Source organism: Lutra lutra, chromosome 3 (genome assembly GCF_902655055.1).
Source record: "Lutra lutra chromosome 3, mLutLut1.2, whole genome shotgun sequence".
In the NCBI taxonomy this organism is placed as follows: domain Eukaryota; kingdom Metazoa; phylum Chordata; class Mammalia; order Carnivora; family Mustelidae; genus Lutra; species Lutra lutra.
The window spans coordinates 29615132-29891033 of record NC_062280.1 but is presented as its reverse complement, the minus strand read 5'-3'; the positions used below and the strand labels follow the sequence as shown (position 1 = coordinate 29891033).

Here is a 275902-nt window from a genome sequence, read left to right as displayed (position 1 = left end):
CTTGTTGTTATGGTTACTTTGATAAATGTACAGATAAAAAATTTAAAATCCTCCTATGTGAGAGACGAGACATTCCACGTGCAGGAGACCCAAGAACGCTAACTCTGTTCTCTTGCCATTAGAGTTCTTCCTAGCAAAGGCCTCAGATTTTAGGAAAGTTGGTTTGGTTTGGTTTGGTTTGTTTGTTTTTTTGCCTTTCGCACTTCCTCTGCTGGCTGAATTTGATGATTTCCAGGGCTTCCTGTGAGTGAGCACGCCAAAGATAAGAGGAAAGTTGGGATTCTCAAGCGTTCAGTCTGAAGAGGAAAATCCCCCAGCTTCTTATCTATAACAGGTAAGAGAGTGGTGAGACTATGCCTATGGCATGCTGTAAGTATTCAACTACTTCTCTCATAGTGTGTGCCTACATAATTATACCACATATACGAGTTTAATATAAGTTCTATGGATACACAGGATATATAGCACTCAGTGATAAATAATAAAAATTATACAATAGTCTCTTTTTTTTAGATTTTATTTATTTATTTATTTGACAGAGAGAGAGAGGTCACAGGTAGGCAGAGAGGGAGGCAGAGAAAGAGGGGGAAGCAGGCTCCCTGCTGAGCAGAGAGCCCTATGAGGCACTTGATTCCAGGACCCTGAGATCATGACCTGAGCCGAAGGCAGAAGCTTAACCCGCTGAGGCACCCAGGCACCCCTACAATAGTCTTTATTATAAATTCTGTATAGCCAATGGACTCACACAATGTTTCTTTTTTCTTTTTCTTTTTCTTTTTTTTTTATTTTTAGAGCGAGAGAGAGAGAGTATGGGAGAGGATCAGAGGGAAAGGGAGAGAGAGAACCCCAAGCAGGCTCCACACCCAGTGCAGAGCCCAATGCAGGGCTCAATCTCATGATTCTGAGATCATGACCTAAGCCCAAGTCAAGAGTTGGACGCTTAACCGACAAAGCCCCCCAGACTTGTGTACCAAATTCTTGTATCCATAATCAATGTATCATCACAGAATACTACCCAGACCCTTATTTAGGGTTTCACAGAATCTACCTACCACCACTTCACTTCCATGGTTTAGGAGAAACATGAATATCAGAATTAATATAAGTCAGAAGCGGTCTTATTTGTTGGGCTTGGGAGATGGCATGACTCTTTTGTAAGACCCAAGTCACCCTGGGGTAAGGAGGTTCAGTCTTACACACAGTATAGGAACTCCTCCTAGGCATGTGTCCTATAATTTCAAAGAACTATCAATGTCTAAACTCTCAACAAAAGGCAAGTAATAATCATCATTAAATTTTGCTAAGCTTAAGGCCCTAGAGCCAGAGAGATGAGGGTTAAAATCTCTGCTCTCTCACCTACTAGCTGCGTGACCTTGAGTAAGTGGCTTGATATCTCTGAGCCTCTGTTTCCTCATTAGTAACAAGGGAAATAATAATTTTACCCACCTTTTAGGGTTGTCTGAAGATTAAATGTTTTAATCTAAAACAATTAGCACATAGTAAGTATCCAATATATTAGCTTTTTTTTTTTTTTAATGTAATAAGGGACAGTTGGGTGGCTCAGTTGGTAGAACGTCTGCCTTCAGCTCTGGTCATGATCTCAGAGTCATGGGATCAAGCCCTGCATTGGGTTCCTTGCTCAGCGGAAAGTCTGCTTGTCCCTCTACTTCTGCCCTTCACTCCTACATTCCTGCTCTTTCTTTCAAATAAATAAATAAAAACTTTTTAAAAAACATAACAAGAGGGGTACCTGGGTGGCTTAGTCAGTTGGGCGGCTGCCTTTGGCTCAGGTCATGATCCCAGGGTCCTGGGATCAAGTCCCACATCAGGCTCCCTCCTCGGTAGGGGACCTGCTTCTCCTTCTCCCTCTCTCTCTCTCTCAATCTCCCCCAGTCAAATAAATAAATAATCTTTTTTTTTAATGTAACAGAGGAAGCATCTATAGTTAAGGGGAAAACACATAAAATACAATTGTATTTATATTTCTGCAATATATTGAAAAAATGACCACAATATTTTGTAGCTCCTCTCATCAAAGTATAGAGATCATTTCTTCACCTCTCAATACAGACTCAGCATGTAACTGGCTTTGGTCAAGTCACCATTAGCAAATGGTACACAACAAAGGCTGATAAGAATTACCTCCCCTCCGGCTGACGGGAATTCTTCTGCTATCGTGTGAATTGCCTACTGGATAATGAGAGACAGGAGACCATCATCCCAGGGTCATATCAACTGCCAGACATGTGAGTGAAGCCATCCTAGATGGGCCAGTCCCAGCTAAAAACGGAATACTCACCTATCTGACCCCAGAATCAAGAGCAGATAAAATGTTTGGGTTTTTAAGCTATAACATTCCAGGGTTATTTGTTATAAACAAAAGCTAACTGATAAAGTTCTAACTAAAGCTATCTTAAAACATTCATGCATTTATTTTTTTTAATTTAAAATCAATTAATTAACATATAGTGTATGATTAGTTTCAGAGGTACAGTTTAGGGATTCATCAGTTACATATAATACCCAGTGCTCATTTTATCAATGTTCTTCTAATGCCCATACATTCATGCATTTAAACAAGATGTAGGAATACTAAGATTAAAAGACTCTTGCCCTCAATGGCTCATCATTTTCTTTGAAGATTTTACTTATTTATTTGAGAGAGAGAGCATGAGCTGGACAGAGAGGGAGAGAGAATCAGAAGAAGACTCCATGCAGAGTACGAAGCCTGACAAGGGACTCGATCCCACAACCACAAGATTGTGACCTGAGCAGAAACCAAGAGTCAGCTGCTCAACCAACTGAGCCACCCAGGCGCCCCTGCTCGTTTTTCAAGTGAGAGAGACAAGTCACAGAAATAGACACTACGATGCAGTATGATAATAGTCAATATGTTCGTGTGGTGTTAACGACAAGTAATTTTTTTAGATGTCCTCTTATATTATAATCAGTCTGTTACTATAATTTTTTAATTAAACTTAAAAGGAGTGACTTAAAATTGTTGATTCATTCATCTGCCCAGACTAGAAGCTCAAGGAGACAGGAACAGGTAAAGTCTTCCCTCTTAGACCCCTGAATCTGAAGGAGAAAGCCAGCCTCGCCAAACTGTTTTCATTACCCGAACAACCCCATATCAAAGTCAGGATTTGTGGATTTACCCCCGGTTATCTGCATTATCATTTCAATTAAACATATGGCTCACGAATCTAACGAAGAAGGCCTGAGTGATGGCGATGGAATCAATAAAGTCTTTCTGGACTTATGGATTTAGAGTTCTTCGTGCAGTAGAATTGATTTATGTCCTCACATTTATTTTGATAACTCAATGATAACTCCACTATTCCTAAATTCGTGTCCTATTTTCTTCAGGCCAGAATTTTTTCTAGGCAAGGAAAATATCTTACATCAAGACCAGCTGATTTTGCTAAGTAATTCCACGGTTAACACGATGCCATGAATCAAAGAGAACCATGTATTACTATAATTGCAAATCGCATGGAAAAGGACAATGGCATTTATTTGTCAGAGCTGTGATTGTATCAAGCAGAGTCTCTCCCCTGTCAAAAATTAATATCTTCCAATATAAACCCTATTGTCTAATGTACCATTTCCTAAGTGCAATAGATTGCTTTAAAACTACATTAAATTCTGTCTCCCACATCTTAAGTTTCCAGAATGTGCGAGACAGGTAAGTCCCAATTCCTAATTAGCCTGATCTTATTGAATGAGATAAACCATCATCTTTGTGCAAAGGATATTCATCGCTGGCATACAAAAGCAGGACAATTAGTCAATGCCACATAAGGGGGAATATCTGCAAATGCTTTTTGAAAAGAAAAAAAGAAACAGCACTTCCCAACTGATCTATAAACCAAAAGGAAAAACAGAGAAATTTTTCAACAAAGGGATATCCAAATGAGACAGTCCAATCGACCTCCACGTCCTGCTAAGTTCCCCTCCCACACATATCCAATATCCACCCAGTTGTCTCCACCGGGTCCAGGAAGACATCGCTGCTCACCAGACGACTGCAAAGCCTCCTAGCTTCCCACCCCACTGTCGCCTCTGCTTTTTCCAACTCATTTTTACACTGCAGTTAGTAGGATTTTTTGTTTTATAAAAATGCAAAGCTCATCATGGCATCATTGCCTACTCCCTTCCTGCAACTCTCAGAAAAAAGGAAAATAAGTTATCAAAGTGGTCTACAAGACCCTGCCTGCCTCTCCCACCTCCTCTGCCCCTGCCCCTGCCCCTGCTCCATCCAGGCTGGGCTTCTCTCAACACCTGCGACACACCTCTCCAGGCCCCCAGACATGTGCTGGCCCCTCTGTCACCCTCTCTTTGCCAAGCTAATCCCCACCATCCTATAGCTATGGGCTCAAATACCACTTCCCCAGGAAGGCTTCCCTGATCCTCTGAATGGGTTAGACCCTATGACACGCATCCTTCAGCAACCTACACATCCCTGTGATGGCTTGTTGTGATTCTCTATTTGGTTTCTGTCTTCCCTGTCAGACTGTAGCTTTTTAAGGATGGGGACACGTCTGCTTACTCTCCACTCCCCTGTCCTGGCCAGCACCTGGCACATACTGGAGCTCAGCCCATGTCTGATGATTCTTAGCTGAGATGAGGTAGACCAGAGGGACAGTGAGCAGAAGAGCAGGAGCAGGCACAGGGCCAAGGTGAACACCCCAAGGAGCACTGGTGGGAAGGCAGGGCCAGGCCGGCAGTCTACAGATGTCTCAGGTGCTCAGATTATCATTTATCCATCATCTTAATTAATTCAACAATTCACAAAGAACTTCAGACCAACGTAAAAGTTGCGATAATATTACAAATGAACTCCCATATGCTCTTTACCTAGGTTCCCCCTTCATCATTTTCCATTTACTTAACTCATCATTAACATTTCTGCTTAAAGCCATTTCTGCTTTATCTTCCTACATGTAAGTGTGTCCTTATGCAGACTCTATTATTTATAGATAGATAGATATGCCCAAATGTAAGATATATATACATATTTTCTGAACCATTTGAAATAAGGTGCCAACATCATGACCCTTCACCCCGAGATCCCCCCAGCATGCAACTTCCAAGTACAAGGACATCCCCTTCCATAATCACAGTGGCAATTATCAAATTCAGAAAATGTATCCTGATGGAATATTATTATCTAATTACCACATTATCAAATTAATCCATATTCAAATTTTACCAATTTCATTTGCGTAGGTAAGCATCTGGAACAATGACCAAATGAGAGCAGCTAAACCCTTTGTCTAGTCCATGGAGCAGAACCTCATCTCCGAAGTTCTGCATAGCAGCAAATTAGGAAAACCCAAGAAGACCCCAAAGCTTGGAAAGTTTTAGGTAAAGTAACATCCCTGGGTTTTCTCTGAACGGAAGCAAACTGACTCTGAGCACAATGCCGGGATCAGTGTCGCCTCTCAAAAATCCTCGAGATGACTTCCTCGGGCTTGAAACCCTGACAATCCTATCAAATCCGTCATTAATGCATTGCTAGGAAAGTGAGTGGCAGAGCACCAGCTCATTCCCAAATATAAGCTCTGCCTGTCCTAACTGGACCAAGGTAAGATGTGGAGAGTAAGTTGAAAAGGACAGGGACAGTGTCTGGTCATGGGACAAGCACAGCCAGGGGACACCTGATAAATTAAGTGGCCCATGGGAGGCAGTTCACACTCGAGAAAGAGCAATTTAAACTATTTATGATCGCTGATGGGTCCTGAATTAGTTATCACTTCCTAAGGAAAAGATCTTGAAATTATCACAAAGAGCATCCTGAAGACGGCTGCTCGGTGTTCACTAGAGGTCAGGAAGGAGAATGAGCTATTAGTCTGTATTAAGGAGGAGCGAACACCATGGTAATGATGTGCTAGTATGTGATACAAATGTGGGCAGCTTGACCTTGACTGCCATTCAGTTCTGGGCACTTCATCTCGAAAGGAAATAGAAGAGGCCACGGGATGGCCACACAATGATTAGATATCAGTGAGGGCTCCCAACCTCTAAATGAGGAAACATTTAATTAGATAATCAGTTAATTAGGAAGAAGAAAGAAGGAGATGAAGGGAAGCGCGGACGTGGAAAGAGAAGGATCCGGAGGTGACAGAGTGAGAGACCCCAAGGTCTTAAATTAGACTTTTATAAAACATCCGTGAGGTTGCTTTTCAAACAGAACTTTTGGCGGACCAACCAGTTCTTTGAAGGAAATTAAAAGCCGACATATTCAAGCAGTTCAAAACACCTACATAAATATGTGCCTATTCGGAATTGACCAAAAACTTGGAACCACTTTAACTATGAATTGGATTTTATGCAGACAACCAGAGAGAATAGAGTCCTGAATGCAGTCGTTTATGGTTGTCAGAAAAATTGCCATCAGCCCCCAAAGGGGTGGATTACTCACCCTAAAGCAGGGGTCAGAAAACTATGGCCCACGGGCCATTTCAACCTGTTTCCTGTTTTCATGCCATCCGCTAAGAATGATTTTCACATTCTAAAATGGTTGGGGAAAAATCAAAACAGAAATAATGTTTCATGACACATGGAAATCATATGAAATTCAATTTTTGTGTGCAGGAAGTTTCACGAGCACACGGCCACACCTACCCCTTTCTGTATCGCCCGAGGCCCCTCTCACCATTGCAGCAGAACTGAGGGGTCCTGACAGAGGCCATCTGGCCCACGAGTCTAAAATATTTACTTTGCGGCTGTTTTCAGAAAAAATCGGCCACCCCCGCTCTCGTGCATTGTGCTACGTATTTTCAGTGTGGTCAAGGCTCTGGACAGTCGTCAGGGAGCAGCAATGTCTGGCCTGCAGCCGGAGAATCATTGTGTCTATGGCCAGGGGCCAGGGCCTGCACCCCTGGGGTTGGGGAAGTGGTGGGGGGTAGGGGGGACAGGGCAGGGGCGGGGACGGAGGCATCAGGTGGAGACGACTGAAGCAATGAAGGTAAAGGGGCAGAAGGGAAGCTCAAGCGGCAGCCAAGACAACCACACACCGCAGCCGACCCCAATCAGAGCTGCCCAACCACCTGCCGGACTCCTGTAGACGTCCCCTAACAATCTGGAACCGGATGCTCGGAATCCTTGACTTCAGGGCAGCGTTTGGCGAGAGCTGTCTGTGCACTGCAGCCAGTGAAATACCTTATTGGTCAACATTGGGAGAAGCCCCAGCGTGTAAGACACATCTCGATTTTACACAAAGTTTTTTGAAAAAAAATACAGAAATTGTAGGGGATTAATATTTCCTTCGTGTATCCGTAACATACGGTATTGTGACTCCAAAAACCAAGCAAATAGTTGACAGTCTATTAGCCCTAAAAAGAAGACCAAAATCAAAGAGCTCAAGAGAAATATCTTGGTATCTGTGGATACAAGTTGCAGTGAAAATACACGCGACTCTATAATAGGGAAATAACCCCAATTCTCGTTTTTTTGTTTTTGGTTGAAGGATCAAACTTTCCTGTGCTGAGATGTGTTGCCACACTCTGCCACCAGGGGGTAGCACGACCCACTATTTTACCTCTTTTTTTTTTTTTTTTTTTTTTAGGCGTTCCAAGCATCCTTAAAACCAATGTGTTAGATTCACAGGAAAGCTTGTACATACAACATCCTATATTGTACATATTATATATAATACATGATATAACATTATACATTGTGTAAAATATAATCAGCGATATATTGCACATATACAATTTGGGAGAAAGTGAGGGATGTATCCTATACGCAGGTAAAGAAGTCTCCTCGGAGCAGAGAATTCAGCTGGAATTCACAGGTTTAAATTAAAAGAAGGAGAGCGGTCCTGCTTAATGTTAAGGGAAGAATAGCTCTATGAGAGACTTTCCACCAGGAATTTCCAGAAAGGGCTTGGACCGTCTAAAAGGCAGAGCAGCCACAGACAGGCTTGTGAAAGGACACACAGGACAAGACTCGGAGGATGTATAAACAGTAGCCAAGGAATCTGAAAGATGTCAAATCCAAATCAGAAACCAAGAAACCACAGGGGGTGGGGGGCTGGGGGGCTGGGGGATGGACATTGGGGAGGGTATGTGTTGCAATGAACACTGGTTATAAGGTTGGTGAATCACAGACCTGTGCCCCTTAAAAAAGAAAAAGAAAGAAAGAAAAAGTTATATATTCATTTTAAAAAAAAAAAAGAGGAATGAAAGAAAGAAACCAAGAAACCATGACATACAAAACCAGAGGCCAGAAAACCCAGAGACCTAAGAGAGCCTTAGGTCTTCCAATGAGTTCCAAGCGGCAGGGGAAGCCAGGTCCAGAGTGCAGGGTTACAAACAGCACCAGATGGATGCTCCAAATAGCTCAGGTGGGGGTGGGGGGAGGTGTCACACATTCAGAACCTCAAAAATGTGACTTTAAATCCATTTCCAAAATGAGGCTGGGAGCGGCAGGAGAGAGATTGAAGTTCCAGCCTGTTTAGACACTTGGCAACACAAAACGCTGAATGTTTGGGGCAATTAATTCAGAAAACATCCCAGGCAGCTTCTAACATCTGCCTCTGGGGCAAGAGCGGGAAGCGCTAGAAATGAAGGGCCTTCCCAGTTCTTGAGATCTGGGCTTGAAGGACAGATCCCCAGGGGCTCGTGAACATCCTTCTGCCGCAGTCAGCACAAAAGCGGCCTTCTGCAGAGCACAAAAGCTGCCTTCTGCAGAGCACAAGAACGAGAAACACCTGCATCATGCTTTTTAAAGTCATTTCATTTAATTCCCATGAAAGACTTATGAGAGAGGTGTTAATATCATACCCATTGTACCGATGAAAAAACAGGCTCAGAGAACTTAAGGAACTTGCCCACGGTCATGACAGTGAGTGATGGCTCCAGGACTTGGATCTGAACCTCTTCTCACTCCAGAATTGCCTATTCTTTCTGCTACCAAATACAAGTATTCCTCCATGAGCCCAGAGCAACCTACACCGAGAGTAAAAGATCTGTATATATTAAAGAGAAAAAGAAACAAACATAAGCAATGAAATTTTTTCCAAAGGCTAATGGGGAGCCAGAGGTCCTGGAGGGGAAAAGAACAGGAAGAAGGGAGAAGGAACAGATTGGATTCAGAGGCAGGAGGAAGGGACAAGATGGGCAGTAAACTCAAAAGGGTCACTCCAAAGCAGGGAAAATGGGTGCACTTGGTGGCCAAAAGTTCTGGGGGGTCTCTGCTTGGCCAAGGAATGGAATCAGGAAAAGTGGCTGCTACACAATGAGAGCTTGGTAAATAGTTGTAGAACGAATGTGTTTGTTATGTGAGAACAAATAGCTCCCTGTTTATGGAAACTGCTGTTAGTCAGGTTTTCTGCTCCCCGAAGCCGAATGTCATCCTGATGGACACAGAAAAGTTCGGATGACAGGTCAGGAGGCTGTCAAGGTGGAAGAGGTGGGTCGGCAAAGATGGGGGACAGAAAAGGCTTCACAGAGGAGGTGGTGATAGCCTTTGAGTTGGGACCTAGAAACCTCTAGGTTTCAATAGGTAGAGATGGGGGCGAGGGGTGGCGAGCAGAAGCGGGAAAAACTAGCTGGGAAGAATAGTGCTTTCTGTTGTTCCCACAAGTTGCAGAAACCTCACCCAGACCAGATTAAACAACAGAGGATGAGATTTTTTACATCCGTGATTGGGAAGCCCAAGAGTAGACACCCTCCAGGTCTGTCTGGCTCTAGGAACAGAAATTACATCATTAGATATTTGTCTCTTGTCTTTTATGCTCCTTTTCTGCCTTTGTTCTTGGAGAGCTGTCTTTGAGTAGTAGACAAGATGACCAGCAGCAAGGTCAGACTCACCTTCTCCCAGCTTAGAAAGCTCTGGAGAAAGGGAGGGAGGGGTGGACCTTACCACTTGTACATCAGGTCTGGGTAAGCACACCATGGGCCTCTCTTGGGTCATTCCTGATCAAAGCAGCACAGACCAGGGAATCTGAAAGGCAGGATCTCTCTGAAAGGTCGGCCTGAGCAGGACCCCACCTACGCTGTCCCACCATGTACAAGAAGAAGGCAGATTTTTCGACCAGTTTAAAGGCAAAGGACTGCGATGGGAGTAGGGGGTTCCAGGAACTGAGCAGAGACAAAGAAATCTAAAGCATCCAAATCAAGTTTCTGTCACAAAGTTCCATCCTCTGCCTAATGACCTTGGCCGAGAAGTCTGTCCTGCAAGATTTCCAGCTGCTCACAGAGGATGCAGTTTGGTTCTGCTGGTGATGCCTTAGTCCAGGGAGGGGCTACAGGCAATTCTAGTGGCCAGGTCCCCCGGGAGGGGCTCCTCAAGGCCCCTAGGGAGACAAGGAATGACAGGGGCCTCCGCCCTGCAGACTGGGCTGCACAGAATGCTGGATGCTACACTTCCCGAGCCACGTTTGGTTTCAGCTCAACCCAGAGATAATGACACCAGCCTGGGATTTGCTGCTTTGTCGAGCTCTCCTGCTGCTTTCTTTGCCTCAATGAGGCAGAGAGAGAGAGAGAAACCTGTGTTGGAAAATGGTCATGCATCCAACTGGAAGGCAGATGAAGGAAGGAAAAAAGATAAATGTGAGAGAACATTCTGGTACAGGCTGGCCTCTGAGGTGTCCCCTAAAGGGGCTGCTGGCCGCACAACATGGCAAGCTGAGCCTTAGTCCATGTTCTTCACAATTTCAGTCGAGCAGAGAAGGTACCTCAGATCAGATGGCCCTGAGACACACGTTCAGCTCAAAGAGATCTGTGCCCTGCTGCTCCCAAGTCTACTTCTACCCGAACAACCCGCTTATTGAGGCTATGGTCACTGTGCCTTTTGTCTATCCGCCATCTTCTGGTTCCTTGGAAACTCGTCCCTCACACCCTGTGGTCCCTTGGGGCTGTCACACACGGTACAACATTCCAGCTGGGGCCCTGCTCAGGTGCTCCTCACTCAGAGATCCCTCCTTTTAGATTCTCTTCTGGGATACAGCAATCAGGAAAGGCCCAAGCAAAGGGCAATAATGTTCTTGCTGAGGCTGGACATATGCATATGGAGAGTCTCAAGGAAGGCAACTCCAGACTTAGATCTGCAGGCCTCACAACATCAGGGATAGAATCTCTACAGGGCCGTTGTCTTGGGCTTGTTGCCTCATGTTTACAAGATGGCTGCTGAACCTCCAGACATCATATTTGCTTCCAGGGAAATCATCACTTGCTTTCCAGGTGTTTCACCTCTTTTCTAAGGCCAACAAAAGTTTCCCTGAAACCCACCAGCAGACTTCTGTGGACAATTCATGTCCCCAAACTGTATCACCAACTTCTTCTAGCTGCAGTAGAGGATAGGAAATGAGAATAGAACTCCCCCAGTCTCTAGAGTAGAGGAGGGAATGCTGCTGCACTGGAGGGCCCTACTCACAGTAGTATCTTGTATTATACTTTGTCACATGCTAAACCCTGAATTCCTCTGAGAAGAGGATGAGTTCTCAGTCTCTGTACCACTCATGGGCCCCAGCACACAACGAGTTGGCAAATACATGCTCAGTGGATGCTTCCTGCTCTCGGGGCCTCCTGGCAGGTGGAGCAGATGTGTAGCTGCCTTGGGATAATTAGCCTTGCGTCCTTCTTTGATCTCTGAGCAATCCTGTTTGAGATTCAGAATGGAAAGATACCAGGTATATGTGTCCCTGTGCCTTGCCTAATCATCAGAATGGGCAAAATCATTTCTATTTCAGGTTCCCCATGATCAAGAAAGGTTCCCTGGCAGGACTGTCTAGGTGATGCCTTCAAGGCAAGCCATCGTGGGAATTAAGAATTAGTGCTCTCTCTGACTCTCCCCTTGATACAGTTAGAATAAAACAGCAGTGACATTGTCAATGACCCAGATGTTGAAGAGTCCTTGGATTAAGCCAGAGAGACCCTCGCCTCCAAATCCTATAATATTGCATTAACACGGGCTCACCCTGAAGAATTGGATTTAAATCCAGCCCTTGAATGCTCACCCTGCCTCTCCCCTGCCCCACACCTAATCTCATTCTGTCCTCAGAGGGTTGAAAATAATGGTAACGCAGCTGCCGCGGAAAGTGACTGTGTGAGCATTTTTTACATTAGAGAGACTCTTAATAAAGTAAAAGTGCTTTAAGTACAGCATTCTCCTCCCTCCCATTCCTCCTGCCTGGATAATAAATGACACGTTACAGTTCTCAACTTCAGTGTCCCCACCGTGATAGAGGGGCTGGGATCACCAAGCTGCCCTTCCCCAAGCACGGCATGCCACAAGAGTATCTGTGTGGGCGTGCTGGGTGGTTGGAGCCGAGTCTACACAGAAATACAGCCAGGAGGGAGTCAAGATGGGCATGTTTTTATGGCCCAAACCCTCTCCTCCACCTTCACTTATACATGTCACTAAAATAATTAATAATAATAATAATGGCAGTTACCCTTGACTTAAGATACACTAAGAGCATCATATACATGGTCTCATTCAATCTTCTTGAACTCCCTAGAGGCTAGGGACTAGCATTCCCCACATTTTATGGAGGAAGGAATGGAGGATCAAAAAGGTGAAGCCACTGGGTGGGAGAGCCTGTACCCAGCCACATGAATGCCCCTATGCTGCTGGGCTCCCTCCATGTTAGTGTTGGACCATAGTTCTCAGCCAGGGCTGGTGAATTTTAGGGACCCCCAGCCCAGGCTAATTAGATCTGAATGTCTGGGTTTGAGGCTAATGCATCAGGTCCATTGCATTTTAGCTCCCAGGTGCACCACAGGTCAAGTGGGAAAGGAACCTTCTTTATGGTCAGACCTCCAGAGTCAGGCGTTCTGGTACAGCACCTGACGAGCTATTTAACTTTAGGATGGGATCAACCCGCCTGCCAACCTCATGAGCAGAGGAGCTCTGTGTAATACACAGCACACGCAGACCTGGGCTTCGGGCAGCAAGGTCCAAGGCTAAGAAGTGCACCAAAAGCTGTGATCCCATGGCTGGTCGCTCCACCCACTCATTCGCCAAACATTAAGTACGTGCGTATTATGTGCAACGCTGTCAACGGGAGAGGGAGGAAGATAAACATTTCCTTCCATCCGGAGGAATTCTCTCACAGTTCCCTGCCCTTAATCACTTATGATCTAACTGAGGAGAGCAGCCAGCATGAGAAAAATGACAGCAGCATATATATCCATTGCCAGATAAGTGGCCCGGACCAGGAAGGCTTTAAAAGTTCTAACAAGGGAGTGATCCCCAAGGTCAAGAGCTTCGTGTAAGAGGAAGGACCCGAGTGGAGCTTCACTGGGCTGCAGAAGCTATGTGTGCCAGCCGGCAGAGGAGAATCCACCCCATCCCATACCGCTTCCAGCCCAAACAGGGCTGGTAGCTCATCCCAGAGTCCATGACCTAGTACCTACCATGAGCAGGAGAGCGCTGATGGTGGGGAAGGACAACCCAATCAGAAAGGCTGGCAGTCTTCGGCAAGTGGGTGATCACAAGGCAGCAGACATCCCCTGCCCCATCAGAACCCCATCAGCAGAAGTAAAGACCTGATTTTTTTGCCTGATAAACCAGGGTAACAGCACCTTTCTCCCAGGGCCATTAGGAAAATCAACCATTACAATGACCACCAACTCCACTCCCACGGACGGAGCTCCCTCCACAAACCAGGCACTCCATTCACCACTTCACCCACTTCCTGATTTCAGTGAATCCACCCAGCGATGTTTGGAAAGGGCCTGTTATCATACCTCATTCTCCAGAGAAGGACACTGATATTCAGAAAGTCTAAGCAGAGGCCCCTGGATGGCTCAGTCAGTTGAACACCCTACTCTTGGCTTCAGGGTCCTGAGATTGAGCCCTGCGTTGGGCTCCCCACTCAGCAGGGAGTTGGCTTCCCCTCTCTGCCCCTACCCCAGCTTGTACCCTCTCTCTATAGCTCAAAAATAAATAAATAAATCTTTAAAAAAAGAGAGAGAGAGTCTAAGCAATTCTGTCAAGGTCACATAGCTAATCAGCAGCACAGCGGACTCAAGCCAAGCCCCATCAGATTCCAAAACCCATACCCTGAACGAGGACACATCACACAGCAGGAGTAACATGGAGTCAGAGACTGCCAAGGGATCCGTGGATAGCATTCAGAACTCTGTGAACCTGGCTGAGGGAAAAATTATACCTTTATTCAGTGGCATGCTGGGGTTGAAGGACAGTGGGAATCTTTGGCCCCTGGAGGGATGTACTTTATCACGGATACTGTTTAAAATGGATTCATGGGGGGCACCTGGGTGGCTCAGTGGGTTAAGCCGCTGCCTTCGGCTCAGGTCATGATCCCAGGTCCTGGGTTCGAGCCCCGCATCGGGCTTTCTGCTCAGCAGGGAGCCTGCTTCCTCCTCTCTCTCTGCCTGCCTCTCTGCTTACTTGTGATTTCTCTCTGTCAAATAAATAAAATCTTTAAAAAAATAAATAAATAAATAAATAAAATGGATTCATGGTGATAGTAAAGACAAGACCAACTTCAATTTTGTTATTGTTTTTAAATTTGTTTCAGACCATATACCTTTTTTTTTGCCTGCAACTAAGTTCTAACTAAAATTTAGTAATTCCCTCAACAACAAATGTAGGTACCCCTCAACCCCGGAAACGTTAACAGTACCTGGGAATTCTGTCACCAACAGAAATCACAGATGTCGTATACTATGTTACAGTTGTGTATCTCCTGGACCCCAGGAGATAGTTTTACTTATTACTTCTTCAAAATTATGGTGGTTATAAGACTAACATCAGATCTTGTCACTTACCGGGTTAATGTCGAAGATTAGCTGTAACTACATTCACACATTGGTTTTGGCTTTTAGTGTTTGGATGGCCATTTCAGTGTGTTTGGTTTGCTTTGTAATCCTATGTACTATGAAAGGGGACCCTGGGGGCCCCTGGGTGGCTCAGTCAGTTAAGCATCTGACTCTAGATTTCCACTCAGGTCATGATCTCAGAGACATGGGATCAAGCCTCACATCAGACTCTGCACTCAGCGTGGAGTCTGTTTGTCCCTTCCCCTCTGTTCCTCTCCCTACCCTGATCATGCTCTCTCTCTCTCTCTCTTTCTAAAATAAACAAACTGAATGGGGCATCATCAGAGAGGGGGAAAAACCATGACAGACTCTTAGATATAGGAAACAAACAGGGCTGCTGGAGGGAAGGTGGATGGGGGATAGGGTAATTGGGTGATGACCATTAAAGAGGACACTTGAAGCAATGAGCACTGAGTAATGAGTTACATGCAACTGATGAATCACTGAACACTACATCTGAAACTGTATGTTGGCTAATTGAATTTAAATGAATAATAAAATAAATAAAATCTTTTTTAAAAGCAGTGGGGGGTAACTTGGGCACCACAGACACAAAGAAGAGTGCCTGCTACCCCCTCTCACAGGTGAACATGCTACTTAAATGCTGGAGATTAATATCTGGGCTATTTTACTTTCCATGTTTGTCTTATCTCCTCAAATACATTACTAGCTCTTGAGAGTCATAATGGTCTTAATTTTTTCCACGGGCCCCTATGAAGAGTGATTATTCTACCAGCTTGTTCATTGACTGGCTGATAGAATTCCTTCAAGCTCAAAACCTGGTGCCATATGCGCTGATTAGAAGATGAACAACGTGACAGGAGGAGGAAAGGTATTGAGATCAAATCTTCGACATAATTGGCAAACCCTGGGGATAGGGTGCCAGCGCTTGCTTCTTAGGAACTAAATATAACTGTAGGAGGAAAAGGTCCACTGGAATTTTCCATCAAGGCTGAAAGAGGAAGGCAGAGTGCCCAAATGTCATGGGAACCAAAGCAGACTCCAAGTTGGGAAAATACTCCTGGGTGCAAGATGACATCCTCTTGGTACCTACTGGAGAGCTTATAAAATAATGTCAGACAGCCCAGGATCCTAGTTTTTGCAAAGAACTCTGTTCTGCCCATAACAACACACAGCCACTAACTCTCTGCTACTCAGGAGCTGAAGAGGGGCCTCGGTTGTGGTTGATACAAAGAGTCTATGGCTGTTCCAGTTAGCTTTGTTTTGTAATAAACACCCAAGACGACTTGGCATAAACCAACCACCATTTTCTTTTGCTCAATGATTCTGTGGGTCAGGGATTCAGGCATTGTGGGGGTGGCTCTTCACTTCTTCATGATGTCTGGGGCTTCCAAGTTGGTTTCTGCACACGCATCTGGTGCCTGAGCCGGGATGGCTGAAGGACAGGCCATAGTACCTACATGTGGTCTCTCTCTGTGGGTTGAGTTTCTCACAATGTGGTGGCGTCCCCAGAGGGAGTCTCTGGAAGGTTGGAAGGTGAGCAGCGTAGAGAGGACCAAGTGGAAGCCATATGATTCCATGGGTCAAGGCTGTCACAGCCTGTCCAGAATCAACAGAAAGGGACACGGACCCCACGCCTTGATAGGATGAGTGCCAAAGAACTTTGGAGTCACATTTTATACGCACCACACTGAACAAGCTAACATTACTGCTCTTGAGCTTAGAGAAAATACCTAGAGCCACAAGTGGACCAGACACAGGGTGGTCACTCATCCGGGTGGGAGAAGAGGGGAGAGTGGGTGGCCCCAGCAAAACCCCTAGGGTTGTCTCCCTTAAGAGTGAGTCCACCCTGCCCCAAGATGGGCACCCCAGAGGAGTGTCAGCTGCCAGCAACACTTGACAAATGAAAAGAATCCTCTCATCTCCGTAACCCACCAACCCCACCTTGATTGCCATTCGTCCTACTCACCTTAAACCTCCAAATCACCCTCCGGTGAGAAACCTGCTCCCACAAAGGCAGTTCTGCATACCGGTGTGTCTCATTGTTCTTCTATTAAGACACATCATTCACAAATACTACATTTCTTAAAAGATACCATCAGCTGTCACTTACTTAACAGAACTTGGCAAAACAGATGGAGCGCTCCAATGGTGTCTTTGCCTGGGGCAGTATATGCTAATATCTTGGCACAGACACCTTGAACTACTTTGCTTCCCAGCAAAGTTAAATCAGCTGGAAAGTTCGAAGGGGCAAACAAGAGCATAGAAGACTGAGTGGAAGAAGCTTTTCCGTTCCCCTGATAAGAACAGCTTTCTCATCAGTCAAATGATTGGAGAAGTGTGTAGAGCTACTGCCCAAAATCAGCAGGAAGGGAGGAAGTTGATGCCATCTAAAGAAAGGTACTACACAGAGAAGGGGCCTGTTGGGGCTCCTGGGTGACTCAGTCGGTCTGCGTTCGTTTCAGGTCATCATCCCAGGGTCCTGAGACGCCTAGAGGGGCCCCCACAATGATCTCGCTGCTCAGCGGGGAGTCTCCTTCTCCTTCTCCTTCTGCCCCTCCCCCTGCTCGCGCTAGATCTCTTGCGTGCTGTCAAATAAAATCCTTTGAAAAATAAAAAAGAAGGGGCCTTCTACTCAAAACTTAGGAGAAAAGGACATTTCAGAGTGAGAGAATGGCATGCAGAGATGGGAGGCAGCAATGTGCCGTACTTGTTCCCAGAGCACCAAGACTGCTGGCCTTACCTGGAGTAGAGGGCTTGTGTTTGGGAGCTGTAGGGGACGCTTACCATCTCCTCTGCCCAAAACGCCCCCCACCCCCCGCCACCTTCGTGGGAAAACCCCACCTTCCTCCCCCCCCCCCCCCCCGTTAGGTTCTCTATAGCCCCGGAATAGGCCTGTGACCAAGCCTGGGCTAATCCTGGTCACGGGGCCCTTTGACATCAGTGACTGGTCCAGGGTTAGGGAAATGACCAAGGCCAGGCCAATGAGAGCCCGCGCTCAGGAATGTTCCTCCCCTGGACTTCCCAGGACCACTCAGAGCTCCATAAAGAGCTCGAGTACTTCAATCAGAATAACTCTGAATCCCAGTCCCGCCTCTTAGTGGATTTGTGAGCTTGGGCCGGTTCTCCAAGAGGGGCCTGTGCCTCAAGACCACACCCCCCTCATAGGGTCGCGGGGAGGGTTACATGAGAAGGCATGCTTGTCGCTTATAGTAGTGCCTGACACTCACTGAGAGCTCAGTAAGCCAGTTAGTGAAGCACCTCCAGAACTGTCTCCACCAGGGTACCTGTTTCCGTGGTAACTCAGCCCTCAAAGGAGGCAGGCATGAGCAACCCAGCCTTCCTGTAGTGCGGTTCTAGGAATCAAGAAATCCTTCTGTATTTCAGAGTCCATAGTCTCTCATGGTTCACCTCCCCTTCCAATTTCCCTCAACTCCCTTCTCCTCTCCATCTCCCCATGTCCTCCATGTTATTTGTTATGCTCCACAAATAAGTGAAACCATATGATAATTGACTCTCTCTGCTTGTCTTGAAGGGGCGGGGGTGGGAGGTTGGGGGAACAAGGTGGTGGGTATTAGGGAGGACACCTACTGCATGGAGCCCTGGGTGTGGTACAAAAACAATGAATACTGTTAAGCTGAAAAGAAATTTTAAAAATTAATTAATTAATTAATTTAAAAAAAAGAAATCCTTCTGTAATGTAAGCTGGTTAGATTTTGATTTCTGTCCCTGGAAACTGAAAAGTGCTACAAGAATCAGAAAAAAATTTAAAAAGTACAAAATATACTTAGAAATACATCCGTAGGGACGCCTGCGGGGCTCAATCAGTTAAGCATCTGCCTTCGGCTCAGGTCATGATCCCAGGGTCCTGAGATCAGTCCCACATTGGGCTCCTTGCTCTCTCTCTCTGCCTGCCTCTCCCTCTGCTTGTTTGATCTCTCTCTCTCTCTCTCTCTCTCTCTCTCTGACAAATACATAAAATATTAAAAAAGAAAGAAAGAAATACATCCATAATATGGTTGCCTAATGACACAATCAGTCCACTGAAATAATGTTAGTTTATTATGACTATTTTTTTTTTTTGGTCATTCTTTTCCCCTATAATTACTTGCTGAGCCCCAGAGAACACAAGTCAAGCTGGATGAGTTTCCAAGAAGAAGCTGGGATGTGAGCAGGGAGATGTGAGAACCCCCTGACCCCAAACACCTCTGATTCCCACTCCCCAAAGCAATGAGAGTCCAGGGTGCTAGGTCAGAACTCGGGTTCAGTATCTGGGACCCTAAGCAGACTCTGAAAGGCAGAATCCTCGTGAGAAACCAAACCAAAAAGCTGAGCAAACAGAAAAATGCCCACTCTCACGTTGCTATGAGAGCATAAAGTCATAAACATATATAAGAAAAAACTGGTGTCATCGCTGTACCTGGAAACCAAAGAGAATCAAGTGGGAGAAAACAAGAGAGAGAGAACTGTTCAAATCGATAGGAGAATTCAATAAGATGACTAGCTATAAAAATTTATATATGAAAATCAATAGCCTGCTACATACTCACAACTAATTTGAAAATATAATGAAAGAGAAAAGTCCCATTTAAAAGGCAGCAACTAAAAAGAAGTCAGAAAGTCATAACAAAACAAACAAAAAGCAAAGGTGAAACCTAATAAGGAAGGAGCAGAACCTGTATGAAGACAAACTTTAAAATTCTAATGGCCTTCCGTGAATGTTTACAAGCTGGGCAGATGATCAGGCAGATTGAGAGAATACACAAGTGGAGCTGGGGAATAGAGACCAGATGAAAGAGAAGATGGAAGACAGGTAGAAAAGGTAGAGCCTGGAATTCTTCACGGGCCAGTGGGGGTGTGGAGGCGGGTGTCTTCCTGGGGAAGCTGTGGATCTGGGCATAGCCAGGGAGGAGCTGACCGGCGTGCCCACCACTCATCTCTCGGTTACCACTCCTTCCCTGGGGACAGGTTGCCCTCCAGGCCTCCAAGATTTAGGGGCAGACCTGGGGATGGAGTAGGTCAGCAAAGGTGGACACTGGACGGCAGAGACATTGCTGTGTGCAGAGGGGGCATCCTGTCCCAGCTAAATGAAAATCAGACCCCCTCTTTCCAAATACGGATTTTATTATTATTCAGATGGGGGGAGGCCAACAGATCAGGAGATCTACTACTGTTGAAAAGAGAGTTTGTGTCTTTTCAAAAAAAAAAAAAAAACAGTGTAGGAACAATTAGACATCCACATGCAAAAGAGTGAATCTGAATGCAGATGTTATGCTCTTCACAAAAAATTAACTCAAATTGTATCACAGACCTAAGTGTAAAAGACAAAACTTGAAAACTTCCAGAAGAGAACACAGGAGAAAACTTAGATGACCTTGGGTAGGCCTGCAACTTTTTAGATACGACAGTAAAAGCACGATCCATGAAAGAAATAATTGATAAGCTGGACTTCATTAAAATTAAAGACTTCTGCCCTGGGAAAGACAATATCAAACAAATGAGGAGACAAGCCACAGACTGGGAGAAATTATTTGCAAAGGGCACGTTGAACTGTTACCCAAAATGTGCAAAGAGCTCTTAAAACTCAACAGTAAGAAAAGAAGCAACCTGATTTTAAAATGGGCCAAAACCCTTGACAGCCCCCTAAAGAAAATATACAGATGGCAAATAAGCCATCAGGGAAATGCAGATAAAAACTACAATGAGATACCACTCCACACCTATGAGAATGGCCAAAATCCAGAACCCTGACGGCACCAAATGCTGGCGAGGATGTGGATAGAGCAACAGAAACACTCCTTCGTTGCTGGTGGGAATGCAAAATAGAACAGCCGCTTTGGAAGACAGTTCGGAATTTTCTTACAAAATGAAGCATCCTCCTACCATTCGATCCAGCAATCGATCCCCTCGGTACTCCCAACAAGGCTGAAAATTTACAGCCATGCAAACACCTGCACACACATTTTTTTTTTTTTTTAATTTTTTTATTTTTTTCAGCATAACAGTATTCATTATTTTTGCACCACACCCAGTGCTCCATGCAATCCGTGCCCTCTACAATACCCACCACCTGGTGCCCCCAACCTCCCACACCCCACCCCTTCAAAATTCTCAGATCGTTTTTCAGAGTCCATAGTCTCTCATGGTTCACCTCCCCTTCCAATTTCCCTCAACTCCCTTCTCCTCTCCATCTCCCCTTGTCCTCCATGCTATTTGTTATGCTCCACAAATAAGTGAAACCATATGATAATTGACTCTCTCTGCTTGACTTATTTCACTCAGCATAATCTCTTCCAGTCCCGTCCATGTTGCTACAAAACTTGGGGATTCATCCTTTCTTTCTTTCTTTTTTTTTTTTTTTTTACAGCTTTATAAACATATATTTTTATCCCCAGGGGTACAGGTCTGCGAATCGCCAGGTTTACACACTTCACAACACTCACCATAGCACATACCCTCCCCGATATCCATAACCCCACCCCCTCTCCCAACCCCCTCCCCCCATCAACCCTCAGTTTGTTTTGTGAGATTAAGAGTCACTTATGGTTTGTCTCCCTCCCAATCCCATCTTGTTTCATTTACTCTTCTCCTACCCCCTCGACCCCCCATGTTGCATCTCCTCTCCCTCATATCAGGGAGATCATATGATAGTTGTCTTTCTCCGATTGACTTATTTCGCTAAGCATGATACCCTCTAGTTCCATCCACGTTGTCGCAAATGGCAAGATTTCATTTCTTTTGATGGCTGCATAGTATTCCATTGTGTATATATACCACATCTTCTTTATCCATTCGTCTGTAGATGGACATCTAGGTTCTTTCCATAGTTTGGCTATTGTAGACATTGCTGCTATAAACATTCGGGAGCACGTGCACCTTCGAATCACTATGTTTGTATCTTTAGGGTAAATACCCAGCAGTGCAATTGCTGGGTCATAGGGTAGTTCTATTTTCAACATTTTGAGGAACCTCCATGCTGTTTTCCAGAGTGGTTGCACCAGCTTGCATTCCCACCAACAGTGTAGGAGGGTTCCCCTTTCTCCGCATCCTCGCCAGCATCTGTCATTTCCTGACTTGTTAATTTTAGCCATTCTGACTGGTGTGAGGTGATATCTCATGGTGGTTTTGATTTGTATTTCCCTGATGCCGAGTGATATGGAGCACTTTTTCATGTGTCTGTTGGCCATCTGGATGTCTTCTTTGCAGAAATGTCTGTTCATGTCCTCTGCCCATTTCTTGATTGGATTATTTGTTCTTTGGGTGTTGAGTTTGCTAAGTTCTTTATAGATTTTGGACACTAGCCCTTTATCTGATATGTCATTTGCAAATATCTTCTCCCATTCTGTCAGTTGTCTTTTGGTTTTGTTCACTGTTTCCTTTGCTGTGCAAAAGCTTTTGATCTTGATAAAATCCCAAAAGTTCATTTTTGCCCTTGCTTCCCTTGCCTTTGGTGATGTTTCTAGGAAGATGTTGCTGCGGCTGAGGTCGAAGAGGTTGCTGCCTGTGTTCTCCTCGAGGATTTTGATGGATTCCTTTCTCACATTGAGATCCTTCATCCATTTTGAGTCTATTTTCGTGTGTGGTGTAAGGAAATGATCCAATTTCATTTTTCTGCATGTGGCTGTCCATGCACACACATTTTTATAGCAGCTTTATTCATAACTGCCAAAACTTGAAACCAACAGGCTATCTTTCCATAGGTGAATGGATAATACACCGTGATCCACCCAGAGCATGGAATATTACTCAATGCTAAAAAAGAAATGAGCTCTCAAACCATGAAAAGACGTGGAGAAATAGGGGCGCCTGGGTGGCTCAGTGGGTTAAAGCCTCTGCCTTCGGCTCTGGTCATGATCTCAGGGTCCTGGGATCAAGCCCCGCATCGGGATCTCTGCTCAGCAGGGAACATGCTTCCTCCTCTCTCTCTCTGTCTCTGCCTGCCTTTCTGCCTACTTGTGATCTCTGTCAAATAAATAAATAAAATATTTAAAAATTAAAAAAAAGACGTGGAGGAAATTTACGTTCACGTCACTAAGTGAAAGAAACCCGTCTGAGAAGGCTCCATGCTGCCCAATTTCAGCCACGTGACACTCTGGAAACAGCAAGACTACAGAGACAATGAAAAGGTCCGCAGTTACCAGGGCTTGGGGTGGGTGAATGGTTGGAGAGCAAAGGAGTTTTAGGGCAGTGAAAATACTCTTTACGATGCTGTAATAGTGCATACGTGTCATTATACACTTGTCCAGAAACACAGAACGTACAGCACTCCAAGAGTGAACCTAGTACAAACTGCGGACTTGGGTGATTATGACGGTTCATTGGTTGGAAAAATGTACCACTGTGGCTGGGGTTAGCGGGGAGGCTATGAATGTGTGGAGCGTGGCGCCTGTGTACCTTCCCTTCTATTTTGCTCTGGATTCTGAGCTGTTCTAAAAAAATAAAATCTTAATTTAAAAAATAATTAATTTTTGAAAGACGGCTTGTGATACTCACAGATTCCAAGAGAAGAGGGCGTGCCTTGCCATGGAATGCCACACAGCAAAGGCCTGGGACCCACAGGGAGGCAGAGGGACGGAGGAGGAAAACAGGGGCAGAGCCCTTCTTGTGGTCCGTGCACGAATAAACAGGTGAGGTAGGGTGAGCGGGGTGGTTTGAATAATTTCAGAGTTCTCTAAGACAGGGGCTGTCCCTGGTTGTCTGGTACCAGGCCCTGGGGTGATGAGGACAGGAGAACAGTGGCCCAGGGCTAAGAGGTTGCTAAAGGGGTTGGGATAGGGGGGATGGGCTCTGTTGGTTAGTTTGCGGGTGAGTTGTTGGCTATCTCTAGGAATTCGCTAACCCAGGCAGGGGTAGGGTCTCGTGTCAGTAAGGCCTGAAGATAACAAAGCACTAAAAATACAGAATGTGGGGCACCTGGGTGGCTCCGTGGGTTAAGGCTCTGCTTTCAGCTCAGGTCATGATCTCGGGGTCCTGGGATCAAGTCCCGCATTGGGCTCTCTGCTTGACAGGGAGCCTGCTTCCTCCTCTCTCTCTGCCTGCCTCTCTGCCTACTTGTGATCTCTCTCTGTCAAATAAATTAAAAATTAGAAAAAATTAGAAAAAAAAAAATACAGAATGAAAAGACATGATTTAGACACCCATCTAACACGTCCTCCCAGAGCACTTTCACTTTCATGAGCTTGTATCTTCGTCACCACTTCACTGAGAGCAAAGAAGCCCAGGCGAAACCCCGATGCGGGCAGTTTCCTAAGCTCAGCCTGCATAAGCCAGGGACCCTGGGTTATACGTGCTTCTGTGACGGCAGATGGAGGATGAGAATCTGTATCTTCCAAATACTGGACCGAGGCAGTTAGTTTTTCCTCTCCAACACTTAATAGACAACTTCATAAATATCTGTCTACTTGTTTGATACAAAGGATGGGGCGGGGCAGAGCGCGAGGGATCCCCTGACCCAATCCAGTTGCCTGAAAATCACTGCGAGCCAAGGGTTAAACGTATCAAAGGTCTCCTTGAAAAGGCAAATATCATCCAGGTAAATTGACACACAAATCACCGTCTTTCATTAGTCCCACAGGCCAGAATAGTTTATCTATCCCTGACTGTTCTTCAAGCCACCAGGAGAGTGCTAAGTTGGGACAAGTCTGGACCCAGACTTGTGTCTGGGTCTCGGGTGTAGGTCCCCAGTAGGGTGGGGACCGGGTCTGGCAGGACCCCTGGGTTCTGGCCTCAGTGTTTTCATCTGTAAATCAGGGAGGGCTGGATTCGATTATCTGTAAAATCCTGTGGCCAATGCCCCCTCCCATCCCAGGGTAGACTCTAAACTCCATGTCTTGGGAACCCCGGAATAGAGTCCTGCCCAGCCCCATCTCTACTTGGCATTTTATTCCAAATCCCTTTGTTCTGATAGGCAGATGTTTGGGGCTTTTTACTCATTTAACAAGTGGATCTTTTTGAAGTTCTCATTTAAAATAATTTGATAGTCAAGCAGTATGTGTGTGGTTCAAAGTCATAAAATTATTCATTTGAAAGACTTCTTTTTCCTCATATACCAATTGAAGTGTATAACAGTTCCCCGGAGCAAAACTCGCGGCCTGGAAAGTCCTTTTTCAGCAATGCTTTGCCACCATCACTAAATTGAGTTATTCCAATAGCCTTTGATGCTCTGGGTTTTTTTTTTTTTTTTTTCCCTAAGTGTGCATATGAAAGCTGAGCAGCAACATAATTTAATTCTTCAAGATTTACTTTTTAATCACCAAGGTGGCTCTTCTGGAGTCCAGAGAATTGACCCCATTTTCTCAAGTTGAAATTGATTTAGGTCAAATAATTCTTAGAATTTGAATTAGGTATTTTTCTCCTTATCAGGTTGAAGTTCCAGCTTCATTTCCCAGCAGCTGGGAACATCTGTGCTATGTGTGAGTCACAGATGATTTGAGGAAAACCAAATGTGGGCAAAGAAGGTATTCACAACTCACTGAATTCTATCAGTAAAATTCTTCATGACAACGTGAATTGGCGTCAAGGTGCGATCGTGTTAGGCGTCTGAATTCCTTTTACAAAGGGAAAATGAGACAATTACCAGAGACTAAGAATGTAATCAAAATAGCACAACCATGTTGCTGCTGAATAAGAAATATTTCTGTAAACACTATGGCATATTATTCTGGAATAAAAAACAATTGCCACAAGGGAATTCTATTGAAATAATGTGTAATGGAAAGTTAAGGGCTGTCTTTCTCTTAACTTTGGTATGCCTCCCCTGCCTTAAAGTCTGATTATTTATTCACTGAGCAAGAGACAAATCTATCTATAATAAAACATCCTGCGTACATCAACAAGATGTTTTTCCACAAGGGGACTGAGTTGGAGTACATAAATATTTCCATATGGTTTGTCGGTTACTTTTAGTAATAAAAATGCTAACTTGGGCTTCCCCCCACTCCTTCCCTCGCCCCCTCCAGAAAAGTATTCTCTGATTAAGAAGTGAAAGCAAGAGTTGGGTTAATATAAAGATCAAGGACCTAAGGCAGAGCATCTCTGGTGACAGTCACCTGCAGCTCCACCCCCAGTAGATTTCATGTTCATACCTTCATTTATATGACCATCTGAGCAACCCAGGGAATTAAAATCTCCTGGCTGTTCAGCTATCCTTTCATACTCCCAGGTTAGGATTTTTTAGGAGGACAGAGAAGGGCTGAACTAGATTCCCCAGACCTGAGCCGCCTTCCTCAGGAGGATGTCAGTTTCAGGAAAGTTCCATGGATTCAAATGGAACCAAGGTCTCAGGAGAGATTTGTTTCCCCACCAGGCCACAAAAACTTCTCCAGCAGGAGAGAGAAGATCGAGACACCTTTACATCAATTCAATAAATAACTTCTGAGCACCAGTCATGGACAGGACACTGCGATCAAGGACTCAGGCAGAAGAGACATAGACCCTGTTCCAGCACACATTAAGCACTTGGTGTTTACTGCATGAAGAATTGGCTGAACAGACAACGGTGGACACAAAGACATAGAGCTTGTAGTGATCACACAGAAAACATTTGAGGAGTTGATGATTGATTGGGTGAAGAAATGAAAGAGAAGGGAAATGAAACTGTGGCTCTTGGGGCCTATAGAACAGGAATATCACGGTTCCAAATAGGGGATTTGGAGGGAAGAAGTTAAGAATAATCTCCTTTACCATAATAGGAGGATGTTCTAGTGGAAGTAAATAGCACAGAACTAGTCCAGGGCGGGCACAAACTGCCCTAGCATGGATCCCCAAGGCAGCCCCAAGGTGGGATTCTGGAAGTCCAGGGTATGGCGTTCTAGAAACAGAAATTGGGTTCTAGAAACTAGAAACAGTTGTGTTCATAAAAAAAAAAAAGTGTGTTTCATAAAAGCCCTTTATTTTAACCACACCTCTGATCCGTTCATGTATGGCTTATGTTACCCACATTTTCCTTAGCTGGCCCCCAAAGCTGTCTCCCTCTAATAACTCAGTTAAATCATGTCATTTTCAGAATGGCACAGTTCCAGCTTCTTAAATCTATGTGTCCAGGGTATCTAAAAACATGTGTTCTTCAGATCTTTCTGCCTCCATCCAATGGTGCCTGGCCTTCTCCCTCTCTGGACTTCACCGTGTTCATTCGCTTTGTTCTCCTAAGACTTGGCAGATCTGCTATCTCTGATTTAGGAGGAGTGAGGAATCCGGTGTCAGGAAATCCAGAGTCGGAAGCCATGGATTCAGGCTTCATCAAACCATATCAGTTATTCTCAATTAATGAAAATGATCAGTTTTTCACAATTCCATTGTCCAGTGCACTGTGACCTCCCCCCTCTCCCTGGTGGCCTACATGGATGGTCACAGTCTGCCTGCTTTCCCTGGAAGCCTCCATCCCAGCGGTCAGAAGGGCAGGGTCATGGAGAGGGGGCAGACATAGGATGGAGCAGTGCCTCTCCCAACCCAGTGAATAACTTCTGTGGCCACTCACAAATGGAAAGCAGAAGGAAGCCATGAGGAAGAAGCTGAAGCTGAAGCTCCTTCACCTGAATTTCAAACGCCCACAGAGTGTCACCAGTCTCAGGACTTTTGTGCTAGAAAGCTCTTTTAGACCAAGAATGCCTGCCCTCCTGTTCTGTCAGTCATGCCCCACATTTATAATTTTGCCTTGTTCATTTTCCTCTTATATCTGCCATTTTCTTGATATTTTCTGTTTAAGCACCTCACATTTTATTTAAAGAAAGCTACCTTTAAAAATTTTTATGTCACTGTTGTGGCACCTGGGTGGCTCAGTCAGTTAAGCGTCTGACTCTTGATTTTAGCTCAGGTCCTGATCTCAGGGCCGTGGGATCGAGCCCCGCATCCAACTCTGAGCTCAGTGTGAAGTCCAATTGAGAGTCTCTCTCCATCTCCCTCTGTCCCTCCCCCCCGCATTCACTCTCTCTCTTTCTTTCTCACTCTCTCTCTTTCTCTCTCAGCACAAGCAGGGAGAGTAGCGGGCAGAGGGAGAGGGGGAAGAAAGCTCCCCACTGAGCAGGGAGCCCGACATGGGGCTCAATCCCAGGACCCTGGGATCATGACCTGAGCCGAAGGCAGATGCTTAACCAACTGAGCCACCCAGGGGCCCCAGTAAATAAGTCTTCTAAAAAAAACTTTTTTATGTGACTATTACAAAGAGAAAACCAGTTTCACTTGCCATGTAAATGTGAGATAACCATAAAAGCAAATATCCTGAAAAACAGTATGACTACATTCTAGCTAAATTTGAAACTGAGGCCCACTCTCTCTTAAAAGATTAGCAAGATCAGCTCCAAGCTGAGACCTTCTCTCTAACTAGTCATAATTATTGAAAATGAATCTATCATCATAACAATAAACATTTATGTAGCACTACCTGCCAGGAATGGTTCTCACAGCAATCCCACAAAGCAGGCATCAATTCTATGCCCTAAGAAATGGGGAACCGTGGAGAGAAATGGAGAGATTGTGGAGCTTGCCCAAGGTCGTTTACCTTGTAAGTGGTGAAGCCAGGATTCCAGCCCAGCCAGTGTGACTCCGAACAGAACCCTGTTCTCATGATGTTACTTAATGTTAATGCATTCATCAGCGAAAATCCCCACCCCTTAGCAACCACTGATCAAAAGCAGCCTGAGTCAGAAGGGAGACATGCCAGCCCCCGTTCACGCATTAAGAGTCAGGGTGAGTATTCACTGCACGGCGGTGACCTTGATAAAAACAAATCCTGCTCTCAAGGTCGGTCTGCCTTATTAACTTGTTGCCTTCAACAAGTGTTTCTTTACAACTCGCTGGTCATTTCGGCTTCTGGGTGAACTCTGCCTATTGTTCCGCTTCCTGCTGAAGGACATAATCCTTCTTAAAAGGAATGGGCACGTTTCCAGACATTTGAACATTTTGCACTTAATTTTAGCTTTCCCATCTTCAGGCTTTGAAACTTATCACATGAATCCTGAAGGGATGAGAGAGGGAAAAAAAAAAAAAGAAAGAAAGAAAGAAAGGAAGAAAAAGAAAATGACCTCCCTCTCCATTCTTTCAGGGAAAACATGAGGGAGGCAGAAAAAAGGAGACTCTGGCCTCCCCAAGCTTGAGACCTGATTAGAGAGGCAACAGCAGTTCCAACCATTTTAGAATGACTGACGAAGGCGAGGTGTCTTGGTAATTGCTGGAGGCCAGGGTTGGTGACTTAATATACTAGTGTTTGGATTAGTTAATAGTTCAATTCCAAGAAGTTATGATTGTAAATCCCAGGACTGCTGGGTTGGCTTTAACGTGCAGCTCCGTGCTGTCTATGAACTGCCGTTTCCAGTCAATTTCCTCAGAGAGAGGGGAAAGAGAAGGAAGAAAATGAAAAGAGGGAATATTTGAATATCAAGTGAACGCTTTCGATGGCCTCCATTAGTCCCGGGAGAACCACAGCGAAGTTGACAGCGGGCTCTGAGAGCACACGTCAGGTGGAGCATCGGCTCATTAGAATTAATGGATTGTGATGGTGGGAAATGTATGAACTTGACCTCCATCCCCACGGGACTCCCAGCTTCAGCACTCACCCCTCAGGTCCCTCCCCCACCCCTGGCTCCTCTCTGCCTCTCTGGCCAGAATCCTGCCCAGACCTCTCAGTCATGCCTCCAAAGCCAGCTTGATCATATTGTCCCTGTTTTAAGGACAGACCAGAACCAGTTTCCGGCATAGCCGTCAACCCAAATGGGCCCTGGGAAAAGACTCATCTACAGAAACTACCTCCCCTGCTTGGCTACCTGCTACCTCACTTTTTTTTTTTTTTGCATTTTTTTTTTTATTTTTTATTTTTTCAGTGTAACAGTATTCATTATTTTTGCACCACACCCAGTGCTCCATGCAATCCGTGCCCTCTCCAATACCCACCACCTGGATCCCCCAACCTCCCACCCCCCACCCCTTCAAAACCCTCAGATTGTTTTTCAGAGTCCATAGTCTCTCATGGTTCACCTCCCCTTCCAATTTCCCTCAACTCCCTTCTCCTCTCCATCTCCCATGTCCTCCATGCTATTTGTTATGCTCCACAAATAAGTGAAACCATATGATAATTGACTCTCTCTGCTTGACTTATTCACTCAGCATAATCTCTTCCAGTCCCGTCCATGTTGCTACAAAAGTTGGGTATTCATCCTTTCTGATGGAGGCATAATACTCCATAGTGTATATGGACCACATCTTCCTTATCCATTCATCCGTTGAAGGGCATCTTGGTTCTTTCCACAGTTTGGTGACCATGGCCATTGCTGCTATAAACATTGGGGTACAGATGGCCCTTCTTATCACTACATCTGTATCTTGGGGGTAAATACCCAGGAGTGCAATGGCAGGGTCATAGGGAAGCTCTGTTTTTAATTTCTTGAGGAATCTCCACAGTGTTCTCCAAAGTGGCTGCACCAACTTGCATTCCCACCAACAGTGTAAGAGGGCTCCCCTTTCTCCACATCCCCTCCAACACATGTTGTTTCCTGTCTTGCTAATTTTGGCCATTCTAACTGGTGTAAGGTGGTATCTCAATGTGGTTTTAATTTGAATCTCCCTGATGGCTAGTGATGATGAACATTTTTTCATGTGTCTGATAGCCATTTGTATGTCTTCATTGGAGAAGTGTCTGTTCATATCTTCTGCCCATCTTTTGATATGATTGTCTGTTTTGTGTGTGTTGAGTTTGAGGAGTTCTTTCTAGATCCTGGATATCAACCTTTTGTCTGTACTGTCATTTGCAAATATCTTCTCCCATTCCGTGGGTTGCCTCTTTGTTTTTTTTGACTGTTTCCTTTGCTGTGCAGAAGCTTTTGATCTTGATGAAGTCCCAAAAGTTCATCTTCGCTTTTGTTTCCTTTGCCTTTGGAGACATATCTTGAAAGAAGTTGCTGTGGCTGATATCAAAGAGGTTATTGCCTATATTCTCCTCTAGGATTCTGATGTATTCCTGTCTCACATTGAGATCTTTTATCCATTTTGAGTTTATCCTTGTGTAGGTATCCAAATTGGCAATGAAGAAGTCAAACTCTCTCTCTTCGCAGATGACATGATTCTTTATATGGAAAACCCAAAAGACTCCACCCCCAAACTACTAGAACTCATACAGCAATTCAGTAACGTGGCAGGGTACAAAGTCAACGTACAGAAATCAGTGGTTTTCTTATACACTAACAATGAAAATACAGAAAGGGAAATAGAGAATCAATTCCATTTACTATAGCACCAAGAACCATAAGATACCTGGGAATAAACCTAACCAAAGAGGTAAAGGATCTGTACTCGAGGAACTACAGAACCACTCATGAAAGAAATTAAAGAAGACACAAAAAGATGGAAGACCATGCCATGCTCTTGGATCGGAAGAATAAACATTGTTAAAATGTCTATACTGCCTAGAGCCATCTATACTTTTAATGCCATTCCGATCAAAATTCCACTGGTATTTTTCAAAGAGCTGGAGCAAATAATCCTAAAATTTGTGTGGAATCAGAAGAGACCCCAAATCGCTAAGGAAATGTTGAAAAACAAAAATAAAACTGGGGGCATCACGTTACCTGATTTCAAGCTTTACTACAAAGCCGTGATCACCAAGACAGCATGGTACTGGCATAAAAACAGACACATAGACCCGTGGAACAGAGTAGAGAGCCCAGATATGGACCCTCAACAATATGGTCAATTAATCTTCTACAAAAGAAGAAAAAATACACAGTGGAAAAAAGACAGTCTCTTCAATAAATGGTGCTGGGAAAACTGGACAGCTATATGCAGAAGAATGAAACTCGACCATTCTCTTACCTGCTACCTCGCTTACAGATAAAGCCGGGGCCTTGCTGAGGCTAGAGCCAGGCCACACCCTGACCGGACCCTGTGTTCAGGAGATATGCAGAAACGGCTGAAGAAAGCAGGCAGCCAGTGAAGGGGAAGGACTGGGGTCATTTACTGCAGCCCATGGCAGCCTGTGCCTGGGACTCCAGCCTAGAGAAAGGCAGCTCCTTTCTGCGAGGCCAGCCACCTATGTGTCCCAGCGGACATCAGTGGGGTCCCCCACCTACTGCCTTACCCTTTAGTATGCCACCGTTCTCCGAAATGAGTCAGGATAGCATTTTCTTGCTCTCTCCCAAGCTAGAAGGATAAAAAGGCCACCCCAAGCCTTGCTGAGATGAGAAGAAGAAATTCCAGAAGCATAATGTGTTTGACTTTTACTCTAATAGGAGATGGATATTAGCAAGAGGAAGATGTTCGTCTTGTAGACCCATCACTCTGCTGTGGCCAAAGAAAGCCGGCCCAGACCCAGAGGCAGGTTTTCTGAGAAGCTGATGAGGCCCCTTCCAAGCCCCAGGTGTGGGGAGGGGCCTTGTCTGAACTCACAATGTCAGTGGTTTTATAAAGTTTGCAAAAACAAGGCATTTGTGTCTTCTTTTTCTTAAAGAAACCTCCCAAGATAGTGTAAACTTGGCACCCCATAAAGTCCTATTCTCCCTTACGCAGACCTGGGGCGAGGTCCACAGCCCCCTCCTTCTACTTGCACCATCCCTCCCACCCACCCATGCACACTGGCCAACACACTGAACAGAAGACAGAGGATAGAGAACAGAGTCGGAAGGATCAAGAAAAGAGGGACATTCTAAAACACTGACCATCACCTCACCCAAGAGGGCCTCCAAAGGGACTGTTGGGCAGAAGACAGTGAACTATTTCCCAAGGTTCTTTGTGCTCAGAGTGAAGTAGAGACAGACAGACTGTGGGCTCAAAACAGGCTCAAACACTTAGTAGCTGGGTGATCTTAGGCAACTTACTTGACCTCTCTGTGCCACAGTCCCTCATTGGTTAAATAAGAGAGTAGCTACCTCATTGGATTGTAAGGATTAAATGACCACATGCATATAAAATGCTTAGGACAGTGTGTGGCATATAGAAAATGCTAGATGGTGATGGTACCATACTGCTCTTTTTTTTTCACCCTGCTCTTTTATAACCACTAAATGCGTAGCTAAAGTGTTCTATAAGTAATGCCAAAACCACTCTACATAGTCACTCTAATCACATCTCAAATGCAACACCTCCTTCCTAAAACCACCTGGAGACCAGCTCCCCATACCTACTGTGCAATTTCTTTTTTTTTAAAGACTTTATTTATTTATTTGATGGGGCACCTGGGTGGCTCAGTGAGTTAAGCCTCTGCCTTTGGCTCAGGTCATGATCCCAGGGTCCTGGGATCAAGCCCCACATTGGGCTCTCTGCTTAGCAGGGAGCCTGCTTCCCCCCCTTCCCTGCCTGCTTCTCTGCCTCCCTGTGATCTCTCTCTCTCTCTCTCTCTCTCTGTCAAATAAATAAATAAAGTCTTTTTTTTTTTTTAAGATTTAATTTATTTATTTGAGAGAGAAAGAGCACAAGCAGGGGGCGCTGCAGGCAGAGGAAGAAGCAGGCTTCTTGCTTCCTGAGAGCCCAATATGGGACTCGATCCCAGGACCCTGGGATCATGACCTGAGCCGAAGGCAGCCACTTCACCAACTGAGCCACGCAGGCGCCCTACTGCACAATTTCTACAGCAACAATAGAGACCTGTCCATTCCCCAGCACCATTCTCTCCTCCCATACACACTGCCCTTTCCAGCCCGTGGCCTCCTACTCTCCCCCAGGACCACACCCTGCTCCCCTCAGGCTCAAGCCTATGCTTTCCCCACAGGAATGTCTTCCACCTTCCTCTCTAAATACACCTCCCTGAATTCCTGTGACAACTGGGTCTTCCCTTCTCTTTTATTCTCCCTCTTAATGATTGCCAGTCTGGCTCAAGAAAGAAAGAAAGCATCACTTTGTATTCTGAGCTACCTATCACCAGAGCTTTTGCCAAGGACCAGGCACCGCTCACACAAGCACTACACGAATCCCTCCACTTACTCATTTGTTCATTCAAGCATTGGTCATCGGGTGCCCACCAGTGCCAGATTCTCTTGAGGGAGCGGTGTTACAGAATGTCAGGAATCACCTGGCAGTCTGTCACAACACAGACTCCCAAGGCTGGGGGTGGTCCCGGGAATTTGCATTTCTAACATGATTCCTGATGATTCGGATGTTGCTGGGGCAAGACCACACATGGAGACATGGAATAGCTCTGCCCAGGAAGGCTGCCCCGCTCCACACTGGAGCTGTGATGACTGATAATTTGGGCATCTCCCCTGCACTGTTGAGTCGTCCTTCCGTGCATCAGGGCCTCTGCTCTGCCATTTTCCTCAGGGACACTCTTCAGTGCCTCCCTGCAACTGCCTGCCTCCACCCTTCTTTACAAAGCTGGCTTGTCCTCACCAAAAAGTCTCCCCATCCTGATACACACACACACACAATATTCTCTATTTCTGCTATTTCTCTCTTTCATAGAACTCCTCAGGATTTGTGTTAGGGGGACATCTGGATGGCTCAGTAGGTGAAGCATCTGTCTTCAGCTCAGGTCATGATCCTGGGGTCCTGGGATTGAGCCCCACATCGGGCTCAGCAGGGAGCTTTCTTCTCTCTTTCCCTCTGCCCCTGCTTGGGTGTTCTCTCTCTCTCTCTCTCTCTCTTTCTCTCTAATAAGTAAGTAAAATCTTGTTTAAAAAAAGAATTCGTGGGGTGCCTGGGTGGCTCAGTGGGTTAAAGCCTCTGTCTTCGGCTCAGGTCACGGTCTCAGGGTCCTGGGATCAAGCCCCGCATTGAGCTCTCTGCTCAGCGGGGAACCTGCTTCCTCCTCTCTCGCTCTCCCTGCCTCTCTGCCTACTTGTCTGTCAAATAAATAAATAAAATCTTTAAAAAAAAAAAAGAATTCATATTAGGTATTTGCTTATTTACTTGTCTCTATGATAACAAGAATAATGTCTATTTTATTCTTCTGCGTATCCCCAGGGTCTACCACAGAGCCTGGAACATGGCAGGTGCTCAGTAAATGTGTTGATCCATTAACTAATTCCTTCAACCACTATACAATGAGTATCTACTCTGTGCTGTGCTAGGTCCTGTACTAGATGCCAAGGACACAGCAGCAGCAAAAACCCTATTCATTTTCACGGGGGATACCGACAATAATCAATGAGTATAATAAACAACTGAATTCTTCAAAATGCAAGAAGGAGTTAGGTGCTATAGAAAAAACAGTGAGGGGAGCAGGAATGATTGATTGGTGGGGAACAGGTTGTGGGTTGAGATTTTAAGCAGGGTGGTCAGAGTGGGCCTCTTGGAGAAGGTGACATGTGAGCAAAGGCTCAGGAGTTGAGGCCGTTTGCCACGCAGACATCTTTGGAAATAGCTTTCCAGCCAGTGTAAAGTCCCTAAGGCAGCACGGTACCAGCAGAACCTTCTGTGATGCTGGAAATGTTCTATCTGTGCACGTCCAATACTATCGCCACTGATCACATGTGGCTAGTGGGAAAGGCACTATGCAGTGCACCCCCGAAAGTGTGAAGATATGAGGGATGTTGTGTGTAGGTGCAGGAGAGGGACTGGGGGAAAGGAGGAGCAGATGAGCTCAGGAAGGTAAGACTCAATCCAGTACACGACTGGTCATCTCAAGGACTCCGATTTCATTGATTTCTTCCGAGTAAGATGGGAGCCATTAGAGAGTTCAGAGAAGGGCAGTGATGTGATATGATTTACGTTTTAAAAGATTCCTCTGGCTGCTTTGTTGAGAATTAACGGTAGGGGCTGAGGGTAGACACAGGGGGGACCAGTGGGGAGACTGGGCAAGGCGGGCAGGTCAGACATGATGGGAGATCAGAGCAGGATGGTAACTGTTAAGGATGTGCTAAGTGGGGCAGGGTCTAGATATATTTTGTAGATTGAGCCCAAAGGATTTCCTGACAGGTGCTGATTAAAACATATATTAAGCTTTGAATATACACCAGGCGCTAGCTCTGAACTCCTTCTAAGCCAGATTTGCCAAAGAAATGTCACCCGCGTTTTGACGGGTACCAGCTTTTCCTAAGACAGATTGCGCTTGGGGGCATTTCTCACTTTCAGTGTCCTACAATTCGGTCTTCAAACATTGCCTCTGCAGATCAGAACCAATGGAGCCTGCTGGCACCATGAAATTTGTTGTTATTATTCCACTCAGCTCACTCCATGGTATGAACATTAAGGAAACAGATGACTCGAGTCCTACATAAATCCTTCATTCTCCTGTTTTATTCCCTTGTCCATCACCTCCTCATTTATTCTTAATATTCGGGTTTTGCATTCAAGGCCGGGTCAGTTCTCCAGAGGACTTCCATCTTCTTCCTCTCGCATCTGCCGGGTCCTCTCTGGGGACTCGCGCAGCCTGAGGATGGGAAATTGAGTCATCTGTCTTCTGTAACCATATGGAAAAGATGTAGTCATTACCGTTGTCGGCATTGTTGTGCTTTGAAAGCTAATTAAGACAATTAGCTATTAAATACCAAAAACAATTAAGCTAATTGAAATAAACCATATGCAGTTTACGCCCTTGCGTAGACAAAACCCTACCATGTGGCTAGATGGTGGCGCTACAGACGTTCCGGGAACAAAATAAATCAGGGAATATGGGAGCCGAAGACGGAGGTATCTCAGCACCCAATCAGTTTACCGCCACAAAATGCTTCTCAAAAACATTTGGCTTGATTTGGGGAGGCTTCTTCTATATTGGGGTAGGGGGAGGAAAGCGTGTATTCCTGCCCAAATGTTTCTTTCAGTCTATAAAACAGCAGAATTGTGCTGTTATCCTGTCTCTGACTCAACACAGTGGCTGGCTGCAGCATCCAGACGTTGAAGGGATCTCTGGAGATCGCAAGTTAACCAGATGTTTAGGTGGAAAGGGGTTTCCCAGGGTTTTAGGTTGTGGCCGGCAGCCTTGGACAACGTACCTATTTTCCAAATAGAGGGGAGAGGGATCGAGAGCCAGAGGAAGAAAGAGAAGCCATGGAGAGCAGGGGAAGCTCTAGAAGGAGTGTGTGTTTATCTGAATTTTTTTTTTTGGCTGCACATGCCAAAAAACTCAACTAGATTTTGCTTCAGCCAAAAAAGGAAATTCAGCTAGGAAGAAGAACAAACTTCAGGGAACAGGACCTCAGGAGCTCCCAGGAACTCAGCCAGAATCAGACTCCATCAGTTTGACTTGTCTGTCTGTCTCTCATCTCTGCCTAGCTCTGTCTTGGCCACACTCTGGCTTCAGAGAAGCCGTCTCTGGGTGGCAAGGAGCACGGAGGCTGCCAGGGCCAATTTAGCAAGCCCAAGGATGAAGAGAACTCCTTATACCCAAAGTCCATGTATCCCCTTGACTGGGCATGTCCCCTTTTGGACCGGTCACCACAGCCTTCCCACCACATGGGATAGAATGGTTCATCAGATCTCTATCACAGGCCCATCACCACCCCCAATCCCATGCTACCTATGACCCAATGGAGAAACATGAAAAGGAAACATTTACTGAAGAACAAAACCAATAGCTAAGGGGTCCCTAGACCACGGTGTTAAAGAAAGGATCAGAATCTGGTGGAGAGAGAAACCATAGAGAAATATTGCCTGGAGAAAAGTGTTAAGATAGCTGAGCATTCATAATGCTCCATTTTTTTCTTGTTCTACCCTCCTGCCAATTCTCTGCTGAATGTTCAAAAAACAAGATTATCAACGGCAAGGATTCCATTCCCCTCCAGCATCTGTGTCATGCACAGTCCACAACTGCCTCATGGAAAATGAGCAATGAAACGGAGAGGGAATAGCCTTAACAAGAGCCCAGCTTCGGGGCACCTGGCGGCTCAGTTGGTGGAGTATTTGACTCTTGATCTCGGGATTGTGAGTGAATGTGAACCCCACACTGGGTGTGCAAATTACTTAAAAATAAAATCCTAAAAAAAAAAGTGCCCAGCTTATTCCTCTCATAACTGATCCAAATCATTATCCATTTTTTTCTGATGGACATATGTTATTACAGAGGTGGTGTTTCCTGAGTATCGACATCCACTTCCTATGTTTTGGAAATCCCTTACCTTATAAGCAGTGGTGCCCTGACAAAAGTTTAACAATATGGTTTTAAGGAAAGAGAGACCTAGTCTGCAGTGTCTGCTCATTTCTGCAGTGTAGACACTCCCACTAAGGCTGATCAAGCTATTATCGTGAATCCACTGAATGCAGAATTGGGGAGAAAGGCATAGCAGCCCATCGTTACATACTATTTCCACCACATGGGTACAACAGGCATAAATAACTTCAAGGACACAGACAATAGTGAAAGTAATAAAATAATTAGGGAGTAACAAATTTCAAGTATTTAATACCTTTGCTTTTTTAATATAATGTATTTCATTGGGTTTACATAATTTATTTTTTCAAATTCAGCTTTTTATTCTGAGATCAATATCACAACTCAGATATTGACATTGATGCAGCCAAGATATAGGACACAGCATCGCAATAATGACCACTCAGGCTGTCCTTTCCTAGCCACCTCCTTCCCTCCTACCTGTATCCCCTCCTCAACCCCAGAAAGCACTAATCTGTTATCTGTTCTCTAGTTCTATGATTTTGCCACTTTAAGAACATTACATAAATAGATTCGTACAGGGTATAACCTTTGGAGATTGTCTTTTTTCACTCAACATTATTCTCTAGAGATACAGACCTGTTGTTGTGTGTACCAAAAGATCATTCTTTTCATGGCTGACTAGTATTCCCATTTGTTTAACCATTCAGCCATTGAAAGACATTTGGGTTGGCTATTGCAAATAAAGCTGCTGTACATATTTGTGTACAAGTTTTTGTATGAACATAAGTCTTCATTTCTCCAAGGCAAATGCCCAGGAGTGCAATTCCTAGGTCATGAAGTACTTGCATGTTTAGGTTTTTAAGAAACCGCCAAACTGTTTTCCAGAGTAGCTATCCCATTTTACCCTCCCACCAGCAATGTAATAAAATTTCTTTTATTGAGGCAGTTTCTCTACATCTTCACTGGATTTAGGGATTATCACTCTTTTTATATTTTAGCCATTCTGATAGGTATGTAGTGATATCTCATTGCAGCTTTAATTTGCATTTCCCTGGTAAGGCTAACAAATAAGCACATCTTTCTTGTGTCTATTTGCCATCTATATATCCTCTTCAGTGAAGTGGTTCTTCATGTGCTTTGCCTATTTTTCAAACTGGATTATTTGGTTTTTGCTATTGTTTTTAGAAATTCTTCATATATTTTAGATATTAGTCCTTCATCAGATATGTGGTTTGCAAATATTCTCTCCTACTCCGCAATTAATGTTTTCATCTTCTTGAGGTCTTTTGAAGAGCAAAACTTATAGTTTTTGATAAAGTCCAATTTATCAATTTTTCCTATTATGGATCATGCTTTCATTGCCAAGTCTAAGAATTTCTTAAGTATTAATGTAAAGTTTTTCTCCTAGCAGAGTGACGCAGCGGAAGCATGCTGGGCCCATAAAGATTTTCTCCTATCTTTTTTTCTTAAAATTTTTAGTTTTAAGTTTTACATATAAGACTGTGATTTATTTTGAGTTAATTTTTACACAAGGTCTGAGACTTAGGCCAGGGCTCATATTTTCTTCTATAAATGTCCAGTTATTCCATCACCATTTGATGAAAAGTCTATCTTTCCTCCATTGATTTGCTCTTGACTTTTGGTCAAAAACCAGTTGCACATATTTGTGTGAGTCTATATCTGAGGTCTCCATTCTGTCCCAATAATCTATGTATCTATCCCTCCATCAGTATCACAGTCTTGATTACTGTAGCAATGTATTAAGTCTTGAAATCAGGTAGACCATATTATCCCATTTTATTCTCCTTTTTCAAACTTGTTTTAGCTATTGGTTTTTACACCTTTCCATATAAATTTTAGATAATCTTGTACATATCTACCAAAAAATCTTGCTTAGATTTTAATAAAAATTGCATTAAAACTGTACAGCAATTTAGGGACAGTTGACATCTTTGTAATGCTGAGTCTTCCAATCCATGAACATAGTATGTCCCCCCATTTATTTGGGTCATCTTTGCCTTCTTTCTTAAGCATGTTGTTTGGATTCCAGGTGTTTGTTAATTTTCCTGTTATTTTTCTTTTATTGATTCTCTAGTTTGATTCCACCACGGTCAGAGAACAAACTCTGATGATTTCAATTTTTTTAAACATGCTGAAATTTGTTTTAGCCCAGGATATGGCCTATCTTGGTACCTGCTCCCTGAGCACTTGAAAAGAGTAAATAGTCTAATATCATTGGGTCACTCTTCTACGAATGTCAATCTGATCCTGTTGGTTGATGATGTCATTGAGCTCTTCTAACTCCTTGCTGATTTTCTATTAACTGTCCTATTGATCATTGAGAGGACTGTTGATGTGTCCAGCTATAATTATGATTTGTCTGTGTCTCCTTTCAGTTGAATCGACTTTTGCTTTGCATATTTCATAATTCTGTTGTTGAAGTTTTCTTAGAGGGTTGTTTTAATCATTATATAATATTCTAATCTGTCTCCTTCTGCTGGGCAATGGTTCTGACTCTCCACCAGGCCTCCTCTGACACCACCCCCTGGGGTGTGGGAGAATGTGCCTCCTTACTAGTAAATGGAGGTAGAAGTGTAGGCCCCCTACTTGGCCTTCTGTGACACTATCCCAGCAGGATGTGAGGATCTCTCAAGGTTGGAAGTCTAGGCTCCCCACTTAGCCCTTGTTGGCATGAGTGCAGATGGGGCCACAGTTTTCTCTGGTGTTTGGCAGTTACTGTTGAGAAGATTTCTACTTGTTACCTTGCTCCTTTCCTGGCCATTGGCTAGAGAGAGCAGACCTTTGTAGGAGCTTTTTTTGTCTGTACTCATTGGCAATTTCTGGGTTGCCAGCTTCTTTATAGCTCCTTATTTGGGAAATATGAGGGGGAAAAAAATCCCAAGGAAATCACTGATGTGTTCAGGTCTCAAGGTCCCTAGCTGATCTGCCTACTTATCTCCTTTCAGAATCTTCTTGTGTTTCTTTTATATATAATGACCAGGGGTTCTAGTCATAGTCTGCAGGAAAAATAGGGGAAAGTACAGCTACCATAATTTATATATTAATAATGACTATGTTTAACAACCAGCGCACAAGTCCCTGAAATTTGAACAACTAACTGCTATAAACTGGCTTCAGCACACCAGTGTCATGAGTGTTGGAGGAAATCAGAGCCCATCGCCGACCACAGAAGCTAGAAATGACATCCATTCTCATTCCCAGCCTTCCCTGCAGTGTGGACACAGGCACGTGAGGTCAGGTTGTAGAGTCAGATGTGCCCCCCCAAGACCGTGGGCCAGGCACTGGCCATGCAGAGAAGTGGGATAGTGGGGGATCCTTCTGGTGGGCATTCCAGGCCAGCTGGGGCATCCATACAAGGTAAGGCATCCACCACAAGGTCACACTCAGTTGTGGCAGCAGCATTCTCACCCCACCTTTTTTTTTTTTAGTTTGTTTGTTTGTTTGTTTTTAAATAATCTCTATACCCCAGTGTGGGGATCGAACTCAAACCTAGGGGAGTCACAAGCTCTTCCGACCAAGCCAGCTAGGTGCCCCTCACCCAACTTTTCCTAGGATGTGTCTTTGACAGTGACTCTGGCCAATAACGTGTTCAAGTTGGATTCTCCTATCTTCCCTATGGCTTTATGAGTGACGTTTCAACAGCTCTGTTTCTGCTTAAATTGGCTGGAACTGGCTTCTGTGAGGTGCAAATAAGCATTTTGATTGATGTACATTCACGGGCCCTGGGCTGCAAACCCTTCTGGAAGACAAAAACCTGGGCCTCTCCCATGAACATCTCCTGCCCAAGAGAAATGACTTGAGGAATAGCTTACAGCTAAGAGAGCAGTGGGCTTGCACCTAGAAGGTCTTGCTGAGAGGGGCGGTGAAGCTCCCAGAGCCGCCTTGACCTCCCCCGTTAGTTGCTACACACCCTGGTCAGCAATTCTGACCTCGCACACCATCCTTACTCAGTGTCTTACTGAGTATCTCCCTGCAGCCTCCCAATTATTCCATTGGGTGGAATAAACCAGCTAGCTTGAAATCTTATTTCCTTTCCTCCACTTCCACTCACCCTGTTCCCGCCAGCACCACTGAAGGCTCACTCGCTGCTTAGAGGAGTCTTTTATTCCTGGTGTGGTTCTGGCGTACAGAAAAGACCAAGTGTAGCTCTACTTGGGGCCTGAAAATTAGTATTTGATTTATTAAAAATAGAGATTCCGAAATGCATTGCCCTTCCTTCAGCTTTTAAAATCAGCTTAGGAAGCTTATTATCCTATTTATAAGTCTAGCAAATATTAACAATCATTCTGAGAGGGCTTTTGATTAATGTTTGGTCCCATTTATACACTTAGTTAATTAAAGCTCTTTAACATTTTAAGCAGTGTTTATAAATTTAATATATTCCATTCCTCTTTAAGTACTTCATCTGACTGACAAAGCTTCCCAAGTACTAAAGTGAGTCTCATAAGATTTAATAAATTAAGCATGCAAAAAATAGTCGAGCTTATATTCTCTTAAATTTTCAAACTATACATAAATTTAGAAAGATTTCGACTTAAGAGTGCCTGGGTGGCTCAGTCCATGGGGCATCTGATTCTGGATTTTGGCTCAGGTCCTGATCTCGGGGTCCTGGGATAGGGCCTGCCTTGAGCTCCCTGCTCAGCAGAGAGTCAGTCTGCTTAAGATTCTCTCTTTACAGGGCACCTGGGTGGCTCAGTGGGTTAAAGCCTCTGCCTTCGGCTTGGGTCATGATCCCAGGGTCCTGGGATAGACCCTTGGTTTGGACTTCCTGCTCAGTGGGGAGCCTGCTTCCTCCTCTCTCTCTCTACCTGCCTACTTGTGATCTCTGTCTGTCAAATAAATGAATAAAAATCTTTAAAAAAAAATTCTTTCTCTCTCCCTAAAATAAATAAATAAATCTTTATAAAATAAATTCACCCATACATGAAGTATCCTTGCCACAGGCTGAATATTAGTGTCCCCCAAAATTTGTATATTGAAATCCTAGCCCCCCAGTGGGAAGGTATTTAGGAGATGGAGTCTTTGGAACATGATCAGGTCATGAGGGTGGAGTCCCTAGAAATGGTATTAGTGCCCTTCTAAGGGACCCCAGAGAGCTTTCCCACCCCCTCTGCTCTATGAGGACACAGTGCGAGGACAGACAGCCATCTAGGAACCAGGACGTGGGCTCTCACAGATGCCAAATCTGTAGCAACTTGATCTTGGACTTCCCAGCCTCCAGAACCATGAGTAATCCATTTCTGTTGTTCATAAGACACCCGATCTATGGTATTCTGTTATACCCACCGGAACAGGCCAGGACAATAATATATACACAAATTCCTTTAACTTGAAGATACTAAAACTACAATTGTCATTCCCTTATTTGTGTGCTGAATATTCCCTACATTTGTGCGCTGAATTTTGTGTTTTCACTGGACTACTAAAATGTCTATCCATAACAGAGATAATTTCCTTCTTTTAACTAAGGTTGTTCATCAGTAAGAACTTTTGAGTAGATGCTGACTGGATCCTCACTGGTGACCCTACAGACCAGTCAAGCCCTATTTCCAGCCTTTATGTTCCTAACTTAGAGATGGGGACAGCCAAGGAGACCACCTCCTTAGAGACTAGTGATCGATTACTAGTTTTCAACCCAGAGTCCTGTCCATAATCCCTATCCAGGACCTACATTGATTTTGCATTTATTTGACCCTTAAGGGATGTCACTATAAATTTTCCCATCAGACTCTAAAGAACTTGCATTCTAGGAGTGCCTGGCTGCCTCAGTCAGTGGAGCCTGCAACTCTTGATCTCAGGGTTGTAAGTTCAAGCCCCATGTTGGGTGTAGAGACTACTTAAAAAATAAAATGAAAGAAGAAGAAGAAGAAGAAGAAGAAGAAGAAGAAGAAGAAGAAGAAGAAGAAGAAGAAGAAGAAGAAGAAGAAGAAGAAGAAGAAGAAGAAGAAGAAGAAGAAGAAGAAGAAGAAAGAAGAAAGAAAGAAAGAAAGAAAGAAAGAAAGAAAGAAAGAAAGAAAGAAAGAAAGAAAGAAAGAAGGAAGAAAGAAAGGGGTGGGAAGGAGGAAGAGGGAGGGAGGGTGGGATGGAGGAAGGAAGGAAGGAAGGAAGGAAGGAAGGAAGGAAGGAAGGAAAGGATGAGCACCTGGGTGGCTCAGTGGGTTAAGCCTCTGCCTTCAGTTCAGGTCATGATCCCAGGACTCTGGGATGGAGCCCTGCATCTGGCTCTCTGCTGGGCAGGGAGCCTGTTTCCTCCTCTCTCTCTCTCTCTCTCTCTCTTTCTCTGCCTGCCTCTCTGCCTACTAGTGATCTCTGTCTGTTAAATAAATAAATACATAAATAAAATCTTTAAAAAAAGAAGAATGAAAGGGGAAAAGAAGGAAAGAAAGAAACTGCGTTATTTTCATATGCTTTTTATGCCTTGGGAACCACACAATCCTCATGGATATTAAACTTCCATCTAATTGAATTCTGCTTATCTCTCAGAGCTTTGTCTGATTATTCAGTCATGACTCCCGAAGTCATGCTCCAAGATCATGGCTCATCCCCACTCCTCACCCTACCTCACACCCTGTGCTCCTTGAGTTTCTAATTCTCCTGGGAATGGAAAAGCAGACTCCCCCAGGATCTACTTTCCTGGCAAGGCTAAGGAAATGTTCTTAAGCTTAGTAACTTTGCCCAGAGGTGGTTGTGGGGACGGCGGGGGGGGATGGTTACCATGGCCCTAGAGCCTCCTGCTTCCCACCCTTCCTGAGGCAGCCCCTACAGTAGTCTAGGTCGGTTAGAAGAACAGCAGGTGCATGCAAGCAGCATTGGAGCCACATCGCGAATCTGCCAGGAGGATGAGGAGACACAACTGAAGTCATCACCTAATGCCTGAGCCGAGCTAGAACCCAGGACTCCCATCTCCCAGCCTCATGCTCTGGCCATGGAAACCCAATGTCCCCCAACAACAGCAAGGCCAACAGAGCCAGGAAGGGCCTCACATATCATAGATCCCAACCAATCACCCCAAACATTGGAATACGCTACATACTGACTTCCAGGTTGCTTGGTAAACAGAAGAGAAATAGACATGGTCCTGCCCTTTTTAAAATAAATAAACACTCCACGTATTTGTCTTTCCACACTAAGGAGAAGCAAGAATGAGAAGAGACTTTCAGCTATAGTGGGAATTGGGTGAGTGCTGGGCACCTACTTACTTTGGGGTGAGCACTCACAAAGAAGCCCTGTATAAATGGGCCCTCCACAACCAGCACGAAGATGTGCTCTGGTCCCTCTGTCATTAGCATTTTGAAGAACCACTGGGGGAGCAGGATGCTAAGCAGGACCACAATGCTTCCTGCTGACTTGAGCCCCAGGGCCATCTCTCCGGCTCCCTGTCCAGCCCCCATTTGGCTCCTACAGCTCCTGGGGCCTCTGATGGCACCCCACCCACCATGGTCAGCTCATCAGCCTGGTATGCAGGATCCCCAACATCTTTCCCTCCACCTGGCTCAGAAAGAAACCCATGATGCCTCTTTGGACTTTGAGGAGATTATGACGACTGGACACCAAGAAAGTGACAGCTATATGTGAAACTAACAAACATGAGAACCAAAATATTTTCAGAATCTCTTTTAAGGTTCTCCTGGTGTCATTCTTGGTCTTCACTGGATCCTCAATGGGGCAGCATCCTTAACCTCTTGGCCCTTCCTTCTCTGACACCTGCTCGCCCCAAAGCCCTCCATGCACCCCTGGGACCGGGCACTGTCTGCTGTTTTTGGGAGGGCCATAAAAAAGACTCGAGCTGGGTCTCTGCCCATCTTAGGGCCCAAAGGGAAGACAGACAAACATGAGCCCCAGAGGTGCGGCAGGAAAGGGGCCATGGCCAGTGCGTCAAGGGAGCCTCAAATTGGATGTGTTCCTCATTGCCTTCTCCTCCTCAACACTATCGTCCAGCAGCTTCCAGGCCCCCTTCTCTCTCTGGCTGGACCACCTCCTCTCTGTCCTGCACCTCCCATGGTCCAGGGAGCCCTGTCCCAAGGGCTCCCTGCTGCTCCTCCAGGCCCCCCCAGATCGAGGCAGGACGCCCCACCCTCAAAGAATTTCCCAAAGGCTGTCTCCTTGGTCAGCACCTGACAAAGGATTGTTCAACAAAAAGCAACTTTTACAACTAGATTAAAATAAATCCCAGCAGAGGTCTCAAATATGAAATCTTCCTCCGAAACATACAAATATTGGAGTTTGCTTCTTGCACAAGGGGGGAGCCACAGGACCAATCAAGTCCTCGCTCTCAGACACTTATGTAATTTATTTTTCTGGAAACCAAATGCCTCACTTTGGGTTTCCCGTTTGCCAGGCAGGATTCAATCCACTCATTCAGGGCTTTACTGCTGTTCTCAGCAATGGCCTCGTCACCCGCTGTATAGGCAGCACTTGGCACGAGTGTCCTTGAGTTCTGCTTTGCCTTTCCACTGCTACTCAGAATTCCCTTTAGAAGCTCTAAGTGTCAACAGGCATGATCGTTATTTGAGTCACCTGATAGAAGAAGAGATGTCACACAGACTGCCAAATGGGACCCATTATTGCCAGGTTCTGTGCCCTGAAGGAGGGGCTCGGGGCAGTCCAAGCAGATGGTCTATGAGCTCTCACAGCCAGAAGCTTTCACGAGGGCATAGACATCCTGAGTGAGCTGAATCCTCAGCACGGAACGAGGACGTGCCAGCCGCCCTCTCTGCTCAAAGTAAAAGAATGAGTTAGCACTTCTCTGGTCCCTGACGTGGGCTTGTACTTGTCCGAGAATGAAAGCTTTGGGCAGCTACCCAGGATGGGACCATAATCCCACACAGAAAGCTGCAAGGGAAGGGTCACATGGCGATGAGTCCACAGTTCTCCTTATTAGAAGGGTCCTGCCCCACCTTGCTCGTGCCCACTCGCCACACTGCTTCCCATCCAAAGCAGGTAACAGTGGGGCCTGTCATTCAGAATACCTCTAACCCCATCCAAGTCCCCCAGAGCTGTGCCACTAAATGGGGCCAGAGGGGGGTCCTGTCTGTTGGTTCCCTCTCCTTCCCCTGTCCTCAGTCAAGCTGCCCAGTGCCCCAGAAGGATTAGGTTAGAGGGTAAGTAAAGAGAAAGTCAGAGGAAACACAGAGGCTGTGAAGGATTCAGGACCAACTCCAATTGTCCCTCATTCTCTGGTTTCTCATTTTCCACTGGAGGAACAACCCCCAAATCTCAGCTACTTGCCCACCAGAGATGACAGACACATCCTTTGTCCAGCGAGGAGCTGAGCTGTCCTGGCTCAGTTCCCCACATCCCCACCCCCTCCCAGGCTCAGAAGGAGCTGGTTCTGTCTTGTGGGCTCCCAGCATCCCCCAGACAAATCAGGGAGACCCGCCCACACCAAGGCCCAACATGGAGCCAAGATACCTGATCAGGGCTCAGGAAAGGAACAGAGTCCTGCATACAAAGCCTCTCTCCCACAGGCATCGGAGCGCAGGGCCCCTGCCGTCTCCTTTATCATCTGCTCTGCACTGGTCTATGTTCTAGGTCTTTGCTCTTTCACCTTGACTCTCTGCTCCTGGCACAGTTCCTCTGAAATTCCACCTGGACTTGGCCAATGTAAAGGAAAGGGGATTTTGCCTTCACACAGCCCCAGGGGGCCAAAGTCCCAATGAAGTTAGAGGCTGTCGTGTTGCCAGAGACCAAAGGGGCCAACGGGAATGAAATGCTCACACATAAATGACAATCCAGGACATCTCAAAGGGTGCATCGCTTCCCTATAAACACAACAAACAGCCTCACGGTGGTCTGTCCCCTCTCTGCTGACCAGCTTCAGAGCTCTAGCCGTTGGCCTGAACACTGGGAGGAAACTGGGAAAAGGGTAAGAAGCAGAGCCCCCTAAGGTTGAACTGGGGATCCTGGCTCTGGATGCTCAGAGCCGCCCAGGGCTGTGCAACTCCGCGGAACCTCTCTGGAACCACGCCCCAACCCTTGTCTCCCAGGGAAGAATGGAATTTTTCCTATCGGGGTCTCTGACCTAGAGATCCAGAGGGTCCACCAGATGGCAGTGCGACTCCTGCCCGGAGGGCACAGAGCCGGCAGTGTGCGAGAGTGGCCACCAGGGGGCCACACAGGGACAACCGGCTTCACATCCCTACTGGTTGCCTAGCAACTGTGATGCAATGGGCTCCCAGTTTGCACCCTCTTCAAGGCCTCCCAGGTTATTTCTGGCAGAACAGACTGTTGCACAAGGAGTGGCCTCAGGAATCCCCAAACTGCTACTCTTAAACCGTGAGAATCTAAAATGGTCCAGAGACCCCAAATCCAGAACCACCCTGGCATCTAGGGGATTGGACTACTGTCCCTGCTTCTCGGAATGCCAGGGATCAAGGAAAGAAAACATTTTCCATTTCCTTCTATAGCCCCACAGCCACTGGGGACACTCTGACTTCTCTAATGGCTAAAGCAAAGTGACCTCCTCCCTCACCTCCCCCACGCTCTCCCTTCCAAGCAGGGGCTAAATTAGCAGTATGTGACCTTGAACCAGACCCTGAGCCTCCCGCTCCCCAGCTGTACTTGCGACGACTCAAGAGGGTCATGATAACATCCAGCTCTGACCTTCTGTGGTCTTGATTCTCTCCCTTTCCCCCAAGAATACTGTCCTTGCCTCAAACCTCTCCCTGGTTTTGATGACCCTGAAAACAGAATTCTTCCAATTCCAGTTGGATAAGCATGACCGGGCAGACCAAGGGTGGAACCAAGAAAGTGAGGCAGACACAAGACAAGGAGTGTGGTTATAATGAGCTCAAAGTCTGTGCCGGTCTGGTCTGTGAACGGGCCTGGGTGAGCCAAGGTCAGTGCCCGGGGCAGAGTCAGCGGGCCACCCTGGCCTTGGTGTGAGGGGCTCCAGGCACATCTCTGGGTTGCGAGGAGCCCGCCGGCCCCGGGGCTGGGCTTTGCCTGGGGCCCAGGTATGGATCACTAAGGTGTCACGGTCTCTGAGGGGCCCGACGGCAGAGGGTCACACAGGCATGTGCAGCTCGTTGTACTCATCCTGGCCGTCCTCGTCAAAGTTAGGCTCGGCATCTTCCGAGTCCAGCTGCAGAAAGGAGAAGGTCGGCAGGAGCAGGGAGGCGGCGCTCACCCTCCGGTTCCCCCAGCAACTCTTCCGGGGGGCAGCCTAGACCTTCTCAGGCCTTGCTGTCTGCAGGCTGTCTGCAAGGACTGGGAGGGACTGCCCCCCCAAAACACTCCCCTCCAGCAAAAACCTTCAGGTCACTGCCCCAGGGACACTCCTGATGATGATAAGAATGACAACAAGTACCTCTTCCCAGCCATCGGGAGCAGTCCTACGCTATACTATACCCCAAGCCCTCCCGCTCTGTGCCTTACCCAGACAGGTCTCAATCCTCACCACATGTCTCTAAGGTAGAATCCATGACCCGCCCATTTATACAGCTGGAATGGAAACTTCAGGAGGTCAGAGAACTTGCCTCCCGTCTCACAACCAGCAGAGGGCACAGGGGGGATTGGAACCCAGGCCTCCCTGAGTCCAGGGTCCTGAGCAGCATCCCTTACCGCCTGAAGCTCCCTGTCCTGGAAGAGCCGGGGCAGAAGACAACGCCTCAGAGGCACCGTGAGCAGCAGCAGGAAGGGGAAGGCGAGGGAGGCGGCCGTGGACTTGACCACCCACAGCAGGGCGATGCAGCTCAGCTGGATGCAGGTGAACAGGTGCATTCGCCACGTCTTCACCTGGGGAGCAGGCCTCCAGTCTCACAGAACAGTGCCCAGCTGGCTCCCACCCACAGTTCCCCGGGTCCCCAAACCTCCATTGTCACACTGTCCCTCTCCAGCCCCGGCATCCTTGCACCCCCTCCCCAACCCCCCAGCTCCCCACCTCCATGCTGCCCGGCCCTACCTTGGTCACATAGGGCTGCTCGGGATGGTGTTTCGCCGGCATGAGGATGAGCAAAAGACGCTGGGACAGCTGGATACCCGACAGCGACGTGACCCCCATGTACAGGAAAATCCCAAAGAGCACGGCCAGCGGGATCCGGCGCAGCACAGCCCCCATGACGATGGACAGGCCTGGAGGAGGTGACACAGACTTCCTGACCCCTCGGACAGCCCCCATGAGGATGGACGGGCTTGGTGGAGGGGGACCGGCTGGGCCTCGTCGCTACGCCCGAGAGAAGACAGAGCCGGATGGAGAACCTGGAAAGTGCTCAGGGTAAAAAGGCTCAGAATGCTACAAGGCAGGTTGGGGTGAGAGCGGGTGCAGCTGGAGACCCAGAAGGGACCTGAGGCCAGCCCGGGAGAGAGAGCCGACTGACGGGCACCGGGTCCAAGGCAGCAGGTCTGCGGAGCGGGGACTGGGGCCTTGCGAGGTGGCTGCTCTCACCCACGAGGCTGGCGATGAGCACTCCGGTGACCCGCTGCTCCCGCACCTCCTGGATCTGGGGCTTGTCCCCGGGCGCGATGGCAGTGCGCATCACCGTCAGGGCATTCACGTGAGTGACCGAGCGGACAGTGGCGGCCGTGAGCCAGGGCAGCCCAAACAGCCCGCAGAGCCCACCCAGGGAGCCGATCAGCAGCAAGTCCAGGTGGAAGCCGGAGCCCTTAAGCAGCCTCCGGGCCTTCTGGCTGACGATGAGCCTGCAGGACGGGAAGTGGGGCTGGGTGGTGGGGAGAGCAGGCCGGCCGCAGGGCCAGGCATGCGCAGCAGGTCCCGCGTTATGCGGGGGGGGGGGCGAGGACCGGCATGGCCTGAAAGGCCCTCCCCAGGGTCTGCCAGCTTCCTCTTCCAAGTTCCCAAAGTGGTGTTCTCACATCGAAGCAAATTGGAGCTAAAACCTCATACTGTGGATATTTAAAATGCCACAAAAGCCAGACGCCAGATCTCACCACACTGTGGTTTAACCCAAATGAGACACATGTGAGCATCACTGGGTGAGAGAGAACAGTGCCAGACTGTTGTGAGGACTGCCAGCGGCCACCCTGCACATGGTAGTGGGGACAGATGGCTCTCCTGTCACAACCCCAGAGGGAAACTGTGCCCGGGGCCATGTGCCCCACCCTTGCCACCAATCCTATTGCCTTCCACTCCTCCCTGGCCTCCCCCACAGAGTCACCCAGCCCTCTCACGCAGTGATCTGTGTCTCCATGAAGATCAGGATGAGGACAAGCAGGGCAGGGACAGCAGCTGCCACCATCATCCAAGGTGGGAAAGGACGGGCACTGCCCAAGGGTGGGATGAACCATGTGCGCTTATGGGGGGACGTCACTGAGAGTCCAGTGGGCACCGTCAGCTTCTGCACGGTGGGAAGGAAGACGGGGTTCAGGGACACGGCCTCCCCATGTTAAGAACCCCATGTAGCAGCTGCTCCCACCAAGCTCTGTGTTCACAGTACCAAGCCTCCAGGAAACCTGGATGTGAACAGGTTTGGGGGAAATTAGTTTTCCATCTCCCAGAGTCCCTCCAAGGATTTGGTAGCAGACAGAGAATGACATCCTTTCTCCCTGAGCCCCAAGAACAACTGTCCTTTGGCCCCCCAGCCCCATACCTGTGCCAGGAGTCTAGGCTAAGGCTCACACATAGCCTCAGACTCCGACTGACCTCATCCGCTGAACCACTCAACTGTCCCCAGCCCGCCCACCCCAGCATGGCCCCAGCAGGTCAGCCCTCCACTAAAAAGGCTGAATTCTGCCTGTGATCGTGACCACTATGGCAATGGGGACGGGTTGTGTCCTCCCTCCCAAGACTCTGGGGTGAGAACCCCCCGTTGGAGGGAGGCAGGCCCTGCTCACCTGTGTGTAGGTGTCTGTAATCGAGTAATCCACTAGGACCATCACCAGAATGGAAATGGGGATGCCAAAATCCCCAATGATGCGGCGAGCCTTGGGAGTGGCCAGTGGGGGAAAGGAGCAAAAGGCGGAAGTGAGGGTCAGGAGACAAACATGGGGACTTATTACTCCCCATTCTCTCATGTCTGGAATCAGAAATCCCCTGACCTGTCCTTCTAAATCCCACAGGTGCCACCCAGATCAAGACGGCGTTCCTGGCCTGATTAAACTTCGCTGAAGCTTCTGACCGGGAAGGGACCGCACAGATGTGGTTTAGGTTCATGGGTTGACCGGGAGAAGGAGAAAGCGCCCCTCTGGAGCACGAAGACTGGCTTGATGACAGGAACTCCCAGGGGAACCCATGGAGACCCCACCCCCGCCTCTTCTCAGCCACGCACCTTGCCTCCCAGGAAGCGGCTATTCCTGAACTTTCGAAGGAAGAAGGCAATGAGAAAGGTTCCGAGCATGAGGATGAGCGACAGCAGAGCCGTGTTGGGCTGGTTCCTAGGGCCAGGCAGCCCCTCGGTGGGGGGCACAGCACTCCCATTCAGCTCTAGCCCAGCTTCCAATGCCCCCTCAGGGGGGTAGAATGGCAGCAGTGGGTGCTCCGTGAACACCTGCGTGGGTTACAAGGTTGCCCTAGCACTCCCCTGAGCAGGTGACCACAATTTTATCAACTTAATTTCATACCACTGTGAGGGGGAGCGCTGACCCCGCCCACACCTGACCAGGCAACAGGGTCACAGGACATCGAGCTGCATCACACACACACACACACACACACACACTCCTCTACAAAAGGAGCCCCACAGCACTGAGAGTGCCCCTCACAAGCACATACTGGCTGAATCCTGCTGGGGTTCTAATCTGTACCTTCTGGCTCTGACTCCTTGCCTGGCAGCTCTGACTTAGCTCAGGGTGTCCCGCCCCCCGGCAATGCCCACACCCAGAAGGAGCCCTCCTCCCTGTCCCCTCTGATCCCAGTGCTCCATGCCTTCCCACTCCCGTGCACCACTCCCCATGGTGCTACCCAGCCCCCACCCATGTCCACCCCGAAGACCTCTCTGGACCTCCACCTTATAGAGCTTGTGGAAGGTCTCGTAGATGAAAATAAGCGAGATGAGGAAGGCGAAGATCTCCTGGGTGAAAGGTGAGATATAGCGGACCAGGAAGCTGCCTTCAGCGGCCACCAGGGCAAGGACAAAGACCACCAGCCAGAGGCCAACCCACACCCGGCCGGTGAGGTACTCCAGGTCCTGGGCTCGGCAGAACTGGAGGCCAGGAGGGAGGTGCGGTTAACCACCGTGGTCTGCCCTGGACATCGGGCCCCATGGGATGGGCTGGAATGGGGGCGGGCGGGGTGAACTCTAAAGGGGGAGGAGGAGAGAGACTGCAGGGACCCCATCATCTGGGCCGAGAGATGGGATATGAGATCCCTGGGGAGGGGCGGGGAGGGCTGTCACCTTGAAGAAAGCTTCTTCGAAGACCAGCAACGGCCCTGAGAAGCCAACTACAAGCAGCGGCTGGGCCCCCAGCAGAGAGAAGAGGACACCGAGCACCGCGGTGGACACAATCAGCTCCGACACACCCATCAGCCCCTCAGTCTTCTCCCCTGGTGCAGGCAAGGGTCAGTGGGAGGGCCCTGGCCTGGCTCCTTCTACCCAGCCCCTCCTCTTCATCTAGCCTACCCTGACCTGGGGACCCAACTACGATAGAGTAGCCCCGTAGGGCAATAGGTCCCACTCCCCAGCCCCACCCTCCCACCTTCCCCCCCCTCCACCCCCACCTCCAGTCACAGGCTCCCCGACCCCTTGCACCCTTCCTGCCCCCTCTCAATGTATAGTCCCCCCTGCAAAAGTGATGCCTGAGACCCCCTGACCACAGACCTTGCAGGTGACACTGGGTCCCCTGACCTGGCCTCCCCTGCCCCTCACCTAGCAGCCCCCCGAAGGTGATGGCAGGGCTAAGGGCGGCAAAGTAGATGAAGAGCACAGCTGCCACGCACTGGGAGTGCAGGGCGTCTCGCAGGTCACTGGGGTAGTGTGGGTACCGACGTTTCACATCTCGCACAAGCCCCCCAAACACCGAGCCAGTCCGCAGGAGGGGGTCGTCTTCAGGGGTTGCCTCGGAGCCCCCCAGCTCCACTGACAGCTCTGGGGGTGCAAGGAGCTGTTGGAGCACAGACCACCCCCTCCTGCTGGGGGGCTCTGGGCTCAATCCTTCCCATCAGGGACTGGAAGCTGGCATACAGGAGTTAGGGCTCATGACCTTAGGAGCTGCAGTGGGCGGGAGGGCAGGGTACGGGCCCCAAAGGGTCTGACCTTTCCCGGGGGCCACATAGCTTCCCTGGGTGGTCATCTCCACTTTGGTCTGTTCACGCTCCCGCCGCTTCCTCAGCAGCTCCCGCTGGAAGGCAGCCACGGAGCGAAGCAGGTCACGGCCCTCCACCTCGGATGGAGGGATCACAATGCTGCCATCCAGGAACTCACTGATGGCGCTCAGGAGGTCCTGCCGGTCATCCGCCTGGTAGGCAGCCTCGTGAAACAGCTGGGGCAGGAGAGGCAAGGACTAAGCGGCCAGAGAGCCCCTGGGAGGGCTTCAAGGAGGAGGTGTTGGGCCATCACTGACCCAGAGGCAAGGTGGGTGTGTCTGGCCACATATACAGGCCCAGTCCAACTGTCAAAATATTGACTCATGTGGTACCTGGGTGGCTCAGTGGGTTAAAGCCTCTGCCTTTGGCTCAGGTCATGATCTCAGGTTCCTGGGATTGAGCCCTACATTGGGCTCTCTGCTCAGCGCGGAGCCTGCTTCCCCCTCTCTCTCTGCCTGTCTCTCTACCTACTTGTGATCTCTCTTTCTGTCAAATAAATAAATCTTTTTAAAAAAATAAAATAAAATAAAATATTGATTCGTGTCCTCGCTTGCCCGCAATTGGCCACAGCCCTGAAACTCTGAGTGCCTTCTATTCCCCTAGGAGCTTCCAGACTTTTCCACAATGCAACAACTAAATGGGCAATACCAGGCATAGTAGGGGCCCCCAGAATCATTTTGTCCAGAGAGCTCCCACCCGCTCCGCGTTCGTCAGTTAGCGTTTCCAACATCGCCCCTGGCTAAAGGACCTTCCTGTCCCAGCTGAGAGAAGCCACAGCAAAAATCAACATATCCAGCCCTCCCTTTCCAGTCTTAGGTCATATCCAAAATTTGGGAATCTGGGCTTTTTTCTCCCCCTTCAACCACCTCCCCTTCTCACAGCCCCAACCCAGGCTCCCTTTTCTGCCTTTGGCCAACAGCTCCCTCCCTCACCACTCCAGAGTGCTGCCTCTACCCAGAAAGGCCTCCAGGGCCAGGAATGTAGGCAGTGAGCGACAGGGGAAGAGGAGGACCTCAGGGGAACAGGCCTAGAGCACCCAGCCCAGAGTCTGCAGGACCCACCTTGTCAGACATGAGGGTGGCAATGGAGCGCCCAAGCTCGTGATAGTCAGTGCTGGTGTGGCTGGGACCCAGCATCACAAAGAGGAAGCGAACAGGCACAGGGACCTCGAGCACAGACTCCAAGAGCACGGCCTCATTCAGGCGCACAAAAGCTGCTGCCGGCTGCTCCAGGAAAGGCACACACCCTGGGGGGAAAGTAAGGCACAGGGCACTGAGCAAAGAGGAGCCGTCCAGGCTGGATCCAGAGAAAAACATCTGGGGCCACCCTGTACAGTTGAGCAGGTGGTGTGCTGCACAAATAAAGCCCAATCTAAAGAAACCCTATTCGTGTACACATTTGTAAATTGATTATCATTTACGAGTAGAGGAAAAGTTAACAACCTCCGAGAAGGAGTCCTTCTCTTTAATTCTCACAAAAGTGCTCTGTGGACTAGCGGCAGTCTAAGATAGCGGAAAACCAAACAGGAAGCAGAGAACTGAGAAAGAGCGAGCTAGGGGCGAGACAGGCTATGAGGAAAGGCAGGGATGCACTGGGGGCCTGAACAGGTTTGGAAGGAGCCTGCTGGCTGGAGCTGAGGACAAGCAGAGCGCAGGGGAAGCCCACACGCCCAGGACCCCCTTCCTCCTCACCCACAAGCACAACAGTAGCCTCAGCATCTTCGGGGATCTTCTCCAGCAGCTTCAGGCTTTTTCCCCGGTGACCTTCTCCCCCAGGCATGTGGAGAGGCTTCTGAGGACGCAGAACTGGAATAGGGCTGGGACCCTGACCGGAGGCCGTGGCAGGCCTTCCCATCCCTTGCTCCAGCCCTGGACTCTGCTCTCCGACCCCCAGAGGGGGGCCTCTTTTTTCCCTCCCCAGCCAGGAAAGGGATTGTCTGTGATGCACCCCACACCAGGAGGAGACTGCTCAGGCTGTCGACTCCCACCCCAAGCTGCCCGCCACCACCTCTACCTTGTCTTGTTGAAATGGGTCCCCTGGGTCTGCCATATCACCCCATTTAACCTCCTGGTTCTTTAGGGCAGGGGCCCTCATGCTTGTCTCCTACAGATCCCCCCACATCCCCCACAGGGTACCAGGCATCCAACCTCCCCTACCCACTCATGGAAGCCAGCGGCGGCCTCCAGAGAAACCAGAAGCCCCCACAGTCCCCCAGCCCAGGTCCGAGCAAGGCGACTGACCTCCTTGGCATCAGGGTCATGAGGCCAGAGTGGGGCTGGCTCCCCCACATCATCGGCCATGGTGGGCACTGCACCATCAGGGCCGTGGCTGGGGGTGGGGTGATGATTCCCTAGGACTGAGTTCACGCTGGAGCTGGATGGGTTTCGGGGAAAGAAGCCAGTGTCCTTGTCATCGTTGGGATGGCTGTGAAGAGGGCAGAGGGGCAAGGCCAGTTAGGAAGAGAGGCAGAGAAACGGGAGGGTCAGGGCCTCCACCCCTTCTGCCTCCATGGAAGGAAGAACTTTCTAATGGCTGGTCCTGTCCCAGAGTGAATGAGTAATAAGCTCCCCATCACTGGGGTTATTCAAGCAGAGGCTAGAAAAACCGCACATGATCCTGGAAGAGCACAGGCACAAGAATGTGCCCACCGAGGCCCCCCACACTGGCACCTGTGTTTCAGTAGGAGGGTACGCAGGACGCTGGCCCTGTCCTCCGGACGGATCTGGTCAGACACGATCATGGTCTCCACCACGAGATGGGCGATCCCCGGCAGAGTGGTCTGTTCCAGGTCCAGGAGGGCAGCTCCTGGGGGCACAGTTTGGGGAGGGTCCCATCAGAGAGAAAAAGCCATCCCTGTCGCCTTGCTCCCCAGGTCCAGGCAGACATGCCGGGTGACCCAGCCCTCAGTGCACACGGCAGGTACTCAGTGACACCTGGCACCAAAGAGCCAGACACAGGGATGTGCAGAGGGAACCTGGAGCAAACCAGGGAGAGGAGTCGCTGGTTAGCATTGGACGCGGGGACGGGAGCCTACAGCGGCACAGCCTGGCCCCTCCAGCTCACAGCTACGCAGGTGGTCGGACTCCACATCTCCAAGGTGGCAGCCAGACCTCGCCGGGACACAGGCCCCCAGGGGAGCAGCATCCCCAAGCTGGACAGCCTGCTGCTAGCCGAACTCCACGGCCGGCGAAGAGGGCACACAGCCCAGGGCCAGGCCTGCAGGGTCCCTACCATGGGCGATGGTCCTCCGGAGTTCCAGAAGGCTGCGGAAGGAGAGCGAGGCCACGTGGGGCTTCCCCCAGCGCTCTGTCTCTTCTTCCACATCCTCCTCAAACTTGATCCAACGAGCCGTCTCCCGCCAGTGGGGCTCCTGGCTGCGGTCCAGCGTCAGTTCATTCAGCTCCACGAACACCTGAGGCAGGAGCCCAGGGTGAGGGTCTGTGGCCCATGGCAGGGGAGGGAGGGGAGGAAGGAGGGGAAGGAGGGAAAGGGAGGCCCAGCCCTCAGGCCCCTGTACCTCATGAGGCCTCCGATCCAGCTTCTTCTTCTTCTTCTTCCTGCGCAGGATTGGGGCCAAACCCCCCTGGCTGCCCCTCCCAGTCTGCGTCCGAGAGGGCTTCTTCACCAGGTGCCGCCGCACACCAGGGTTGTCCTCCAGCCGGTGACCTACAGGCCAGGCAGGCTTGGTGGTCCTGGGGGTCCAGCTCAGGGCCTCACAGTCAGAGCCAGCCCTCCAGCCCCCTCCCCTGGCCAGCCAGGGGCCATGGCCACACAACCGCATAAGCCAGCACAGACATGTCACAGACAAAGACATGCAGGCCCAGAGAAGGGGAAGGACTATTCCATAGGAACACAGGGGACCACCAGCTAAGCCACTGTCAGAAGGCAAATCCCAACTCGGTCCAAGCCCCGGCTGCCCAACCTCCCCCATGGCCACTGCCTCTCATTCCAGAGCACCATGACCCACATGAAGTCACCAGGCCCCCAGTCCTTTCCCTATGCCCTCTCTTGGCACCCAGGTCTCCCCCACAGGTACACATCTGGCTGACTCAAGCTGAGCTCTTGCCCTTCCTCCCTGCTTGCCCCTTCCAGGCCAGCAGCCACAGAGAGCCCAGTGGACCGCTTACTCACAGGCTGGTTCCCCGGCCATGGGGCTCAGCTGGCCCTGGGGGGATTCACACAGATCACCATCCTCAAGGTCCAGCACCAACATTTCTAAGTCCTCTGAGGCCAGCGAGTCTCGAGGGCTGGGGGCCGGGGCCATCCAAGGGCCCTGGCCCTCCGTGTCCCCAGGCCCAGGGCTCAGTGCCCTCTTGGGCTCTGTGGCCTCCTCCAGCAGGCTCATCGTTCTCCCGGTGGCTGAGCCCTTGGCCACTGCTCCCCCCGCTCAGCCCTGGCTCTCCTAAAAGGTGGGAGCCTGGATCAGTGGTCTTTGTTCAACCCAAGCCTCCAGACTCCCCACGGCCCTGGGCTGGCTCCCTGCTGCTTCCAGCCCCCACCCTGAGTCTGTAAACACGCCCTCCCCTGACCCCCCCCACCCCACTGCTGCCATCGGATTGTTCCTGTCCCTGTCCTCAGGCCCTGGCAACTTTCCATGACGTACTGAGCTCAGAGCCCTCCCCACCAACCCCCGCCCACACACTGTGCTTCCAAGAGGGAGGGAGGTGGGGTCAGTGATGCCCCCGGCCTGGGCACAGAGCCCCGTGAGTGATGACAGGTGGCACAGAAACCAGGGCACTGATAAGATGGAAGGAATGTGCCACAATCACGGCCAGGCCCCGCCGAGGGGGGTGCGAAAAGTCAGGGGACCCCGATGTAGGAAGAAGCGGGACCTAGAAGAGTGGCTCACCCTCAAGGGGCCTGGCGTGAAGACGACAAAAAGAGTCTGCCCTGAGAAGAGGAGCCCTGCGGGGAGGGGGACATAATGTCTCCAAATGTCACGTGGAAGGGGGGGTTGCCTTATTCAGGGGGTGACTCAGAGGACAAAATCAGGACAGAAGGGCAGAGGTGTCACAAAGGGAAATCTCAGCTCTGGCAACCAGAGAGGTGGCTTGGTGAGGTAGTGAGCTCCCCGTCCCTAGCCACATTCCAGCAGACAGGGATACTGCAGAGGGGACTCAGCACCGGGTTGGGGAGAACACAGAGCTTCTCCTAGGTTCCCCACCTGTGGAGCGCCCATGGGGGGTGGGCCAGGGGGGCTGCCACAGTGTGTCACTCACTCTTCATGTCATCCAGGTCCGCGGAGCCCAGCATCTGGGCCTCTGCCTCGTCAGTGGGCACCTGCTGCTCCGGGCCACCTGGGGTGCCCAGGGCACTGCCTGGGCACAGCCGCTCCCGCAGGTCATAGCTGGCTGACGGGCTCCACGGCCGGCTCTTCTCCCCAGTGACTCGAGAGACCCGGGCCCGGGGGCTTGAGGAGCTGAGGAGGCACCATGGCAGCCTTGGACTTGACAGGGAACCACGGTGGAGATGGGCCAGGTTAGGGGGTTCCTTTGTCCTCCCCCAGCTTGGGGTGGGGCCTGGAATAGCCCCCTGGGCGCTAGACACAGACTCCTTCTGGACAGAGAAGGAAGCTGACCTCTACCTCCCTGTGCCCATCTCACCGCCCCCCCCACTTCCTGTCTGTCTTCCACTTTTTATTCCTGTCCTCCTCTCTAATGACACCTTGTCTCTTCTCCTTGTCAATCCTATGAACAGAGACAGGATGCACCCCTCCCCCCTTCCTCTGTTCCCTCTCCTCTCCTCCCCTCTTCTTCTCCAGGGTCAGAGCTGCGGACAGTCGCCAGAGTCAGAAGGGAGCCTGGGACATGCTCTGGGCTGGGCTGGAGGCCAGTACCTGACTGACTGCTGGGGGCTCTTGTCAGAGCAAGGGCCCACCGAGGGCAGGGGCTTGGTGAAGGCAGCCCTCCCAGAGAGCCCAGGACTGTCATCCTCATCACTTCCAATGGAGAACTGTGGACAAAGCAGCATGCCCTGGGTTCCTGCACCGGGGCTCAGCCCCCAACCGCCCCCCCACCCCTCTGCCTCCCCAGGCAGCCCCGGCCCCCTCTGCAGCATCCTCTTCTCCCCCCTGCACCCCTCCCTGAGGACTCAGCCCTCCTTCAGGAACAGACCCCTACCTTCGCTTTCTGTGGGGACCCTGAGGGCAGGGGTTCCACAGGTTCTGCCTCAGATTCCCCTTCCTCTTCCTCTTCCTCTTCCTCTTCCTCCTCCTCCGCTCCAGCTCCCCCCTCCTCCTGGATGGGAGGGGTCCCCTCCGAGGGGGGAGCCGAGGTTTTCTCCTTCTTCCTCTTCCTCCTGCTCTGCCGGGCAGAGGTGGGGGGCAGTCGCCGCAGCTTGTGGGGTGGAGGCAGGCGCGCCGAGAGCGGGTGGTGGGTGTGGTGGGATGTGTGCCGGTGAACTGGGGGTGCAGGAGAGCTGGTTGGGGGTCCCCACGGCAGAAGCGGGCCCCCTCACCACCCTAGGGGCACACACCTTATTCTAGCTCAGGGTCTCAAACAAGGGCACCCTAGAACTTCCTCAAGAGCCAGCTCCCCCCAACACCTGTGTCCTTGTCCTGCCATTGGTAAGGCCTGGTAGAGTGGGGGAACGGGAGTCAAGGAGAGGGCAGGCTGTGAAAGTGGGGCTGGGGGACATGGGAAGACACGATAGAGCAAGGGGGGTAGGCAGAGTCAGAAGAGCTGAGAGAGGTGAGGAGGCAGAGAGAAGAGAGCAGGGCTGGAGGTACAGCAGAGCCTTGGTGAAGATGAAGGTCACCGAGGGAGGCCTTGGGCCCATCTCCCTACATCTCCCTCTGCATCTGGGGCCCGGCTCCCCTGGAGGGTGGACAGGCGATGGGTGAGTGAGGCAGGATGACTTAACATGGCATGGTGGCCCAGCACAGCGTCCCGCACAGCGTCCAGCACAAGATGGCACTGGGTGACCAAGCCAGTGGTGAACACGGTGATGGTGGCAATGAAGGTGATGGTGGTGAGGGCGGCCACACTAGGGGGCCCCGGGCTACCCACACTCAAAGTCCCGCTCGCTGTAGCTGCGGCTGGGCTTCTCAGGGTCCCAGGCCGGGGGCTTGCTGATGAGGTCCCCAAACCTGCTCACAGCCAAGGTCTTGCCCAAGTCATCGTCCTCCTCCTCCAGGTCTGGACTCAGAGGGGGCTCCTCCAAGGGCACACGGACCTGCAGGCTCAGACAGCCTCTTCTAAGAAGGACCCTTGACCCAAGAACGCCCCACATCCACCCCAACTCCAAACCCTGGCTGGGGGTGGAGAAGACCAGCGGCCTCCATCTTCAACAATCCCCTCTCCCTGCGCCCCAGCCTTGGGTCAGCCTCCCAGGACCCTAGGGCTTGGGGGGAGAGGGGGCAAGAGAACTGAAAAAAATACCAAAAGGCCCTCCCTTTCCCCATCCCCTCTAGCCCAGCTCCATCCCCGGATGTGGGGGTCCCAAGGTCGGCCAGAGGACTCCCCTCTCCTCCTTGGGGTCCCTCCTTCCTCTTCTCCCACCTCCGCGCGGCAGTCACCTGGGGTAGGGGGGAGGCGCCCCCGGGCGGCGGGATCACTCCGTTGGCCATGGCCGGGGAAGCAGCTCGGGAGCCTCTCGCTCACTGAGGGACCCGCGACCGGGTTGAGAAGGGGGCGCTGCGGGGGCCTAGTGGGGAGCCCTGGGGGAGGAGGGCGGGGTCAGGAGCCTCGCGCCGCCGCCCTCTCCCCCTCGCCAAGCCCGATCATCCGACCGCCTAGGCGAGGCCCCGCCACACCCGCGACACCCGGGGGACCCGGCCCTGGCCCGCCGCGCCCCGCCCCGCCCTGCGGTACCTCGGGGCTCCGGAGCGTGCGGGGCCTGCGCCGGCCGCCGCGCCCCATCTCCCTCGCGCGCGCGCTCGGGGGCCTGGCGCCGCGCAGGGCCGCACGGCCGGGGGGTCGCCCACGGCGGCGGCAAGCCGGGCCAGCCGGGCGGACGCAGGCGCCGGAGCCCGCAGCCCGGGGCTCCACCTCCTCGCGCTCGGCTCCGCAGCTCCGCCGCCGCTGCCGCCGCCAGGCCGCACAATGGGAGCGGGCGGGCCGTGACTCACCCCGCCCCGGCCGGCCCGGCCCCCACGCGCGGGCCCCCGCAGGACCCCCACCTCCCACCCCCCACCCCTGCCCACCAGCCCCTTCCCCGGGGCGTCCCCACGCAGGGCCCGGGTCGGGTGCACGGCCCCACATTCCCACAATCCCCAGGTCGCTCTCCCACTTTGCTTTTAGTCTCCCCTCCCTCCCCTCGGGAGTCCTGGAGGCGACCCCTACCCCACACAAGCCCCTCCAACCTTGGGAACGGAGCTCACAGCCACCGGAAAGCACCCACCACCTGCCCCTTTGGTCCCAATATGGGCTCAGATGCCTGGTTTCTGCCACCGGCCACCACCCAACATTTGACCTTGGCACATTACCTCCCCTCCGGGTTTCCCCCTCCGTGGCCCAAGGAACCTGGAGTAGGAGTGTTCCAGGGTTCCATCCGGCTCTAAGATTCTGTAGCTCAGTTTCCACGTCTCCTCTCCCCTCCTCCACTCCCTGGGATCACATCTCCTTTTCCAAGGGCAAAGGTCTCTGGAAGGACTTGCTGGATCCCAATTTGATCTTCTGGTGTCTGGCTGAAAATTGGGCACCTAGCACAAGACTACATCCATTGCAGCCCCCAATCTGTGTGCTGAAGCCAGGTCCCTGAATCCTTGGGAAGACGGGAGAGGATGTGGGGGTAGAACTGTGGAGGGAGCTAATGGGCAGAAGAAGGTGAGCCAGCCAGCTCCAGAGAGGGAAACCCACGCCTGCAGAGAGGGGTATGGGGGACAGACAGGGTGCTGGACATGATGGACCCCTCTGCGTGGGAAGGAGGTTTAACCCTGTGACCTTTGACGTGTAATAGACCCTCTCCCACCCCTGCCCTCATCTGAGTCTCAGCTCAGCCCAAAAGATTTCTACATTCAAAGCCACATACGAGGAGAGGGGAGAGCAGGTGGCGGGTCTGTGAACACTCACTGCCTTGGCTGGACCCTCCCCACACTCATCTCAACCTTCCCCCAACAGACACGCAGAGAGACTTACCACCCCACCACAGTCACAGCTGGGAAGCAGGCTGTGTGTGTATGTACAGGTGACTGTCGGGAGCCACAGCCATCTAACTGCCCCCCCAGCCTCTTCCATCAGAAGAAATATGCTTGGCCTTCTCCCCACCAGGCGTTGAGAGAACGAGATGAGAGAAGATGCTGGTGAGAGTCAGCTGTGTAAGTGGAGGTGTGAACTGTGCTCCAGAACTCGGGGGGGGCGGGGCGAGACCCACCTGGGATGGCTGGAATTGGGTCCCCACCAAATGTATATGCTGAAGTTCTGATCCCATGACCTTATATGGAAATAGCACCATTCGGGGGGGCCGTTCAGGGGAGGTCGTCCTGGGGTAGGATGGGCTCCTTTTCCAATATGGCTGGTGCAGTCACAAAAGGGGGAAACGTGGACACAGACGCCTGCTCAGGGAGGACTCCATGGGAAGATGGAGTCAGCATGCCACAAACCAAGGAACTACCAGAAGCTGGGAGAGAGGCCTGGAACAGATCCTTCTCTGGCATTTTTAGAGGGAACACAGCCCCGCTGACACCTTGATCTCAGCCTTCCAGCCTCCAGATCCCTGAGATAATGAATCTCTGTTGTTTAAGCCCCTTAGTTTGTGGTATTTTGACAGCAGCCCTAACGTGCCAATACACAAGCCCAAACCCTTACACTCCGAGTCAGTCGGCTGGGTGCCGAGTCTCTAGAGGATTGTTTACAGAGGGCCCTCACCTCCCAACAAAAACTCAAGAGCCTTGGAGCCTTCCCCAGTCGGGAATATTGCAGAGGACTCTCCCCGGTCTACCCGTGACACCTCAGTCCTCCTCATGGCCCCTCAAGCCAGTCCCTGGCTTCTAGGCGAGGAACTTGAACAGCAGCTACTTGAATACCAAGACAGCCTGAGGAAGGTCCTGCCAACCTGGGACCCCAAGTGTACTGGGCCCTGGACACCGTTCCCTTAAAGAGACTCATGCCTCTGAGGCCCCTGCCTTTTCCAGGGAGCCCGCTGAGCACAGTCTTCCTGGACCATCTCAGGCTCCCACCCTCTTCCCAGGTGGGGACTCCTGACCCCGCCCGGGAGTCGGCAGCTTTGGTCTCTAGCCTGGAAGTCCCTCCCCTTCTCCCTGAGTTGCTGGGATGATGGGGTGACAGCCCTCTCAAAGAACCCTTAAGATGCTCATGTTCATCTCTCCCTCCAGGGTTGGACTAGAGGAGAAGCTGACCGCCACTCCCAACTCGTGCCAGCTCATGCAGTTGGTCATCCTCGAATGCTTGCGTTATTCCCACTCAGGTGTCCCGCCCTCCTGCTTTTCCAGTTGTGTTCTCCGGCACCTGTCATGTCAGTCCCCAGGACAGCGTTCCCAGACAGAGTCTTTATTCCTGTGACAAGAGTGTTCCCTGCATACACAAAGAATGGTCACTGTGTGTGAGAGACAAAGCGGACGGCAAAGGGGACCACAAAGGTAGAAGCTCCTACTGCAAAGGTAGAAGCCTTCTCCTCCGCCCAGGCTGACCTGAACGTCCCCACCCTGCATGCTGAGGCCCGGAACGCTCATGGGACACAGGCAGCACCACTGAAGTCTGTCCCCGGTGTCCGAGAGTCCAGGAGCCATCCCACCACACCACCCAGATACCAATACCAGGGAGCTGGGAGCAAGCACATGAGAGAAGGGCGTCTTATTTTTTTTTTTTTTTTTTTTTTTTGACGGGCACCTGGGTGGCTCAGTGGGTTAAGCCTCTGCCTTCAGCTCAGGTCATGGTCTCGGGGTCCTGGGATTGAGCCCCATGTCGGGCTTTCTGCTCAGCAGGGAGCTTGCTTCCCTCTCTCTGCCTGCCTCTCTGCCTACTTGTGATCTCTCTCTCTGTCAAATAAATAAATAAAATATATTTTTAAAGATTTTACTTATTTGAGAGAGAGCAAGCAAGAGAAGACAAGCAGGGGGAGGGGAAGAGGGTGAGTGAGAAGTAGACTCCCCACTGAGCAGGGAACCAGCCATGGGCTCGATCCCAGAACCCTGGCATCATGACCTGAGCCAAAGGCAGACACTTAACCCACTGAGTCACAAAGGCACCGGGAGAATGGCCATCTTATTAGCAGGCCTGGGTACTCCTTGCGTCTCTTGTTACTGTGGCACTCCTTACCAACTCCATCCCTTAATCTTTTCAAGTTTATTTATTTGGGGTACCTGGCTGGTTCCGTCAGAAGAGCATATGACTGGGGGTCCTGAGTTCAAGCCCCACCCATGCTGAGTAGAGAGATTACTTAAATAAACTTTAAAAAAAAAAAAAGTCCCTCGGGGCACCTGGGTGGCTCAGTGGGTTGAAGCCTCCGCCTTCGGCTCGCTCATGATCCCGGGGTCCTGGGATCGAGTCCCACATTGGGCTCTCTGCTCAGCTGGGAGCCTGCTTCTCCGTCTCTCTCTGCCTGCCTCTCTGCCTACTTGTGATCTCTGTCAAATAAATAAATAAAAATCTTAAAAAAAAAAAAGTCCCTCTATTCCTGAATCTTAATGCTAACACAATGATAACCTCATTACCTTAAATGTAGGTAGTGCTGTCAGGTACAAACCACGTTGATATCCATAATCTCATTAGTTCACAACACCCTCCGAGGTAGAGTGTCTTAATCCCATTTGACATGCTAGAGAGAAATAAAGGCTCAGAAAGTTGAAGTGATTTGCCCCTGGTTCAAGGCTCTGTAGGGAGCCTGGCCAAGAACTGAACCCAGGGGTGCCTGGCTGGCTCAGTTAGTGGAGCATACTTCTCTTGATCTTGGGTTTGTAAGTTTGAGCCCCATACTGGGTGTAGAAATTACTTAAAATTTTTTTAAATTGTTTTTAAATTAAACCCAGTGGCTTCTGGTTTCATGTGCAATATGTACCCCCATACATTACAGGGCTCCTGGCCCCCACCACCCTGTCCTGACGCCTTTTCCTGCAACTGTTCAACCTCCCAGACCATCAGCACAAACTGAAATATACTAACTTTCCAGATGAATTTTTTAAGATTGCATCTTTGCTACTAGAAGCTGTACAGGGGAGTAGTTAGGCATGAGATGTCAGAGCTAAGGGTTCTGAGTTCCTAGCCCAGCCCCCGCCGCCGCACAGTCACATGACCTTGAGCAAATTATTTACCTTCTCTGGGCTTCAGATTCCCCATCTGTAAAATGGTAATAATAAAGGGGTTGTTGAGACAATGAAATGAGTTCGTCCATGTGAAATAGTTAAAACAGTGCCTGGTACAGGGTAAGGGCTTGATAAATGTTCGCTAGCTTCACTACTGTTACAAATCTGAGAGACACAAGCGTGCCTGGGTGGCTCAGTCGGTTAAGCATCTGCCTTCAGCTCAGGTCATAATCCCAGGGTTTGGGATCCAGCCCCTCATCAGGCTCTCTGCTCAGCAGGGAGCCTGCTTCTCCCCTTGCTTGTACTCTCTCTCTCTCTGTGTCAAATAAATAATAAAACCTTAAAAAAAAAATCTAAGAGACACAGCACTGAAAAGACCTCGGGTAACTTAGAAGGTGAAAAATGATAAAATGTACGCACATGAAATACGTGGAAATTGCCTTACATTTACAAGGACAGCTTAGTCTTTCTGCCAAACTGAAGATGCTAGTCATGTAAATTCCAAGAAGACAGAGAGATCCAGAACAGCCATTACCTCCACCGGGGTAGATCCTGACCCTCCTTGGCCAGTGGACCCGTCTTTGCATTTGTAATCCTCATTCAGAAGACTAAGGAGTTTCTGGAAGGTGGGAGGGCGTGGGCTTAGCCCCCAGCTGCCATTCCGACTGGCTGGGAATCCCCTCTGGCCAAGAGTATCCCCTCACTGCTCCTCAGAGCTGAGCACCCAGTGCCATTTGCTGTTGACTGGCCTCATGGTGAGTAAGACCTTATTTTTACAAGAGACAAAACAGGGCTGGAGAAAAAGCCCCAACTCTGGAGTTAGAAAGACTAAAATAAAAATAAAATGAAATACCAGCTCAATGCTTGGCGCAGAAAAGACACTCAACAAAGGTCATTCTTATTTACTCTTGCTGTTGGCCTGCGGTGGTTATCCCATCCTCACCGGTGTCCCTCAGTAAACCTGGACTCACGTTTGAAACAAATCCAATCTCGGGAGGGCACTGCGTATCCCAGGAGATTCTCTCACTCCTGCAGAGCCCACCTTTCAGCGCGGATGCACGGATTCTTTGTGGCTGGACTGACGTTTTGACATATAAATCTGTGTCATTTCTCTCTGCTCCCCCAACCACCCGATCCGGAAGCCTGCTTTGAATTGTGCTGTTTTTTGAGAATGGATAGAACAGAAACCCATAAGTCTTTTTGTCTTTTGTTCACCCAGAGCCAAAGCCTCAGGAAAACTAGGGAGGTTTGCAGAGGAGGAAAAAGATAGTTAGCAAGACATGCAGTGTCTTGGCCAGAAGTGGGGGAGAGGCCAGAAGCTGTCCCAGACCCCTTGTCTTGCCTCATCAGCAAAGCAGGAGATGCCCCTAAGATGTGGGGGATGGGGAGAGTGAGGTCAGGGTGTCTTGCCAACCTCAGGGGATGGGGGCTTGAAATAAAAGGTTTCGAGAATGTCCTAACTCAGTATTTCATGCATACCCAAGGGTGTACACTGAAACCAACACACTCGATACTCTACACCAGCTCTGGGGTGTTTGTCAGTGAAGAAACCTGACATGGTTCCTGCCCTTGGGCACGTTACAGTCAACAAACGAGCAACATGTCAACTTGTAATTACAAACTACAGCAAGTGCTAGTTATAGAGAGCATCCCAGTGCACAGTTAAGGATGAGCTCTGTAAAGAGAGGACAACGGAGCAAAGACCTGAAGGATACAAAAGAATCAGCCATGGGATGAAGGGTGTGGGGACACACAGGGCAAGGGAGGGCCTTCCAGGCAAAAGGAAGAGCTTGGGACCGGCCAGGTGGCAGGAAAGAACTAGAATGGAGATTTGGGCACTGAGGATCTGGATGGTGTTCTTCTGGTAGCTTGTGGTATCCCTAGAACCTGGGGCCACAAGGGACAGATTGAGGGTCTGAGGGTGAGGGTGCCTGGCTGCCTCAGACGGTAGAGTGCACAACTCGATCTCAGGGTTGTGGGTTCAAACCTCACGTTGGGTGCTGAGATTACTTTAAAAAAAAATAAAATGTTTAGGGGCGCCTGGGTGGCTCGGTTGGTTGAGCGTCTGCCTTTGCCTCCGGTCATGATCCCAGGGTCCTAAGATCGAGCCCCGCATTGGGCTCCCCGTTTGGCACAGAGCCTGCTTCTCCCTCTCCTCCTTCCCACTGCTCATGCTCTTTCTCAAAGAAAGAAATAAAATCTTTTTTTTTTCTTAGTGAGACAAAGTAAAGTGACTGAAGGTAAACCAGAGTGGCCAGTCTAGAAGGTCTAAGAGGCAATAAATACCATTTAGGAAAGAGCGAGAGGTCCTGAATGTGAGATCCTGTACCCCCCTTGGTGAAACTCTTAACCTGAGCCTCAGCTCCCTCCCCTATAAAAGAGAGATCAGGCTTTTCCCTCAGGGTTGTACTGAGCACAAGAGTGTCCATAAAACGATCAGTACAGAGAGCCGCACAAAGAAGGGGCTCCAAAATTGCAGCTGTGACCATGTTCTTCTCCCAGAGTCTCACCCATCCTGCACTAGCCAACCCCAAGGCACCGCGGTCCGCTCCCTCCCTGGACGATAAGCTCCTTGAAAGCAGGAGCAGGTCTGATACCCCCTTCTAGTCCACCCTCCCACCTGCTCACAGCAGAGCCTGGCCCATGCAGGGAGCTCAGTAAACGTCGTAGAATTGAAGACAAGTGCGTAAGTAATTATAGTAACTAATAAACTGAGGGATGTTTTTGCAGAGGACAGAGAAGTCACCGAGTCCAAAATGATCAAATGACAAGGGACGGGCCAAGAGAAAGCACGCCGCGGCTTGCTCAGCTCCCCGGCCATGTCCAGAGTTCCCTCTGAGCCACACCGGGGAAATAGCCACTCATAAGGGGATGGGCAGTAAGAGGCAGGCTTCTTTCCTCTGCTTACAAAGGGCATTTTGAGGCAACCAAGTGGGCTGCAGTAACTCACGGGCAGTTTCTGAAACCAGCTTGGATTTGAGGCTTGATGGCTCACAGACCACCCCGTGCATTGCTACGCAGCATAGTTTAGTTATGGATTGGTCCCATCTGTGCTGGAGACAACGGGGCCACCGATTGGCAAGGGCGACTTGCCCGTGGTTAAATAGCAAGCCTCAAAACTAAGGCATAAACATGGACCTTCTGCGCTCAAAACCACTGTCCTCTTCCCATACGACTGCCACACCACGCTGACTGGTGAGCACACAGGTGCACAGTTCTGCGGGCACCAAGAGACGGGCAACACGTAACACAGCCCTGGGGCAGGATTGCCAACCACGGCTAACCAGTCTGAGGAGGGTCTGCTCAGAAGCCACCAGGCATCCTGGCAAAGGAGGAAGGATGTCACCCCTCATTCCACATGAAAGGACTCACTGACTATCTCTCCCATTGAGAAAAAAAGAGCCTTCAAGCTGACCTACACCCCACCTTCCAAAGTCTCGGGAGTCAAGATTTATATCACTCAGTTTAGGGGGCGCCTGGCTGGTTCAGTGGTTGGAGTGCAGGACTCTTGATCTCGGGGTCATGAGTTCACGCCCCACGTTGGGGGTAAAGTTTACTTTAAAAAATAAAATTTAAGAAAGAATAAGAACAAAAAGTAAAAATAGATTCAAAAATAGATCATTCAGTTTTGGCCACTGAACACCCTAGGGCCTCATCTGAATTTTTAAATGTTACTCTTTCTTTTAAAGATTTTATTTATTTATTTATTTGACAGACCACAAGAGAGGGAACACAAGCAGGGGGAGTGACAGAGGGAGAAGCAGGCTTCTTGCTGAGCAGGAAGCGGGATGTGGGGCTTGATCCCAGAACCCTGGGATCATGACCTGAGCCGAAGGTAGACACTTAACCAACTGAGCCACCCTGGTGCCCCTTAAATATTACTTTTGAACCAAAATACATTCTGGGAGTTTAAAAATATTTTTAAAATAAAAAGTAACATAACCTCGATACCATCCCTGACCCCTTCTGCTCGTTCTCATCTTCATTCCCACCACCAATTTGTTTGTCTCTCTGAAATTCATTTATACAAAAAGAAGCTAACAAGAATATATCCCAACCTACCTTATTTCTACAGAAAAAGTGGCAGAGTGCCATTATGGACAGTTTTAGGGAGTGAATCTTTCTCTCCACTGCCTCAGGCCACCACTGCCAGCAAGCCCAAGGCTGGAGAGCCAGTCAATAAGCACTTGTTAGGGGAGGGAAAAGCCAGACTGAATGGACAAGCTGATCTCTGGGGCCAGTCCAGGGTGCGAGAAGCAAGTGCTTGCGGACAGACATCTGTGCACAGGCATCAGTATCGAGGCGGTCCCATCCACTCGGTGTGGCAGGTGTCGGATACAGGTGCATCCTGGCGCCTGAGGAGACGCCAGACGCTTCCAGGGGCGGCAATGGCCTCACCCTTGGCAGCTTCCTTGGTGGCCAATACCAGCACCTGTCTCCTGGGTCACCAAAGACACAGCACCCCCAGGATGAAGGGGGCAGAGGACTTTGCTGCTCTGTTAAAACAAAGTCACGTGCAGAGAATTTAAGCACAAAGAAACGGGAGGATACTCCTCTTCGGCTGCTCTGGCCTCACACCACTTGGCGGATCATTCTAGAAACCCTGCAGGTGACTCTGCCCCATCCAGCCCATGACCTGCCAGGACTTCTGGGGAAGCGCTTGTAAATGGGCCGGACCCGTCTGAAAGGGAGCTCTGGGCCAGGGGCTGGAGAAGAGCTCTCTCGGGGCCAGTCCTGGCTAGCCTCCAGACAGCGCAAACATGCTGTTGGGGAAGGGGGTGTGCGCACTGCCAAGAAAGTGAACTCATATTTTTGGGAAGTATTAATTTGCTTCAATTAGAAATTCAGGCCAGCTCTGAGCAAACAGAAGTAGGTGAACTTGTTTTCCGAACCTCTGCACTGTCCTTTCTGGGCCCCTCCACCTTTGTGCAGGCCTGTCACTGAGGGCCGTCTACCCTAGCCAGCATTTCCCAACTGGCCGGTTCCAAGACACGCACTGCTTCAACCAGACCAGGGTCCTACTGCGGGAGGGGAAGAGAGAAGGAGGGACCATCTGGTTCCATGATGTGAGAGCAGCTTTGTCTCTGGGGCCTCAGCACCAGCCTTCTCCATCCGGGTCATTTCCATACACAGGGCTCTTTCCTTAAACTCTTTCCTTAAGCTCTAGGTCTTGTGACCAAAACACTGTAAGAAACACCTGGGAAAATGAGATGCTTTAAACAATGCACGGGCCCTAAGAAGGGCTCACTGAGCCATAGCTATTGCGTCATTACCGTCCTCATTACCTAGAGGTGTGCCTCTATAAATCTTCCAGGGAGCTTTCAGGGTTGCCCTCACCGTCCCCTCTCAGCAGTCCTGGCCCAGAGAAAGTAGTTGCTCTCCTGGGAGTAGTTTATGAGCCTCCTGCCCTGACATATGCTCTAATGGGCTCTGCAGTAGGACCTGTGTCCTATTAATCTCTGTCAACTGAAGGAATAAATAAACTCACCCATTCAGTGTACTTATGAATATGTAACGAACATGTTTCAAGACAGGAACAATGCTGACCCACACGAGGGTCAGAGAAGGCAGCACTGGGGGCTCCTAGACGGTCCAGTCGGTTAAGCGTCTGATTTCTTGCTCAGGTCATGTTCAGGGTCCTGGGATTGAGCCCCACAGCGGGCTCCCCACTTAGCATGGAGTCTGCATGTCCCTCTCCTTCTGCCCCTCCCCCAAGTCATGCAACTCATTCTTTCTCTCAAATAAAATCAAAAGGAAGGACTGAAAGGAGGGAGGGAGGGAGGGAAGTAGAAAAGGAGGAAGGGGAGGCAGAACTAAGGAGTGAGCTCTAACCAATATCGAAGGCTTCTACCTCCTAGGGTCCCACATTTCCTTCCCCTCCTCAGGGCCCAGGGGCTTCTCCACTGTACTTTTGCTCTTGCAGGAAAGGAGGCTGAGTGACTGTCCTCGGGTGCACTGATTAGTTCCCCAACAATTTCGTCTTCTGGGGCCCCAGGGTTTGCAGAGGGCTGGCTGGGTCAAGGGTGGAATTGGGCCCCAGGAGCCCAACCCAGTCTTCTCTAGCCTACAAAACACCCCAACCCCAGGCTCCACCTTGGACTTCTTCAAAACAGCTTTCAGTGAGGCCTGACCAAGTTTTCAGAGCACATCCCTCCCCATGAACCCTAAGTCAAAGGCCTTCTAGTGGGGGAGAAAGGAGCAACCCCCAGTCCACCATAAAGAAACCATACCCTCTCCTGCTCTCTAGGTCCACACCTTCCAGACCCTCCTATGTTGACCTTGCAATGGTAATAGACAGAAATCTCAGAGAGAGGGCAGTCCTCTAAACTCAGGTATGCAAAAATGACCTTTTTCTTGGTAACTTTATCTTTGTAACGAGCCCTCATTTCCAACCAACAGAGAAGTGGATCCAATATCATTCAAGTCAACTCAGCCTCATCGGTGATTTCAATTCCATCCATTCCAGTCTAACTTGCTCGCATCCCCATTTGGGGGCTGGGCTTACACCATCCTCCTGCTGCGTTCCTGCAACAACAGGCTGCCTGCTCTCCCCTGACGTCCTTGCACCCCAGTCACCCACAGGATCCTCTGGACCCCCTCCCTTCTCCATTCAAGACAAATCTGGGCAATTAACCCTCCAAGTGCTTCCAAAACGCCACCTCCATGTGCTCTGGTGGCGTAGGGAGCACCTGACAGGTCACTGTCCTCTGTAATTCCAAACACGGAGCTAGGCCCAGGCCCCTCCACCCTGAGAGCCCCAGTGTAAAGGGGAATTGTTCCTACACTGCTCCTAATGCCCTTCTCTAAAAACTCTCCCTTCTCTCCCATTGCAGAGCTCTTTATATCCTTCTATGGTCCCTTTCAAACCTCTTCCTACTGCTTAGCTCTCCGACTTAACGCCTGAAGATTAGCATCTTTTTCTCTACAGTTTATCAGGAAGGGGTGAAAATCACCCATGAATGAATACGTCACCTAACATCTCACTGCTTCAGATACATACAGTCCACCCGGCTTGCCCATCCTGGACAAGTGGAGGATTGTGCGGGGCTGAGTGGGCTGGGCTCCCTCTCTGTGAGTGGGGCTGGGCGCAGAGGCCCAACAGAGGGGAGGCAGGGAGGCTCCGTGGTTTGTAGACTGCCCTGGCTGTGAAGTCACAGGAGCCTGGACACAGCAGGGCTCCTCCCTTCACTGATGTGACCTTGAACGCATTGTTTAACTCCTCTAAGCCTATCTCCTGTAACAAGATGTCACCCCTTTCCCAGGAACCCCCATGAGTAGCAGAGATCATCACTAGGCACCCAGCTCAGTGGCCTCCATATTAAGTGCTCAGTAGAGAAGAGCCACTCCAAAACCACCCAGCAGACTCGAACAGAGCCCACCCTCCGCATACAAGGGCGGCCTGACGAGCCTCCAAGGCTCCTTGCCCAGGCCTTCCTCCCAGGGCCTCTCTACACAAACATGTAGGCACCACTCCTGCCACATTCATTTTCAGGAGCAAAAATCAAATCCCAAGTCAGGCCAGCTCACGTCAGAGTGGGGATTTATGCAGTTAGGACCCTTTCCGTGGAGCATTATTTGATTCAATTAGCCTAGGCCAACAAAAGAGAGAGGGAGAAGGAAAAGAAACAGGAGGGGGTCTCCTTTAGTTCACATGACCTGAAGTCCCAGGGGCGCCTGCCTGCAGGCACAGCTGGATCCAAGATCTCCAAAGACACCTCCAGGACCTGGCTTGTGTGCCCCTGATCTCTCGGCTCTGCCTCTCTCTGCACGGCTCCGCTCTCAGGAAAAGCTCTCCCAGCCCCAACCCCTCCCAAGGCCGGCAGCTCTGGGCTCACCCTCTCAGCACCCCTCACAGGGAAAGTATACCTCTCTCGGGTGCTCCAGCAACGAAACTGAGTCATGTGAGCACCCCTGAATGGATCACTGTGGCAGCAGGGACAGAGGTACAGCATGCGGTCCACCCGACCAGGCCTCTGGGATGCACGAGGCAGGGCTGAGAGGAGGCGACTACTCCCTCCACGGCCCAAAGTCCACACACCTACTCCCCAGACACCCCCCAATACTGAGCGCCCACTGCCAGTGGCGGAGATCCTCATTAGGGCCCTGATGGAATGAGAAAGCGAGAACCCAGCTGGCCCAGCCGTTTATTCCACAGTGATTCCCACATCAGGTCCCCTTAACAGGCATGGCTGGCTGAGGCCTGGCTCCCATGGTTCAGGGGTCCCACTTGCTCCCATCGCCTGGGGTAGAGGGGGTCTGGAGATGCGGGCTCACGGGACTGACAAGGCTTGGCCTATCCACTGAGGGAGAGCTGTGGGCGGGGTGGTTTCTGTGAGAAGCTGAGAAGAGCAGACCGCCTGAGTGACACACAGAAACACCCCCGTGGCATCTGGAAGGGAAACCATTTTATTGATACCTGAGAAAAAGTGCAGGAGAAACATTCCTACTGCCCATGTAGCCTGTCCCCTTGGGCTAGACCAGGCCAGGCGACTTCTCTCACCGCGTCTTGCGCCATGGGCCGTCTGGGACCTCGCTGATAATCGCCCACGGCTGCAGAAGTTGGCAGCCAGACTCGGGACAGAGCTTCGGCAGCCATGGCTCCAAGGCCGAGGCGGGCTCAGCCGGGAAGCCTCACCGATCGAGATCCAGAGTCTCTTGGGTCACTGTCCGGAGTCCGATGGAAAACAGCTCCTCCCAGGGCTCCCGGATCCAGGCCAGCAGGGCCGTCAGCTGCTCTGGACACACAACACGAAGGGCCCAAAAACTCTCCAGCCGGGACACCTGGAGAGCAAGTGGTAGTGTAGTGAGGGGAGACTCGTGGAGGATCTGCCGCCCCTCCCTGCCTCAAGGCCTGCTTCCTGCCCCAGGCCTGTGTCTTCCACAGAAGACCCAGACTTCCAGCTTTTAAAGCAAAACACTTACTGAAGGCCCCCACACAGAGGCTTCCATGTGTACTGTCTTGTTTCTTTAATTCATCCTGTTTTCCAGAACGTAAGGTCTGGACTCAACTCCAAGAAACTGGTTGGAGTTTGATTCCTGCATCGACCACTTGTGACCCAGGCAAACTGGTTAATGCCCCCAAGCCTCAGTTTCCCCATCTGTAACAGGCCTAACGACAGAACCTCGTCCCATGGAGTCTGGGAAGAGCAAAGGGCTGACACCTGGGGCCCCTTCACAAGCGAACGCCAAGTAGCAGCTGGTGTGTTACTGAAGGCCTCCCGCTGACACAAGCTGGGCTCCAGGTCCTCGGGCTTCCACTGCCCACAGCAGCTGCCCTCTCTGCCTGCTGCTCCTCCAAACCCAGCGAGCCCCCCAGCTCCTCACCCCACTTCTTTGTGTGCCCTCCACCACAACTGCCCATCGCAATTCCACCCCAGCCCCCGCCTCTCCCTCTCCCTCTCTCATGTGCGCGCACACACCTCATCGTAGAAGACCAGCCGCAGGTCCCCTGGGGCGCTGCGATAGAGCAGCACGGAGCTCAAGCTGCTGAGGGGCCACTGCTCCCTGACACGCACAGAGGGGCCCAGCCCCGAGGGCAGGGACGTCTCAGAGGCTTCACCAGATGCTGCTGGAAGAGCGGGCTCTGCCGAAGAGCCTGCAAGGTCTTCCTCTAACAGGTACAGGGTGGACAGAGTCATCAACAGGGACACAGGGGAGGTGGCAGGGCCTGGAGGGAAAGAGACAGGGTGAGACCCAGAGTGGAAAGCCACAGAGGAGCCCAAATCCCCGGGGCGGCCTCCTGGTTCCATTCAAGAGGGATGAACCACATCATGCCAAGGTGGTCACGGAGCAGCCCCTGGAGGCCAGCTCTCCTTTTTTTCCAACTCCTGGCATCTCTAGACTCCAAAACCCCTGAGGCCAAAGGCAGAAGGAACCTGCCCCACACCCAGCCCACCTGCCCCACACCCAGCCCGCCGAGAAAATCCGAGAAAATCCGTGCTCTCCTCTGACAGGATGAGCAGATCCAGCCCATCTGCTCCACCTCACAGAAAGCCTAACCTCAAAGCAAAGGTCTCTGAGGGCTCAGGAAACCTGTCACCCCACTCAGAGAGGACAGAAGACCGAGGCTGTCATTCAGGTGTGCCTGTGAAAGAAGTCCCGATTCCAGAAACTGAAAATGCTACAAGGGCACAGAGGCACAATGCGGGCGCCTATCCAGGGGCCTGAGGCAAGACAGAAGACAGAAGCCTCACCTTCCACCAGGAACACCCGAAGGTAGAAGAACAGGGGAGGCTCCGAGGAAGGGTCTCTCTCCAGCAACGGCCTGAGGGGAAGGAGTGGTCAGCCCAGGGGTAGGAAATACTGAGAGAAGCAGGGAGGACGAACCCAGGCGGGGTCAGGAGGCGTGAGCATGACCACAGGCTGGCCCAGAGGCTCAGGGCCCAACCCCAGTGGGTACTTGTGGAGGGGGCCCCGGCTCCTGGAGCGGCTGTCTGGGCACCAACTGCGGCCTCAATCTCCTATCCACTCACCAGAGGCGGTGCTTTGGGGTCACCTCCTCCTCCGTGGCACGGACACTGCTCCTCCAGCTAGGGGGCAGAGCCTGTAAGACATCTGGACGGAGCCAGCCAGGGACAGGGAACCTCAGAGACTCCAGCTCTTCCATCCCAACCTCTCCACCTCTCAAGACCTTCCTGATTTCAACTTCTAGATTCCAGAAACCTCTATAGGGGATGAGTCCCGCTACCTGTCCATCTCCACCGTGGCCTTGAAACGTGGGCAGCTGTGACCCCTCGGCCCCCACTCGCCCTCCCCACCACTCCCTTCCCTCTCTCCTCCCTCTCTCACCGGTAAGTTCATCTAGAAAGGCCCGGCAACGCTTGGCATCTCGGGGCAGCAGGACACAGCTGCCCGCCCCAGCAGCCCACTCCAGCCGCAGACTCTGTCCTGCCAGCCCCAGCTCGATGCCGCTCAGGTCGTGCAGGGGAACGGCCAGGGCTGGCTGTAGCCAGCGAGCTGGAGGCCCGCTGTAGGGAGGGAGGGCAAGAGCAGTGGCAAAGAGTGAGTGGCGGGAAACCCAGCGGGAGCCCTGCCCCATCTCTGGCGGCCCCACTTGCTCACCATATCTCCCCAGTCACCTTCAACACATAAAGCCTGAGGTCAGACACCACCACAAGACACACAGACTCCCCAGCGTGGCCTGCCAACACCAGTGGCACCTAAGGGGAAGAGGAAGGCAATGAGAAAGAGCGGATAAGGGAGGCAGCTGCCAGGCTTAGCCCAGAGTCACTATGGCCAACGCTCCCCACTACTCACACATCTAGCCTCGCCCCCCCACCGTGCCCTGGCCTGCAGGCGGGTTCAAGGGGTTTCCCTGCCTGGCATCGCACCCCCTCTGACCTGCCCTCCACACTCAGCCAGACTCCTGGCAGGACTCCAGTAGAACAAAACCAACGGCAGCTTCCCTGCCTCCGGGGCTCCTGCGGCCCTTGGGATCAAGTCCAAGCTCCCTGGCAGACACTTGAGGCTACCGGGGAACAGACCCCTGCCTGCCCCTCAGGGTCCCTGCCCCCTCCCGACCTCACCCCCTGCCGCCCCAAAGGATTTTTCCCCACTAGCTGCCCCTCCTTTAGGACCCTGACACAGGTGCTACTTCCTTTCCCCACATCACCCCCCATCCCCTGAGAACTCATCCTTCAAGACCTGGATTAGATCTTAGATTGGCTCCCCGAGAAGCGGAGGCCCCATCACTCCAGCTGAATCCAATGCCTCAGCCTGATTCTAGCACTTTCCTAGCTTATGATCATCGGGTTTCTCACACCAAAATATAAGACAGATGGCAAGACTACTTTACTCTAAACCGTAGTGTCTTGCCAATGCCAGGTGCTCACAAAGGGACTGATAACACCGTGTACTTGTAGTAGTGACAGAAGGCCTCACGTGAGTCAGGTGGCGGGCTGGGCAGCTTCCAGACCCCGGCACTCACGAATGCTAGCACACTCTATGAGGTAGGCATCGCCATCCCCGAAGCAGAGTGCCAACGACAGGTCACTGTCCAGGACCGTGTCCACAGCCACTGCGAGTGACCGCGGGAGCTGAAACTGGGCGCCTGACCCGGGGCTTTCAGAGCCCCTGTGCAGACACCATCGGTTGCGGGGGACACAGCAGGCACTCTGGCCAGTGAGAAGTACAGGGCAGCGCTGGGCTGGCACAGACCTTGAGGCAGCACTGGAACTCTTCCTGGGCATCAGCGAACACCTCAACATCCAGGAAGAGCCGGAGTCGGTGGTCCACAGAGCGGAGGCCACGGCGCTCAGGGGCTGGGGGCGAGCAGGGGGCCATCAGCCTGCCCAGGCTACCGCCGTGCTCTCCCGCCTCCCTAAACCACCTTGGTCCTCTTTCCCCACTACTCACGGGGACTGAGGCTCCAACTGTGGCGCTCTCGGGAGACCGGCGCCTGCGACGGGGTCCCATCAACCCTGCTGCTGTGGTCACTGTGGTCAGGAGGGTCACAGACAGGGCTGGCCATCTGCAAGGTAGCTGGCGATCGTTCGTCCTGTCTGTGCTCCCTGTCAGTGGTTCCCAGGGACCGAGCCAGGAGAACCACATGATCACTACCACAGTTTGGACACACGGCAGGAGATTCTGGAAGGATGAGCACAGTCCCTGTGAAGCCCCCCACACAGCACCACAATCCCCCACTCTGTCATGCTTCCCACCCCCTCTTGGATTCACGTTGGCCGACATCCCCAGTTTCTTAGGCTCCCCACCATTCCCAACACGCCCCCTCCACTTCCTGGGCAGGCCAGTTCACCAATCGCTCTCCATCCCAGTGAGGGAGGAGCAAACCCAGACCCAGGGCCCACAGTCACCTCAAACTATACCCCACCTTCTTATTTTAGGCTTTCCCAGAGAGGACCAAACTCAGCCAGACCCTGCTCTGGCCCCCTTCCACAGCCTCAGACTTTCATGTGCTCTGAAGCTCCACCAGCCTCATCTAAAAGCCCCAAATCAACAGATCAGGAAGGCAGGGTGCCAGGTATGGGTCCAATTCCAGGCTCCGTCACCTAACGGCTGTCATCTAAGCAATCCCAAGTCACCTAAGCTCTCTGAGCCTGGTTCCTCCTCTATAATAGGGAGCGCAGACAGTGCCTGTCCTATAGGGTCGTCAGGATGGGTGATGGGATCAGGTAAAGAATCCAGGTCAGGGGGGTGCCTAGATGGCTCAGTGGGTTAAGCCTCTGCTGTTGGCTCAGGTCATGATCCCAGGGTCCTGGGATCGAGCCCCGCATCAGGCTCTCTGATCAGCGGGGAGCCTGCTTCCTCTTCTCTCTCGGCCTGCCTCTCTGCCTGCTTGTGATCTCTGTCTGTCAAATAAATAAATAAAATTAAGGAAGAAAAAAAAAAGAATCCAGGTCAGAGATCGGCAGTGAGAGAGGAAACATTCTCTGAGCAGCTGTCGTGGGCATATGCTGGACCCTTTGACAGCGGAATCAAAACTCCCTTGAGGTGTGTAGGAGGCTCAGTGTTTACGCCTCTGCCTTCAGCTCAGGTCATGAACCCAGGGTCCTAGGATGAGGCCCTTGCCGGGCTCCACGCTCAGCAGGGAATCTAACTGTCCCTCTCCCTCTGCTCCTTTCCCCACTCATGAGCCCGCTGCACTCTCTCAAATAAGTAAACTCTTAAAAAATAAAAAAAAAAAAAGAATTGGGTGCCTGGGCGGCTAACCATCTGCCTGCAGCTCAGGTCACGATTCCACCGTCCCGGGACTGAGTCAGCAGGGATGCGGCTTCTCCCTTTGCCTGCCGCTCCCCCTGCTTGTGTTCTCTCTCTCTCTTAAGATAAAACAACAAGAATCCTGACACGCCCTGTCCAAGACCGTGGGGCTGAGGCTGGAGCAGCAGCAGCTGCCATTTACACAGAACCTCTGGTTTGTGCCAGACACTGTGCCTGGTGTCTTCCTGTGACATTTAAATCTAACAGCACACAGGGTGAGTTCATGCTCTTCTTGCTCCAGATAAGGTAACCAAGGCTCAAATAAAAGGAGAACATAGCATACAGCAATGTCCAATAATAATGACCCACTGAAGGGACCCCAGGGGCCATACAACCCTGCGTAGTACAAAAAGGTCTCAAAGAGGATGGGGCTGTTTCCACTGCACACATTGTGTTTCTGGACCTCTGGGGAGATTCAGGGTAGGGGACAGTGAAGGGTCCATTTTCTCAATAAATTTTAAACTCCTGTTCCAGCTGCTGCGAGGAAGACAAAGTGGCTAATAAAAGTCATGCATTTCGGGGCGCCTGGGTGGCTCAGTCAGTTAAACATCTGCCTTCGGCTCAGGTCATGATCCCAGGGTCCTGGGATTGGGTCCCGCATCGGGCTCCCTGCTTGGCGGAGAGCCTGCTTCTCCATCTCCCTCTGCCTCTGCCTGCCGCTCCCCCTGCTTATGCTCTCTCTCCCCCTCTCGGTATCTATCTATGGATCGATTGATTGATAGATACATATTTTTTAAAAAGTCATGCATTTCAACACAAATGCTATCAAGGATATCTCTTTTCCTTTTAAAGTCCTTAAAGAAAAAAAATTTTTGAGATTTTTTAAAATCTGTAAAAAAAATTCTGACTGATCTGCAGTGGAAAAAATACAGAACAGGGTGTGAAGAGATCCCATGAGGCACCACTTGATCTCAAGTAGCTCACAAGGTCAGTCAAGACAGGACAACCTCAGCCAACTCACAAAGCACCTTACTCAACACCCAAACATGCTCAGAGGACAGCACTACACCCAGTACTGCAGTGAGGGTTAAGCAGCTTTTATGGAGTTTCCAAGTATTAGCCAAAAAAGCAGAAAAAGCCCGCAAGTTATGAAAAAATAATGAGTATGTTTCAAGAATTACAGAGATTGTATTTCCTGACTTCTAAAGAGAAAAAAAAGAGGATCTAATTTCTTCTTTTGCTCCTTGTCATTTTTTTTTTTTTTGTAAATGTACCAGACAGTTTTATTTTCCTTCCAGACAAAAGAGTTGGTCCCCACTTCTTCCTTCCCTGGGTTCCCGCTTTATATTCCCTCCCTCAAAGCCAACATCTCTGAAATGGTGGGAGTCCCATGGGCAGGAAGGTCAAGGGCAAGACGTGTACCTGTCTTTTGGAACAGAGGCCTCCAGCCTTCCTCACTGTCTAACAACCTGGGCTCCTCTGGCTTGAACTCATGGCCACAGCGTAGACACTGGAGTCTGCCCCCCAGCAGGTCTCTCACTTCCCCAAGCTCACGCTGAGCCGCGGTGGCTGCTGGGGTCAGCACAGCAAGCAGCTCCTGAAACAGGGCAGGCCAGAAGCAGCTGTGAGCAGTGGACCCTGGCCCTCCGCCTTTCAGGCCACCCCCAAGTCTCCTGAGCCTCACTCCAGGCCCCGTTACCTGGAGAGCTGCATGGGCATCGGGCTCTAGCACCACATAGCGGCGCAGCTGCCGGTCACGGCAAATGTAGGAGAAACGCAGAACAAGGACAGGGGCCCTGGGGAGCGGATCTGAGCCCTGTGCACAAAGTGGAGAACCAGGTAGAAAAAAGGAGGGAGGGAAAAAATGTTCATCACTAGCCATCAGGGAAATTGAAATCCAAACCACGTTGAGATACCACCTTATACCAGTTAGAATGGCAAAAATTAACAAGGCAGGAAAAAACAAATGTTGGAGGGGATGTGGAGAAAGGGGAACTCTTACACTGTCGGTGGGAATGCAAGTTGGTGCAGCCACTTTGGAAAACAGCGTGGAGATTCCTCAAAAAATTAAAAATAGAGCTTCCCTATGACCCTGCAATTGCACTACTGGGCATTTACCCCAAAAATACAGATGTAGTGAAAAGAAGGGCCATATGCACCCCAGTGTTCACAGCAGAAATGTTGACAATAGCCAAACTGTGGAAAGAGCTGAGATGCTGTTCAACAGATGAATGGATAAAGAAGATGTGGTCCATATATACAATGGAGTATTACGCAACCCTCAGAAAGGATGAATACCCAGCTTTTGTAGCAACATGGACGGGACTGGAAGAGATTATGCCGAGGGAAATAAGTCCAGCAGAGAGAGTCAATTATCATATGGTTTCACTTACTTGTGGAGCATAAGGAATAACACGGAGGACACTGGGAGAAGGAAAGGAAAAGTGAATTGGGGAAATCAGAGGGGAGATGAACCAAGAGAGACTGTGGACTCCGAGAAACAAACCGAGGGTTTTGGGGGCAGGGGCGCTGGGTGAGCCTGGTGGCAGGTATGAAGGAGGCCACGGATTGCATGGAGCCCTGGGTGTGGTGCATAAACAATGAACCCTGGAACACTGCGTCAAAAACTAATGAGGTACTGTATGGTGACTAACATAACACAATAAAAACTAAAAAAAAAAAAAAAAAAGAAGAGCAGAAATAAAAGAGTTTTAAAAAAAGGAGGGAGGATGAGAGAGATCTGGAAACCGCAGCTCTGGATGTCGCGGAAACGCTCTTGCTCACACCCACACTAGCTCAGCAGCCCCGCTCCTCAGCCCAGCCTTCCAAACTGTCTGGGACCTCGCCTTTGCCCCCCGCAGCTCCCCTGCTCTGCTCCAAGTGCCAGCCAGAGACTGTGGGAAACTCACAACCCAGTGCCCGGCACCCAACAGCCGTCTGTCAAGGGGGCTCCAGTGACAACTCCAGCCCGGCTTCCAGGACCCCCAGCGCTGGCACTCACCTCGAGTGCTGCCTCGCTCTCGGGCTCCACCTCGGCTGCCTCTAGGCTCTGGAGCTCCAGCCGAGTCAGGGTCCTAGCGGCTTGGAGCTCCACCTCGAACAGGTGGTTGGAAGTGACCCGGAGAAAGCACTCCCTACCGCGCACGCCCTGGGGCCCCTCCAGGGGACACACCAACATGGGGCGACACAGTTCGGCTGAGGAGAGACCAGGAGAACAACCCTGTAAGAAGGGAGAGGTATCCCTGACTCCGCCCTCCTGTGGGGTGGCCCTCCATCCAGAAGGGATCAGCCGCCCCAAGTCTGAGTTTGCCCAGCTCTCCCAGACACACCCACCAGCACCTGCAGGGGTGCTGAATGAGCACTCACTGCTCACCTTCCACTTCGCCCTCCTCCTGCTCCTCCTCTTCCTCCTCTCCTTCTTCCTCTTTTCCCTGCTCCTCCACCTCCTCTTCCTCCTGGGGCTCCAGCAGGAGCCTGACCTCTGCCATTCCCTGCGGTGACTCCTTCTCTGAGGGCGGAGGGCCAGGCACAGACCCTGGGCTCAGGGGCAGTGTGCTGAGGGCAGGGGTGCTGGGGGTAGCCAGAACGGGGATACTGGAGGTCTCCAGGTGATTCCTATACTGCAGCCAGTCACAGCCAAACCGTTCCCGGAAGCTATTCATGAGTTCAAGTTCCCGATGCTGCTGCACAAACCGCCCTGGGCCGGTGGGGGGGTGCACTGCTTAGCGAGCCTGCACCCTCACCACGACCCCCCAACGACCCCAGCCTCTTCTGCAACTGCTCCTTGGGGTGAAGTCAGAGGGCATGTGATGTGATGGGGGCTGGGGATCAGAGGGAGGCTCAAGGCTTCCCCTCAGCAGCACGTCCCAAAGCGTGTCCTCTGGAGCCCTGTGCTCATGAGCAAGTCAGAAGCACGCAGCATATGCTGCTGGGGAGCCTTGAGACACACGGGAGTGTGCTGGAGGTCCTGAGGTATCCTGCAGGGAGGACGGCTACTAACTCTGGTCAGCCCAGCCTTTCCCATGCAATCTTTTCAGCAAGTGACCTTTCAACATCCCATACAATTCAAGTTCCTGGAAAAACACTTTGGAAAATACCGCCCGGGGTCTCTTTCTTCCTTAAACTAGAAAGAAGGGGGAAAGCTAAGAGACCCTCTGCAACGCTCTGCTCCAGCTCCAACAGAATCCCTCCTACCGACAGACTGGGGCGGGAGCCTTAAGACAAGACTAGGGCAGGGCGCCTGGGTGGCTCAGTCCTTAAGTGTCTGCCTTCCACTCAGAACATGATCCTGGGGTCCTAGGATCGAGCCCCCCATATTAAGCTCCCCGCTCACCAGGAAGCCTGCTTCTCCCTCTCCCACTCCCCCTGCTTGTGTTCCCTCTTTTGCTGTATCTCTCTCTGTCAAATACATAAAATCTAAAAAAAAAAAGAAAAAAACAAAGACGCGATTAGGGCAAGGGCAGCTGGGGCCGCCACTGACTTACCAGCTGGGGAGGGGTCCAGAGTCCGGGGCTCTGGGTCGGTATCACTGGGTTCCGAGATGCTTGCTCGCCTCACACGGACTCGGCTCTAAAGGCGGATGCAGGACGGATGCTCCAGGAGAACTGGGCCACCCGCCCCACTGTCTATGGCCACATACCCAACTTTACTCAGAAAGCCCCACCCACAAGCAAGGATGAGGCCTTTCTATTCCCAGCCCATCCACAACCCAGAGCCCCCAAAAACAGACCTGAGCCCAGGCACAAGGGGGTCCAGGACACTGTTTACCTTAACCTTCCGGGGCAGATGCTGGGCTACCACACCCCCTGAGGAGATGCTGTCACTCAAGTCAGGGCCACCTGAGGTTTCGACAGTACTCCCCGCTGACCAGGGCACAGGTGGGGCAGAGGAGCCAAGCCCCGAGGAGGTAGAGGTCTGGCAAGTGACAACAGGAAGGAGAGCAGGGCTGGAGCCAGAGCTGCACCTCTGCCCACCGGGCTAGCTGAGGGAGGGGCCCTACTCTATAGCTGCCCGGAGAGACCCCCACCCTCACACACCATCATGTCTTCCCAAATCAGTCCTGGATGGCCTACTCCCAGTGCTCCCAGCACACTAACCTGCAAGTCGGTCAGTGACAAGACTTTCCCATCAAGAAGGAACTGGGCAAAGATAAAAGGGAAGGGGCCGAGTCGGTGGCTGAGTACCTAACCGCCCACCCAGGGGGGCCCTCTGCCCCACAGGGACCAGCGGGAGGGAGCTGCCAAACAAGCATGGGGTCCTGGGCTGTGGCCCCTCCCCCAGGGCTGGGGTTGGGGGGGTGGAGGAGGGGGCAGGGGGCAGGACAGGCAGGACAAGGAAGGCAGAGCGGACAGGAGAAGACAGCTCACGCCGGCCGCAGCGTCCCTGGCACGGGGTGACAAGTACTGGGCAGTGGCCGCTCGATGCGCGGGGTGGAACCACAGAGGGTTCCCCTCCAGGTAGAGCTGAAGGGCAGAAGAGGAGACTGAGATGGGCCATGAGGAAGGGCACTCACCAAATCAGCCTGGGAGGCAGGGAGAGGTCCCAAGCTGGCTCCCGGGTCCCGGAAGGTCCTGGAAGCGATCGGGACTCACCTTGCGGAGCTCAGCCAGCAGCCACAGAGGTGTCAGCTCCCTGTGGCCTTCCAGCAGGTTGTACGCCACATCCAGGTGCCGCAAGCTCCTCAGCTGCTCCAGGCCTAGGGTGGAGGCGAGCAGGAAGGGCATGGGAGGGGGGCGGTGCTGATGGAGGGTGGAGCAGAAAGACCAGCAGGGGCATCCCCGGCCTACCCGCAGGCCCACCTGAGGCTCTGGAGGCATGAGGGTCCCAGGCTGAGTCTCACACTGCCCCTCTACCCCTTCACACTCGCCCCACCCTCTCCTACTCCCTGGCCCCCCGCCTCCTTCCCCAAACTACCCACTCACCCTGCAGGCTCCGGAGCTCATTGCCTCGCAGTATCAGGGTCCCCAAAGCAGCACCCGAGGGTCCCATTCTTGGCACCAAATGCAGGTGGTTATAGGAGATGTCCAGGTGGTAGAGCTCTGACAAGTCCTGAGAGGGGGTGGTGACAAAGATTTTCTCCTTGACCAGACTCGAGCCGGGCTTCTCTAAGCCTTCTTTTCAAGTAGGCCTCAACTTTGGCCTAAAAAGACTACATACTCTCTGCACAAATGAGTTCATCCCATCCTCCAGCCCCCCAAAGTCAACAGAGTTAAACAAATCCTAGAATAGTTCCTAATAGCTCAGGGTCATATCCTTGGGAGGACAACTCCAGCCCCTTACCTTCCCTCCTAGAATAACCCAGGCTGCCAGGAGAATTTAGTTTGTTCCAGCCAACAGCTGAAGACAGAGCCCCTGTCTCCCAGCCTCTGTGGGAAGGTAGGAGGCTAACTCTGGAAAGCGCCATTTAGCAAACCCAGATGGATTTCATATGGACCAACACCCCCTTCCTGCTTTTTATAAATTTCCACTTCCTTGACTCCATAGGAAACGGAGTAGTTCTGTGAAGGAGAGAACCTGCTTAAGCCCCTGCCTTCTCATACCCACTCCCTCACTCTACCTTTAAAACATCCAGCAATCTCTGCACAAATCAAATCTGAGATTCATTCATCCTAAAGTTTATTACAAAATGGCTTTACTACTGATTACATACCATGATGCCTTATTACTACTGCACTAGCGTGTGACTAAAATCTGTTCTCACCACAGTGACTGCTGTCCAGCCTTGTCTCTGAGAGAGAGACCTGGGAGAAGGTTCCTCACCATCATCCCCAAGCTACCTTCCCTGAGCTAGACGCCGGGCTAAGTAATGTGACACAATCTCCATGACTGCTCTAATACTATAAGAACAGCTACTCCTAGCTAGGATTCCTGCTTGACAAGTGAAGATGGCCCTAGTTTAGTTTGCCCCAAGTCACACAAGGATTAGGAGTTGAGATTTGAAAGTTGGCTTCTCTTATGCTCCTGCCTGAGTCTCCAAGGAGTATGGCTTCCAGGATGTAGCCCTACCTGGGAGAGGGTGAGGGACAGGAGTAAGGTGGGAGCAAAACCAGGTCGAGGAGAGAGGCTCAATGTGGAATGATCAGAGCCCCAGGTGGGGCCAGCCCCAAGCAGCCTGATCACACTCACCATCAGGAAGCCCTCGCAGTCCTGGACTTGATTGTGGCTCAGATTCAGGAAGCGCAGAGCTGACAAGAGACGCTGGGACGGGTGGGAGGAGGGTGGGCAGCAGACAATCAGATACCTCCAGGTAGCCAGCTGGCCCTCCCCGCTAAGGGCCTCCTCTGTCTTTCCCCAAACCCCCTTCCCTCTGAGGCACTCACCAGGGAGCTGTCTAAGGAAGTCAGTGCATTGTAGCTGAAGTTGGCAGACAGCAGAGCCAGCCAGGGCAGGGCAGAGCACAGGTCACCACCGCAGGCGGAGAGGAGCTCCTGAGATAGGGTGCTCCATTACCTCCACTATCCCCTCCTCCCCATTCCAAGCCATTGTCCTCCAGTCAGTCATTCATTCTTTACATACAAAACTTGGCCTGCAGAGACAGACTGAAAGCAAGCCCAGGGCCCTGCCCCCAGGAGTCTGTTGTGGGGCAAATTGGGAGATGGACTCGAGAATACTGAATATAAGATGGTAAGTGTGACCATAAACATACAGACAGCTACACACCACTCCGGCAGCGCCAAAGAGGGGGCAAGAACACTGTCCAAAGGGACGCAGGAAGCAGGGAAGGCTGCAGAGAAGAGGGAACGGCAGAGTGTGGTCCTCTATGTCCCTAAGAACGGGAATCTGGGCCCAGCCCTCATCCTCCTTACCTCCAGGGCCTGGATGCTCCTGCTGCAAATCAGGGTCTCTAGCTGGGAGTAGATGCCACAGAGGCCACGGAGGCAATGAAGAGGGACACCTCGGAGCTGAGGGAGAGGGAGAAAGAGAGGAGAGAGGGAGGGAGACAGACAGAATTTCACAAAAGACAGAGGTTTCACCTCACTTCCTCCTTTTACGGGGAGGGAAAAGATGACAAAGCCAACCATGGTTTTGGTTCATTCTTAAATGAAAGAGAAGATGCGGTGTTACTGCAGAGCAGTGGACACACTCAGGCCTGGCCCACCCACCAAAGGGGGACCCTTCTTCCCATTCCCAAAACGTTGTCTCAAACAGGGCTTTGCATGCCGTCATCCCCCAATACTCCATACCTCCAGCTGCCGAAGGGACTTGAAGGGAAAAATCTTGATGGGCCCAGGGAGGGAAGAACCAGGGATGTGGACCAGCTAAAAGAAAAAACCTCATGTCACCGAGGCCACACACCTCCCTTCCCTTGGCCTCTCTACCCTCACACAGCCACGCACAGCTCTCACGCCTTCCTGATCTGGGCCCTGCAGACTTCTCGTGCCCCTGCCCCTCCCCACTCCCAGCTCCTGGGCTCTTCCCACACCCTACACTGTTCCCACCGCAGGACCTTAAGGGAAAGCGTTTTCTGCAGCACATCAAAGAGGAACTGAAGCTGGAGGATGACAGGGGAGTCGGCGGGGTGAGAGGGCAGAGCCACAAAGCCTGTCTGGCCAGGGCCCCATGGCCCCAGATGCAGCTCAAATACATGGTTCAGCTGTTGCAGGGTGGTAGTCAACAAGCTCAGGGTGGAACAGCCGGACAGGACCACGTCGCCTGCAGGGAAAGGCGTAGACAATAAGGAGAACATGACAAAGGGATTTTTTTTTTAAGATTTTATTTATTTATTTGACAGACAGAGATTATTTATTTATTTATTTATTTGACAGAGAGAGAGAGATCACAAGTAGGCAGAGAGGCAGGCAGAGAGAGAGGAGGAAGCAGGCTCCCTGCTGAGCAGAGAGCCCGATGCGGGGCTCGATCCCAGGACCCTGGGACCATGACCTGAGCCGAAGGCAGAGGCTTTAACCCACTGAGCCACCCAGGCACCCCAACAAAGGGGTCTTTCCCTTTATTCTGAGACTCTGTGACCCTGGGATACACCCACTCCAATCCATATTGTAGAGCTCCTACTGCTGGAGTCATTCTCTCTCCTCCCTGCTCAACAGTCTTCCACAGCTCCCCTCCAGCTTTACAAAAATCCTAACTCTTCAGTCTGATGACAGGAGTTTGTGTTTGCTACAGCCAACCAACTTTTTCAAATTTTCTTTCACCATCTGCTCAAGAGAGTCTGGTCTATTCAAGGTGCTGGGAATACAGTCAGCTTGGTTTACAGATTCCTCATTTTCTGACACATTCCCTTCCACTCTGCCCAGGTTGAAACCTTCCTCTTCTAGACAGGCTTCTCAGCGTGTGACACAGCTGTCCTTTTATACTATAATCACTCACTTTTACATAAAAGCTGGTTGGGCGTTTCACTTTTTTTTTTTTTTTTTTTTTAGTAAATTCTGCACCCAATGTGGGACTCGAACCCACAACTCCAAGATCAAGACTTGCGTGTTTCACCGCTGAACCAGCCAAGTGTCCCACGTGTTTCATCTTTACTTCTCTGATTGCAAAAGTAATATGCACACTTACAGAAATTTTCTAACCATCCCAAATGCATGTCATATAGAGAAAAGAACTACTTGTTATAGCACTGAAGCATTATTCACCATCTCCATGTTAAAACTGCTCTCTCTAATAAGACTGTCATCTTTGAGGACATATTTTGATCACCTTGGTACCAATCACTGCACCTAAGAAGTATAGCTATGAGGTAGACACGGAGAAATATTTTTTTAACTTTTTATTTTTTTAAACAAGGATAGAGTCAAAACATGTTACAAAAATATTACAGAGAGGTACCCTACATTCTCCACCCAGTTTCCCCCAATGTTTACATTTTATGTAAATATGACACAATATCAAAGTCAGGAAACTGAAACAGTCTGTCCCTGTAGTTCTCTGCTACTTGTCTGGCATTGGCGTGGATTCCTATAACCAACATCACAATCAAGATACAAAACTATGCCAGCACCATTAAAATCTCTTGCTACTTCTTATAGTCACACACAAACACACACACACACAAACACCATCATCCCTAACCCTGGAACACCTGGTCAGATTTGTGCTGAACAAACTGATAAATCCTGCAACCTTACATGAAAGATGTTCAGGTATTAGACACTAAGGCTAGATGCAGACAGGGTTCAAAGACTCTTCTCACCCTCAAAGAGCCTCCTAGTATAGAAGAGATAAAACATGTACACAGTTAATAAAACAAGTCAGAGGGTAAAACTGCTCTAAAGAGAGATTTCACAGGCACCACCAATGGGAGTACAGACAGCAGGCAAGTGGCTAACATTAATCAGGTGGTATGTGGCAGACAACTTTTTAACCTCATTTAAACTTCATCGGAATCTCCAAAGAGAGGCGCTACTGACCACCCCCTAAAGAGATGGAAACTGGGGCTTGGAGTAGAACACTAAGTGAGCTTATATAAATGGCAGTAAGTTGTTACTTCTGTCTGATCTCAAATCAAGGCTTGCTCTACCACAACGAATGTCAACCACACATTGAACAACCAGCATGGCTCCACCGAGCCCAGGAACTGAAAGAAGAAACTGTAGTAACAATAGCTACCAGTTTTCAGCCCTTACATAGTATGCAAACATTGTCCCAAGCCCTTCACGCGGGTTAAGATTAATCCCCACAACAACAGTTTGAGTTAAGTACAATCGTTAAGCCATATTCCAACTGAAGCTCAGAAAACTTAAACAACTTTGCCGCGTTTGAAAGAGTTGGGATTCCAAGCCAAGTGCATCTGACTCCAAATCTCGTGCTTTTAACTCCACTAAGGGCTTTGCCACTAGAGCAATGATTATGCCAGTCCCAGGTCTCCAGAGATTTACAGCCAAGTAAAGATCACTTTCCTCTTAGAGCATCAGAGAACGCGTTGAGGAAGTGGTACTGGAGTTGGGTCTCGAAGGATGGCTAAGATTTGAAATGTCAAAAACAAAGGACCCTGTAAGCAAGGGCACCAAAGAATAAACTTCAGAGGAGTAAAAAAAAAAAAAAAAAAGAATTGACGCCAAAACCCTCGTAACTTTAAACAGCTGTAACTCTATGACTTCTAAGGGGAGGAGTGTCTCTGGAAGGCAGGGCGCACCCCCACCTTGCCGCAACCCCAGATCAACCATGTATCCACTCACCGGAATCACGCAGCAGCCCCGCGAGCCTCCACACTAGGGAGTCCGGCTGGGCGGTCGTCATGGCCACGAGACGCTGGGGGCGGAGCCTGGGAAAAGAGGAAGCGGAAGAGCCTCAGGTGGGTTGTGGTACCAAAAGCCCAGGACGTCCGCGCAAACCGAGGACTCGCGGGGAGAAAGAAGTAAGAAACAAGGCGAGGAAGAGCGTCCTCTCGGGTACCCTTTCGAGAAGCGTAAGGCCTGGCCACCTACACTGACCTTCTGTGTGCTCCTCCCACCAACTCTGCAGTCCGGCATCTATCAATAATGACCAGGAAGTCCCGCCCCGGAAGGAAGTGGGGTAGGCGGGACAACCGGAAAGCACGCCGGAGATGCCGGAAGCCACGGACTCAGTCGTGCTTACGTGTCCGACGGAGGCGGGAACGGATTGGTGCGGACGGGGCGGTCCCTCGGCAGTCGGGCCCGCTGGGGCGGGGACTCCAGCCAGCCATCCCTGCCCCCATCACCCCCGCCCCATTTGTGGGCCTCGCTCAGCGTGGGTCTCCTGCTCGGCTCTCCAGGGCCCCTCCAGGCCTGGGAGGGAAACTTGACTTCTTGTTTGCAGACTGGGCGTGGAAGCACAGTTTGGGGAAATGGAGTTTTCTCTGTGAGGAAAGGACTCGGCCAAAGCGAACGAAGGAGAACGCGTTCGCCATGTGAAGTTTTTTGGTGTCTGCTGGAAGAGCTGGGGCTTGCCAAGATACACCTCTGGAGTTACCCTGACACTGTTACCTAATGTCCCTCCAAACTCATTGTTCTTTTTTCCTTCGCTAGTGTCAGACTCACACTGTGATTGGTAATATGTCACCTGTATCCAGGCCTTTGCTTTTTGTGTTTCCTTCCATAACCCCTGAATCTAAGAATTGTTAATGCCGGTTTGAAAATGAGAAAGCAGTTTCACAGAGGCTAGGTTACCTGCGAAGGTCGTTCAATTAGTAACCAGTTTCGTCAAGACTGCCAGTTTCCTGGCTCCCAAGTTCCCATTGTACCTTTCACCTGGCTCCTGGTCAAAAAAAGGATGTCAACTACTGAACTAGATTAGGTAAAGAAAAAGGTAGTTTCTCCTTCCCAGCAGGCTTGATGGTAGCCCTTTCCCAACCCAGTCCCTGTCCCAAGGGTCAACCCCCGCCCCCATCCTGCCTGCTGCCGTCTGCCCAGGTTCTCCCTCCCACTCCTCCAGTGAAATAAAACCCTCTACCAGGCAAAAAAAAAAAAAAAGTCTTTTAGCAGAATTTGATTTTCAAGGAGAGTTTTCGTTTTTTTTAATAAGTGCCTTTTCTGCAGAGAGAAATCAAAATGAATCATGTGCCAGTTTAGAGTGGCAGTATAGTTATCTTTATCTCAAATTGCAAAATTGGAAGGATCTTATTTTCTACAGCCAAAATATTTGAAATGGCAATTTATGTCCCTAAACCACACAGTTCAGTGTTTATGGGATACTACGTGATCTGAGCGAAAATGAAGTAAGCGGAAGCACATGGTGACCAGCAAAGCAGTAGGAGCTCAATATATTTTTATTGAATTATTAATCCCAGGGCAGTGATGATTGTCAGTCCCTGTTTATCAGTCATCTGGAACTAGGAAGGGAGGGTTCTCCCATACCATTTCTGCCAACTCTAACCCTCTTAGGCAAGAAGAGACAGATTGTTTTCAAATTCCTGACGTTACAGAGCTTTGAAATCCGTGTCAGGAGTCGATCCAGCCGGCAGATGCTGAGAAATGCTCCATTCACATGGATAGACCCTGTAGCCAGATTTGCTCTATATCGTCTTGCTTCCCAGAAATGTGAAGCGGGACAAAGAGAGCAGCAAAGAAAGCTATAAACTACAGAGGGAGAGGAAAATATCTACTGAAAAGCAACACAGAGAAACTAAGCAGTTCTTGTTTCCAGGCCCCCTCCTGAGGCCCACTCCCCCCTCTGCCCTCAGGCTGCGGAGGAGGCCTTGGCCAGCTTCCAAAGAATTCCTACCACCCCCCCCCCCTTTTTTTTTTGCCTTAGAGTATATCTCTGTAAATTGCTACCATAGGAACCTTGACTAAGCCAAAACCTTGTTTAAAAAAAATTAAAGTCTGAAATGGAAAAACAAAAAACAACAACAAAAAATCCCATTGGCTGAAACAGGAAAAAAAAAAAAAAAAAAAGACTATATACCTGGAACATTTGGAGAAATATATGAAGAAAACCAGAGAACTTTAAAGACATAAACAATGACCTAAATAAATGAAAAGTCAACATGTTCCTGATGAGAAGATTTGATATTCTAATGATGTCAATTTAATGCAATTTCCATCAAAATCCCGATGTGGAGATTTTGGAACTTAACAAGTTGATTCTGAAATTCCTCTGGAAGACTCACATGAGCACAGCCAAAACATTTTGAGGGTAAAAAAAGAGTAGGAAGCACTAATAGGGTCCCTGCCCTAGCAGTAGCAAAATGTCCTGTAAAGAAAGCAGCAGTAACCACGGCAGCATGAAACTGACAAAGAGGTAGTCAAAAATGGTTAGATCAGTAGAGCACAACACCGAAATAAGCATGATTATACAGTTTGTTTGGGTTTTTTTTTGCTATACGTGATAAATTGACTTAATGATAAAAATAATGAGTTGTTCAGTCGTTTGAGGACAATGAGCTGTCCTAAAATCGGAAATACTCAGCTGCACCTTGCAGGCATACGACTAAAACCTCCCAAAGTTAATTGTGTGAGGAGAGCAGTGAATTGAAAGCAGCTGCCACTGGTAGCACCCATGACACCTTTAATTTCCCTGGGGTAGCCTCTACAAAATGCTTGTGATCAAAGGCGTTAAGGAAAGGCAAGCCGGTTACCAGCTTAGGCGGCAGGGGTGCAGCTCTGGAAGGGAGGAAAGAGTCCTCATACGAGGATGACAGAGTCAGAGGTGCCCGGGTGGCTCAGTCAGTTGAGTGTCTGACTCTTGATTTCACCTCAGGTTGTGATCTCGGGGTTGAGATCCAGCCCCTCCTCGGGCTCCGCGCTAGGCTTGGAGGGAGTCTGCTTGAAATTGTCTCTCTCCTTCTGCTCCCTCCTCCCCTACTGGTGCTCTTTCTCTCCTTCTCCCTTTCTGCTTCTCCCTCTCCCTCTGCCTGCTGCTCCCCCTGCTTGTGCTCTCTTTCTCTCTACCAAATAAATAAAAAAATCTTCAAAAAAAGAGACAAAGTCAGCCACCAAGAGAATACAGACCTCAGAGTCCTGTCCCGCTTGTTTCTGATGACTTCAGAGCATGCAGACCCCTAGAGCGTTGTCCACAGGGGAACAGAAATAACAACTCATTGTTAGGACAGGAGCCATCATCTTAGATCTGGACCTCACTTCTGTGGTGCCCCAGCCTCCTGCAGCAGATCCGATGATGGAGACCTAAGGATTCCTCCAAAATGAAAAGTTCACACCTGAAATTGAGTTGTAGGGAGAGTGAAATTGGATGATCTACTTGTTTCATTAACTAGGTATCTTCATGGAGTGGGGGGGTGGGGGGATGGGGCAAGTGGAAAAGAACGAAGAGGTGTGACTATCACCTGCAAAAACAGAGTTGTGTTAAGGAGTCTGCCCTTGAGCGGCATCCCCATGCCTGGTACAGACAGCACCAGGACCCAGTGGTCAAAGGCAGCAATCTCACTATGTAAGCTTCCACACATTGATTCTCTTGGCTCTGCTACCAGACCTAGCCGCAAAAGACTGCCCAGGAATTGGCCCGGTTACCAGAATCAAACATATGGAACAAATCAGCAGCATTACAGGAGGTCTGGCATGAGGACGCTGCGTTAGACCGTGACCAAGCGAGCCCATCAGAGCCTGATTCCAGGAGAGACTGAACACAAGGCACACGAAGGGAAAGCCAGAAGGCAGAAGCCAAACTCAGCTCAGGATAAGAGAAGCCAGGGCCTGAGAATGGCTGCCTGAGAAGGCAGCAACAAAATAACAGTATCGCAGTGACCCAGCAACAGCTCAGAAAGCCCAGCCTGGGGAATTTTGCAGTTCTGCAGAAAATGAACTGAGGGAGTCCCTGAGCGGCATTGTAGTAAACCCAAGGTGGCCTGAGAGTGCCTTTAAGTCTTTTCATTGTCTCTCCTGGAAACCGCTGGGATCATATGAGAAGGTTTCAGAAGTGTTGCAAGGAAGATGGGAACCTTGCGGTTAAAGGAAGAGATGAACCAAAAGCTATGTCCCTCATTCAAGCCGCTTGGCAAAGTGCAGAAGCTGGCTGGGGAAAGAGGAAGGGAGGCAGCTGAGAGAAGAGAGGAAAGCAGGCAGGATCCCAGAGAGGAAGAAAACATTCATTTCAGGCATAACCCCCCAGAAGCCCTGTGGGCAAAATTGGGTACATATGTGACACGTGTCCTCCATCCCAATTCTTGCTGCACACAGGGTTGGAGAGGGGAGGGCCACGGTCCCCAGCAGGGGAGGCAGCTGCAAGTGCATTAGCCTAAGACCTGCAGTGGGGGACAAGGAAAACCAAGAAAAGTGAGATCAAAGGGCTTCGGGTGTCCAGGACCTGGGGAAGGGGAAAGGCAGTGACTGCTTTGCAATCTCAGAGCCTGGGTGGAACGTCAAAGAGTGAGAGCAGCCTTTCCTTCTCTCATTTGTTCCACAAATATTGACTAAGCCCTGACTGTGTCCCAGATCCTGTGCTGGATTCCCAGTAAATAAAGGAGACAACAACAGTATGGCTCTTGTTCTCCAGAAGCTGGCAGTGAGGTGGAAGGACAGACACCAACAATCACATTTCAACATTGTGTTCACTTCCTATTGTTGTTGTAACAAATTACACCCAACTTAGTTGCTTAAAACAGCCCACATTTGTTATCTTACAGTTCTCAAGGTTAGCAGTCCAAAATGGATCTCACTGGGCTAGAATAAAGGTGTGGGCGGGACTGCATTCATTTTTGGAGATTCTAGGCCAGAAATCTGTTTCTTGTCTTTTCCAGCTTAAAGGGGCTGCCCACTTCCTTGGCCCCCTTCTATCTTCACCCCCAGCGGTGGCCAGTTGGGTTTTTCATCACATCAGTCCCTCTGACACTAACTCTTCTTCCTCCCTCTTCCACATTTAAAGACCCTTGTGATTATGTTGGGCCCACCCAGATAATCCAGGACAATCTCCATATTGTAAGGTCGAGCTGTTCGGCAACTGTAACCGCATCTGGATTCTTAATTCTCCCTTGGTATCTAGCATAACATTCACACAGCTTCCAGGGATTAGGACACTGACCTCCTGGAGGAAGGGACGAGGCCATTATTCTGCCTACCATCGACATTGGTGTTATGGTGGAGAGAGGCCTATGGGAGATGGTTCCAGTCCCAGATTACAGACGGAATACAAGCTGCAGCCTTTCCTTCCCATCCCAGCTGGTTAGAAATGAAAACATACAAAAGATAGAAAAATAAGTAATACAGGAGCACCTGGCTGGCTCAGTCAGTAGAGCATAGGACTCTTGATCTCAAGGTGGTAAATTCGAGCCCTACATTGGGTGTGGAGATTACTTAAAAATAAAATCTCTTAAAAAAAGTAATATAAATTCATAATCACCCTGGACAACAAGGAGAGCCCTTGGTGGAGCATAAACCATGAGAATTCCGAGAGCTAGTTGGCAGGTAGGAACTGGTCAGAGAAGAAAACCACAGCCCAAAATGTGCAGAGCTACAGACTGACCACCACAGGAGTTGAAAACAGCACCGAAATCACTCCAGGCTCAAAGAGGGTGGATCCTGGGGGCTTTGGGGCTCAGAAGTTACCAACAAGGCACTGATGACTAAGGATGTCACGACAGGCACCACCAAGCATGTTAACCACGCCACACACTCCCCCTTCTAGTCTCCTGGGGCTGAGAAACTCCAGCAAGATTACCTGCCTCCGGGTGAGAGCAGTGTTTAGGAGATCATTAGGTGAAAGGAAGGACAGCAGTGGTCTTGATGGCTGATGACACCGAGGAGGAAAGGGAAGCACCGTTTGCAGAAGAGGAGCAGCCAAAATACCCCCCATCGTGATATGCCCCCTGCCAGCTATTGACAACATAGCACCATCGCACCAGGACGTGGTCCCATCCCCCTTTTGTTAAGGAGCATAGACATGGAGAGCACAAACGGTCGGGAAATCTCAGATAAAAGCTGAGCTTCTAAGGAGCAATTACCAAACATAAGAAGAAAATCAACATCTTGAAAGAGCTATCAAATCCAGCGTTGAGAAGAACTTTTGCCCAGTGAAATAGCTCATAGAGCAAGAACAAGACTTCAGAATAATTATAAACATTCTTGGAGGCAAAGGATAACACATGCATTTAAAAAAAAAAACTGAAAAACTGAACATGCTTACAAAATAACAAAAACCCCTCAATAGAACAACCCAAATGGACACTGTTTTTATATCACACAGTACAAGGCAAAATGCGAACATGATTATTCATGTACTCATTTCGTATTCAAAATATGAAAAATTGAGCGTGATTATGAAACAACAAAAACCCTCCAACGGAACAACCAAAATGAGCAATATGGTTTTTTTTTTTAAAGATTTTATTTATTTATTTGACAGACAGAGATCACAAGTAGGCAGAGAGGCAGGCAGAGAGAGAGGGGGAAGCAGGCTCTCCGCTGAGCAGAGAGCCCCATGTGGGGCTCTATTCCAGGACTCTGGGATCATGACCTGAGCCGAAGGCAGAGGCTTTAACCCACTGAGCCACCCAGGCGCCCCGAGCAATATGTTTTTGTATCACACAGCACAGGACAAAATACAAACATGATTGTTCATTATGTATTTCGTGTTGAAAATAGGAAAACGTGAGCATGATTATGAGACAACAAAAACCCCTCAACAGAGCAACCAAAATGGGCAATATGTTTTTGTATCACAAAGTACAAGACAAAATAAGGAAAATATTTATTGAAAGGAAAATCTAAGATATATGGACGACCAATTTAAAACTTTGAATATCAGCTAATAAGAGTTCTGAAGTAGGGGCACCTGGGTGGCTTAGTGGGTTAAGCCTCTGCCTGAAGGCTCAGGTCATGATCTCAGGGTCCTGGAATTGAGCCCCTTATTGGGCTCTCTGCTCAGCAGAGAGCCTGCTTCCCCTTCTCTCACTCCGCCTTCCTCTCTGCCTACTTGTGATCTCTCTCTGTCAAATAAATAAATAAAATCTTAAAAAGAAAAAAGGGGCTCTGAAGTAGATGGGTGGCTGGGTGGCTTAGTTGGTTAAGTGTCTGCCTTCAGCTCAGGTCATGATCCTAGGATCCTGGGATCTAGCCCCATGTTGCGAGCCCCATGTTGGCCTCCATGCTCAGTGGGGACTCTGCTTCTCCCTCTCCCTCTGCTCCTTCCCCTCACTCTCTCTTCCTCTCAAATACATAAATAAAATCTTTTTTTTAAGAGCTCTGAAGTAGAAAATACAATATGAGAGGAAGTTTTTATTTTTTTTAATTTATTTTTTTTAAATCAATTAACTCAAGTATAGTGTAGTATTAGTTTCAGAGGTAGAGTTCAGTGATTCCTCAGTTTTATATAACACCAGGTACTCATTACATCACATGCCCTCCTTAATGCCCATCACCCAATTACCCCAATCCCTCATTCCCCTCCTCTCCATCAACCCTCGGTTTGTTTCCCTTGTTTTTTTTTGTTTAGATTTTATTTATTTGTTTGACAGAGTGCGCAAGAAGGGGGAGTGGCAGGCAGAGGGAGAGGGAGAAGCAAACTCCAACTCAGCAGAGTCCAACTTGAGGCTCATTCCAGGACCCTGGGATCACAAAATGAGCTGAAGGCAGATGCTTAAATGACTGTGCCACCCGAGAGCCGCTCTCAGTTTGTTTCCTATACTTGAGAGTCTCTTACTGTTTCTCTCCCTCTCTGATGTCTTCTTGTTTTATTTTTCCCTCCCTTCCCCTACGATCCTCTATTTCTTAAATTCCACATATGAGTGAAATCATATGATAATTGTCTTTCTCTGACTGACTTACTTTGCTTAGCACAAACCCTCTAGTTCCACCCACGTCATTGCAAATGGCAAGATTTCATTTTTGATGGCTGAGTAGTATTCCATTGTATATACACACAACATCTTCTTTATCCATTCATCTGTCGATGGACCTATGGGCTCTTTCCACAGTTTGGCTATTGTGGACATTGATGCTATAAACATTGGGGTGCAGGTGCCACTTCAGATCACTACATTTGTATCTTTGGGGTAAATACCCAGTAGTGCAATTGTTGGGTCGTAGGGTAGCTCTGTTTCCAACTTTTTGAGGAACCTCCATACTGTTTTCCAGAGTAGCTGCACCAATTTGCATTCCTACCAACAATGTAAGAGGATTCCCCTTTCTTCATATCCTCTCCAACATTTGTTGTTTCCTGACTTGTTAATTTTAGCCATTCTGACTGGTGTGAGGTGGTATCTCATGTGGTTTTGATTTGTATTTCCCTGATGCAAAGTGACATTGAGTATTTTTTCATGCATCTGTTGACCATTTGTACGTCTTCTTTGGAGAAATGTCTTCTGCCCATTTCTTTATTAGATTATTTGTTCTTTGGGTGTTGAGTTTGACAAATTCTTTACAGATTTTTGGATACTAGCCATTTATCTGATAAGAGATTTGCAAATATTTTCTCCCATTCTGTTGGTTGCCTTTTGGTTTTGTCGACTGTTTCCTTTGTTGTGCAAAGCTTTTTATCCTGATGAAGTCCTAATAGTTCATTTTTGCCTTCGTGTCCCTTGCCTTTGGAGACATGTCTAACAAGAAGTTGCTGCGGCCAAGATCACAGAGGTTGCTGCCTATGCTCTCCTCTAGGAGTTTGATGGATTCCTGTCTCACATATAGGTCTTCCATCCATTTTAAGTCTATTTTTGTGTGTGGTGTAAGAAAATGGTCCAGTTTCATTCTTCTGCATGTGGTGGTCCAATCATCTCAACACCGTTTGTTGAAGAGACTGTTTTTTTCCCATTGGATATTCCTTCCTGCTTTGTCAAAGATAAATTGACCATAGAGTTGAGGATTCATTTCTGGCTTCTCTGTTCTGTTACACTGATCTATGTGTCTGTTTTTGTGCCAGTACCATACTGTCTTGATGATCACAGCTTTGTAATAGAGCTTGAGGTCCAGAATTGTGATGCCACCAGCTTTGGATTTCTTTTTCAACCTTCTTTTGCCTATTTGGGGTCTTTATGGTTCCATACAAATTTTAGGATTATTTGTTCCAGCTCTGTAAAAATGTCGATGGTATGTTGCTAGGGATTGCATTGAATGTATAGATTGCTCTGGGCAGCATAGACATTTTAACAATGTTTGTTCTTCCAATCCAGGAGCATGGAATGTTTTTCCATTTCTTTGTGTCTTCTCCAATTTCTTTCATAAGTGTTCTGTAGTTTTCAGAGTACAGATCCTTTACATGTTTGGTTAGGTTTATTCCCAGGTACCTTACAGTTTTGGGTGCAATTGGAAATAGGATCGATTCCTTAATTGCTCTTTTTTCTGTCTCATTGTTAGTGTACAGAAATGCAACTGATTCTATATCCTGCCATTTTTCTGAATTCTTATGAGTTCTAGCAATGCTGGGGTGGAGTCTCTTGAGTTTTCCACATAGAGTATCGTGTCATCTTCAAAGAGTGAGAGTTCGACTTTTTCTTTGCTGATTTGGATGCCTTTTGTTTCTTTTCGTTGTCTGATTTCTGAGGCTAGGACTTCTAATGCTATGTTGAGCAGCAGTGGTGATAGTGGACATCCCTGTCCTGTTCCTGAACTTAGGGGAGAAGCTCTCAGTTTTTCCCCATTGAGAATGATATTTGCTGTGAGCTTTTTGTATATGGCTTTTTATGATATTGAGGTATGTTCCCTCTATCTCTACACTGTGGAGAGTTGTAATCAAGAAAGGATGCTGTACTATGTCAACTGCTTTTTCTGCTTCTATTGAGAAGATCATACAGTTCTTGTCCGTTCTTTATTAATGTAGTGTATCACATTGATTGAGTTGTAGATGTTGAACCACTCTTGCAGCCCAGGAATAAATCCCACCTGGTCGTGGTAAATAATCTTCTTCAACTACTGTTGGATCCTACTGGCTAGCATCTTGATGAGAGTTTTTGCATCTGTGTTCATCAGGGATATGGGTCTGTAATTGTGAGAGGAAGTTTTACTCAAATAAATAAAAGAGGGAAATGTCCCAGGAAGAAAAAACCATGAACCCATCAAATGCCAATCAGGATCCTTTTATAAAACCAACATGCAGATCTATTGTGACACAGTGGTAGATGCCAGGAATGAAGGAAACCCTGGGAATTTCCGGTGGGGGTGGGGGGAGATGAACTACAAATTTATGACCATTGTATCGACAGGAAGTCTCTCATTGAAAAGCAGAGGCAAGGAAAAAAAGGGAGAGAATTTTTAAAGTTCAGAGGAAAAATCTCTCTCTTTTTTTTTTAATGAAAAGTGGCCTTTATTTTTTATTTTTTAATATATTTTTAAGGAGGCTCTCTGTCCAATGTGGGGCTCGAACTCACAACCCCAAGATCAAGAGTTGCATGCTCTACCAACTAACTCACCAGATGCCCCAAGAGGAAAAATCTCTTTGAATCTAGAATTACGTACACAGCCCAAACATGATTCAAGCATGAAAATAAAAAGACTTGGGGCACCTGTGTGGCTCAGTGGGTTAAAGCCTCTGCCTTCGGCTCGGGTCATGATCCCAGGGTCCTGGGATCGAGCCCTGCATCGGGCTGTCTGCTCCACAGGGAGCCTGCTTCCTCTTCTCTCTCTCTCTGCCTGCCTCTCTGCCTACTTGTGATCTCTGTCTGTCAAATAAATAAATAAAATCTTTAAAAAAAAAAAAAGAAGAAGAGAAAAAAAAGAAAAGAAAAAGACTTTTTCAGTTGGGAGTGGACTCCGGAAGTTTAACATTTATAGACTCACTGTGAAGTAAATATAAAGGAGGGTAGATAAGCACTAAGAGAAAAATGAATCTGAGAGGAAGAAGTGAGGGAGCTAACAGCAATGGTAAGCAAAGATCTTAGCAAATTCATTCAAACTAAAAAGTAGGAAAAAATAGGCAGGCAGACCCACACAGGAGGGAGGGAGTTAAAAAAAGAAATAAACGATAAGATTGGAGGAGTTGGCTAGAAAGGGCTGGAGGGTAAGAGAGGAAGTCTACAGGGCCAAGCCCCTCCGCCAACATGCAAGATTTGCAGAATTTTTTTTTCTTAAGTAGGCTTCACACCCAAAGTGGAGCTTGAAAGCAAGACCCTGAAATCAAGAGTTGCATGTTCTACTGACTGAGCCAGCCAGGGGCCCCAGAATTTATAGAATTTATAGAGTGTAAAGACCTGGGGCACCTGGGTGGCTTAGTTGGTCAAGCGTCAGACTCTTGATCTCAGCTCAAGTCTTGATCTCAGTGTTGTGAGTTCAAGCCCCACACTGGGCTCCACACTGGGCATGGAGTCTACTTTAAAAAAAAAAAAAGTGAAGACTAAAAACAAGAAACCTGAAAACAACCAAAGTGATGATGTATCAAGAAATAAATTGGCCTTGACAGAATTAGTTAAAAATGAAATAAAAGGCAAATCTTCCAAATGCGACAGGCCTGCAGTTACAGTCTTTAAAAGCGCACGCACACCACGGCGAAGGTTTCCTGCTCTTAGAGATATATTCCCTTGGTTGAGGTGCTGACCGCCACATCACTGACTGTAAGAGTCTATGCAAGCGAACACGAGTGCAGAGGATCACATGTAATTCAACCTTCAACTGGAAAAATTGTGAGTGACCTTTTCAAAGAGACAAGGGAACATGGGACTGTCCCTCTGAATGAAGCCACAAGAGCTTTGAGTGATGACAAATTAAAGTCATTTGCATGTAGAGGGGACAGAGTGGGGCATTCCTTTCGTAGGCAGTCTCAATACATCTATGGAGAAAATCAGCCACAGGATGTTCAGATTTTGCTTACAACAGTTTCAGCAACAGCTTGCGTTTAGATGATGAGGAGTCGAAACCATACAATGACCCAACAAATGCTGAATTTCTGGAATCTGTTAAGAGAAGGGTGACTCTGCATGTATGCCTGAAATCCAGCAACTTATATTAGAAATCTTTTAACATGACATTACTGGTGGCAGAATATTTCAAAAAAGAGACTCCCCGGGGCGCCTGGGTGGCTCAGTGGGTTAAGCCTCTGCCTTCAGCTCAGGTCATGATCTCAGGGTCCTGGGATCGAGCCCCGCATCGGGCTCTCTGCTCAGCAGGGAGCCTGCTTCCTCCTCTCTCTCTCTCTCTGCCTGCCTCTCTGCCTACTTGTGATCTCTGTCTGTCAAATTAATACATAAAATCTTTAAAAAAAAAAAAAAAAGAGACTCCCCTTGAACTTCAGTGACTGGCTTGTGGTGGCCAAGTGAATTTGGATATGGAGGATCATCAAGGTCAAGCATACCGAAAACCTAGAATAAGGTTCAGGGCTTTTAATGGAGAAAGGCAAAAACTTGGAAGCCTTACCCCTGAAAGAGCACACCTTCCTCCCCAGAAGTCGAGGAGAAGTCACTACTTAATGTAGCTGTGCTTATTCATGATTCAGGGGCAACAATAAAAATTCAAACCCGGGACGCCTAGCTGCCTCCATCAGTAGACAATGCGACTCTTGATTTCAGGATCATGAGTTTGAGCCCTACGTTGGGCATAGAGATCACTTAAAAAAAGTTTTCAAACCCTTTAGCCAAAGACAGTCATTTGATACAAAGATTCAATAGTGTTGAATCCCCAGGTTCCTGGATGTTGGGGATTTTTTTGTACAGTCTTGTCCCGAATTTGCGACTTAAAAGACTTTATTCTTGTGACTTCATTTCCAGAGAGCTGATGAAAAGCCTACCACAAGAAGCAGATATTCTTAATACAGATGATCCTGGAACATCGTGAGGGTTAGGGGTGCTGACCCTTCCCTCCACAGTTGAAAATCTATGTATAACTTTGACTTTCCCCAAACTTAACTACTAATAATGTATTGTTGACCAGAGCCTTAATGATAACATAAAGGTGATGATCATGTATTTTGTATGCTATATGTAGTATATACTGTATTCTTTTTCATAAATCTGAAGAAAAAAATTGTTGATAAGAAAATCATAAGGAGGAGTGCCTGGGTGGCTCAGTTATTAAGTGTCTGCCTTTGGCTCAGGTCATGATCCCAGGGTCCTAGTATCGAGTCCCACATGGCGGGGGGGGGGGGGGGGGGGTGTCCCTGCTCAGCGGGAAGCCTGCTTCTCTTTCTCCCACTCCCCCTGTTTGTGTTCCCTCTCTCATTCTGTCTCTCTGTGTCAAATAAATAAATAAAATCTTTAAAAAAAAAAAAGAAAATCATAAGGAAAAGAAAATAGATTTACAATACTGCACTGTTTATCAGGAAAAATCTATGTATGAATGGACTCTCATAGTTCAAACCCATGTTGTTCTAGGATCAACTATACTATGATGTTTGAGCAACTAAAATAATATTGCTCTTATCCATGAAGCAGAGGGTAGGAAGGATTATGTGCCATTTTAATATAATAAAATACTTCCAGCATTAAAACAATCGAATTATTTTTATTACTTAAGTACATTTTAATACTTAAATACATTTTATACATAAATACATTTTGGTCCTATTCTGTCTTCCAGCCTGAGTATAGATAATATTGGACTAGAGATGGATCTTGAGATTACTGTGTTTGAGTTTTTAGTTGCAGGGTGGGCTTGTGGTGATAGACTTTTTTTTTTTTTTTTTTCAGTAAACTCTACACCCAACATAGGGCTCAAATTCATGACCCCACGATCAAGAGTGTCACGCTGTACTGACTGAACTAGCCAGGTGTCCCATGGTGATTGATAGCTTTTAAATATCGAGTCAACCCAATCTGTTACATTCTCAATATTAATGTAATAACACCTATTTGCAGAAAAAGGGAACAAAACCCCCGTTTTGATGAATGCATTTGGTAGAATTTGCACTAAACTTCCTTGATGCTTCATTAATCAACAGCCATTAAGAAATCACTTTATGAAATTAAGTTGAAAGTTTTTCTGTGCTATATACCAGAGAGTACCTGTATTCTGATTTTGAAATAGTTTGATCATATAATAATTATTTCTCTCGTTTAGATTCTTTAAAAAGATTTTACTTATTATTTAATTGAGAGAGAGAGAGAGAGCATGAGCAGTGGGAGTAGCAGGCAGAGGGAGAATCAGACACCCTGCTGAGGAGGGAGTGAAACACAGGACTTGATCCCAGGACCCTGAGATCATGACCCAAGCAGAAGGCAGATGCTCAGCTGACAGCCACTCGGGAGCCCCTTCTATTTAGTTTTTATACATCCTTTTTACTTATCAACTTAGCTACATTACTAGTATCAAAAAATACAGTTTGGCATTGTATTTTATAGATCTGGGATGATCATAAACCAGAAATAAAAGGACACAAATTCAGCAGTCCTTGAGAAGATGTGATAAAGAACACTTGATTTTTATTTATTTATTTTTTAAGGTTTTATTTTTACTTTTTTTTTTTAAATTTATTTATTTATTTTACAGATACAGACAGAGACAGGCCCTGCCCCTGTGCGCATGTGCACGTGTGAGCAGGGGGAGGGGCAGAGGGAGAGGGAGACAAGTGAACTCCCCGTGGAGTGGGGAGCCCGACAGGCATTCAATTCCAGGACCCTGAGATCACGATCTGATCTGAAATCAAGAGTCAGATGCCACCCAGGCACTCCAAGCTTTTATTTTTAAACAATCCTTACACCTAACATGGGGCTTGAACTCACAACCCTGAGACCACATGTCTCACCCTCCACTGACTGGAGCCAGCCAGATGCCCCCAAGAGTACTTTAAAATGGAGTTATTACGGCGCCTGGCTGGCTCACTGGGTTAAAGCCTCTGCCTTTGGCTTAGGTCATGATCTCAGGGTCCTGGGATTGAGCCCCACATAGCACTCTCTGCTTGGCAGGGAGCCTGCTCCCCCCCCACCGCCTCTCTGCGTACTTGTGATCTCTCTCTCTCTCTGTCAAATAAATAAATAAAATCTTTTAAATAAATAAATAAGTAAATAAAATGGAGTTATTAGGGTGCCTGAGGGTGGCTCACGGATAAGCGACTGCCTTTGGCTCAGGTTGAGATCCCAGGATCCTGGGATCAAATCCCGAATTAGGCTCCCTGCTCAGTGGGGGGTCTGATTCTCCCTCTGCCCCCTACTCCTACTGCTCATACTCTCTCTCTTCCTGTGTCAAATAAACAAATAAAATCTTTAAAAAATAAAATGGAGTCATTACAGTCTCTCCCAGAGCCTGTCCTTATCACATTCATTTATTCACTCAACACAGGGGGACCCACAATTTCTAGGGTACCCACTTTATACACTGAAAACTGTTGTAACTGCTCAGTATATTCTATTCCAGGACAAAACTAGTGTAGAATCTCATGAATGTTTTTTCTGTTAGACACACCGGATCTAAGGACTGACAGCATGTTTGCATTTCTGCTGAAGCCAAGCATTTCGTGGGTGAGGCCGGCTGCATCAGGAACAACAGAAATGCTTTTTCTTCTTCCCAGATATGACTTCATCTTCGGTCTCTACCCCTCATTAATAATAAAGTAATAGTTTCCTATCACTGCCATAACAGAGAACTACAAGTTTGGTGCCTTAAAATAACACAGATTTTCAATCTTACAGTTCTATACGTGAGAAGTCCACCATGGGTGTTGCTAGACTAAAATCAAGGTAGCAGGGATGCCTGAGGGGCTCAGCCAGGTCAGCGTCTGACTTCAGCTCAGGTCACATGATCCCCAGGTCGTGGGATCGAGTCTCGAGTCAGCCTCCTTGCTCAACTGGGAGTCTGGTTCCCCTCCCCTGCCACGGCCTGCCCCTCCCCCTGCTTGTGCTTTCTCTCTCTCTCTCTCTCTCTGACAAATCTTAAAAAATAAAATCAAGGTTGACAGTGGGGTTGCATTTTTCTCAGGAGGCTGTAGGGGAGAATCACTTCTTACCTTTCCAGCTTCCAGAGCCTGCCTGCATTTCTTGGCTTGTAGCCCCCCTTTTGCACAGTTCAGGCCCCCCTCCCGTAATCCCATCTCTCTGCAACAGCCAGGGAAATTTCTCTGTGTTTATGGGCTCATGTGATTAGATTGGCCCACTGGATAATCCAGGATTATGCCCCATCTTAAATCTGTAGGAACCTCATTCCACCTGCAAAGTTGAGGGGCCTTTACCATGTTAATTAACACATCACAGCTTCCTTCTGGTTGCTCCAGGGGAAACCTGTCCTTCTCCTCTTCCAATTTGCAGAGGCAGCTGGTGTCCCTTGGCTCAAGACCATATCATGGCAATCTCTGCTTCTGGTCTTAAATCTTTTACAGTTTTGATTCTCTTGCTTCCCTCTTACAAGGACCCTTGTGATCACACTTTTTAAAGATGTATTTATCTATTTCAGAGACAGGGAGAGGGGCAGAGGGAGAGAGAGAATCCCCTGCAGGCTCCTCGCTGAGCAGGGAGCCCAATATGGAGGTTATCTCTCTCCGCCCCAAGATCATTACCTGGGCAGAAATCAACCAACTGAGGCAGCCAGGCTCCCCTCCTTGTGATTATGTTTAGCTCACCCAGATGATCCAGAATAATCTCCTCATCTCAAAATGTTGGATTTCATCATATCTGCAAAGTCCCCTTCATCATATAAGGTAAACTATTCACAGATTTGAGAGTTAGGACATGAACATTTTGGGAGGGCCATTATTCTGCCTGCCATAGCTGACCTTTGCCCCCAAAGTCTGCATCCAACCCATATAAACGTATCCCATCCAAAGGTGCTCAAAAGCCTCAACCCATGACAACATCAACTCAAAGTCCAAAATTTTATCAGAATCTCACCATTGGGGTGCCTGGGGGGCTCAGTCTGTTGGGTGGCTGCCTTCAGCTCAGTGATCCCAGGGTTCTGGGATCGAGCCCCACATGGGGCTCCCTGCTTCATTAAGGGTCTGCTTCTCCCTCTCCCTCTGTCCCTCCCCTACTCCCTGATCTTGTTCCCTCTCTCATTCAAATAAATAAATAAAATCTTTAAAAAAAGATCTCACCATCTCGAAAGTCCCAAATCTCATTATTTAAATTACTTGACGTTCGGTGAGGACTTGAGTATGATTCCTGGGGCACAGTTGCTCTCCTTCTGTGCACTTGCAAACCTACAAAACAAGTTCTCAGCTCCCAGATATAAGAGTAAGACAGTTCTAGAATAATAGTTACAGATATGTCCATTTAAAAAGCAGAAAATGGAATGAACGAAGGAGCCACCAATGTCCCAAGCAATGTAGAAACCCAGCCAGGCAGGCAGCATTCATTAGGCTTTAAGGCCTGGGGATAATCTGTGGCTCCCAGCTCCATCCTATGGGCCTGAAAACTCCGCAGCAGAGCAGGCTTCCCTTTCCCACGAGAGGCACCGCGCATTTGCAGCTGAGGCGTTTTGTCAGCTGGTTTCCTGCCTGTAGATGAGCAGTTCTTTTGCACCTGCTGTGGAGTGTTCTGGTCTTAAATCATCTTCCTAAGTTCTTTTTAGTGAATTCCTGAAATCACTGTAACTTTTTAAAATGTGTAATCAGGGGCACCTGGGTGGCTCAGTGGGTTAAAGCCTCTGCTTTCAGCTCAGGTCATGATCCCAGGGTCCTGGGATCGAGCCCCGCATCGGGCTCTCTGCTCAGTGGGGAGCCTGCTTCCTCCTCTCTCTCTGCCTGTCTCTCTGCTTGTGATCTCTCTCTCTCTCTGTCAAATAATAAATAAATAAATCTTTCCAAAAAAAAAAAAAAAAAGTGTAATCAGGGTGCCTGGGTGGCTCAGTTGGGTAAATGTCTGCCTTCAGTTCCGGTCGTGATCCTGAAGTCCTTGGTTCAAGTCCCATGTCGTCTCCCTGCTTAGGAGGGGAGTCTGCTTCTCCCTCTCCCTCTGCCTGCTGTTCCCCCTGCTTGTGCTCTCTCGCTCTCTCTGCAAATAAATAAATAAAGTCTTTTAAAAAACTATAATCATCTCAAGAAAGATTATGTCACAATGAGCAGAAAGACAACCATGGGTGAGGTCAGTCATTTTGCATCTGCTTATCAATAAAGAATGTTGTTGGGGGAACAAAAAAAGGACAAGACTTTCAGAGATTGGAAGTGACTGGGCAAAAAAAAAAAAAAAAAAGACGGCGGGGGCGGGTGGGGGACGCCTGGGTGGCTCAGTCGTTAAGCATCTGCCTTTGGGTCAAGGTCCTGGGATGGAGCCCCCTACCAATCAGGCTCCCTGCTCAGTGGGGAGTCTGCCCCTCCCCACTGCTTGTGCTCTTTTGCTTACGTTCACACTCTCTCTCTCTGAAATAAATAAAATCTTTTTAAAAAAATGACAGAAAGAAAGAAATTGCCATCTTCACAAGTGTCCTGGGGCTGGATTGTCTTCCTTCTCAATGGACACATTTTCATCTCCTCAGCTGGGCGAATTTGAAGAAGAGTGGCGAGGAGAGGCCACGCACCACGTATCCTAGAGGCGGAACCAGACTCCTGGAGTCCCAATCCTGGCTCTACCACTTATTAGGGATGTGACTCTGGGTAAATGTTTAATCTCTCTGTACCTCAGTTTTCTCATCTGTGCAATGGGTATGGCATCGGTGCATGCCTCATAGAATAGTTATGAGGATTGCATGCGCTTTTACTTGTAACCTATCCAGCACATAGTAGGTTCTGTATATGTGTTTGTTATCTAAATACTTAAATTAAGAAAAGAAGATTATTTGGCGTGGAGTGTGTGATTTCTAAGAAGAAAAAAAGAGGTAAAAGGTAATAAGGACTGGAAATAAAATCAAAGAAAGCCCCCAGAACATAAAGTAAACGAGTTTCAGTCCAATGCATAAGGCATGGTACCATTTGTGGGGGGGGAATCTACTTCTACAAGGTATGTGTCTGTACGTACGTAAACTCACAGAAATGTGTCTGGCAGGATACTTAGCTCTCTAGAGGGGACAGACGGGCGAGGAGAACCTCTTTGTTATTTTCCACAGCTGAATTGTTACCATGAGAACATATCTATGTGTTCTTTGTTTTTTGGGTTTGTTTTTTGTTTTTTTGTTGTTTTTTTTTTGCAAATCAACGTTCAAGAACAAAGCCCCCAGGAAGCAATGAGGAAGAGTGGCCAGGTCCCCATCTGGGAGTGAAGGGAAGTCACAGAATAGATGACATCAGACCTGGATCTTCAAGGAGGCATCGCCTGAGGAAAAGAGACTGCTGAAGCCAGGGCAGCCAGAGAAGAAAATGATGTGTTTGAGAAAGGATCGGAATTTATCTGAGCAGAGTTCTGGCCTGTGTGGTTGGACGGGAAGAGGAAGGGAGGGACAGGTCTGAGACTGGGCTGTGGGGATGGGTTTAGGGTTGGTTGGGAAGGGCTGCTAGACACACAGAGGGGGGTTGAACTTTGTGGAGACGACTTTTTAAGCCGCTATGGGGCATGATTACAAAAGAAGTATCCTTTGGCAGCCAGGTGGCAAGTGGACCAGACAGGTAGGGAATGGTTGCTTGGGGACTGGTTAAGGAGACTGCTGCACTGCCCCTGGAGAATTGCCCCGCAAATGACAGAACAGGGTCTGCAAGTGACAGAATAGGGTCTGCGTAGGGATGGAAGAAGGGCTGGGTTTTAGAGAGAATTAGGAGGAGGCATCCACAGTACCTGCCCTCAGCATCAACTCCCCATTTGTGTGGTAACTGTATCCTGCTTTGGGGGACCACCTTTTGTCGCCTTTGACCTCTGTGCTTTTGGCTCTGGGCTCCAAGGGTAGGACACAGGATGTAAGTCATTAAGGCATTCTGTCTGCTTAGCCACCTTTCCTGGAGCACATGATCCCAAGCAGGACAATCAGGGACACCAAGACCTATTCTGGGACATCCGCAAGGCAACTCCCTCCTGAGACCAGGTGTGAGACAATGGGAACCTGAAAATGCTCAAGCCACCGTGTGCCCGAAGGAAGGGGAGCCTATAGCTGGATCTTGGCAGCATCCTTGGAGCCCCAAATGAAGCTAAACCTTAGCCAGCTGTGGCCACAGACTTCTCACAAGCCAGTGATTTTTAAATTCAGTTCAATTTAATTTAGTTTGTCTAGCAGGCCTTCCCAACCGACCCTAAACCCATCCCCACAGCCCAATCTCTTGCCTGGGTGGCTCAGTTGGTTAAGTGTCGATCCTCAGCTTGGGTCATGATCCTGGGGTCCTTGCTCAATGCGGGACTTGCTTCTCCCTCTCCCTCTGCCTGCTGATTCCCCTGTTGTGTGTGCTCGCTCTCTCGCGCTCTCTCTCTCTGACAAATAAATAAGTGAAATCTCTTTTAAAAATTAATTTAGTTTGGCTTAAGTCAGTTTGAGTAGCATTTTCCATTCAAACTGAACTGAATTAAGAGTATTCAGCATTTCTAATGATTAGCCCTGGGAACAAAGAGCATCTCTGAAATCTATTGCTCTTGGTCTTCTGGTAGTAAATAAGGACAAAAAGATGTCCTTAGCCACTGTCAGGCCCTCTTAGGGAGAGGAGGATGTGTCGCTCTGATTTGCTAAGTTAACAGAATTTAATAAGGCTTTCGAGATTCTGGAAGGGGTGGTCCAGGCCTGTGTGACTACCAGACTTTGGGATTTCACAGAATTCAGCAGCAAAGTTACAAAGACAAATCTTAGGGACCAAATTAGAATCCCAAGTGGTTTGTTGTTTTCGTTTTCTTTTTTTAAAGATTTTTTTAAAGAGAGAGCAGGGGAAGGGAGAGGTATGGGGAGGGACAAAGGGAAAGGGAGAACAAGAGACTCTCAGGCAGATTCCCCACTGAAAGCAGAGCCTGTCCCAGAGATCATGACTTGAGATAAAACCAAGAGTCAGATGCCCAACCGACTGAGCCACCCGGGCACCCCCAAAATTGCCAACTTTTAATTTTGGTAAGTAATCATAAAAGAATATATCATGAAATACCATAAAAGAAATAATATTTTTGCTCTCTGTCTCTCACACACACATATCGACACATACACACACAGAGAAAGGATAACTTTCAAATAAAGCATATCCCTTTCCAATGAAAACATCCGACGGGTTTGTAAAGGACACTACCTTGTTCTCACGGTTCTCTCTCTGTCTCAGGTACGAGAAAACTTTTTACCAGCAGTGCCTAGTGGAGAACGCTGTGCCCCTCGATAGAGCCCACACCCCTCAGATGTCATCCACATCCCTGGGATAGGGTAAGTCTGAGCTACACAGGCCCAGGCCTAGGAGGAGGATTGCAGATCCCAGGGAAAGGCCTCTCTCAAGGTAGGGAGGCTCTGGCAAGGGAAGCCAGACAGCAAGAGCATGAAGCTCGGAGAGACTGGAGGAAATCTCATTCCCACCACTGCCCGAGTCCAGCCAGCCCTCTCGCCAGTCCACCACCTGAGTGGGGACCCCAGGATCCCTGAGTACAGACTAGTTGCAGTGCTGGGTCTAGAGGAGGGTGCTGGGAGAGACTGGGGACTGTGAACAGGCAGGGTCCCACCTCTGGAGCAGCAGCGGCCTCGCTGAGGTTTCAGCATCAACAGAGACTGGGGCCAAGCTCCAGAGTGTGGCGTGGGCTGCTCTTTTGTGCCCTGAGGAAGAGTAGCTCCTTCAGCTCAGCTCAGAGAGGGGGAAGACATTAGCCTAAGGGTGACGGGATGGAAGTCTCGCCCCTCCACAGCCCCTTCCTAGGGCAGGCACTTACCCACCCAGTGAAGCAGGGTTCGTAGGAAGGAGACGCTGACAAGTCACCGTTAGCAGGCATGTGCACTGCAGTCGTGCGGTAACTATCAGAAAGTGCTCCAACTTTCAGTCGGAGGGACCTGAACACCCCCGTTTTATAAGGGAGACTGGATGGAAGCTACTGGGAGAGAGCCAAGACCCTGGGGCAGGGCAGGAGGACAACCAGATGGAGGGGCCGGGGGAGAGTGAACAAAGCATGGAGGAAGGCCAGGGAAGCAGGCCCAGACAAGGCAGGCAGGAATGGACTGATGGGAAACACAGTGGGAAAAGTACTCTCTGCACCCCGCTCTGGACACAGAGTGTGTGTACGTGCATACACGGACCCTAGAGCTTGTTTCTCCAGTAGTAGGCTCTGCTCTTCCAGAGCGTTCTCCCTGCTCTCTGCCCTTGTCAACTTCCAGGCCCTACAACTCATCTGTCTTTGCCTTATCTCCCACCCAAGTTCCTGAGAAACCCAAGATCTAAGCTGCTCGGAATGTCTGTCTCCAGTGAGGCCCTGAAAACCATCATCCCCAGCCAGTCTACAACTCCCCTGACCTTGAACTAGGGGTCCATCAGCTCGGGCAGAGAAGAGCAGGGGTTCCAGCGGTCTCCGGAGCAGCCACCAACAGCTCAGAACACTTTGTGTCTTCTGCAAGAGTTGCAGCTTCCCACCGGGAGGCATACCCAATCCCAGCTCTGGAACTCCACGACTTCAAGGTCGAGTGAGGCTGTGTGACCTGAGATCCTATGATCCCATGCTCCTGGGGCCCAGACCTGCCCCCCACCATATCAGAGAAGCCAGAGGATGTGTGCCAAGTCATATGCACTGTGCTGTTTATTGTCCCATGTTACCCATGGGACAGGGGAGGGATGGGGAAGGGAGCCCTGGGGCAGAGAGAGACGGAAGGAGGGGGCAGTGGGAACCAACCATTTTCTGAACTCTGCCCTTTCTTCCAGCTGGTGATGGGTGCGGACTTGGCTACCAGCAGGACGCCATCAGATACAAGCACAGTGTTGTGTGAGAAGGTTGGGCACCGTCTCATACTTGAAAGAGTAGCCGCCATCTGTGGTGGTACGGACACGTAGGGGCCTCATGGTCCCAGGGAGGGCAGCACAGCAGGGCTGTGCCCCTGGCAACAAGGAAAGAGGTTGGACAGGGGTGGGAGGAACCCCGGGCCCCGGCAGGGACAGGTCCAGTGGGGCAGACAGCCCACATCCCCCATGGCAATAATGGAAGATGAAACTGGGTGGGTATACAATCCACTGTTCCCAGCCCAGCTCCTGGAAGGAGATATTGAGCGCGGCTCTGTGACAGTCGGCATAGGAGGCAGGTTCCTCCGGAGGCCTCTGGAGCAGACGCAGAGCGGCGGGAGACCAGGGCCAGGGCAGCGGGGGAGTGGAGCGTCTGGCTCGCTCCCCCACACTGGGTGGCCTGGCCCGGGTGTGGGCCACCAGGAAGGGTGTGGCCTCGGGCCCGGCTGAGCAGGAACAGAGAGGGCAGCGGAGCAGCAGCACCAAGACCGGGTTGGTCAGCAGAGGGAGGGCAGAGGGGGAGAGGTGCAGCACCGCCCAGCGAGGGGGTGCCTGGCCCAATGACATGGGCACGGCCATTGGGACCCCCGACGACAGCGCCAGCAGGCTTAGCAGGGGCCCAGAACTATTGGAAGCCACTTTGCTCCGCCTGTCCAGTCCCGTGTGGAACCACAGGTGGGCTGAAGTCACTTGGCGGCTGCGCATGTGCTGGGATGGCCGGAACACGTATGTGAAGAGGCCGTCCTCCGCCTCCGGGGTCAGCTCTCTAGCCACTGGCTGGTCCGTGCACCTGGCACCTGCAGGAGACAGAGGGAAGGAAGAGGGCAGCCCCGACCGGGAGAGCCTGGGACCTCTCCTCTTCCCCAATGGCAGGGACGCGACTGCTGGCCACCAGCCAGCCACACTCTGAGCGCTCTGCCCACTCACAGAAGCTCTCCATTTGTTATTTCATCCCTAAAGGACTTAAAAAATACAAGATGTTGCCAACTTCTTTCCAAAATGGTTTTACCAATTAATATTCCCGTCAGCCACGTATATAAGAGGCCCTGCCCGCCCTTTGCCAGAGCTTGGCATCGTTAGACCTAAACGTTTGTTCACCGGTCATGTGAAACGGAATCTTGAATGAAGGTACCTTGAATGCAGGGGCATTTGTTTTATTCCCCCAGATAGCTTAAAAAAAAATTTTTTTTAAGATTTTATTTTTAAGTGATCTCAACACCCAACATGGGGCTCAAACTCACAACCCCAAGATCAAGGGTCACATGCTCTCCTGACTGAGCCAGCCAGGCGCCCCACCCCGTGTATCTTTTTATATTGTCAGAAATGCTGCATGATACAGTCTTTAAAACAACTCCGCGTTTAGGGGCACCTGGGTGGCGCAGTCTGTTGAGCATCCTACTCTTGGTTTCAGCTCAGGTCATGATCTCAGGGTTGGGGGATCGAGCCCCCCACTGGGCTCCACACCAGCATGGAGTCTGCTTGATATCCTCTGCCCCTCCAGCTTGTGCTCTCTCTTTCTTTAAAAAAAAAAAAAAAAAAAAAGTATTTTTTTAAATTCCACTTAAAAAAATAGGTTAACATTCGAAAGAAAAAGTGGCAGGGGTGGGGGGTTGGGAGGAGAAAGCATATCACCCAGGATAGAAGGCAGTGCTTTCTAAGAAAGGCAGTTGGCGTCCTTCCACGACAGGTACGAAGATAGGGGAAGGACTAGAGATTGGGACGACACTGTCCCACGCATTCTCTCATTTAAAATCTCACAATTGATCTATTCTGCGGATAAGGAAACAGGGTGACAAAGAGGAAGGGACATTTAACTACTAAGTGGCCAGGCTGGGATACCGCCCGATCCCAAAGCCGCCCTGAGTCACTGCGCTGCACAAAGCACAAGACCAAGGCACAAGGAGGAAGGAGCTCCTCTCTGAAGCAAAGGATAAACCGGATTACGAGAAAGTCCACCTGGAAGAGGGCTCTACTGGTTCTGTCAGTGGAACTGCAAAACACACATATGGAGATGAAAGGCAATTTAAGAGAAAGTAGATTAATTTCCTGGAAAAGTTTCCCAACAAATCTTACCCCTGCATTTCTGGTATCTTTTCAAGTCTCAGCTAATTGGGACAAAAGAAACAAGGTTTGAAGTAGGGAGCAGAGGCAGCGGAAGAAGGAAGGGTGAAGGAAAGGGGCCCAGACCCAAATGTCTGTCTCTAGAGACTCTTGGTCTCCCAGATGAACGTCTCCCAAATGCCTCCCCTGAGCCTTGCACCTTTTCGCTTAATCCTGAGAGGTAGGCATTATTGCCCATTTTTGGGTGAGGAGACGGGAGATTCAAACGCAGACCTGTCTGGCCATGGAGCCCACGCTGTATGTACCACACTGCTTCTCCAAGTCGCCCTGCCGGTCCCCACCTTCATTACCTGTAGCTGGGAAAAGGATGGCCTGGGAGACATCCTCCTCCTCCCTGGGCTCAGAGCCCCTGCGCAGGAAGCCCCCCTGGGCATGTCTTCGGAGCAGACGCCTGCCTCCAGGATCCCCTCCTTCCCCGGCCAGTGTGGGGGGCCCCAGAGCATCCAAGAACAGGGCCCTCACCTTGGCCAGCACAAGTGCCCGGTCCAGCTCTGGCCCATGGCAGCCATGCCCACTCTTTGGGGATAGCAGCAAGAGGAGCAAGAGTGGCAGATGGGGCGACATAGCTCACCTAGCCCTGCCAACTGTGAACCCGCTCCCTGCCCTGTGCCCGTTCTGTCAGGGTCTGCCCCCTGCTTCCCCACTCTGCCCTCAGCATCCCACCTCGGGTCCTCTTCTACCCTTTTCATCCTGGTCTCCCCAGTCCTTCCCACGCCCTGCAATCCAGAGTGGCCCCTGCCCATGGCATTGAGACCTCCTATCTCTGACGCAGATGTCTGTGGCCCTGAGCCTTATCTTCCACTCCTGCCAAGTGTGTGGGGGAGGGGGCTGGTGAGGGTTTTCACCCTGAGTGACCTGACCCACACATGCCACCCCTTCCCCTACACACTCTCTCTCTCTCTCTCTCACACACACACAGCCACATCCCTATACCCAGCACAGAGGTGACATCAGGTGGGACAGGAGCCTCGGAGCTGAGGTCTGCCAGCTCCTAAGAGTGTTATTCGTTGCAAAGACAGAATGCGACAGCCCCTCAGACCTTCTGGGGCCCCTTTCAACCAAGCAGCTGCTAGGCCATTCCTGGGGGGAAGGGCTGAGGCTGGGGCTAGAACTGGGGCTAGGGTGGGGGGCAGGTGGTCCCGCCTGCTCTAAACTTAGCCTGGAGGAGCCAGTCTGGGCTCTTGTCCCTCCAGCTGTGTCATCAGAGAATATTTTTGGGATTGGCAGCTGCAGGCGCCTCTGCCACTCAGGCCCCAGCCTGGCGGGCGGTTGGGGACCTGGCGGCTGGAGGTGGGAGGGAGGAGGGGAGAGAGGCCCGGGCTGTGGGAGGGGGCTGGGAAGAGAGGCTCTCCGGAGCAGGAAGCTAGGCCGCGGGCAGAGGAGGCTGCGGGGCCCCTCGCAGCAAAGGCAAACAGGAAGGACTGCCCCTGAGCGCTCGGCTGGGGGCCCGGGAATCGCCGCCGCCGCAGAGCCGCAGCTCCGGGCTGAGGGTAAGGAGACGAACCGGGAACCGGCGGCCGGGGGAGAGCTCCGCGGCCGGGCCCCAGCCGCTCACCCCCTCGCAGGCCCCCGCCGCCGCCCCCGGCCTCCGCGCGCCCGCCGCCCGCCCTTCCCCCGCGCCGCTGCGGGCTGGCCGCGACCGCCGCCACCATGAAGGCGGGCTCCGGGGATCAGGGGAGCCCCCCGTGCTTCCTGCGCTTCCCGCGGCCCGTGCGGGTGGTAAGTGGCGCCGAGGCCGAGCTCAAGTGCGTCGTCCTGGGGGAGCCGCCGCCCATTGTCGTGTGGGAGAAGGGCGGCCAGCAGCTGGCGGCCTCGGAGCGCCTGAGCTTCCCGGCCGACGGCGCCGAGCACGGCCTGCTGCTGAGCGGCGCGCTGCCCACAGACGCGGGGGTCTACGTGTGCCGCGCCCGCAACGCGGCCGGCGAGGCCTACGCGGCAGCCGCCGTCACCGTGCTGGAGCCACCGGCCCCCGAGTCCGAGCCCCAGCCCGCCGAGCGCCCGCTGCCGCCTCCCGGGACCGGGGAGGGCGCCCCGGTGTTCCTGGCGGGGCCCCGGTCCCAGTGGGTGCTGCGGGGGGCGCAGGTGGTGCTGACGTGCCAGGTGGGGGGCCTCCCCGCGCCCGCGCTCTACTGGGAGAAGGACGGGATGGCCCTGGACGAAGTGTGGGACAGCGGCCACTTCACTCTCGAGCCTGGCCGCGCCGAAGGCGGCCAGGGCGTGAGCCTAGCTCTGCGCATCCTGGCTGCGCGGCTGCCGGACTCGGGCGTCTACGTGTGCCACGCCCGCAACGCGCACGGCCACGCGCAGGCCGGAGCGCTGCTGCAGGTGCACCAGCCCCCCGAGAACCCGCCCGAGGACCCCGACGAGGCCCCCAAGCCCGTGGTGGAGCCTCTCAAGTGCGCGCCCAAAACCTTCTGGGTGAACGAGGGCAAGCACGCCAAGTTCCGCTGCTACGTGATGGGCAAGCCGGAGCCCGAGATCGAATGGCACTGGGAGGGCCGCCCGCTGCTCTCCGACCGCCGCCGCCTCATGTACCGCGACCGCGACGGCGGCTTCGTGCTCAAGGTGCTCTACTGCCAGGCCAAGGACCGCGGGCTCTACGTGTGCGCAGCGCGCAACTCCGCGGGGCAAACGCTCAGTGCCGTGCAGCTGCACGTCAAAGGTACTGAGACGCGCCCCCCATCCCCGCCCGGGTTTCCCGGGCCCTGAGGAGGGGCCTCCAGCGCAGCCGCAGAGACGGTGGGGGGGAGAGAGGCGGAGTAGTCACATACCTTTTCTTGTCCACCTCCCACCCCCCTGAGATTCGGCTGTAGTAGGTCTCCAGGGTACCCAAGAACTACTTAGCAACCCCCCTAAGTGATTCTGAGGCCTAGAGTGGAAAACGACCCTTTGATAAACGGCTTTAAGGAATGATTGATGGACCAGCCAAGAGGGAGCGCCTCTAGTCCGGTGGATTTCAGCCTTTGTGTTTTACTCCCCCTCCCTCAATTGAAATCCCATGTGGGGCCCCAACATAGGAGACTGATATAAGGAACATTTTAGGTCTAGGTCCAGATTTATACCATGTACTTATAAAACCTATCAGTGAGGACAATGGTGTTATTTTATTGAATATACACTGCATTCCTAACTGGGTCTCCTCGGTGATTCCTGTGGGAAAGTCTCGGGCTGCAGGAAACACACTGAGAAACTCCTGATTCACACCAAAGGGAAGCTTGAGGGAGGAAACATGCCCTTTTACGAAACTGCACTCCATGTTCGAAAGAAGAAGGTGAAGGAGAGGAAATTTCTATTTCACAGTTGAATCATCAACAGTATTTCACAAATGCTTATAGTGCTCATAAACAGAAAACCCGAAGGGGGGGGGAACGCAGCCCCCCACTGGAAGGTAAACTCTCCATAATTGGAGCTCATCACAGCTGGAGGGATTATACCGTCACTAGTTATTACCCACCTTGTTCCCTCCGAGGAAGAAAAGTTGGCAAATCCCGCCAGCCCTGCCTGGTGCTCAGTCAGGCGTATGGTCCCTGTGTTGTCCTGCTAAGGTCTGATACACCCCAAACCCGCGGGGCCACACTAACACCACCAGGAAGGAGAAGCCCAGTGGGAAGGCAGAGCTTGCCTACACCTTCGGGACAAAGTTGATGCCCCAATGACCTCATAACCCACCGGTCATTTCTATCATCATTTCCTTTGGTAGAGTGCCGTTTTGAAAATGACGAAAGGACTTTTTATATATATTTTTCACTGCACTTTTAAAAAATCATTTTGTGTATTTATTTATTTATGTTCACCAGGATAATTGTACCCCTTGACCATCATCCTCTATTCTCCCTCCCGCCCTTCCCTCTGGTACCCCGCAGTTTGTTCTCTATACTTGAGAGTCTATTTCTTGGTTTGCCCCCCCTCTTTTTTCCCTGTTTGCTCGTTTGTTTTGATTCTTAAATTCTACATACAAGTGAGATCATACGGTATTTGTCTTTCTCTGAGCGTCTTATCTCGCTCAGCATTCTATTCTCTAGCTCCACCCAGGTGAAAGCAACTAAAGTACTTTATTTTTTTTTAATATATTTTTTAAGATTTTATTTATTTATTTGACAGAGAGAGACACAACAAGAGAGGGAACACAGCAGAGGAGTGGGAGAGGGAGAAGCAGGCTTCCCTCTGAGCAGGGAGCCCGATATGGGGCTCGATCCCAGGACCCTGGGATCATGACCTGAGCTGAAGGCAGACACTTAACGACTGAGCCACCCAGGCACCCCGATTAAAGTACTTTAAAAGAGAAATTCGTGGGACACCTGGGTGGCTCAGTGTGTTAAGCCACTGCCTTCGGCTCAGGTCATGATCCCAGGGTCCTAGGATGGAGTCCCGCATCGGGCTCCTTGCTCAGCAAGGAGCCTGCCTCCCTCTCTGCCTCTACCTGCCTCTCTGCCTGCTTGTGTGCTTTCTCTCTCTCTCTTTCTGACAAATAAATAAATAAAATCTTTTAAAAAAAAAGAGAGAGAAATTCGACTCAGACCCTTGCAGAATTTGTGTAGGGCCCCGAGAGACCCCAGGGAACAGCTTGAAACTCACTGATGGGATCCAAGCCCTTCCATCCCTTTCCCAACTTTAAAGTCAGGAAACTTGAGTGGCTGACTCTAGATTTTGGCTTTGGTCATAACCTTGGAGTCCTGGGATCAAGCCTCACATCCCGCATCAGGCTCTGCGCTCAGTGGGGAGTCTGCTTCAGGATTCTCTCTCTAAAATAAATATGTAATTTTTAAATGAATATGTATTTTTTTTTAAATAATAAAGTCAGGAAACCAAGGCCCAGGATCACCAGAATGGCCTTGCTCAAGGTGATGTGGCTGACGAGTGTCAGGGTCAGACGAGAATTTAGGCCCTCTCACTCCCCTTCCGGTGGTTTTCCTGTGATTCCAGAACCCCTGCAGGCCCTGGGGGAAAAATGGCAGGAGCTCATGTGGGTTTAGGCACTTGATGATGCAAGGAGTCCTTCCCCTGGCCGGGCCCCCTCCACAGCCTCTCCCTGCCTCTCCCCTCCACACAGAGCCCCGCCTCCGCTTCACCAGGCCCCTGCAGGACGTGGAAGGCCGGGAGCATGGGATCGCCGTGCTGGAGTGTAAAGTGCCCAACTCTCGCATTCCCACGGCCTGGTTCCGCGAGGACCAGAGGCTGCTGCCCTGCCGCAAGTACGAGCAGATCGAGGAGGGTACCGTCCGGCGCCTCATCATCCACAGGCTGAAGGCAGACGACGACGGTGTCTACCTGTGCGAGATGCGGGGCCGGGTGCGCACCGTGGCCAACGTGACCGTCAAAGGTGGGCTAGCCAGCGGGAGGATGCCGGGGCGGAGGCCAGCACAGACCCCAGGCTGAGGGATTCGCATGCCTATCTCAGGGCCCATCCTGAGGCGGCTGCCCCGGAAGCTGGACGTCCTCGAGGGAGAGAACGCTGTGCTGCTCGTGGAGACACAAGAAGCTGGGGTCGAGGGGCACTGGAGCCGCGATGGGGACGACCTTCCGGCGACCTGCCAGAGCAGCTCCGGCCACATGCACGCCCTGGTCCTTCCAGGGGTCACCCGAGAAGATGCTGGCGAGGTCACCTTTAGCCTGGGCAACTCCCGGACCACCACTCTGCTCAGAGTCAAATGTGAGGGCATGAGCGCCTGTGGGCAGGAGGGCCACCAGATGCCTGAGCCTGGGCCGGCGAGGCGGACTCACAGGGGAGGGCTGCGGGAGGCTGGAGCAGGGCCGGAATGCACACCCTGCCCTTGTCCTAGGTGTCAAGCACAGCCCACCGGGACCCCCCGTGTTGGCAGAGATGTTCAAGGGCCATAAGAACACAGTCCTGCTGACCTGGAAGCCCCCCGAACCAGCCCCTGAAACCCCCTTCATCTATCGGCTGGAGCGGCAGGAGGTGGGCTCCGAAGACTGGATTCAGTGCTTCAGCATCGAGAAGGCCGGCGCTGTGGAGGTCCCGGGAGACTGTGTGCCCTCTGAGGGCGACTACCGCTTCCGCGTCTGCACGGTCAGCGAACACGGCCGCAGCCCCCATGTCGTGTTCCACGGGTCCGCTCACCTTGGTGAGTCAGTCCCGTTGGCCCCCACCTGATGGTAGCTGTGCCCCAGTCAGGCCCTCCCCATCTTCTCTCCTCCCTTCCCCAGCCTTTGGTCCCCAGCCTATTCTCGGCCTTCACCTGTGCTGCGCACCATTGCCCTCTGCCGCCCCTCTGGTTCTGATGGCCGCGCTCCGTCCCCATCACAGTGCCCACGGCTCGCCTGGTGGCCGGCCTGGAAGATGTCCAGGTATACGACGGGGAAGATGCTGTCTTCTCCCTGGATCTTTCCACCATCATCCAGGGCACCTGGTTCCTTAACGGGGAAGAACTCAAGAGTCACGAGCCGGAGGGCCAGGTGGAGCCCGGGGCCCTGCGCTACCGCATCGAGCAGAGAGGCCTACAGCACAGGCTCCTCCTGCGAGCCGTCCAGCACCAGCACAGCGGGGCCCTGGTGGGCTTCAGCTGCCCAGGCGTTCAGGACTCAGCCGCCCTCACCATCCAAGGTCGGTGCGTGTGGGGACCAGGGCAGACAGATAGGGTCAAGACACAGAAGTCCTGAGTGGGCCCAAACAGAGGGCTCCGTGGTCCACAAGGCCCATGTCAACCTACATGCAATGTAGAGGGCGCTCCTTAGTGTCTTCACCTCACAGCTACCTGCTCTGGTGCGCTTTGTGGTTGAGGGGATTCGGTCACCTTTTTATCTCCAAGACACGGACCCTGGTCCCTAGTCCCTGACTGCTTCCTGTAACCCGTAACATTATCAAAGCAACCTCCTATGTGCCAGGCACAACCATAATCGTCTCACCAAGCTATGAGTGTTAGTGCTGGGTGATGAGGCCAGGCATTCTGGCTCCAGAAGCATCCTGTGCCACCTGGGGACACAGGGAAGGAAGGAAATGAGGCCCCCCTGAGCAAGACAGCTCTCGGTGGGCATCTAAAGGTGCAGGGACATGTGGCACTTGCCATCTCACCATTGCTGGCATGTGTAAGGCCAATTGAGGAATTCCTCGGTGCCCAAGCACAGGGCCCAGAGGTGGTCAGCTGCCGGCACCCTGGGGGGAGGGCAGAGTAAGAACCAGCAACCAGAGTAGTATTTCCAGAATGCAAACTGGAATGTTGCCTGGAGGGCTGGTTGATAAGGCAGATTCTTCTGCCCTTAGACATGTGGGGGGTGCCTAAGAATCTGCATTTCAGCAGACTTCCTAGGAATTCTGTACACTTGAGAGTTGGTGTGTAAACCCCAGATGATTTTTTTTTTCAATTCCAAACAAATGCACTGACAATGACCGCATCATGTTGCCTGATGTAGGAACACCCCCCCCCCCCCCGCAGCAGAGAGGGGTGCTGATCCCAGTCAGAGGGTGACGAGGGTGCTGCCTGTGCCCACGCCTCTCCCCACACAGAGAGCCCTGTGCACATCCTGAGCCCCGAGGACAAGGTGTCGTTGACCTTCACGACCTCAGAGCGGGTGGTGCTGACCTGTGAGCTCTCCCGGGTGGACTTCCCAGCGTGCTGGTACAAGGATGGGCAGGAAGTGGAGGAGAGCGAGTCACTGGTGGTGAAGATGGATGGGCGCAAACACCGTCTGATCCTGCCGGCCGCGGAGGTTCGGGACAGCGGCGAGTTCGAGTGCAGGACGGAGGGGGTCTCTGCCTTCTTCAGTGTCACCGTCCGAGGTCAGCAACTGTGGTGGTCCGGGCTCCTGCCCCTCAGGCTGACTCAAGGGGGCCATGTAAGCCCCACCCCTCGGTCTGCCTGCTTGGGGGGTCCCTTCTGGGGATAGCCTTGCGGGTCAGGGGACATGTTTCCAAATTATTCTGTATTTGCTTCTAAGTCCGCCCTTCACCAGCACCCTCCAGTGTTCTTGCCCTCCACATACCCTGCTCTGAGTAGGGGTGGGGAAACAAAATTCAAGGGAAGGAGAGACAGGGGGGCCAACATTTATTGGGTACCTACCAGGAGGCGGACATTGTACTAAATACTTCATATATACGCCATTTCGTGTAATCTTCATAATTGGATGAGAAGGAATAGATCTCCAGTTCACAGAGAAAGAAACTGAGGCTCAGAGAGGTTGTGCAACTTACCCATTATCACACAGCCAGCAAACACCATAGCTGGGTTCATACCCAGGTCTGTGCTTACCTTACTGCCTCAGGCCCCCTGGGTCAAAGGGGAGCTTTGAGCATAGTGGACCAGTGGTTCTCAAGCCAGTTCATGTTCTGGGAGCTTCAGAACCACCCTGGAAGCTTATTAAAAATGCATATGCCCAGGCCCCCCCAGACACCAGACTGTCCAGGGCAGAGCCCAGGGATCCGCTCTGGGAGGGCAGCTTAGGAACCCCCGATTCAGCTCATCATCTCGCTTTGAGTGGAAACCTGTTTCAGCCCCATTGCCAGGAGGTCTTCCAGCTGCTGCCTGCATGTCCCCAGTGATGGGGAACTTACTACCTGTAGAGAGCAGCTGTATTACTTAGCGGCACTGCTAAGTTGTTCCCACCTCCAGCCGGTCCTGGGGCCAGTGCTCCAGGGGCTCTCTTGAAAGCAGCAGCAAGCGTCGCACTCATGGGGCCCATGATAGTGACCTCCTCTCAATTGAAACAAAGGCTGGCTATGCCTCCCCCCGGCCCGTGTTCCCGCAGAGCCACTTCTGACCCTCTTGGGACTCAGGGAGCTACCTCTGACCCTCAGGTGCCACGAAATCTCATTGCCTCGCCAGCCACACACTCAGTACCCCACGTCCTTGCTCAGACCCCCTGCATAGCATGGCCTCAACCCTCCAGCGTCTCCCAGGGAGGAAGTGGTCTCCTGTGTGGGGGAGGGGGGGTATCTGTGTGACCCTGTCTCTGCTCCCCACCAGACCCCCCAGTGCATATCCTGGACCCCCAGGAGCACGTGTTCGTGCACGCCATCACCTCGGAGTGTGTCATGCTGACCTGCGAGGTGGACCGAGAAGACGCACCCGTGCACTGGTACAAGGATGGGCAGGAGGTGGAAGAAAGTGACTTCGTGGTCCTGGAGAAGGAAGGGCCCCACCACCGCCTGGTGCTGCCTGCCGCCCAGCCTCCGGACGGGGGCGAATTTCAGTTTGTCGCTGGAGACGAGCGTGCCTACTTCACGGTCACCATCACAGGTGGGGGGCCAGGCAGGCCCGTGGGACACTGCCCGGGCAGCCACTGTCCCCAGGCCATGCTTCCCTCTCCCCTTGGCTGATCCCATGTCGTTCCTTGGCCTGCACCCTGAGGGTCAGTCACCCACAGGAAACGCATTGTCATTAACACTGGCCAGGGCTGCAGGATCCACAGGGAAGCTCTGCCCTCTCTGTTCCCCTGTGGAGGGGAGCTTTACAAATGGTAGCTGTACGGCGAGGCGGGGTCGGGGGCAGGCAGGCCCCTGCACTAGGGGGCTTAGGAGATCTGAGGAGCCTATGGGAGACTCTGGCTTCATCTGGGCACCCAACCCAACTCTCCCTGGTCCCACCTTTCATACGGGCCCTGCCCCAACCCTGAGAATGTAGCACGTTTCTTTAGCAGAGGGTGCCTCCTTGTCTGTGATGCGCTTTGGTGACCGTGGTGGGGTCTCCCTCCCGGGCGTGGCTGTCTGAGCAGCCATGAGACCTAATCTCTCCTCCGACACACGGCCCACTTGCCAGGAGGAGGGAACGGCACGGATCAGGCAGGGCAGCGGGGCCCCTGGGTCCCAGCCATGACTGTCCCTGTCCTCCAGACGTCTCCTCGTGGATCGTGTACCCCAGCGGGAAGGTGTATGTGGCAGCTGTGCGCCTGGAGCGTGTGGTGCTGACCTGTGAGTTGTGCCGGCCTTGGGCCGAGGTGCGCTGGACCAAGGACGGCGAGGAGGTGGTGGAGAGTCCCGCACTGCTCCTGCAGAAGGAGGACACTGTCCGCCGCCTGGTGTTGCCCGCTGTCCAGCTTGAGGACTCTGGCGAGTACTTGTGTGAAATCGATGACGAGTCGGCCTCCTTCACCGTCACTGTCACAGGTGTGGGTTCCCCCCAGCTGCCCGGAGCACAGTCCTGAGCCCTTGGGGGAGCTGGCCCAGACCCCCTAGTTAGCTCGCTGGGGAGGAGGGAGGCAGGGCTGCGGGGCATGGACCAAGGATCCCTGCCCAGAAGACCCTGGAGCCCCGTTCCAGAGGGAGCAGTCTCCTCCCTGGCCCCAGGGCCACCTCGGGGAAGAGCTGTGTTCCAACGGCTCATTTGCTGAGCACTTCCTGTGTGCCGGCCGCTGGGCCAGGGGCTGTGGACGCACGCGGGCTCTGTGCCCTGAGAGCTGCCAGATTAGCTGGCAGCCGTTAACCAGGGGTCGCAAACGGGCAGTCCGTAGGGCCCCATGCAGCCCACAGATGTGTTTTGTTTGGCCTGCAGAGTCTTACCAAAGTCAGGACAGTTCAAATAACAATCCGGAGTTATGCGTCCTCTTGAAAAAGCCGAAGACCCGGCGGCTCTGGTCCCGCTTCCCCCCGTGGCGACGAACAGCTGGCGCTGAGTAGCAGCTGCCCCCATAACACGGGGCCCACGGTCCTTGGTCCTTGCCTCCTCGCCATGCCTCTCTGCCCCTCCCCAGACTGCTTCAGCCACTGACCTTCCCACCTGGCCCCTGTGGGCGTTTGAGTTTGCGACCCCTGTGTTAAACCAATAAACGTGCAAATAAATGTACAGTGGACACCTCGTGACAAGTGCTGTGAAGGATGAGAGCCGAGGGCTCGAGAGAGGAGAACAGGAGAGTCAGGGCGGGCATCGGAGAGAGGCCCCGTACCACCAGTAGGAGCCAGCCCTGGGCTGGGTCTGGACACCTGGCGGCAAGCAGACAGACATGCTCACTTCTCCCTGGGAGCGCACAGCCCGGCAGGAAAGCCAGACACGCGAGACAGTCTTAGACGTGCATTGTCCGGTGTTGTGATAGGGTGCGGCGGGAGCTTGAGGCCGGGGGTGGGGGGCTGCTGGCCCTGTGCGCAGGCAGGAAGTGCCTTCAAACTGGATACTTGCGGCAGGAGCTGAGTTAGCTAAGCTAACTCAGTGCGGTCAGGCGTGGACTGAAGGTTGTGGGGAGAATGTTTAAAGCTGGAAAAGCACAGGACGACTATGGAAGTGATGGTGGTTCATTTGGTGCTGGAAACTTGAGGGCTGCAGCCCACGGTGCCATTCCCAGTGTGTCAGGGGGAGGGGGAGCGTGATAGGGGAGTGTTGTTGCAGGGCCTAGGCAGCTCTGCGGGGCACAGAAGAACCCCGCTGGCTTCACTGGAGTGCCCACCCCGTACCTGGCACCGTCTCGTTGCCCTGGCCCCTGCCCTGGCCCGGGAGTGATGACGCTTCAGTCCAGGCTGAGCTACTTAGCACGCCCCACCCACGAACACACACTCTCTCTGCATTCCAGATGAAGCCTGGCACACACAAGCCACAAAGCCAAAGAGGCCTTCCTGCACATGTTCTGTCCTATAGTGAGGCCCTTCAGGCTCTGGCCAGCCATAACGGCATCCACACACATTTCTGCCCACACTTGGCCTCCCCACGAAACACCAGATTCTTCACGGGGAAGTTGGCACAAGCACCACCGTGGCTTTGGGCCAGGGAGAACCAAGTCTGATGCCAAGCTGAGGTCCCGCAGCTGTGCCCACAGCCCAGCCCCATCACTGTACCCCATCTTCACCCGAGTGCCCATTACCTCCCCCTCCACCACAGGCAGCCACTCCTCTGCAACTTGCCAGCCTTGCTGGCCCCCAGAGAACCAGCCGGCATCCTCTAGAGTCTAAGAACCAACTGCCAGGGAGGTGGGTGGCGGAGGCAAAGGAATTGAGTGTGTGCTGGTGAGCTCATCTGCCCATGCGCGCCTCTGCAAACAGTGCGACCGGGAAGCTAGCAGTTCCTGAGACTCACCACCAGGGGGCTGAAGGTTAGAGGCGCTCTAAAAGTGTCCTGGAAGCTAGAAGATTCTGAGACAGACATCCAGGGAGCTTGGGAGCAGGGGCAGGCTTGGGCTCAGGGCAGGGCACCAGTCACTTCTTGTGTTGACACAGCTCCTTTTCTGTGGAAGAGCGACCGGTTTGGAGCAGTTGGAAATGAACTCCCAGAATCAGTGTTGAGCATCCCTGGGGAACCCTCCGACAGGTGTTGGCAACTCATACACAGATGCAAAAATCATTACTGAGTTCTGCCAGCCTTGGCTTGCAATCCCTACCACTGCTCACGGAGTCTGAGCCTCGATTTCCCAGATGGCGGTTCTTCCTCTCCCCCCCACCCCCCGCCGGCCCCCGCCACAGAGCAGGTCTAGCCAGGTGTGACCTTAAAGAGGTTGGGTAATCACTCTGTGCCTCAGTTTCTTTGTCTGGAAAACAGGGATAAGACAATACCTACCTCTTCGGGTCGCTGTGAGGGTTAAATGTGTAAGGTGCTTAGGGCTGTTCTGGAACGTTAGGAAATAATACTTGTTATTAGAATCCCAGATCTCTCTCTCTCTCTTTTTTTTTTATTATTTTTTTCTTTTTAAGATTTTATTTATTTATTTGACAGAGAGAGATCACAAGTAGACGGAGAGGCAGGCAGAGAGAGAGAGAGAGGGAAGCAGGCTTCTTGCTGAGCAGAGAGCCCGATGTGGGACTCGATCCCAGGACCCTGAGATCATGACCTGAGCCGAAGGCAGCGGCTTAACCCACTGAGCCACCCAGGCGCCCTCTCTCTCTCTTTTTTTAAGATTTTATTTATTTACTTGACAGAGATCACAAGTAGGCAGAGAGGCAGGCAGAGAGGAGGAAGCAGGCTCCCTGCTGAGCAGAGAGCCTGATGCAGGGCTCCATCCCAGGACCCTGGGATCATGGCCTGAGCTGAAGGCAGAGGCTTTAACCCACTGAGCCACCCAGGCACCCCAGAAATCCCGAATCTCTTATTCACAATTCTGCTCTAAAAGAACCTCTTAAGATCAGAAGTCTTTTTGTTAATTTGGTTATGCAAAGTCATTTCAGTAAAACCTGACATTAACTTCTGTGAAACGATTTCTACTCTTTAATTATCCTGCCTAGAGTACTCGAGTGTACCTATAGGCTACCCGGGAGAAGCATTAGTATGGTTGATGGGGGGCGGGGTGCCCCAGAGGGGGCAAGGAGAAGCAGGTGTGCGACCTATGATAAATGCACCATTTCCGGGATCTGCCGCTTTCTGGATTTCCAGCCTCGTGGATTTCAGAGAGCAGGTCCTAGACCTCTTACCCTCGTTATGAGTATCCTTATCACATTATTGTGAGTGACAGGGACTTCTTGTTGCCTGGGAGGCCGACAGCGAGTGTGTGACAGCCTGTGATCGCCCCCCTCTGCAGAGCCCCCAGTGCGCATCATATATCCCAGGGATGAGATGACCTTGATCGCAGTGAGCTTGGAATGCGTGGTGCTGAGGTGTGAGCTGTCCCGGCAGGATGCCCCTGTGCGCTGGTACAAGGATGGGCTGGAGGTCGAGGAGAGCGAGGCCCTGGTGCTGGAGAGCGACGGGCCACACCACCGCCTGGTGCTGCCTGCCGCCCAGCCAGAGCAGGGGGGCGAGTTCGTATGTGATGCAGGAGATGACTCGGCCTTCTTCACTGTCACCATCACAGGTGGGCGCTCTCTGCGCATCCTGGGGAGCTAGAGAGGCAGGAGGCTAAGGGACAGACACCCTACCTTCTCACTTCCTGCATCTTAGGGCCCCCTCCCACACACCTGCCCCCAGGAAGCCTACCCCTCCCCCAGCTTCCTCATTCTCAGCCAGCAGAGAGCTCTGGCTTGCCCAGATCAGGCCGTGACAGTGACTGGAGGCCTGGTGGCGGGAGCCCAGCAGTTAGGAGCCTTCAGTCATCAAATATTTATTGAGCAACTCCGGTGTGTTCAGCACCGTTCTTAATGCGGATAGAGAAGCAAGCCAGTAAGAGCAGCCCTCCAGTTCTCCACTCGAATTCGAGTTCATGGAACTCGAATTCTAGTGAGGATGGACAGACAACCAGTAGGTGATAAGTACATCAGAGGAAAGAGGGGTACGGAGTCGGGGCCACATGGGGGGAGTGTGCACTAGGGCCAGCTAGGTCGGGGATTACCTCTCCCTGTCGGTGGGACTGTGGACAAATTCTTTTCCTCTAAAGAGTCCTCAAGTCCTCATCCACAAAGCGAAGCCGACATCGGTGTGGTAGTGTCAGGAGTACCTGTGCCAAGAGCCGTAGTGCGCTTAGCGTGGCTCCTGGGACACAGCAGGTGCCCATGGAGGTCGCCACCCGGGGCCCAAGAGCTGCTCTGGGAGAGAGAGGGATGAGAAGCCAGCTGTGGGGAGTCGGGGAGGACTCGGGTAGAGGCCTGTGGCCGAGCCTGAGCCCCACTCCCTTCGTCTGTCCATCCGCCAGCCCCTCCAGAGAAGATTGTGCACCCGGCAGCCCGCTCACTGGACCTGCAGTTTGGGGCCCCGGGGCGTGTGGTGCTGCGCTGCGAGGTGGCCCCCGCCGGGTCCCAGGTGCGCTGGTACAAAGATGGGCTGGAGGTGGAGGTATCAGACACGTTGCTGCTGGGAGCCGAGGGGCCTGTGCGCACCCTGACTCTGCCCCACGCCCAGCCTGAGGACGCCGGGGAGTATGTGTGCGAGACTCGTGACGAAGCTGTCACCTTCAATGTCAGCGTGGCTGGTGGGTGCTTCCTGCCGGCCTGGGTGCGGGAGGGGGGAGTAAGGCCAAGCCGACATGCTCCTCTCTCTGTCCAGAGCCCCCAGTCCAGTTCCTCGCCCCAGAGGCATCCCCTGCCCCACTCTGTGTGGCCCCCGGCGAGCCGGTAGTGCTGAGCTGTGAAGTGTCCCGGGCTGGCGCCCTGGTCTTCTGGAGTCACAACGGGAGCCCCGTGCAGGAGGGCAAGGGCCTGGAGTTCCAGGCCGAGGGCCCTCGCCGCATCCTCTGCATCCGGGCTGCAGAGCTGACCCATGCAGGCCTCTACACCTGCCAGTCGGGGACAGCCCCGGGGGCCCCCAGCCTCAGCTTCACCGTGCAAGTGGCTGGTAAGTATGGCCTGGACTGAAGGCCTGAGAGAGCTGTACCTCCAAACCCGTATGAATCTCCCCCAACTTCTCTAGCGTGCTTTGTCCATCCCTCACCCACCTCTCTCGGCATCTTGCTTCTTTCTCACTGCCCCCCTCTTAGCCCTCAGGCCTATCCCTCCCAGTGACCCCCCGCTCTGACCCACAGAGCCCCCCGTGCGGGTGGTGGCCCCCGAGGCAGCCCAGACGAGGGTTCGCAGCACCCCAGGCGGGGACCTAGAGCTGGTGGTGCACCTCTCCGGGCCAGGGGGCCCTGTGCGCTGGTACAAGGATGGGGAGCGACTGGCAAGCCAGGGGCGGGTGCAGTTGGAGCAGGCCTGGGCGAGGCAGGTGCTGCGGGTGCAGGGGGCACGGAGCGGGGACGCTGGGGAGTACCTGTGCGACACGCCCCAGGACAGCCGCATCTTCCTCGTCAGCGTGGAAGGTAACAATGCACCCCTCACACCCTGTGGGCCCTGGCACCCCAAATTCCACACCTTTGCCCCATCCTGGGACCCCCTCCGCCCCTGACCCCCACCTTGCCATCTCTGCCTCTAACCGATGCATGCACAACTGGGATGAGGGTTCAAGCCTCCTTTTTTCAGGAACCCTCTCTGTAAGAGAAAACATAGCGCAGTGGTTAAAAGCAGGGGCTCTGAGGTCAACCCACCCTGGTTCCGACCTGGGTTCTGCTTGCCAGTAGTGTATGACTCTGGCAAGTTGCTCTACCTCCCTGAGCCCTGGCTCTGAAGTGGAGGGATGGTGCTTGTCTTCTAAGGCTGTGGTGAGAGTTAAGAGAGATGGGGTCCATGGTAAATGATCTGTTATGGAGTCAGAGGCAGGCCAGGATTGAGAGAAGGTGGCTAGGAGGGGCAGGGAGCTGGCATCTTGTCCTTCGGGACACCCTCATGGTCCTCAGGAAAGACGTTTCCAATAACTGGGAGATGCACCCCCAGGAGAGGAGGAAAAGGAGGGAGAGGGAAAGACACAGCCCACCTCACTGCCTGACCCCATCCCCCAGAACCACCACAGGCAAAGCTGGTCTCAGAGCTGACACCTCTCACTGTCCACGAGGGAGATGATGCCACCTTCCGGTGTGAAGTCTCCCCACCAGACGCCGAGGTCACCTGGCTACGCAATGGGGCCGTTGTCACTCCAGGGCCCCAGCTAGAGATAGGCGAACATGGTTTGAGCCGCACACTGACAGTGCGAGGCTGCCAGCTCGACGACGCGGGGACGGTGACAGCCCGAGCAGGGGGCACAGCCACAAGCGCCCGGCTCCACGTTCGAGGTCTGGTCCTGATGGGGAGGGAGTGGTCTTGGCTTCTGTTCCTGTTTGCCCAACCCTGACCCTAGCAGATATGTCCACGCGCCCCGGGATCATGGGCCAGGGAGCAGGGTGTCAGGCTCTGTGCCCCCTGCCCCTTCCATCTCAAGAAACAGAGCTACTGTTCCTGCGGCGCCTGCAGGACGTGCGGGCTGAGGAAGGCCAGGATGTGTGCCTTGAAGTGGAGACGGGTCGAGTGGGTGCAGCGGGGGCCGTGCGCTGGCTGCGAGCTGGGGAGCCCTTACCCCATGACTCGCGCATGTCCATGGCCCAGGATGGCCATGTCTACCGCCTCTTCATCCACGGTGTTGTGCTGGCTGACCAGGGCACGTACGGCTGTGAGAGCCACCACGATCGCACCCTGGCCAGACTCAGCGTGAGGCGTGAGTGTCCTCTCCTAATGCACCACCCACCCCGACACAGCCTTTCCTGGCTGGCCCAGGGCCCCTCGCACCCCCACCAAAGTGCCCCTCACCACTGAGGCAAGTTAGCCCTGCCTAGCCTCTAGAAGTGTGACCTGAAGCAGCCTACCCAAAGCAAAACTTTCCCTTTTTAGTGTTTTCTATGTACCTTAGAAGTCCATGTGGATTTGCATTCCATTTCACATGTCCAAGTTGGCTTTGCTGTAAACATAAATATTATACTCCAGAAAGACCTGCCGTGTTATCCCTTGGTCACACGCCCCAGGATACATGGGCCCATTTGACAAAGAGCAATCCCACCCCACAAGCTGGAGCTTTCCATTAACTGTGAGACCTCATGCAAATGAGTTAACCTATCTGAGCCAAGTCTTCTTAAAAATGGGGGTGATCCCTACTCCAGGGATCTTTGGGAACATTCATGAAGATAACATAAAAGATGCCCACACAGAGCTTGGTAAATGATTGCTGTTGCTTCTAATTTATCTTCTAATTTATTTCATTCATTTAATCACAATAAACCCATGTCTCAATGCTATTAACCTTGTACAACTGGGAAAACTAAGGCCCAGAGAGGTCAAGCAGTTTGCAAAAGGTCACACAGCACCCAAACTACGTGGCAGAGTTGGGGTCGAATTCCAGCGTGTCTGACTTCAATTTCTGTGCTCCTTCCAGTGTCAGAGCACCCCTCATCCAGATCTCTCAACCCTCCAACTGCAGCTCACCCCCTTCATGTGTGCCCTCCCCTAACAGCAACAAGCCCCTCCCCCCAAGTTGGCCTGCTGGGCTCCTTTCTCCCTGTACCTGGTTCTGAGCTTCTTTCCATACGGGCTCAGGTTGGGTGGTAGAGGTGGTACAGGCAGGGCCAAGGGGGTGCGTGAGCCCTCAAAACCCCTGCTCAGAGCTGGAGCCCTCATTCTCCCTCTCTCTCCATCTCCCCCAATCAGCGAAGCAGCTGAGGGTGCTGCGGCCTCTGGAGGATATGACCATCATTGAGGGGGGCAGTGCCACCTTCCAGCTGGAGCTGTCCCAGGAGGGTGTGGCTGGGGAGTGGGCCCGGGGTGGAGTGCGGCTGCAGCCGGGGCCCAAGTGCCACGTGCATGCTGAGGGCCGCACTCACCGCCTGGTGCTCAGCAGCCTGGGCCCGGCCGACTCGGGCTGCGTCTCCTTCACCGTGGATTCCCTGCGCTGTGCAGCCAGACTCACTGTGAGAGGTGCGGATGCTGTGCCCACTGCCTGCCTACTGACTGTGTGACTCTACTGATCCCCCTACCTGTGTGGCCCCCACTGACCAAGCCTGTCAGAGTGTGACACCCCTGATACGTTGGCCCCGTGTGGCCCCAGAGACTGCCCTGCTTGAGTGTGACTCCTTTGACCCATCCGATCATCCAGCGTGACTCCACTGACCTTCTGGTCCCTGCAAACCACTGACCGTGCCACTGTGAGCCAGCCTGTGCTGGTGTGGTCCCTATTGTCTGCCTGCCTGACCATGGCCCCACTGACCACTCTGAGTGTGACCCCACTGACCACACCTGCCTGCTGTGACACCCCCCCCCCCCACTGCTTGCCTCATTGGGCCTCTCTGGCCACTCCAGTCCTAGTGATCCTCTAACTGCCTGAGGATGACCCCTCTACCAACTCTGCTTGAGTGTCCCCCATTTGTCCAGCCCACCGTGTTCCCTTCCAACTGCACCTGTTCTAGAGTTATCCCCATTGCCCTTCTGAACCTATCATGTTCCCCACTGGCCAGTGTCACCTGTCCATTCCAGCCAAGTGTGGTCCTCCTCACCGACCATGCTTGCCTGTGGGTGACTCCACTGGCATTTCTGCTTTGGTCGCCACGCCATGCCCCTCTAGCCCCAGCATGTCCCCTACTGGCCACCTTAAAGTATGACAACCCTGTTGGTCACTCCTGTCCCATTGACCCCCATGGCCCTGTCCTATCCTCCACTGACCAGCATCCCACTTGGATCCCCAGCACATTCTCTGCCTCACTAGTGGCCTCCACTGATCACCTTTCCTAAATGTGTCCACCACTGACCCCTGTGCCCAAGTATGTCTTCCGTCTCCCACTCCCAGAGGCCCCAGTGACCATTGTGCGGGGGCTACAGGACCTAGAGGTGACCGAGGGAGACACAGCTACATTGGAGTGCGAGCTTTCTCAGGCCTTGGCTGATGTCACCTGGGAGAAGGTCAGAGCCCAGCCCACCTTGGCATCATAAGGAGGGAAACAACTAATATTCACTGTAGGGGTGTGCCTGGCACTGTGCTCAGATTTACATTTACTTTACACTTAAACCTCTAATCCTTACAACAGTCCTATGAGGAAGGTTTTGCGAGCTCAGTGTTACCTGGAAGGAGCCTGAGGCTCAGTGGGGTTAAGTATTGCCCAGGGACAAACAAAAGGGGTAGAGCCCTAACGTCCCCAAAGGGGACACCTTCCCAACAAGGCTCCTCGCTCTCAGCGAGGCCCTGAAGGCTTGGGACAGCCAGATCCCAGCTTGAGAGCCAGAAAGGCAAAAACACTCCTGGAAACCGCCTGACAACAGAGGGCGCCGCCGCCACCTCCCAGGACCGTGTCCAGCGGAGTTCACCCTGACCCTCTGCAACTCTCGCCCCTAGGACGGGTGCCTCCTCACCCCCAGCCCTCGGCTCAGGCTCCAGGCCCTCGGCACGCGTCGCCTTCTCCAGCTGCGGCGATGCAGCCCCTTGGACGCCGGGACCTACAGCTGTGCAGTGGGGGCGGCTCGCGCCGGGCCCGTCCGCCTGGCTGTGCGCGGTGGGTTCCGGGTGCTGCCGGGGCTGGGCTCTGCTGTGCGCGCCGGGGCTGCGGACCCGACTGACTGCTGTGCTTCCGGAGAGAAGGGCGGAGCGTGGGCGTGGTCGGGTTGCGCCCCGCCCCACCTCACGCCTCCCGCTCCGCCCCAGAACGCAACGTGTCTGTGCTCTCCGAGCTCCGGTCTGTTCGCGCCCGCGAAGGTGACGGCGCCACGTTCGAGTGCACCGTGTCGGAGGTCGAGACCACGGGGAGCTGGGAACTCGGAAGCCGTCAGCTGAGACCCGGAGGCCACGTCCGCATCCGACAGGAAGGTCTGGCAGACTTTCTTCCCACTCCGGTCCCTTGCTGCCCCGCCCCTGACTCAGACAGGCCCCACCCTACTAAGATAAGCCCCGCCCCAGCTCGAGTGGGCGCCGCCCCGTAGCCCAACGAGCAGTCTCCCGGTCTTTCCCGGGTCTCCAGCTCTGAGCCCTCCTTCCTGGACCGCTCCTCTTTCCCTTCGGCGACCCAATTCTGCCCAGCCCGGCGCACATTTGCCGCGTCCAAACCGACCCGGTGACCTACACTGGCCCACCCTCATCCCCGAACCTTCCCCAGTGGCGGCTCCAGCCTCGCTTAGCGCCTCCCTCACGTACCCAGGGAAGAAACATATTCTGGTGCTGAGCGAGCTGCGCCCGGAGGACGCCGGTGAGGTCCGCTTCCAGGCGGGTCCCGCCCAGTCCGTGGCTCAGCTGGAGGTGGAGGGTAAGCTACTGGGGAGGAACGGGAGGGAGTGGGTATCATCTTCCCTCCCCCTCGGGAGTCTCAGGCTGGCGGCTGGTCCTGGGAACGCTGCCTCCCCGCCTCCCAGCCTCCCTTCCTCGAGGGACTCTTCTGGGGGAGGGTCCCCTTCTTGGGGAGGAGGAGACTTTGGGGTACAGAGGAACGGGCTAGTGCCATGGAGATCTGAGACCAGGAGTGGAGGCTGCAGAGGGAGGGAAGATGCCTCTCTCCTCCTGGGGCCCCTGGGTGTTCTTATTAACTTAAGCTCTCCTCCTCACCCCCAGCACTGCCTCTCCAGATGTGCCGCCGCCCCCCTAGAGAGAAGACGGTTCTGGTCGGCCGCAGGGCCGTACTGGAGGTGACTGTGTCCCGCTCGGGGGGCCACGTGTGCTGGTTGCGGGAGGGGGTCGAGCTGTGCCCGGGAGACAAGTATGAGCTGCGCAGCCACGGCCCCACCCACAGCCTGGTCATCCATGACGTGCGACCTGAGGACCAGGGCACCTACAGCTGCCAGGCCGGCCAGGACAGCGCCCACACACGGTTGCTGGTAGAGGGTGAGTGAAGCTGACTGGGCAGAGGTCAGAGGGGCAGGTTGGCTGGCTAGGAAGGAGGGGTGGCCTGGCAGCTGGTGGGCTGAGACACACCTACCAGAGGTTTTCCAGGACGTGGGATGACCAGTTGGTTCTGGGGTGTACTGGAGGTCTGGAGTGGGGGAGGGGCTGAGGAGAGGAGGGAGCCCTGTGTTCTCCACAGGAACCATTTGCTTCAGGTCAGCTGTTCCCGCCTTTCTGTGGCCTTTCTGTGCCCTTTCCCGTTCAGGCTTCTCACTCCCTCCTGACTCTGGACCACATCTGTCTCTCTTGAATGCCCCATTGGTACCCTAGTTCCTCTCCTTCCCACCTACTGGCCCCTTGGTCTACGCCCCCACCTGCTTCTCACCCCCCTCCTGCTCTCTGCCATCCTGGCTTCTGCCCTTCCTGGTGAGCTCCATATCAGTCTGAGCAGAGGGCTCCTGAGCTAGTCCCATTTCCTTCCTCTTCCACGTGGAATGCCCCACCCTCCTGCATCTCCTTCAGACTCATGTCTTGTCCCACTCCTAACCAGCGGCTGACCCGTTCCCCCCCCCCCCGCCCACCGCACCCCACAGACATCCCTGATAGAGGCCCAGGAAGGGTGGGGCAGGGGGTGAGGACCCAGCTCTTCCTATGTGGGTTCCTGGGCTCTGCCAGGGGAGAGGACAGTGGTGCCCACTCTCTCCCCAGCCCCACGCCGAGTCATTCCTCTGCAGGTAGCTAGGAGGACCGAACCAGGCCAGGCAGGTGCCCTCGGACAGCTTGGAAGGCGTGTGCCCATACCCTGGGCAGGCGTGGGGGGGGGGCAGGGGAACCAGAGGTGTTGAGAGACAATAAAGTGGTATAGTCCTTTTCCCTGGCTCTCTGTGTGATGTAGGAGGGCAGAAGTTGCCCGGGGGCCCTTTGTTGTAAGTGACACAGGACACCCAAGGCTGCAGCCCCTCCAGTTTGGCCCCTGAAAGTGCCAGCCACTGAAGACCACCACCAACCACTCTTGGCAGAAGCCACACAGTTTGGCACATTTATAAAATATGTAAAACAGGGTGGGGTGAGGGGAGACAGAAGCATGAGGTGTCCAGGGTGGTGTGACAGACACCAGACATGCACCGTGCATTGAAACCCCCTCCCCCAGCCCCTCTCCCTAACCCAGCCCAGAGCAGCACCCCCCGCCCCCCTCCCCTGCCCCTGCCCTCAGGCTGGTGGCTTTGCAGAGGACAGGGGACCAGGGTGAGGGGTGCTGCCGTTTGCCCCATGGACAAGGACAAGAAGCCTTAGATGAGTCTGGTTGAGAGGTGGAGAGGAAGGCAGACCTCCTCCACATTGACATGCAGGAGAGTGGCCTGTGGGACCCCAGCAGTGGGAGAGGAGGCAGGGCCAACCTTAGACAAGCCCTATCAATCAGAAATCTAAGGCAAGGGTCCCAGTGTCCCCTCCAAGCCCACCCCTCCATACACATACACACACACACACAGGCGACACACTCACAACCCTGAGCACACCCCAATGGGGCTCACACCCCGCATCCCTCAGGAGCCCCTCTGGAGCTGGGGAGGAGGCTTGCCCCTTAGGCCAGGGCTAGCCTGAGACAGGTCCTCCCTTCTGGTAGCCAGGCCAGCCCTCTTCAGGGTGGGGAGAGGGACAGCCAAGGCCACAAGGCCAGGCGGGCTGGGTGTTGATCCAGCAGGCCTCCCCAAGCCGACAGAGCTGGTGACCGTAGAGTCTAGGTGGGCGGGTGTGCAGGACCGCTATACCCGCACAGAGGGCCCTGAACAGGCTGTCAGCGGCCCCCGAGACCCATACTCATAGTCCGCATCTGTGGGCGAGGCCATGAAGGAGCTCAGTGAGCTCCCGGTCTGCCGGTCCCGGAAGCTCTGGATGTAGCTCTGTGGGAGAGTGAAGACAGGAGTGAGAGAGGCACTGCAGACCCTGCCCAGAAGGCCACCTCGGGCAGACAGCCTGTCCCTGCACCCCACAGCCTGAAACTCAGCCCACACTGCCTTAGGCCCGGGACCTCACCACTCTGGGAGTCCACAGCCCTGAGACCCTACTACCGCTTTCCATACCTCATTAATATTCATACTCAGGACACCTTTCCCCCAATCCTAGAGCTGGACCCCTCTGGCCCATTGGGCAGGGGTTACAATAGGTAGACAAATGCTAGGCCTGCTAGATAGTGATCAGCCCCTGGGGGAGGCCTAGCCCTGCTGGGATAGAGTCTGCCGCATTCTCTTCTTCCCCTTTGGGGCTGGAGAGGCTCGGGGTGCTCACCGGGGAGAGGACATCTCCGTTGAAGCGTTTGATGGGCACCGGCCTGCGCCGATAAGCCGGGTCAGGGGGCCCGGGCCTTGGAGGTGCCCGGGGGCCTCTGGACGGTGCCCGAGGGGGTCTCTTCTTCCTCCGCTTCTCTTTGCGCTGCTCCTGCTGCCGAATCCGCACCAGCTGCACGCGTCGCCGCTGCCGGCTGATGACCACTGTGAGGGGTGGGGCAGAGAAGGGTCTCACAGGCCACCTGCCTCATCTCCCCCAGGCCTCCCCGATCCACCCTATCCGAGGGCTCCAGGCTTCCAGAATCCCCTTGTCTGCGACCCCCCATTTCCCCTTCCTTTCCTGGTCTCCCACCTCCCAAATGGGACTTCTTGCAGTTGTTTTTGTCTTCCGAGAGTCATGTGGAAGATTCCTAGACTTCTAAGTGCTCCTTCTCCAGCTGTTATCCCTTTTCCCACCCTGAGCCCCAGGTGACTCACCTAAACCAGCCCTCATTCTCCATCAATGGGGCAACTGCTGTCTCCTCACTGATCTGCCTTTCTACACTTGCCCTCCCCGATGTTTTCTACACTTAGCAGCCAGAGTGACCATCCCAAATCCTAAATGAGATTATCGCCCCCCTACTTTAAACCTACAATAGCATCCCATTGACTTCCTGGTAAAATCTAGAGTCCCCGTCATGGCCCAAAGGGCCCACACTAATGGCATGCCTCCACCCACCACACTCCCGCCCACGGCCTCAGCAAGCCAAGCTCTTGCTTCTGTGGACCTGCTCCTGCTGTTCCCTCTTCTCTAGCTCTTTGCATGTGGCCTCTTATCCTTCAGCACTCTACTTAAATGTCACCTCTCCCAAGTGGCCTTCCCTGCCTACCCTATCCATAATAGCCTCCATAAGTCCCTTGTTCATGTCGCCCTGCATTTCTCTTTCATATAACTCCAGACCTGGAATTACGTAGTGCTTGCATTCTGTTGTCTGTCTCCCTCCACTTGAATGTAATCCCTTGAGGGCAGGGACCTTTTCTGTTGGATCCCCTGTGCCTGAAATGGGCTTGCCACAGACCCCACACAACCCTATACCTTGTTGCAGAACGAAGATTGGGGCTAAGGTCCTGTCTTCCCAGACCCTGAGCGGGTCAGCTCTCCAACTCTTCTGAGGTGTGCACAGCTCACCTGGCCACAGCTCACCTGGTATACAGCCCTATTCCCCCACACCATTCCCTCCGTCCCCCCCCACCCATCCCTGGCCACTCATTTCTCTCTCATCCACCCTGGCTTGTATCCTCTCACCTTCCGTGTGGGAGTCCCCCTCGGCCGTCACCCGCCACTGCACCAGAACGCCCATCAGGCTGAGCAGGGGCCAAAGTGCCAGCAGGGCCCAGCTCCGCCAGCAGAGGGGGGGTACGGGGGCGGCACGCAGGCGCTCCACCGCATAGCGCCCCAGCAGCAGCAGCTCGGCAAAGTAGTCGGCGGCAGTGGCAATGAGTGCAGCACCAGTCACGGCGGTGGCCAAGGTGGTGAGTGGTCGGGGCCAGCGCAGTGTGAGCAGGGCACAGAGTAGGCCGCCCCCCAGCAGCAGCCCCAGTGGGCCCCACACGGAGCCCGGCTGGTAGTAGGGCGCGGAGCCCAGCAGGGCGGCAGCAGCGAGCAGCAGACCGAGCAGCAGCCCAACCAGGAAGAGGCCCACGCTGCGCACCAGCATGGCCACCAGCCCGCAGAGCAGCCCAATGCCCAGTGCGATGCCTGCACTTGCCCCGGCACTCAGCTGCGTCTCCAGCACCCGCTCTCGGTAGCACAGCAGGAAGATGACCACCGAGCCAAACAGCAACCCAGTGAGGAAGAGCACTGCCTTGAAGCAGCGGTAACCTGGAGGGGAACAAGGGCTAGTAAGGGGCCAAAATGAAGTCACTGGGCTCCAGGCAGGAGATTGGAGGGTTCATGGACATGGAATCACAGGGGAAGCAGTAGCAGGACACTAAGATCAGAGACACCCCCCCCCCCCAGGTCACTGGTGTCCTGAAGGCATCAGTGATGGGACCACTGAGGTCGAGGCAGATCAGAGAGCTAGGTCACTGGGAGTCACTGAGAAAATAGAGAGACAGAGTTATTGAGATGAGCGTTGGGTCTTTGAGGGTCACAGGAGTCAGATAAATCATTGGAGTCAAGAGTGAATCAGTGATAGGGACATTAGGATCTTTGGAATCATAGGGCTCAGAGAGATAGGTCACTGGAGACACAGGGGATCAGCAATCAGAATCATCATGGCCTTGGGAGGGACTGTTCAAAGAGATGAGGGATTCAGAAGTCAGAACTTGAGAGATGAGGGTCACACAAGTTCAGAAAGATGAGGTCTTTGAGGGGTCACAGGGCTTCAGAGATACGACATTATTAGAAAATGACAAAAAGAATGGAGAAGCAGGGTTATTGGAGAGGGGTTCCAGAAGATGAGGTCATTGCAAGTAGGGAAATCAACAGACATGGAAATGTTGAGAGTATTAAAGGGTTTCTGAGAGAGGCTAATATTGAGGCCAAAGAAATAGGAGATCATTGTTGGGGAAGGGTAGACAATGGCATCACAGGGGTCAACATGTTAGGAGTAATAGAGGGAAACAGAGGGATGGGAGGTAATGAGATAACGAGGTGGTTGGGGATCACTAGGGTCATAGGGTGTCAAAGAGGATTATAAGGGGAAACAGTGGTCATGGAGTTTCATCAAAATGGAAGTTACACCCATTAAAAGTACCTGAAAGGGTGAGGGATTTGTAAATACTGAACAGTTGGGAAGAGGGAAGTCAGAGAAGGAGATTAAGGGGTCATGAAACACTAAAGAGAATGTTCATAAAGAGGAGATTGAGTTTTAGGAATGAGGGGAGGCATCAAAGTCCAGGAGGTTCTGGGATTAGAAAGAGGAATAGGGCATACAGCAGGGCTCAGGGTCCAAGAGCCTGGGAGTGAGAGCATCCAAGGAGGGTAGGGTGGAGGAAAGCCCAGGAGAGGGCATGTCAGGGTGCACTGAGCAAATACAGAGGGAGTAGATATGGGCAGTGGAGGGCATGGGATGACAGACTCCTTGGAGATTTAGAATGTGTCCTGAACCCTTAGAAGGGCATTTCCTTTTGCTCATTCTGCAGTTGTTCAGCCTAGAGTTTGGGGGTGGAAGGGGAGGAACCATCTGGCTTCCATCCGTGCCTACTACACAGCCATTCTAGGGAGAGGTATAAAGGCTACAGAGCACTAATCTCAAGGCACCTCTGCCCAGCCTGAAATCCAGACCTCTGTGCCTCCTTTGTACTTCTTCCGGTTGCCTATAATGCTCCCCTGGAGCCCCCCCCCCCAAGGAGCTTGTTCCCCATTCTGAAATCCTATAACTCCTGCTGTAGTCATCGGGCACTTACTTCACTAGCCCATCTCACACCTTTATGCGAATTAGAAAAAGTCGTGTCTTCCCCTAGGCAAAGCAGCCTGTGCCAAGACCTAGAGTTTGGCAAGTGGAGCAAGGGCTAGATTTCAGCCCCCAGTTACCTATTCAGCTGAACTCCCTTGTGCAGTGCCCCATCCTATACAACTCTTCACAGCAGCCCTGATTACTAGAGCCTACCTTGTAGGCTATCTCCATGTATGTGACTACCATTTAGCCTACCCTAACATGTATTACAGGGATGAATGTTCCAGAAGTCTCTCCCCTCTTGGACAATAAGTCCTGTGGTAAAGGACTATGTTCAATCACCCCACTAAATATTTTCGGTACCTACCTAGCAAACACATCTTTATCACAATAGCTATTATTTATTGAGTGCCTACTATGTTCACAACAACCCAATGTGAGACAAATATCATTGTCCCCACTGTTCAGATGAGAAAACTGAGGCTTAGACAGTCAGGAGCTAAGGTATCACATTTAGTAAGATGCAAAGCCAGTTTCAAATTCAAGCATGCCTAATTCAAAAACCTGTGTTTTCTAGGATCTAGAGTCTAGATGATCCATGAACATGTGTGGGATGAAAGAAAGAAAAGAAAGATAGCTATGGTAGTAGTGGTGCTGGTGATGTTCTAGAGAAGATTTGGTGGGGTGAGGGGGTCTAGAGAAATAATTGGGGAAGCAGTGGGGAGCCCAGATAAGGGATGAGGTAGGGGTCTCACCGAAGAAGCAGTAGACGACTCCAAACAAACAGCACATGATGCAGACGAGGGCCGGCAGTGCCTGGTACCTGCGCTCCAGGGGCTGCTCACAGGGTGCACCCCAGAAGGCATCATCTGGCTCGGGGGGCAGCAGCTGGAACCGCAGTGTCGCCACAGTGCCTGGCATAGTGCTGGAAATGGAAGGGAGTCACCCTCCCAGGTCAGCCTGACAGAGAGGAAGTTGGGGTCAAGGAGGAGTCCTGGGTCTCCACCAGGATGGGGGCAAGAATGGGAGTGGGAGAACCAGGCAAGGACACCAGTGGACAAGGGAGTGGTGCCCAGATCATGCAGCTCTGCAAGCATTTCTGAAGTGGACAAAAGAAAGACAAAGGGAAACAAAGTGCCCGGCTAAAGGAGGCTAGGATGAAGAAGTTAAAAGGGGCAGTGGGTTGAGGAAAGAGGAGGGCAATGTACTGCCGGTAAGAAGGAGGCAGCCAGGAGACTCCTCTGTGGGCGGCTAAATCTGGGATTGTCCAAGATCTACCTGGGCTGGAGGCGACCTGAGCTTCTGAGCGAAAGAGGCTGTACAGGGGTCGGAGGGTCCGGGGGTGCGGAGCGCCAGAGGCCCCAGCTTACTGGGGTCCGGGAAAAGTCCGCCGTGCAGGGAGGGGGGCTGCTGGGCCGGAGGGACTGGTCTCTGTGCGGCGGCGTCGCTGCTCCGCCTCCAACACCGGCTGGCACTCCAGTCCCGCGAAGTCTCCGGACCCAGGCTGGGCCTGGGGAAGGGAAAGGAGCAGGAGCAGGGGCTTGGGCTGCCCCAGAGCCGCGGCCCCATGCCCTGAGCCCGCCCGCGGCCTTTGGTGCTGATGGACAGCTCCGGCCTCTGCTCCTGACGTCACTCAGGGCGCACCATCCAGGCAGGGGCGGGCTGCTTCTGACGTCACCAGGGACGCACCAACCACGCCGGGGAGGCAGAGGACTCCGCCCCCGGCGTCTCCCTCACCCGCACTGAGGAGGGGGCACTTCCGGGGGTCCTTCCCCTTTAACCTCCCCCTTCTGCTCCGTCTCCGGTAGCTGGAGCCCGAGACCCCACCCCGGGGGCGGGGATCTCGCAGTGACACGTCGGACAGCGGCGGCGGTGGCCGAGGCTCCCGCGCTGAGCGCTGGAGCCCTGCGCCCTACCGAGGATCCGAGCACTGCGCAGGGTATTCAACCAGGGCCGCGTCCGTGGGGAGGGAGCGGGCCCGCCCGCTTGGCCCGGGCCCTCCGGATCCGCCCCCTCCCCGGTCCCGCCCCCTCGGAGCTTCCTCTGGCTGCTGTGGGGCTGCTCCGCGGCCGGGGGCCCGCGGTCCCGGCGCCATGCGGGCATCGCTGCTGCTGTCGGTGCTGCGGCCCGCAGGGCCCGTGGCCGTGGGCATCTCCCTGGGCTTCACTCTGAGCCTGCTCAGCGTGACCTGGGTGGAGGAGCCGTGCGGCCCAGGGCCGCCCCAACCCGGAGATTCTGAGCTGCCGCCGCGCGGCAACACGAACGCGGCGCGCCGGCCCAACTCGGTGCAGCCCGGAGCGGAGCGCGAAAGGCCCGGAGCCGGCGCAGGCGCCGGGGAGAACTGGGAGCCGCGTGTCTTGCCCTACCATCCTGCACAGCCTGGCCAGGCCGCCAAAAAGGCCGTCAGGTAGGGATCAGCCCCGCCAGCCCCACCCCCTGGGCACTGGCGGGGACGGGCGCGCCGGGGAGGCCGCCGGAGAGGCCGCCGGAGGCTGGGTCAGGCTCCGGAAGGAAGGGGCCGGCCGGCCAGGAAGTCTTTGGCCCCGATGACTTCCGATGGCCCTGCTTCCCCAGGAGCTGTGGAACCCATCGGACTCCCTTTCTGGGCCCCGTCCAGGCCTGAGCTGAACTTGCCCTTCTCCGTCCTAAACTGGCTCCATCCTATGCGGTCGTCCTTCATAGATCCTATTAGCTCCCTAGTTGGGCTGTTGGATTTGGAGAAATGACTGGCATATAGGGTGGGTGCATAGAGAAAGGGAAAGAGGAAAGAGAAAACTAGGATTTACCTGTTTCTCTTGTTCCGGGGTGGGACACTTCAGGATGAGGTTTGTGGGGGAGGGGTGAGGTACTATCCCATTAATGCCTCTGCCCATGACTTGAAATTATTTTCTCCTAAGTAACCCCGAGTTCAGATTTCAGTTTTGCAACTTACCTTCTGCATTATGGAAGGTAAGTTGCTGGAACCCCTGAGCCCCAGTTTGCCCTTGTTCCAAACACACTCAGTGCATTCCTATGCCATGTATTCCCTTACATCCTTTGTGTGATGTATTTGTGGTATCATGGCATTATCATGGCATATTTATACGTGGTGTGTGGGGTACCTGTGTGCTGAGCACTTGGCTAAGTGCTTTGATTAGATGCAACCAACCCCTTTTTGCAGAGTAGACCACTGAGTGAGGTTGCAGTAGGTTAAATTACTTGCTCAAGGACACAACTAAGTGGTGAGACAGAGAATCAGACCCACAGTGTATCTCTCATTTCTGCATGGATATTGCCATCTCCCCAAGGCACTGTGTAGGTAAGGCCAGTATTTCAGGTAAACCCTCATGACTCCTAAGAGAGAGTTGTTGTTCTTATCTATGTGGAGGGAAAGAAACAGACCCAGAGAGGATGGGACCTGCCAGAGCCTGTGTATGCTCTCTCCTGCCCGCCCTCTTGCCTTTTGGATAACCTTGTTCCCTCTTCTCCCCCAGGACCCGATACATCAGCACAGAGCTGGGCATCAGGCAGAGGCTGCTTGTGGCGGTGCTGACCTCACAAGCCACGTTGCCCACACTGGGTGTGGCCGTGAACCGCACGCTGGGGCACCGGCTAGAGCGAGTGGTGTTCCTGACCGGCTCTCGGGGCCGTCGGGCACCGCCGGGCATGGCCGTGGTGACTCTGGGCGAGGAGCGGCCCATCGGGCACCTGCACTTGGCGCTGCGCCACCTACTGGAACATCACGGTGACGACTTTGACTGGTTCTTCATAGTGCCGGATGCCACCTACACCGAAGCCCATGGATTGGCTCGCCTAGCCGGCCGTCTCAGCCTGGCAGCCGCCGCCCACCTCTATCTGGGCCGGCCGCAGGACTTCATCGGGGGGGAGCCCGCCCCAGGCCGCTACTGCCATGGCGGCTTTGGGGTGCTGCTGTCTCGCACACTGCTGCAGCAGTTGCGCCCCCACCTGGAAAGCTGCCGCAACGACATTGTCAGCGCGCGCCCGGATGAGTGGCTGGGGCGCTGCATACTGGATGCCACCGGGGTGGGCTGCACGGGTGACCACGAGGTGGGCAGATAAGCCGCCCCACCAGCACCTCCTGTCTGAGCTTGTACACTTGCCCCTCAGAGGCGAGGGGGTAGTTGGAAATAATAGCCCTGGGTTTTCCATGCCAGGGCTGTCAGTTTCTATCTCTGTTACCTGGGGTAATTTTATTTACTCCTGTAACCTGGGTAAATCACTTTATCTCCTGAACTTCAGTATCCTCCTCCAGACCAATGAAAATAACTATTGCTTAGGGTTGTTATAAGGATTAGAAAAAATTAGGGAGCCTTGCACATAGTGGGTGTTCAGTGTTGGCTATTATTATTTTCTTTGAGCCCCTGAACAGCTCTGAGGTAGGATACGTATGCCCATTTCATAGATGAGCTAGCAGAAGCTTGCCCAAAGTCACACAAGCTCACAACTGGTCAAAGTAGACTTAAACCCAGTAATCCTGTTGTGGACTCCCAGGTCCACAACATAAGGTCGTAAGATGGGAAGATGAGGCACACAGTGGGGGTGGGATGGGTGGGGAGGCTATCTCATCCCTCTTTCCATTATGGACCCTACCCTTCCTCTCTCCAGGGAGTCCACTATAACTTCCTGGAGCTGATCCCTGGGGAACATGTGCAGGAAGGAGACCCCCGTTTGCGCAGCGCCCTGACAGCCCACCCTGTGCATGACCCCATACATATGTATCAGCTGCACAAAGCTTTTGCCCGAGCTGAGCTGGAACGCACATACCAGGAAATCCAGGAGCTACAGGTATGGCCTGGGGCCCCAGGGATAGAGGGGACAGGTCCTGAGACGTCTCACAGATCCCAGGGAAGTAAAAACTAGCACTAGAGGGGTTCCTGGGTGGCTCAGTCAGTTGGGTGTGCTCCTTCGGCTCAGGTCATGTTCTTGGGGTCCTGCGATCGAGCTCCACATTGGGCTCCTTGCCCAGTGGGGAGTCTGCCTCTCTCTCTCTCCCTCCCTCTCCCTCTGCTTATGCTTGTGCACTCGCACTCTGTCTCTCAAATAAATAAATAAAATCTTAAAACAAACAAACAAAAAAGCTAGCACTGGAGTCCAAGAACAAACCAGCTTCCCAGTCCGTTTGTTTCTGCCTTTTCTGAGCACCTCCTCTGGAAACTTCCCTTTTCACTCTTAGGCTGCCCCAATCTGGGGAAATGTTAGGTGGGGCCCTGAGATAGCAGAGGTTGGCAGGGGAGTGGGAACCCATCCCAAGTAGTGTTGGCCAGCTGCTTAGTCCTCCAGCTGTGTGCTGGCCCTCCCCCGGTCTTTGCCTTACTCATGGTCTGTTTCTCCAACCTAGTGGGAGATCCAGAACACCAGCCATCTGGCGGCCGACGGGGAGCGCGCAGCCGCCTGGCCTGTGGGGATCCCTGCACCCTCCCGCCCGGCCTCCCGCTTTGAGGTGCTGCGCTGGGACTACTTCACAGAGCAGCACGCTTTCTCCTGTGCTGATGGTTCGCCCCGCTGCCCACTGCGAGGGGCCGACCGGGCCGATGTGGCTGACGTTCTGGGGGCAGCCCTGGAAGAGCTCAATCGTCGCTACCATCCATCCCTGCGGCTCCAGAAGCAACAGCTGGTTAACGGCTACCGACGCTTTGATCCCGCCCGGGGCATGGAGTACACGCTGGACTTGCAGCTGGAGGCGCTGACCCCCCAGGGCAGTCGCCGGCCCCTCACCCGCCGCGTGCAGCTGCTGCGGCCGCTGAGCCGTGTGGAGATCCTGCCTGTGCCCTATGTCACGGAGGCCTCACGTCTCACCGTGTTACTGCCTCTGGCTGCAGCCGAGCGTGACCTGGCCCCTGCGTTCCTGGAGGCCTTCGCCGCCGCAGCACTGGAACCTGGCGATGCGGCGGCAGCCTTGACCCTGCTGCTCCTGTATGAGCCCCGACAGGCCCAGCGGGCAGCCCATGCCGATGTCTTTGCACCTGTCAAGGCCCATGTGGCCGAACTGGAGCGGCGGTTCCCCGGCGCCCGGGTGCCCTGGCTCAGCGTGCAGACAGCCGCACCCTCCCCGTTGCGCCTCATGGATCTGCTCTCCAAGAAGCACCCACTGGACACGCTGTTCCTGCTGGCCGGGCCAGACACAGTGCTCACGCCTGACTTCCTGAACCGCTGCCGCATGCATGCCATCTCCGGCTGGCAGGCCTTCTTCCCCATGCACTTCCAGGCCTTCCACCCGGCCGTGGCCCCCCCGCAGGGCCCTGGACCCCCGGAGCTGGGCCGAGACACGGGCCGCTTTGACCGCCAGGCAGCCAGTGAGGCCTGTTTCTACAACTCCGACTACGTGGCGGCCCGCGGGCGGCTGGCAGCAGCCTCGGAGCAGGAGGAGGAGCTGTTGGAGAGCCTGGACGTGTATGAGCTGTTCCTGCGCTTCTCCAGCCTGCATGTGCTACGGGCCGTGGAACCCGCGCTGCTGCAGCGCTACCGGGCCCAGACGTGCAGCGCGCGGCTCAGTGAGGACTTATACCACCGCTGCCGCCAGAGCGAGCTGGAGGGCCTGGGCTCCCGCACGCAGCTAGCCATGCTGCTCTTTGAGCAGGAGCAGGGCAACAGCACCTGAGCCCGCCCCGTACCCCAGAATCCTGGCATGACAGCATGCCCCCTCCTCCCCAACAACCCGAGCCACCTGCCAAGCCTCTCCAGACAGGGCTAGCTGCAGCCTCAGACCCCAGGGCCGCCCACGGGCCCCCTCTCTCTAGCTCTGTGGGTCCTCAGGGTCAGGACAGGCCCCGGGGGGAGGTGCCTCCGGAGCCACCCCTCCCTGTCCCAGCCCTGGTCTCCCTGTCCGCCCCCCACTCCCTTGACGCTGCTGATTCAGGCTGTGGCCTCTTGAGTATTTATGCAGTGCAGTCTGCCTGACGCCGGTCTGGTCTCCTAGGGCCTCCTGGGGGCTGGGCTGTAGATGAGGGGTTGGGGAAGAGGGGAGCTGAGAAAAGAAGGGGGGTGTCCCCCAACTTCTCCCTTCTGGACCTGGATGAAGCTCCCTGCCTTTAATAAACTGGTTGAGTGTAGATTCGTGGTTTTGAGTTTTCAAAAGGTGGCCTGGGGACGGGGAGGGCTGGCCGTGAGGATGGAGGCTCCCTTGTCCTGGCCGGCGGGGGCCTGGGTTTCCTTTTTCCTGGGACCAAGCCATGCCTGTGCCCAGCCCTGCCCCAGCTTGGTCACACAGGCACACAGAGAATTCTTTATGCCTCTTTATTCTCAGTTTCGTCAGCTCTTTATAAAACCAGACCAGAGGCAGAGAGGCCCATCGAGAAGGCTCCCTTCCCCACCCCCAAGCTCAGCCAAGGTCTAATGGGTCGGCCTGCTCCCTGTGGAGGAGACTCTGAAGGTGGGGTTGGGGCAGGGGGAATTGGGAGCTGGGCCAGGCCTGCTGGGCCACCCAGTCCCCCTGCCAAAAGGGGAGCTGGGCCTGGAGAGGGAAAGGAAGTAGAACCAGTCCAGCACTCTTGAGTCCCCGGGGTTCTCCTTCTGCTGACATTCTAGGGCTGGGACTCTGGCTGTCCCTGAATCACCCACCCCCATAGCCCCACCCACCTTCTACATCTGTTCCCCCACCCCCACCCTGTCCTCCCTAAATATATACAAATGTACAGGGGGTTCCACCCCTGCTAGGGTGGGCCCCTTCCTCCACCTCCCTCACTCTCTTCCTTCCCTCCCCTCCAGCCCTCCCTGGGCACCAGCCTGAGGGTTGGGGGGGGGGCGGACAAGAACCCTTGTGCAAAGCAGCTGGCGCCAGAGCTGGTGAGAGCCTGAACTGAATCCCCACCCTCCCAGTGAGGACCGCCCTCTGCCCTCTCCCCCTTCCCTCGGGCTGCCCCCAGGCCTTGTGTCCCAGGAGGGAGGAGACTGTGGGGGATACTGGGAGGGTTCCCAGACCCCTGGGTCTTTTTAGACAGCACCGTCCTAGCAAGCAAAGTCTTCAAAGAGGCCTCCTCGGGGGCCAGGAGGGTGGTGGTGGTTGGGGAGCAGGCCGCTGCCTCCCCCACCTTCAGCGCGGCCCCGGCTTGGGCATGGACTCTGCAAAGTGAAGAGGGAGTGAGACATGGAGAATGCGAGCCAGACTCCTGGGCCCCACACAGCCAGCCTTTCCTTGTGCCCTGGGGCAGGGGATACAGCCGAGCTCTGACAGGCTAGGTCAGAAGTGGCAGAGGCCTTCAGTCCTAGGAGAGAGCCCTGGCTGCGCTCAGCAGAGCTCACCCTCACCTGCTCCTTCAGCTCCTGCAGCCCCAGGGTGGAGATGCCCCCGGTGGAGGTCCGCAAAGGGGTCTTGGGACGACGCCACACCCGCTTCAGTCGGTCCCAGGACACCTTGGGGTTCAGGGTGGGGGGACAGCAGTGGGCTCAGGAAACTTGGTAGAGGAGAAGGGCAGGCCTCACCGAGGCCCACTTTGTAGGACTTGCTGCCCCAGCAAACCCCCAGGAGGACTCCCTAATCCTCCCCGCCCATCCCTTTCTCCTAACTCCTCAGCACCCTCACGCCTGCCTTCCAGCTGCTCAGGAGACCCTAGCCCAAAACCCCAAGCTTGGCTTCATGGCCAGGCCAGCTGCACCAGGAAGCCTGTACTGCCCCCTTGCTTCTTCCATAGCCCCTCCTCCCACCCTCCATACCCCCTCTGGGGGGGTCCCTACCAGGCCCCCCATCTCTTGCCTCATAGATGTAGTCCAGGATCTCCAGTAGTGTGAGGATGCTGGCCCCAATGAAGAGGCCCATCTGTCCCCCGAGATCTCCTGAGGAGCATGAGATCAGGTCAGAAGCACTGGCCAGGCCGATCCCCACTTCCATCCCCCCGGAACTGGGTCAGGGCGGCATCTCACCCAGCAGGGCTGACAGGCCATAGGCTGCTCGCTGCTCCATGGCCTCGGAGGTCAGGGCTTCAAAAAAGACATCAAGGACCAGGAAGTTCTCCCTGTGGAGACAGGAGGCAGAGTGTCCCTGTGGGGCTGTCTTCCTGAGGAGGCGGCTAGCAGGGACATCCCAGGTCCAGCAGATCCTGATCCGAGGTCCCCTGCCCCAAGAAGCCAGCGAGAACCACCCTCAGACTCCCAAAGGCTGTGAGGGGAAATTGTCCTAGATCCTTGTCTGCTTCATATTCTGAGGGTTAGCCAGGAGCCTGGGAAAGCAAAATAAAACTCCTGGGCCTGAAGGAGTCCCTCCTGCCTTCTGCTGTAAAGCAGCAAATGCCATTCACTCCACATCATCGCAATACCTCTCTAGAACTTTCACAGGCTCCCTGTTGACCAGCAGTTCACCCCCAAATTCTTTTTCCAGACCTCCAAGACTGCCCATGATCTGTGCCTTCTTGGCCAGATTGCTTTCTTATCTGCTTGTCTCCACACAGCCTTCCTACCGCTCAGGCTCATCTCTATACGATCCCACACTTCTCTAGTCGGGAGGCCTCCCCCATCTCCTCTTACACACCCAGTGTCCTCCCCCAGCTTCCTCATCTGCCCTGCCTGGTAATCTCAGGGGAGGCCTGACGGTCGGTACCACACATGGGTACACTGTGGCGGTACACACACTGTTTCAGGAGCTTTGTGGTGTAATCATCTCTGTCCCCAAGGACCCACACCGTGGCGCCCGGGCACCCACAGGATGCTCAGCATTTGTAGATTGGCTGCAGGGGACCAGACCCAAGGCTCAGTGAGTCCTCTCCTGCTGGCTGGCCACCTGGTCCCTCTCCCTTAGGGCAGCATTCCCTCAGTGTGCATTTAATGGCACCCGGATTGCTGGGGGAGAAAGACAGCAGTGGGTGGGAAAGCAACAGGTGGGTACAATGAGAGAGAGAGAGAGAGAGAGAGAGAGAGAGAGAGAGAGGTACAGGCTGCTTCGGAGCTCAGAGGAAAGGCATTTGGATCAAGAAGGGCCTTCCTGGGTGGCTCAGTTGGTTAAGAGACTACCTTTAGCCCAGGTCATGATCCTGGAGTCCTGAGATTGAGTCCCACATCAGGCTCCCAGCTCCATGGGGAGTCTGCTTCTCCCTCTGACCTCCCCTCTCATGGTCTCTCACTCTCTCTCAAATAAATAAATAAAATCTTTTTAAAAGGGGGGGGGGGCTCCCTGGAGGTGCCTGGGTGGCTCAGTCGGTTAAGGGCTGTCTTTGGCTCAGGTCATGATCTCAGGGTCCAGCAATGGAGCCCCACGACAGGCTCTGTGCTCAGCCTGGAGCCGGCTTCACCCTCTCCCTCTCCCCTTCCCTGTACTCATACACACACTCTCTCAAATAAATAATAATCTTTATTTTAAAAAGAAAGGGACCTCCTTGGCGGTGCGGACACAGGATGTGACTTGGAGGATAGGTAGGGATTAATTAGAGGATAAAGGACTGTGAGAGGCATCCGCGCAGAAGCCTCGTTAGTAAGAAAGACGCAGCCCACTCCCAGTGTGCACCACGCTCCGGGCCTGTGCCTCCACCACGCACGCGCACACACATGCACAACACGCACGCGCACACATACCGGATGTAGGTCTCATTGCGGTTGTACTTCCTCGCCAGGTACCGGGCTGAGCCCCTGTTGGGGATCCTGACCATTGAGATTTCTTTCCCGTAGCGAGTCAGGTTGCAGGGAGTAGGGCAGAAACACGGGCCCTCGGAGCCCCCTCCCAAGGAGTCTGCAACACAGAGGCACCAGCTGCAGTGGGGGAGGGCGCATGGCCCCGAGGCCCACTAGCTGCCCGGAGAAGGCACGTCCACAGGGAGGGCCTCTAGGGGCCACCCTGGCACTGCCTAGGGAAGACTCTCTGGGGGTTCCTTCCTGGACCAGCTTCAGACTACCTAAGAAAGCGGGTGAAGGCAGAAACCCCCAGCACCCTCCTACAGGCTTATCCTTCTGTGTCCCAGCCCCCTGGGACCAAGAAGTCCTCATGACTCAGACAGAGGACACAGCCCATCCATCAGAGCTAATCAATCACAGGAGGGCTCAGACACACATGGGGCTTGGAGAGGATGCTGGATGAATGGAATTATATGCCTGCTTTTACGTATGCTGACGGATGAGTGGATGGACAGATGGGCAGAAAGACAATGCTGTGTTTAATATGCTGGATTTTCTTGGGGGCATCTTGGTGGTTCAGTCAGTTAGGCATCTGACTCTTGGTTTCAGCTCAGGTCATGATCTCATGGGTCTGGGTCTGTGCTCTGCAGGGAGTCTGCTTGAAGATTCTTCCCCTCTGCCCCTCCCCCCACTTGTGTGCAGGAGCACACACACTGTCTCTCGCGCTCTCTCTGTCGCTCAAATAAAAAATAATCTTTCTTTCTTTCTTTCTTTTTTTTAAATTTTTTTATGTGACAGAAAGAGAGAGATCACAAGTAGGCAGAGAGGCAGGCAGAGAGAGAGGGGAAAGCAGGCTCCTGGCTGAGCAGAGAGCCCGATGTGGGGCTCGATCCCAGGACCCTGAGATCATGACCTGAGCCGAAGGCAGTGGCTTAACCCACTGAGCCACCCAGGCGCCCCTCTTTCTTTCTTTTTTTAATATGCTGGATTTTCTGTTCCCCTCTTCAGATTCACTCTTCACTCTCCTCCACTTTTCTCTGTGCCCAGGAGGCAGGGCTCTCTGCCTGATGCATCAGCTGGACTCCCTCATCTTCTGGCTTTGGGTTGGGTTGAACCAAGGGAAGAGACCCCAGCAGGGGCAGAGGGGAACCGGGGGAAAAGATGCCAGGGCTTCCTCTTCACCAAGCGGTGGGTCAGCTGAGGCCACTCCCCCCTCTTGTAGTCCTAGCTCCTGTCCTCTGGGACAGCCACAGATCTCTGGGCCCCAGCGGTGTTCCTCCCCTTTCCCCGCCTTAGGCCTGCACAAGTTGAAGCTGCCCGATGTTGCTAGTTCTGTGGAGTTTCACCATCACTGTGGTTCCCACCTCCCTATTTCCACATCTGCCCCTTCATTAACTGTCCTTCCGCTGCCCCTCTGGCTGTGATGTGGTTGGGATATGGGACAGAGACGGTCTCCATGTGGTTCCACTGCCCGTCCACTCCCCACGGCCCCACCATCCGGAGGACTACAATGCCCTCCTGACCACTTGCCCTGCTTCTGCTCTTACTCCTGCCTTCCATTCTCCGCGGCTGATCAGCACCTTGCTAACTTCAGAGGGTGCTCTTGCCTTGCCTTGAGCCACTGTGGGCTTCCCAGAGCCCCCTCCCCTCTTGCTGCCTACTCCTGTGTTCTCTGCCCTCCAGCAGTGCTGACCTTTCCCTGCCTCCCCAAGCACATTCTCTCCAGCTCTCTCTCTGGCCACAGATGTCTAGCACAGAACTGTCCCCAGGGCCTAGATCATGCCCCCTGCTTTTCACCAGGCTGACTTTTTCCACACCCTTCAAGTCTCAGCTAATCAATCACTTCCTCCAAGGATCCTTCTGCCTTCCCAGGTGGAGCTACATGCCCCACCCGGGACCCTGTAGCACCCCTGAGTTTCCTGTCTGCAAGGACTAGCACCGGGCCATCGTGCTGGTCCACAGCCCCGCAGGCCGGGAAGCTCCATAAGGACAGCCTTTTGTTCCCACTCTCACCTCCAGCACCAGACCAGCCTTGCAACGTCTGCAGAAGAAGGAATGGATGGACGGGTGAGAGAATGAGAGAATCACAGCCCAAGTGAGACCTAGGGACCCATGTGGTTTGCCTTACCCACACTGATACTTAGCCGTGCATCTCTCCTCAGACACAGAGAGAAGTCCTTTCGCTTTCCCAGAGAAGGTGAGCTCATTGGCTGAGCCACAACAGAAAGCCCAGCCCTTCACTCCCAGTCCTGGTTTTCTGCACCCCCTCACCCTGCTGCCTCCACTTACCCAAGTGTCCACACCTGCAAAGTCCTCAGAACCCCTAGAAGTATGGGATAAGGCTCAACCCTGGGAAGAACCATCCCAGGAGAGACTAGGAGGAGGGGGGCCAAGGCAGAGAGGAGAACAGTGGACAGAGATGAAGAGGAGGATGATGGAGAGGCAGGGGAAGGGAGAAGGCAGCACGGACCCAGTGTGTGGTCGGCACACTCGATGTAGATATTCGGCGGGCAGATGGTCTCATTGCCTGAAAGGAGAGAAGATTATTCCTGGAGTCTACGGTTCCACCCCCTCTCCCCCAGCACATTCCCAAATGTGGACACACACCTGTGTGCATGCACACACAAACACGTATGTCTGTACATCCCTGTACATGCATGAGCTTCTATGTGCTTGTGCATGTATGCCTAAAATGCAAACATATGCACACTTGCATGCACATGTATACACACACACCTATATGCGTGTGTTCAAGCACACACACACAACCCTGTCCATAAACATATGTATGCATAGATACATATTAACACGGCCACAAGCACGCATGAGTGTATTCCCAGATACACATGTGAAAACACGTAAAATCCCGGACAGGGGCACCTGGGGGGCGCAGTCTGTTACCGACAGACTCTTGATTTCAGCTCAGCTCCTCATCTCAGGGTCATTAGATCGAGCCCCCATGCAGCTCCATGCTCAGCAGGAAGTCTGCTTCTCTCTCTCTCCCTCTGCCCCTCATCCCCACACTTTCTCTCTCAAATAAATATATAGATCTTTTTTAAAAATCTCCAACATACATGCATGCGCTCACAGGAGTACAGGCAGGCACGCATGCCGCAGTGCACGTGCTCGTGCACAGGAGCAGCATTCCACCCAGGGAGGTTCTGGAGCCTGGCGGGGTGGCCTGGATGGCTGGCGGGAGGGGTGGGTGCCCACCTGGCATGTGCACCATCCGGCAGTGGCAGCGCTGAAGCACGGCCTCCTTTTCACAGCGCAGCCGGCAGGCAGACACACTGTAGGCTGAGTAGCCCTGAAGCTCGGGCTCCCGGAGCCCATTCTCCGCCCGGCAGTTGCCCCAGGGCTGGGGCAGATAGGTCAGCTGCGGGGGGGGGGGGCACATGGGGTCATGCCTCAGAGTCCCACCTGGCCCTCCATTGCCCACAGCTCCAACAAAGTCCTTGGGGTGGGGGGGTTGCTGATGGGCAGTGAGCTTTTGGAGAGCAGGGCCGGTGGGCATCCCCACAGTGCCCAAAGACCCTGCCTGATGTCCAACTCAGGGCCCAACTGGAGATTCTCACCCGCTGTTCCTGGCAGGACACAAAGGTCTGGAAGCCTGGGGACACACCAAAGCCCAACTGATGGATGTAGGGGGGCTCCTCTTGGCTATGGATCTGCACCCGGATGCCAGCCTCGAATGATGTCTCATCTGCACAGTGGAGATGGGAACCTTTGGAAACCCATCCCAGCCAGAGGGCATCTCTCTGGGTGCCCCCAAAGTGGCCCACGTCCCTTTCCCTGCATACTTGTCTCTCTCCAGATGGGCAGGTATTCCTCCTGCTGGATGTCCAACATGATCTCCAGGCCACTGCCCATGCCCCCTGCCCGACTGGGCAGCGAACTCTGTGGATCAGCGTTGAAGGTATAACACTTCCCGTAGCGAGTATAGACCTGTGGGTGAGAGAGAGGAGGAGGAGAGGAGATGAATGGAGGGGCTAAGACAATTCCTGAAGCTCAAGGTTCCCTGTGCTGTGAAAGGGCCTGGACACCACTGTCCAACAGCAACCATTCTGCAGCCCAGCCTCTTCCCCAAGTGCTATCTTTGCTAGTGACATCTTCTCTTAGATGATTAAGCGGCTTCTCCAATGTAACCTATCAATAACAACTCCTTGCTATCTTCCCAAACCCTGTGCCCTCCCCAATTAAAGGGCCCCACCGTCTATCCCGTTTCTCAAATCGGAATCCCTGACACTTCCCTCTCCCTCACCCCTGCATTCCATCCAGCATGTGCACCAGGTGATTCTACTTCTGGAACCTATTTAGAATCCAACCACTTTCCTTCCATCTCGTGCCCCGCCCCCTTTCACCGCTGTCTCCCATCTGGCCCCATGGTCAGCTTAGCTGTCTTAAAAGAGACTTAAAAGACTCTGCTTACGTGTCCCCTCTTCAGACCCATGCCCATATTACCACATACACTGGGTATTAAGTGACACCCTCCATCCATCAAGGTGTTCCTCCATTTGCTAAGTCCTTATCAAGACCTGAGATGATCTTGTGTATCTGTTTGTCTCCTTGTCCAGTGTCCATCTCTCCTTCCACTGAGGTTTATGCCGCACAGGAGCAATGAGCTTGTCTGGTGTCCCCAGCCCTGGCCCAGTGCCTAGCACAAGGGATGCTTAGAAGCAGTTACTGCCGCGCGCAACGAAGCTCCCTTTCCCCGTGCGGAGAGTTCCCCATCATGGACACCAGATGGCGCTGGCGCCCCGGAGATGGAAGCTGTGGCCCAGCCAGCCCAGACTACGTTGGAGCGTTGGGGAGTAGCTGGGGAGGGGAGTGGGGGGGCGTGGTCAAAGGAGAGGCGAGGCAAGTTCCCCGCTGCCAGGCTCACCCCACAGAGACGAGCCCGTGGGTCAAACCCATCACAGGCAGCACCTTCCCTGGGGGCAAGGGGTCAGTGCACTCAATCACTCTCGCGCTCCCCCTCCCCTCTTCTTGGGAACATTTCGCACTGGTGAAAGCTGGGAGAAAAGGAAGGGCCGTGTTGGGGAAAAGCTATCCTAAATGCCTAGCTTCAGAGAGACGGTGTAGAAGAGAGAGGGGCTGGGTTGGGGGCAGCGGGAGGGAGGATCTCTGAGAACTGGGGGCCTGGGGCATCCTTACTGGGGAGCAGTGTTAAGTGTCCCATGCCCCTTAGATTAGTCAATTACCCGGTTGACACTCTCCTCTCACAGCCCTCTCACACTGTTCTTCTGTCACCCAAACACCCTGTCTCTTGGTCCTCAAACAAAAATGGGTGCATAACAAGCACCATGCAATTTACAAAACATGGCAGCGTCAACCCCCACCCCCACCCCACTTCAGGAACTCAGCAGCTCTGGTGTGGATAGGTGTAATTTTTTTTTTAAGATTATTTATTTATTATTGACAGACAGAAATCACAACCAGGCAGAGAGGCAGGCAGAGAGAGAGAGGAGGAAGCAGGCTCCCTGCTGAGCAGAGAGCCCCGATCCCAGGACTCTGGGATCATGATCTGAGCCAAAGGCAGAGGCTTTAACCCACTGAGCCACCCAGGCATCCTGGATAGGTGAAATTAACTTGTTGCTTATAGACCAGGAAAGGACTGCTCAGAGAGGTGATGTGACTTGCTCAAGGTCACACCAGCAGTCACCTAGTTGGTGGGAGAGATGGAATTCATCCAGTCGCTGGACTTGAGCTGTTCCCAGAACCCATTGCTGGCAGCTGCCCTCCTGCTCAGCCAGGCCCCAGCCCCTTCTCAGCCCCGCCCAGCAGAAAAGAAGCAGGAGTGTGTCTCTACACCCATCTGTCCCCCTTTCCTCTCTTCCTCCTTTCCTTGCACTACACTCCTGTACACCTTCCTCACTCTGTTCTACAGATTGGCTGCCTCTCAGTTCCTCTTCTGTTCCACCCCTCCTGCTCTGCCCCCTCACCTGATTCTGGGTTCCCTTCCTTGGTCCCGTCTGGATCAACCCTGTCCACTCTGTGCTGGGGCAGGAGGAGGCACCACTCAAAGTCCCAGAACATTTGTTGTGCCCAGACACTAAAGCTAGAAGGCTTCACATGCTCTTTCCCATGGGATCCTCACAACCACCCCAGATCCCACAGCTGAAGAAATGTAGGCTCAGAGAGGTGGGCTGATTTACCAAAGGTCTCCGAGATCACTGCTTCTCAAACTTTAATGTGTGCACAAAGCACCAGGGGACCTTGCTAAAATACAGATTCTGATTCAGTAATGTGTGGGATTCCACATTTCTAACCACCTGCGGGTCCCTCGACCACACTTCAAGTAGAAAGACCCTAAAGGAACGGGTGAGAGTCCAGTAAGACTGCTCTGCTTTAGAACTGCGCTCTGGCCTGTCACTGGAGGGAGGGAATCCCAGAAACCCCATCTCAGGGTGCAAGATTCCTGGATCCTCAGTGATGGAGAAAAGACATATGGGGCAAATACATAAGTAGAAGCCTCAAATCTCAAAGCACCACCCTCTTCCTACTTAAAGCCAAGAAGACGCTGGAATCTCTTGCCAATGCAGCCAGTTGTGAGTGTGTGCTCTACTTGAGAGGCTGAATACAGCCTGGGCTCTGTGGGGGACTGGCTTAGTGAGCTGCCGCCCACCTCCACCTACCCCGCCTGGGGAGCACTACCTCCGCTCTCCCTGACCGCCAGGAACCATCACGGTCTCTCCACAGCTTGGCCCAACCCATGGGACTGTGGCCTCCCTGTGGGCGTTTACTATCTTGGCTTGCAAAGAGCCCAGCACAACTTGTAGAAGGAGGCGTGTGGTGGAGGGAAGGAGTGCCAGGTGAGCCCTTCCAAAGGCGCTATTGTGTTTTTTTATTAATTTTCTCCTTTGAGCCTTCCAGAAACCACGCGATTGTTGCCTCCATTTAATGGTGAGGAAGCTCAGAAAAGGAAAATGACTTGGCTAAGAGCAGACAGCCAGTAAATGACAACAGAGATTCAAACACAGCTGAGCCCATCGCCAAAGCACCCAAACAGAGTGAGCGCTTGTAAACACCGGGCAGGTATTCTGGGAATCCGTGGTTCCGGCAGGCTCCTGACCCTGGGTGGGGCTGGGCAGCCTCCCTTCCTAATACCCCCAACATGTTTGCACAGACGCATGCTGCGTGACCCGGAGCCCAGCCCCCTGCAGGGCAGAGGTGACCAGGAAGGTTTGGACTACAGTGACTTTGCGGGGGTGGGGGGGCGGGGGGGGGGTGGTTCCTGCCTCCCCCCCCCCGCCCGCCCTGCCCTTGAGGTGGTGGTGCAGAGCAGCCTAGGGAGGAAGAGCTCTGGGTCAGACGGATATACACCACAGGGAACAGACAGGCCGGATTGGCAGGGCCACCTGCACCGCCCAGGTCAGGCCTGACTGCTGGGCAGAGCAGAGCGTTGCCCGGAGACGGTCCCTGGGCCAGGCAGGCAGCGGCGGGTGGAGTTGACAGCCCCTAAGTGGCAGCACTCTGGCGGCGGCACAGCCCATGGCCTCTTCCGTGGAGACGGCACGGCAGCTCTGCCTCGAGGTCCTCTAGGCTGGCCGCTGCTCTCTTCCCCATGGACTGGCCCAGGAGCAGGCTATGTGTACAGGAGAGTCCAGGGTCCAGCCACAGAGAGCGACAGGGGCTGGGCCACCATGTGCCTTTGTGTGCTGAGGGTCTGTCTCCAAAAGACCCACCCTCGGCCTCTGGGTCCCCATCTCAGACCCCCACCTCTTCCTTTGGTCTATCCCCCCCCCACCCCACCCGCAGTCTCGCTCACTGCCTTAGCTTCCGGGTCCACCTTCTGGACCCAGGCTGAACAGCTTCTGGATGGGAATCTGTCTGTGCTCCGTGTGGGCTCTTGAACTCCTCCGTGACCTTTTTCTGGCCAGCCCTCTGCCTGTCCCTCTCAGAGCACTTTACCCTTTCTTGGACTGGGCTCTGGCCTGGGTTTGCCTCCCTAGTCTCTGTCCCCTGATCTTGGTGTGTATCTCAAGGCCTTTCTCTATTCTCCTGGCCTGGCCATCCTCAGCATCTGAGAAATGATGCATCTGGCCTCTGTCAGCTTGTCACCCTAGCCTGTCTTCCTCTCCCATTGGCCTGGCTACCCCCCACCCCCATCCTCTCTGTCCCCTTGACCTCTGCATCTGCATCCTCTTTATCCTTAGCCTGAATCCAGTCTCTGTCTCTTGTCTTCCTACTAGACTTTTCCTGGGCCTGATACTGCCCCTATCAAGCCAGGAACCACTCCCCAGGTGTGCTTCCCTCCTTCTCTCTGCCCTCTCCTCCAGGTCTGCCCCAGACAACATCAGAGCTTGGGAGAAAGCCATCCAGAGCTCCCCACTCTGAGCAGTGGCTCCTCTCAGCCCCTCTGGTTCCATCTATCCGCAGCCCATTTCCCCAGAAAGCTCTCCTTGGCTGGCTGGCTTGCATGTGCCCCCCTCCGCCCTCCCCACTCCTCATCCTCCCTGCAGCCACGGAGCCCACTGGAGCCCACGGGGTTAACAGGCAATTAGCAGGGCCAGGGCTCAGAGCTGTGGGGGAGATAAGAAGCAGCCCAGAGCAGCCTAGAGCAGCAGACAGAGCTAATCCTGGAGCTAATCTGCGGCCTGGACTTTTATCTCCACTGCCTTCTGGGTACTCTGCCTCTGCTAAGGCCCTGGCACCTTGCCCCTGACTTTTCCACAGTAGCTTCATCCCCCCACATTCCATTAGCCCTCCCCTGATGTGGTCCAGCCCCAGGCTTTTCGCAGCCCCCTGGAATGAACTCCCCTTAACCCTACAGGACTCTCGAGTCCACAGGAGGCTGTGGAAGGCAGTGCCTCTTCTCTGGTCCTGGACGAAGGTGACTAGCACAGCAGGTTGAACAACTCTTGAACAACCCCCGTGTTCAAGTTCAAAGCCTCTTGCTTCTCTATCCTCACGGGGTAGGAAGAAAACACCAGCTCAAGAAGCGTGGAGTGTCTATACTGGGCCTATAAAGGCCAAAACAGAAGCCTAGTCCAAGGGCACAGAGGAATACAGGGCAAATTCAGAGCCAAAGTCCAGTCCCTCTCCCCCAACACTCCCCTCTGACCCCCCAGGGAGTCAGTGGGCCCTGGTGCCAGCCTCAGCTCCCTGCCACGGAAGCCCGTATAACCTCAGCTAATAAAGTGATTGGCCTCTCTGGACCCATCTGTCAAGTGGGACTAGAAATTCTTTTTTTGGGGGGGGGGCGACTAGAAATTCTTGCCTGACTTTTTTTCACGGTGAGTGTAAGGAGTGTAGGTAAAAGGCGTCTGCAAAGTTGAAATCCTACACCCGAGGCCTCAGCAACAGCAAGAAGGGTGTGGTCGAGACCAATAACCCGGGGCAGAGATAAACCACTAGAGGTGGTACTGGTGATGGACACACATCACATAGCTTCTTAGCTTGGGGAAAGGAGCTCAGATTTTCGAGTCCCACAGAACAGGGTTCAAATCCTGGCTCTGCCACCAGCCTCAGACAAACCCCCTTGGGTGCGGGTGCATGATTTAATCTCCCTGAGCCTAGGGTTGCTCATCTGTTAAAGGGAAGTGGTAATTTCTCCTCCTAAAGTTAGTCGTGAGGATGAGATAAGTTCAGAGTGATGCGTGGTGGGGTGTTCAAGGAAGGCAACAGGCGGTAACATGGGGTGGAGATTTGTGAATGGAGCTTCTTGCCAAATGGTGCAGCTTTTCTCTCTCTTTTTTTCTAATATTGACGTATACTTGACATTGGTGCAGCATTTTGATCTTGGATTCCCAGTGGTCCCATTCTTAGGGCACCCTGCACCTTGGTAAAGGCTCTCTCAGCAATCTGTCAGAGCGGACCCCCCCACCCCCACCCCAGGGCTGAGATATGGCTCCCCTACGAGCTGGGAAGCTGCACTCAGGCCAACGGGTCTGTTGTTCACCCTGGTTCACATCTGGGCCACGCCTTCACTGTCTGTGGCCTTCGAGTTCAGTCATTTAACCTCTCTGATCCTCCATTTCTCACCTGTAAAATGGGAATAATAATAGGCACCCTTCAGAGGTGTCCCAAGGAAAGAGATAATCTACATAAATAATAGCAAGAGCTAACATTTATTTAGGGCTTACTCTATGCCAAGCATGGCCCTTATATAAATTAGCTCCTTACTCCCCACAGAAACCATCTACGGAGGTCACTTATCCCCATTTTATAGACAAGATAATAGAGGCCCAAAGAGGGTAAGGGACCTGGCAGGGTCCCCTCCCACAGCTCAGCAGGTGCCAGCCCATCTGGAGCCCGAGGCTGTGCTCCTACCCATGTGTGATGATACACACCTAGGTGCTCAGGACACGGCAGGTGTTCACACAACATCCACGTGTCCAACACTATTGGCTGAACCTGGGCACTGGGTCGCACCATTCAAGGGGCTGGGGATGGTTCAGAGAACCAAACAGACGGTCTCTGCCCTGAGGGCCCTTGCTGTCTGAATACAGAGGGATTCATTTATTCAAAACGTGTTTATTGAGCCGCCTACAGTAAGAGGCAGGTGAACAGCGGTGGGGAACAAGACAGACCCGACAACTGCAGGTACAGGCAGATCATTACTAGCTGTGATTATTGCTGTGATGGGGCGAGGTGGGGGGCGCGGAGAGGACCAGCACAAGTCCTCTGACAGTGGGACAAGAGCTGGAGTTGAGTTGGAGAGGCAATCTTCTCGGAGCAAGCCCACTCACCCCCACATGAAGGGCTTCAGATCGTGCCACACGGCGGAGATGAGGAGAACGACACCCCTTCACACCTCCCCACCCCGCCAAGGAGGCCTAGCCGCCCCCCCACCACACCCCCACAGCCACCCCGGGGCTTTGCCCGGCGACTTCCTCCCCAAGGTTGTTGCGCTCCTGCTCCCAGCCGGGGAGGAAATCCCGGCAGTGTTTGTTCAAATGTAAATGTGTGAGCCGTGGTGGAAGAGAAGTAGCGGACGGCCTAGGCCGCGTGACTCCCAGCTGAGGTCAGGCCAGGAGCGAGGAGAGCTTGGGGGCCCGCAGCAGAATGCGAGGATTCCAGGCGCGCGTCGCTTTTCCACGGGAGAGGAGAGCGCGCGGCCTCCAGCACGCAGGTAAATAGGCAAATAGGTAAATAGGTCCCAGGTAGCGACCACTTAGGCCTTAAACCCTAGAAAGTCATTTTTCCAGGCGGGAATGTTTTTAATTTGTAACGAAGCCCTTCCCTGGCATTGCCGCCCCTCGATGCAAAGTTATTCGTTAGAGTTGTGTTGACACAGTGGAGCGAGCACACACCCACTGCCGGGCGGGAGTTCCCGGGCCAGGACCCGGGGGTGGCGGGGGCGGCGGTGGGTTGGTGGGTGTGCGCCCCCACCCCCCCCGCACACGCTCGCGGGCGGCCCGGCCCGGCCCACCCGCATCCGGGGTGCCGCACCCAGCGCCGCGCGCTCCCCGCTGCTCCCTCCTCCCTCCCGCGGGGCAGGCATCCATCACCGCTCCCGAGCGCCCTCCCTCCCGTCTCCTCCGGGCGCCTCGGCTCTCCTCCCTGAGTTTGCCTCATTTGCATTCCCCCGGCTCCCGGCTCCTCGGCAAAGTGACCTCCGCACACAGCAGCGCCAGAGGCTTCCACCGCGGAGGGAGACACTGCCTTCCGCCGCCCGCCGCGCCCGGGGAGGGCCGAGGGGGCGCGAGCCCGGACGACCGGGCGGGGGCCTGAGGAGGCGGCTCTGCGGGGGCAGCTGGCGGGCTCGGGAGCAGCGGTAGAGGCCCTGGGCCCGAGGGGCGCCCACTGAAGCTGATGGGATATGAACCCGCGACCTCAGAGCCTACGCGGGGCGGGAGTGGGACGTGGAGATCAGCACCAGGCTCGCGGAGCTGTGCCCCAGAAGGGGAACCCCTGTTTGGAACCTGGGGCTCCCCAACACCCCGTGCCCCCCGCCCCCGCACCGCCCCTGGAGAGGGGCCAGCCCTAATGGGCAGTCGCCCAGGGGTCTCCAGTCCCCCTGGGGGCCTGACCAGACCCCGCGCCGGTCCCCTGGCCCGCCAAGCCGCCTCCCCTCCCCCCACTTGGTATTTACACCTTTCACACATTTGTAAGCTATTATCCTGTCCACGCTTAGTCACCGCTGAGCCAAGCGCCACGGATTTAGCTCCTTTAATCTTTCCTCCTAAATCAATCCTCCATTTCCCCTTAATCATCCCGTGGCTCCTCTCTGAACTCTCTCTCTCGCTGCTGCCTCGCCTGCTGCAGCCGATGCCTGACTCTGGAACTGTTCCCCCTCCAATCCCAAACGGGTGTCCCAAGGGCATGGTGAACATTTGGGGGGTAGGCTGGCTTTCCGGCGCTGCCGGCCCCCTGCTTGGGAGCCAGGAGAAGTGCAGACACTCCTCCTCCACCCCCCTACCCTCTTTCTGGAAACACAGCACTCTGAACCTTCTTGTCTCCACCCTCTGGGTCTCTGTTCTCCTCCCGCCTTCCCAACCCCATTCCTCTGGATGGCTCCAAGACCCTAACTCTCAGGTCTCCTGTCCACGGCTCTGGCCGTCCCTACCCCTCTGCCAGCTGCTATAAGGAGGAAGCATTGCCGAGAGAGCCTGGAAGGCGGGGGAAACACTAACTCACCAGCCCCAGGAAGCCTCATCCCCTCCTCCAGGGTGCCTGTCCATCTCTTCCGGGCCACCCTCTCTCCACCCCGCATTTTCTCCTGTCCAGGGGGACCCACTGACTCAGGGACCTCAGCCCGAGCAGTCTCAAAGCTCCCCATCCGTAGTGCTCCCTGGGATGCTCCTGCCTCCCCGCCTCCCATCCCTGATCCTTTCTGCCCCCACAAGCCCGCCCTGCGGAGGCAGCCCTGCTGCCAGCCACAAGAGGGAGCAGGTCCGGGGAAGCAGAAGGGTAGGGGTGGGGGTCTAGGAAGGAGCACGGGTAGGGGAGAAAGAGGGAGGACAGGAGGGCGATACAGGGGCCATTTCTTCAAATGCTAATCAGCATCTTCCGGCAGTGCCACAAGAAGCTGAGCTGATAATGAGCCCAGCTCGGGGCTGATTCCTGATTAATGAAGAGGCCACAGGGCTGCTGAGTGGGGCTGGGTGGAGCACATCCCTCATGGCCCTCCCCGCTGCCCTTGCAGACCAGTCCTCTGTAGCAGTAACAGCCCCTGCCCTTGGATGCTCGGCCACACCACTCCGATCCCCCAGGTCACCCACTACACTGGCCAACGGGAAGTGGCCGTGCTGAGAGCGCCCCCTCCAGGAGGGCCTGAGGGTGGCAGCCGGCGCCCCGCAGGAGGTGGGGAGAGCATACTGGGTTCTAAAATTCAGGAGTTGTAGGTAGCCCTTGGAGTATTTTTTAAATCAGAAACATTTTTATTAAAATGATCAAGACTTGGGCTTCCCTGGATGCCCCCCACCAACACACACACACACACACACACACACACACACACACAAAACCTCTGGGCATCCATCCCTGACTGAGGGCTCTGGTTAGCTGGGGCTGAGGAGCAGCTGCTCCCCTCAGGGATAAGTGATCTTCAGTTTTGTTCAGGCCCCACTGTTCCCTGCTGTGTGCCCTCCACGACCTGACCTGCCTGGCTCCCCAAAGGCAGGACCAACCCTGAACTAGATGTTGAACTAAATGTTCTCAACATTCATGCCTCAGGAGGGTACGGGGCCTGAGGGGACAGAGGGCTGGACGGAGGGTGAGGATAAGAAGAGGTCAGCTTGCCTGCCCAGACCAACCCCGACGGGAAGCCCACCCCTTCTTGAGTCAAGGGGATGAGAGGCAGCCCTCAGCCCCTCTGGAGCCAGGAACAAAGGTTTGGAGTTGGCATGTTCTTGGGGGTAGCCCTCCCACAACCAAGGAGGCAGGACAGAGATGATCAGTACTGGTTTGACCACGCCAGGGACGGGGACAGGCTCAGGAGGCAGCTGGGATGGGCGGCAGGACTGCCGAGGATCTGGGGGCGGGCAGGGAGTGCTAGAGGGCCTCCCTATTTGCTTCTCCCTCTGCCTCAGAGCTGTCCTGGCTGGCAGCTGGGTGGGGCTGGGAGCGAAGGGAGGAGGGCAGGGAGGGGGACTGCCCAGCTGGAAGAGGCCTTGTCTAATTGTGCCTGATTAGTAGAGAGGAAGAGAACAGGGCGAGTGATTAATAGTCACGGCAGTCACCAGCTAGTGGGGAGGGAGGGCTGGGATGGGGAGGGAAGCCTGGGAGCCAAGAGGGGATGGAGGCCCACGGGTCCCTGGTCATCTGCCCACCTAGGGACTGCCTGGACCCCTGACGACCCTGCAGAGAGGGGCCGGATTCTACCTCTGCCTCCTCAAGGATTCTCCATGTCCCCCATGCTTCCATTTTCCAGACCACTAGAATGGAAGAGAAAAGACCAAGGTCATGTCCCACACCTAGGAAGAAAGGTCTGTCTGCTCATGTGGTGTTTCCAGACACCCCGATGTCCCCAGACACAGACCCTAACCTCAGCCCAGATCGGAGATGGCGGCACTTCCAACCAGAGCCCACAGCCACCGCCTCCCATCCTTGGACCCCAGCTGGAAGTCCTAGCCCTGCCCATTGAGGTAGTCTGAGCCTCATTCCTTGGACCATGGAGAACTACGCTGTCCCATACGGTTGCCCCTAGCCACATGTGACTGTTTGAACTGACCATTCCTTTTCCCTGTCACACTGATCCCCTGTCAGATGCCCCGCAGCCAGTGTGGCCTGTGATTACCCTGCTGGACAGTGCAGATATGGACCCCTTCCACCAATGCCCGAGATGTCCAGTGGGAGAGCACTGATCTGGAGAGTGTGTGTGCACACATGTGTGCACATGCAGGAATATTTGGGAGGGCTGGGTCACAGGACAATGCTGGCAAGCCTGCAATAGTGTAGGTGGGGTTCAAATTTTTTAGGTCTTACTACTGTATTTATTGAATATAGAAACTGTAGCTCATGGAGGCTTTTTGAGTTCTCCAAGGCCACACTGCTTTAAGGGGAAAGCCGAAGTTCAAATCCAGCCAGTCTGGCTTGGGAAACCACACACTTGACTGCCCCACCATACACTCCCCAGCTGAGAGGCGATGCTGAATTTTAGAGCCACCCTTGCATTTTACAGCTAAAGAAATGAAGCCTAGGGAGAAAGAGTGATTTCTGCCTTCTAGTAAGTGGGCAGACTGAAAGCAAGCCACAATGGGGAAAGTATGGATGGGGCTTGGAGCACCAGGGTGGGGGGGAGCAGATGGTGGTGGGAATTGGGAGGACGGGAGAGAACAGATAGGTGGTGAGAGCAGGAGGCTAGGTGGGCGTGGGTGGGTGGGGATGAGACTGAGTAAGGAGGGGGAGGGGAGGAGGAGAAGGGACCGGGTGAACTAGGTGGAGGGGAGCATGGGTGAAGCCTAGAGCTTCTCCCCTCTCTCTCCCCTTCTCTCCAGACCTCCCAGACCTGCCTCATGCCTTGAACCTTTCTAGTCCTCTTCAGCCCAGAGTGCCCCACCCCCCTCCTCTCTGAACTCAAGCTCTAACTCTTCCTGTCCCTCCTTTGGCAATTAATCCTGGCACCTCATGACACCGCCTGCATGGCCGGTTAACTCTTGCATGGTTGGTTAAGCTTCTGAGCATCCCTGTCTCTGCTCCACCTGGAGAGGGTAGGCTGCTTGAGGACAGGGACTGGGGCCGGGGCTTCCCTTCTTTGCTCTCCCCCCACGCCACCTAGCAGGCACGGAGTGGGCACGCAGTGCTCCATGTTGACTGGGTGAGTGACTGGGAGTCAGTGAGGGGGTACCAGGGAGCGTGGGGGTGAAAGCAATTGCAGTGGTAAGAGAAGCCGGGAGCAGTAGCTTAGGGGACTGGGGGAGGGCACGTTACCCGGAGTAAAAATAGGCTGGAAAATGTGACATTTATTAACTTGGATTCCGGAGGAAAGGTCACAGCAGAGTGGGGAGTAGGAAGGAGGAAACAGGGAAAGCAACAGAAAACACATTGCAGCCCCTTACCCAAGGCCTGTCACTGTCACTGACCATCTCGCTACCCATGCTCTGGGCAGGATCCTCGACACCTGGTCCCCATACCCATCTCCCTACCATTGATCCCCAGCATGAGCTCCGTGTTCTCACCACAGGGTCCGTTGTGGACCTCCTGTCCTCTGTAGAGATCCTATGTCTTCCTCTCTTACCCCTTCTCCCATCTTGCCCCACAATACACCCCCATCTCGCCCGTGGCCATGAGTCATGGCTGGCCATCCCAGCCAATAATCCCAGACCCCATTGTATTTGCAGCAGACTCAACTCCAGAAGGCCAGGTCCAAGGGAGAGTTACATTCAGCAAATGGGGGATGGGGTGTGGGCAGAAGGGTATGGAGTCTAGACTGGGTGGGGGACACAGAAAGCAGGATCAAAAGGGGAATTCCTGTCCCCCAGTGCTTGCTTTGGCCCTCTGCTCCTCTAGGATATGCCGCAACCCCAGAGCTGAGACCCACAAACTTCTCCCACCCTCCTCACCCTCCTTTCTGCAGCCCAGCATATGAAAAGGCCTGCAGGATGTCCATCCTTCTCATCTGCCCACCTCTGGATTCCCAGAGACTCCCTGTTCCAGTAACCTCCAGGCACCTCTCCCTTTCCTAGAGCAGGGCAGGAAGCCCCCTGATTCCCTCACCTCACTTCCCCCTTCCCCATCTCTCCCTCCTCTCTTCTCCCCTCCTTCCCACTAAGGTTTTGACACACTTCCCCTTTCCTTTCTATCCCCAACCGGGGCCTGAGATGCAACCTCCTGCTTAGGGACACAAAGCTCCCATTGATTTCTGCCCCCACAGCACCTGCTGAGACTGGGCTCTGCCTGCCCCCCCAACTCTGAGGGGTGAGGATGTCAGACAGAAGGGTCCCAGGGACCCCCAAAGGCCACATGCACACTCTCAACACCTCACCTCCTCCTTGGGGACTCCTGCAGTCCTGGGCTTAGGAGTAGTGATTTTTTTTTTCCCTAGAAGAGGGGTGTGTATCCGCACAAAAGCCCAGCCCGCCCCCCCCCCGACCCAGCAGTGTCCCTCCTTCCTGTCCCTTCTTCCATTTCTACCCAACTCCCCCCACATCCCATGGCAGGATCACCCAGAGGCTGAGGAACGGGTGGCGGTGCAAGGAGGCTTAGGAGGCCTATTAGGGGCATGTTTCCCGCTGATGCTGAGGTGGTGAGTGAATGGGAACCTGGGCAGGGGGCCGCTGGGCAGGAGGAAGGTGAGCCCCCCACTCCGGCTCCCATCTGTGGGGCGGGCCACTAGAGGCTGGCTGGAGTGGGTACCGTGTTGCTGCCACGTATATGTACACAATGCTGGAAGCCGACTGGGGACTGGGGACGGGCAGCACAAGCACCAGGGATGAGGGATACCCCGTGATCCTGGGCGAATGGAGCACTGGTGGACAGACACACAGACAGCACGCGAGACACACCCCCAATGCTCACAGCTGACTATGAGAGGGCAGCCTGAGCGGACACTTCAATGCCAGTGAGAGTGTGTGTCTATGTTCACACCCATGTGAGATGGCACCAGCAGTCCCCCACATGGGGAGCAGGGATTGAGATAGATGAGGGGTGGGGGGAGCATCTGGAGCGGGGGATGGCATCCACTGTGTGGCCCCGTCCTCAGCTAAGTGAGCACTGAGATGCGGGCACAGAGATGAGCTCTCGGTGTGTGGGTGTGCAGGTGTGCATGTGAGTGTCGTGACAGGGACCCTGAGTACAAGACAGGCAGTGCAGGAAACTGTCCCCAGCAGCAGGGCTGTGTGTGTGTGTGTGTGTGCGCGTGCACACGCACGCGTGTGTGCTGGGTCGCAGCGAGGGTGAACCAGGCACACAAGAGTGAATGAGTGATTCTCAGTGTAAGAGCCAGAGCCGGGCAAGGGAACAGCAAGACCCAGGAAATGGAGGGAGGGAAAGCGGGAGAAGCTGGAGGGGCAGCATGAAAGAGGGATGTGTGAGAGAGTCTGTGAAAGGGGGTGTGTATGAGAGACACAGAGACCGAGAAGAGACACTGGTACCCAGTGTACGGGAAGATCAAGATCTTTGCTTCCAGCTTGCCGGTCGGGCCAGCTCCCCAGGAGGCAGTCCTGAGTCCCTCTCTTGCTGGAGCCCCCCAGACACCCTCTACCCATCACCTTTGTCCAGTGGGGAGAAGAATCCAGTAGCCACAGAAGCAAAAGGGAACAACAGACAAGTGGGGGTCAGTTGCTCCAGCCTCGGCACAGGGCATCCCTCACCCGCAAGCTGCCTGGCTTCCGGGCTCCTGGGCCCACTCCAGTCACCACCCCGCCCCCCCCCCCCGGCCCCCAGACCTGGGCACTGCAGCAGCAGCAGAGTGGAGGAGAGGAGCGGCAGCAGCACCTGGGTAAGCCCATAGGAGCGTCCCCTGCTTCGTGGCCCGGGAAGCCAGAGGGAAACACCAGGCTTGAGGAAGACACGAGGCCAGCCGCTGGTGGTGGAAGGAAGGGAAGCCCCAGTGAGGATACCCCAGGGCCCTCCCTGCCCCACCCCCGCTCCCTACTAGCCTCTGGCCACCCCAGGCCAGGCGGCCTGCCAGCAGGACTTACCACAGAGAAGTTGCTGGTGGAACAGTGATGCCCACTGAAGTTACAGCTCTTGAGCATGTCTGCGAGCTGGTGGCCGGTGCGGTTGAGGATGTCTACCATGTCGGGCTCCGGGTAGCGCAGGCCGGCGGCACGGTGCCCATCCCGGTCCTTGGGGGGCAGCCCTGTCAGGTTGGCCAGGTGGAAGATGTCGGCGTCGCTGAGGGCCGAGTGCCGGAAGCGGTTGATGTTACAGAGGGTGACGGCCGGGAAGCCCGCTGTTGGGGCTGGCGAGGCAGGATCCATGGCCACCAGGTGAGGCCGGGTCAGGTAGCCCCGCGCCAGGCCGGCAGCCTGGTACAGGAAAGCGGCCAGTGAGGTGAGTAGGGCCAGTGCCCACAGGCTTCTGCGCAGTCCGTGGGGGCCTGGGCCACAGGCCCGGCCCAGCCCGTGCAGAGTGCTGGTGCTGGCAAAGGTGGCCAGGTCCCGGGGGGCTGCTGCCCCCTGTGCCGCCCCCAGGAGGCTTTGCTCATCCCCTGCCTCCTTCTCCTTGGGTTTCGCATCCTCCTCTGCGAATTTGATTTTGCACACAATCTCGATCGGCATCTGTCCCCGGCTGCTGGGACTGGCCGGAGCCTCCCTGCCCCTGTCCCTCCCTGGTTGGCAGACCACAGTGCCCGAGTGGCGGTGGTGGCAGCGGCTGCTCTTCTAAACTCAGGGCAAGCGGGAGGAGGACGGGGACAGGGTGGGGGCCTGAGGTGGGGGAGTCACTCCCACTCCCAGCAGCTCCGCAGCCCTGGTGCTGCCTGTGCTGCTGCTGCCTCTGCCGCTGCTTGTCTCTCTCCTCGATCGTCTCCTTGTGGCTTCCCTTATCAGCACCAGCACAGCTGTCAGCCCCTGCGTGTGTCCCTGCGAGCGAGCGAGCGAGCGAGCGAGGGAGTGAGCGCTGCTCCGCCACGCCGCGCAGCCCCAGCCACTCCGCTCAGCATGTGCTCCGGAGCCCACCCCATGCTTAATAATTCAGGACATGTCAACAGCGTTTCACCGGCGCCACTGGCTGCAGGAGCCAGGCCAGGGGCGGGGGGCAGCCCCCACCACTGGCCCAGGACAAGGATCGCCAGCCCCTGCCCTAGATCTCATTGGGCTGTCCCCAAACTCTTGCTACAGCCTAGGCACTCGTGGGGTCTCCAGACGGCCCCACTGCCAGGCCACCCAGGGGAGACATCTGCACCCAGAGTCCTCGCTCATTCTGCCACTTTTCGGGACCACGCCCCCAGGAAGGGTCAGCCAACTCCATCCCCCACGTTCCTGACTCCTGACTCCAGCGCCCAGCCACCACCTGCCCCCACTACCCCACTCAGAGCAGCTTCCAGAAACTCCTTGGGAGAGCCACTTGTTTGAATGAGGGAGGGGAGGGCAGAGGAAGCAGGCAAGACAGAAAAGGGGGCAACAGTGACTCCACCAAGATTCTTGGCTTCCTTGGAGCCTTGCTCCCAACTTCAACACCCACCATAACCCTGACTGCCCCGGGGCTCTGGCCGCCCCCTACCATCCCCCCAAACTCAGTCACTCATGGGTCTGGGGCAGAGGAACGCCCTGGCTGACTTGCATATCTGTGGCCACTGGGCTAATCCAAACATCCCAAATCTCTTGCCAGGCCGGGCTGGGGGTTGGGGGAGAGGGGGTGAACAGGCCAGGGAGCAGAGAAGAGTTCTGATGGGTGGAGGAGAGGGTGGAATGGAGAGAGAGGAAGAGCCCAGATGGGGATTTGGGAGGGAGGAGAAATGTGTGGGCTTGACCAGGAGGGAGTCCTATCCCAGAAGCAGAAGCGGAGGGTGACGGGCACGGTAGGGTGGAGAGAGCCCTGGCGTGGCTGTGGGTTTGCGGAGGAGAAGCAGGCATGTGGGTTGTTATCACAGGCAGGGGTGGGGCCCCTGTTGGCAGCCCAGGAGGAAATGCCTTGGTGCTCCTGGGGTTGGGTGGTCACAGTGAGCCGCTGGTGTTCTGGGGGGCCCATGTGAGAACGTGAGCCCTCACGGGGGGAGGAAGCCCTTGTCCCTAAACGAAAGGAGGGCGCTGATTAATCGGGGCGCTAATGAGCAGCAGGGAGAGGAAGCTCAGAGGGGCGGGGGGAGGCGGCTCCATCGATCCGAGCCGCGGAACCAGCAGCTGAAAAAAAAGTGAGAAGGAAATCGATCTGAGGGAAACGGCAGCTGCTGGGGATTAGAGCCCCAGGTCCACCCGTTGCCCAGAGGCCACCCCTCCCCTGCGTCAGGCCTGCCCTGCCAGTCGCAGCCCCCACCTGGACCCCGAGGAGGGGTGGCTACCCTGGGGAGCAGGGACTCAGTGCTCACTCTGGCTACAAGGCCAGGTCAGGCCTCATCAGTCACTGGTCACCCCAGAATGGAGCCCACCAACCCCGAGCCCCGGCCATGCTTGGCACCCTGCTGGGGTGGTCCCCAGCCTCTCCTCAAAGTAGCTTGCGGGGGTGGGGGGTGCTACGGCTAGGCTTCCCCAAGTCGGCTCCCCCAGCCAGGAAGAGGAGACCCCTGGGGTCAGGGCTACTTCTGGCAGCATCCCAGAGGGGAAAGTGGGGAAGCACAGGAAGCAGCTGCTGAGTTAGCAGTCAGAACCTCTGAGTGACCACAGACAGTGCCCCCTGCCCAGAAAGCCCCCTGCCATGCTCTGCCCTCTCCGCTAGCCTCCCAGACCCTTCTAGTGCTTCCACCCCACCTCCTCCTCCCCCAGCCTCTCCCCCTTTCTCCTAGTATTGATTTTTCTTTACTGGGGTTTTTTTTTTTAAGGTGATTTAATTGCTTTTTTAAGGTTACTTCAGTCTGGGGCTCTGCCAAGAAAGCGGGGAGCTGCCCCCCAAGCTCTCCCCAGTCCTCACTACCCTGGACTCAATGCATGTTCCTAAATTACCCTGCGATCTATTAGGATCACAGGGTCATACTCCCCTAACATACTGGCCTCCATCATCAGCCCACATCACACCCTCTTTCCTCCAGAGGGCAAGGCAGGAAGCCTCTGAAGGAATGAAATTGGGGAGTGGGTGGAGAGGGGGAGTTCCAGGCCATGCGGAAGTGGAGCAGCGAGCAGTTCACTGCACTCACCCCTCACAGCCCTACCCCACAGCCATCTGTCTCCAATTGTCCCCAGGTCCCCATCACCCAGTCTTCCAGACCCCTAGGAATCTGTTTATGCTTGGTGGGAGCCCCTCCCACACCCCCTCCGCTCATCCTGTGCCTCCCCTTCTGGTCTCTTCTGTCTCCTCTGCCCCCCCTTCCCCATACCCCCTTCCCCTCTGGCCCCCGTCCCCCCCCCCCCCCCCCCCCCGCTTGCCTCCCTCTGCCCGGCTGCAGTTGGGTGATAATCTCCCTCATTTAGCCTCCCGGCTGCTTCCCCGGCTCATTGCCCAGCTGGTCCCTGGGGCCCGGCCCAGCTTCTTCCCCACCCCCACCCCCGCCCTGTGCCCAAACTCCCCCATCCCCTCCTGGCTTCCCCCACCTACCCCCCTGGGACCAGCTGCACCCCTGCAGTGAGCATGGGGGGGCCCAAGTGTGGTTGGCCAGGACCTGTGCTGGGTGAGAGCAGAGGGGGAGGGTCCAACTGGGACTCGGCTGGGAGTGGGTGTGGGGCACAGGGGAGACAGGGGTGGGGGGGCTGCAGGGGCAGGCTTCCTCTGCTCTCCAACTGTCCCCATTCCTGGTCCAATTCTCCACCCACTCCCACCCCCTAGAGGGTGAACGAGGCCATCGAGGCTTCCTGATGGCCGTGGAGGGACCGTTAGGCAGAGAGATTAGAGTGGCATCTGTACAGCCGGACAAGGCAGAGAGCATGGGAATGGGGGGCAGAAGAGTGAGGGAAGTGACAGGGCAGGAAGGCTCTGCCAGAGCACCTGAGAAGGTACAGGTTTTATTTGGGCAAGAGGACTCAAAGGCAGAACTAAAGACCTCCCATGATCCAGCTTGGGGGTTCCAAAGGGAGCCTCCAAGGTCCTTACCGCACCGGGCTTTCGGGACTTCCCCTCCCCCACCTCTGCAGATCCCCCCCCCCCCCCCCCGCCCACTGTCTGTATTTGTCCCTTCTCACCTTGGGTGGGCCCCAGCCCTCTTTCCTGGGTGGCCCACTCATAAATGACACAATTCCCAAACTCTCAGCATTCTCCTAGAGAGAGTCCCCAGCCTCCTCCGCTCCCAGAGGATGGACGGCACCTCCTGGCCACCCTTCCCAGCCCAGACACCTGTCCCAACCCTGGCTCTGGTGCGGACCAAGGGATGAGCTAGTGTGGGACAGACGTGGGCGGGAAGGGACAAGGATGGGGGGGCGGAGGCCGGGACTGGGCCAGGCCTGGCTGGTGAGCGAGCAGCGGTGACAAACGGGCTATGCGGGGGCCGAGGGGCGGGGGGCGGACGGCGGCTGATTTATCTGGGTTATTTATGCTGCGGACGAGGCAGGAGAAGCGGTTAATGAGAGTTCCAGCGAAGGGGGGTGGGGAGGCCTGGACGTGATCGGAGGCGACTGAAGAGGGTTAGCGTCCCACCGCCAGGCCCTGCCCCCACTGCTGGCCAGCATTCTGCACCCCCTACCCCGTCCTACGTAGGGCCAGCCTGGCCTGATCCCATCCTCTTCTGGGGATGCCCAAGCTGAGGCCATGGATCACTGGGGGCTGAAGGGCACCGGGCCCAAAATCGAGGGGCCAGTGGCTGGAGGAACTGAGGAGGGGACCAGAAAAGGGAGAACAGGGAAGAAAGACAGAAAGAAGAAAAAAATCTTGGCGAGGCAGAAGCTTCCCAAGTCTGTGGGGCCTGCAGGGTTGGGGGGCGGGTAGGTTGGGAGGAGGAAGGGACCTGAGTGGGGGTGGGTGGGCAACCTCAGAATGGAGCCTGGAGACAGGGCAAAGGGTACTGGAGTGCAAATTTGGTGTCAGCTAGAAGCCATCCTGGGAGCCTGAGAGGCAGAGAGAGGCTGGGAGTGGGGGTGCTGGTCAGAGAGAAGAGGGAGCCAGGAAAGGAGGGGGAAAAGATCCAGAGAAGGAGGGGGAGAGGGCTTTGCAGCAGTGAAAGCTGCTGGGAGCAGATAAGGCGGCACAGCAGCAGGAGGGATTAAAGCTCTGAGGGGCAGGGGCGGGGGCACAGCGCTGGACGGGGGACGGGGGTGCGGGGCAGGAAGGAGAGGGCTGAGGGCAGGACATCAGGACCAAGAAGAGCGGAGACCAGAGCGGGAGAAGCGAGGGCTGTGAAAGGGGCCAGATTAAATCAGAGGGCCAGAAGGTGGCTATCTCCTGGCAAAGACAGGAAAGAAGAGGTCCCTGCTCATCTCTCTGGGGATAGGGACTTGACCACTACTGGCGAGCCCCCATGCCCTGCACACGCCAAGGGTAGCAGAGCTAAGCAGTGGAGTGCATGCCAGATTGGGGGGTGGCAGGGAATAGCCTCAGGAGCCTCTGAGCTCCAGGCTAAAGAACAGAGGGCACACAGCGCCTCCTTGAGGTGGCTGATGGAACACCGTCATGGGGAGCACCAGTCAAGGGTACTCAGCCAGCTGGCCCTGGGATAGAGACCCCATCATACCCAAAGAGGCACGAACCAGGGTTCCACAGGGGATTTCTTTGTGGCGAGGAGTATGGGCATGGAGGGAGGACAGCGGCTTTGCCCAGGATCCCAGCTCAGACCTGCAGCCCCTCACTACCTCCTGCCCTCCTGTTCTCCAGGCCTCTCAGAAAGGGGTGCTCAGGAAAGGGGAGGCCCCTGCTCCCTCCAGAAGAACCGAGGTGGCCCAGGCAGCGGAGGGGAGCCTGGAGGGAAGGAAGGGGAGGAGGAAGAAGGGGCGGGAGGAGGGGAGCGGGGGTGGCAGGCGGGGCAGAGTAATTGCGTGTTTGTCAGTTCTCCTGTCTGCACAGGAGGGAGCGCGTGTGTGGTGGTGGTGGGTGTAGCTTCACCCTGAGGAGTGTGTCTGTTGGCAGAGGTGTCAGTGTGTCTGTCTCCGGGGTCTAGGCTCTCCTTGGCCCCCGCCCTCCCCTTTGTGTTTTGGGGAGCGTGGCTCTGGGCACACCCAGCTGTGCTCCGTGCTGATGCGGCAGATGTGGCGGGGCCCCAGCTGTGCCTGCTTCCCGGAGAGGGGGAGGGGGTGGCAATCTGCTCCCCCGATAATGGCTGCTAAGCGCCAGGGGGAGGGGATGGAGACTGGGGTGGGACTGGGGCCCAGGTCAGCCTCGCCAAAGGGAACAGGAGGGAGAGGAGAGCCCTGCCCCCACTCCACCCCACCCCGGCCAACCTCCCCCCAATCTGTGTTCTTGGCTCGGCCTCTTCCCCTCCCTGGCTCCTGAAGCCCATCCAAATTTCTCTCCAAGCTCAGTCCCCATCCCCAGCCCTCCTCCCATCGCCCCATCCAACTCGGCGCCAGGGACCTTCCCCCCCCCCCCACAAGCCTGCTCCCCCTCACTGATTTTACAGAATAATCTTTTTATGGAAACCTAAAAAAGCACTAATGGCAGGAGCACACCCCTCCCCCGCATCCCTTCCCCCGCTCATCCCCCCACCTCCCACCCCAGTTCCCTTGGTTCTCTCTCCTCGAACCCTTTGGGGACCAGCACCCTTCTACCCATACAGGGCCAATGAAGACCTAGACGTGGAGGAGAAGGGGGCTCCCACATCGTGGGCCCTGAGCTGTGCCCTCAGAGATGGATGGGGCGCTGTCTTTCCCAGGGCAGACAAGAGCCGGAGAGGAGTGGAGGGCGTTACAATTCCTAAGACCTCCCCCACCTCCCCAGGAGCGCTCGATAGGGACTCTGCCAGCCTGGTGGGAGGGGCAGGTTTCAAAGATCCCAGCTACAGTAGCTATCCCCCCATCCCAAACGCTGACCCTTTCCCCTTCCAGTGCCCCTCCCCACCCCCACTGGGCCTAGGAGGGGGGTCCCGGGGGCCAGGGCCTGACACAGACTTATTGGATTTCACGGTGTTTTGCTGAGAAAATAATTAAATTATCATATTTATGATGGAGCTGCCATGGCCTCTGCCAACCACTTGGAACAGAAGGGTCAGGACTGGGGTGGGGGCAGGGAAGAGACCCCGGCCCCAGACCCATAGGCCAGCCGTCTCCCGGCTTCTCCCTCAGGGAGCTGACCCCAGGCCCATAGGAGGCATCCGCGGGCCCCCTCCCCACCCCATGCAAATGGAAGATCTGGGCTGGAGGAAGGGCCGGGAGATGGGGAAGAGTCTAAGCACAGGCAGGTTGTAGGTCTGGGCTGCTGAAGCCCGGCTCCATTCACGCCTGCTCTCATGCAGCCTGCTGGGCCGGAGGGGGCCCGGGAGTGCACATCCAACCCAATCCCCACACTATTCTCAGCCCGGCTACTGGGGGAGCAGGTCTTCCCCATGGCCCAGCTAAGAAGCTATGAAATCCTGGGCTCTGTCCCAGACTACGGTGCTGATAACGAGGTCCCGGTGCCCCGCCGCCTGCCACCCCTGCCTGCTGCCAGGACCCCCTCCTCCCTCCCACCCACGCCCTGCCCCCCCATTCTCTTTGGGTAATTAGATTCCTCTCAATTAGCAGATTACGATCATTACCAGCTCATCTGGCAACTAAGCTCTGCACCCACAGCTGGGGAAAGGGGGGTACTAAGAGGGGGCACATGGGGGTCATGGGCAAACATGAGAGATGGCTGGGTTGCTCTGGGGCGTGGGGAATGTGGAGAGGACTGAGACCTCCCAAAGGGCGGAGTCAGGGTGGTGGGAGGTGGCCAGGGCCCCTGCCCTCCCAGCACGAATACCCCCCACCCCCACTCCCGGACTTGGGGAGGACGAGGCACCAGTTTAGGTCTGCCCGACCTGCCAGGGGAGTAAGAGACAGCCCTCACGCAGGCCTCGGGTGGGGAGAACCCCCACTCTGCCAAAAGCCAGGCTAGGAGCAGATGGAGCTGGCAAAGCGGAAAACAGGCTGGGGCCGGGCTGGGCAGGAACTGGGAAAAGCAGCCACTGGTGACCCAGGATCAGGCCCGTGGCTCTCAGTCCCCGAGCCCACCGCCAGCGCCCCACAGCCCAGCCAGAATCCTGCACCCTTCCTTTTGGAATCCTTACACTCACGGAGCTCGAGCCAGGCCCAGTGAAGAGGAACAGGAAGGCGGGTGAGCCCTCAGTGCTGGAGCAGGGGTGAAGGCAGGGGCCAGACAGGCTGGGAGCCTTGGGGGCTTTCCTCCCAAGCAGAGCGGGCACAAGAGGCTAAAGGCAGTGGGAGGGGAGATTTACCAGGGCTCCGGATTCATTATTCATGAGCCCGTAGCAACGACTCCAATTTAAATGCTAATGTGGGGGGGCCTGACTCAGCTACCCCCCCTCTCCGCCCTCACCCCCAGCCCAGGCACAAGCGGGAGTCCGTGCTGGCTCCAAGGTCCACCCTGGTTTATTAGGGACTGAAGAGGGAGGCCAGGAGTCCCCCAGCCACCCAGGTTGCGCCTGGCTCCCTCTGGTCCTTTTGGACAGAGGCCGGCCCTGCAGGAAGGAGCCTCAAGGGGCGCAGGTAGGAGTTGGGAGTTGGGGGGGGTGTGCCTTCTGGGAGTCCCCCTCAGAGGATGATCTGGTTGGTGAAGCTGCGGCTCAGCTCCTTGTGTGGTAGAACAATCGAGTTCAGGATGAGCACCTCAGCAGGGATCCGGACGCCGCAGCCTGCAACCGGGAACGAGGGCACCCAGAGAAGGAAGCCCCCAGAAGCAGCCATGGGGAGGGGAGGCCAGAGGCAAGGAGCTGGGGCCACGGCCATCCGGGAGGCATCCCTTCCTGCCCATCTGCGCCCTGGCCTCACACTCCCAGCGACTCACAACAACAGGGCCTGGCACACAGCAAGCACATTATAAATGTTTGCTAAAGGAATAAACACAAGCAGACGTACGCATGCACACACGCGCGCGCGCGCACACACGTGTGTGTCCCATCCCCACGGGGCAAGGCCATCACCCGTGGAGGTTTTCCCCAGTCCTAGTCCCCGAGGAAGCCATACCTAGGATGGTGATGGCAGGCAGCAGCTTCCCGTCCTTGAAGAGGCTCTCACTGTCCATGTGCGCTCGGGGGTCGTTGGGATTGGGGTCATTGGGAGTACCCTCCACACGGGCCCAGCGCCCCACAGTGCTCCCCCAGCCCACAATGGTGTGCAGGACACACGTGTGCTCCTGCCAAACACGACAGTGTGCGGTGAGGGAGGAGAAGGGCCCAGATGCCGAGCCCACGGGGGCCACCCCCTCCCAGCCAGCCACAGGGTGCCTACCTGCAGTGTGGCCCCATGGAGGACAATGCTCTCGCGGAGCCGCACACCCTCGCCCACGGTTACCCCCTCCCCGATGGAGACATTGGGGCCCAGCTGTGGAGAGGAACAGATACCATAAGCCCTGGGGGCCTTGGAGAAACCAGAATCCAGCCCCTTCAGGAACAGGTAAGGGGGAAGGGACCCGCTTGAGCCTGCACAATGGGTGGCCACAAAGCAGAACCCCACCTTCTGAGCTCAGAAGTTCTCTGCGTCATCCCACCCATCCTGCCGGCCTGGCCCCCCACTTACCACGGCTGATGGGGCCACCTTAGCTGTGGGGTGGATGTAAACGTTTCCTAGAAGCAGAAGAGAAGACCTGGGGGCAGCTACCCCACACCATACCTGGTTGTGGGGGGCGGGGCAGGGACTGGGGCTTCACCTCTGAATCTGAGGTCAGGAGTCCTGGCTCAGAGGGCACAGGGGGCTGCGGTTGGAGGCAAAGATGAGGAAGGGGGCAGGGGGACATACCTCGGATTCGTGGACCCCCAGGAGTGTGCTTGGCCAGGCGTTCTGGGTGAGTGAGCTGGTACTGACCCAGGTAGAGGCGGGAGGCATAGAGGGCTGAGCTGGGGGAGCCACAAAGGGGGATGGGGGATTCAGGGGCCAGCAGGTGCCTACCCCCCACAAATCTCAGCTCCCAGGTGCCCCAGCCACCTCATGAGACATACCCTGCGGACTTGATCTGACTCCAGATACCATCAGTGAGGTGCACATAGATCTGGCCCTGCCCAGCTAGGGCGGAGAACACGTCCTGCTCTAGGCGGATGGTGCCTGCCCCTGGCCAGAGGCCTGAGGAGTCCTCCCTGGCAGAGAGGAGACACAGACATCAGCTCCCCAGCTGAGCCCGCCCAGGAGGCCAATGCAGTGTCTCAGGGATAGAGATCCCAGGGAATCCCACTCTCCAGGCCTGGCTAGATCTTCTCCAAAGGGACGCTCATGTCCCAGGAAGTGCTGCCAGTACCCTTACCCACATCACCCTCCCACCCCCACCTGGGGTGCGATCCCAGGGGACCCCCAGGCATGGACTGATCCCCCATCTCTGCCCTAGGCCCAGGGAGTTCACCCGGGTGTAGCTTCCCCCCATTTCCCTCTCCTCCCCATCCACTCCTCCAAACCCCACCTCAGGTCACCCTCCCTCTCACGGGATGGAATGAAACACAGACACTCACCCCAGAGGAAGACAGCTGGTGAGGGCAGAGACAGTCACAGAAAGAGAGGGAGAGAGAGAGATGGTAGAGATGCCGACTTAGCAGAAACAGACAGAGGCCAGAAGAGATGGAGAGAGAAGCAGAGATGGATGGAAGTGAGTGGAGCATGAGACAGGGAGCCAGGTGGGGAGGAGGGAGTGAAGGCCAGGACCCGTGGGGACAGGGACGGGGCGGGGGCCCCTATCAGATCCAGGGCCTTACAGGGATAACCTGGGGAGGGGATTGTGGCCAGCAGGGCTCTATGTGGTATGCTCTGAGGGGAGCCTCAGCCTGACAGTGTGTGAGTGTGTGTGTGTGTGTCTCTCTCTCTCTCTCTCTCTGCATGTCTCTGCACCCAAGCATGTGTGCACCCAAGTGTGCGTGTTGCCGTCTGTTACAAAAGACATCTCCGGGACACTCAGGGCTTGAGAGAAATGGACCAGAAGGGGAGTGGGCAGGCAGTGACAGAGGAGGAACTGGGATGGATAAGGAAGAGGGACAGAATGAGGTTAGAAGGGGAGGGGACTGGGAAGGCTTGGCTGGGGATGACAAATGGAAGGAAAAGGGAGGAGGAAGGTGAGCAGGTGAAGAGTCTGCAGAGCCTGGGGGTGGGGGTGTGCTCTGTGACTGGGGGGACTTGGGGTTACAGGGCCATGGGGCCCGCCTCACAGTTGCCCATCCTGCTGGTTACGCTGGAAGACATCCCGAAGGGGCTTCAGGGCTTCCGGGGAGAAGAGGTAGATGCCACAGTTGATGATGTCACTAACAAAGGTGCTGGGTTTCTCCACATAGTGCAGGACCTGAGGACAGAGCAGGCTGGGTCCAGCAGAGGAGCCCCCTCCCCACCCCTCCACCCTCCACTCCTGCCACCATCCCCTAAGACCTACTGACCACGAGCTACTCCCTGCTGCTAGGACTGTCTTCGTAAAATGCAGAGTTCCTGCCCTTGACCTTCACGACAAATCCCAAAGGCATGCCTCTTCCCTCCTCATTGTCCCCACCTCCCAGCACCCCCAGCACACAATTCACGGCCCTTGCATGCCTGTGCCTGGAATGCCCTTTCTCAGCGATTCATCTGGAAAACTGAGCTTTCAAAACCCTGTCGACCTTGCCACTTCCTCCGTGAACCTGTATTTGTCCCGCACTACGCAGACCTTCTCAGGTCTGGGCACCCCTGGCTTCTGGCCACACGTCACTGTGGCCCTTGTGTCATTTGCCATGGTTGATTTCTGGCTGTCCTTCCCACTGTGTGTGTGTGTTGGGGGGGTGTTCCTGAATGGCAGGGATTCTATTTCTTTGGCTCTGTTTCTTTCATATCTAGCTGGTGCCTAGTAGAAAACTTAAAAAAAAAAAAAATTGCACATATCTATGTGTGTGTGCGCCTGTTTTTTCTTTTTAAATTTTATTTATTTATTTGTCAGAGAGAGAGAGAGATGGCATAAGCAGAGGGAGCGGCAGGCAGAGGGAGAAGCAGACTCCCTGCTGAGCAAGGAGCCTGGTGTGGGATTCGATCTCAGAACCCTGGGATCATGACCTGAGCTGCAGGCAGCCGCTTAACCGACTGAGCCCACCAGCGCCCCTGTGTGTGCCTGTTTTAAGTGTATTTTTGATACTAATGCTTGAACAAATAAGAGGGCTGTGTGAAAGTGGAGCTCAGGGCAGGGAGTTTCACAAACAAGGACTGAGACCCTCCACCTGGCCATCCCACTCCCACCTCTGGAATGCCAGAGGCCCCAAACTGTTTCCTGCCTCTGTGCCCTTGCATAGCCTATTCCCTCCACCAGCAACACCTTCCTGTCTCCTTCATCTCCATGAATTTAACCCAACTCAGACCCTGCCTCCTCCAGGGAGCTCTCCCTGCCCCCACCCAGGCAAGGCTGGGGTGGGCCTCCTTTCATGTTCCCACAGAACACCGTGCATACAGCCATCGGGGTGCTGCACCCATGGATATTAACTCTTAAGCCTCTGCTCTTTGTCAGTCTCCCTAGAATGGAAGATGAACCGCCAAGGGTATGGCCCACCTGGTTGACAGCACTGGAGCCCACCCAATAGCATTCTAGCATTCTCTAGAGGCAGAGGGGAGGGGGCACGATGATACAGAGTAAGAACCCAGCCAGCCCTGTCTCTGCTCTCACCTCATGTGTCTGTGGATTCTCTACAATACAGCCGTAGTTGAGGGACTGTGTCCTGTTAGCCTGTAAGACAGACACACCAAAACAATGACCCGCCTGCTCCAGGGCGGTGAGGTCTGTTTTTTCTTTTTTTCTTTCCTTCCCCTGTAGCACCTGGCACGTACTTCCGCAACTGACAGGCCTTCAGCAGGGGGAGAACTGACAGCGGCCCTCCCCCTCCTTCCTTCTGAGCAGCCAAAGGGCTCAGGGTCTCTACCGCCACCACCTCCTCTGCTACTTGCTGGGATTTCTGGCACATTCCCCCGTTGATGCCCGTTCCCCCTCTAGCTCTCTGAGCTGCCTCTGCCTCTTCATTCCAAGAACTTCTCTGGATCACCCCCCTTTACCCCCTCCAGCCCTCCCGGCCCCCTCACCGTGGTGCCAAGGAGCAAGAAAGGGTGAGGCTGGTGTCTATAGGAATCCAACATAGCAGTCAAGGGGAAGTCGGAGCAGACATCAGCGTTGAGCACAAAGAAGGCCTCGGGGCCCCCGGCCAGGATCTGGTCCCGGAAATGGTAGAGACCACCTCCTGTGCCCAGGGGCACAAATTCCTGCAGGTACCTGTCCCCAGGGACCCCAAAGCCAGCTCAGTGAGATGAGAGGAGGCAGATAGCATGAGCCTGGGCACCTGACTCCTCCTGCTCCCAGAAATACACCTGTCTGAGGCCAATATCCTCAAGGATTCAGAGATTCCCAAATAAGACCCTCCTAATATATAAGGGCAATGTCTGCCACATGCTGACTCAACCCACTCACAAGAACTCCGAGGCCTCGGGCACTGCTCCCACGCCCCATACCCCCCATATGGCACAGACACCTGATGGGGAGGTTAAACTCCTGCTGGGCAGCCTCTAGAAATCGGGTAAGGGCCTCGTCAGGCTGGTAGAAGCCAATGAGCAGAATCTCCTGCATCCCAGGGACCTGAGAACAAGGTAAGAGGTTGGAGGAAAAAAGAACATATCTGATAGGACAGAATACTGGGGGAACCCCTGGCCCAGGAGTCCAGAGGCCAGAGCTTTGGTCTCAGCTGTGGGGCCCCTACACACTCACTTTACCACTCTGGTCTGTATTCTCCTCCAGACAAAAAGGAACCTAGAGGAAGTCTGTCCCTGGTCTTTCAATCTTATATGATTCTCCTGTTCGCCCACCCCATCCCCGCATCTGAGGATCACCCTAGCTTTGAAAGATCCTGCCTACCAAGCTGCATGGGAAGATCATCCATTCATTTTCCCCCATATTTATTATCTGTCAGTCTGAGCTTGAGATCAGTGTGAGATAAGGGTACCATTTATCAAGTGCCTACATTGCACTAGGCACTTCACCAACATCATCTCTTAAATCTTGCCATGCCCCCAAAGTAGGCTTAATCACCCCATTCGACCAGTAAGAAAACTAAGGCTCAGAAAAGGTGAGGAATTTACTCAAGAGACTGGATTCAGATAAAACTTTGCCTGTCCTGATGCCAAAAGCAATAAAGAAATTAGCTCCATAGTGAGCAAGGGTTTGAGTTCCATGCTTTGCTATCATTCAGGTTCCTCGGGCTATAGCTTTAAATGGTCTCGAAGATTCCTGCTTGATCTTGCATTCCATGCTTTAAAAATAGGAGTGAAGTCTGAACAAGAAGAGGCCAGATGAGAAACCAGATTAGCGAAGAGAGCAGGGCAGCTGCACTGCACAGCTCCGAGGGACACCATTCACACTGTCATTTATAAATGGTAGTTCCTGGAGTAATGCCTGGTCCGAACACGACGAGGCAGCAGGGGGAATAGAGCATGAAGGAGATGAACAGGAAGCTAGGTGGGAGGGGGAACCTCTGGGGTTACCTGGGCACAGGCCTCAATGTGATGCTGGATCATAGGGACCCCCGCTACTGGAAACAGGGGTTTGGGCACCTCAAAAGACAAAGGCCTAAAGCGGGTCCCTGAGAGAGGAGAGAGAAGCACATTTTAGCTTCCTGCTTCCTTCTGCCTCCATTCCCCAGTCAGTCCAGCCCAACCTCCCTACCCCTTTCCCTGGGTTCCTCACCCTTTTGAGGGCCTCCAATCAGGATCACAGCTTTGAGCATGATGGCAACTGCTACCTAAACTTCAAATCCCAACAGAGAAATCCGGCTCAGATCTCACACCCCAGCCCAAGAACCCCACTCATATCCCAAGCAAACCCCAAACCCCGAATAGCAACACTTAGCCCTCTCACAGGATGTAAATCCGAAATTCAATAGAGTCCCTCCTTGAACTCATCTCACAAATCCCATACATCTGAAACCCCAACCCAGATTCCAACCAGCCTTAAAATCCCACAGTGATTTCTGATAAGTCCTGAAATCCACACCCCATAATTTGATCCATCAGACTTCCTTCTGGCCATAAACACATTCAGCAAACTCAGAAACTCAGCAGTAGACCTTAGACCCCAAACCCGCTGATTCCCAACTGTTCCATTCTTATGCTACAGATGTTAAGCCCCAGATCCCAACAGTGAACCCTGAATACTGAATCTCAATTCCTGAGTGAGCCCCACATATTTAACTGCAATCCTAAGAAGGAATCCTAAGTAATAACGTATCTGGTGAATCCCAAGTCCAAGCAAAAACCCCCTATATGCTGAATTTGAACCCTAAAACTAACCTTTAAGTGATGAACCCTGAATCAAAAGACAGATTCCCTTGGCATCTCAAACACGGAATCTACCTCCCCCTGGGTCCCAATACTGGAGGCAAGTCTGAAACTCGAACCGAAGCAATGATTGCTGACCCTCTGAACGCCACAACTGACTCTGTCTAATAAACCCTAGCCACGCGTAGCCAGGGAATTGTGGGACCAACACAAGAGCAGACCTCCGAAGGGCCAGCCGGGACCTCCGAGCAGGCTTCAGTGTAGGGGCCGTCCCCTGCCCTCTACCCCTTTCGCCACCCCTCCATCAGCAACCTTTACCACTAGCTCCCTTTATTCCAGCTCTGTCGCCCGCTACTGCTTGCTCCTTCCGCGCACGTGTCTTCTCGCGACTCGCGAGAACTCTTTCGCGGAGTATGCCGGGAATAGTAGTTCTTAAGATCCCGTCGTTTCCCATAGCCCTCTCCTCTATCCGCCCCTCCCACCCCACCCCCCAACGCCCCCTTATTTCTAACTACGGGAGAGGAGGGAGGTGGGACTTATGGGAGAACAAGGGGCAAGGCCAAGGGATCTAGGAGGCGGGGCTAAGGAGAAGAAGGGTGGGGCCTAAGAGGCAGAGGAGCGAAGCTGAGATTAGGACTTTGAACTGTCTGGGAATGGGCCCCAGCGTAGCCGCCAAGGTAGGAACAGGGTCCCAGGAAGACGCGGGCCTAGAGACGAGAGGAGGTGCGGCCAGCCGTGAAATGGGCGTGGCGAGGGCGCAGACCGCGGCGGGTGGGTGGGGCCTGAAGTAGACGGAAAAAGAGGAGGCGGAGTCACGAGCTACTGGCCTGGTCCCGCGGGGAAATGAAGGAGCTCCATAGGGTGAGAGAAAGCCTATCTCAGATTTACAGTCTGTAACGTAAAGCACTGAACCAGGCACTCTCCAAACATTCCCACCCCCACATACTGTGACCTTAGTGTGTGGGTCTGGAGTAAGCGTGGGTGCGAGTGCAGAGGAGAAGAAAGGCGTCCCCAAAAACCAGAACACGCGAAGGGTCAGAGAGAGCAGTTTTATTAAGCAAGATGGTGGGGGGGGGGGGTCGTCGGTCCCACGCACCCCAGGGCTTGGAGCCAGGGCGTTAAGATCCGAGAGTTCCTTTCAGGCCACGTCCACGCGAGCAAAGCTCTGGTCCATGCCCAGGCTGTTCTCCACGTACACCTCGTACTTGCCGCTGTCCTGGGGCGTGGCCCGGCGAATGGTCAGCGTCGTGGTGGTACTGCCGATCTCGAAGAACACCCTGGCAGGGAGAGGGGGAGCGGGGAGGGCGGGCCGCGGTCAGGTTACAGGCGCCCGGGGCCAGGCTGGTTAGCCAGCTCTGGTCCTCGCTTCGCGTTCCCCGCCCCCGGCCCACTCCCGCCGGGGTTCTGGGCCCTCTTCCGCCCCAGCGGCAGGTCCCCGCCCTCGCCTGTCATCCTCCTCGATGTCCTCCCCGTCCTTGGTCCAGCCGACGTCAGGCGCAGGCTCGCCCATGATCTCCGCGGTCAGCGTCACGGTGGTGCCTTTGCGTGCCTTAGTGTTATCCGGTCCCTTTTGAATCTTCGCAGGAACTAGAAGAAGGGAAAGGCATGCGACCCGGGGAAGGTCCTTAGGGGTGAGGCGGAGCAGGGGCATCACGTCCCCAGATAATACCCGGCCCTAAATATGAGATATATTTAAGCCCGTAGTGGGACGTTGAGCAAGTCTACCCTCTTTGGGGCTTCATTTCCTCCGCTGTTAAACCGGACTAACAGCTGGCCCTGCTCCTTCCCACGGTGGGATGGGGGATCAAAAGAAATACGCTGAGTGAAAGACCGGGAGCGTTTACACATCTCAGTGCCATGGATGGACACAGTTCCGAGCAGTGAACACTGCCCTGGGGCGGAGCCAGAAGACCTGGGCCCTAACCCTGGCTCAGCCTATGGCTTGCTGTGACCTTGGGGCACTGGAGTGGAGTGATTAGAGCCCAAAGCGGACTTCTCGGTCTGGGGCGGGGGCGCGTGAGGGCGGGATCTTGAGGCAGGAAGGGCTAGCCAGCCCGTGCTCCGCTGCGCCCCAGGCTGTGTCCTCAACCCCATCGGGACTCGGCCAGGCCCAGCGGTGGGCGCTTGCTGGAGGGACCCCGCTGCGGCGCCGGGAGGCGGTGCTGCTCTTCGCGGTGGCGCCGCACGGGGAACGCGCGTACCTTCCACGAGGATGCGCGCCGAGTCAGAGCACTGGCCGAAGGGGTTTGTTACGTTGATGCTGTACTGGCCCAGGTCTGCCAGCTCGCCGTCGCGCACCACCAGGGCGACCACGTCAGGGTCCTCGAAGACGTAGCGGTACTTGGGCCCGTCGCGCAGCTCCTTGCCGTCTTTGCTCCAGCGGATGAAGGGGTCCGGGAAAGCCGAAATGCGGCAAGTCAGCTTGGCTGCGCTGCCCTCGATCAGCACCACGTCCTTCAGCGGCTCCAGGACTCGTGGCGGCCCCTTCTCGCGAAGCTCCTTCCGGGACCTATCCGAAAGCCGGGTCAGGGCCCAGAGCTCCCAGACGCGAATCTGGACCACCAGCACCGAATCCCCTGCCCCCGCCCCCTCGGCCCGCTAGAACTTTAAATGTGCGGGTGGGTGGGGGGGGGGGCTGTTCTTGAACTGTTACACTGATGAAATGATCTTGTCGGCCACCTTTCCACACCTCGTCAATCTCTCTCCCCTAAGTCCAGTGACCCCAGCGGTCCATAACACTGCTCTGCTCCCACCCACGCCCACGCTGCAGGGCGATTTCTGCAGCTCCGGCTCCCCTCCTCCTGAGGACTCCGGGCTCCCCCTCACCTATGGCCCCGGTAAGAGGCCTGGATGCGAATTGCCGCGCTCTGGACCTGGGGGTCGTTGATATCCAGGGTACATCCCGGAGGTGGGGCCGCAGCCGCTGTTTTTTTGGCGGAAGTTGCCTTGGACATCTGGGGAGTGCAAAACAAACATGAGGTCTAGACTGACATAGAGACTTTGACTTTCAGCCTTTCTCCCCAGTCAGTTCAGAACATCCTGGGGATGGGAGTGTCTGGGGCTGGTCTGAGAATAGGGACTCACCGTGGGCGGGTCGACCTCGCGGCTTGAGTCCACTAGCTGGGTAGCAGGTGGGACAGAGCCCTTCCGGAAGGCACAGTAGGGGCAGGGGCAGGTGCTCAGCCCAGGGCCCTGGTTTTATACATCGCTCTGCTCCTTGCCTTGTTTGGCCTGATTGCCCCAAGCCCCCCGGGGACCCCAGCCCCACCCCCTGACCTAAGCAGGCTCCTTATTTAGCCTGAGGATGTTTGGGATGCTGGCTCAGCCGCTGGGGCAGACCCGGGGGGAAACCCGAGCAGCTCTGGGGTGCACTTCATGTCAGCACCAGGACAGCTGGGCAGCTGGATGCGGCCCCATCCCCTCCCAGGGCAGGGGGTAACCCTCCCACTCCTGGTATCAGACAAGGGCCCAGGCTGGCAAGAGATTCAGCTCCCCGCTGGGGCAGCTTTGCGCTCTGGTCAGTCCCCACACAATTGGACAACATGCCATTCCCAGGACACTGTTGGTTAAAGGGTGCAAGTGTTTGTAGGGGTGTCCCGGAATGAAGCCAGAGTAGCACGGACAGGGGAGGGACTTCACTGTCCATCCAGCCAATTATGAGAGGGCAGTGTGGCTGTTAGGACCAATTCGGAAGCACTTACTCCCCAGGCCCTGGGAGTCTAGGATGCCATTTCAGCACTGTGCCCCCTGGCGGTAAACAGAGATCAACCTAGAGGGAACGGTAAAGATTTTTGAGAACAGCATCTCTCCTCTACTGCCGCAGTCCCGCTCACTTCCCTCCATGTGACATGATACAGTCTGACTGGGCTGGGTCTGACTGTTGCTGAAGACTGGCATTAATAATGATTCCCGAGTTCAAGGTCTGCCCAAGTCCCAAAAAGCATGCACAGAGGCATCAGGCAGCCTAAGAGAAGGGGTTCAGTTCACCCCTCTGGGACTTGCCTGGAGCCCAGGCTACCCAACCCAGGACACCAGATAGAGCATTGCTTCCATGCATTGTAACTGCCCGCCCAGGTGGGGAGTGCTGTCACCTTTTGATCAGAGGAATTTTGACACAGCTCTGCTGCCATAAATTACCTTTGCTCCTCCGGGCTTGGGACAAGCAGTTCACATGTCATTTTCAATGGAGATGGGAAGGGAGCTCAAGATCAGAATGGGGATGGGAGAGGAATTTTACCATTTATCAAGATATGAGTCCGGGCACCTCATTTTTATATGAAAACACTTGTGGTGAGTAGGGGATTAAAGATTCTCACAGGTAAACTGTGTATCTTCATCGCTAAAATGATAGGTGGGCAAGACCCCTCTCTAGTCCCTTCCAGCTGACTTGAACATCCTGTTATTTTATGATGATGGGGCTTGCCTCTTCCCCGGGGTCCTGAGAGGCCAAAGAGGCCGGGCTGGGCGAGGATGGGCAAAAGGTTGTTCGGGCCACAGTCAAGGGGCCCTCAAACTACATCAGCAACACACCAGCGCTAGCCCTCTTGGCTCGTGGTGGGAGGAGAATTTATTCCTTCCACTTTGCCAAGAACAGAGTTTCCAAGCTGGAGAGATGTGGGAAAGAGCGTCCCCCTGGACACAAGGAGAACTGGCTCCACCCTCCCCTCCACCTCTACTCAGGGCATCTCAGTTGTAGGACCCTGTGAGCATGCTGTGGTTCTGCAGGGGAGCAGCTGGAGGCAAGGACACTCAGCACCCATCAGACTCCTAGCATGCCACAGGGACAGGAACGTCCAGGTTGATGTGTCCTGTGGCTCTAGGAAGATGCTTGTCTGTGGCCCCACCTCAGCAGACTCGCCGACCAGAGAGAGTGTCATGCAGCTGGTGGCCCGTGTGCCCTAACACAAAAGCATGGATGAGAGGCTGTCCTGGTTTCTTCTGTGGCCCTTCACACCATCATCACAATGTCGCCAATCATCATGATGAAACCCCTTCCATGCTGGCCTGTCTCCTGGGCAGAGTGAAGGAGGCAGAGCCAGCCTTGGGGTGTGGGCTGGTGCATTGCAGAGCCCAGCATCCTCCAAGTTGCAATGACAGAATATGCAAAAGGGGGGAGGGACCACCAGAGTCTGGTTAGATGGTAGTGGTGGAGTCCTGCCGGGACTCCAGAAACTTCAGGAGAGTCAGAAGTCCCTCCTCCCTCTAAGAATAAGGGAGACGTGGGGCCCCGGAGGCTCAGGATCAGGAACCACAGTCTGAAGGTGTTAGCTGTTATAGATCAGCTTTCCCTGGTCCAAAGAAAGCCAAAATGCCCCTGTCCCAGTAACCCCAGCAACCCGTTCCCCCAGCCATCCCTCCTCATAGACCACACGTAGGTCCTGCAGCTTGCCGTTTTTATTTTCCTTGTGACAGACAGACAGACAGCTGGATGGCTGGGGTGGGAGGGGTGGTCAGGACAACACGGGCAATAGGAATTGGATGGAAGGGAAATTTCATAAAAGTCAATAAATAAATAAATATGAACAGGAAGAAGGGCGAAGGCCACAGAGGGGTGGTGGGGACATCTTGGGGCCAGCACAGAGTGCTCAGAGCTGCCTCCACTGGGCTGGAGGAGGACAGGAGAGTGCTGGCTCCAGCAGTCACCACCTCCAGCCCCCAGCCCTCCAGGTTCTCCTTCTGGGGATGCTGGCAGCTAGCCCACCCACCCACCCCACCTGAGTCCTCTCCTCTCCTTCCCCCACCTTGCTGCCCTTCTTCACATGCTGGCTCCTGCTCCCTAGCCCTGTCTCTGTGTCCTGTCGTTGCTTCACCAACACTCACTTCCAGCCCATGGCCCCGACACCCTGGGCTCCTTCCTTTTCCTCCTCCCCAGCTACTCACACCTTTCCCAGTCAGTTCTCCCCCAGAACCTTCCTCAAGTCTCCTCTCCCTGTCCCTTGGCTTCTTTTCCTGATCTCTTCCCCATTCCCTTCCTGCCCCTCTTCCTGCTTCTCTGCTCCCGTGCCCCCATCCCCACCCAGCCTGGCCTACGGGTCTCCCCCTCTGGCTCTGGCCTGGGTGGCATCGGCAAAGCCTGGGGCCTCTGTCCCTGCGGGTCCGTGAGGTAATAGCCCGGCTGGATGTTGCTGCTGGTGGTGTCAGAAGCCCCTGGCCCGCATGGCTCGGGATGGGCCCTGGAATGTCCCGCGGCCTCAGCGGAACCCCGAGTGGAAGCCCGAGGCCGGGCTGTGGTCCGAGCCGCTAGGGGCTGCCTGGGTAAGAGCGGAGCAGCACCTTGTGGCGGGTGGCGGCCTCGGCCCGGCGGCGCCGCTGCTCGCCCAGGAACTCCTTGAGCCGGTTGGTGGTGAAGGTGAGAGTCTGGCGGCGCAGCTTCATCAGGTAGGCGTCCTGCAGCCATGGGTGGGCCAAGCAGTCCTGCAGGGAGGGCCGGCTCCTGCCAGGCCCCACCAGGGATGGTGAGCCCGTGAGGATTTCGCCTCCCACAGACCCAGGTCCCGGTCCTGGAGCCGCAGCCCTGGGCGAGGGATCCTGGCCAACCCTGGGGCTGTTCCCCCATCTCTGGAATGGGGAAGGCGATTCTGCCCAACCTCACAGGGCTTAGAAGCATCAATGGCACGTAGAACAACCATTTAGTGGTAGCAGTGGTGGAGCGGGGTGTTCATGGTGGCCCGGGAGGAACTGCGGGGAGCTCTTTGGCTCAGGCCTGGCCAGGGCAGTCTGGGGGTGCAGGGAGTGCCAGGGGCTTGGCAAGTACGGGGCCTACTCACCAGGGGTGTACTGAGAGGACCTTTCGCAAGAAGAGTGTGGCGCTTTGGGAGGTGTTGGGGTATAGCTGGAAGGCATCAAAGCGGCCCCCCACAATCCTAGCCTCTGTTTCCTGGGGGTCTGGCTCGTAGAATGGGGAGCGTCCACTGAGCCTGTGGTGGAGATAGCTCAGTTGACACGTGTGCACTGAAGGTCCGCTCACTGTCCCGGGGAACATTACTGTGGGGGCTCAGAGGGGCTCGGTGATCTGGGCGGGGCCATGCACCTATGTGGGGGGGGGAGGCGGGAGGAGGGGGGAGCAGGGAGAGGCGGCAGGTGCAGCCCGGGCGCACTCACATGATGTAGGTGAGCACCCCTGCTCCCCAGATGTCTGTGGCAGAGCCGATGGGTTCTCCCCTCACCATCTCAGGAGCTGACAAGAAACAGAGGTCAAGCTGAACCAGCTTCCTGATGGCAGAGGAGTGGGAGAGATGAGGGAGGCCCCTGGGGGCCTGAGGAGCAGGATGAGGCCCAGGTCACAAGACCACAGATCCAGCAGGCAGGAAGGGAGTGGGGGTGGCTCCCAGAGAAGGTGGGGGTCACCTGAGAAATCAGCCCAGGTATGGAATGGTGGGGTCCCCAGAACTACACTGGCACCAGCTCCCCCCGATCACCTCTGAGGTAGGGCACCCATTCACAAAGAACACTGCCAACAGCAGGGTGAGGCGCCGTGGAAATCAGCCTGGCTGGCTCTAATCCCAGGCCTGTCCCTTCTAGCTATGGGATGCTGGCAAGTACTAAGCCCGTCTGGCTCTCCCACTTCCTCATCTGTGAAGTGGGGCTTGTAGAGTAACTCCAAGGAGCAGAGCTGATAAACTAGCTAAGTGGTAGCTGGTTTCCCTCATGTATATATATTAACAATGGATTCTGTCTCATTTGATCAAACCCTGGCTCTAGCATTCATACCCGATATTGGACAAATAGGGAACCTCACTATACTCTTTCTTGTCTGCAAAATGGGGATAATGTTATGCCAATATCCAGGGCTACCATGAAGATAAATTAAAAAAAAAAAAAAGGCATGGAAAGGACTGAGTTCACTGCTTGCATACAGCAAGCACTCACTAAAGGACACGTGAAGGAGTGAAACAGAGTGAGCCCCGGCGGCTGCCCCTCCAGTGGGAGCCCCAGCCGCACCCCCACCCCGACCCAGGCCTGTGCGGCGCCCTCACCCATGAACTCCAGCGTGCCCGTGCGGTGGCCGAGGGGCCGCAGGGCCTGGGGGTTGTAGGGCTGGGCGCTGCCGAAGTCCACGATCTTGAGGGCGTTGTCGGGGGCCAGTAGCAGGTTGTCGGGCTTGATGTCCAGGTGCAGCACGTGGCGGCCATGGAGGTAGTCCAGCCCTTGTAGCAGCTGCACCACATAGGTGGCCACGTCGTCTTCCGAGTACCGGAACCTGGTGGGGGGGGGTAGCCAAGCGAAGCCCGTGACATCCCAGCTCAGCTCCCCCACGCCCCCACCAGGGTGCCCAGGTCCCCCAGGTACCGATCGCTGAGCCCGCAGAGGAGCTCGCGGTTCCCGCAGCTCTCGGCGATGAGCACGAGGTAGCGCGGGGTGATGTAGGCCTCGTGCAAGGCCATGAGCCGCTCATGCTGCAGTGTCCGCAGCACTTCGTACTCCTGCAGGACGCGCCGCTTGCCCTCGGCTGCATAGGGCACGATCTTAGCCACGAACGTCCGCCCGGTGGCATTCTCCCGGCACGCTCGCACCACACCAAAGCGGCCTCTGTTGGGGGTGGGGGGGACACATCACACACTCAGAGGAAAGGAGCTGGGGGCAGCAGGGGTGAGCGGGGGCCCCAGGGAGCAAGGATGCAGTGGTTTTGAGGGCGTCCTCTGAAGCCAGATCCTAGGAACCCGGGCCTGTGGCTCAGCTCTGCCCCTCACTGGCTCTGTACCTCGGGCAAATCCCATAACCTTTCCAACCTCAGTTTTCCTGTCTGTGAAATGGGTGATGATAATGCCATCTCTCTGTCTCTCAGAGTTGTGAAGAGTAAATGACATCATATGGTTAAAGAGCTCAGCATGGGGCCAGCCAAGGAAATTTGAACCCAGTAGTGCCAGGCACCCAGAAACCAGCCCCTCCCCAGCCCAGTCCAGGGCAGTCTGGTCTTCTCTCTGCATCCCACTCACTCCCCCCTTGGTCCTTCTTCCCTTCCTGGACCCACTTGCCTGGCTTTCTCCTCCAGGAAGGTGTAGGGTTTCTGAGGGGGCCCCTGCCGAAGAGTGGTACCCTCCGGCCCAGGAGAGCTGTGGGGACCACCCACAGGGGAGCTGGCCACCTCCTGGGCCGGGCTAAGGCTTCGTACAGTCACCTTGGTGGGCTCAGGAGGAGGTTCGGGGGCTGGGGGCTCGGGGGCTGGGGGCGCAGACACAAAGGAAGTTACCATATACAGGGGAGTAGAGGAAGATGCTGGCTTCAGCCCCTGAAGGGTAGAGGCTGGGGTTGGGATCCCAGTGTCAAGGACGGAAGACTGGGGCTCACCAGGGGTGGCCTGGGCACTGGGTGGGGTGGGCTCTGCTGTCTGGGCAGGCTGCAGGCCCCTGTGCTTTCGTGGGGGAGTCTGGGGTGGTGGACCCACAGCCTTGAGTGAGGACAAGGCCTGGCTGGGGGGCCCTGGGGGAGGCGAGGGGCCGGGAGCAGCTGGTTGAGGGGCTGGGGGAGTGGGAGCGGGAGTGGGAGCTGGGCTGGGGGTCAGGGGTGGGGCCAGTGAGGTAGGAGAGTGAGGAGGCGGGGCCCTGGCCGGCCCTGAGGTAACAGGGGCATCTTGGTGAGCAGCAGATGGCAGAACTGAGGAATCTAAGTGAAGACAAAGAAAAGCATCACCCTGATGCCCCTGGGCTGAAACTGGGGCGCTTAGCGGCCCCTCTGTTCTCTGGCCACCCCCATACCTTGTCCCACTGACCTTGTGTGCCCCTGACGATGACCTTCTCAGAAGGGTTGCTGAAAGGCCCTTGCCCTGCCCGGTTGGCGCAGGCCACACGGAATCTCACAGTCACACCGACTGGCAGGTGGGTCACGTTGTAATAACAGTCGGGGATGCCTGAGCTCACAGGGTGCCAGACAGACTCCCCTGTGGGCAGCGGAGGAGGGGCTGAGGCCACAGAAGGGGAGGCCCAAGCTCCCAGGGCTATCCATGAGGAACCCAGGGAGGGTGATCATGTCCTGGGCCTGTGCCTCTTCTGCCCCCTCCTCCCCCACTCCCCCGCCTGCCCTGTCCCTCACCATCCACCCGCCGCTCCAGCGTGTACGTGCAAGGTGCCTGGCTGTCTCCCGGCTTCCAGAGCACCAACGCCGTGTCCTGGTAGGTCTGGGGCACCTCAGGAGGAGCTAACTTTCCTGGGATGCCTGGCAAGTGGAGGGGAGCCCCAGTGAGCCCCTATACTCAGCTTAGAGCCCTTCAAGCCCTACCCACCATGTGTCATCCCTGCGCCCCCCGCCCCCGAGGTCCCGGCCCAGGCTCACGGGCCACAGCCACGGTGCAGGAGCTGGTGATGCTGCCCAGGATGTTGGTGGCCGAGCACTCGTACAGCCCCGCGTGTCGCCTGCCCGCCCGGGGGATGCTCAGCAGCTGCCGCCCGTCTTTGCAGGACACGATGATCACCGATGGCTCGGACTGCAGGGACCGCTTGTCTAGGGCCGGGAGGGGCACAGGGGGCTGCTGAGTGAGAAAGCACCCGTGGTCCTCCAGGCTCCCTCTCCCCTCACAGATGCCACCTCCCTGGAGCATCCCCTGGCCTTGGGCCCACTCGCTGCCCCCTCTCACCTTTCATCCAGGAGATATGGGGGGCAGGGCAGGCCGCCGGCAGGCAGAGCAGGGTGGCTGCCTCGCCCTCCAGCAGCACCTGGTCCTTGAGTTTGATGTGGAAGACTGGGGGGAAATCTGGGGGGAGGACAAAGACAGCCATGGATCTGCGGGAACCCCGGCTTGCTGGCCATGGAGGAAGGCAGGTGTCTGAGAGTGCTGGTGCTGCCAGCAGGGAGCAGAGGGAAAGGGGATCTCTTCCCAGTCAGATGTGGGAAGAAGAACCCCATGCCGTGCCTTCGAGAGTTTTCTCTGGGGTGAGTATCACTCTCCCAGGGTGTAGAATTATCTTTTCCTTTCATTGACCTTGGAGGATGCTTGGGAGCTCCGCTGTATGTGAACCGCCCAGAGCGGGGCCTGGCACCACGTGAGTGCTCTATAAGCATGGGTTAAGTAAAATAAAAACAAATATGGAAGCACTAGGCTGATTAAGATTTCATAATACCCACTCCCCCTGAGGCACCACAGGGCAAGTGGCAGGAGCCAGTGACCTGAGCTGAGACTCCTGGGATCGAACGTTACATTCAATCAAAATGTGTCGTCTCCAAAGACCTAAAGTCAAGGCAAATTCAGGGCACACCTTGGAAGTGTGTCAGCCTCCCCAACCCCTCGTCCCACCTGGGGTCTGGGGACATAGCCTTGGACCACATACATACTCCTTCAGGTCAGCTAAGTAGTGAGAGCTTCTACAGGGACAAGAGACAGCACCTGAATGACCTTGGACCATGTATTTTTCTGTAAACAGAGGGAAACCATGACACGAAGTTCTAGGCTTGCTGTGAGGATTGAGAGGTATGGGAGGGGCTTCGCGTGTGTCTAATGTATGTTCTGTGCTCCTAAGAGTTAGCTTCTATTGCTGATGTGCTCAGGAGAGGAGCTAAGGACAGACCCGCCAGAGAAAGAGGCTCTTCCAGCAAAGCGGGCCTCCTGCTGGTGAATGCAACCACGGCTGGGCTGTGGACAGGCCAAGGTCTTCCCTGCATTTCTGCAGGCCAGGTGGCTCTTTGGTGTTTCGAGGATTTGCCTTCCTGCTTCCTGGGAAGTCTCTTTAGAAAACTCTCAATCTGGTCCCAGCCACTGGGGGCGTGGGGTAAGGGGGGCAGAGAGAGCTGAGGGGTCCACACATTTGGGAGCCCCAGCTACTGCCTGTCTAAGGAACTGGGAGTGGAGGTGGGGATAAGCTGGGCAGGGGAGGAATGCTCTGCAGGAGTGAGTATCAGGAGAGCCAGCATGACCTCTCCCCCAGTTTCGTGCTCCACCCCAGTGTTCCCTGAGGAAGGGTCCCACACCAAGGGTCCAAGGACGCAAAGTAAATATAGTTTCACCCACGGCTGCCTCCTGACCAAGCAAGGGTACTGGGTAAGGGGAGAGGGGGCGGGCCGGGAGGAGAGGTGAAAGGTGACCCCAGCTCAGTCCTGCCAGTCCCGGCCCTATTTCCCCAGAGGCCAGCCCTAGTTGGTAAAGTGGACAGGGACAGCTTTCTTCCTGCAGGGAGGAGAAGAGGATAAGGTAAGGGGACACTGCCTCGGCAGGAAATCAGCCGCACAAGCAAAATGGAGCTGGGAGAGGAGCCCCAGTGGGAAGGACTCAGCTGTCCCCAGGCCTCAGGGCTGGCTTCTCTCTTTCTTTTCTCGCCTTTTCCACAGCTGCCCCCACGGACTGGCCTCCTTCCTCCCTCCTTGCGTGCTACAGCTCCCCTGCTTTGGGGAAGACACCCAAGCTCCCCTGGCCAGAGCTGGACCTAGTCGCCCCAAACTCAGCAGAGGCACGGTGGGAGCGGTGCTGGGGAGTTCTATTAGGAAACTGGGGATGGATAAAGATCCTGCACAGTCTGGCCTGGAGGGCCTACTCCTGTCGACCCCCTGCTCTGGGCTGCCTGGCCCCATGAAGCCTTTGCCTGTGCTCCCTGAGTAATGATCCTCTCCCAAGTAGGGGGCTGGGGTGGCCCCAGGTGGAGAATATCTTTCTCCCTGCACACTTGTGCAGAGAAACAGAGCAGCGCCTACCCCAAGTCCCCCTCCCCTCAGCAAAGAGCCCTGAAGGCTGCTTGCCGCCCCCGCCCCCCCACCCCCTATAGGGGCAGGGAGGATGGGGAAGGACAGCAAGGGTGTTCAGATCTATTGAGGAATGGAGAGTTGGGGCCACCACACAGATTGCGGGCCTCTGGGCTGGGAGAGAAAGAGTGTCTTTGGGTGCCCATTCCAGCATACACGCGTGTGGGGTGGGGCTTTGGGGGCAGGGGCACCCTGGCCTGTGCTCCTTTCAGAACTACGCCCTGTTACAGCCTCTGAGGGTCTCTCGGGAGGGAGGAGGCTAGCCAAAGGAAGGTGTAAATCTGACGTCCCAAAGCCGCCTCTGGGGTCTGGCTGCAGGGGACCACACAGCCCAGGCCCCTGGCTGCTGCCGCATACCATAGCAGCTCTGTGACTTGGCCGAGCTCCTGACGAGGCTCAGGCTGCTTCTTCACCAGGAAAACAGTGACCGTGGTAAGGAGAAACACGTACTAGGACACTCAGCATCTCTAGTTCGTGGGATTAGTTAATTCTGTTATTATTGCTATTTTCCTGATCTCTGGTCCCTTCTGCTATGGCCAGGGCTCTTCATGGGGGGCTCCACCCAGCGGTGACTGCGTCTGGGGCAGGGAGGCAGCTACTCACCCAGCAGGCCTCTTACCCGACTCACTGCGCACATACTGGTGACCCAAATCTTCCTGAGCACTGGCAGAGAGGTTTGGCTGTGAATAGCCCTTTTCCTTTCGTAGCCTCGAGAGGCCCCAGCGCCGCCGGCTTCGGCCTTCCCCAGGAGCTGTGAAGACCCAGACCCAGAAGCACTGGCTCAGCCAGTCCCTGAAAGCTCCCGCCTCCCAGCGGCCCTGGGCCCAGAGAAGCCACGAACTTGTAGCCACACACCCAACGCACCACCTCCGCCCCTCGGGCCAAGTCCATCCTCAGGACGTCCAGCTCTTTCTTCCAGAGCACCGCCCCAGCGCCCCACGCTCCTCCGCACTCCGCGCCTGCATCCCCGCTCCATACCCTCGGCCTAGCCACCCGTGTGTCGTCGCAGTCACCCCCCACGCCCCTTGGCCCCCTCTCCTCACCTGAGGAGCCGGACGTGCCGCTGGCCTCGGAGCCCAGGGACTCGGCGGAAGGCGTGCTGGCGCCGGCCTGGGCCGCCAGCTGGTTGTGCGGGACGCCGAGGCGCCGCAGACTCTCGCCCTCCGACGTGGCCCTGCGCAGCCGGCCGAAGAGCGGGGTGCTGCGGCCCGACGCGCCCCCCGAGTCCTCGCTGCTGCCGCTGCGCTGTAGCCGGCTGGACAGCCGCTCCAGCGTGGAGCTCAGCCTCCTGCGCACCGTCAGCACCGGTGAGCCCCGCGCCGAGCTGCCGCCCTCCGAGCTCTCCCCGTCCCCGCCGCGGGCCTCCCAGGCCGGGTGGCGCTGCGCCGGCGGGGTCCGCCGCAGACGCTGGGACAACGACAGCGAGAGGCGGCGGACGAGGCCCGGCTCCCCCACCGCCCTGAGGTCCTGCACGGAGTGGGAGCGCTCGGGCCGTCGGACCAGCTCTAGGGGCGTCCCCGCTGGGCTGGGCCGGTACATGCCGTCCTCCTCCTGAGCCCCGCGGAAGGGGCCGCGCTCCTCGGAGCGTGAGCGGCTGAGCAGTCGCAGCCCCCTTGATAGGGGCGACTCTCGGCTGCGCTTGAACTTGGCCTCAAACACGGCCTCTGACTCCAGGTTCTCGATGCTGCTGCTGAGACGGCTACCTGGCCCGCGGGGCACGGTGGGGATCCGAGCTTTCTCCCCCAGCACCGGGTGAGCCCCAGCTGTAGGCACGGGCTTCTCAGAGGCTTCTGGAGTTGGGGAGGCCACCCGGGCAAACACAGCCGGGTGGGGTCTGGGCTCGAAAGGAGGCGCCCCAGGGCCCTGCAGGGGACCTTGCGTGTGGCCTGAGAGCTGGAGCGACTGCATGATCTGGGCATAGGGTGTGAGAGGGGGCGCTGGGCTTTGCGGAGCCACTGGGGGCTGTGTACGCTTGGGGGCTGGGGCTGGCTCTAGCTTGGGCTTTGGGCTCTTTTCTTGGGCAGGCTGGGGCGCCAAGGGTTGTGGGGCATCACTGGGTGTGGTGGCAGGAGGCTTCAAAGACTTGGGGACACTGGATTTAGGGGCGCTGGGTTTGGAGGCACTGGGCCTCGCAGGGCTAGGTGGCTGGGCCTCGCTGAGGGCAGACAAGGAAGGAGACTCCTGGAGCCTTCGGGCCCCAAGCCTGGCCACGGGGATCTCGAGGGGCGCCCCAGCGCGGCGGTGCCGGCCCCGGGGCTCTGCCTCCCCCTGTGAGAAGCTGCTGCTCTTCTGCAGGCCCCATGTCTCAGGCGGAGGCTGGTGGCGCGGTGCGGCCTCGCTAGACGCAGCCCGGGCCAGGCGGGGATCCCGGGTGCGGCCCCCCAAGCTCTCTAACAGAGGGCCCCTGAGGCCGCTGACTTTACCATCCTCGGGGCTGCCCCGCAACAGCCGCTGGCGCAGGGCCTGCAGCCTCTGGGCGTACTCACCCTCCCCCAGGCCACCCCGGGTCAGGCGGGTGGCCCCCGGGCTGGGGCTTCGGCGCTGCGGCAGCTCCACAGAGGCTGCCTTGTGCAGGCCCCGGCCCGGCTCCCTTGGCCCGGCCCGGGGCAGGGCGCTCTCAGCAGAGCTGCCCCGCCGGAGCTCCCTCCGCTGGGGGCTGGACCCAGCTTGGGGCTCCTGGCCTGGGGAGGGGAGGGCCTCAGGGCTGGGGGCCTCCTGGTCCTGAGAGGGGGCCCGTCCCTGCTCCTGCCAGTCCATAGGGGTGGCAGCCCCAGCCTCTGGGGTCCCCAGGGCCTCATCTTCCGTGGGAATGTCGGTGAGGGACACCCGGGAGCCCGAGAACTCAGGCTGCAGTGGTCGGGGCACCGAGGGCAGCTCCTCCAGCTCTTCCTCTTCAGAGTCAGAGGAGGAGGAGAGCCCCCCGCTGGGGGGTGGTCTTCTGGGTACAGCTACCCACACCCGCTCTGGGGGTGCCCGCAGCAGCTCCGGGATGGGGCACAGCACCAGGTGGCACTTGTAGCTGATCTGGGAGCGCTGGAGACAGGGTCCTGGGGTCAGACCCGAGAGGGGTCCCTGGCGCTAGCCTGGCCCACATGAGCCCACCTCAGCCCCAGGGGCCAGGGAGAGAGGCAGAGGGTCAGGGAACAGGAGTGAAGCTGGGGACTGAGACAATAAAAACTGGATGAAGACAGCTGAGCAGAAAGTGAGGGCACATGATAGGAAAACGGCAGAGTTAGAGGGAACAAGTGCAGAGGGAGAAGGAGGGAGGCCCAGAGGCAGGACCCAGGGACACTCACCTGCCACCTCCGGCGGGAAAGGAACAGCTTCAGGTGATCCGTGCTCACCTCTGCGCCCTTGGCCTGTGTCTGCAAACCCAGGAAAGAGGGCCTGAGGCAAAGTCCCCCATCAACTAGACCCTCAGAGTTTGGCAGTGGAGAGACAAAGTCCACAGGAGGGGACAGTGGACTGAGCAGCCTTGAGTCTGGGCTCCTGGGGGTCCTCTCCCCCTCAGATCTGTCACAATTCCCACAGTCAAGGGGCCTATATAGGGACAAAATCCCTGAGCCTAACTGGAGTGGCAGAACCTCAGTGGTTCTCGGGCTGGGCTTTGGGGCTTACATCAGGGCTCATGGCCCTGTCCTGTTCCACTGGCTGCCCTCAGGAGCTGGGGCTCTGGCCCCTGGTCTGGGCTCTGCTCCCCAGGTCACCATCTGTCCCTGTGGAGATCCAGCGTCCCAGACATCTGGAGCGTTGGTGGGCCAGACCAACACAGATGCTTCCCTCAGCCACCCACCCAGGCTGTCCTTTTCAGAGCTCATTTATGATCTGAGAGCCCAGGCTCCTACTCCAAAGAACAGATACCAGAATGACCTCAACCTTCAGTTGACCCAGCAGAACACTCAATGGATGATTTATTCAGACACTCTTTCTGGGTCATTTGCTGAACCCCACCCCTCTGCCTGGCATTGTCCCCTGCACCGCTGGGGTTTGAAGATGAATGAGTGAGCATTCTGGCTGCACGGAGCTCAAAATCACCAGGCCGAGCCAGCCAGGCCACCCACCAACTGCGGGGCGGGACAGAGGTGGACGCGCAGGAGAAAGGAGGACCAGGGCTGGTCTCAAGAGGCAGGGAAGAGCCTGCTGATGAAGCCCCAAGATGAAGGGTGCCCAGACCTGTGCCTTGGAGGTCATGATACCCCAGCTTGAGCCTCAGTTTCCTTAGCAGCAAAAAAGAAGTAATAATGTCTTCCTTCACGGAGTTGTTGAGAGGCTAACAGACCATGTGTATATAAACTGCTTATAATGACTACTGCACACAGTAGGTGCTCAATAAATGGAGCTGTTAACAATGTTCTCCCTCCTCCCACCTCTTGTACCACTGCCTTGCAAGACTAGACTCACTTTGAACCAAGGATGTTCTAGGGTCTCCTCAGCGGTAGGCCTCCTGTAAAGGAATGCAGGTTAAGTGAGCCAGCCAATAAATGGGAACACAGGGCCTGTAAGGAGTTGGGAGACTGAACACTTAAGGTCAGAGGCTGGGGCAGGAGTGGGGGCTGGCACGAGGGGACTCTGCAGGCAGGGGGCTCCTCAGGGCCCTGCACTCACAGCCGGTCCTGCACCAGCACTTTGATGAGGAAGCCCCGGGCCTCCCTGCTCAGGCTCAGAAATGTGGTCTCCTCGAAGGCCACGTTGTAGTTCCGAATGTTCATCAATGTTGTCCGATCATTTTCCCCAACAAAGGGGGAGATTCCCGTCAGACTGCAGAGGAAGAGGGGACTTGTGTGAGAGGGGGGCAGGGCCCTGGAGCTGAGGCAGGGACTCCTGAGGGATGCAAGTGTCTAGGGACAGGGTCAGGCCCCCGGGGGCTATGGAGAAGGTAGAGGCTGGGGGATCCGAGCAGAAGGTGGTCTTTCAGACTCTTGCCTGTCCTGCCCCACCCCGAGCCCCCGGTAGGTGAGTCCTGCCTTGAGAACTGGGCGCCCAGCTCCCTGTTCTGGGCCCATGCTTTGGAGGACCTGTTGTGTCCCTCCAGTCATAGCCTGTCCCTGAGGTGAGGAGTCTGTGCCGAGGGGATAAGCGACCCTGAACCTGAGCCTCCCCCTTCCAGGGCCTGTTCTGAACACTCAGGGCCTCACAGTCCGCTGCCTAGATGGCATGAAGCCAGTACTGGCCTCTCTCTGTCCAGCCTCCGAAGGAGGCTGCCAGTGTGCCCACCCTGTATGGATGAGCACAGTGACAGAGCAAGCTTAGGCTTATAGGCTAGGGCATCCCCCTCATTCATGCATGAGGCCCCCTGCAGGGCAGCAAGGGGCAGGGGTGTGGAGGAGAAGGGGTGGGCTGCAGGCCCAAATTGCTCTCCTATCCCAGGCTCTGGAAATGTTAGGGGTCAGCCTGCTAGGCGCTCACTGAAAACCGGGATCCTAAGTGCAGAGGGGTCCTTACCAGAGGAAGGCGACAACGCCCACAGGCCTGTGAGGAAAGGAGAGTAATAGATGGGTGAGTGGACAGCTGACGTCCCACGAGAAGGCCGTCGTCTTCCGCTACCACCAATCTAGTGAGGAGGGGCCTCACTAGGTCAGATGGGTACAAGGATGCCTCCTCCAGGGAGGACTCTCAACCAAGAGGTCCTGACTTCCCTGGAAGAGTCAGGATCATGGCAAGGCCAGCCCAGGAAGCCCAGAGGAATCTGGGAACCAAGGGGCCGTGTGTGCCTCACTGTGGGGAGGCCAGGTGGCTACAGAGAAGGTTCCACACCTAGGGGTGATTAGGAGCCGAGGCTGGACAGGGCTAAGGCCTCGAGTGACTGGGTCCATTCTGGTGTGGGGCAGGTAGTAACATGGGCAAGCGGTCCCCGTGAGCTATGCCACCAACCTACTTCAGAGAAGGAAGCTGGGCTTGGTGAAGGTCCTCTCTGCCAGCATGCAAGTCCCCAACCAGCATGACACTGAGGGAAGCGGGGCCTGGCCACCCCCACAGCTCTGTGGGCCAGCATTATTACCAGATGTCGGTGACTCCAGACACAGGGGTCTGATTGACGATTTCGGGGGCCACGAACTCAGGTGTGCCGTACTGGCAGTACTGGGCCTCTCCTGGAGTCAGCTCCTGGGCGTTCCCAAAGTCACAGATCCTCACCTGCTCTTCGCCCTCTGCACCATCCCATACCATCAGGTTCTCTGGCTGCAGAACAGCAGGGAAATCATGGGAGCTGAGTGAAGCGGGGAGGACGCCCCACCGCCTGCCTCGCACAGGGGCTGCCTGCTCCCCACTTCCCACCTGCACCTCACCTTGACATCCAAGTGCAGCACATGGTTCTGGTGCAGGTAGCATATTCCCTCCAGCACTTGCTGCATGTACGCCCGGATCTGTGGAGACGGGAGGTCCAAAATCCGTGGGGAAAGGGTAGGACATTATGTTTGATCACTGCCAGAGCTGTGGCAAGAAGTCAGGCTACGCCTAAGAAGTGGTCTTCAGATAGCTGATAAGTCGGTTGAAACATAGATTTGGGATTTCTGAGATCTAGGGCCTCCAAGTACAGCTGCACAGGTTGTGCACAGCACAATTATAGGAGGGAACCATCTATATTATAATAAATAGAACTGTGCAGTATACAATTTATACTGCCCTACAGGGCAGGACAGCAGTGAGACTGAATAGAGTCTAGGTGGGGCTCTTTCGGAGAGAAATGTCTGGGGAATGCTTATTTGAGGAGACTGGGAACCAACAGAGGTAGGTGTCACCACCACCCCTGGCCTATTCATGGCACAGATGGCAGGACCAGGACACGCCCCTCAGTTCTCAGAGCTCAGGTGGGTAAACACCAGTGCCCAACCCAACCCCTACCACCCACTGCCCTCACCTCAGACTCACACACGGTGGGTTTCCTGGCCATTCGCTCCAACAGCTCCTCTGTGCATCTGCGTCCCCAATCAAGGAGAAGAGTGACAGTGCCAACTTCTGGGCCATCCCTGAACAGTGCCCTCCACCCCTAGAGCTCAAGGCAGATCCCAGCTCTGCATATTTCTCCTTCCCCTTAAAGCACAGCTAATACCAGCCCGCCACTGTGTCTCCAGCACCACCCCCCACCGTCATCAGGGTGCCCAGATGGGACCACCCTGCTCGACTTCTCATTTGCTGCAGGATCTCAGGCCAGTCACCCAACCTCTCTGAGCCTAGATTCCCTCAGGCGTAAAATGGGGATGACATCTCTCAATGACCCTGTTAGATATTTAAAAAGATCAAGTTAGAGCAGAATTTTGTTGACTGTGGATGGACCTTCCTGCCTCTATTTGAGAATGACCCAGAAGCCCATGACAGGTAAGAGGGGCATGTGGCTGAGATCTGGGTTCTAACAGTGCCGACTGGGAGGCGGGGATGAAGGATATGGTCACCCTGCTAATGGGAGGGACAAGGGGACCACCCAGCATGCTACGCACAGTGTGGCTCTTTTGAACCCAAGGTCTCATGAGAGTCTAAAATCCATTCTTCGTGCAAACAGCCTCCCCAGTTCAGCTGGTGCCAAGGCTCATCTGAAACGGAGTCACTCTGAATGTACGGATAGACTGTCCTGCATTTCGTGCACATGCCTTTTGTTGGCGGGATGACCTTGGATGAGTCACTTAACCTCTCTATACCTCAGTTTTATCATTTGTAAAATGGGGATAAAATGGGGGCGCCTGGGTGGCTCAGTCGGTTGAGCGTCCAACTCTTGGTTTCGGCTCTGATCACCATCTCAGGGTTGTGGGATTGAGCCCCGTGTCAGGTTCCACATTCAGCCCAGAGTCTGTTTGGGAGTCTCTCCCTCTCCCTCCGCCCCTCGCCCCGTCTCCCTAAAATAAATTAAAAATTCTGGAAAAAAATGGGCATAAAAAGATTCCACGAGATCACACAGGAGGATTAAGTAGGTTAATAGCTATTGAACTCTTAGCGGCTGCCAGGCACACACTGAGTGCTATGTAAGTTTAAGCTAAGAAAAGGCAGTGGAGGGACAGGGGCTAAAAACAGCTGGTTTTTGCAGAAGTCTCCAGAATCTGCTCTGTAAAGTCCTCACAAGATGCCTTCAGAACTCCCAGCCGTCTATGGGAACATTTCCCAAAAGGGGGCCAGTGCAGCCTGTCAATGGGGCCTCTTTGTAAAGTGTAAAATGTGTTGCTGATTGGCCACAGGTCCCCTCCCCTCCCGGCCTATCTCAGGATACAGCTCGGTGACGATGACCAGTCCCCGACGCCTCTCAAAGGCCTCATGGAAGTAGAGGACGCAGTCATGCTGGAGCCGGGCCAGCAGCCGGGCCTCCCGCCACGCTGATGCCTTTTGCTTGGCCTGGCTGGGGATGAACTTGGCCGCAAACTCCAGGCCAGAGCTTCGCTCCACCACGCGCCGCAGGTAGGAGAAGGCACCCCTGGGTGATGACACAGGGAGGTGAGGGGCTCGAGGCACACCCCCCACCACAGCACTCCATGGCCTGAGAGCCTCAGACCCAGGCCCCCTTTGGTTCCCAGGCACTGCGCCCCCTCCCAGGCCCACACCTGCCAATCTCTTGATGGATGTCGTAGAAGTCGCTGAGTCTCCTTCCTCGCTGTTCCTCCGCTTCCCCGGCCCCCTCTACCTCCATGGCTGTCTGAACTGGGGAAGAGATGCTTGGTGTTAGGTGGGGTGGGCAACAGAGGGATGAGGGCAGAGACAGGGCCAGGCAGGGCGGATGGAGGAGACAAAACAAGAGCGAGAATGTCAGCCTGGGATGGGGCGCCGGGGCTGGAAGATAGGGGTGGTAGAGGGGCAAAGGGCCTGGTGAGTGGCTCCTGGCCCAGGGCTCACATCGCCTCCCTGAGAGTAAGTGCTTTGCCCTCCTCCCCTTGCGTGCACACCTGAACGCACAGCCAGCTCGGCTTTGCAGGAAACCTCCCCGGCGGGGTTCCGGGCGGTGCAGGTGTACACCCCTCCATCCTGGGTCCCAGCGCTGAGCACCACCAGGGAGCACTCGTTCTCTTCGTACACAAAGCTCACGTGGCTACTCTCGGTCAGCAGCCCCTCGTCCTGCAGAGGCGGCCGTCACCTCCAGCCCAGGCCTGGCTTTACTGCCCCCCCGGACCCACCTCCATGTCCATGCCTGACAGCCAGTCTCATCCCCACCGCGAGCCCAGGAACTCTTCGGCCCCAGGGCCCCAATACTATCTCTGTCCTAAGGGCTTTGCTCACAGCCCTGGGAGCCTTGCTCCCTTCAGCACCCCGAATCAGCTCCACTTTTATCTCCCACTGATAGCCCTGTACCTCCCAGTTAGTCCCCTGGTTCCTGAAACATGTACCAGCATCACATGGAACCCTGGGTACCACTCTCTTCTCCTAGCCACACCTCTGACAACACCTCTGTTCTTCTCTGTCCAGGTTCCCCTCCTCCTAAGGTGGCCAAGACTCCTCCTGTGCAGAAATCTGTCCTCTCTGAACCGCAGACTCCCAGCCGGCCCCATGCTAGGACCCTCCCACCGAGGCCTTTGTCACCCTCTGACCTTGTACCACATGATGTCTGGCAATGGCTTCCCCTCCACCACCACAGCGAAGCGAGCGGTCTCCCCAGCGCCCACCTCCACGTCCTCCATGATGGACTCAAACCGAGGGGCCTCTGAAACACACAGCGCAGGGTAGGGGGTGGCGGGGAGAGGTGGCAACAACACTGGGATCACGAGGTCCTGTCTTCTCAAGTCCCTCTCCAAGTCCTCCCTCAGCAACGGGCCCAGGCAGAACACCAGCCAGTCCCCCACCCCCACTGAGCCCCAAGAGCCCCGCCCCCCCCACCCCCCCACCCCCGCCGCCCCTGTACATCCACACGTGATGTTCTCCAAATCTCAAAAGACCTAAGCCATGGGGTGCAGCCTTGCTTTGTTGGACCCTCCGTGTTCATCTGCCAGCTTTGAAACTAGATTTTCACACACAAAAGAAATCTGGATTTCCTGCCTCTCTGGAAAAATCAGGATTGGGCAATCCTGAGCCTCTTCCCTCGCTGCATTAATGGGCTGGCGCGGAGCGGCTCGATGCTGCCCCCTGTGGGTGATCGCCCTTCTGCATGGCCCTGTCTCTGGCTTTACCTGCGTGGGCCTGCGCAGGCTGCCCAGGCTGTGTGCCTGAATTCAAATCACAAGTGGCACTGCCTCTACCTTGAGGTTTTCTCTCTGAATCTTATTTAAATGTTTAAGCGGGCTTTTGCCATCCAGGACATGGCAAGACCAACAAACAGGTACCGATTCTCAGTTTAGCTCTCCTGCACGTGACTGTGATTTCATTCTCTAAGCATATCATGCGGTCGTGTTATTTCCTGGCAAAGCGGCTTCTAATTCTCAGGATGGAATTAAATACATATTCCAACGTGCTTTGTGGAGGAAGCAGTGACTTCCCAGCGCCCTGCCTCCTGAGCGTGTTTGAGGATCTCAGCTTTAAGAGGTGTGGCAGAGTAGCCCAGAGGGATGAGCCAGGCGCTGGGCAGGGATGGCCACCCATCCCTGGCACGTAACCTAATTTTACACAGATAAGAGACACTACCGTGGGAACAGATATGGTGGGAAGAAGCCATTCCATGGGCCCTGCCTGGAGGCTGGGGTGGGGGGTAGGCACAGGGTCTGGAGTTTGTAAGATCCAATCCCAGGCCTGTTCTAGTTCTCGCTGGCTGGGACGCTGTCTGTCTGTCTCTCTTTCTCACTCTCTATCTCGGTCACTGACCCAGCCAGTCTGGGCTACAGGGCTCTTGGTGGCCAGGGCCTCCCAAACCCAAGGGCTTTTCCTATATCTGGGAAGAGAAAGGAGTCCTGCTGATGGTATGCTCCAGGAGCAAAGTGGCAGGTTGAGTATGAGGTGCCAGGAGGTGTGTGTTGGAGGAGGGAGGACAGGGACAGGGAGGAGACAGGGACCCAGACAATTGGTGCCGCCCCCCTCCATCTCCATCAGGGCAAGCAGGGCTCCCCCATCTCTCCCTCACACACCCTGCTGCCACTTCTCTTCTACTTTAAAGATCCCTTCCCACCCCTCTAGGAATCTGGTTTCTAGTTCAGAGGTTGCGGGGGCCACTCTGTGAGAGTGAAAGTACTGGAAGGTTTCAAATGAACAGTTTTTTAAAAGCACCAGCAAATGTGCACTTCTCCACCATAGGATTGCCTGTGCTCCCTAAAATGTCACTTTCTTTGCGTTTGGTCGGAATTGTATCTACTCAGCAGGTAACACTGTTTAGCTCATGCTGATCTGAAGTTCTGAGTGGCAGTTACATATGTCTAGTTAATTAACAAACTGGAAAACAAGACAATTACTACTTAATGCATGCCTCCGGTTGAGAGATGACATCTTTAAAGGAAAAATTATACAAAGGGTCCTCACCGCAAAGGTTGGGAGGCTCTGTCAAAAGGGCTTGTGCAAAAGGGTGTGCAGGGGCCCCAGATCTGGGGGACTGCTGATCAGCTGTGCCCGCTTGGGGCCTTTCCTTTTTGAAATTGACTTGGTCTCCCCATGCCTGTTATATTTGAGGTCCTATATCCTGTTGTGTTTAACACAGGATGTTAAGAGCACCGCCTGGCTCTGGAGTCCAGCATGCACCCGGACTTGAATCCCAGTTCCTGTACTTAGGAGGCTGGGGGACCCTGGGCCTGTGACTTAGCGTACTCTCTGAGGCTCAGTTTCGTGTTCTGTAAAATGAGGATAACCAACCACATCTCGCTGGGTTAATGTAAACATTCCTTGAGGTGATGCGTGGAAGGTCCTTCATGCTAAGTCTGGCACGTATCAGGTGTCCTCAGTAAATATCTGATGAGTACTATCTCTGTTACTTCCACTAGCCCTGGTATAACAGCCGTTTGATGGACAGGCTTGACAGGTAGGCATGAGGAGCGGGTTGTGGGCCTCAGAAGGAGGAGAAGGAAGAAGGCCCGCTGTTACTCACCTGCCAGCTCCAGGGTGACCGAGCAGGCCTGTGTGCCGTGGCGGTTACGGGCCGTGCAGGTGAGGGGCCCCATGTCTCTGCGGCTCACCCGGCAGATCCGAAGACAGTACTGGTCGTCATCTGGCTGGCTCAGCTCATACACCCCTGCCCGCGCCTCTAGGAGGGCCCCTCGGCAGCTAAGGGACACATGACAGGGAGGTCACCCAGGATCCAGCCACAGGGGAGTCAGGCCAGGATGGCCGGAGCTGGACGGCCCCATGTGGGAAGTGAGGCACGCCAGGTGGGGCCCCACCTCCTCCAGACGACCTGGGCCTCCACATGGTTGAAGGTGACCGTGATGCTGGCAGGCTGTCCCTCCACCACATACACGATATCTGGCTTGTCCAACACGGCAGGTGCCTCCTCCAGGGGTGGGCCTGGCCGGATGAGAGCGCAGGCTGAAGTTGGACTTGACACCAGGGACTTAGCACACTCTACGTTTTTACCCTCTTAACCACCACCGGAGCTCCAGGTTTACAGACGGGGAAGTGACGTTCAAAGAGGGTTCAGCAAGTTGTCTAGGATACGCAGCCAGGAAGTGGCAGAGCTGGGACTGCACCCCGCCATCCCCTGTCCGCTTGTCTGATCCCAGAGCCTCAGCCTCACCCACCACGTGTGCTACCATCAGGAGAAAGAAACGCTCGGACTGGCTGAGGTCACTCCCAGACACAGCAGGTCCAGACCAGCCCTTGAGTCTCCACCACCAAGAGCTGGTTCTCTGGCCCTGTAGCCTCCACCCCACCTCTGGAGGGGCACCCAGACTCACCATGTTCCAGGAGCTGTGCTGGCTCGGAGGGGGGTGAGGGCTTGCTGCTGCTCTTGATGGTGGTGCTGAGGACCCGGAAGACGTGCTGGACCCCCTTACGCAGCCCCATGGCTGCCCACCCAGGCTCCCGCAAGCCCGTGGCCAACACTGTCCACTGGTCTGAGCCTAGAACCTGGTGCTGCACAGTGTAGGTCAGGGCGTCTGGGTCTGGGGGGAAAGCAGCTGCTGGAGGTGGGCATTGCTGGGACACCCCCCCAGCCCCCCATTCAACTGGCTCAGGACCTAGAAACTCCTCATTAGCCTGCTCTGAGGACCTGCCTCAATTTCTCCTGTTGCTTCTGCCTGCCCCCCCCACCCCCGATCTGCTCTTTCCAACCACTGACCTAGCCAGCCATGCTCAGAGCCAACAACATGCCAGGCATGGGTCCAGCTACAGACACGGAAGGAGGGAACTTAGCTCATATCCCAATTCCTTGCTATTGCCTGAGGTGGGGAAACTGAGGCACAGAGCAGGAAGAAGTCATGCCCAGGGAAGGGGAGGGCATTCCCAGGATCATGAGCCAAGCACCCAGTCCCTCCGAGAAAGGGAATGGGCTGCCCCTTCGTGGCCTCTCCTGACACACAGCCATGGCTTTATCCACCTTGAAGAGGAGACTGGCCAAGCAGCTCCTGGCCACGTTCCCAGTGTTCCATGCTTACCCTCTACCAGTACACTTCTTTGGGCCTTGACCCCCAGCCTGGCTCCTTCGGTGCCCCTGCCTGAGCCTGCCTGCATCCCATCCCCACCCAGGAGCCCCATGGGGCCTGACGCACCGATGGCCATGTCCAGACCCCTGGGAGGGTTCCACGTGAGCGTGATCATCCTGCCAGTCACAGCCGCCACCTGTGGGGCGCCATCTGGGGGACCTGGAACCACATCTGAAAGCCACAGGTCAGGGGTCTGCCATGTTCCTCAGGGCCCCATGGGTCTGCAGGTTCACCAGGTCTCGGGATGGTGGGCCAGGGACTGGAGGCACAGCCACAGTGCCGGGGGCAAGGCCAGACAGCTCCCCGGGGCCCAAGGGTAAGGGAGCCGGGGTGGAGGCCCCGCTCTCACCTGGGCCCCTGGGGAGGGCCAGTGGCTAGGCTGCAGATGCAGCAGACCAGGAAGACGTGAGCCTCACCTGTGACATAGAGGTGAGCATAGCACGCAGCTTTGCCCAGCTTGTTGGCGATGACACTCTTGTAGACACCGGCATGCTGAGGTCCCACAGCAGGGAACACCAGGCGATGGACATCCCTGTCTGGGGGGTGGGGGACACAATGATACCGGGCCTGAGCCAGGAGGATACTGGGTGGGCCCATGTCCCCAGAGGCCTGGCCCTTTACTCCTTACTGGCTGTAGGGGGCAGGCGAGGGGGCAGGAGTGGGGCAGATGGCAAGAAGCATGTCCACCTCATAGCAAAGCCAAAGTCCAGGCTGTCAAGGCTACACCTGCAGGCACGTCCCTTTTTGCCTGTCCCTCCAATGACTTCTCATGCTCCCCCACACTGATTCCGCCTCCGAGCTCCTGTCCCGTTGACAGCCCCACATCTCTGCATCTCTGGTGGTCACACCATGGCATCAAAGTACTGACCGGGTTTTGTCCCTAAGGCCCCTCCGTCAGTCCCCTCTCCATCCCCATGGCTGCTGTTGTCCCACCTGCAGCACAGCGCCCATGACTGCCCTCCACCAGCGTGGTCCACACTCTGCCAATGGCCCCACATGTAACCCCTCGGCCTGGAAACCTTTAAGGTGCCCCCTGCATGCAGGCTAGCATCCAGAGCCTCAGCCCAAGAGCCCATCCAGCCACGTCTCCTGCCCTTCCTCCTGCAATTCCTCCAACCCCGACAAGCCTTTGGGGTCCTGCACACACACAGAAGTTCCATCTCCAAGCTTTTGCTCACAAAATTCCTCCCTTCCGGACTCTTCCTCTCCTACCTAAGGCCTTCTCCTTCAAGACACAGTTCAAGCAAGTGCCAGCCTGGGAAGACTTCTCTGTACCCCCATCCCTGACTGCCTCCCCAGGACCTCCAGTGTCAGGCCCACACTGCACGGAGTGGCCCTCCCTTTCTACTTGCATGTGCCATGGCTGCTTAAAGACAGAGCTGACATGTCCCGTCAGGCTCAGACCCTGATGCCTTACACGTAGTCAGTGCTAAGGATGTTATATTACAAATGGTAATAGGAGTTGTCTGTTCTGGGCCCAGCGAACGCCAGCTACTAGATGTATGGTTTTTTTCCATAATCCTTTCAACAACCCTGCAAAATTATCCTCATTTTACCAATGAGATCAGAGACATTAATGGACTTGTCTGAGGTGACACAGCTAATAAATGATGGAGCCATGCCTTGAACTTGCTTCCCTCTGCTTCTGAACTTCCCTCTCGACGCTGTGATCCCTGAATGATGATAAGGAGGCCATCTCAGGCGGGGATGTGAAGGGGAAGAGGCTGGCCTGTCCTCCTGCACGTCACAACCATCCCCAAACACCCCTCCCTTCTCTGACCGGTTATCTCCCCATGGAACAGTCACCCATTCATTTATCTCTGCTGACACTATTTATAAAGGAAGACAGACTAGAGGCTGCCACCGACCCCAGATACAGAGAGGAGTGGGGACGCTAGCTCAGCTCCCAAGAGAGACACCCGACCTGGGCCTCAAGGAGAATGAGACAGGAAGCGTGTGGGCTGAGCAGACAGCCCGAGGTGGCGGTGGTGGTGGCGGTGATGGGGTGGTGGCGGTGGCCAGGGGACGGGTCAGAGCCACAGAGCTGACTCTGGAGAATGGGGTGGGGACATGGGGGGCAGGGGTCGGTAGCATGCTTAGGAGGTAGCCTCAGAGTCAAAGGGGCTGTTCCTGACTTCGGGCAAGTCCCCATCCCTGTGTAAGTCTCTGTTTCCCCACTTGCAAACAGTGCTACCAGTCCCTGCCCTCCTGGCCCTTGATGAGGAAGCTGAGTGCTGGGCCTGGCACTCACATAGTGTTTGAGAGAGGTGAGTTCTGCCGCACTGCAGCTGTAAGAGGAACCTATCTCAAGACTCAGATTCCTTCGAGGATGGAACTGAGACGCTCCCAAGAGAAACAGCCCCAGGCGGAAAGCAAAGGGTCCTGATTCTGGTCCTCTGTGTTCCTCCCCTGGCTCCTTTTCTTTACCCGTTGTTGTTAACAACCCTGGCCGAGCAGCCTCTCAAGGCCAGACACTGCCCAGGCTGGCCTTTTCACCGAAACTTCTCAAGGAGGGCGTGAAGAGCCCTGCTTTATGAACAAGCAGCCACAACAGCAGTAACAATAAGATGATCGTTCGCTGACCACTCGGTATTTGCCAGGCCCCCCTTAGGTGCTTCGTGCATATTAACCAATTTCATCCTTATGGTGAGCCTATTGCAGATGGGGAAACCAAGGCACCGAGGGGTTCCGTAACCTTGTCCTTGTCCTGCTGCTGGTCAGCAGCAAGTTGTACACCCATCCAGTACGTGCTAAGGGGGACACCCAGGCCTGGAGCGGCGACTCCGCCGATGGGGCTGTGCAGCTCGAGGAAGGAGACCCTGACTGCACAGCCCCTCCACGCCCCCTCCCACAGGCGCCTGCCCTTGCGCAGGCTAGAGAAGGAAGGCTCAAAGGCAGGGAGAGCGTGAAGGCACCACGAGCGAAGAGGGTGCCGGAGGGTCCCTCTCTGAACACATACACTGCGTCATGCGCCGGTCGTCGCTGCTCTGGATGCGGTGGCCATTGTGGAACCAGCTGATAGTGGGGTAGGGCAGGCCAGTCACCTGGCACTCCAGCATGGCTTCCTTGGCCAGGCCCACCTCCAGATCCTGTAGTGGCCGCAGGAAGTCGGGCATGGACAGCCGCTCCAGCTCACCCTGCTCTGGCTCCTCGGGGATAGATGGCATCTTCTCTAGCTTCGAGCTGGAAGAACGACACGGCTGCCCAGAGGCCTCCCACCACGGGGCCTGGGCACCGCGGAGGCCGCAACGGCCTCCCCAGGAGCCCCCCCTACCTGGGGCCGGTGGCGGCCGTCCGGGGTTCCTCCACATAGAGCTGGGCCGAGCACTGGGCCTGGCCGTGCGTGTTGGTTGCACTGACCGCGTACAGCCCCTCGTCCTCACTGCCCACGTGGGCGATGTGCAGTGAGTGCAGACCTCCATCCTGCCGCAGCCGCAAGTTCTCGCTCTCCTCCACCTGGCGGCCTGGGGGAGGACGGGGCGGGAGTGCCGAGCAGGCTCAGCCAGGGGACCAGGGCCTGTGAACCTGAGGGCTCCCCCCACATCTGCAGGGTGGAGGGCTGTACCAAAATGAGTCCAGGTGACCGACGGGGGCGGGCTGCCGCTGATCTTGCAGTCGAAGCGGGCCGCGCGGCCCTCCAGCACCTCCACGTCCTCCAGCAGCCGAGTGAACAGGGGCGCCAGCGAGGGCCGCACGGTCAGCCGGGCGCTGCAGGTCAGCTCATCTAGTGGAGAGGGGTCGGTGCTGTGGCAGGGAAGTCCACGGAGCCCCAGGCACCCCAACCGAAGGGCCCACCCGCATACCGGGCAGGGAAGGGGACCTGTGCTCAGAACTGGGACTGAACACAGCCCAGCGAGGTCCCCAGACACTGGAGCAGTGAGGCAGTCGGCAAGACCCTAAGATCTGGCTTTCTCAGGAGGGTAGAGGTTAGCAAGGGTGGGTGGCAGGGAAGCCATGGCTGCCGGGACCACAACGGGGGCCCCTCCTCATCGCCCCTTGCCCAGCCAGGATGGAGCTCAGCTGGGCTCTAAGAGAGAGGTCTGGAAGCCAAACCCAGTTCCTCCTCCACACCTTTCCCTTGCCCTTGGGGAAGCTTTCTTCTGTGCCTGGCTGGGGCCCACACTCCGTCCCTCTCATCCCAGACCCAGAGCAATGCTCCTTGGCCCTAAGACACCAGCCCACAAGAAGTCTTCTGGGGCAAATAAGAGCCCCTTCCACCGCCCCGATCCGCTCCTGCTTGCAAAGGCTCCAGTGTCACCTTAGGCGCTCATCACCACGAGCTGGTGAGGCATGATCTCTGCTCTTCAAAGGAGGACGGGGACCAGGTCAGAGATGTCATTCATAATAGTAATGGCTGACATTTATAATGCCGCCCTTTGCCAGGCTTGTGCCGTACTTCGCGCATGACACACATTAGCTCATTAATCCCACTGGTCCCCCTACACGGGGGCTTGTCTCACGATCCCTTTTTCCAGACGGAGAGTCTGAAGCTCAGAGAGATGAAGTGACTTGTTCAAAGTCACATGGCTGTCTGCAGTAGGGCGGGAACTGGAACCCAAGTCCGGGTGGGCTGGCTAGACCACAACAGACTGGCTGCCTATGGGGTCACCAGCTCGCACGGACACGGGAGGAGGCGCTCTGTGCCAGAGGCCACTCCCCACGCAGACTCTACCCACGCAGGTGCACTGTCTTATCTTGTTTAGCCTCACGCTCCCACACCTCCAGCCCCCAACCTGCGGCTCTCGGGGGCCCCCCGGCAGCCCCAGGGCCCAAGAGGGCAGTTACCTTTGGCCGTGCTGAGCTTGCAGGTGTAGACGCCGCTGTCATCCTCATGCACAGACGTGAGCAGCAGCTTGCATTTCCGGCCATCGAAATGCATCTTGCACTTGAGAAGGGCTGGCTGCAGCAGGCGGCCTCGGCAGAGCCAGTCGACCTCCACGTCGGCAGGACCTGCCACCAGGCACTCAAACAGCGCCATCTCCCCGGCCCCCACGTCCACGTCCTGCAGGGGGGCCAGCACGGCCAAGGACCGGCTTTCAGGGTGTGCTGGGGGGGGAAGCGGCCACAGGGGGCACGCATGGAACAGAGACACAACGGGGCAAGGGAGACACACACACGCACACACAAAGAGACAGACAGATACAGAGAGAGAGATGCGTTTTGTTCCTTTGGAGACAGGGAAAGCCCGCCTGCCCAGCCAGCCCAGCAAAGAGCTCCAGAGCCTGGCCAGGAGGGCCACCCAAGCTGGGCCAGGGAGGGTGAACTCAGGGGAAACAGGAAGGACTCAAGGGCAGGGAATCTGAGAGGGCCACGTAGGGGCAGAGACGGCGGCGGAAAAAAAAAAAACAAAACACAGCACACCAGCTGGGTACAAACTGGACTTTATTTGAGCTAAGAAACAGCTTTGTTCAAATGTCTTCACACCCACGACAACAGGCCCTTACTCTTTGGCCAACCCTGGCTAACACCCTCATTCCCAGACAGAGCATCCTGGGCCCTGACAGTGAACAGGGGAGTCCCAGATGAGCCCTGAACCTGCCCAGCGCGGGACTGGGTCAGGCCTCCTCATCAGCGTAGGGCCTGAGGGCCTCTGGCTTTTAGTGTCTTGTGAAACAGAAAGTGTTGTGCCATTTGAAACCCATTTCTGGAATGGTGAGTGCCCGGTCCCCTGCGTCATGAGCCCCTTGTCAACAGCCTCCTGCCTCTCTAGGCCCCTCCAGGTTGCGGGTGCTCTGCCCTGTCCTCTCCCGCCCTGCCTCCACCCACATTGGCTCCGACGCATCCTTCCCTGACTGTCACAGACACACAGACAGACAGATAGACAGACAGGGCCTGCAGCAGCGGTAGCACATGCGCTCGCTGGGTGCTCCCCTGCAGGGAGAGACTGGGGTGGGTGGCGTCTTCATACCCCTCATGGCAGCCCCTTGCTGGCACTCAGTCCATGTGGGGGCTCCCAGCCCGCCCAGCCCTATGTCCACTTAGGGGGGATGGGTCCCTAGGGGCCCACAGGCTATCCCAGGATGCTGCACAAGGTGGGGAGGGGATGGAATGGGAGGCTGGGACAGGGTCCGGGCCGGCGGGCCGGCAGGGCCTGTGGGCAGGAGGCAGTGAAACACAGCGAGGTCCGAGAGGTGCCTGAGACAGGGGCGCAGCTCGGAGGGCAGCGGGGGGAGCGCAGGCGGCCCCCTGAGCTCACTCGCCTGTGTACAGACAAAAACCTCAGTCAGCAAGCGGCAGGTTAGTGCAGCACGCGCACACGCACGCACACGCACGCCACGCAGACCTGGCTAGGGCCCCTCTGCATGGAGAGTGGTCTCTAAAATGGCCAGGGCGCCCTGCCACTCTCGGCTCCCCCCACATCAGCCTGGGGATGGGGGGCCGCAAGCCACTGGCTGGGAGGGTCTCTGGGGTTCCTGGACAGGCAGAGGCCATGGGCAACCAGGGAAAAGGCATCCACAGGCATCGGGGCACCCAAAGCCTAGGGGATGTCAGGAGGAACCCCAAAGAAAGAGAAGCACCGAGACACGGGTTAACACAGAGAAGCGAGGCAGAGCCAGACCCTGGAGGGGAAGGAAGAGGCCAGGGAATGGGGGCCAGATACGGAGGCAGGGAGAGCTGAAGGTTTCAGAAGCCAAGGAAGTGGCAGCCCCAAGAATGGGAGGCACTGGGCAGGTGACCGAGGCAAGCAGTGCTCAGTGGAGGTGACCATGACTGTGAGAGTCGGAGCTCCAGCAGGGGCTGGGGGTATCTACAAAGCTCTCCTAGCTGGCCTCTACCAGGAAGGGAGGGATGATGGCTGAGTGCGGAGCTAAGGAGGGGCTCCCAGCCCTGAGCTGCTCACAGGGAAGGTGGAAGTAGAAGGCAAGGTTGATGACCAGCCCTAGGGAGGAAAAACCACCAGCCCCCCAAGGGCAGCCTGGTTGAGGCCTGCCTGCTATCCCCGTTGCCTGAAAGGTCCCCTGCCCTTCTGTCCCGACTCCGGGGGCCCAGCCCTCTCCACATTCCACAGTCCTGCTCACCCTGGCACCCCTAGGGTCCCTCCAGTGCTTCAAGCCCAAGTCACCCCAAGGGCCCCTCCGAACGGGTCCAGCTATCAGACTCTCCCCACTGCCACCTCCAACCACAACAGCTTCTGCACAGCAATGGGACGGGTAGGAGGGCAAAGGGGCAATAGGGGAGAGGCAGGGTGGGTGTGAGGGAGGAGCCTGGAAAGGGCAAGGTGACAAAAGCTTGGAAGAGGGTGGGGAGGGGACAGCTGGTGGCAGGAAGCAGGGTCTCTCTCTGGCTAGCATCAGGGACAGGTGTGACTGAGCAAAGGGAAGGCCATACTGCGTAGTAGGCTCAGCAATGAACTTGCTGTGTGGCCTTGAGCAAGTCCCTTCCCCTCTCTGTGCCTCAGTTTACTCAGCTACAATATAAGCAACCAACTACGGGATCTCTAAGGCCTTTTGTGACATCCTCCATCTGAGGTTGTGTCAAAACTGGCATCTGAGCAGGGAAGTGGCCAGGGCTAGGGCGGGGGTTCAGGGGGTTGATGGAGAGTGTGAGGCACTCACCTCTGACCTCCAGGCGGGCCTCACACTGCCGGGCACCATACTCGTTGACCGCTTTGCAAGTGTAGAAGCCAGCATCGGCCCGCTCGGCCGCCAAGATCCGCAGCCGGCACAGCCCACCCTCTGCCTCCTCGGCGAAACGCCGCTGGTCTGGGCGCACAGGCTGCCGGTTTCTCAGCCTGTCGGAGGGACAGGAACTCACTCTGGGGGCCCAGGCCCTGACCTGCCCCTGCAGGCGCCTCACATCATCTATCCCCTTCCCAGATCTGTCCTCTGGGCTACAGGGCCAAGTTTTCACCCTCACTCTGCTATCCCAGCCCTCTACCAGCAATTTCCAGAACACCTCTGCCTACTAGGAACTTGACCTTCTTGGAACCTAACCACAACTATTCAGCTCTTAATAGTTCTGAAACGTCTTTGTGTTTTATTTTTATTTTTTATAATAAACAGTTTTCCCACTTCCTGAAAGGGATGAGAAATAACTTATAATGTTTAAAAAAAAAAATCACACATGGGACTGGCTAATCAATGACAAATGAAAACTAGGACCTAAACTACTAAGAACCTAAGCAAACAGGAATCAGGGTCCCAGGCACCCGGGAGAAAGCTCTGTAGCCTTCAGCCCCCGGCTTTGGCAGCACAGAAACAAACTGTTATGCCCGGGGCCTAGCACAGGGCTGGGTGCAGAGCAGGCCTCAAAAATCACCCTGCTGTCGCCTGATGGGGGTGCGCGAGGGCAGCCTCCTGTGAGAGATGACTCCGCCCATTCATCCCCAGCAGGACAGACAGGAGACCTTTTGTTACCCAACCCTCTTCCCCTCCCGCGCCCCCCACCCCTCCCACCCCCAAGAAGGAGAAGCCCTGAATGAGCCTGAACGAAGGGGCGGGGGCATGTTCAGGGAGCGGCCCCACTGGACCTGGGATGAGACCCCTAGGCAGGTCACAGGCAAGTCCACAAATGGCCCCCTGCGCTCTACCCAGAGGCCAGGCCTCAGCAGAAGAAGCTTGCAGGGGTGCTGCTACTCACCAGGAAACCACTGGTTTCGGCTCCCCCAGTACACGGATGCTCATGGTGACATCTTGGCCTTCTCTTACTGACTGGTCCATAAGTGAGACCTGAAGGGGACCCCAAAGTGTCAAGGGAGATACTCAGGGCCCAGCTGTGGCTCCCGGGGGCCAGAGGATTCTGGGACAGAGGCCTCTTCCACACTGGGCTGACTGAGGCTGGCTCCAGATTAGAAGGGTTAATGGAGCCAACCTCTAGGTCTTGCTAGAACCTGGTGGGGCCCCAAGAACAAGGGCCCACATGAAGGAATGGGGTGCCCAAGGACTGGGTGCTGGCCTCGGGAGTCTGACCTTGAAAGTGGGGGGTGCCTTGGAGCCAGTGTCAGAGGAGCGGCGGTTCTGGCTGGGACTGAGCTTCATGGTGGGGGTGTGGGGCCAGGTCTCTCCAGGCTCCGGAAACTCCTCTGGGGGGCTCAGGTATTCCTCGTCAGAGGTGATAGGGCTGCTGAAAGGTGACGTGGACCCACCTGGAAAAGAGAGAGAGGAGAGACAGTGGCAAAGAGAGAGACTCCAGGGGAGGAAGGGGGGACAGAGAGAATGACAGAGCTGGAGAGATCAGCCCCAGATCAAGGACCTGATAAGGTCTGGAATATTCCACACAGCCTAGGTAGGAGGAAGACCAGTCCCGCCCTGACTTTACTTCTTGGGGCTCCTACTTGCTTGCTGTGTGACCTTGCTCAGATGTCTCCTGTCCCCAAGCCCCTAAATCCCGCTCTGCCCCAGACTCTCCTAACACTGATACTGTTGAACCCCCTGAGTAGGGGAACCATAGCGAATAGCCTGGGACAAGGGGTTCAAGTGGCAGAGGGGCTGCCCTGGGCCTGATGGAAGACCTGAAATTCTACTGGAGCAGGGAACCCACATTCCTGGCGTGGAACTGCAAGCTTCTAATGCAGATGGTCCCCAGAGTGGTACAGCCCGGGCACCCATCTCTTGGGTGAGCTGGGCCTGGTGCGGAGGAACACACACCTCAGACAAGCCCCATCCCTGCAGTGCCAGGGCCAGTGAGGCGGCACTGTCCAGCCCGCCCTTCCCCCTCTCCCTTCTCAGCTTCCTGCCCCAGATACCCCAGGGGCACCTGTTGGCCCCAGCCCTAGAACACGGACCCCCAAACTCTCAGGGGATGGAAAAGCGGTTTGAGTCATCCACAGAGAAGGGCAACTCAGACTGGGGAAGGGGAGGGGGGCACCAGGGTTCGCTTTGGGGGAGGGGTGTCCCCAGGGCCATGACGCCCTCCCCTGCAACTGGCCAGGGGCCCAGACTCACTGAGCTGGCTCCTGTCCGACTACCAAATACAGACATGAATCCGCCACAGCCCCCTGGCCCCTCCTCCTGGTTCCCCCACCCCAAGCCCCTGTGGCCCGGCCCCCCACAGGGCTGCACCCCAACTCACCTGAGACTCTGAGCACAGACCCCAGGCTGTGCCTGTCCTGAAGGCTCTGCCCTGGCACCAGGCCCTCCTGCTGCCTGCCCACTGCCCACCCCAGCCGGCTCCCCAGGGAGCAAAAGCCCAGCCCGCCCAGCCCCACTCGCCTGACTCCTGCCGCTGACCCTGCTGAGGCTCCGAACAGAGGGCCTGGGGGAGGGGAGGGGGGAGATGGGGGCCGGCCAGGCAGGGCCAGGCTGGGTGGCAGGCAGGCAGCTGGCGGGGAAGGTGGTGCCTGCTGAGACCACAAGCAGTCCAAGGGAGGCCGAGGCCGGAGTGGAGGGGGAGGAGAGGGGAGGGGCAGAGCGCTTGGCCTGGCTGTATTTAGCCATCCTGCTCACTCCCCAGTAGCAGGATCTGCTTCTTCTCTCCTTACAGCTTCTGGACCCTGACAAGAGCAAAGCCCCTCACTGGTGCCTCCACTTGAAGTGCCGGGGCCTCAGCCCCGGGGGAGACAGAAGTGAGGTGCACAGCAGCACATGGACGCCTGCCCCGAGCCGCTCCCTCTGACGCACCCACTGAGGGAGGCAATGATGGCAGACGGCCCTGAGGACGCCCCTCTTCGGACCAAACCACCAAGAGCCCCATGTGGGAATGTGCTGATCAGCCTCAAATACTGGGGCCAGGCCATACCCTCTTCTGTGGTGCTGAGAATCACAGAACTGTCAGGACTTCTGGCCTCCTTCCCGGAAATACCCCCTCCACCTGAAAGCGCCCTAAATCCCACCTCTGCCTCCCCACTACTGCCACGGCAGGTTTGGCCCAGCACCACCTGGGGGCACTGGTCCTGCACCTACCTCTCCTCCTACCAGCTTGGACGGGGGCACCTGTTGGCAATAGTGTCTCACCCTGTTGGCCACCCCCCAGGGCCAAGGGTCATGAGGCAAGGGCTGCTTCTAGTAACGCCGCACAATGAGCAGCCATCTGGACTGGGACTGCGGAAGGGGCTTGGAGATGAACAGAACAGGGGCGCTGCTGAAGAGAGGTCACATGGCCTTCTCTCCCCACCTCCTTTAAAAGATCTATTCATCTATTATTTGAGAGAGAGACAAAACACGCAACAGCATGCATGATGGGAGGGGCAGATGGAGAGAGAGAGAGAGAATCCCAAGCAGACTCCCCACCGGCAACCTGTCGTGGGGCTCGACCCCATGACCCTGAGACCACGGCCCGAACTAAAATCAAGAGCTGAACGCCCAACTGACTGAGCTACCCAGGCGCTCCCCCTCCTATCACCCCCCCGACCCCCCACTCCCCGCGACCCAATGCCACATTCCCAAGCTATGACCTGTGTTTCCCAGCACTGCCAGAGAAGAAGGAGGTGGGGACTGGGAGAGGACGGGGCCACCATTCAGGTTGGCTGTCCTGGGGTGGAGAGGCAAGTCAGAATGGCATTTGGTGAACATCTGCCAGGAGCTGGGCCACCAGCTGATGCTGAGATGCCAGGCGTGGCCTCTGGAGGTGGGAGCCCCCTCCCTGCCATGGAGCCTGTGACCTCCAGGGTCACTTCTAGGCTGGATGGCGCTGCAGGCACTCACAGGCCCAGGGAGGGACCTCAGAGATTTAAGCAGATTGGCAACGTTTGCAGGGAGCCTCGGAGACCCCTGGTGGTGGTTGGGGGAACTGCATGCTGCGAGAATCCACCTGAATCAGGGTCCTCAGGCCCCCTCAGAAATAGAGGATCTCTGTCTCCAGCTCCCAAAACCTCTGGGGTTCCACGCCAGGCTCTGGTGCCACCCCACTTTTTACCAGCCCCACCACCAAAACCTTCTTTGCAGCCAGTCCCTGTACCTCAGTCCTGCTCCACCCACAAGCCAGGCTCTCACTGTGGGAAATACTGTTTAACGGGCGGGGAAGTAGGGAGCAGGTGTCCCCAAACCTAACAGGCACACAGGCCCACCATATGAGTGCTGCCCCTACACACCCCATCACCCCCAAGACACGCCGACTCTGTGCACATGGTTGGCCTTTCAACAGTGCTCCCAGTTTGGTCTCACTTGATGAAAATACAGGTGTGAGGGAGCCCTCAGTGTGTGTGTGTGGGGGAGTCTCTTCCCACCTAGACCAGCACATTTAGTTCAATACCGGTCCCAACATGCCTTGAGACATTCTAATGGTAAATAGAGTCACAGCCACCTACAATGAAAGGCTTTCTACACCAGGGCTTCTCAGCCACCCATATCTGGACCGCCTGGGAGCCTGTTTAAACCATAAATTCCTGGGCCTTACTTACCCTGACCTGAGGAATGAGATTTCCTAAAACAGAGGTCAGGAGACTACATTTTTAGAAAGCACTCCAGGTGGGGCGCCTGGGTGGCTCAGTGGGTTAAGTGTCTGCCTTGGGCCCAGGTCATGATCCAGGGGTCCTGGAATTGAGTTCCACATCGGGCCCCAGGCTCAGTGGGAACCTGCTTCTCCCTGCCCCTCTGCATCTTTGCTCCTGTGCGCTCTCTCTCTCTCTCTCTCTCTCTCAAATAAATAAAATCTTTTTTAAAAGCACTCCAGGTGACTCTTATGTACATGAAAGCTTAGGGACCCCTGTGATCCTCATGGGAGGAAGATGACCCTAAGAGGCAAGTTCCATCTTATCTGGCCACTAAACTTGGGGGCAGGGTTCAGAACCTCAGAGGTCTGGCTCCACAGCCCAGCACTTCCCACAGCAACATCTGGCCTCCCATCTTGAGCAAGGTCCCTCACTCTCTAGCAGAGGTTCTCAAAGCTCACGGTGCCTTAGGATTGGGCTTAAATCCCGGACTCCTGTGCCCCGCCCCCAGAGTTTCTGATGCACCGAGTACATTACTGTGCATCCCTAACATATTCCCACAGTGATGTGGACGCTGCTGGTCTGGGGACCACACTCGGAAGACTGCCGCTCCAGGGACTTCTCAGCTAACCCAAGTTCCCCCACTCTTCGGCAGGTCTTCAGCAGTCCTCCACAGATGTCTGTCTGGCTCGGCCTCTCCATGTCATCCAGGTTGTTCCCGGGGCTGGGAAAGTCACCCATCTCCACCCCCCACCCCCACCCCACTATCTCACACACAGTCCTGCAGTCCACATGGCCCTGGACCATCCAGGAAGGCCCCCGGGTGTGGCTGCAGGGCGTAAGAAGGGGCCAAAGCATGGTCCTGATCTCAGGAGCCTTGTGGCTGGCAGGACGACAATCCCCTCCATACACAAGCAGAACAGTGAGCGAGAATAATGAGGAGGCAAGAGAAGGGCAGATTAGGGCCACAGAGTGCAGACAGCAGATTCCTCTGGGCTCAGGGAAGACAGGGTAACTGAGGGAAAGGGTGGTATAGGAATTAAGAGTTTGGCTGAAGCAGGAGAAAAAGGGAAAAAGTCTTTCTGGAGGAGGAAGCTGTGGGAGCAAATATTCAGAGACAGCAAGAACATGCAGACGATTGTAGCTCAACCTGCTGGCCCCCAAACTGGGTAAAGCTGACAGAGTTAGAGCGGAGGCTCCCACGGCCCAGGTCCTCAGGTCCAGACGGGGACTAAAGCGGGGCCTTCACTCTGAAGGCCAAGGGGAACTCCTCGAGGCTTTGGAGGGACGCAGTGACACGCAGAGTCAGCAAGCCCTCATCCGGGGCCCGGCCATTCCCGACCCGCATTCCACGGGCACTGTCTCCAGAGCAGGTTCCTCTAAACGTCCGCTGTGCAAGTCAGCGAGCCCGAGGGCAGAGGGAGATGCAAGTTGGCCTGCAGAGGGTATCGCCCCTTCCAGAGAAGAGGTTTCTGTTTTGGTTTCAATGGATGAAGAAGCCAAGAGAACTTGCCACAGCCGGCCTGACCTAGCCACAGCAACTGTTAACTCCCCACGCGTGATTACATGGAGATGCTCTGTGCTGGACAAAGCATTGGCGCCCACAGTGGACTAGGTGCCCATTCTTCTGCGGGGCTGAGCGTGACAACACCCACCGTGAGGAAGCAGCCTTGGGAGACACCCCCCAGGGCCAACTTGCTTCTGGAAGCCAGGAGTAGGAAGGAAGGGTTGAGTCTGGTCAAGGGGCCCACGCTGTTTTTTCAGATGCTGACCAAACCCCTTCAAGGATAGGCAACAGGGTCATGTGGCATTCCAAGGTCCCCTCCCTTGGCAGCTCCTGCCTTCACAGGGAGAGGCTGTGACTGTGGCAGCCACAGCCAGGAGAAGGGGCACGAGCAGATGCTGGTGCCTTTCCCTTTATACTCCTGAGCCCCTATAACCAAAGTCTGTCCTGTTACGACGGTGTCATTCCTATGGGAGGGCCGGAAGGAGATCTGAAAAGCCATATCCTCTGGCCCAAATGTCCTTAGCTACCTCCTCATCCCCACAGGGCCTCATAAATCTCACCCAGTAAGTTAAGCCCAGGGGACCTACAGACCCTCACCTCACAGACGAGAAAACTATGACCAGCTAAGGAAAGAGGAAGAGGCCAAGGTCTCAGCCGGAAAATGCTAGAACCTTAGGTTCAAATATACAAGATCTGTGCTTGAGGGAGGACTGAAGGCAAAAGGATGGACCCCCCCCCATATCTGCCTTCCTCCTGACCAGCACCCAAAGGGCCTCCTGTCAGACCCAAGGTGGAGGTGAGCTGAACGTGATCCCACATGCATGCAGGGAGACAAAGCAGGATCACCGCCACAGTGGAGATGGGGAGCCCAGGGAGGAAGGAGAGAAAAGCCCCCATCAGACCCACCCAACAAGGGCATCTGCCTTCCTCCCCTCACCCCGCTCCCCAGCCAGCGGGAGCTCATGAGCACAATTCTTTCTTAACCCTGAACCTCTTCTGAGTAGCAGTGAAGGGGACAGTAAGGAGTGGAGGCTTGGGAGACCCAGGGACAGGGCTTCGAATCACGATCAGCCCCCAACTGGCCCTCTGCTCCTAGAGCTGAGCACCCCAACAGCATAGGCACTAGGCCCCTGAGACTACTTACACGCATCTTCATTAAAACATAAAGAAAAGAAAAATCCAGTTCTGTGGTCGAACTAGCCACAATTCAGGAGCTCAACAGCCACACGTGGCTAGTGGCTACCATACTGGACTAGGTGCATCTGGAACATTTCCCTCACGGCAAAAAGTTCTACTGATCAACATTTCTCTAACGCACTTTGCTGGGGCTTTCCAAGTCTCAGCTCGCTCGTATGTAATGTGGGCATAACAACAGAACCTACCACCCAGGGCAAGAGTAAATGTGGTAACGCAAGCGACACAGGGCTGGGTACGCAGGGAGCGCTCAGGAAATGCCCACCTATGTCCTCCTCTTCCGCCATCCACATGAGCGCATTTCCAGCACCACCAATCACCTGTTGCTTACAACGTTCCTAGGCGGATTGTAGCTGCTCAGTAAGGGTGGCGGGCCTTGGGCTAGGCTCTATGTCGCTTCATTCTCCATGTTTATGTCTTCCTATCTGTAAAATGGGTGTATCAGCACCTATCATGTCCTTCTCCAAGGGACAGATATGGGGCGATGTGGCCAAATAAGAGAAGAGGTGTGGAAGGACACCGCCCAGAGAGCAGTAGAAGTTGGCAGCCAGGCCGTATCAGTAAATGTTGTGTGACAGACGTGGGCAGCTAAGAACGCTCAGCTTCACGTAAGCATACCTCTCACTCTCCCCAGCCACCCGCCCCAACACACATTCCCCCTTTGGGAGAACGACTGTGGCCGCAGCAGAAGTCCTCAGTGGGCTGGCTGGGGCAGGCTGGAAGGGGCTCCGGGGCGGGGGGGATGAGAACCAGATGCTGTCCTCCAATGCCTGAGCGACTACACTGTCTAGTTACCCATGGTTCCCAACCAGGAATTGAGCTCTGGGAGCTCTCCAAAGCACACCCTTTGGGGGTGGGCACCCCAAGAGGGCACTGTGCAGCCAGTCCTGGTTGCCAGGGCCACAGGTGGGTGGAGGGTTAAGGAACAAGAAAGGGAGATGGTTCCAGAAGACCTCTTCCTATCAGATGGTACACGCTCCCTCCCTCGTCTGACTCCCCTGCCTTCCTACCTCCCCCCAACTCCCCCCACCTGCAGCCACAGGGCCACACTGCCTGTCTCCCCTTCTTAGTCCCACCCCCTCACTATGCACACAGTGCAGGCCTGAGACCCCCGCCTTGGCCAAATGTCTGTGCCACCCCCTGGTTCCGCCCACTCTGCTGCTCTCCAGGTCCACTGGCCCTTGTCCAACTGCGCCGGACCAAACAGTGCCTTGTAGGGGAAGAAAGTCTGCTTCCGCCAAGAGAGCCCCAGGGCGGAGTCAGCATGACTTATGGGGGCTGCTCTCTGGGGGCAAAGCCCAGTGCCACGGACTAATGTGATGAAGCCTGTCTGGCTCCCCAGGGTGGGCGGGGTTCGGGGGAGACACAGACATGCCACAATGGGCTGAGGACCCAGAGGCTGGGAAGTATGGAAGAGCTGGGGCCACAGGCCTGGCAAAAGCAGGGGAGGAATCCCTAAGGCAGTCTGAAGAATGGGCAGAAAAGGAAAAGGCAGCTTTCTGGAGTCTCATGGAAACCTGGGCACAACAGCACCCGTTAATAACGCTAACAGCTAACATTTGCCTACTGCTTCACATAAAGCCCGTTCACCCACTTGCTTTTGTTCGTGAGGACGGGAGAATCACACAAAGGAGGAAACTGAAGGGCAGGGAGGTTGAGTACGACAAACGCAGAGCTCCCAGTCAAGTGCGGACAGCTGCCTTGCCCCAAGCCTGCCTCCCAACCTTAAAAGGCTCCCAAATGGCCACAGGCTGGTATCGGGACACCCCCCCATCCTCCTTGCCAGATCTCAGCCCAAGCCAGCTATTGCCCAGAGTCCTGAAGCCAGCCCCAGGCCCCCTGAGGAGAGCTGGGAGCTGAGTCACAGGCCAGATCCCAGAGGTGATAGAAGGACGGAAGCACTCGTGGAGGGCCAGCATGAATCAGCGAGGTGGGAGGGGCGAGGAAAAGGAGAACATCTGAAACACTGGCTCCTGGGAGGGGTATGTGAGTTAAGGAATTCCTGCTATTCTGTAGAGCCAGATGGGCGCAAACAAAAGAATCAAATGCAGGATGGGGGCTTAGGGCAGATAGCACCGAAATCACCCTTATGGTGAAGGTACAAAAGTCCTGGGCCCACAGCAAGACAGGCTCAGCAACCAGTCTCCTTTCGTGTCCAGTGAAAGGGACGGAGCAACATGTGCTATTGGGCATGCTGTCCCACACCCAGCGCCTCCTGCTGCCTCTCTAAACCCCGATGGTCTTCAGGGCCCCCGTGCCTCTCAACCCAGCACCCCAGAAATCTGACCCACGGCTTGATGCTCCTCTGCTCTGCACTGTCCTCCAACCCAGGTCCTCTGATCTAGCTTAATGACCCAGTGCTAATATCCTGGAGGGTTGAGTCTGTGTCTTTTCCTTCTGGACAGCCCCCCCAACCCAGCCTCACCTCCCTTGCCCCCACTGCCCAGGGTCAGCACACTGTCAGACCCAGCAACCTGAATGGGCAGAACTAGCCATGCCCACTGACACCCGTCCAGCCCTACCCTGAACCTGAAAGAAATTGGGCTTACACCCAAAGGAAGTAGTCCGACACCAAGTGAGGGCTGTCGTAAAAATAGAAAGCAAGGCAGCCTCAGCCACAGCCATCTCCAGCGAGGTGCTCTCAGCTACCCTGTCTTGTAGCGCTTTGGTTCAACAGAAGGACCAAGGGCGTGGGGAAGGGTTGTGGCACTTTTAAAAGCATCCTTTTTACTTGGGGGGGAGGGGGTACTGTTCTAGAGGAAATGACCTCAGAAGGCTCCTGATGGCTTTTAAGCCCTTTGAGCTGAGAGAGTCTTTTTCTCAGAGACTCAAGGATAATTTGCTTTCCCCACAGGACCATTTTTAGGGAAATGCCAAGGGAGGATGGCATTTAGAAGATATGTGAAGACAAATTTCAGCAACTTCATGAATTGGCCAGCCTTGTGTGTGCCTTTGGGAATCTGGCCCGGGCTCCAAGGCCGGGCCACTTAGAATGCTTCCAGCAGAGCAGCCAACGACACTCGAGAACAGACAGTACCTCCTGGCCCAGAGCTTGAGCTCTAGGTTTGGGAGAGGGAAGGGTTGAGGTTCATCCCACCCGGGGCCCCAGGCTCACAGGCTCCCTACCAGGTCTCACGGCCAGCACGGCGGCACAGCTGGCCTGCCCCAGCTCGTTGGTGGCGGTGGCTGTGTAACTCCCAGCATCAGCCGCCCGGGCCTCCCGGAGCAGCAGGGTGTGCCGCTCGCCCTCCGCCCGGATGAGAAGGCGGCCATCACTGCGCAGCGCGGACCCATCCTTCTGCCAGGATACTGTGGGGAAGGAGCGGGATGACTGGTGGCCATGGCCCACAGTAGTCCACTGGGGGCAAATCTCCCCTCCCCCTCCACAGAGCCCAAACCACTCCTCTCCCCACCCTAGGGAATCCTGAGGGCGCCCCCACCTCATCCACAGAAGCCCAGGTCTGCCCTCCCCTCTCCCAGGGCATTCTGGGAAAGCTCTCCTAACACACACACACACACACACGCACACACGCACACGAGTGAGGCCAGCTCCATGGAGCAAATGTCCCTCCTCCCCTCCCCCCTCCTCCAAGGACTGAGCGGGGGGACCTCCCACTCGCTATCTCAACCTCAGCCTGGGCCCAGCCCCAGAGCTCACCTTGGGGCAGGGGATTGGCAGTGACGATACACTTGAGCAGCACGTCTGACCCTGGGGCCGCCACCACATTCTGCAGGGGGATCTCAAACATGGGGGCCTCGAGGGGCTCTTCCCCAGCAGACACATATGAGTCATCCGAAGACTCTGCCAGAGACATGGGTAACAGGGTAAGGGGACAAGGTCCCTGTGGGGATGACTCAGGGAGAGAGGGGATAATGGTATCCTCGGATCTTAGAAAGCCAAACCCAGAGAGAAGGGCTTCTAGAAGGTTGGGGCTGGGGGATCAAGGGGTCTCTCTCCTGAATGTCCTGAAACAGGGAAGAAAAGACAGAAGCAGTGGGAGGGGGGTGGTTCTCAAACAGGCAGCCAGGACTCCATGTTAGTTTGGCTTCCCAACCTCAGCCATGGTCACTGCGGTTTGTGGTGGAAGGCCCAGACTGTGTCATGCTTGTCTTTATACAAATCAGTCACTGCGTAGATCAGGCCCTGTTTTATGGAAGTGCTCTTAGAACAGCATAAGATGTTACCAGATTCCAAACAGACAGTACAAGCTAACAGTGACCGAAACCTTAAGCGGTTAACACCGCTGTCACAGGGCAAACATCGAGTAAGTTGTCATATTAGTGATGCCACTGGATTCAAAAGAGGGATCAGCAGGTGGGTCCGGGAGCCATCTGAGCGCCTCATGAATGGGCTTTGATTCCATCCGTGCACCAAGCAGTAACACCGTGCCCACGGCATGCTAAGCTTGTCTGAGTACCAGGGAGACAGCCAGACATGAGAAGCGTTTACAGGAAGCTCGTGCAAACAAAGGTATCCTAAAGCTCCACTGTAGTGGACCCCTCTGGGCGCTTTCCAACCCTGACGTTCTCTAAGCCAGATGAGGTGCAGTCTGGTAGATGGTCAGAAGAGCAGTGAGAATCCCAACTAAGCTGTTTTCCAGCTCCGTAACCTTGGACAAATTAGATAACCTCTCTGCGCCTCTCCTTCGTTATCTGGAAGATGGAGCTGATAAGTAACCCCCAACCTCTTGCAGAGCAGGCAAACAAATTAAAATAGCACCCCAAAGACTGGTTCATGCAATGCCTGTGTTGTGGGGTACAATAATGTGGCTACTAGGACAACGGACATGTACCTAATTATCTCTAAAAACGTTGAGATGATACTCCATGAAAAAGACAGAAATACAATAACTCCTTCCGTGAAAAATATAATGACGAAAAACCCAGGGTGGTAAGCGCAATGAGAGACCCTGACCAGGTGTCCTGGGTGCAGCGAGCAGAGGCCTCTGCCTCCATCCAGGAGCAGATCCTGAGCTGGAGTTCAGGGTGAGCAGTTAGGCACAGGGGAGCATTCTGGCTGTTGGCCACCATCCCCAGGAAGACTAGGACACGACACACAGGCTGGCATGTGCCCACAGTCAGCACAGCCATTCAAGGACTCAAGGATGGGGGAGAGGCTAGCTTGAAAGACTGGATCCGACAGTCATGGCCATGGATGGGTCAGAGGACAGTACTGGGCTGAGTTGGCTGGACCAGAGCTCGCCTCTCCCCGGGACCTGACCTCAATTACTTACTGCGATGGATTTCCATCTCTTCCCACACAGAGGAGTGGGATTCCTTAGGTTTCCACCACTGCCTCCCACCTGGGTTATATCCTTGCCCCTGCAGCCCCGTGGACCCAGGGCACCTATGCAAGCATCTGGGCACCTTTCTTTGGTCGCGTCTCAGCTGCACTCAGCCTCCACCAAAACACACTTGCATACTGCCTCACCGGCCGGCAGGTTCTAGCACAAGGACCTTCACAGTAAGTCACTCAAACTCAAACCCGGGTCTGTAGCTTCCCGGTAAAACCGCACCCTCACAACTGCCCAGCAGCTCTCCCGAAACGCCCGCCCACCCAGCTCTCCGCACCTTCTCGGCCCTCGCCGAGGCCTTACCCAGCTCAGGCGAGGTGGGCCGGGCCCGACGACCTCTGCCCTGGCCGCGGGGACCGCGGCGATCCCAGGCCCCCCAAGGACCATCCTCCTCCGGCCCTCTGCGCAGCCTCTTCTCAGCCTCAGGCCCCGCCCTGTTCTTCTCCAAAGTCTGAGGCACAGCAGCGCCCTCCTGGCCCGGCACAGCCCAGGGCAGGAAGCGCACCGCCTGCGCTGGGGGCTCACGCTTCCGACCCGGGGGAGCTCTCGTCCTGGCCTCAGGGGGATCGGTGGTGGCAGGGGGCGGCACGGGGCTCCGGCACTCTTGGATGGCTCGGCCCCGGGTCAGCGGGAACTGGTCCCGGCGCCTAACCTCCTGCTGCGGGCCTTCCCCCAGCTCCGTCCTGCCCGCCGGCCCGCGGCTCCTGGGCCGCCCCTGCTCATCCCCGGGTTTCCCCGCGACGCTCGGAGGAGGCAGCTGGGGAGAGGCGGCGGCGGCGGGGCTCTCGGCCCGAGGGGTCTTGGGGGTGGAAGGCCGGGAGAAAAGCGGGAGCTCGCCAGGCTCTCGAGGGGACGGGGCGCGCTGCAGCGTGGCGCGCAGGGACTCGTGCGAGCGCACCAGCTCCTCCCGCGACGTGGAGCGACGGATGCGGCCCAGCTCCTGGGCGAAGCGCAGCTCAAGGTCGGAGGCTGGGCTGCGCTGCCGTGTGCGCTCGTCCAGCGAGGCCGCCTTCTGCTGGAACAGGCGGCGCCTCTCGGCCACGCTGCCCGTGGCCCGCAGCTCCTCCTGGGAGGCCCCGGGTGTGCCCCAGGGCACTCCGCCCTCGGATTTGGGCTGCTCCAGCGAGCGGGCCTTGCGCAGGGGCACCCATGGCCGCAGGGGCGCCGGCGGCGAGTCGCTGCGCTCCAGGCTGCGTCGTCGCTCCTCGAAGAACTGCAGCTTGTCCAGGATGCGGGAGCCGGCGCGCACCAGCCTGGGCGAGCGGCCCAGTGCCGAGAGGCGGCCCGAGGCCTCACTCAGTGGCGTCTGGGGCCGGGACTCCGCGGTGCCCGCCAGCGAGGGCCCCGACGACTTGGACTTTTTCCCTCGCTTGTCTTCGGCGGTGGCGTCCTCGGGTGGCACCGGCTCCTGAGTGCGCCGGTGGGGCGATGTGGGGGTGGCTGTGGGCTGGGCGCTGGGTCCCGGTGGGGGCCGCTTACCCACCCGAGGGGACGGTGGGGGCAGCAGTGCGGATTTGGAGGGAGGCGGTAGGGCGGGGCGACGGGGGGCTTCACTGGCCGGCTGAGGCTGAAGATCAGGCTCCTCCCTGTGCAAGCCGCTCTGAGGGACACTGCTGCAGAACCAAGACGAAGAGGGGTAGAAGATTTAGGGCTCGCCCCTCCCAGACCTTCAGCTCATGATAGGATTTGGACGGTGGGGCATGCTGGGAAGGCTTGGGGGTGACATGGGTCAGACCAGCTCCCCCTCCCCACCCACCAGAGTAAGGAACAGCCAGAGCAGGTGCTGGGGAGAGGCTGGCAGCCCTGGCACCAGAAGACTGGGCTGGAAGCTGTGCCCAACTACAAACTCAGCCCCCAGGGCTCTGGCCAGCCCCCCTCCCCCCAGCCCCAGAAGCTGGGAAACAGCAGAAAGACAACAGCGTGGTGAGAGAGAAAAGAATGAGCTTAGGACCCAAACGTGAGGAAAGGCGGGAGGGGTAGATGGGGAGGGGCCCTCTTGGGAATGCAGCCTCCCCCTCATTCCTGCCCCCAGCTGGCCCCCACAGCCCTGCCCAGCCTCAGCAGGACACACCCCTAGAAGAGCAGGCAGTCTCTTCTGGGAGCCACACCCTATCTCAGGGACTACCTAGCCCCTCACCAGCTCTCCCTGAACACAGCAGGTGGCAGCTGAGGTCCCTAGGGTGGGAGAGTAGAAGAACGAGGTTCCCCTTCCCTTTGATCAATCGGCCCCCACTACAGGCCTTTGACTTGGTCCTGCTTCTGGGAAAATTAACTTGAGCCCTTTGAAACCACCCTACCATCTCTGCCCGACTCGCCGCCCACCCCCCCAGCTCAGAAGCTCCCCAAAGGGGTATGCTCAGAAATAACTCAGCTCAGAAATAACTACTGCGTGGGCCTGAAGAAGGGGTGTGGGAGAAGAGGAAGAGGGAAGAAACTGGTCAGCTCAGAGTACCCCTCTCCCCCACAGAGCTTTCCTGCCCAAGAGCTGGGCCTCAGTTTTCCCCTCTGGACTCTTGGGGGACACATCAAGCAGAAAGATGAGCCAGGAAAGGAATCTGAGATATTAACATCATACCTGACACATTAGGGAGAGCTTAATAAATCAGGAAATGGCTCACAGAATCCTTACTGGGGGCCAGGCGTGTACTAAAGGCGTAAAAAGCATTCCCTCCCATTATCCTCCCGACAGTCCTCTGAGCTAGGAGCGCTCTCCACTTACAGATGAAGAAACTGAGGCTCAGGACGTAAAGTGCCTCACCAAGGTGATCCAGCTAGGAAATGGCTGGTGCCAGGATCAACACCCAGGCAGTCTGACTCCTGAGCCCTTTTTCCTTCCAAGTGTCTAGGATTCTGAGGTCATGGAAGGCACGAGAAATAGGGTACTGGCCACAGCAGAAGTTCTAGGGGTGCCTGAGTGGAAGGCCATTTCGGATTACGTGCGTACACCCGGCCCCTTCAGGCCCCACCGCTGACTGGGGGGAGAGGGGTGAGGGGTAGAGTGGCAATCCATGGTGCCCTGAGGGAACAGAACCTCAGCCAGCCACCTGAGGGGAGGCAGAGTCTACTCTGGTGGAAGGACAGCAGAGTCTCCGAGGAATGGCCTCTGGGAACTGGATGAGGCTCCTAGAGAAATCCGAGGGAAACTGGGGACAGCAGCGGAGGCCTTTTGCCAGCAGTTCCGAGCCCTGGGCCAGCCTCTGTACCACAGACATCACTAAGGAAATGGGTTCCTCAGAAGTTGCCATAGCAACTCCAGGCTCAGGCTGAGGCCTGGCAAAGGAAAGCAGGGAAGGAAAAGGCCAGTCCAGGGCACAGCAGCGCCTGGTTCCTGCGAACCAGATAAAGCCAGGGAGCCTCACCTGCCCCAGACCCCTCCCTTGCCTACCACTAGCCCCCGCAACCACCTCCCAAACAGCCTCCCTGCCCTGCCCCCCAAGGCTCCTTCCTTCTCTTCCATGATGGTCCCTCCCCCACCCACCACAAGTTAGGTCCCTCTCAGCTCCCCAAATGTCCCCCAATACCTCCATCATCAGCCACTCCCCTCTTCTACTATAGCACTCCCTCCTGTATCTGCCAGCCCCCAAATCTCCAAAACCTTACTCCAACACCTTCAGCTCCTGCTCCTTGCCACCCCCTGCCAGGACAATCTTCACCCCCCCCAACCCCGCCCCTGCACAGGCATTTCCCACCAGGCCCTCATATGCTCCCTGCCTGCATCACTCGCAGCTCTCTGCCTCCACCCCAGCCCCCTGACTCCAGCCCTCCCTACCCGCCCCTGCCTCCCACACAGCCCACCGCTCCTGCTTGCCCAGGCCCGTGGCCCCAGCTACTCCCTGACCACCTCACTCTCTTCTCTCTCCCGGCCGCGCTCTTGCTCCTTTGCTCTCCTGCTCTCTCAGGAGCTGCCTTGCGGAAAGGTTCCGTTCCTCCCAGAAAAAGGCCCACATGGGAACAGGAATGTGCAGAGAGAAGAAAAGGCAGCAGCTGCTGAGACAGCAGGCATGGAGGGGGCCCTAGTGGTGGTGGTGGTGGGGGGATCCTGGGAACAACTGGAGCCTGAATGGGCGAGGTGGGAGAGGGCCCCTGGGAAAGTGGAGATCTTGGAGAGGATGAGGAAGGGACAGAGGGGTCCACGAGACCATGGCGATGGCACAGGGAGCCAGAACAGGTGGGAGCAGGAGGCTGTGGGTGGTGACGGCACAGGAGGAGGGAGGCTGCGGTGTGGGAGGACAGAGTAGGTAGCCAGGGCCGGGGTGGCAGCAGGGGCGGTGAAGTGCACAGAGGGACAGAGGGACGGATGGTGCAGGGGAGAGAGGGGTGGAGGCCGAGGGAGCGGTGAGGGGCAGTGCGGGATGGCACGGTAATGTGGAAGAGCGCGGGCCCGGGGAAGGCCGTTACTTACACGTGAACGGAGAGCGCCCGTCCTCTGTACAGACTGAATGCGCTGCCATACAGGTCACTGGCCACCGAAAGGCTATCCTCTGACCCCCAGCTTGCGCCCACCAGATTAGCTCGAGACGCCCGCACCAACGGCTCCACCCCCAGGTGCCGTGGCCCGGCCCCGGTTGCCTGTGCTTGCCTTGGGCTGCCCGGGGGGCGGCGGGTGCCACCCCTGCTGCCCGCTTCCTGCTCCAAGACCGTCTGCCCGCTGCCCCACCAGCTCACTTGCTCCTCTGAGGTGCCTGTCACGGAGGTCGGGGGTGTGTCCAGGGAGGTGCCCACCAGGGTGTCGGAGCCCCCTAGAGAGAGGAGCAGGGTGAAGCCCAGGCACCTCCCGGGGGAAGCCCGCCTGCCTGCTTTTGGAGCAGCCCAGAGAGCTCACCTGTGGGGGTGCTGAAGTCCCCGTCATCCCGAAGCTCCAGGCGCTGGGTCCCCTGCACATCGCTGATGTCATCCTCGCCCGTCTCCGAGTCTGGAGAAGAAGGGGTCTGTGTGGGCAGGGCCCTCCTCCCTCCGACTCCAACTCTTCCCTGTGTCTCCTCCTGCCTCCCCCGCAGCAGGCTCCATCTTACCACCACTAGCGGGGGCTGCCACACCTCTCTTCCCCCCTCTTTTACCCCCCTCATCCCCCGGCCCAGCTGGGGTTACTCAGGCCATTCCCATGGCTTCACCTAGGGGTCCCTGGCGATTCACCCCTGCCTCCTTGGCCCTGAAAACCACCTGCCACTGCCCCTCCCAGCCACTTACTAGATTACCAGAGTCTCAGCCCTCCCCATCCTTGCCCGTCAGTGATAGCGTAGGTTCCTGTGCAGCCCCCAAATAACAAGATCCTAGGTTCCAAGGCTCTAAATTTTGGGTTCCGGTACCCCAGGAACAAAAGGGAGTCACCTCAGAGTCGTACTGTCAGGGCACTGGGCCAACTGCAGGGCCGGCCTGTCCTCCACCCCGAACCAGCAGGAATGCATCAGGGCGCAGCTGAGGCAGGGTGAGGAGAGGCCGGGGTTGTGCAGGGAGGTGGGGGGAGTGGAGGGCTAGGGCCAGAGCCAGTTTCCTACCGTAACTTTGCTTTCTGCAGGAGCGGAAAACTTCGCTTCCATAGGAGCAGCAGGAGAGAGACATGGACAGACTGTTATCAGAGCGTTTGTGGGGCAGGGCATGGTGGGTAGACAGGACAAAGGGGGCATGAGGGTACCGAGTGCCCAGAAATGCCCTGTGGGGATGGGGCAGGGGAAGGGAGACACCTGGAATGGGCAGAGCATCTCCAGTCCTGACAGCCTGCAGGCTCCCACTGTGCCCAGCTGGGGAGCACACATGCTTTGGCTGGTAATTCCAACTACCCTAGCCATTCTATACCCTTGGCACTCTCACTGCTGCCCCTGGCCACGTGCCACACTTACACACACACACACACACACACACACACACACACACATGCACATCTGCTTGTGGTCAGGCCACTTGCAGACCCAGGCCACCCATTAGGGGTCAGGCCCACCCTCTCTTAAAATATTTGCACTGTGCTTTGACCCTTCTTTGCAAACCAAACCCCCAAACTGTTCTGCCTCATGATGGGACAGGTACCCTCTTCCTAATCCTTTTCTTCTATTGCTGAATGGGCCTCAAAAGTGCCCAGTGATTAGGCTACGCAAAGTTTCCTTGGCCTCTTTCCTAGCAGGTTCTGTGCCTCAGTTTCTCTATGAGTGCCATGACAAGCAGGAGCCATGTGCTGGATTCCAAAGCATGGCAGTGAGCTCATCTCCACTTGGTCCCACAGATAGAGCACCCTGAGTCAAGGCCCATGGTGGGGTGTGCTAGTGACATACCCCCCTCGACCCCCTCACCCCACAGCTACAGGGTACAGGGCACCTCCTTGAGTGAGTATGGATGTGTACTGGGGGAGCCCACATCTCATAGTCTGTCTTTAGGGCCTGGGCATGAGGCATGAAGAGACATGGACCAAGAGAAGGAGTGGGCATGGGCTAGAGCAGGTAGCCTGTGGTCCACGCACCATGGGTGAGTCGGCCAAAGGCCCGGCGGGAGTGGCCGGTTTTCTGAAAGAGAAAAGCCAGAATGAGTTGTTGAGAGGAAGGCTCACTCCTGCTGTCCCTCACCTCCCATCCAAACTCGATATTAAACAGAAATTCATTCCAGGGGCTTGGAGAGGAGGAGGAAGGTAATGCACAGCTTTCCCTGCAGGGAATGTCTCCACTCTTCCCTGCTCTTCAACCCTCCTAGCAGGAGCTCCAGGCTACCCAGCTTGGCTCTGGGGAGGAGCAGAGAAGGAAGAAGAGAGGACAGCAAAGCTTTGGGGCAAATGCTGGGAGTCTGACAGAGGCTCACAGGACTGGGGACCTGAGGGACACCCCAGAGATAGAAGCTAGGAGACAAGATAGCAGGCTGACTGCCGTGAAGGAAGAGATGGGGGGGTGGTGCTTGGATGACTGGGAGATGGAGGGATGAGGACACAGATTCCTGCTGGGGGAGGGGCAGATGGGGAGGACAGATACCTGAAATAGGTGTCAATCGGGCAGGACGGGTGATGGGGGACCAGAGGGCAAAGTCCAACAAGGGCCAGAGCCTCACGAATGCAGAAAGGAGGCCTGGGTACGCGGAGAACAGGGCAGGGCTCCGGGAATTTACTGAGCTCAATCCCTGTGCGTGGCTTCCAGGAGCTCGGGAAGATGGAAGGCTCCAGACTGGGGGGCTGGGGAAAGCCGGGGCGGGGGGCCGGGGTTGGACGGAGGAGAGGGGAGACCAGGTGGCAAAGAAGCCAGTGGACACCCCACGCCGAAGCTGCGGCGGGGACCTCCCCGAGGGGTCGCGGGAGATTGCGGACCACGGGGCCTGGCTGCGGGGGGTGGTCTGCCCTTCGGTGCGGGGAGGGGCCGCCGCCCTCGGCACACAGGCCTGGGAGCCCCCCAGAGCGCGCCCGGCGGCTGCCCCTCCGCCGCTGGGTGGGGCGGGCGCGGCCCTGGCGCCCCCTCCCCCGGGGCCCGGCCGCGGTGACCCGCCCTCCCTTGGGGCGCCCAGCCCTTCCCGCCCCCTCCCGGCGCCGCCCGCCCCCGGAGCCCTCACCTGGAAACGCTTCTTCACCCACAGCTTCTTCATGGCGGGGGAGGGGGCCGCGCCGGCGGCCGGGCGAGGAGGGGACGGGCGGGGGCGGGGCGGAGTCGGAGGCGGGGCCGGGGGCGAGCAGGGGAGCGGGCGGGAGCCGGCGCCGGTGGCGGAAGGAGCCGCGGGGCCGCGGGAGCCCGGGCGGGGGGAAGACGGCGGCGGCGGCGGCGGCGGCGGCGGCGGCGGCGCCTAGAGCCCGCCCCTCCCCCGCCGGCCTGCACCCCACCTGGCGCCCCTTCGCTGGCCTGTTCCCCTGCGACCCCCGGGGCGGCGCTCACCTGCCTCCGAGTATCCCCACCCCGCACCTGCCTCCTGGGCCCTGGGCACATGGGGAAACTGAGGCACAGAAGGGGTGCAGCGGTCCCTATGAGAGTTCGGGCCACCCTCTCATTGGCAGCCTGACGCGGCCTCCACGCCACCCCCACTCGCTCCCCGCGGGGCCGCTCTGGAAGGTCAGCCGCATCTCGCCTTGCTCACTCCACAAACATGCGCACACTACCCTGTGCCAGGCAGTACCGAACTCGTGGCGGCCGGAACACGCCGCAGGGCCACAGCGCCGGGTGGGGGCGCCTAGGTCACAAACGGGACAAGGGCCCTGGTGGGAGGGAGCTCCGTGCTGAAAGCAACTGAGACTATGAAAACCCCCAGTCTCCTCAGGAGAGCCAGAGAGGGCCCTGGAGATAATCGATGGTAGGTCCTCTGTCCTTGCCCCCTGTCTCTCTCTCTCTCTCTCTCTCTCTCACACACACACACACACACACACACCAGCTAAGGTGCCCAGAGATTCTCCTACTAGCCACAAATATGACCCACCTTCTCACCCATGGGTGTGTATACTCACCAAACTCTATTTGTCCTCCTCCCATTCCGCACCAAACCACCGTGCACACTTTGCAACCCGAAACTCAATTCTCCCCTCCCCCCAACAATCATTATAACTAAGTTTCTTAAGCATTTACTGAGTGCCAGGCACTTTAAAACTGTTCCCCCAGGGGCTCCTGGGTGGCTCAGTCGGTTGGGCGGCTGCCTTTGGCTCAGGTCATGATCTCAGGGTCCTGGGATTGAGCCCCACATCAGGCTCTATGCTTCCCCTCCCCCTCTGACTGCCTCTCTGCCTGCCTGTGCTCTCTCTCTCTCTCTCTGTCAAATAAATAAAATTTTAAAAAAATGTTCCCTCATTCACAGCAACCTCTTATGAACAGTGAACTGCCTCCATTTAACTGACAAGTAACTAAGGCTCAGAGACAGCCTAGCACTTAGCCAAAGCCACACAGGTTCTGTGTCTCCAACTGTCCTCTCCATCCAAGTCCTCATCCCAGCATACACAAGCAGTGCCACTCACTGTTAGCAGATTTTACTTGTCATCTGAAGTTATGTAGTTTATGGACCCCCCCCCCTTTTTTAAGTTTAAAGGCATATCTTATACATTCTGGGTGCATACAGGTGGTCCTGTTTCCCGGACCTCCAAAGGCAGATGTCACATGTACAGACACATGACTCGGGATGAGCACTGAGAGCGGACACGTGTGTGTGTCCATATCGGTTCCAGCCAGAGGCCTCTGGACACCCTCAGGCGCTCTCCCTGCCCACCCCCCAGTACACCCACTCACAGATGGGGGAGCTGAGTGAGGAGAGGGGGTAACTTGAGCCCCTGTTCCCCAGGAGAATCCGAGGGGCTGGCACATTCCATAGCAAAAATAACCAATGGGCAGCGGGCGTGAGTGACGGGACAGCTGGGCTGAGGACAGGCCTGTGGGATTCTGTGTTCCTGCTCTGGGTCTGCACCGCTCACCCGCACTGGGCTGGCCTGGGGCATGCTTGCAGGGTGGGCCACCCCCAGTTGGCCCTAGATTGCCATCTTTTCCCCTCCGTGGCTGGACAGCTGTGCCTCTCTGCTATTTCCCCAAACCCAGACTCCCAATTTCTGCACCGCCAGCCTTTACCCTTCCAGAAAAAAATCTATCTCATCATGCCAGGCCTGATCTCTCACACAGACCTTCCTCTGAGCCAGGTGAACCCACTCCCTTTCTCTTTGCATCCTCTCTTTCTTGCCTGAAAAGTCCAATTTCTCCCTTCCCCATTTTTGCTTATCTTGCTCTGCATTTCTGACACACAGTAACATTTTTACTTACTTATCATGTTTATTCCATGTTGTTTATCTCCCCTCACTAGGATGTGATCTTTAGGAGGACAGGAACTTGAGGGATCCCCCTGCCCCATGTAGTCCCAGCACCTAGAGCAGTGATAGGCCCACAGTAGGCACTAGATAAAGGAGGAGGGAGTGGCAGAGCTGTGGGTGGCAGGGATAGGGATAGTAAATCTTCCTGGAACAGCTCATTCATCCAGCCGTCCTCCCTCCTCCGTCCTGACCCAGAGCCTTTTCTAAGAAATAGCTGGAGAAGTGGCCATCTCGAGTGCCACTCAGGATCTTCCTGGGAGAGCCTGCCCTGGCTTCAGAAAAGTTCTCCTGCATGGGCTTTGGCTACTTGGGGGCTTCTCTGCTCCTGTCCAGTGCTCCCACTCTGGCTCCTCCTCCCCTCCCTGATGAGGACTGGGCCTGAACGGATGGCAACACTCTCCCTACCCACCCCAATTCCATACTAATTTTCCTCCTGGCTTTTCATCCAGACATACCAAGGTCTGGTGGAAAAAAGTAACTGCAGAATATCCCTCAGCACAGGCTCTGCTGCATACCCCCACCTTTTCCTTGCCTGAAGAAGCCCTCTCTCCCTGTCTTTAACCTTTCCTCTCCTCTTCATGGCCTCAAGTCCCCAGCATGGTTCATGCCTACCTGTTGACCTTTGGCCCTTCCGATTGAAACCAGAGTCTTCCAGAAGACTATGAAACATTCAGCTCATGGGGCAAGCACTGTCAGCTTGCCTGTTCTCTCGGCTGTGCCCTCTCCTCTTTACCGCCTGTCCTTTAAACCACCCCCCAGCCACACCTGTCCCAAGTGTTGAGAGTGACACTTGTTCTGGTCACTTGATTTGCCTGCAGCTCCTCAGCCCGCACAGGTGGGAGTCCGATGTTCTGAAGGAGATGAATGCCCACCTACCTTGGAGACGGGGCCAGGAGATGGCTTTGGGGATATGGTTGGGAGAAGGATGGTTCATGATGAAAAATCCTTGCCTTAGTCTTCCCATGCTTCTCTTTCTGATGACAGGCAACGTGGACCTGAACCCCTACAGTTCTGGCTCTGTCACCCCATTAGCCATGTGACCTCAGGTAAATTCCCTCTTGGGACTCCCATTTTCTCCTATGCATAACCATCACTACAGTAATCTGGGCTTAGAAGATTAAATAATGAAATGAGATGGGGTGCTGTACCCACATTAAGGATTCTCCAGGTAGCCTGCCCATTTGCTGTCTTCACTATTCCTATGCTTTCCTCATTTCTACACCCCAAATCCCACCCTCCTGTGTCGCATCCTCCAGATTCTCCAGCCGGCAGCCCAACTGTCTTCTCAAGGCCCCGCCCTCCTCAAGCCAGGTTGATATCCCTCCATCCTTGAGTGAACATCTCAGGCTTCAGGAGTGCCAGGAACCTTAGCATCACCAAGCCAGACAGCAATCCCAGCCAGGAAACTGCCTCCTTCTGCAGCCAGGGCCTGGCTGGGTTTCCTCGAGATCCCTGAAGTTCTCCTGCTGTGGATCCCAACTGAGAAAGTGTTCCATGAGTAAGTCTGAGCAATGCTGAGCTGCCTGTCCAGCTGCCCCTGACCAAGACCCGGAACTGGGCAGGTACTGGTTGAGGGGGAGGGGCAATAGGAGGAGGAGGAACCCAGGCTCACACAGTCAGTCCCCACTATCACCAAAGCAAAGCCCTGCCCTCCCCAAAATATGTGGGAGGGTCGTAGTAGTTAAGTGTCTAGTTTTTTGCAGTAGGACAGACCTATTCCATCCCCGCTCAGCCACCTTCTCTCTGTACCACAAGAATTGCCATTTAATCCTCTGTACCAGCTTCCCCAGGGGTGCTGTGGGACTTAAATGATATATCAGGAGATGTGATGGTGTGTCACTTGCCACACAGTAGCATGTAGTTATATTCATAAGCTAAGAATTATTACCAATTAGTAATAATTCTAAGACTGGTCTTGGGGCAAAGATTTCACCATTTGAGAAAAAGTTCTCAAATGTGACTTGCTGTAGCACAATCCTCTTGCTGTATTAACATGACTGTCAAAGGGCCCCAGATCCAGTCCTCATGACACCCAGGGTCCTTTCCTCAGCCCACGCCTCTCAAACATGCTATTCCTGCAAAGTAGCCTGGAGACTGCCTTTGTGGCCTCTGTCTGGATAGGCCCAGTGGCATTCAGCCCTGCTAACCATGCTACCCAGCTTACAGAGGGATGGAGAAAACACATCTTGCAGGGAAACACAACCCTGCTCGGGGGTAAGGGGTCCAGCCTCCTGTCACTCTCCTTACTTTTGGGGACCCTAGCAGGTTAGGGGGCTCTCCTCCCAGAAAGAAGGCCTGGGCTACTGGCCATACAATGGACAGCTCCCCTCCTTTTCTTTTTCTCTCTCCTCCCTCCAGAATTCCTTGAGTAGGGTGGAAACCAGAAGGGATGGGTTCTTAATTCTGGGGTGGCCATAACCAGCAATATGTCTTCTGGCAGATCTTCCTCCGTTCTGGACCACAGTGTCCTCACCTATGAAAGGACGCGTTTGGAGCTGCGGTTCTCTGTGGTCATTTCAAGTCGAGACAAACATGGCACTCCTCAGGGCTTCCTTATCCTTCCCTAATATCTCTCTCCACGGGGCCCCTGGGTAGCTCAGTTGGGTCAGGGATCAGTGGGCTAAGCAGTTAAGCGTCTGCCTTCAGCTCAGCTCAAGATCCTGGGATCAAGGCCTGCACTGAGCTTCCTGATCAGCGGGAGCCTACTTGTCCCTCTACCCCTCCCCCCGCTGCTCGTACTCGCTCTCAAATAAATCAAATCTTAAAAAAATAAATGAAATGGTTTGTTTTTTTTTTATAAAATGAAATCTCTCTCCCCTAGACTGTATTCTCACCAATCTATCATATCCTTTGATTTGATTAATGTTCTGTTTTCATTTCCCTTTGGCCTGAGAGGACAAGAGCTAAGATCCCCAAGGAGTCTGATCCTTCCTCAGCTCACAGCCCTGCAAGGATGGGTCCCTTCCCTGACTCCAGGCTGGGATGGCCTGTACCTGGCCAAGTACAAAGCCGATCAAGAAAAGCCAACCTTGACTCTCTCTGCCCCAGGCTTGGCCACAGGGATTCTGAGGAAGCAGCGCTGAAGATGGTAGGAGGGTGGGCAGTGTGGGGTGAGGGAGAGAGCAGAGGTGCTGACACACAGAGGCTGAGACCCTGCTGCGTCTCCTGACATTCTGCTTCTCTGCCCCTCCTTTCCCCTCCAGCTACTGAGGTCTTTCCTCCTTGTGCCTTCTCCTCAGCCCCCAGGGATGTACCCCCACCAACGCCACCCAGCTGGAGTGAGACCTCCCTCTTGAAAATGCCTGGGACACACTCAGTGATCCCCAAGCTCTTTGCCAGCCATAGCCTACTCCCCCAGAATTCTGCTTCTCAAGACTCAGTCAGCCCAGGGCTCTGTCTGAGGCCTACGGAACAATTGGCCGGCTTAGGGGCTAAGAAAATTTAAAAGGAAATGCAGATACTGACCCAAGGAGAATCTGCCCCTGGGGGAATCTGCCCAGGGGGCCTGAGTCCCATACCAGCCCCAGTAGGACCCTCAGTACCAGGCCCAGTCTTGGTCTCCTCTCTTCTGCCTCAGATCTTCACACATGAGCCTGGCACTGTACCCTGACATGGGGAGGGTCCCAAGCACCAGCCTGAGCATCCCCCTTTCCTGCCCTCTGAAACTCAGGCAGACATGCCCCATTGGTTGTCATACCATACTCCGCAAACCCTCGTCCCTCAACTGTGTGTACCACCAGGCCTTTCCACAGCCTGCACAGGTGCACACACATACATGCGCACACATGCACACCCCCCACACACATGCACACACACAGGCTTCTTATGAATTCTCAAGCCCTCAAGCATGTGGATTCTCATACACACTGGGGAGGCCCCAGGCCTAGGTCCTCCTCCTGGGGCTCTGTAACGTCTTCATACTCGTCTACCCACTGGCTTCTTCCAACCAGCCTGGCGCAGATCACACCCACACGCCCCAGCAGAGCTCAGACCCACCCCTCAACATCGCAGTGGGGCCCGGGGAGATCGCCCCTCTTTCAGACGTGTGCAGCCCCATGAGGTGTCTCAATTCTAGGTTACCCGAGCTGATAAAGACAATTTTCTCCAGAGGATTTTCTCTCCCTACAGGGAAATGAGGAGGCCTTTCACTTCGGAATTCCAGAGACGCCTTAGTGGGGGCTCAGGTATTTGCTTACCAAATGCTGACCCTTGACCTCTGACCTTCCTGTTGTGAGCCTCTCTACTTTGACACCCCTCCCTGCCCCCCCAAACACACACTTTCCTCTTGATTGGCACTTCTGGGTCTGCGGGGCCAGAAGCCAGAGCTCCTGGGAAGAGCTGGATGAACCAGCGACCTCCCCACTTGGATCCTGCAGCCCTGGTCCGGGCTCTGAGTACCCCAGCCCACCAGACTCGCCGCCCTCCCCTCCCCTCCCCCCACCTCCCCATTACCTCCAACCTCCAGCACCGTGAGAACAGCCTCACAGGAGACCTGGCCCCGCTCGTTCTGGGCCCTGCAGCTGTACACTCCGGCGTCCCGCGCCCCGCAGCTCCGCAGCCACAGGCAGCTGGGCTCAGGGGTCGGCGGAGGCAAGGGCTGCCCGTCCCGGAACCAGCTGAGGCTGGGCTGGGGCGTCCCGCTCACTGCCACCCGCAGCCGTATGTCGCTGCCCGCCAACACCGCAGCGTCCTTCAGGGGCCGCAGGAAGGCGGGAGCCCCGGCCACCGCCCCTCTGCCGGCCCCCACCTTGGCTCGCTTGGGAGGCACCCCGGGGCTGGGGGGTGCCCTCGTGCCCGCGTCCCCGCCTCGCGTGCCCCGGGCTTTCTGCATGGCCTCTGTGACCTGGGCTGGAGGGGGTGGGTCTCTGGAACCTGCCGGCCACGGGGGCACCCGCGGTGGGAATGGTGCCCTGGGAGATGAGTCTTGGGGGGCCGGCGCCCTGCCTTCCTGCTGCCCGCCCGCCTTCGGCCTGTGTTACCCAGAAGGTCACCAGGGCGGCGGTTGCGCCTCGGGGGCTATTTTTAGGCCCCCCGGCTCGGGTTGCGAGTGAGCAGTGGAGGGAGGGGGCAGCAGAGGAGGGGACTTGGACGCCTCGGCTTCTTCCCACTCTCCAGGAGCCCCTATCTCCAACCCCCTGCTCCAACGGGGTCCCTGAGCACATAGTCCAGGTCCCATCCCCTAGGGTGACCTGGCCCCCAGCCCACTCAGGAGTCTGGAGTCGGGTTACCCTTGGGCTTTATCCCATTGCCCTGCCACCCAGTCCTCAGGCTTCTGATTCCCAGCTGGAGGAGAGGGAGAGGAGGTGCTGGATGACATGTCTGAGAGGCAGATGGGGAAGCAGGCCCAAGTGGAGGTGAGCAGATAGCCGGGAAGAAGGACCAGTGGCCTCCCCAGCCTCCACGACAGCCTGGTGAACTGTGAGCCTAGGAGCAGGGAGTTGGGTGGATTGAGGCTCCCAGATGGTCCTGCCCTTACGTGGTGTGTGACATCAAACGTCTCTCAACCTCCAAGTTCTCATCTGTAAAAATGGATAGTTGGATGAAGGTTGCAACAGACAGAGAAGGGTGGGAAGGGCATTCCAGGCGGAGGAACAGCATGATCTAAATCAGAGCATGATGAAAGTAGATGACAAGTTCTAGAGTCAGAGGAGTTTGGAGGGATTGACCTGCAGGAGGGGTGGGGTGAGTGGAGGTGGTCGTTTGGCTCGCTAAGGTCTGATGGCAGTGGGTGCTGCTGGAGGCTGTTAAGCTGCAGGCTAACGTAGTCAGAGCTGTGTTTTAGAAGGATCCCCCTTTGGAACCATGGTGCAGGGGGTGAACTGGAGATGATGGGGCAGTTGGAGGCCGGTTGCAGTGTGGTGCTTCAACAGGTTGCACCTCGACAAATATCAAGGTAGGACATTGCTGCTTTTAGAATTTCAAGTGAGGGACGCCTGGGTGGCTCATTGGGTTAAGCGTCTGACTCTTGACCTCAGCTCAGGTCCTGATCTCAGGGTCATGAGTTAAAGCCCCACTTTGGGCTCCGCAATGGGCCCAGAGCCTACTTAGAAACAACAACAACAACAACAAAATAGAATAAAAGTTCAAGTGAGACTCGTTTGACAAACAGAGATCACAAGCAGGCAGAGAGGTAGGCAGAGAGTGAGGAAGAGAGACAGGCTCCCTGCTGAGCAGAGAGCCCAATGCGGGGCTTGATCCCAGGACCTTGAGATCATGACCTGAGCTGAAGGCAGAGGCTTTAACCCACTGAGCCACCCAGGCACCCCTGTCCAGGTGAGACTTGTGATGGAGCCATTCCATACCCGGACTGGTGGGGGTCACATGAATCTGTGTATGTGGTAAAATGCACAGATAGAATTATACACACACACACACACACACACACACACACATGAGTGCGTGTAAAAGTGGTAAAATCTCAGGAAGGTGGGTGGACTCATGGCAATTTCTTGGTTGTGATATGGTACTGTAGTTACACAAGAATGTGCCACGGACTGGGGAAAGCTGTCTGTATTATTTCTTATAACTCCACGTGAATCTATAGTTATCGCAAAATTTAAAAAGTTAGACAAAAGTTCAGGTGAGAGACCTACACCTGACCTTGAGCCCAAAGGGGTGAAGCCTGGGAAGGCAGAGAGGAGCCAAGGGAGGAGCCCTGAGTCATTCTGAGATGGAGAAAGGGCCTTACAATGTCACCTCATCCCCACCTTCTCTCGCGGAGACTGAAGTTCAAGTGTGCTTGTGTATGTGAATGCGGAGGGTACCGAAGAGACCGTTGAAGCACTGAATTACATCCATGGGGATTAAAAGCCTTGAGGAATGAAATTTCTGTATTGTTTGAATGCATTTAAACCTACTCTTTGTGCTGTTCAGTTCTTCGGGTTTTGACAAATGCAGAGAAATTGTGCATCTTCTACCTCAAGACCATACAGAACGTCACCCTAAATATTTCCCTGAACATCCCCTTTGTGGTCGACCACACCCTGGGCAACCACTGAGGATAAGCTGAAGTCTTACGCATGAATGTAATTCTAAAAGGTAAAAACGCGGGGGAAGGCTTCACAAGCAGATGGAACATCAAGAACAAAGGAAGAGTATTTTATTTTTAAAAATTTTTTTAAAGATTTATTTCTTTATTTACAGAGAGAGCGTGTGTGTGCATGAGTCAGGGAGAGCCAAAAAGTGAGAATCTTCAAGCAGACTCTCTGCTGAGCATAGAACCTGAGGCAGGGCTCCATCCAAGGACCCTGAGATCATAACCTGAGCCAAAACTAAGAGTCTGACACCCAACGGACTGAGCCACTCAGACGCTCCAAAACTCTCTTAAAAAAAAAAAAAAAAAAAAAAAAAACCAATAACCCAGGGCACCTGGGTGGCTCAGTGGGTTAAAGCCTCTGCCTTCAGTTCAGGTCATGATCCCAGGGTGCTGGGATCGAGCCCCAGGATCAAGCCCCAGGATCGAGCCCCAGGATCGAGCCCCGCATCGGGCTCTCTGCTCAGCAGAGAGCCTGCCTCCTCCTCACTCTCTGCCTGCTGCTCTGCCTACTTGAGATCTCTATCAAATAAATAAATAAAATCTTAAAAAAAAAAATAAAAACAATAACCCAAAGCCATCTAGCACTGGACCTCAACAAAATTGCTCAGAATGCATGTGGTGGGTGGTCGGTAAAGCTTGGTTGGTTGGTTGGTGGGCTGGTCGGTTGAATACACAAACTGTGTGGTCTTGAGCGAGTCACTGAGAATCCTTCAGCTTCAGTCTCTTCATCTATAAAATGAGGTAGCTCGACTCAGGGTGTTTTCATTCATTTCACAAACATTTTTGAATTCCTCCTTTGTGCCCGGTACTGTTCTAGGCAGTAGGGATAGAGCAGTGAGCAAAACAGACAAGGATTCCTGTCCCTGTGGGAAAAACGGAGCAGGGGAAGGGAGATGGGAGAGTGACGGAGCTTGCACTTTCTAATAGGATGGCTGGAGCCTCGTTGGGAATGACTGAGCCCATCTTAAAGGACTGAGGAAGCAAATGGTGCAGATGTCTGGACCGGACTGCTTCAGGCAGAGTGGGGAATGTGCCCGGCAGGCTCCGACAAGAACCAGGGTGCCAGTGGGGCTGGAGGGAGCGGTGGGGAGGGTAGAGACATGAGGTCAGGTGGGTAGCAGGGGTCAGAAAGCCTAGCATCTTGTAGGCCATGGCACTTTTGTTCCATGTGAAAACCGGAAGTCATCTGAGAGGATTGTGAGCGGAGGAATTACATGATCTGACTTAGGTTGTTGTGATGGCTTTAAATTATTATATTAAATATTAAAATGAATATTAACTATTTAAAAGGGCCTGGCACAGGGCCAGGAACATGGCTTGTGTATCTCCTGGCTGAGTTTCTGGAATGGGGGCATCCGCTGATGTGTGCTCTGGGGTGTGTGGGCCTGGGTAGGGAAGGCACCGGCCCTGTGAATCGCTGGTGCCCTCTCCTGGAGGAACCTGCACTAGCTTTGACCCTCAGACTCTGGCCAGGCCTGCCACCCAGGGCAGCTGGCTGCAAGGCGCTCATCTGTCCTCAGAATGGGCCCCATAGTGCCCTGCGACCTGGCGCCGGGCTGGGTGTGTGCTGCCAGTCAGCCCTGCCTCGCGATCACAAGCCTATGGTGTCATGGAAAGAGATCTGGACTCCAGAGGCCAAGGAGCCTGGGGCCTGGTTCTCCTCAGCCACAAGTAATGCTGTGAGACCTTGGCAGTTCCCCTCACCTCTCTGGGCTGTGGGGAGTTTCCTGCCGGTCACAATGAGGCACTGTGCACCTGGCACATGGTGAAAGGTCAGTAAATGTTGCTTGGATCCTTGAAATGAAGTGGGGGCCATCAGCCTTCCCAGTAAATATTTAATTTAGGGAAAAGGAAATAAAAGTGCTCAGTGGGTATTCATTCAACAAGTACTTAAATATTTAATGAGCACCTTCTATGGAGCAAGCCCTCTCCCGGGCACCAGGGAACCAGTGATGTGTAGAACGATGAAGACTTTCCCCTTGGTTAGGTGGCATTCTGGTGTTGAACCTGAAAGTCATTGACGTATTTGCCTAAGTGTCCTAGGCAAGCAGGTGAGGGGAAGAAGAGGGAGGGGTGAGTGGGTGGGAGGAGAGGGCTCAGGGGGGGCAGAGGAAAGAGTGGACAGAGAGAGCAGGACAGTGTCCACTGAGCCCTCAGTTCTTGGTTTAGGGACACATTTTTGCCTCCCATGATCCTTCCTACCTCACCTATTGCATGGGGACTGAGTTGGTCTAGAATGGATCCCCTGAGTCCAGTGAGAAGCTAGTCAGCCTCCATGAGCTCTCTTGTTTCTTCGTGATTTTTGGAATCTTACAGGAGAGGATATGAGAGTGAGTGTCCCAAGAACAGGCAGGGGTTTCGCCATGGAGGTGACAGGGTGCATATGTGTGACCATATGGAAACCAGATCTTTCTTGGCTTATTTTGTCCATTTTGGGGAGCACCATAACCATGTTCCCCTGCCCTAGAGTCCCTGCCTCATAGTCAAGCTCCCAAGAAGATAGCCAAAACAGAGGACTTAGAACCAGAGGACTTCTACTTGGGTTTTTTTTTTTATGTTTTGTTTTTTTTTTAAGATTTTTATTTATTTGACAGATCACAAGTAGGCAGAGAGGCGGGCAGAGAGAGAGGAGGAGAAGGCAGGCTCCCTGCTGAGCAGAGAGCCCGATATGAGGCTCCATCCCAGGACCCTGAGATCATGACCTGAGCCGAAGGTAGAGGCTTTAACCACTGAGACACCCAGGCGCCCCTTTTTTTTATGGTTTTGTTTTGTTTTGTTTTTAAGATTTTTTTTAAAGATTTTATTTATTTATTTGTTAGAGTGAGAGAGAAAGAGAGCACAGGCACACAGAGTGGTAGGCAGAGGCAGAGGGAGAAGCAGGGTCCCCACGGAGCAAGGAGCCTGATGTGGGACTCGGTCCCAGGACACTGGGATCATGACCCGAGCCAAAGGTAGCCGCTTAACTGACTGAGCCACCCAGGCGTCCCAGAGAGGGAGAACATAAGCAGAGGGAGAGGCAGGCTCCCCACTAAGCCAGGAGCCCCATGTGGGCCTGGATCCCAGAACCCTGGGGTCATGACCCAAGCTGAAAGCAAACACTTAACCAGCTGAGCCATTCAGGCATCCCCCCCACTTTTTTTTTTTTTTTGTGAAGATTTTAAGTATTTTAAGTACCCAGCATGAGGCCTGAACTCACAACCCCAAGATTAAGAGGCAGACACACTCTACCGCCTGAGCCAGCCAGGCACCGGGCATCAGAGGTCTTTTAGTCCCAGGAAGGCTCTGCTCAAAGAATGCTTCCCCACGGGGACACAGGCTGGGTCTGAGCCTCCTCTCTTCTCTGAACAAGTGGGCAGTAGTCACAGGAGACAGATGTGTGCCAAGGAGGAAGGCTTTCTGACAGAGCTACCCCCAGCTCCAAGGGCTCAGGAGGTAGTGCGTTCTCCGACCAGAGATGTTCAAGCAGAGCTCGGTGACTGCTCATTAGGATATTAGAGCGAGGCTGGGAGGCGACTTCCGGGTTATGGGCATCACTCCCTGGGGAACTTGCCATCTGACTCTGAGAGTCTAAGATTCCTAGATTCTTTCCATTTCAGTGACTAGTCTGCACCTCAGCTTTTTTGGAGGGTAGGGTTGACTCTAAGACCTTCCCTGACCTATGCACCCCTTTGTGCTCTATGGGTTAGATGAGAGAGTGTACTCATTTAAGGGAAAGAAGAAATCGCTGAGAGGCTCCTGAAATTACTCACAGATACGTACACCACCTCTTAGCCACCCGAGCCCAGCCTCACCCAGACATCTCTCTCACAGAGAGACCAGCTCAGGGATGGGAAGCCCCCCACTGTCCCTCCTCCTATATCCCAGGGTAAAGACATGGCAAATGCTACTTGTAATTTCACTTGGAATTCCACTGTGGATTGATGGGAGTAGTTCTAGGGTTTTCAGTGTTCATCCCACTAGGGCACTAGGGGGAAAGAAATGATCACGTGGCAGAGGGTGGAGACCCGGGATGTGTCCACAATGCTCCCCAGGCCAAGCTGAAGAATACCACTTAGAAGGGGGCCTTCTTATAGGGACGATCTGCTGAACCCAGAGGGAAGGAGTGATTTCTGAGCAAAGGGAGCATCCAAGGAGAGGGAGAAAAATAGACACACCAGAAAGGCTTTGGAAGTTTCTTGAAAAGGCCAGTTAGGAAAGTCAGACTAAGGAACTTAAGACTAAAGCTCTATTAGGTTTTGGATTCGTTTTTTTTCCCTCCTACAGATTGTCTGAATTTACTATTTTTATGATCTCTACCCTCTTCCCCTCTCTTTTAAAGAATTATCTCCTTGATCTGTGAGGACTAACTTGAAGGTGGAAGCCTATATGGATCCCATCAAGCTTCCTGAATCTTGGATCCATCTGAAATTTATTTTTTAGAAGGAGTGAAATGAGACAGGCTTCACTCCTGTCCTCCCATGGCTACCCAATGGCCCCCAAGTCTATATATTGAATCATTAAGCGTCTCCCACAGAAACCTTTAACATATCCGTGTTAATATTTTGTTCCAGGATTTCCTATTTTTTTTAAATATGTCCTCCACTCCCCTCCCCTATGCTTACCAAATTCTCCCCAAATTTCCCTTTTGTATTTTCCTTGAGATTGCATTGCATTCAAAGTCTTGGTTAACATAGGCTGAAATGATATCTTCAGAGAATTTCAGTCTTCTCCAAAAATAAGATAGAACTTTCTATTTTTCTTAACAATGTTGTTTTTCCTGAATCGGTCCTTGTCCATAGAAGGTGCTCAGGCAGGTTTAATGGGAAGGGGCTGTGAGCTGTTTTGGGGAACAGGAGAGCCCTACTTCGGAGCCAGGCGATGCCCTTCAGAAAGAGCAGCAGGTGGTGTCCCTGGGGCCTGATGATCTGAAGGCCCAAAGGGGGCCCAAGGGGGCATTCCAGAAATTGGGTCCTAACAGGAGGTATTCAAGGCTCCCTAACAAAAGCCCCCTACCCAACTCCCCTCCCACCCTATGCCACATACACACAGCAAGGCTGATAGTTTCTGGGAACAGCAGAGGTGACAGGCCCTGGGGGACGGTCTGAGCTCTGAGGAGTTAGGAAGGCAGCATCCATCCCAGGGGGTGGGGCAGCAGGGCCCTGGGGGCCCCCAGAGGCGACCAGGCAGTCAACACAGCCAGGGACGTGCTAGGCTAGTACTTCTCTTTTTATTGTTTCTGTCCAGAGCCCCTGCTGCAGGGAAGGGGTGGGCACAGAGGGGGCACCCCTTCCCCTGCCTGAGACTGCTCTCTGCCTCTCTCCTCACTTCTCCTCTCCAGCATCTCACCCACCCTCTCTCCTTCTGAATCTCCTCCTCCCACAAATGGCACCTTCGGGGGTTCCCTCTTGCAGCCCCTGCTTTCTAAGCCCACCCTCGGAAAGGGGCAACGGGGTCCGTGTCAAGCCCCCATTCCCACAGGGGCTAGTCCTCCAGTCACCTGCCAGGCTTGCTGGGGAGGCTGCCCTCTCTGACCCAGGCTAGGGAGTAGGGAGTGGGGAGGTCTCCGGGCTCCATCCTGGTCCTATGGGGTCCCAACACCCTGCTCTGGGGCCCTCTCAAAAGGTAGAGGCTAGGGCCTGACGTCCCAGAAGTGGGAGGGGACTGGTCTGCTCTGGTTCCACGCTGGTCCTGCCCAGCACACGCGGAGGGCAGCTAGGAGCCAGGCTCACTCATTTCCAACATCCAGGACTCACACGGCTGGGGCTGCCTGTGCCTGGGCAGGGGTGGGCCATGTCCCCTGCGGGGGCCATGCGTGGTGGTGGGTGAGCAAATGTCAGAGGCTGTGAGGGGAGCATTGTGGCTGGGTGTGGTGCTCTGGGATAGAAGGAGGCTGGCTTTAGGAGGCAGTGAGGACAGGGGCGAGGACGGTCTCTGGTGGCAGAGGGGTCTCTGGCTTTAAAGCACCTCGTGTTGCTGCTGTGTGGCCTCGCTGACAACCTGGGGAGGGAGAGAAGCCCAGTCCAAATCAGCACCAACAGGAGAATGGGGCCCCAGCCCTGGGTCCTCCCCCGACTCCGATGTGGCAGGACCCCCTCTCCCTCCAGGCAGGCCTTGAACCAGCACAGCTGGTGGAAGACACCTGGCTGACAGCCTCACAGACCTACCCCAGAGCCCCCACCAGGCTAAGGGAAACAGGCAGATGGCTCACCTCCCCATCCCGGGTCTCGATGGTCTTGATCATCACCGTCTTCTTGGTGTGGACCTCAGAACCCCTTTGCTCCGGGCTTGTTTCTGTAACAGATCCATCCACACACTCAGCCTGACCAAGTCCAGGCCTGGGCCACTCCAGGGACTGGCAGTCCCTCCCTCGTCCCATGGGGTGGAGCCCAAAACACTCCTACCCCCTCAAGATGGGGCTATGACTTTTTCAGCAAGACTTTATAGCCTGTCCTTGAGCTCTACAGATGCCGGGGCCAGTCCCACGGCTGAGACAGGCTCAGGAGCCAAGAGACGCTGATTCAGGAGAGTGGAGGACCCCTGAGGCCCCAGACCATCCAATATTCCCACTCCTCACACACGCCCTCACTCCCCCTCCACCGCTGGGCTCCAGCACAGCCTTGTGTGAACTTGTACCCTGACAGAACCCCAAACCCAGTCCCAAGATACTCTTTTGAAGGGCCTCATGGTACCCAGCCCCTCTTTAAGAGTCCAGATGAGGGGTGCTCTGGGGGGGTGCAGTTGGTTAAGCTTTGGACTCTTGGATTTGCCTAGGTTGTGATCTCAGGGTTGTGAGATCCAGCCCTACATCGGGCTCCATGCTTGACGCAGAGTCTGCTTAAGACTCTCTCTCTCTCTGCCCCCTGCCCTCTCTCTCTCTCTCGCTCTTGCTCTCTCTCTCTCTCATAAATAAATAGATCTTAAAAAGAGAGAGAGAGACCAGATGAGTAAACTGTGTCTTTTTTTTTTTTAAGATTTTATTTATTTATTTGACAGACAGAGATCACAAGTAGGCAGAGAGGCAGGCAAGCAGGCTCCCTGCTGAGCAGAGAGCCCGATGCGGGACTCGATCCCAGGACCCTGAGATCATGACCTGAGCCGAAGGCAGCGGCCCAACCCACTGAGCCACCCAGGCGCCCAGTAAACTGTGTCTTAATGAAAGAGAGACAGACAGGAGTTGGTTATGGATTCATTGTGCTGGCGGCCAGTCCCTTGCCTCTCTATGCCTCAGTTTCTTTGCCGTGAAACACTAGCCATGATGTGCTATCTTGGCCACAGAGCCACTGATTTGAAAAAGCATTAAGCAGTTTCAATTACAAGGCTCACACTTGGGTGTCTGCATAAACTACTGAAAAAAAAAAAAGGTTCTGAGTTTTCTAGGGCTGGTCAAATTTAGGTCCTGGGTATGACGAGTTTAGTGTTCATGAATTTCCTCAGTGAGCCGCTAGCCTGCGACAAATGTCATAACTTGGTGGGGCACAGCATGTAATTTTCCCGACGGGAACAAACACGGAAGACAAAAAAGGTTTGATCTAGGAAAGGCGACACTGCCAAGCCAAGGAGTCCAATTTGCTTTCCTAATGTTTCATTATAGTGTGTTTTTCTGTTCTCTGGGATTGGAAAGCCACTCAATCTGCATATTACTAATGTCAGAATGGCAGAATGCCCCTGGAGCTCCTTCTTTTAATTGTCTGGCTTTGCTAAGATTTGGTTTCTTTTTTTTTCTTTTAAAGCCTGTGTCCAACATCTTGCTCCGGCAAACTGGAGGTGTTCAACTAGCAGCTGGTGGGAGGTGGGGTGGGGTGGGGTGCAGGGGTGTGCTTGGCCATTTGCCAAACAGACAATGGCTGGGGGGGGCGCCTTGTAGTCCAGGGTATATGGTTCTAGATGCTTCTGCTGCCAGACCCCCAAGGCCAGCCCTGGTACCTTCAGAGTTTGGGTATATTGGGAATCGAAGCTGTTTGCCAATGTCTGAGACTCCCAGAAGGTTCTGGGGACATGCTCAATACAGTATAATACCATGGAATATTTAAAAAGCTCTCTCTGTTAGAAGGTGCCTCTACCTAAACTTGCCCACCCACCTGCAGCTGCTCCCTTTCTCTGTCCCAGACCCCAGCTCCATCCCCCCGGTTCCATTCTCCCTCCCTGGCTGGCCTTGGGCAGTGCCCATGCTGGACTCCTGCCCCCTGCCATCCCAGTGTCCACCTGCCAATATGCACTCACCTCGGAAGTTGAGAGCAGAGAAGGTCTGGATGGGGAGGTTGATCCTGAAAAGGGAGAGATCAAGCCGCCAAAGGGTTAGGGCCCTCTATATCTCCCTGTGACCACACATCAAAGCTTGCCCTGGTCCTCAACAAAGGCCACTGTCAGCTGTCCCTGTCCCACTGACCTTTCATGTGGCTAAGAGCACAGGGTCAAAGGGCAACTCCAGCTCTCCCAGGAACTGTCCCTTTCCATCTCTGAACTGCTGGCCTGACATCCATACTCCCAACACCCCTGCCCTCTCTAGGTCACCAGGATCTCCTTCCTCAGGTAATTCAGGGTATATGGATAGCAGTTGTAGGCCACAGCCATTGTGTATGCCCACCTGCCAGCCAGGCTGGAAACTGCTGGCCCACCCACAGAAGGGCGAGTTCCAGGGTAAATGCCATCCCCGTTTATGCCTAGTGCAGGGAAACGCAACACATCTCCAGCTGCCTTAAAAGGTCATTAGGTGTAGATGTAATTCTATGAACTCTGACCTCTCTCTGTGTGCAGGTCTGTATTTAAGCATGTCTGCTGATTGTTTTAAACTTTAGACGTCATCGTTTTTATGAGTATCCATAAGCGTCATTTTTTTGAGTAATTGACCTGTGTTAAACTGAGGTTAGGTTTACCTACAGTGAAATACACAGATCTTAGTCTGCAATTTTGCAATGAGTTTTGATCAGCGTCTACATCAATGGAACTACTAGTCTAAATTGAGATACAGAACATTTCCAACGCCCCAGAAAAGTTGCTTTGCATTGCCTTTTAGTCATATGTCATTTTTGGTGTCAGAAGTGAGTTGCTCTGAGCATGTCATGCTATCTTTTCCTAAAAGCTTGTGTGTGTGTGTGTGTGTGTGTGTGTGTGTGAGCGCACACGCCCTCCGGCACAAGTCTGCCCTCTCCTTCTTAACCTGTGTCTCAGGCTCTCTCTTTGTCTCTATCAGCCCCTCCCTTTCCTTGCTCATCATTCCCCACTCTGCTCTCATCTCTTCCTTGACTGGCAGTAATATTTTATTACTGGTTGCTGAACATGGTTTTATGCTGTTGGCTCTTAATTCTGAAGGTGGATGAGGGAATACTTCTATTTCTCTTTTTATAAAAGCTATTAATTAAGTCACTTTTTACCCAGGTGGCCTTGGTTAATTCTCTGCAATTAGTGGTGTGGTGGCCTCCTGTATAAAATTGTTTCCAGATCTCTCTAAGGTGATCCTGAGCCCCTCCCCAATCCCAGGGGTATGGGGGGGGTGCGGGAATGGGCCCCTCGGAACTCCCCAGAGTCCCAGCGCCAGCCCCTCACCGGCTTTCCTCTCCCTCCAGCAGCTTCCGGTAGGTGGCAATCTCCACATCTAGGGCCATCTTGACATTGAGCAGGTCCTGGTACTCTCGCAGGTGACGGGCCATCTCATCCTTGAGGTGCCGGATCTCTTCCTCCAGACGCGCGATGTTGTCCTGGTAGCCGCTGGCCTCGCTGGCAAAGCGGTCTTCCATCTCTCGCATCTGCCTCATCAGCGAATCGTTCTGCAGGAGAGGGACACCCACGTCAAGGAGAGTCATGGAGGGGTGGGCACGAGGGTAGGGGCTCAGGACGGGGACAGACACAGCCTTGGAGCTGGGGTGCAACCCCACATGGTCAGGCACGCTCTTCTGAGCTAGGGAATCCTAAATTCAAGTGAAGCCTTCTGGGGAGACCCAGAGAATAGAAGTCATAAAAGGAAGCATCTGTGTCCTTCCTCTCCACCCCCACCTAGGAGCCCCCCCGACTCCTGAGAGTTCAACTGAGAAGCCACCTGTCTGTTTTCACCCCTGTGGGAGGTTTGAGGAAACAGAGGCCCAGAGAGAGGGTCTCAGAGTGAGAGTGGGAGCTGCAGGCTGGAAGGACTCGGTGGGGCGAGGTGGGCGGGCACTCACGGTGCCCTTGAGGGCGTCGATCTCGCAGGTGTAGGACTGGATCTGGTGTCGATACTCCATCATCTCCTGCTTGGCCTGGCGCAGTGCATCGTTGTTCTTGTTGGCTGCCTGGGTCAGGTCGGACACCTGTGGGCAGGGAGTGGGACCGAGATGAGGAGGATGCAGGACAAAGGGCAGGGAAGGCAAGGGAGCCTGGAGACCCTGGCTCACTCTCCTCCCCACGGAGAGAGCCACAGGAAGCACCTCCAGATAGAGACGGAGGGGAACAGGGGAACGGAGGGGCCAGAGCCCTCGGGCCATGTTGCCCACCTTTGACTTGTACCATTCCTCAGCTTCTGAGATATTCTTGGCCGCGATGGTCTCATACTGAGCCCGGATGTCCCTGAGCGCGGCGGTGAGGTCCGGCTTGGACATGTCCATCTCCACCTGGACCTGCTGTTCCTGAAGCTGGGCCTGTAGCTCTCGGATCTCCTGTAGGGCGCAGCTGGGCTTCAGGGCTCTGCCAGGCCCCACCCACACGGCACCCTCAGACCCCCTCCCCCATTCCCCAGCCTTGCACTGCCCCTCCTCCTTTCCAGCTACTCCTACCAGAGTCTGAGGACCTTGAGGAGGAAGGCTAAAGGCATACCTCTTCATGCACTTTCTTAAGGAACACGATTTCCTCGTTGAGAGACTCAATCCTGCGCTCTAGGTCAATCCGAGCGAGAGTAGCCGCATCCACATCCTGGGAGTGGTCAAGCAAGAGGGAGAGGGTCACTGAGAACCCAGGTAGGGCAGAGGGAGACCAGGGGCCCCTGGGGTCAGAGGGGGTAAAGCTGCTGGGGGACCAAAGAGGGCTCACCGCTCTGAAGGCAGCCAAATTGTTCTCCGCTTCTTCTCTCAGCTGAATCTCTTCTTGCAGTCTGGCGGGAACAGATAGACAGAAAAGAGACAGTTGGTGAGGATAAAACCAGCCGTGGGGATAGGCCTGGTGGGGGCTGCCCAGGGAGTGGGGCTCAGGCCACCCAGAGGAGGCCTGGCTCCAGGGTAGAGACAAGAGGCCCTGCCCACTGGGGGAGGGGACAGGAAGTGGCCCAATTTCTTCCCCAGAGCCACACCCCGGAAGTCTATGTCCCCAACCAGACTGTGACCTCCCTGGGATTAGCGACTCTGTCTATTCTATCCACCTCCACCGTTCCTGGTTCTCAGCCCCAGTCTGGCCAACATAGGTGCTCAATTATTGTTTGTGACTGGGGTGGTAGGACGTTGATTCCGCTCACTCCTGCCATCAGAAGCAGGACCCCGGAGTACTGGCTCTATTCTTGTTGCCTTTTCCTACTGGAAGCCAGGTGAAGCCCGCTATCAGGCCCCGGAAGCTTTCAGGAGCCTGCGGCTTGCTCCCTCCCCTTTCCTCTAGCTTCTCCGTCCCCTTAGTGAAATGGCACAGCCTCAGCCCAGCCTAGGGACTAAGATCTGCTCTCTATCCACCTCCCCCCACCCCGGGGTGTGGGGTAGTCTGATCACAGATGAGCTGAGAGCTACCACTTAGATTCCCCACCCTTTGCCCTTCCCAGCTTGCCCGATTTTCCTTGTCTCCTATCAAACCCCCTCTCCCTCTGACTGTACCCGGGCCTCCTCCCTCTGCTCATCTGCCAGTCCCCCATGGACACTACCCTGACATCTTAGGACGCTTTTAAGGGGCTGTCCACAGGCCTCAGGTCTTCCATTTGCACACTATGATGTCCCCAAGAAAACTGCTTTGCAGAGTAAGAACACGAGGGAGACACCCAGAAGTCCATCTCTCCTCGGGGGAACACCAGTAGATGACTCTCTCCCCGCAGAGGGGTGGGAGAGGGTCCCTGGTGCGCAGGACAGGGTGTGTGGGGGGGTAGAGAGGTGCTGACAGCTGCCCCCCAGCCCCCAGGCCTCGTCCCGCTCTCAGCCCGCGGAAAGGGGGTTCCGGGAGCGCCAGGTCCTCACTTGGCCTTGAGCCGCTGCAGGTCGTCCAACAGGTTGTCACGCTCGACGTCCACGCGGGCGCGCTGGTTGGTGAGCACCTCCACCTGGCGCCGCAGCTCGCGCAGCTCCTCCTCGTAGATCTCGGCGACCCGGGTGGGCTCGCGCCCCTTGAGCCGGTTCACCTCCGCGGCGAGCGCCGCGTTCTGCTGCTCCAGGAAGCGCACTTTCTCGATGTAGTTGGCGAAGCGGTCATTGAGCTCCTGCAGCTCCACCTTCTCGTTGGTGCGCGTGGTCAGGAACTCCTGGTTCACGGCGTCGGCCAGCGAGAAGTCCAGCAGCTCGCCCGCGCCGTAGGAGGAGGGCGCGCGGGCCGACCCCAGCCGGCTGGCCCGCAGCGCCCCCAGACCCCCTGCCCCGCCCGACGTGCGCGACACCTGGTACACGCGGGACGTCATAGAGCTCGAGGAGCCCTTGGTGCCGAAGCCCGCGCGCGGGAACACCGGTGAGCCGAGCGGGGAGACGAGCGGGAAGCCCCCCGCCCCGCCGAAGGTGCGGCGGTAGGAGGACACGCGCTGGCTGGACGAGTAGGCCTGGCTCATGGTGGCTGCGCGCGCGGGCGAGGCTGGGCGACACGGAGGAAGCGGCGGCGGGAGGCGGCCGACTGGAGAGTGGATGCGTCGAGGGGAGACAGGGCCCCTTAGCCGTCTGCACTATTTGTATCCCTCCTGACATCAGCCCCCGCCGCCCCTCCCCTGACAGCTGCAGGATCCCGCTGTCCTGCCAGGAAGGGCGGCCGCTGGCGTGGGGGCGGGGAGGCCAGCTCCCCCGCAAGAGGCCTGCACCCTTACGCCCCTATGCGGGTGGGAAGGGGCCCCGCAAGAGGTGTGGGACAGGCTGGAGGGCCTAGGAGGGCAGAAGATGGGCAGGCCTGCCAACCCCTTCACAGGGGGAAGCAAGCCTGTCTGGAAGCCCTAGGCAGCCTCTTTCTGCCCTTGGGTGCCCGCCTTGCCCTGGGAGGTAGTCAGGGGAGAGAATGGAAGAGAGGTTTCCCCTTGGTTTGAGGGTGTCCCTTTCGTTTGGTGGAGAGACTTTGGGTCATTTCCTGGAGAAACAAGGCCTATTCCCCAGAAAGCCTCAAAAGCACTTTTTTTCCTCCCTAAGGGTTCCCTAGAAGTGGCAGAGGTTTGGAAGAACTCAGGAAAGACTGGCACCCACCAGGCAGGCATGGAGCAAGAAGGTCTCTAGGCAAGCAGGGAGGGTGGGGGAGTACCCCGGGGGGGCATGGGGGGGTCAGAGAGCAGTCCTGGCCAGAGACGCCTCCTCAGGTATGTCCACTGGCACCAAGATTCTAACCCTGAGCCTCAGTTTCCCTCTGGGCTAGTGTAAGCTCTTTTCCTCCCCCTCTTCAGGGTAGGGCAAAGCCTCAAGTTTATAAACAACAGGGTGATTTCCAAAAAGAGCCCGGGAGCCTCTCAGTTTCCAGTTACTATGCACAGTCACCCCCACACGCCAACTTTACCAGGCTTCTGCCCCCTTGTGCCCACCCCCATGCCTTCTCTGATTCACCCCCCTATTCACATCACCCACACCCACACACACCAGGGGTTTGTATTTTGTCAGGAGCCATGTGTCAGCCTAGCCATCTCTCTGGCAGCAGCAGCTGCCAGCCCGGCATACCAGAGCTGGTATTTATAGAGAAGAAGGCATCAGTCTGGGAAACAGGCACACGGGAGAGGCGTTCTAGGGGGTGGGGAGCCGGGTACCTGGGGAGGCGTGGGTTTCAGATGGCCCAGGCAGGTTCGGGGAGCTAAGCCCCAATCACCTCCCACCCCCCACAATGCCCCAAGCCCCCCGCCAGAATGGAGTCCCACCTTCATAGCCTTCCTCCTCCTCAGCACAAGGTATTGGCTGACCCCTGAGAACATCCCCACTTCTCCATGAACACTGGCTGTCTCCCTACACCTTCACCTGGCACACTGCAGGCCTCCCTTAGACCTGACCCTTCTGGAATGCCAGCTTCTGGAATAGAGCGCAGGTCCTACCCCAGCTCTGCCATCACCAGCAGGCCCAGTTACTAGCAGGCAAGACCTTCACTTTTCTGTGTCCTCCCCTAGCAAGTGGAAGTGGTCAGCCTTGCCATACCTACCCTACAGGCTCTGAAGAGGCTTGAATAACAATGCGTAGGGGCACCTGGGTAGCTTAGTCCATTAAGCATCTGACTCTTGACTTGGGCTCAGGTCATGATCCCAGGGTTATGAGATCGAGCCCCGTGTCGGGCTCCATGCTGGGTGTGGAGCCTGCTTAAGATTCTCTCTCCCTGTCTCCCTCCCTGCTGCCCCCCAAAATATAACAAGACACAAATAACCCCTTACACTGAGCCCCCACTGTGTGCCACACAGTGTGAACACCCCCAATCCCCAACAACCCTATGAGGCAGAAACTAGTATCATTCCCATTTTGCAGCTCAGGAAGCTGAGGCAGTCCGACTCCAGAGCTGTGCTTGGCCCCCTGGAATGGATATGAATCTGCCAGGTGAACTGTAAAGGGCTTTGTTACTGCTGTCTTCTCAAAGCCTTTCCACACTAAGTATCTAAGTTTTATCCAAGAGACAGGCCTATGAGGTGGGTGGGGGGGTTCCAGATATTCTTATCCAGGCTTCAAGTCAGTGCAAGCTGTTGTGTTCTGGTTATTTTTGCGTCTTGTCTCCCAAACTAGATTGTAGGCTCCTGGAGAATTTGAGAGACCATGTGGATCCTTAGCATATCCCAGGCAACAAGCATCCTTGTTGTAGTTCCAAGTAGCCTGCAAGCTTTCTTTCCCGCTCCCTTATTTTGGTAACAAAGGCTACACACACAGAATACACACAATGGGTGGACAGATGACCCAGTTCCCAGCCAGTCTTAGCAACTGTATCCCTCTGACTGCAGTGATTGGCTCAGGGGTGACCTGGACCTGAGAAGGGCCAATCAGAGACCTTCCCTGGAATTTATAGATGAAACAGCTAGAGCCTGTGGCAACTATGTTTCCTTCCCCGTGGGGTCATTCCTGCACTAGGAGGAAAGAGAAGTCAACATACAAGGAGAAGCAGAGACACCTGGAGAGAACGCAGGGCAGGAAATCCTCAATTCCAGCTACTGGGGTGGGGGGGGGACCTGGTTCTGCAGCCCTACCCTTGATTTTGCGAGCTCCCCCCACCCCATGTCCTTCCTGACTTTGGGGCCAATAAACTTTTCCTCCCCCCCGCCCCCCACTTAAGGCACTTGGTGCTGGCTTCTCTCACTTGTAGCCAAAGCATTCCTGACCAATCTCTTGTAGGAGAGGGTGCACCCATTTCCACAATACTAGGGAGGACAGAACATTGTTAGGAGTCCTCTCTGTGAACCGTCTCCTGACCACATAAGGAAATTGCTGTTCAGACCAGTCCAATGCCTCAGTTCTGTGGTGAAATGAAGCAGAAAACAAATAAATAAATTATGTCACTTATTCTCTAGTCAAAATGAACATCTACCAGACTTGGCTCTGAACCACTTGGGGCCATTTCCAAACTTCAGTTCCAACCCTGAGAATCTGCTACCATGGAGGGCAGCAAAACAACACTCCAAGCCTCAGACAGCAGGTGAAAGAAGAGTGCTCCAAAACACGTTCTCAACTGGGCAGCACCCCTGGAGTCAGAGTTTTGCCTCCCCAGGGGACTACTTAGAATTGGACACACTAAAAATATTAATACCGTATCTGGGTGGATAATGTACTTGGCACAGAGGCCAAGGGGTCCCATTCAGTGGGATCGTATGCCTTTTCACTCTGTTGATTGTACGCTTGGTGCACAACACGTTTTCATCTTGATGAGTCCAATTTATCTATTTTTTCTTTTATTGCCTGAACTTTGGTGTCATATGCAAGAATCACTACCAAACTCCATGTCAGGAGTTCTAACGTTTTCTTCTACGAGTTTTACAGTTTCATGTCCTTAATCTATTTTGAGTTCATGTTTGCAGGTGGTGTAAGGTAAGGGTCCAACTTCGTTGTTTTACATGCGAATATCTGGGTTTCTCAGCGTCATTTGTTGAAGACTGTCCTTTCCTCAGTGAATTTGCTCTTGGTACCCTTGCTGAGAACAATTTAGTCATATGTGTGAGATTTTTTTTCTGGGCTCTGTGGCCTGTTCCATTGGCCTATATTATCTGTCCGTATGACAGTACCACACTGCTTTAATTACTGTAGCTTTGTAAGAAGTTTTGAAATCAATAAGTGTGAAGCCTTCAACTTTGCTCTTTTTTGATATGTTTTGGCTATCCGGGGTCCCTTGAGATTCCATGTGAATTTTAGAATGGATTTTCCCATTTCTTCAAAAAACAGTTGCGGGGTTTTGATAGCGATTGCTTTGACTCTAGGTCACTTTGGGCAGTACTGACAGCTTAACAACAGTAAGTCTTATGATCAATGACTATGGGTTGTCTTTCCATTTATTTGTGTCTTCTTTAATTTTTCTCAGCAATGTTTTATAGTTTTCGATGAACCAGTCTTATGCCTTGTGGGTTATGTTTATTCCCAAGTATTTTATTGTTTTGATGCTATTTAAACGAAATTGATCATGTGGGATTTTCCCTTCATTCTATAAATGTGATATATTAAACTGATTGGTTTTCCTATGTTGAACATCCTTGCATTCCAGAAATAAATCCCACTTGGTCATGGTGTATAATCCTTTTAATATGCTGCTGAATTTGGTTTGCTCGTGTTCTACTGAGATTTTTTTACATCAATATTCATAAGGGACATAGGTCTGTAGATTTATTTTCTTGTGTGTCTTTGTCCTTTGGTATCAGGGGAATGCTGGCCTCATAGAATGAGTTAGAAAGTATGCCCTCATCTTCAAATTTTTGGTAGAGTTTGAGAAGGACTGGTGTTAATTCTGAAATGTTTGGTCAATCTCACCAGTGACCATCTGGTTCTATTTTTTTCTTTGTTGGGAGATTTTGAGTCATTCTTCTTAATATCCTCATTTGTATTTCACTGTATGGATTTGCCATAATTTACTTAGCCAATTTTTAATTGATGGGTATTTATACTGTTTCCATTCTTTTGCTATGATAAACAGTGCTGCTATGAATATCCTGGGGACACACTTTTGGATTTATAAATTTTGATAAGCTATTTTTTAAAAATAGTCACATTATTTTAAGGTCATGCTCTTACTTGAACTAATTGATGTTGGAAATGGCAAGGTCCACTAAGACCATTTCATTCAGGGTTTTTCAGAAGAAAGGGGACAGTTTATAAACTTGTGTATGTGGTACAATGTCTTGTACACTGAGTGTTATCAAGACATTTTGTCAAATCAGGGGTGCCTGGGTGGCTCAGTCGTTAAGCATCTGCCTTCAGCTCAGGTTATGATCCCAGGGTCCTGGGATTGACCCTGCATCGAGCCCCGCATTGGGCTCCCTCCTTGGCGGGAAGCCTGCTTCTCCCTCTCCCACTCTCCCTACTAGTGTTCCCTCTCTCGCTGTCTCTCTCTGTCAAATAAATAAATAAAGTCTTTAAAAAAAAAAAGACATCTTGTCAAATCAGAGAAGAAAGTCAGTCCCACTTTTGCTTGAAATCTTCCCAGATTATCCTGACCTTGGAGAGTCTTGGAAACTTGTGGTTGGAAGTAACTTCAAAGGTCACAAGGCTGGCCAGTCCTATGTCCTTTACTTCTCAGTTAAGGCTGAAATCTCTCTGGTGACGGTAGCAAGCATGGGTCCAGCTGGGAATGCGGTGTCTCTGGGCAGCCCATTCCATTCCACTAAGAGTCATTGAGTGCCTGACACATCTCTGTCACAGAACAGTAGACAGCTCTAGTATTAGAAAATATTTCCTTGGGGCACCTGGGTGGCTCAGTGGGTTAAAGCCTCTGCCTTCGGCTCAGGTCATGATCTCGGGGTCCTGGGATCGAGCCCCGCATCGGGCTTTCTGCTCACCAGGGAGCCTGCTTCCTCCTCTCTCTCTCTCTCTGCCTGCCTCTCTGCCTACTTGTGATCCCTCTCTGTCAAATAAATAAATAAAATATTTAAAAAATATATATTTCCTTAAGGGCACCTGGCTGGCTCAGTCAGTAGAGCACACAGCTCTTGATCTTGGGGTCTCGAGTTCAAGCCCAACATTGGGCATGGAGCCTATTTTAAAAAAAAATACACACACACACACACACATATTCATATACATATATATATAATTTATATATGTATCATCTCCTTATATTTGAAGCCAGATGATGTGTCTTTGCTATGCCACTTATTCTAACTTGGGAGTGAAATAGAGCAAAATGAACCCCACCTATACAAGCCAAATATTTGGGAATAGTACTCTTCTTCTTGGGACACTTTGCCTGTTTCCCCATTTTCACTTTTTCTCCCTTCCCTGAACTAATGAACCAGCAAAACCCAAACTCACCATGACCTCCAAGGCTCCCTGGGACCGGCCTGCCCACCTGACCAACCTCAGCTCACTCACTTTGGGCTCAGCCTCCTTCCGCCACACGGCCCTCTTTTCTATCGGAGGACCCTGCTAAGCTCTTTCCAGCCTCAAGACCTCTGCATTTGCTGTCCCCTGGCTTCCCCTAAGCTCAGTGTCTGGAGGGTTTAGGGATAGCTAGGCAGATCTCTGAACCTCACAGAGGGCTTCCTGGAACACAAGGGCCCTGGCTATTCACAGGACATCCCAGATCCCATAGATGGCACAGATAGGGGGGCAGGTGACTGGCATTGGTGGATGGCTGGGGTAGGGACACTGACCTGGCCAGCATGGGGCATTTGGGCTGAGGAAAAACTGAAAGACATTAAAAAGGAGAGAACAGGGGCAACTGTTCCACCTTGCCCCGTCTGGAAGCGCCTCACCTACCGTAGTCCAACCCCAGGATCCCCGGTGTGAGGCTGTGCTGATGCCTCCCCATAGGGCACCCTCCCTCCACACACTGACCCCCACCTCCTTCGTTCATTTCCCCAGGGCCCATCCTCCTCCTCTTTCTGTTTCCCAGCTGGGCACCTCATGCTTCCATCCCGAGCTGGGCTGGGCCAGGAGGCAGCCATTGCCTGAGAGCCTTGGGGACAGGTGTGAACCCAAACCGTGGTTCCTGCCTCAGCTTTAGCACTTGGTAGGGAGGTAGGAGGCTCAAGCACAGGGGTGTTGGGGGAGGCAAGACTAGATATGGATGCTTGGCCTGGGGGTTACCCACAAATCATCTGTGGGACCTAGGCAAGTCCTGTTTCCTCTCTGGTCCTGTCATGCCCTGTGAAAGGGGTCAGGCAACATGGCCTCTGAAGTCCCTTCAGCTTCTGACATCCTGAGTCTCTGGGCTAAGGGAGCCTGAACAGTGAGTGGCCCCCAGCCAGCCGAGCCCTGGCTCTCTGGCGCCTCCATGCTTCAGTGCTCCCAGAGCCCTCCTCCCAACAGCCTCCTTCCCCACTGCTTCCTCCCCACCCCCTCTCAGCTCTAGTGACTGTGTAACCTCCACAGGGTGGTGAGCAGCTTGGAGTGACTGTAAAAGGGAAGGAATGTCCAGAAGCAATTGTTTCTTCCTGATATCACCAGGGGGCCGTTGAACTGGGGGGCCCCCCCCGCAGGACGGTGGCGTCAGGGTTCTCCCTGAAACTCTCTCTCTCTCATGCTACACTGCTCACCCCCTTCTCCACGCTGGGCCAGCCATCCACCCCTTGTCTGCCACCCTCTGCCTCTCACTGGTTTAAGACCTTCAGGCCACTGGCTCCCTCTCCATGTGACCCCACCGCCGTTCTGGGCCCCTAACCTCACCAGCACCCCCAACCCATCCCCATATAGCCCTCCTCCGCCTCCACTTTGTAACCCCCACACCCCTGACCCAGCTTCTTCTCCGGGGAGGCCCAGAGCCTGGCTCCAACCCCCGCCTGCCCCACGCTCCTTTTACAGACATGGAACGCTGCAGGTTTTCTGCCAAAGTAGGAGAAGTCTGAGGCCAATCTCACCTCCTCCCTGGCCTCAACTTCTACCAAATAGGACGCCTTGAAGGCTGGAGTAGGGAGTGCGGGAGGGGGTAGGGGGGTGGGGGTGGGGTGGGGGGAGGGGTAGGCTGAGCTTCAAGGGGAGGGGCTGCTGAGATGGTGGAGGTGAACGTGTTTGTGGACTCTTAGCCCCTCCCCCCCCTGCTGCCAGGATGCCTGGGGTGGGGGGGGTTACTTGGATCAATAGGAGATGGAGAAGTAGAGGATGGGGACCCCAGCCAAGCGGAGGGAAGGAGAAGAAGGGGCTTCGGTAGCCTTAGAAGTCCCCGGGAAGGCATCCTGATGTGCCAAGAGCAGCATCTGGTTGGGAGTTGGGAGGCCAGAGGCCTGGGCCAGCTCTGGCTAAGCTGTGTGGCGGGACTGCACGTGTCCATTCTCTGGGCCTCAGTTTCTCCTTAGTGAAATATCCTGGACATTCCTCCTTGCTCTGACCTGAGTGAGAGAGGCCTTTTTCTTGGGACTCAAAGCTTTGGTGCCTCCCTGGGCAGCCTTGCTGGGAGCCTCCCTGCTCACCCCAGACTCTCCATCAAGGGGGACCCAGATCTCTGGCCCGGCTCCAGGATGGCCCCTGTCCCATGATGAGATGTGGCTACAGCAGCCAGCAGAAATGGGATCGCCTACCTCCTTAGACATAGGTTCTCCCCACCCTCCTGCTCCTCCCAACTGCTCGGGGCTCCCATTTTGCCTCTCCCCGGGCTCCCCTTGTCACCGTGTCCTGCCCAAGAAAACCAGTGCCACCCCCTGCCCTGCACTGGCTCTCAGGGTCTCAGCTGTCCCCCCACATCCCTCTCCTCGGCACCCCAGCCACCCTGCACAATCCCCAGCAGTTTGTAGGGGCTACTTCTGAACTCCTTGAGAATGGCATCTGGCCCTGAGCCATGTCCCAAAGAGATAGAGATCCAAGGCAGAGGAGCCCCCTTTCCCCACACAGATGTGCACCCCCACTCCTAGCCAAAACCCCCATGCAGAACAGGAGAAACACTCTTTGACCAGACTAGGGTGTATCTGGGTAGAAGAGGGGAAGGGGTCTGAGAACTGGGGTGGAGGTTGTCAGGGCAAGTTAGGAACCCCTGAGATGGGGTTTGGGGTCACTGCTCCCACTTCCATGCAGGGAGAAGTCACAGGCTCCTTCACCTGCCCATGGATTCACACCCTAGATAGCCTCTCCAGGCCGAACTCTAATCCCTCTGCTGAAATGCAAGCCCCTTCTTTCTTAGAACTGGACCCAGAGAGAGAGAGAAAGGCAGCTTCCTCTCTTCCCTGGAAGACTATCAGGTTCCTAGTGCCATCACTCAGCCTCTTTCCCTGATTCATCCCCATTCCTTTCATCTTTCCTCATAAGCCTTTTTGGTTTCAGCCCCTCCAGTTTGGTCATATCTGTGCTGTCCTGGGCCCTGTCCAGGTTTCCTACATCACTCCGAGGCTGTGGCATGCTTTAAACAGGGCCTAAGCTGGCTGGCAATGACCTCACATGGCCACTATGCGCGGTTGCTATCTATAGCCTTACAGGATCATCCTCCTCTTCCTCCAGCCAGCTGAGTCACAGTCTTGGGGTCCACTCAGACCTCAGGGCCCTCTCTGCTAGTCCAGATCACAGCCCACTTCAGTACTCAGAGCCGTTCTAGCTGCTGAATGGGATACTTTATTCTTCAAACCATCCAGGTACACAATGAGAGTGAGTCTTGGGTTCCAAAAGATACCCTTCTCGGACCCTCAGTGTTTTTAATAGCCCCAGTCCTTCATCCTTCTATCTTCTCCTAGCTGTCTCGATAGCCGATAGCCCGCCAATGGCCAAGATTCCATTTGACCCTGCAGAGGGATGGGGAAGGAGTGGGGGCGGGGATTTGGGAAGCAGCTGTTGGACCACTGCCTGGATTCAAATTGGATCTAGGACTCGTGGGTGAGTTACTTTACCTTCCTGAGCCTCAGTTTACTCATCTGTAAAATGAGGATAAGAGTTACTTCCCAATGTTGTGAGGATTAGAGAGATACAGTGATTCTATATGGCTGGTGTCCAGAATACCATGCCCAGTATACAGTAGGTGCTCCATAACTGGTAGTTATGTGGGGCATGGTATTCTGGACACCTGCCATACAGAATCACTCTATCTCTAATCCTCACAGTGTTAGGAAATAACTCTTATTCTCATTTTACAGTTATGGATACTAGGCTCAGAGAGGTTAGGGAAGTTCTCTAAGGTTGCACAGCAAGTAAAAACAACATCTGGATTTGAACCTTATGATGGCTCCTAGAAATGCAGCTCATTTCTCTGTGTCTCTAAAGACTTATCCACAGATTGACTTGGCAGGTTCAGTTCTAGTCCTTCCTTTTTTTTTTTTTTTTTTTTTTAAACTCAGCCCTATCCAGGGGTCTGAGCTGAAAAGTCCCTTATCTAGTGGGGAAGTCCTACCAGCCTTCTACCCTGCTCCTCTCCCCAACCAACCCCACTGTCCTCAGAAAGCCAACGGGGCTTTGAGTAGGGCAGGTTTGGGGGAGTCTGGCCTCCATCCCATAGGACCTGTGGGGCATTGATGATTTCCCATCTAGGGAATCAAGAAGCCAGTGGGGGCGACTCTGTCCCATGCCACCTGCAGGCCAGCCAGGCACTGGGGCTCCCCTGCCAGTCAAAGAGGATCCCCTGAGCATACCCTGGCCCCAGACTGCCCCCAGCTGGCCTGGGCACAGGCCTCAGACAGCATCATGCACAAGGCAGTCCTAGAGAGACCTCCTCGAGGACTGGGACTGGGGGCTGTGCTGGATCCGGGGTCCAAGGTCAGCTGCTGGGGATTCCCGCTGTCATAGCTCTCAGGCCTCAGAGCCACCCAGAGATGTTCCAGATATAATCCCTCCCTTCCCAAATTTAGAGATCCTGAGAGATAACTGTTTGTCGAAATCAGAGCACTGGAGTTTTTCTCCCCGCCCACAGCAGTTAGAACCCTACCCCCCAACTGTCCCAAAGAGCCTCCCTGATGCCCCTCCCCATCCAGCCTTGAAGAGCCAGGCCAGGATCTCCCTCTGTCCTTCCTAGGCTCCCCAGCCACCCTGGGCACCAGAATAGACCACTGACCACTTGCCTTGGGAGCTGGGAGGGGCCACAGCTGGTGCTGCCAGTCAGGCTGGGGGAGGGGGTTGAGAGGAGCAGAAAGGGGCACAGGGGCTGTGGAAGGGTGCTCCTCGGTTTTGTGCAACCAGCTCTCCCCCAACACCATACAAGCCACAATGCCCCTCCACTTCCCAGCCAGGACAAGGCTTGGAGTGCCAAATACCCTCTCAGAATGGGGCTCAGACTGTCTCTACCCCCAGCTTCCTCCCCTTCTCTGGTCTCTGCCCCCTTCCCTTCCTCTCCAGTCCATTCCTCCCAACCCCCTCCCCACCACACACTCTGACTCCACCTCCCCCATGGTCTCTGCCCTTCCCCCTCCCCCAGCTCCCTCTGAGTGAGGATGCCCTTGCTTGCTGACCCTACATTCCGGCCTCACTAGGGTCAGAAGGGCTTCCTGCCTGCTCTGGGCTCCCTGGCCCCACCCTTAGCTCCCGGCAGCCTCTCCGGGCTGGCCAGCTGCTGGCCCTTTGCAGTCCCCTTCTCTGTCACCTCCCCCAGCCCCAGGCCCAATTTAGCTCCTTTAATCTTCCCTGTAATCCAAGCCGACTGTTTCCTGAGCACACACTGCACTTCCCAAATGCTGGTCCCTGAAGAGGGGCGGGGGCGGGGTGGCCTCAGCTCTTTCCTGCCCTAGAGCACCCCCACCCCAACGCAGCGCCCCTGTGGTGCCTCTCTTCTTCCCACCCCTAGGAGGCCCCAGGGAGCTCTGGCTTTGTCGTCCTCTGCCCTCCGGCCTCCCCGTAGCCTCATCAGGAGGCTAGCCTGACTCCTCACCTCGCTTTCCCACCTCTGGGCCTTCGTTAATGCCCTACCGTGTGCCCGGAACACCATCTCCCCCAAAATGCATCTCTTCCCGTGGAACTCTTACCCCTCCTCTCTCAAAGCTAGCTTCAGCCTGATTTCCCCAATTCCAGATTAGAGACTCTGGGACCAGACTGCCTGGGTCCCTAAACCTGGCTCTGCCTCTTAGCCATGCCACCTCTCTGAGGCCTCTTCTTTCCTCATCTGTAAACGGGGATCCTAACAGTGCCTGCCTCCGAGGGCAGCTGTGAGGACTAAATGAGTTACTTTATGTAAATAAAGTGCTTAGAACAGTTCTGGGTAGATTGCAAGTGTTATTTCAGTATTAAATGAAAATTATCTTTTTCTGCCTTACATTGCAATGACCATTTCCTCCAAGTTAAGACACTCATGAACTGTGAAACACGTCATTTATCTCATAACATCATTTCAGGGGAAAAAAGCATGTCCCTGTGAAATGTGCAAATTGTAAGGCATCTTTCAATTTCGTATCTGTGTGAATTGCTCAGTAATGACATCGGCTCAGTAATGACATGAGCACACACTTGTCTCTAAGAATCTATTCAGCCAGCCCCCTCGTCAGTTCCATGGGCATTCATTGTTTTTTCCAAGTAATCTCAACGCCCAAGGTGGGGCTTGAACTCAAGATCTTGAGATCAAGAGTCGTATGCTCCACCCACTGAGCCAGCCAGGCACCCCTTGCGTTCACTGATTATGGTTGGTACACAGGGACTTGAATTCAAGTTCTTAGACCCAAATGGTATTTAGCCGAGCAAATGTTTTTTCCTAAACAGCCAAGCTAACTCACAGTGTAGTGGCTGTTAAATGAGATGGTTTTTTTTTTTTTTTTTTTTTAAGGCGTTAGCACTGTATTGGATATTCGACACAGGAGAACCATCACTGGGATAATTTAAAAACGTTTCTCTCTGAATATGTGACAGGTGGGTGAGAGCTGGTATTTCAGGGTCAAAGTGCCCTCCAGTGGCCATAAGGGAAAACTGCAGGTTTCCTGAGGAGCTTGGGGCACCCTTCCTTTGCTGGTCCAGGAAGGAATTCAGCCCCATCTCTGCCCCACCCCCAGCCAGGCTTTTCCAACCCTTCCGGAATTCTTCACATTATCTTTCCTTTTACAGAGGCCTAAGGGGCTTTAAAGAATTACTTAATAGGATACAAGTCCAGGGGCAGAGCTTTAGCCCAGGAAGGGCTATGGCCTGAATATATGCTGTTTCTCAAAACCTGTGGGCCCAGGGCTCTGTGGCCCCTGAGGGGCTCTGCGGCAGGGAGGTAGGATGGAGGAATGCTGTGCGCTGGCCATCAGTTCTGCTCTGACTTGGACACTGGTATCTGGCCTGTGAGAGACCCCTCTCACTACCCACATTTGGAAATCTAGCACAGACCAAGTATAGCCCATTCCAAGTAGCTGCTTCTATGCTTTGACAGATTTGTCATTTATTTACCCTTCCTTCTTCCTTCCCCCCTTTCTCCTTCTCTCCCTCCCTCCCTTTCTTCCTTTCTCCATCAGTATTTACTGAACACTGGCTGTGTACCAAGCTTCACGTCCTAGGTGCTGGGGTTAAAAAGAATCAATCCAACACAGACACACACACAGCCACAGAGAGTTGTTCACAATGTCCCAGACACCACATGCAGAGTTAATCCTTGCCTTGGAGTGTTTACGGCTTCTCTGTGCGGCTGAGTGGGAGGGCAGAGGCGAGAATATCAGATCCAGGCTGCCTGATTTCCCTTCATGAAATGCGTCTAAAGAGGAAGATTTGTCTGGCCAGGTTTGGGGGCTGACTTCCCCCTCCTGGGCCACTCTGGTCCCCTGAGAAATCCTCCCCACCTCAAATGCTGACCAACCCCCCAGCTCCACCTGCCCCAGGGTCCCTGATCTCCCCTCCCTTCCCCCACCATTGACCGTTGCCCAGGGCCCAGGGCTGGGAGTCAG

General features: G+C 54.4%; 11 protein-coding genes and 1 pseudogene across 45 annotated transcripts; 3 read left to right on the top strand and 9 right to left on the bottom strand.

Annotated features, from left to right (window-relative positions):
* Positions 1-48510: 48510 nt before the first annotated feature.
* Positions 48511-62667, bottom strand: SLC4A3 (solute carrier family 4 member 3). 6 transcript variants are annotated; one of them, XM_047722045.1, is made up of 23 exons: positions 62373-62667; positions 61464-61604; positions 60955-61120; positions 60067-60347; positions 59784-59899; positions 59167-59393; positions 57465-57613; positions 57179-57359; positions 56617-56752; positions 56188-56371; positions 55639-55738; positions 55009-55193; positions 53898-54123; positions 53511-53729; positions 53040-53188; positions 52653-52847; positions 51975-52193; positions 51541-51630; positions 50878-51044; positions 50135-50388; positions 49652-49821; positions 49312-49485; positions 48511-48832 (listed from the first exon to the last, which is right to left on the bottom strand). In XM_047722045.1, exons 2-23 carry the CDS (start codon positions 61512-61514, stop codon positions 48755-48757), a joined length of 3717 nt encoding a protein of 1238 aa, XP_047578001.1. In that variant the 5' UTR covers positions 61515-61604; positions 62373-62667; the 3' UTR covers positions 48511-48754. The 6 variants fall into 6 exon arrangements, with proteins under 6 accessions (XP_047578001.1, XP_047578002.1, XP_047578004.1 ...); XM_047722046.1 differs by lacking the exon at positions 62373-62667 and adding an exon at positions 62250-62267; XM_047722048.1 differs by lacking the exon at positions 62373-62667 and adding an exon at positions 61759-61969 and having other exon boundaries at positions 52653-52715.
* An 11868-nt stretch (positions 62668-74535) lies between these two features.
* On the bottom strand, positions 74536-91267 carry STK11IP (serine/threonine kinase 11 interacting protein). The gene is made up of 25 exons (XM_047722352.1): positions 91190-91267; positions 90935-91020; positions 88249-88454; positions 87986-88060; positions 87608-87703; positions 87122-87229; positions 86928-86999; positions 85724-85850; positions 85394-85497; positions 85169-85264; positions 84899-84940; positions 84570-84716; positions 84287-84371; positions 83176-83499; positions 82804-82997; positions 81502-81618; positions 81225-81399; positions 78501-78731; positions 78303-78406; positions 77208-77305; positions 76935-77113; positions 76619-76700; positions 76340-76410; positions 75566-75813; positions 74536-74927 (listed from the first exon to the last, which is right to left on the bottom strand). Exons 2-25 carry the CDS (start codon positions 90993-90995, stop codon positions 74778-74780), a joined length of 3192 nt encoding a protein of 1063 aa, XP_047578308.1. The 5' UTR covers positions 90996-91020; positions 91190-91267; the 3' UTR covers positions 74536-74777.
* Positions 91268-101189: 9922 nt separating this feature from the next.
* Positions 101190-103051, top strand: LOC125095518 (UBX domain-containing protein 2B-like; annotated as a pseudogene).
* Positions 103052-113529: 10478 nt separating this feature from the next.
* Positions 113530-116670, bottom strand: INHA (inhibin subunit alpha). The gene is made up of 2 exons (XM_047721100.1): positions 116156-116670; positions 113530-114541 (listed from the first exon to the last, which is right to left on the bottom strand). The coding sequence occupies exons 1-2, from the start codon at positions 116427-116429 to the stop codon at positions 113709-113711; spliced, it is 1107 nt and encodes a 368-aa protein (XP_047577056.1). The 5' UTR covers positions 116430-116670; the 3' UTR covers positions 113530-113708.
* Positions 116671-117087: 417 nt separating this feature from the next.
* OBSL1 (obscurin like cytoskeletal adaptor 1) lies at positions 117088-137663 on the top strand. 7 transcript variants are annotated; one of them, XM_047721088.1, is made up of 21 exons: positions 117088-118527; positions 120916-121185; positions 121264-121515; positions 121646-121948; positions 122131-122427; positions 123328-123600; positions 124784-125056; positions 125650-125922; positions 129249-129521; positions 130296-130571; positions 130646-130933; positions 131121-131396; positions 131973-132242; positions 132389-132661; positions 133645-133911; positions 134777-134889; positions 135320-135476; positions 135626-135787; positions 136116-136220; positions 136523-136792; positions 137501-137663. In XM_047721088.1, the coding sequence occupies exons 1-21, from the start codon at positions 117516-117518 to the stop codon at positions 137635-137637; spliced, it is 5820 nt and encodes a 1939-aa protein (XP_047577044.1). In that variant the 5' UTR covers positions 117088-117515; the 3' UTR covers positions 137638-137663. The 7 variants fall into 7 exon arrangements, with proteins under 7 accessions (XP_047577044.1, XP_047577047.1, XP_047577045.1 ...); XM_047721089.1 differs by lacking the exon at positions 137501-137663 and adding an exon at positions 137058-137494 and having other exon boundaries at positions 117089-118527; XM_047721090.1 differs by having other exon boundaries at positions 117090-118527; positions 137527-137663.
* Positions 137664-137746: 83 nt separating this feature from the next.
* On the bottom strand, positions 137747-144096 carry TMEM198 (transmembrane protein 198). 2 transcript variants are annotated; one of them, XM_047721098.1, is made up of 5 exons: positions 143736-144096; positions 143213-143382; positions 140363-140938; positions 139079-139281; positions 137747-138693 (listed from the first exon to the last, which is right to left on the bottom strand). In XM_047721098.1, exons 2-5 carry the CDS (start codon positions 143376-143378, stop codon positions 138556-138558), a joined length of 1083 nt encoding a protein of 360 aa, XP_047577054.1. In that variant the 5' UTR covers positions 143379-143382; positions 143736-144096; the 3' UTR covers positions 137747-138555. The 2 variants fall into 2 exon arrangements, with proteins under 2 accessions (XP_047577054.1, XP_047577053.1); XM_047721097.1 differs by having other exon boundaries at positions 137748-138693; positions 143213-143417.
* Positions 144097-144310: 214 nt separating this feature from the next.
* Positions 144311-149506, top strand: CHPF (chondroitin polymerizing factor). Its single transcript, XM_047721095.1, has 4 exons — positions 144311-144864; positions 145931-146504; positions 147063-147242; positions 147796-149506. The coding sequence occupies exons 1-4, from the start codon at positions 144551-144553 to the stop codon at positions 149053-149055; spliced, it is 2328 nt and encodes a 775-aa protein (XP_047577051.1). The 5' UTR covers positions 144311-144550; the 3' UTR covers positions 149056-149506.
* Positions 149507-149692: 186 nt separating this feature from the next.
* On the bottom strand, positions 149693-174152 carry ASIC4 (acid sensing ion channel subunit family member 4). The gene is made up of 10 exons (XM_047721096.1): positions 171518-174152; positions 156791-156935; positions 156566-156693; positions 156204-156366; positions 155461-155517; positions 152955-153108; positions 151314-151405; positions 151147-151226; positions 150702-150806; positions 149693-150515 (listed from the first exon to the last, which is right to left on the bottom strand). Exons 1-10 carry the CDS (start codon positions 172097-172099, stop codon positions 150402-150404), a joined length of 1620 nt encoding a protein of 539 aa, XP_047577052.1. The 5' UTR covers positions 172100-174152; the 3' UTR covers positions 149693-150401.
* Positions 174153-179873: 5721 nt separating this feature from the next.
* GMPPA (GDP-mannose pyrophosphorylase A) lies at positions 179874-187173 on the bottom strand. 10 transcript variants are annotated; one of them, XM_047722457.1, is made up of 14 exons: positions 187085-187173; positions 186177-186236; positions 185975-186072; positions 184969-185072; positions 184526-184712; positions 184116-184175; positions 182650-182780; positions 181963-181977; positions 181462-181596; positions 181262-181359; positions 181043-181089; positions 180755-180847; positions 180491-180659; positions 179874-180159 (listed from the first exon to the last, which is right to left on the bottom strand). In XM_047722457.1, exons 2-14 carry the CDS (start codon positions 186214-186216, stop codon positions 180059-180061), a joined length of 1278 nt encoding a protein of 425 aa, XP_047578413.1. In that variant the 5' UTR covers positions 186217-186236; positions 187085-187173; the 3' UTR covers positions 179874-180058. The 10 variants fall into 10 exon arrangements, with proteins under 10 accessions (XP_047578413.1, XP_047578415.1, XP_047578412.1 ...); XM_047722459.1 differs by having other exon boundaries at positions 187079-187161; XM_047722456.1 differs by having other exon boundaries at positions 186779-187131.
* Positions 187174-187807: 634 nt separating this feature from the next.
* SPEGNB (SPEG neighbor) lies at positions 187808-189984 on the bottom strand. The gene is made up of 5 exons (XM_047721567.1): positions 189851-189984; positions 189593-189720; positions 188968-189275; positions 188212-188353; positions 187808-188043 (listed from the first exon to the last, which is right to left on the bottom strand). The coding sequence occupies exons 2-5, from the start codon at positions 189718-189720 to the stop codon at positions 187905-187907; spliced, it is 717 nt and encodes a 238-aa protein (XP_047577523.1). The 5' UTR covers positions 189851-189984; the 3' UTR covers positions 187808-187904.
* Positions 189985-192142: 2158 nt separating this feature from the next.
* SPEG (striated muscle enriched protein kinase) lies at positions 192143-247940 on the bottom strand. Of its 14 annotated transcripts, none has more exons than XM_047721074.1 (43): positions 247380-247928; positions 239643-239685; positions 238690-238724; positions 238017-238106; positions 237597-237933; positions 233498-234807; positions 231559-231702; positions 231027-231209; positions 221802-221977; positions 221473-221561; positions 220449-220624; positions 217678-217938; positions 216458-216616; positions 216167-216356; positions 215852-216075; positions 213309-213428; positions 212959-213063; positions 212146-212352; positions 211633-211756; positions 211341-211516; positions 208930-209042; positions 208291-208459; positions 207952-208048; positions 207624-207824; positions 206286-206343; positions 205714-205791; positions 205428-205606; positions 204872-204898; positions 204035-204187; positions 203831-203873; positions 202726-202794; positions 200473-202462; positions 200049-200180; positions 197337-197453; positions 197036-197203; positions 196796-196918; positions 196476-196643; positions 195742-196369; positions 195056-195295; positions 194743-194966; positions 193868-193943; positions 193534-193683; positions 192143-193199 (listed from the first exon to the last, which is right to left on the bottom strand). In XM_047721074.1, exons 1-43 carry the CDS (start codon positions 247756-247758, stop codon positions 193007-193009), a joined length of 9924 nt encoding a protein of 3307 aa, XP_047577030.1. In that variant the 5' UTR covers positions 247759-247928; the 3' UTR covers positions 192143-193006. The 14 variants fall into 14 exon arrangements, 12 of the variants coding, with proteins under 12 accessions (XP_047577030.1, XP_047577035.1, XP_047577034.1 ...); XM_047721079.1 differs by having other exon boundaries at positions 237774-237876; XM_047721078.1 differs by having other exon boundaries at positions 237774-237933; positions 247380-247927.
* Positions 247941-255150: 7210 nt separating this feature from the next.
* Positions 255151-262737, bottom strand: DES (desmin). Its single transcript, XM_047721741.1, has 9 exons — positions 262056-262737; positions 260938-260998; positions 260725-260820; positions 260406-260567; positions 260097-260222; positions 259486-259706; positions 258163-258206; positions 256151-256233; positions 255151-255939 (listed from the first exon to the last, which is right to left on the bottom strand). The coding sequence occupies exons 1-9, from the start codon at positions 262631-262633 to the stop codon at positions 255898-255900; spliced, it is 1413 nt and encodes a 470-aa protein (XP_047577697.1). The 5' UTR covers positions 262634-262737; the 3' UTR covers positions 255151-255897.
* Between the last annotated feature and the right edge of the window lie 13165 nt (positions 262738-275902).

Excerpts from the sequence above, each read along its gene's own strand:
- SLC4A3 (XM_047722045.1), bottom strand. The coding sequence starts at position 61,514 with ATGGCCAACGGAGTGATCCCGCCGCCCGGGGGCGCCTCCCCCCTACCC. Across the intron at positions 55,194-55,638 it reads GGCTACTGTTGTGCTTGTGG|GGTGTGTGCCTTTCCTGGAG; the intron begins GTGAGGAGGAAG and ends CTTTCCCCCCAG. Across the intron at positions 49,822-50,134 it reads GCTCATCGCCAGCCTCGTGG|GCCTGTCCATCGTCATGGGG; the intron begins GTGAGAGCAGCC and ends CACCTCCTCCAG.
- STK11IP (XM_047722352.1), bottom strand. The coding sequence starts at position 90,995 with ATGACGACCGCCCAGCCGGACTCCCTAGTGTGGAGGCTCGCGGGGCTG. Across the intron at positions 85,265-85,393 it reads TGCTGGCTGAGCTCCGCAAG|CTCTACCTGGAGGGGAACCC; the intron begins GTGAGTCCCGAT and ends TCTGCCCTTCAG. Across the intron at positions 74,928-75,565 it reads GGCTGGTCTTCTACGATGAG|GTGTCCCGGCTGGAGAGTTT; the intron begins GTGTGTGCGCGC and ends CTTGCTCTCCAG.
- INHA (XM_047721100.1), bottom strand. The coding sequence starts at position 116,429 with ATGTCGCCCCATCTGCCACTCTTGCTCCTCTTGCTGCTATCCCCAAAG. Across the intron at positions 114,542-116,155 it reads CATCCTTTTCCCAGCTACAG|GTGCCAGGTGCACGGACCAG; the intron begins GTAATGAAGGTG and ends TGTCTCCTGCAG.
- OBSL1 (XM_047721088.1), top strand. The coding sequence starts at position 117,516 with ATGAAGGCGGGCTCCGGGGATCAGGGGAGCCCCCCGTGCTTCCTGCGC. Across the intron at positions 118,528-120,915 it reads CGTGCAGCTGCACGTCAAAG|AGCCCCGCCTCCGCTTCACC; the intron begins GTACTGAGACGC and ends CCCTCCACACAG. Across the intron at positions 131,397-131,972 it reads CTTCCTCGTCAGCGTGGAAG|AACCACCACAGGCAAAGCTG; the intron begins GTAACAATGCAC and ends CCCATCCCCCAG.
- TMEM198 (XM_047721098.1), bottom strand. The coding sequence starts at position 143,378 with ATGCCAGGCACTGTGGCGACACTGCGGTTCCAGCTGCTGCCCCCCGAG. Across the intron at positions 139,282-140,362 it reads GGGGGACTCCCACACGGAAG|TGGTCATCAGCCGGCAGCGG; the intron begins GTGAGAGGATAC and ends CACCCCTCACAG. Across the intron at positions 138,694-139,078 it reads ACGGAGATGTCCTCTCCCCG|AGCTACATCCAGAGCTTCCG; the intron begins GTGAGCACCCCG and ends ACTCTCCCACAG.
- CHPF (XM_047721095.1), top strand. The coding sequence starts at position 144,551 with ATGCGGGCATCGCTGCTGCTGTCGGTGCTGCGGCCCGCAGGGCCCGTG. Across the intron at positions 144,865-145,930 it reads GCCGCCAAAAAGGCCGTCAG|GACCCGATACATCAGCACAG; the intron begins GTAGGGATCAGC and ends CTTCTCCCCCAG. Across the intron at positions 147,243-147,795 it reads AGGAAATCCAGGAGCTACAG|TGGGAGATCCAGAACACCAG; the intron begins GTATGGCCTGGG and ends TCTCCAACCTAG.
- ASIC4 (XM_047721096.1), bottom strand. The coding sequence starts at position 172,099 with ATGCCGATCGAGATTGTGTGCAAAATCAAATTCGCAGAGGAGGATGCG. Across the intron at positions 153,109-155,460 it reads GTGTGCCGACCACACACTGG|ACTCCTTGGGAGGGGGCTCC; the intron begins GTCCGTGCTGCC and ends TCTGTGTTGCAG. Across the intron at positions 151,406-152,954 it reads CGCAATGAGACCTACATCCG|GGAGAACTTCCTGGTCCTTG; the intron begins GTATGTGTGCGC and ends CTGTCTCCACAG.
- GMPPA (XM_047722457.1), bottom strand. The coding sequence starts at position 186,216 with ATGCTCAAAGCTGTGATCCTGATTGGAGGCCCTCAAAAGG. Across the intron at positions 186,073-186,176 it reads GATTGGAGGCCCTCAAAAGG|GGACCCGCTTTAGGCCTTTG; the intron begins GTGAGGAACCCA and ends CTCCTCTCTCAG. Across the intron at positions 180,660-180,754 it reads TCCATGGGGCCACACTGCAG|GAGCACACGTGTGTCCTGCA; the intron begins GTAGGCACCCTG and ends CGTGTTTGGCAG.
- SPEGNB (XM_047721567.1), bottom strand. The coding sequence starts at position 189,720 with ATGTCCAAGGCAACTTCCGCCAAAAAAACAGCGGCTGCGGCCCCACCT. Across the intron at positions 189,276-189,592 it reads GCCTCTTACCGGGGCCATAG|GTCCCGGAAGGAGCTTCGCG; the intron begins GTGAGGGGGAGC and ends GCTTTCGGATAG. Across the intron at positions 188,354-188,967 it reads GGCGCGCATCCTCGTGGAAG|TTCCTGCGAAGATTCAAAAG; the intron begins GTACGCGCGTTC and ends CCCTTCTTCTAG.
- SPEG (XM_047721074.1), bottom strand. The coding sequence starts at position 247,758 with ATGCAGAAAGCCCGGGGCACGCGAGGCGGGGACGCGGGCACGAGGGCA. Across the intron at positions 216,076-216,166 it reads ACGGCCGCCACCGGCCCCAG|CTCGAAGCTAGAGAAGATGC; the intron begins GTAGGGGGGGCT and ends TCGTTCTTCCAG. Across the intron at positions 208,460-208,929 it reads CAGACATCATGTGGTACAAG|GACGAGGGGCTGCTGACCGA; the intron begins GTCAGAGGGTGA and ends CCGCCTCTGCAG.
- DES (XM_047721741.1), bottom strand. The coding sequence starts at position 262,633 with ATGAGCCAGGCCTACTCGTCCAGCCAGCGCGTGTCCTCCTACCGCCGC. Across the intron at positions 259,707-260,096 it reads TCGACGCCCTCAAGGGCACC|AACGATTCGCTGATGAGGCA; the intron begins GTGAGTGCCCGC and ends CCTCTCCTGCAG. Across the intron at positions 255,940-256,150 it reads TCGAGACCCGGGATGGGGAG|GTTGTCAGCGAGGCCACACA; the intron begins GTGAGCCATCTG and ends CTCCCTCCCCAG.